The 269,463-nt window shown below is 45.8% G+C and overlaps 2 protein-coding genes across 4 annotated transcripts; one reads left to right on the top strand and one right to left on the bottom strand.

Annotated features, from left to right (window-relative positions):
* Nucleotides 1–90,688: 90,688 nt before the first annotated feature.
* Nucleotides 90,689–244,577, top strand: IL1RAP (interleukin 1 receptor accessory protein). 3 transcript variants are annotated; one of them, XM_030215847.1, is made up of 11 exons: nt 90,689–90,744; nt 166,205–166,269; nt 192,420–192,705; nt 193,469–193,658; nt 200,133–200,298; nt 207,300–207,371; nt 211,248–211,377; nt 212,839–212,987; nt 215,616–215,765; nt 219,609–219,752; nt 243,491–244,577. In XM_030215847.1, the coding sequence occupies exons 2-11, from the start codon at nt 166,206–166,208 to the stop codon at nt 244,216–244,218; spliced, it is 2,079 nt and encodes a 692-aa protein (XP_030071707.1). In that variant the 5' UTR covers nt 90,689–90,744; nt 166,205; the 3' UTR covers nt 244,219–244,577. The 3 variants fall into 3 exon arrangements, with proteins under 3 accessions (XP_030071707.1, XP_030071709.1, XP_030071708.1); XM_030215849.1 differs by lacking the exon at nt 243,491–244,577 and adding an exon at nt 225,188–226,535; XM_030215848.1 differs by lacking the exon at nt 90,689–90,744 and adding an exon at nt 148,425–148,453.
* On the bottom strand, nt 113,693–114,933 carry LOC115478482 (CD2 antigen cytoplasmic tail-binding protein 2-like). The gene is given in 2 exon segments (XM_030215850.1): nt 113,693–114,236; nt 114,309–114,933. Coding segments are annotated over 2 exon segments (1,008 nt in total). The 5' UTR covers nt 114,877–114,933; the 3' UTR covers nt 113,693–113,796.
* Nucleotides 244,578–269,463: the final 24,886 nt, after the last annotated feature.

The following is a 269,463-nucleotide window of genomic DNA, read 5'->3' as shown; positions in this document are numbered from 1 at the left end:
GAGTGAAGCATAATGTGTGACCCTCGACCAAAGTCTTGTCACTGCAGTGACTGGAATGGATAGAAAGAGAGAATAAAATGGGGGAGGGGGGAATCCTCTGAAACAGATGCATAGAAAGGCTAATGTTGGGGTTGGTTCCAGTTGATCTGGAACCCCCAAAGAAACAGAAGGAAAATTACAGTCTCTCCCCCCCCCCCCCAATAAAGTAATAATAATTAAATAACCCCTTTACCTTGCAGTATGAGTATCGGCAGTAATTGCTAAGGAAACAAAATAGTTAATGCAAAGGAAATTCATTCACAAGGAACATGCAGTGTTCTCCTTTTACCTGTAATGATTTTCATTTTATTTATGAACTGCTGTTTATTTATTTATTTATTACATTTGTATCCCGCGCTTTCCCACACTTGGCAGGCTCAATGCGGCTTACATAGTAACAATATAAAGAATTACAAAGTCGTAAGAAGAATAAACAGTTTGTAGCAAACGCAAAATTAATAGGGTTAACGGATAAGTAAGGTGAACATACCCTGTTTCCCCGGAAGTAAGACATCCCCCGAAAATAAGACCTAGTAGAGGTTTTCCTGAATTGGTAGATATAAGGCCTCCCCCGAAAGTAAGACCTAGCAAATTTTTGTTTGAAAGCAGGGCCGCCGAGAGCCGGACAAGGCCGCCCCTGGGCCGCCCCCCCCCACCCGAGGTCGCTGGGCCCCCCCTCCACCCATCCTCCATCGCTCCCGGTACTAACCTTAAACGCCTCCTTTCACCTTCGCAGCAAGCAGCAGCAGGGCAGACCTCTCCTTCCTTCCATGCCCCGCCCTCGCAGACGTTACGTCAGGCGAGGGCGGGACATGGAAGGAAGGAGTGGCCTGCCCTGCTGCTGCTTGCTGCGAAGGTGAAAGGAGGCGTTTAAGGTTAGTTCCGGGAGCGACGGAGGGCGGGCGAGCCAACCCCGATCCAACCCCGATGTTTCCCCGAAAAATAAGACAGCCCCTGAAAATAAGACCTAGTGCATTTTTGGGGGCAAAATTAATATAAGACAGTGTCTTATTTTCGGGGAAACACGGTAGGAGAGATTGGGTGCAGAAGGAAATGAGCGTTGGGAGGTGGGCGTAGAAAGATGAAAAGGAATGGCTATGGGATAGCAAAAAGGAAAATGGGAAACATGGTCAATTTATAACAATCGTCAATAAGAATCATGTGGCCAAGCTTTGGTTATAAGACTGCACTAGTGCCCCAAGTCAAAACCCACATGCAATATTTTTAAAGTATCATGATATGAAAGAAGGACAGAGAGAACATCAACCTTAGTTACCATCAATCATGTAGTTATACAGGCAGGGGCAGCCCAAGACAATCTGCTTCCTGAGGTGAGGAATGAGCTGCTGCCGCTTCCACCCCCCTCCGTAGTCTGCCATCTCCCCCTTCCTTCCCCAGCCCCCTTCCACCAATTCGACTTTTCTTTCTCATTTTTCCAAAGGTGGCAGCAGCGATTCCCAGGAGCTGCCCTGCCGCCGGTCCCGGTACCCTTCTTTCTACTGCGGCCCGCCTCTCTGATGTAACTTCCTGTTTCCTTGGAGGCAGGCCGCAGACAGAAGGGGATGGGCCTGGAGGCGGGGCAACCTCTGGGAATTGCTGCCACCGCCTTGGAAAAACGAGAAAAAGTAAATTGGTAGAAAGGGGTTGGGGAAGTAAGGGTGGGAGGTAGGGCCGCCCCCGAATACAGGTGTCTGAGACAGGCAAGGGATGACAAATACAATGTGGATGTAAAATATCTTATATCATAAAACGCACCTCCAACGTTCCAACGTTCTGAAGCTGACTGCGTGGACATAAGCCTTGAGGCATTCGTGCTTCTGTATCCAGCTCCTGAAATGATGACGTCTCCCACTTCCGGGTGCGTCAGCAGCGACAGTGCCCAATCAAAACACAGCAGCGTGAGCCAACTCCGTCACGTACCTGTACTGACGGGGGACCCCAACCTCCGGCAGCCGAAGTCCTCGGCTGCCGCGGCGTTGCTTACTGAATGATCTGATCAAGTTTCTGTGCGTGGTAATGACCAATGTGTGCCAAATGCCACTTGGCGTGCGTCCGATACAGGTGACAGAAAATAAATATTTTTTTTTGCCGCACATGAAATTACTGCAAGAGCCACGCAGTAGCCATGCATTAGCTCCATTTTGGCATGCAATGGACACGCGTAGGAAAAGGCCCATTAATGTGAGGTAAGCAGCTTAGGAAAAGGGCCCATTAATGTGAGGTAAGCACGCATTAGTGCATAATGCAGCTTAGTAATAAGAGCCCCTTGGGGTTGTTTTGTTTAATGTTACTTAAAATATTCCTCTGCTATTGCTGTTTGGGGGGAGGCAGGCTCATACTTTTTTTTCAGTTGTGGCTTGCCCCAAACAGGGCCGCTGACAGGGGGGGGGCAGGGGGGACAAAATTCCCCAGGCTAGGGCCTCCAAGGGGAGCCCGGCGCCGGGGTCAGGCCGCTGGCGCTGCAGTCCCCGGTCTCACCTGCCTGCCTCCATGGCTCAGGGCCCCCTGCATTCGAAGCGGCAGTCACAGATCGTCTCCCTTCGGGCCTTCCCTCCCTGTGTCCTGCCTTCGTGGAAACCGGAAGTTACACAAGAAGAGGGCGGGACACAGGGAGGGAAGGCCAGAAGAGAGGCGATCTGCGACTGCCGCTTTGAATGCAGGGGGCCCGGAGCCATGGAGGCAGGCAGGTGAGACCGGGGACTGCAGCAGCGGGGGTGCGACGGGGCGTGACAGCGCCAGGGGGAGCGATGGGGGCAGCAGCGGCGGGGAGGCGGAGATGGGGCGGCCTTGCCCCGGGCCGGGCCTAGTCTCTCGGCGGCCCTGGCCCCAAATCACAAGAGCACCAATATTTGGGGAGCTAAGATGAGCCAGACGGCACTACTGTTTTCCAAACAATTCCCACCCAAATGCAGGTGAACTCTGGAAAGTAAGCTCTATTAGTTTGAGATGAATTTCCTGGGGATGAAAACCTCTAGCTGTTCCTTATTTACATTCCCATCACAATGATAGCAGACTCAGGACCAGACCCCTGTCCTTCTCACGGGACCTGGGAGTCAGTATAAGAACTTATCTATCAGGGCATTTTTAGTTGTCTGTTGTGACAAAGCCTCTCTGATACAAAAGACAAATTATCCTTTCAAGTGTGTTACCCTTCCTTCTCAGTTTTCACATTGAAGGTATAACAAAGTAGAGTCCATCACATCTGAGTTCCATCACCAGAATCATCTATGTTCTCGCTGACAGCAAAGACCTAGTTGAGTTGATCCAGCATTTTGTTCTAATAGGGAACATTTCTGAATGAATTTAGCTGTAACAGGAGATTTATCTTGTGGTCAATGCTTCATCTGCAGAAGCAGAAACCTTACTTCTCATCACAAAAATGAATTCTTTTTACTTGATTGCCTAATCTACTCTGTCATCTTCGAACCTTAATGCAATATAACTCTGTATTTCTCATTCCGGAAATGGCGATCGCCATTATTTACGGAACAATGTAAGCCACATTGAGTGAAATGTGGGATACAAAAATCCAACAAATAAATAATTAATTAATAAATAAAAGAGAGGGTCTGTATCGCAGACTAAATTATACCCATTACAGGCTAAGGAGTCCTTGTACTAAACTGCGTTAAGCGCTAATGGATGCTTAATGCAGTAAAAATAGCTTAACCTGGATTGCACTAAAGCGTTTCACATTAATTTTGACTTGCGCATGCACTAACGGCTAGATTCTATATATGGCACCTTGATTTCTGTGCAAAAATCAAATCATATTTTATAAAGTAGGCTTTAATTTAGGCGTACATTACAGAGTATGCCAAGTGCTGCTCCACGTCGCTAAATTTAGTCATGGTGAATTACACCAACTGAAACCTGGTGTAAATTCCAACGCTGAAATTAGGTGCAAAGCAGGGGCTCTTTTACTAAGGAGCGTATGCGCCAATGCACATCCAATTGGCACTATGACCCGGCTACCATGTGCCCTGGGTGGTAATTCTATTTTTGGCGCGTGCCCAAAACACATGGTAGAAAATATTTTCTATTTTCTACTGCATGGTGCTTACTCGGCGGTTATTGGCAGTTTACGAGTGTTGAACGCTTACCGCCCGGTTAGCAAGTGAGACCTCAGCGCTCAGTGAATGAGTGTCAGTAAGGATACAGGCCAAAAATGGACGCATGCTGGTTTTAATTTTGCCGCACGTCCATTTTCCAGTACAAAAAAAATGCCCTTTTTTCAGGCGCGCTGAGGAAATGGACCGGTGTGCGTCCAAAATACGCGCCTACACCAGCGCAGGCCACTTTTAGGTACGTCTTAGTAAAAGGGCCCCATAGATTTTAGAAATGCCCACACCCCATCCATTCCACTCCCATAGCCCCGCCCACTTTTTAACTATGCGACTTAGTATTTGCTCGCACTACGTTTCAGAATATGCTTAGCAAGTAGTTAGAATTCTAATTAATCCCAATGAGTGCTGGTAATTGCTTGTTAACATCCAATTATCAGCACTGATTAGCTTGTTAACTAAGTTATGGACATTGTTATAGAATATGCTTCGATTTCCACGCAGAAATCGAGGCGCGATAAATAGAATCCCAGATAAACACTTGATAATTATTTTTTGATGGGGTGTGTCAGGGGCAGAGGGTGGGCATTCTTGTATTAACCAGTTACCACATCTACATTGCTACATGCTTAATACAGGAGCTCTTACCACCTTCTAAATAGATGGTAGGTGATCCTATGGTAATTTATTTATTTATTTATTTATTGCATTTGTAGCCCACATTTTCCCACCAATTTGCAGGCTCAATGTGGCTTACATTATGCCGTGATGGCGATCGCCATTTCCGGATAGAGAGTTACAAGTGGTATTGCATTAAGGCGCATAAATGGTAAAGTAGAATACAAAGTGGTATTGCGTTGAAGTTCCTGAATGATAGAGAGAGATATAGAATAAGTTAGATAATCAACTATAGAAAGGTAATTTCCGGCATGAGAAATAAAGTGGCAGTGCGTATTGCGTAGCTTTCAATAGTGGCAGCAAAGTTTATCGGTCTAGTGTAAAGAGTTTGGTTGTGTCTAGTTCATGTAAAGTCTAGTTGTCTAGACTTTAGGATGGATCATTTTGGTATGCCTTCTTGAACAGGTTGGTTTTCAGTAGTTTTCGGAAGATTGTTAGGTCGTGCATTGTTTTTATGGCCTTTGGTAGAGCGTTGTAGTAGTACAAAGACAGTGGGAGAACGACCAAGGATACCAAAGACAGGAAGATGTTCCTTAATAAAAGAGTTTATTTGGAGGATGAAGACTCGACATAACGTCGTGTTTCGGTCATTAGGCCTGCATCAGGAGTCTCTTGTGCAAAGTGTTGCTGGTCAATGTTGAAGATGGTCTTCAAAGTAGTACATCAATCTGCTGAGGAGGAAATGACACTAACTGGAAGGATTCTTGAGTGAGCACCTCATCAGCTTTTGCACTAATCCTCACATTTCCCACATGCCTCACACCGTATCCTAAAATTCTAAGAAGCCAGATTCTTCATGCAGTGCAGCAGAAAAGAAACAGGAAGAGATGGTTTTCTTTCTGACGTCGTGACAAGGAAGTAACGGTGGTGGTGGACAGTCCACGACATCAGAAAGATACGGTGTGAGGCATGTGGGAAATGTGAGGATTAGTGCAAATGCTGATGAGGTGCTCACTCAAGAATCCTTCCAGTTAGTGTCATTTCCTCCTCAGCAGATTGATGTACTACTTTGAAGACCGTCTTCAACATTGACCAGCAACACGTTGTGTCGAGCCTTCATCCTCCAAATAAACTCATTCTCCCACTGTCTTTGTACTGTTATATTTACCGTGGGGCATTTTGAGTTCTCCGCCTGCCAGCGGATTTCTTTTCTTTGGTAGAGCGTTCCATAGTTGCATACTTATGTAGGAGAAGCTGGATGCATATGTGGATTTATATTTAAGTCCTTTGCAGCTGGGGTAGTGGAGATTCAGGAATGTGCGTGCTGATCTTTTTGTGTTCTTAGTTGGTAGGTCTATGAGGTCTGACATATAGATCGGGGCTTCGCCGTGAGTGATTTTGTAGACCAGGGTGCAAAGTTTGAACGCAATTCGTTCTTTTAATGGGAGCCAGTGTAGTTTTTCTCTTAGGGGTTTGACGCATTTTTTAAAATGGTCATGCACTATGGTAACAGTAACGCATGGCCATTAAAGAAAGTAATAGAAAAAAGGATTTTTGCAGAGGGAAATACATGTTTCAGCCAATCAGCTATCTCAGACCCTCACTAGATGATTCAAGGCAAAATTACAGAGGTCAGTTTTCCAGTACAAGTGTTACTAGATCGTACCAGCTATCAGCTTATGTTAGAAATGCTCCATTAATCTGGGGCTTTGCAATTCAACACAAAAGGTGTTGCTCTGAATGAGTTTTAGCCTAATGTGAAGTTCACTGGTTGCATTAATAAGCTCGTGAATGGTAATCATTGACAAACAGGCAAATATTAAGATGTGCCTTTCTCTCATTTACTGGAAGCAAGGAAGATTCCGTTATTAAATGCATTTAAACCAATTTCTAAACTATTTTTTTTTAAAGTTGCAATGAGTTCCTCATTCTGCATGTATTTGTGTAGGAATGTGGAAACCCACATTTTAAACAAATGTTTCTTGTAATTGAATCAATGTAATCTCTGTTAAATGTAAGCCACATTGAATCGAAACTCGTTTTTGGATATTTGTGGGATACAAGTAAAAATGAATGAATGAATAAATAAATAAATAAATAAACATGCAATAGTGATTGAACCATTGAACTGAGTCAGAAGAAATCTGTGGACACAGGTTTAATTTCATTTTCTAGTGATAAGACGACTGTAGTGGAATGGAAAACGGTTGTTTTGTACTGATGTCAACTCCTGAAGTAGTTATCCTAAGAACTAATGCATTTTTCAGTGCGCCTGTAAACGAGGCCTTTTTAAAATTTTTTGCCAAAAATGGATGTGCGGCAAAATAAAAACGGCACACGTCCAGTTTGGGTCTGAGACCTTCCCGCCAGCCATTGATTTAGTGGTAAGGTCTCATTCGGTAAACCTTTAGTAATCATCTACGCATGTAGAATGATTATTACTGCCCAGTTTCCGCTGACTGCCAGAAAATAAAAGTTATTTTCAGGCACGCGTAGTGGAAACGTGTAAAAAATGTAACTCCGAAACGATGCGTGTTGGATGCACTTAGGCACCTACGCAGCTTAGTAAAAAGGCCTCAAAGTCTTACTGGGAGTTGATACCAAAGGCATGGGAGAAAAACTGTGTTTTAAGGAGAGTCTTGAATTTCTTAAGGAGGGATCTGAGCAAATGGTGGTGGTGGTGGTGGGGAGGGGGGGGGGAGATGATTCCGAAGTTTAGGGCCAAGACGAGAATGATGAGTGGAGTCCAATGTGCTAACTTAGGAGCAAGCAGAGTCAAGGGAACACAGTAACCTTGCAGCTGTGTAAGGAATGATCACAGAGGAGAGGAAAGAAGGAAACCAGTGGGATAAGCTGTGGAGTTTGGAGCAGAAATGTGGTGATGTGTTTGTACCATTGTAAATGACTTCAGAAACAGGAAGAACAACCCACTCTCTCTCACTACCACAGTCACAGACGCCTTACCCTTGTAACGCATTATCTACCAGCACTCACCATGCAGGGAGGGTGGGACAGTGGACCACATTGTTTCTCTGATCCCGTGACCTATAGAATCATCCTTAAATAGGATTTGTCTGAGCAGAGCATTTTGAAAAGCATCCACGATCTCTCTACTTCATTCCGATTCTACAGATGGAACCTTCCAATCTACATCCGGCGGATTGAAATCTCCCAGCAACAGCACCTCTCTCTTCTTTCTGAACTTTTGAATATCTGCGATCAGATCTTTATCTAGTTCCTCCAGTTGTGTCGGGGGGGGGGGGGGGGGGGTCTGTAGACAACACCTACGTGGACAGAGGTTCTATCATCTCTTTTTAAGGTGATCCATATCACTTCTTCCTTTCCACAGGTCCCTGTCATTTCAGTTGCTGCGATATCATTTCTCAAATACAGAGCTACTCCTCCACCTTTACAACCATCTCTATCCTTCCTAAATAGATTATAGCCTGGTATGTTTGCATTCCATTCATGGGAACCATTGAGCCACGTCTCCGTGATTGCAACAATGTCTAAGTCTGCCTCCAACATCAGGGCTTGAAGGTCATGAACTTTATTGCTTAGACTGCGAGCATTTGTGGTCATCGCTTTCCATCTACATTTCCTGGTATGTGTTTCAACATTTGTGATTTGGGGGTGTCTTTTCTCTTTGGGTACCTTCATATCTTTTTGTTCCAGCTTCATTGCTTTTTCTTCCGCCTCAGTTCTATTTTCAGGAACATCACAGTGCTGTAATGGAGCAAAACGAGACCAGAAGAACAAAAGACTAACCATACTTGGTCAGACCAATGGTCCGTCTAGTCCCAGTATCCTGCTTCCAACAGTGGTCAATCCAGGTCACAAGTACCTGGCAGAATCCCAAAGAATAGCAACATTCCGGAATCCCAAAGAGTAGCAAAATTCCAGAATCTTTCCAACACATAAATCTGCGCTTGGGTCCCCGGCACCAAAAAATATTTTTTATCGCCAGAGGCATGTTTGGGGGAGTAGCACAGCTATATTGCCGCATGCCAACTGACTAGCGCATGGTTAGCATGTGCGGCCTTTCTGCTTACTAAATAGGAGTCGGTAAGGGCTGATATGCTAATAATAATAATATGGAAATTAGTGCCTGGTCATCAAGGGGCTTTGATGTTAGCTTTAGAACTTAGTACAAGAACAGTGCTGGGCAGACTTCTATGGTCTGTGCCCTGAGAATGGCAAGGACAAATCAAACTCCGGTATAAAGTATCACATACCCTGTAAAATGAGTTTATCTTGTTGAGCAGACTGGATGGACCGTTCAGGTCTTTATCTGCCGTCATTTACTATGTTACTAAGTTACTCTTAGGGGTTCTACATGGAATGTTGCTACTAATTGGGATTCCGGAATCTTGTAACTCTTTAGGATTCCAGAATCTTCAGAACTTTTAGTACAGGAACAGTGCTGGGCAGACTTCTACGGTCTGTGCCCTGAGAATGGCAAGGACAAATCAAACTCGGGTATATAGTATCACATACCATGTAAAATGAGTTGGGCAGACTTGATGGAACGTTCATTTCTTTATCTGTCATCATTTACTATGTTACTCTTTGGGGTTCTACATGGAATGTTGCTACTAATTGGGATTCTGGAATCTTGTAACTCTTTAGGATTCCAGAATCTTCAGAACTTTCAGTACAAGAACAGTACTGGACAGACTTCTACGGTCTACGCTCTGATTGTGACTGAATAGATAGGGATGGGCTGGAGTGTAAATTTTAAGGAGCATTGACGTTAGCTCCAGAACTTAGTACAAGAACAGTGCTGGGCAGACTTCTACGGTCTGTGCCCTGAGAAAGACAAGGACACATCAAACTCGGGTATAAAGTATCACATACCATGTAAAATGAGTTTATCTTGTTGGGCAGACTGGATGGACCGTTCAGGTCTTTATCTGCCATCATTTACTATGTTACTAAGTTACTCTTAGGGGTTCTACATGGAATGTTGCTACTAATTGGGATTCCGGAATCTTGTAACTCTTTAGGATTCCAGAATCTTCAGAACTTTTAGTACAGGAACAGTGCTGGGCAGATTTCTATGGTCTGTGCCCTGAGAATGGCAAGGACAAATCAAACTCGGGTATACATATAAAGTATCACATACCATGTAAAATCAGTTTATCTTGTTGAGCAGACTGGATGGACCGTTCAGGTCTTTATCTGCCGTCATTTACTATGTTACTATGTTAGAGTCTTTATCTCTGTTATTTGTAAGCCCACTTTGGGTACCTTTTCGTTCTGTGGGTCACAAACAAACTGGCCTAAAAAAGTTCTGTGTTAAATCTGAGTTTAAAGTGTGGGAAACTCTCATATTTTCACGTGCTAAACCAGATTTCAGCGTGCTTTGGTAGAAGGACCCTCTACAATGCTGTGTGAATCCTGGATGGAATAATGAAAGTGAGTGTGAGAAAGAGAATGTACTGGAGGGGGGGTGTTGAGAGCAGAGAAAGGTAGCGAAAGATAACAGAGGTAAGAATGATAAATATGTTCAATATAATCTTAGCATATCTACATATCAAGGCAACAGATTCATCTTATAAATTGACTGGTGGCAGCACAGACATGGATTTGGAAAGATTAGTCATGGGTGTCAGGAACAGTTTGTTTGAGAGACCCGGCGGCTATAATTAAACATAGAACAACTTTCTTACTGATCATCCATCAGTCATGCCATTTCAGTTTTCAGCTATTTTTTTTTTTGCAAATCTCAGTCCTTTACGTCTGACGGGCACCGGTGGAAAACAGCATCCGGATCCACTCTGGTTAGGAATAATGGAACTTGTCGTTTGTACTCTTTTCACTGGCTTAGGCAGCCTCTTTGATTCATGAGAAAAGAAATGTGTTTTCTTTCAATTCCAATTTCTGATTTGATAAGAAAAGACATCAGGTCAAATGCACTTTTTAAAACCAGTGTTACGCAAACGCCATGAGGATCTTTGTTTCTCACTAAGGGGCCCCTTTTAATAAGCTGCGTCAGGCGCTAACCCGTTGCCCTAATGCAACAACAATGGGTAACAATGCGCGAAAGCGTTCTATATTAGTTTTGGCATGGGCAATGCACTAAGGGGTCCTTTTATGAATCTGCAGAAAAAGGGGGGGGCCTGTGCTGGCATTCGCGTGTGTTTTGGGTGCGCGGAGGCTAACAAGATAAAAAGAACTCATTGCAAAATATGTAACAAAATACATAAACCCATACATATCAGTAAGGAAAGAATAGTAAATATATAAAGAATTCAATAAGAAAGCATAACGGGGAGAATGGAAGGGGGAGATTAGGCGCCAGGATCAATTGACAGAAATTATTTTGAAAAGGAAAGATTTTAAAAACCAAATAATCATGTTGGGATCTTATAGTTTTCGGCAAGGAATTCCACCATTTAGTATGAAAAAGTAGCTGAATACATATTTTATTTATTTAGATTTTGCTCACACCTTTTTCAGTAGTAGCTCAAGGTGAGTTACATTCAGGTACTCTGGATATTTCTCTGTCCCAGGAGGGCTCACAACCTAAGTTTGTACCTGAGGCAATGGAGGGTTAAGTGACTTGCCCAAGATCACAAGGAGTGGCAGTGGGATTTGAACTGACCACCTCTGGATTGCAAGACTGGTGCTCTAACCACTAGGCTACTCCTCCACTAGCAACATTACGTCTAGAATCTCAAATAGTAGCAACAGAATCTCAGATAGTTCCAAGTAGAATCTTCAGTAGTAGCAACATTCCATATATTTATTTAGATTTTGCTCACACCTTTTTCAGTAGTAGCTTAAGGTGAGTTACATTCAGGTACACTGGATATTTCTCTGTCCCAGGAGGGCTCACAATCTAAGTTTGTAACTGAGGCAATGGAGGGTTAAGTGACTTGCCCAAGATCACGAGGAGCAGCAGTGGGATTTGAACTGGCCACCTCTGGATTGTAAGACCGGTGCTCTGACCACTAGGCCACTCCTACACTAGGAACATTCTATTTAGAATCTCAAATAGTACCAACATTCCATGTAGAATCTTCAATAGTAGCAACATTCCATATATTTGCTCATACCTTTTTCAGTAGTAGCTCAAGGTGAGTCACATTCAGGTACTCTGGATATTTCTCTGTCCCAGGAGGGCTCACAATCTAAGTTTGTACCTGAGGCAATGGAGGGTTAAGTGAGTTGCCCAAGATCACAAGGAGCAGCAGTGGGGTTTGAACCGGCCACCGGTGCTCTAACCACTAGACCACTCCTCCACTACTTTCTTACAGTAGGAAAACGAAGACGCAGATAGCCTCTTGTACCAAAGATCGACTTGCGAGAAGGCAAAGTAATACAGTCCGGGGCAATACCTTACAAAGTCTGAAATATGAGAGCGCAGAGTTTGAATACAATCCTGGCCCTAATGGGAAGCCCATGCAAATGTATCAGCAAAGGAGTAGCCCTCTCAAAGCATGGGACGTGCATGACAAGTCCAGCCACAGTATTTTGGGCAGTTTGCAGTTTCCTTAAGATACATTCTTTAAACCCTACATAGATAGAATTACAATAATAAAATTGGGTCAAAACGAGAGACTGGACAAGTAATCTGAAAATATCAATTGGAAAAAAGAGTCTAATGCGCTTCAGCTTCCAAAGAGGGGCATAATCGAACGTCGCCGGCGAAATAGGTCGCCGGCGATCTATTTTGGTGGTGGCGCAACAGCTGCCCGGATCCGTATTTTCGAAAAAGATGGCCGGCCATCTTTTTTTCCGATAATACGGTTTAGCCTGGCCAAAGGCCAGAATTTGCCGGGGTTGAGATGGCCGATTTTGTTTTTCAGCAATAATGGAAAAAAATGCCGGCGATCTCCAACCCAGCAAAATCCAAGGCAGTTGGTCGTGGGAGGAGCCAGCATTTGTAGTGCACTGGTCCCCCTCACATGCCAGGACACCAACCGGGCACCCTAGGGGGCACTTCTAAAAATTTTAAAAAATACAAAAAAAAACTCCCAGGTGCATAGCTCCCTTCCCTTGGGTGCTGAACCCCCCAAATCCCCCCCCCCAAACCCATTCCCCACAACTCTACTCTATTACCATAGCCCTTATGGGTGAAGGGGGGCACCTACATGTGGGTACAGTGGGTTTTGGGGGAGTTTGGAGGGCTCAACACTTAGCACCACAAGTGTAACAGGTAGGGGGGATGGGTCTGGGTCTGCCTGCCTGAAGTGCACTGCACCCATTAAAAACTGCTCCAGGGACTTGCATACTGCTGTCAGGGAGCTGGGTATGACATTTGAGGCTGGCATACAGGCTGGCAAAAAAGGTTTTTATTTTTATTTTTTTTTAGTGTGGGAGGGGGTTGGTGACCACTGGGGGACTATGGGGAGGTCATCCCCCATTCCCTCCGGTGATCATCTGGTCAGTTGGGGCACGTTTTTGAGGCTTGGTCATGAAAATAATGGAACCAAGTAAACCCAGCGAAATACTGAGGAGCGCCGATTTTTTTTGTTCCATTATCCGCGAAAGCCGGCCATCTGGTAGCCATGCCCATGCCCGCCCATGTCCCGCCTTTGCTAAGCTGCCGACACGCCCCCTTGAACTTTCGCCGGCAAGGCGACGGGAAAGCGGCGATGCTGTCAAAAACGCCGCTTTTGATTATACCGATTTCGCCGCTTTTGAGAGATCGCTGGCTATCTCCCGATTTATGTCGGGAAATGGCCGGTGATCACTTTCAAAAATAAGCCTGATAGTCATTTAAAAGATTTGGAATATGACCAGTTAGCTCCGAATAAGTGATTTAACTGGCCAGGAACTGTTTCTGGCCAAATTAAATCGCTTACATTTCTCTTTCTTTAAGTCCATCTGTCCCTCACTGTCAAGCTATTTTCCAAAGAAAAAAAAAGCGTTTATAGATGAACTTGAAATAGGTCACATTAAGTGATGCAGAATCAGCTAAATCACGCCTTATTGCAAATTACAAATTGGATGTTTGGAACTGAGTGCCAGGAGTCATAAAATGACAACTGCAAAGCTAATTTTTCATGTATTAAGGCTCTGGAGAAATTCAAAGAATCTTAGAATGATAAGGCTGAAAGTGACCTCAAGGTCATTTTGTGTTTCCCCAGCCTCCGGGCAAGATAGGCAGCTTCACACATGACCTAGTATACATTTGTCTAATTGACTCCTAAGAAGCTCCAGTAATGGAGATCTCATCACCTCCCTTGCTAATTTGTTCCAGCGTTTGACTCTCCTCAGAGACGGAAGACTCTTCCTAATGAGTGACCTCAAGGTCTCCAGCTGTAATTCAAGTCCGTTACTTAGCCCGGTGACGATAGAGAAGAGCAGCATGGAAGCTTCTGGTAGGAAGTCTCCTCTCCCGCACTCCCACAAATCCTAAAACCCCACCCACAGATAAAATGATTAGACCTTCATGTCCCCCGATACTGTTTTGTCCCCCTTTCAACTCGCCACTGTTATATTCCGCTGTTCTATTCCCGAATGATATCCCGAATTTACTCTGTCTTTTACAATTCTTCCTAATGTAACCTATAAGCGCACTGCAACCAACTGTAATCCCATATACTCCGCTGTTCCATCCCCAAATGATACCCTGTATTTACTTTGTTTTCGATAACTTTTCACAATGTAACTCAGAATTGTACTGCAACCAATTGCACTTCCATCATTCACAATGTATTGTAAGTCACACTGAGCCCGCAAATAGGTGGGAAAATGTGGGATACAAATGCAAATAAATAACAACAATGGACTGTAATGCTGGAAGAATTTCACCAATAACATCACAGCACTTCATGCACTGAAAGAAACTGCCTGATATAATGCAAAGGATTTATCCCCTTGTATGTGTATGGGACAGATGCTTGGTAAATTGAGCCCTATACCCCTAAAGGACTTCCCCAATTCTGTGCCCATAGTAAAATATCTTTCTTGCATAAGGTCCTAAGTATATTCTCCTTGCATGTAGGGTGAGAGAATCACATTACAGGGCTGGCCTCCCTTTTATCTCACCTGATAAATCCTTTCTCACCCCCACCCCAGGGCAGACCACAGTCAGGCAACTTGGCGTCTATAACTAAGTTAGAAACTGCGGTCTGCAGGAGTGACCTAGTGGTTAGGGTGGTGGACTTTGGTCCTGAGGAACTGAGTTTGATTCCCGGCACAGGCAGCTCCTTGTGACTCTGGGCAAGTCACTTAACCCTCCATTGCCTGCCGCATTGAGCCTGCCATGAGTAGGAAAGTGCGGGGTACAAATGTAACAAAAAAAAAAAAAAAAGTTAGAAACTGCACCATCCCATCAACCTGCACACTCCACCAAGACACATGACTCCCACTCACTCATCCACACTCATTCTTACACTCTTACTCCCCAACTTAAAACTAGTACATCCCATTCCCCACAACCACAACAATCTCTACATTCCTGCCCCCCCCCCCAATTGATTCCAGTTTCATTTTTCTCCCCCTAGAACAGATCTCAACAGCCTCTACCTGGCCTCTCCAACACCAGCATTCTGCCCTTCCCAACCTGACCCAACAATCTTCCCCCTTTCACTGCTCCCACCTCTTCTGGGACATGTGGCCCCATCCCGTCTCTGTTCTGTCTCTTTTTTTCCAGCTGTAGCATAGGGCATTTGCATCTTCTGGTCCAAGGAGCTGGCACTGGCTGTTTAACCGAGTGGGATCTGTTTCACCACTGGCCAGTGCTCTTCAGTGTCAGTACTAGAGCAAGTCCAAACCTTGAGGACTGACACAACTTGCAGGTTGATTTTGTGCATCATAGTTACATAGTTACATAGTAAATGACGGCAGAAAAAGACCTGCATGGTCCATCCAGTCTGCCCTACAAGATAAACTCATATGTGCTACTTTTTGTGTATACCTTACCTTGATTTGTACCTGTCCTTTTCAGGGCACAGACCGTATAAGTCTGCCCAGCACTATCCCCGCCTCCCAACCACCAGCCCGCCTCCCACCACCGGCTCTGGCACAGACCGACCGTATGTTTGCCCAGCATTATCCCCGCCTCCCAACCACCAGTCCCGCCTCCCACCACCGGCTCTGGCACAGACCGTATAAGTCTGCCCAGCACTATCCCCGCCTCCCAACCACCAGCCCCGCCTCCCACCACCGGCTCTGGCACAGACCGACCGTATGTTTGCCCAGCATTATCCCCGCCTCCCAACCACCAGTCCCGCCTCCCACCACCGGCTCTGGCACAGACCGTATAAGTCTGCCCAGCACTATCCCCGCCTCCCAACCACCAGCCCCGCCTCCCACCACCAGCCCCGGCACAGACTGTATAAGTCTGCCCAGCACTATCCCCGCCTCCCAACCACCAGCCCCGCCTCCCACCACCAGCCCCGGCACAGACCGTATAAGTCTGCCCAGCATTATCCCCACCTCCCAACCACCAGCCCCGCCTCCCACCACCAGCCCCGGCACAGACCGTATAAGTCTGCCCAGCATTATCCCCGCCTCCCAACCACCAGCCCCGCCTCTCGCCACCGGCTCTGCCACCCAATCTCGGCTAAGCTCCTTAGGATCCATTCCATCATGATGCTAGCACAGATAGTTCAGAGCACTGGAAGTAGTTGTAAACGTTTTAATCTCATGATAGTTTTGGATGACCTCGGTGTCATCTTCGACTCCTCCTTCTCTGCCCATATCCAGCAGACAGCCAAGACCTGTCGCTTCTTCCTCTATAACATTAGCAAAATTCGCCCCTTCCTCTCCGAGCACACCACCCGAACTCTCATCCACTCTCTCATTATCTCTCGCCTTGACTACTGCAACCTACTCCTCACCGGCCTCCCACTTAGCCATCTATCCCCCCTTCAGTCCGTTCAGAACTCGGCTGCACGTCTTATCTTCCGACTGAACCGATATATTCATATCACCCCTCTCCTCAAGTCACTTCACTGGCTTCCGATCAGGTACTGCATACAGTTCAGGCTTCTCCTACTCACCTACAAATGCACTCGATCTGCAGCCCCTCCTTACCTCTCTACCCTCCTCTCCCCTTACGTCCCTACCCGTAACCTCCGCTCTCAAGACAAATCCCTCCTTTCAGTACCCTTCTCCACCACCGCCAACTCTAGGCTTCGCCCTTTCTGCCTCGCCTCACCCCATGCTTGGAACAATCTTCCTGAGCCCATACGCCGGGCCCCCTCCCTACCCATCTTCAAATCATTGCTCAAAGCCCACCTCTTCAATGTCGCCTTCGGCACCTAATCACTACACCTCTTCTCAGGAAATCTAAACTACCCAAACTTGACATTTCATCCTTTAGATTGTAAGCTCTTCTGAGCAGGGACCGTCCTTATTTGTTAATTTGTACAGCGCTGCGTAACCCTAGTAGCGCTCTAGAAATGTTAAGTAGTAGTAGTAGTAGGAAAGGGGAAATGCCACATATTGAGAGGCAGTGGGTGCTCCTCATGGATTTCTGGTTCTGTTATGGTTAATGACCGCACACAGGGCTAATGGTGTAGGAGGGGCCATGGTACCTTTCGGTCAGTGACACCTGTAGCCTAGAACATATTGGCCACAGGATCATTATGCTTTAACTCTAAACACAATCTTCTCCAACCACTGCAGCATTTCATACTTGTATCTGCCTCTTCCTCTGCAGAGCTCTCTGTCTCTCAGCTTGGCTGATTCGCCTGGTCAAGAGTCTTGGCTTGTTTGTCCTACCACTTCATGACATTATGACTGACATTTTTCTGCCAGGTTTCTAAGAACCAATCAAGTTAACAAACTTCTGGGAAATCTTAAGGTCATACACTCATTATCCGGCACTGCCGGGTAATGAGTGTAAGGCTTCAAAGAACAGCAGACCCTTTGGAGAGGTCAAGAGTTCCAACAGCAATTAAGGATTTATTTCTACTTGTATTGCTTCCTCCTGTCTCTCGTTTGCCCCTCTTCTGCTGTTATCTAAGTGTGAAGTTTGCTGCTGGTTCTGTATTATAATAAGTCCCACTTTACCTTCACTCAAGTTTCCAAGTTTATTAAGGGCCTATACCCTGCCCATCTAGTAATACCTGAGCGACTTACGATTCAGAAAGGTAAGAGAGGACAGGAAGTACAATAACAACCAAATGTGATGAAAGAGGGTGGAAATACAATAATTATAGGAAAGCTAGGGGAGGGGAAAGCACAAAAGGGGGAGGAGGATTGCAATATCCAGGGTGCTACATCTCCCATTGAGCGCAGTAGGTAGAAGACTCTATCTATATGCATCTGCGAATAAGAAGGTTTTTAGGTCAGTCTTAAATTTGGATAGGGAAGGTGATAAACACAGGTGAGTCGGCAGCTTATTCCAGAGTTCAGGACCCCGAATCAAGAAAATGGGATGGCGGATTATGTCATATCTGATTTCATGGAAGGAGGGAACAACGTTGATTTTGCTTGGCAGATATGAGTGCTCATGAAGAGCAATAAGGGGGTAAGAAACCGAGATAGATAGGATGGATCACTAGAAGTATCAACTGTTTTCCCTAAGTAGCTTCTGAACAGATTGAAATGGGCTCCACTCTTCAGCTGCTTTGATTTCTTATAGTTCTCTCCAGCTGTCCTCAAGTGAACCCTATCAAGTCATTCTCCCCCTCCAGACACCCACCCACTTCACTAGCAGTTTTAAATGGCCTCCTAAGAAGTTTCAGTCTTTGTCACTTCACTTGATTTAAGTTGCCCAACCTCCATTTATCTACAATTTCTAAAGAGAAAGATACTGAGATGGGACCAACTTTTACCTTTCACTCCAATACTATGGGTTATAAAAGGAAGCAAGTTCTAAAAATAAAGAGGCGCCAAGTCAACTTGGCATGACCTAATGATGAAATCACCGCCATCTGTAACCCACCTGGTTTTATTTTTCCCAATCACAATGTAGCTGGTTTAACTCTAAGCCTATTGTTTTTTTTTTGTTTCTATCTCTTATGTCTTATCAGAGACTATTATGTGTGTCTGTAAAACGTTTGATACGTCTAGTAGCGCTATACAAATGATAATATCACTAATAATGGTTTTCATCTGAGTCTTACATTAATAAGCTGAGTTAGGATTAGGGGTTAGGTTTTGTAGGAATTAACATATTTTAGAACATTTTCATACAGGATTTTTGTTTGATTTTGTCATTTTTGCTATGTGTATATTTTATTGGTTTAGTATTTCATATGTTTATATTGTAAATGTATTTGTAGATTGTAATTATGTACTGAATTTTCAATTGCATTTTTAACGGCTTTAGGTTGTCATATCAACTAGAAAGGAGGTTCAGTTCCAAAGTTCAGTGGTTAAGTCAGGAATTCAGCTTTTCCAGAAGAGGTCAGCAGAGCTCTTTCTCTGATAGGTCTGTCTCTGCTTCTAGTATTACCCACTACAAAGAGACCATGGTCAATTGGGGGCCAGGGAGAAGGGAAGAAACGTTCTTGTCTTCCTTCCTAAGCTCTTCATCTCTCATTTATCAACTATCTTTTCCCATCTCTTTTAAAATTTCCATCCCCCTACCGTTCAGTCTCCTCAACCCCTTATTTCCTTAACTATCACACTTAATTCTTCCTTCCTGGGTCAGTAGCAGAAGGGAAACATGGGTTAAAAGGAAGACTACTACTACTACTATTTAACATTTCTAAAGCGCTACTAGGGTTACGCAGCGCTGTACAATTTAACATAGAAGGACAGTCCCTGCTCAAAGAGCTTACAATCTAAAAGAGAGTACTGCTTTTTAAGGATTTACCAAGGCTATCAGAGACTGAACCAGGCCCGGGGTGGGGCAGGGCTGCCAAGAGACTGAACTGGGCTGCCACTGCCGGTCCCCCTGGACCGCCGCTGCCACCCCCCTGGACCACAAATCTTGCCCCACCTGGACCGCCGCATAGCCAGACTATAAAAATTGGGGGGGGGGGGGGGGGGGCAGAGCCCAAAGTGTGTGTGTGTGGGGGGGGGGGGCACATTTCGCCGCAACTCTACATACCTTGGCTGGTGGGGTACCATTATTTTATTTTTAATTTTTGTTACATTTTTATCCCACATTTTCCCACGTAATTGTAGGCTCAATGTGGCTTACATAGTTCCGGAGAGGTTGTTACAGAATCCGGTGTGAACAAGTACAGAGTGAATAGTACGATTAAATAGGTCTGGTGTGGTTTGTCCCTTGCTGGTTGCAAGGGTGGGATCATGCAGCGAGGAATTGAATATTGTCCATTTTCTAGTTTATTTGTTGTGTTTCGTTGTTCAGTGTTGGGTCTATGGGGTATGCTTTTCTGAAAAGGTAAGTCTTTAGGTTTTTTTCGGACCTTAGGTAATCGTTTATGGTTTTCAGGTCTTTTAGTAGTGTTTTTCAGAGTTGTGTGCATATGTAAGAGAAACTGGACGCGTATGTTGATTTATACTTCAGTCCCTTGCATCTTGGGAAGTGAAGGTTTAGGTATGTTCTTGCTGATTCAATTGTGTTTCTAGGGCTTAGCCACCCTGCTTGCACTTTCCTGGGTCACTGTACACTTACATGCATAAATGCTAGTATTCTATACGTTTTGGAGGGGATTCTAAAAATGGTGCTCAAAAAATCAGTGCTAAGCAGTATTCTATAAAGAGAGCTTCAAGATGACCACTCTATAGAATAGCATTTCGAGCCCATATTTGCACCTAACGTTGAGTGCTTTTATTTATGCCAGCTGAAGCCCGGTGTAAATGCCAATGCTAAAGTCCAGGGTGAGCATGTTGGGAGGGTGGAGATGTTGAAAAAATATTACATTTTAAGGAGCAATTTTGGATCTTTACATATTAAACACAGTAGAACCGTATGGGCTAAATCGTGAAATTGAATGGCAAACACTCATATGAATGTTCTCTGTAATTAGATGGGTAACTCCTGATTGTCTCATTTATTCAATACTAGTCAGCTGTTTGATCCCGGAGCTGGAATTGGTGCTCTACGTCATAAGAGATTTGATTGGCTATAAAACCAAGTGAAACGTATTGGCGGCCATCTTAGATGGCGTCTGTCAGAAACACTTGTGGTGAGTAACGGTCAAGATCTGTACTGGGACATAGTAATACTAATATTTGTTAAGAATTATCATTTCTTTATAGGAGACTACCTTGAAACAGCGTTGAAACGCGAAACATGGATCTATGTCGGTGACATCTTGTCTCCAGTATTGAGAACTTAGTAAAAGCTAAGTATTACTTTGAAATCGCTATATGACCTTTAGAAAATTTAGGTTAATGTGGTGAAGCAGTGCATATTCTGAACTATCTGATTGTGAGCTCCCTTCAAATTGTAATGATATTTGGTGCTTACTGACTATCTGAATGCTCAAATCCTGGCATATTGACGCATAAATGGCGCTATTCTCTAAAACTGTGTGCAAATTTTTGGAATGCATCAGGCCTGCCCATGTCCCTCCCATGGCCACACCCCCTTTTTATTTGAGTGTTATGGATTTTAGACACTCAGGGTTATCGCGTAGTGTGCAAGCTGATGCATGCGCAAATCCAAAGTAGTGCCAATTAAGTGCAAATATTGATCATTAAGGCCCATGAATTCCTATCTTTTTTAGGCTATTCTTATGTTCGTATTGATAAAACTTTAAAAACAAATAAGAAGAAATATTTTTTTCACTCAACAAATAGTTAAGCTCGTTACCAGAGGATGAGGTTACAGTAGTTAGCATATCTGGGTTTTAAAAAAAGTTTGGACAAGTTCCTGGAGGAAAAGTCCATAATCTTGTATTGAGATAAACATGGGGAAAGTGACTGCTGTCCCTGGGATCAGTAGCATGGAATTGTTCTACTCTTTGGGGTTCCAGAACCTTGTTATGCTTTGGGATTCCGGAATTTTGCTACTCTTTGGGATTCCAGAATGTTGCTGTTCTTTGGGATTCTGCCAGGTACTTGTGACCTGGATTGACCACTGTTGGAAGCAGGATACTGGGACTAGATGGACCATCGGTCTGACCGAGTATGGTTAGTCTTATGTTCTTCTGGTCTCGTTAACTAATTTACCCCCCCCCCCCCCCCCATTTACTAAGTCGTGCTAGCGGCTGCCGTGCGCTAATGCCAACATAGCCCATTCACTTTGAATGGCCTGTGTTGACATTGCCATGCGGTTTATTAAACAAATTTTGGCATCGCAATTTTGGCACCATATATAGCATTTGGGGATTTATGCAGACAAGGAGCACATAAATGTGGGTGCCTGGGTTATAGAATTACCCTTCATGGGGGATGGTTAGAAAGCCGGTTACCATCTAAGCTACATTTAATCTTGAAATAGCTGAATTATGATCTTCTTTCACATAGGCAATGATCTGTCTAGTCTAAGGTAGCTGCTGTAGATGCTTAAATATCAATCATTGGGGAAAGTATTGATTACTGTCACCTTGGCTTGCCAGAGCAGCCACAGCCATCATTTGTGGTTGAGTCATAGAGAAAATATTTCATCATCCTATCAAACCCCCAAAATGTCATAAACCAGGCACCTGGGTCAGTGGCGTAGCTAGGGGGGTGCAAAGGCAGTGGCCACCCCCCAAAACGGCTTCCGACAGCACCGGTGCCTATTTTTTATGCAAACTGTCAAATTTTCAACCTAATGATGATCCCCTTGGCAAAACTTCTATCAAACCATAACCTCAACCCGTATATATACGCCGGTGATGTAACAATATACATCCCCTTCAAACAAGACATTAAAGAAATCTCCAATGAACTCAACCAAAGTCTACACATCATGAACTCCTGGGCAGATGCATTTCGATTGAAACTAAACGCAGAAAAAACTCAATGCCTGATACTCACCTCCCAGTACAACACGAATGAATTTACCGCTATAAACACACCAAAACTAAACCTTCCAATCTCAGAAACTCTAAAAATCCTTGGAGTCACTATTGACCGCCACTTAACACTTGAAACTCATGCAAACAACACAACCAAAAAGATGTTCTACTGCATGTGGAAACTGAAAAGAATAAGACCATTCTTCCCAAGATCCGTCTTCTGCAGCCTAGTGCAATCCCTCGTACTCAGCCATCTGGATTACTGCAACTCACTATACGCAGGTTGTAAAGAGCAAATACTGAGGAAACTTCAAACAGCCCAGAACACAGCAGCCAGACTCATCTTTGGGAAACCAAAATACGAAAGTGCGAAACCCCTAAGAGAGAAGTTACACTGGCTGCCACTTAAGGAACGCATCACTTTTAAAGTATGCACACTAGTCCACAAAATCATTCACGGTGAAGCCCCAGCCTACATGTCTGACCTAATAGACCTACCACCCAGAAACGCTAAAAGATCATCCCGAACTTTCCTCAACCTTCACTTCCCTAATTGCAAAGGCATAAAATACAAAACGCTGCACGCGTCAGCCTTTTCTTATATGAGCGCGCAATTCTGGAATGCGCTGCCACGCAACCTGAAAGCGATCTACGAACTAACCAACTTCCGCAAATCATTGAAAACTCATCTCTTTGATAAGATTTACTGCAAGGATGAAAACACATGAAGTCCACACCCACTGTTAGTAATGCAACAATACACTCCCTTCTGAATTTCCCATCCCCCGTAATTTCACCACATTTATACCTCTAATCACAGAAAAAGGTTATACCGAATGTTCTCCTACCATTGTTCAGCTGCCCTATCAGTTTCCCGTTATTTCTCTCCATTGTTCCATGGTTCTTCTCCTTTGTTCTATTCCCTTAACGATATTTTGACTTTGTTTTCGCTTAACTCCTCACAATGTAATCCGTAACCAAGTTGTAACAAACTGTATTTCCACCATTCACAATGTATTGTAAGCCACACTGAACCCACAAATAGGTGGAAAAATGTGGGATACAAATGCAATAAATAAATAAATTTAAAGCATGCGTCGGCGCAGTCTGAAGTCCACTTTCTGCTCCCCTGGCACCTTCAACCTGGCTACGCTTCTGACTTGAGTTGCAGCATTTATGCTATTACTGAGTTTTCTGAGTTGATGATATGCTACTATGAAGCTACTAAGTAGTACATTTAAAAAAAATCCAGAGAAAATATTTGTTTACTAACATGTAATTAGAATTTGTTGCTAGAGAATGTGGTAAAAGCAGTTAGCTTAGCGGGGTTTAAAAAAGATTAGATAATTTCCTAAAAGAAAAGCCCTTAAGCCACTATTAAGATGGATTTGGGGAAAATCCACTGCTTATTTCTAGGACAAGCAGCATAAAATTTGTTTTACAGTTCTGAGATCTTGACAGGTACTTGTGACCTAGACTGATCACGGCTGGAAACAGGATACTGGGCTTGATGGACCTTTGGTCTGTCCCAGTATGACATCACTTATGTTCTTATATTCTATGTAAGGGTGAATTATTGAGTTTATTGGGTTTAAAACTTTAAATCATACGGGTCAAAAGCCTCATAATCAACCTGTAAAACTGAATTGTGTAGAGTCAGGTTTTTATTGCTTTTCTCTTTCAAAAGATTCATAAAATTTATCTTTTTCAGCCAATCAGTGTCAAAACTCGACAGATACGACAATCTTTTTCTGTCTAACGAGCTGCTTTAGAGCTCAGGAATTGCAATGGACTAATATGATTGATTTATTACCTTTGCCTTACTAAAAGGATAAAACAAACAAGAAAGAAATTAAGCCTGGCTTCTCCCATATATTATCCACTTCACGGATCTTCTAGCTTGGCTACAAAAAGCAGTCTAGGTATCTTTAAAAAAGTGACAGCATTTCACTTCCCACAAAGCTTCCATTAAAGTATATTTCTGGATTGTATGTAATTATTATGGGGTTAATCATCATTGTAAACCTAGTCTATCAGCTGCAAAAATGAAAGCAAGCTTTTAGACATCCCAGGGCAACCTTCGAAAGCTAATCAAGAAATGTATTAAGTTATGTCCAATAAAAAAGGTATCATCTTATTTTCTTTTCCATGTTTTATTTTGTTTGATTTCTATTGATAACCTTTAAGAGTGGACTAACACGGCTACCACACCTCTCTATTTAACATGTAGAACCCCAAAGAGTAGCAACATTCCATGTAGAATCCCAAAGAGTAGCAAGATTCCATGTAGAACCCCAAAGAGTAGCAACATTCCAAGTAGAATCTCAAAGACTAGCAAGATTCCATGTAGAAGAAGGGCAACCTTCGAAAGCTAATCAAGAAATGTATTAAGTTATGTCCAATAAAAAAGGTATCATCTTATTTTCTTTTCCATGTTTTATTTTGTTTGCTTTCTATTGATAACCTTTAAGAGTGGACTACCACACCTCTCTACTTAAGACATCCCAACAAAAACTGAGCAAGTCTTAAATTTGCGTAGCTCAGCTGTAGGCCACATATAGGACCTTGTTTACTAACCCACGCTGTAGGCACGCAAACATTTTAGCGAGCGCTAATGATAGAGACACCCATTATATTTGTATGGGTGTCTCTAGCGTTGGTGCATGCTAATTTTTATCGCACGCTAAAAAGTTTGCGTGCTTACAGCGTGGATTAGTAAACAGGACCCATTGTTTGGTTCATCCAAGAGACACAACCCAGTTTTAGTCAAGGGCTGACTGAAGTAGGGTTGGTTTAGTTTCAGCTTGGACTGGCTGCTTGGCACAAAGGTTTCCCCCTTTATCACATCCAAGCATGGGCTGAAGATGCAATTCTGTTTTCCAGACTTTCCCGCCAACTATGGTCAGTGCTTCCGTTACGCAAACTAAGTGGTTATCTAGAGCACCAAGATTCTGGGGCAGCAAAAGGCAGGGAGTAAGTCGTTTCAATCTCCTCCCTCCTAGAGGCCCTACCCCAGCATTTACTCCCATGATCGGCCCCCATAGCTGTCAAGAAGGACATTTAATAGTGCTGTTTCTTCTACTGCACGGGATAAATCTCACAGTATGGGCTGCGAGATCCCAAAATCTCATGGATTATACTGCAAGACTGGCCTCGCATGGCATACAAAGCTGACATGCTATTAAACATCTTTCCTCCTGCTGGCAGGGGGAAGTAACCTCAGAGGGAACCAGGCTGAGATAGAAGGTTGCAAGAAGGGCTAAGCCAGGGGGCACAGTGGTGTGTGTATGTGTCGGGGGGGGGGGGGGTGAATGTGTAAAATTAAAAGGGGGGCAGACTCAAGAAAAATGTCAGGAAGTATTTTTTCATGGACAGAGTGGTGGATGCTTGGAATGCTCTCCCACGGGAGGTGGTGGAGATGAAAACGGTAACGGAATTCAAACATGCGTGGGATAAACATAAAGGAATCCTGCTCAGAAGGAAGGGATCCCCAGAAGCTTAGCCGAGATTGGGAGGCAGAGCCGGTGGTGGGAGGCGGGGCTGGTGGTTGGGAAGCAGGGCTAGTGCTGGGCAGACTTATACGGTTTGTGCCCTGAAAATGGCAGATACAAATCAAGGTAAGGTATACACTAAAAGTAGCACATGTGAAATGATCTTGTTGGGCAGACTGGATGGACCGTGCAGGTCTTTTTCTGCCGTCATCTACTATGTTACTATGTTAAAGAACCAAAAAACCTTCCATAGGTCTAGCCCTTTTCAGAACCAGACCGCCACAAGCTGTGACCCCCCACCTTCCACTGCAGCTCCCGCCTGCCTGCCTGCCCTCTTACCTTTCTGTTCTTGTCTCCAAGGGGCAAGCTGCTTCCTGCGCGCCTGCTCCTACGGTCTGTCCTCTCCTGCTCCTCCTGTCCGTGCCGGGAGTCAGGAACCGGATGATTGCATTAATGCCATATCACGCTAATGCAATCATCTGAGTCCTGGGTGGCACGCAGGAGCAGGGGTGAGGACAGACCCGGAAGCAGGCAGCAAGAAGAAACTTGCTGGCGCCGGGCCTGGGAGAATTTTGCCCCTCCCTTTCTACTACTACTACTACTATTTAGCATTTCTATAGCGCTACAAGGCGTACGCAGCGCTGCACAAACATAGAAGAAAGACAGTCCCTGCTCAAAGAGCTATGTAATAAAAGTGAGCCAAGTATAGGACAATCAAGCCATTGTGACATCACTGATGAGATTGGTGGCCTGAGGCATTATGACATCACAATATCACCTCTGATTACTACTACTACTACTATTTAGCATTTCTATAGCGCTACAAGGCGTATGCAGCGCTGCACAAACATAGAAGAAAGACAGTCCCTGCTCAAAGAGCTTACAATCTAATAGACAAAAAATAAATAAAGTAAGCAAATCAAATCAATTAATGAGAACAGGAAGGAAGAGAGGAGGGTAGGTGGAGGCGAGTGGTTACAAGTGGTTACGAGTGGTTTCGGCGGCCCTGCCTTTATACCATCCGAATCTGGGGTGTCAAATGTCTCAACCCTTCCAAAACACTATCTTCCCATCACGACGAATCCACCTCTCACTATCATTTGTTTTTAATGGGCTCCCCTTAAAAGTTGAGTCAATTTCTTTTGTAAAATACATTGTCAGTAACTGACAACTCGGTTTGCTCAGTGTCTGAATACTGGTGTCGGATACGTACATTAGTTTCCACACCACAAAAACTGTTATCTAGCTGGGTCATTAACTGCAGGATTCTAATTCGTAAAGCCATCTTTCTCTGCTTAATTATCCATAATCCTTGCATCTTTTTTGCAGCTCCTTTGGACACCTACTGAACTGATTTTCCGCCATCGCTGCTCCAATCTTCAAACTTCCTTTTTTCATCTTTCTTGTTTTGTTCTCGATACTTAAGTGAGGGACACATGCCCCTTTTCTCCTATTCTTGAACTTTTTAACAGGACAGTCTCTGCCACAGTACTGTGAAATGTTCTATTCAAATTGCCTAATTATTCATCGACTGTGGTTAGTATCCCTGAGACGAATGCTCTCTCAATTTCCTCTTAAAACCCCTCAACACTAATCCTGTCCCTATAAAACATCTTCTCTATTTATTAATTGCCCTTCTTGTCTTTTTATTTGCTTAACTTCATACAAAATGGTCTGACCAGGCTGAATGTAAAAGACCTTTCTGGCTACACACTGGTCTTTGGTTATCGCTGCTATTTGGGTGATGTCTTAACCTCTGAAATCTTGAAGTCCTCTGTTCCATTCCAATTAATGACTCTGTGAAGTGGCCCTTGTCATAAAAATATTGAACAGTGAACAATAAAAACAGATGGAACAAAACAGCACATAATAACTGGTAACTTAATATGGATCCATTATAAAACTATCTAAACATTTGTTCACTACCTGAATAGTGCCTGGAGAGTACAGGAAATATAGTTGCTCACAAGTTAATCAATTATAACTGTTCACAGGGCCTCAGCAAAGAGATCTTTCTCTCTTTTCTCCCTGCCTAAGACTGGAGGTTAAAAAAAAAACCCCAGTACATCCTAGATTAATTGAGTTCCCGGGCCAATCAGAGCCCAGAACAACAAGTTTTAAAAGTGGCTGGCCATATCACTGCAGGTTACCTCTTATCTGTATTAACTAAAGAGGGAACGGTCATTTCTCTGTAACAACTTTAAATATAAACCAGGGGCATATCTGTGGTTCGGCGGTAGGGGGGGGCAGAGCCAGAGTGGGGGGGGCACATTATAGCCCCCCCCCCCGCCATTGCCACCCCCCACCATTGCCACCCCCCACCATTGCCACCCCTCCTGCCGCCATCACCAACACCCCCCTACCGCCGCCAACACCTACCTTTGCTGGTGGGGGACCCCAACCCCCGCCAGCCGAGGTCCGCTTCCTCTAAAAATATTCCTTGAGCTGAGGTCTTTTAAGTTGTTTGTGCTGCAACGTCAGACAGACTCCGAAACTGGATTCCACAGAGTTAGAACAGCAGCACGGAGGAGTGGGAGCGAGGACGAACAACTTAAAAGACCTCAGCTCAAGGAATATTTTTAGAGGAAGCGGACCTCGGCTGGCGGGGGTTGGAAGGTAATGCAGGCCATGATAGGGAGCTAATGCGGTTTTAGTCGAAGAGGTGTTGCACTGTCATATTTTGTTTTACACAGTAAGTGTTCACTTCCACATACATGGCAGTACCACGCCTAACAGTTTTTTCTATAATTAGGTGCTAAAATTGCTGGGATGTTCCCAGGGGAAAGGCATGGCTGTGTCATAGGCAGCAAAAAAACAGAACAGGAAGTTCCTCTACGGTAATCCAAAGGCAACGGAAGAAAAGCAGAGGATGACCCATGACTCACAGGCTGGGAGTCGCAGAAAACATTTTATTGTAGCCCCAATAAATAAAAACCCGACACGGGTCCCTGTTTCGGCAGACAGACTTCCTGCTTCAGGGGTCACGTACAAACACTCTATATGGTTGAGAAGGTTGATGCAACAGAACAATATATCTGAGGGTTAGAAGAAAAGCTACGGTCCAAAAACCAGGGACGTAGCCAGACCTCATGGTGGGAGGGGGCCAAAGCCCGAGGTTGGGGGCACATTTTGAGTGCTGCCCCGCCCCACTACCACCATGCCTCATCTCCTCGCCCCCACTTCACCCTGTCCCCCCACCGCCTCGCCTTCCCTCCTCCCCCCCGCCTCGCCTTCTCACCGCTTCCCCGGGCCCTCACAAACAAATACCAGGACCCCTGCCAGCCGAAGGCTTCTTCAGCGCTGGTCTCCAGTGCAGCCACGTTCGCAACCTGCCCCCTGCTATTCTTTCTTCTTGCTCCTCCTGTGCATGCTGACGCTAAGCATCATATATATCCAGCTGCAAACTATGTTTTGGCATAGTTTGCAGCTGGATATATTGCAAGGATGTGTGCCATTCTCTTCTTTTTGAGTCTGCATCCTTCGAACAGAAAGGCTACAACCCCAAAATAATCTGCCTCCTCCCTCAAACCACCCAGGGAAAATCTGCTACAGTACAAAGAAAAAAAAGCCACAGACAGAATCTCCCTTATAGTGACATACAACCCAGAGCTGGAAAAATTAAGAAAAATCATAAAAGATCTACAGCCTCTACTCTAGGAGGATGAATTGCTGAAAGAGATATTCCCATCCCCACCAGTGCTGGCCTTCCGACAGCCACCCAACTTAAAACACAAGCTAATTAGAAGTAAGCGCCCAACACAGACTCAAAAAGAAAAGAATGGCACACATCCTTGCAATATATCCAGCTGCAAACTATGCCAAAACAATTTCACAGGACCCCCATGGTCATTCACAAAGGAAAAATATTCAACATTAAGGAATCTTTCACTTGCTCATCTTCCAATGTGATATATATCATTCAGTGTAAAAAATGCAACAAAGGCTGCTACATTGGAGAAACAAGTCAGATGCTAAAGAAGAGATTTAATTTACATAGACACCATATGAAAAATGCCAGTACCAATAAAGATGTCACGTCTGTGGGGCAGCACTTTACAAAACCAGAACACTGTACCAGTGACTTCATGGTAAGAATCTTAAAAGGGAACTTTAAAACAATACAGGAACGTAAGACCTTTGAAGTCAGAATGATTAACTATTTTGATAATCACCAGACAGGACTTAACAAAGATCTGGGTTTGTACTGCTTTGTCACCCTCCTATCTCCATGCATTTATCCCTGTCCCTCATCCACCAACTCTTCCTGTCTCTCACCTATCCACCCTCATCCTGTTAGACTGTCGCTGAAATGCTTTGATGTTTCACTTATATATACTGTCATCTACCAACATTTGCTTATTTCCGATCTGATGAAGAAGGGCGACCTTCAAAAGCTAATCAAGAAATGTCTTATGTTCAATAAAAAAGGTATCATCTTCCCCAATGTGTCTATAAAACATGAACCTTATCCGACCACATTAACTCCTTGTATCTGTTTCTATGCCGGAGATGGCGAATGCCTGTACGGTACAATGTAAGCAACACTGAACCTGCAAAAAGGTGGGAAAATGTGGGATACAAATGTATCAAATAAATAAATAAATCTTATTTTCTTTTCCATGTTTTATTTTGTTCTATTTCTATTGATTACCTTTAAAAGTGGACTAACACGGCTACCACACCTCTCTAACAAGGCAGAATCTGTCTGCCCTCTGCATTTGAAATCTTGCAGTCCTAAATGGCTCTGCAGCTGACATAAGATTAAGCACCTCCTTTGGTTCCCAGTGCAAAACCAGGTGTGACTACCTTCTGTTCAGGGAAAGAATGACTTTTCAGTAATTAAGATTCCCCTCTTTCTTCCTGAGAAGAGTCCTCAGATGTCACAGGACGCCGCACGCACAGATTATTAACACATCTGAGCAGCTGCCTTCTTTGCCAGAACATTCCATTGAAGAAACAACAGCTGGCTTTAATCTCCTCACAAGAACTGTTTTGGGCTGTTTCAGACTTTCCTCCATTTCTGGAATATGAAATCCAGTAACCCAGAGAAGAAGAAACCTGTAAGGCCACAAGACTGTTGGGATTCTGAGTCTGGAAAAATCATGGTATTTCCCAGGGCCTTTATTTGTGTAATAGTAGCTGGTTCCTTGTACACGTTTAATACGAGAAATATTACATGGTCGCCACACATAGTAGATTCTGAAAGTGATCAACATTCGGCCTCCTCTGGGGGTGGAAAGCCTGGCTTTTAATGAAATATAAAACTTAAAGCAGAATACGATGCGATTTGGATGAAAGGCGCCATACGAATAAAATTAATTCTTCTCATCATTGTTAATACAATACAGAGTCCAAATAACATCTACTCAAGGGACCTGTGCGGTCTCAGTAGCTCATGTGCATCGACATATTGAAGCCCAAGGCAGAAATTTAGGAGGAAGTTCCCAAACCTACCACCAGGCTGTGTCTTCTTCAACTTTGAGCAGATCTGGGCTCCCCTTGTGGCAGGGAGGCCCAGTGCAGTTACCCTGGTTTCACCTCCTAATGCCAGACCTGGCGACATAAAAATGTATATGTTTCTGACGTGGTATTAATTATTGCCTGTCTCCAAGTTTACCTCATTGGTTTAACTGTTTTATGGTTATGCTGTTAATACAATGTAAATTGTTGATATCAAGCTATACCTATTGTATAATGCCCTGGGTGAATCTTGTCATAAAGGTAGTTAATAAATACAAATAAATAAATATATGTTACATTCAGAGCTGGAAAACTCCTGGGTACTGGGTCCCTTAGGCACCTCAAAATTGGCACTTGGCCCACTAGGCTGGAGGAAAGCCTGCATCTGTCCCTCCCCGGGGCCAGATTCATCTCCTGCTACTGTAATTTCAAGTCCATTTTTAGACCCTGAAGCAGAACTTTAGGCCAGGGGCAGCATATGGATGCCGGGAGCTCAGCCAACTTCGGAGAAGTTAAATGCATTGTTAATTTCAAGATGAAGCACCAAAGTCCATCTGTGCCAGAATGCATTTCATATAAAAAAAAAACTGAGGGCTAGGCAGAAGTACAATGGAGAGGCAGTAAAATCCAGTGGGGAAGTGATGTGGAATTCAGAGCCCCGTCGCTCTCGTCGGTACTGATTATGCATACTCATTAGTAACCTTATGTTTGTCATAACAAACCGATTAATTAAACATGTCAGATCGTCTCTGCCTCCGCTATAAAGAAGCTGACACAAGGTGGCACGGATTTCTAAGGTGAACTGGGTGCTTTTGGAATATATTATTTGCACGGTAAGCCACAGAGGCACTCAAATCTAATTACACAGCAAAATCACAGAGGATGTGCATTAAAAGTAAAGGGGGGGATGGTGAAAGATACGTGCCATGCTGTGTTCTCTGCGCACGTGCTGTGTTTTACTCTGCCGTGCTGGTGTATTCGCTCTTCGTGTAATTGGCATCAATGAGCATTGTTTACGTATATCTAGCGCCATAGCCACGCCGGGTAGCGACCTGTTTTTTAAACGTTGTGGCCTGCATTTTAAAAAACTGAGCTGAATATTGAGTGGTTTGGATTTATCTGCAACGTTGGAGAGAACACCAGGGCAACTCGCTCGTTTTGTTTGTCCTGGAGCAGGACTTACATATGTTTCAGGTCAAAAAAATCTGGGTTTGGACAGATTTAGATGAAAGAAGACGGAAAGAAAATGTTGTTTCTTGCAGTGCATCAGACCTGTATTTTTGAGGTTTCTTTATTCCTACAGTATCCCTGTAAAGATATGAAACACAATTCTATAAGGGGTCCTTTTACTAAGGTGCGCTGAAAAATGGCCTGCGGTAGTGTAACCATGTGTTTTCGACGCGCGCAGATCCATTTTTCAGTGCACCTGTAAAAATGCCTTTTTTTTAAATTTTGACCGAAAATGGACGTGCGGCAAAATGAAAATTGACGCGCGTCCATTTTGGGTCTGAGACCTTACCGCCACCCATTGACTTGGCAGTAATGGTCTACGCTTGTCAAATGCCTTTTGCCGCGTGTAGTGGACGCGCATCAAAAATGAAATTACTGCCCGAGCCACGCAGTAGCTGAGCAAGTAACTCAGAACTGGCGTGCATTGGGCACGTGTAGGCGCTTGTGTGGCTCAGTTAAGGACCCCTAAGCTAGTACCTACAATTAGGAGCAAATAATGGAGCCCTTTTACAAAGCATCAGAAAGCCCAATGTGGGTTTACTGCATGCTAACTCGGAACTACCGCTAGCCCAACGCAGGTTTACCACATGCTAACTCAGAACTACTGCTAGCCCAATGCAGGTTTAACGCACACTAACTCAGAACTACCGCTAGCCCAATGCAGGTTTACCATACGCTAACTCGGAACTACCGCTGGCCTAACGCGGGTTTACCACATGCTAACTCGGAACTACTGCTAGCCCAACGCAGGTTTACCGCATGCTAACTCGGAACTACTACTACTACTTAACATTTCTAGAGCGCTACTAGGGTTACGCAGCGCTGTACAAATTAACAAAGAAGGACGGTCCCTGCTCAAAGGAGCTTACAATCTAAAGGACGAAATGTCAAGTTGGGGCAGTCTAGATTTCCTGAGTAGAGGTGTAGTGGTTAGGTGCCAAAGGTGACATTGAACTACCGCTGGCCTAACGCGGGTTTACCACATGCTAACTCGGAACTACCGCTAGCCCAACGCAGCTTTATCGCATGCTAATTCGGAACTACCGCTGGCCTAACGTGGGCTTACCGCTGTTATCAACGCTGATTAGCTTGTTAAGCCTATTAAGTTAAGTGCGCTGTTATAGAATATGCCTGGATTTTGGTGCAGATCTCTAGGTGTGCTATATAGAATCTGGGGATAAATGTGTTCCCTTGTAGTACCTAAAACAAATTGCTAATTTAGAGAAATGCGGGATTGTTAAAATATTGCAATGCTAATTATGGGGCCCATTTACTAAAGCATGAGTGCCAAGTACCCGTGGGTATAAAATAGAACACGAAGCATTTAGCACGCTCTAGTCTGCATTAAACTTTAGATAAAGAGTCTCTAGGTTTACTTTTTCCTGGATCAGCTTTGATTTTTCTTCATGCTACAATGATCATTGGTTCTAGTTCTGTACAGAGGCAGTAGTGAAGGGTAAAATCCAAGTCATCAAGGGCAGTAGATGGGTCAGGTTTTACTCCCAGCTCATTTTGGACTATATAAAAATGCTAACTGGCATACAGTTGTGAGAATTATTATTATTATCAGCATTTGTATAGCGCTACCAGATGCACGCAGCGCTGAACAACTGACACAGAGAGACAGTGCCTGCTCAATAGAGCTTACAATCTAAAAATACAGACAGACAAGACAATTAAGGGCGAGGAAAGTACTGGGTGAGAAGGAACAAGGATAGGGGAATTGAGTAGTGGTTAGGAGCCAAAACATTCCATCTAGAATCTCCAATAGCAGCAACATTCCATGTAGAATCTCAATAGTAGCAACATTCCATCTAGAATCTCCAATAGCAGCAACATTCCATGTAGAATCTCCAATAGTAGCAACATTCCATGTAGAATCTCAATAGTAGCAACATTCCATCTAGAATCTCCAATAGTAGCAACATTCCATGTAGAATCTTCAATAGTAGCAACATTCCATGTAGAAGCCTGTCCTTGTGCGTCCGCGCAGGCTTCTGTTTCTGTGAGTCTGACGTCCTGCACATACGTGCAGGACGTCAGACTCACAGAAACAGAAGCCTGTGCGGCCGCGTTGCTCATCTGCAAGGGCAGGCTTCTACATGGAACGTTATTATTATTAAAATTTGTATAGCGCTACCAGACTCACGCAGCGCTGAACACCTGACACAGAGAGATAGTGCCTGCTCAATAGAGCTTACAATCTAAAAATACAGACAGACAAGACAATTAAGGGCGAGGAAAGTACTGGGTGAGAAGGAACAAGGATAGGGGAATTGAGTAGTGGTTAGGAGCCAAAACATTCCATCTAGAATCTCCAATAGTAGCAACATTCCATGTAGAAGCCTGTCCTTGTGCGTCCGCGCAGGCTTCTGTTTCTGTGAGTCTGACGTCCTGCACAAACGTGCAGGACGTCAGACTCACAGAAACAGAAGCCTGCGCGGCCGCGTTGCTCATCTGCAAGGCAGGCTTCTACATGGAACGTTATTATTATTAACATTTGTATAGCGCTACCAGACACACGCAGCGCTGAACACCTGACACAGAGAGACAGTCCCTGCTCGATAGAGCTTACAATCTAAAATAATACAGACAGACAAGACAATTAAGGGTGAGGGAAGTATTGGGTGAGAAGGAACAAGGGGAGAGCAATTGAGTAGTGGATAGGAGCCAAAAGCAGTGGTGAAAAGGTGGGTTTTCAGCATAGATTTGAAAACAGGTAGAGATGGAGCTAGACGTACAGGCTCAGGAAGTCTATTCCAGGCATAAGGTGCCGCGGGGGAAAAGGAACGAAGTCTGGAGTAAGCAGTGGAGGAGAAGGAGGACGACAAGAGGGATTTGTCCAGTGAGCGGAGTTCACGGGGAGGAATGTAGGGAGAGATGAGAGTGGAGAGGTAATGGGGGGGGGGGGGGGGCTGCAGAATGGATGCATTTAAAGGTCAGTAAGAGAAGTTTGAATTGTATGCGGAAGCGGACAGGGAGCCAGTGAAGTGACTTGAGGAGTGGGCTAGTGTGGGTAAAATGATTTTGGTGGAAAATAAGTCATGCTGCAGAATTTTGGACAGACTGGAGAGGAGAGAGATGGCTGAGTGGAAGACCAGTGAGAAGCAAATTGTTTCGACTCCAGTAAAATTGAAGTGGATTTCTATGACTGTGTGACCTTCAATCCTCCCTGGGAAGGGGGACCAGCATATACAGTAGTTTCAAGGAGATCCATGACTAAAGGCGTACGGACGCCCAAGAGGTTTGAGAATGATCATGGTGATTTTGGAATTTTATGAATATTAATATGATTATGATGATGATACAAAATTCTGTAGACTTTTGTAGACTGTTTGCTACACACTGTAAAGGAACTCAGCTGTGATTCTACTTAGGTTTTTATTTTTATTTGCATATTTAAAAATTTGTTTTCAGAAGTATATCAGTAAATGAAGTAGAATTAATACTATAATTGTACAATGATAGTTATTAGTATGAATGCATATTCATTAGAGATAGCCTGAAAACCTGACCCAGTTGTTTATACTTCCTGTTAGGAGATCTGCCCCACCCTGCTCAACATCTGTGCATACTTTTGAGACTATCCAGATAATTAAAATGATGTGCAGGTACCTTATCCTTTGATAATTCATGACCTAAACCTGAGTAAACACAACGGTTTCTGAAATCTCTGCATAATCTCGTAACTTTAACACATTTCATGAACTAGATTTAAAGTGCCTCCTGAATCTGTGGGCTTCGTTATAAAATCTCCGATGATGTATGGGGTTATAAATCAGAGTCTGTAGCTCTTTGCTTGAAAGGCAATTCTGTAGCGTAGGTTGGTCCTCCATCTCACGCAAGGATTCCTATTCCAATACTCTCTACAGAATAACTAATTCTTCCTTTCTGGAAGCGAGGCTATTTTTTTTTTAGACCAAAACTTGTGACCTTTTCCTGCCACGTCCCTTCAGAAACCTCCCTGATTCCAGCATCTTCAGTGAAAATTTTTGAAAAGCTCAGCTGACCCTGGGACACAGACCTGTTGCACAGCAGGCTCACATTCACGTTTACTAACTGGCGGTGCCTGCGAGGAGAGAGCCATGGAAATGAGGTTCGCAAGTCAGGGCAGGAAAGGAGGGAGGGAAACTAGAGCCACGGTGGTGCCCCCTGTTGGTATTTAAGACACTCCCTCATATCGGCGATAATGAGCACAAACAGAATTACTGGGACATGGCACCTTCTCTTAAGTCTCTTTCCAGGGTTGCCTGTCCACTTGTCACTTTTTTTCTCTCCTCTTGCCTTCTCCACCTCCTCTCCTACATCCATCTCTGACACTGATCTTTTCCTTTCAGTTTTCTCCCAATTCTGTCTCTAGCCACTCAGATTTCATTCCTTCTTACAATGAGGTCCTCAGGCTCTCTTTTTACTATGTCTGCCTTCAGCTTTCCATCTCTTTCCCTCAACCTAGCCCTAGACTTTAAGTAATGCCACACTGGGAAAAGACCAAGGGTCCATCGAGCCCAGCATCCTGTCCACGACAGCGGCCAATCCAGGCCAAGGGCACCTGGCAAGCTTCCCAAACGTACAAACATTCTATACAATCAAGCCATTGTGACATCACTAATGAGGTTGGCTCTTATTGGTGGAATGAGCCACTATGACATCACAATAGGTTAAATCACTGCTCTATGTAATAAAAGTGAGCCAAGTAGAGGACATAAGTACATAAGTAATGCCACACTGGGAAAAGACCAAGGGTCCATCGAGCCCAGCATCCTGTCCACGACAGCGGCCAATCCAGGCCAAGGGCACCTTTCTTTCCCCACTCCAGATCCAGCATTAACCCTCTCCTTTGTCCACCCTGCCACTACCATATCCCCTTTCTTTCCCCTCTGCCTGATGCAGAATCTCTTTTCTTTCTTTCTGCCATTAGAATCCAACATCTTCCTTCCTGCTGTTATCCCACTCATTTCTTGGGGCCTGCGATGGCAAAAAAATAAAAATAAAATAATAATAATAATAATCTAGCATAAATGTGTGAGGCTATTCTTTAGTCTGCACTGCTGATGGCTCTCCTGTTCTTGCCCCTCAGAAACATGAAGTCCACGTCAGAGGGGACGGGACTCGTAGAGGGGGTTACAGATTCCAGGAAGCTGAAGGGATAGCAGTATGGCGGAGGAGGGAAGGAAGATGCTGGACCGAGAGAGGAGACGCCAGGCACTTATTTGCCCCAACTCTAAGTGTGCAAGGCAGGGTAAATGGCAGCGCTGCCTGTCGGTAGACTCAGAGTCAAGAGGGAATGTGACAGCTTGGCTTCCCCAATGGTGGGACTGTGTTTGAGTCAACCTGTGTTTAGCTTACACTGCTGCTGCCTGTTCTGTAGTGTGTGTGTGTGTGGTGGGGAGGTTGCAGGGGAGTAGGGTAGCATTTGCCCTACAGCTGCCTGTGCTGTACTCATTACATGGAAAAATAAAGAACTTCAGAATCAGCGTTTTCAGATGTGTTTTGTTCATTAAGGTCAGAATATAAATACAGGATGACATAAGAAGACCATTGAGTCCCCAACAGGAAAAAAATGTTTTCTGCCGCTCAAACCGCTTTTAGCACAGACCTGAGGGTTATTTATAATAAAATGAAAAATCTTAAAGCTCGATGTATATTCATGTGAGCATGGACAGGTGTTTTAGGAAAATCAGCATCTGAAATGGAAATATTATGTTATAATGAAGTTTCGGAAATGCCAACCACTTTATAAATTACAGCTCTCATCAATTCTGCGATTACACTATGAAGAAATGAGTCTATGATTTATTCCTTATTCTGTATTTGAAATGAAGGCAGGCGCTTCTTTGCTGGTTACCCTTTTCGCTGCTCCTGTGTTATTCTTTTTTTACACTATAGTTGCATTTCAAATTTAGTTTCATTCCGTCGCTATTATCTCTTGCCGATGTAAGTCTTCCATGCAATCCATATAGCTGTGATACACCTGATGGTGATGTCCAGCTGGGACTGCTGGCATGGTTTATTTTTATTTTGGTTACATTTGTACCCTGCGCTTTCCCACTCATGGCAGGCTCAATGCGGCTTACATGGGGCAATGGAGGGTTAAGTGACTTGCCCAGAGTCACAAGGAGCTGCCTGTGCCGGGAATCGAACTCAGTTCCTCAGGACCAAAGTTCACCACCCTAACCACTAGGCCACTCCTCCACTGTTGCTACTATTTGAGATTCTACAAGGAATGTTGCTATTCCACTAGCAACATTCCATGTAGAAGTCGGCCCTTGCAGATCACCAATGTGGCCGCGCAGGCTTCTGCTTCTGTGAGTCTGACGTCCTGCACGTACGTGCAGGACGTCAGACTCACAGAAGCCTACTACTACTACTATTTAGCATTTCTATAGCGCTACAAGGCGTACGCAGCGCTGCACAAACATAGAAGAAAGACAGTCCCTGCTCAAAGAGCTTACAATCTAATAGAAGCCTGCGCAGCCTTCCTCATGGAATGTTGCTAGTGGAATAGCAACATTCCATGTAGAATCTCAAATAGTAGCAACAGTGGAAGAGTGGCCTAGTGGTTAGGGTGGTGGACGTTGGTCCTGAGGAACTGAGTTCAATTCCCGGCACAGGCAGCTCCTTGTGACTCTGGGCAAGTCACTTAACCCTCCATTGCCCCATGTAAGCCACATTGAGCCTGCCATGAGTGGGAAAGTGCGGGGTACAAATTTAACAAAAATAAAATAGATACTATTGGAGATTCTACTTGGAATGTTGCTACTATTGGAGATTCTACATGGAATGTTGCTACTATTGGAGATTCTACATGGAATGTTGCTATTCCACTAGCAACATTCCATGTAGAAGGCTGCGCAGGCTTCTGTTTCTGTGAGTCTGACATCCTGCACGTACGTGCAGGACGTCAGACTCACAGAAGCAGAAGCCTGCGCGGCCACATTGGTGATCTGCAAGGGCCGACTTCGACATGGAATGTTGCTAGTGGAATAGCAACATTCCATGTAGAATCTCAAATAGTCGCAACAGTGGAAGAGTGGCCTAGTGGTTAGGGTGGTGGACTTTGGTCCTGGGGAACTGAGTTCAATTCCCACTTCAGGCACAGGCAGCTCCTTGTGACTCTGGGCAAGTCACTTAACCCTCCATTGCCCCATGTAAGCCGCATTGAGCCTGCCATGAGTGGGAAAGCGCAGGGTACAAATGTAACAAAACAAAAAAAAAAATTGCTGAACAAATGAGCCTTTGCCAAATGAGAAGCTCTAGAACTAGAGGACGTGAAATGAAGCTAAAGAGGTTGAATCAAAAGCAACACCGGGAAATGTTTCTTTGCAGAAAGACTAGCTGATGTCTGGAACGCCTCTTGATAAAGGTGATGGTGAAAGCAAAAACGGTGCAGAGTTCAAAAAGGAGTGGATAAACACAGTTAATCCCTAAAGGGCAAGGCGATGGAAACCAAGAATGGAGCACCTCAGCTCAAAACAGCTGGGAAATGAATGTTGCACTTCTCCTAAGAGACCTTGGGCAACGCATGGCGGGTACTGCCCTAGCAGCCTTACTGTGCAGATTGATTCCTCAGGTGCGCACCAGTTCTAAATCAGCTGCTCGGCATAGGCCGAGGCGGGATGGACCATATTATCTACTATGTTGCTATCAGCGGCATAATCGAAAGAGAAGGACGCCCATCTTCTGACACAAATCAGGAGATGGGCGTTCTTCTCTCAGGGTCGCCCAAATCGGCATAATCGAAAGCCTATTTTGGGCATCCTCAACTGCTTTCCGTTGCGGGGATGACCAAAGTGATCAATCTGCCCCCCTCTCCCTGCCTACCCACCCCCCTACCACCTACCTTGTAGGTTGAAGGAGGAGAAACTCCCTTACATGGTGTGTAGCCCCGCCTAGCGCATCCCAGGATACACTGGGCAGGTCTGGGAGCCGCCATTTTACAGTGTCGAAGGAGAGGGAGGCAGGCTACCTCCCTCCTCCAACCCACAAGGTAGGGGGGTAGGGAGAGGGGGGGATTGATCACTGGACCACCAGGGACCGTTTGCTGGGGGGTTGGAGATCCGGTGGGTCTCCAGCCCTCCCTGAACCTAGGGGGGGATCAGCGGGGGGGGGGGGGGGGACCGCCCCCCCTGTGACTGGGGGGGGGGGGGGTTGGTCACCCACTGGGCCACCAGGAACTGGTTGCACATGTTGAGGGGAGTTGGGGGGGGATGGAGACCCGTCGGATCTCCAGCCCTCCCTGAACCTGGGTGGGGAAATCGTCGGACCTTCAGCCCCTTGTCGCTGGCAGGTTTGCATTGTTGGGGGGATTGGGGGCCTGCTTGCATGCAAATGCATGCTGAACAGGGCTCATCATTCCTCCCCAATGATCTGCAAACCCTAACGCCAGCTCGGAGCTGGCGTAGGATTTGCCGCAGCCAGCAACCCAATCTTTGGTGCGCTGGTCGCTGATCATTGGGGGTGAATATGTTTAGCCCTGTTTAGCATGCATTTGCATGCTAGTTGCGTTCAGAGCCCTCGTGCGCGTTGTTTCACGCGCTCGAGGGCTCTGATCATGGTGCGGTAGCAAACGCCGGCGCTAGTACGGCGCTAACAGCCTCTAGCGCCAGCATTTGCTTCTGATCATCCCAAGGTCAGTATCCATTTCAAAGTGCAATGGGGTAAAGGAGGACGGACTTAGACCGTCTCTGATGAGATGGAGCTGACGAAAGGGTGTCTTGGAATTTGAGTCCATTCATCCATCACTACATAAGTACATAAGTACATAAGTAGTGCCATACTGGGAAAGACCAAAGGTCCATCTAGCCCAGCATCCTGTCACCGACAGTGGCCAATCCAGGTCAAGGGCACCTGGCACGCTCCCCAAACGTAAAAACATTCCAGACAAGTTATACCTAAAAATGCGGAATTTTTCCAAGTCCATTTAATAGCGGTCTATGGACTTGTCCTTTAGGAATCTATCTAACCCCTTTTTAAACTCCGTCAAGCTAACCGCCCGTACCACGTTCTCCGGCAACGAATTCCAGAGTCTAATTACACGTTGGGTGAAGAAAAATTTTCTCCGATTCGTTTTAAATTTACCACACTGTAGCTTCAACTCATGCCCTCTAGTCCTAGTATTTTTGGATAGCGTGAACAGTCGCTTCACATCCACCCGATCCATTCCACTCATTATTTTATACACTTCTATCATATCTCCCCTCAGCCGTCTCTTCTCCAAGCTGAAAAGCCCTAGCCTTCTCAGCCTCTCTTCATAGGAAAGTCGTCCCATCCCCACTATCATTTTCGTCGCCCTTCGCTGTACCTTTTCCAATTCTACTATATCTTTTTTGAGATACGGAGACCAGTACTGAACACAATACTCCAGGTGCGGTCGCACCATGGAGCGATACAATGGCATTATAACATCCGCACACCTGGACTCCATACCCTTCCTAATAACACCCAACATTCTATTCGCTTTCCTAGCCACAGCAGCACACTGAGCAGAAGGTTCATTCAGCACTGAGCATTGCCATGTCTCAGATTAACACTATATTATACATATTTTTTGTTTCCTCAATGCATGAGCATGTAGAAACACAGAAAAAATAGAAAATGACAGCCTAGCCAGTCTGTCCATCCATACCATCTACTATCCCTTCCTCTCTCAGAGATCCTACCTATTGGCCCATAGAAACAGAAAGCGAAGGCACGACACACATATACTTCAAACAATGTCCTCAAGAAAACACACAGGATAATACAGTATGCAACACGATGTTTTGTTTGTTTTATAACAGCAGAAAAATAGTCCTTTTCCCCAGTATAATTTCTCAGACTGCAGGGTCGCAAGTGTATAATTTATGAAATGATGTGACTGTGTTCCACACAAAATAGCTTTAATCAGTTTGCAGAAAGGCCTTCATGTTTTTTAATATCGGTTGATCACTGAGCCCTGATGTTAAAAAACGAGATGGCTAGGAAAGAGCAGATAATTACGGACCCCTTGTCTCCCAATTAATTATCTCTTTCCATTGTGCACTTAGGTTTTTAGTGCCACCACAAAGCGCCGTTAATCACCTGAGGAACTAGGACTTTAGAAAGTGCCTCGCAGAGAAATGTTAAAGTCAGGTGGTTTTGTTTACCAAATGTGAGAAATATTCCAGAAATGCTATTAGCAATGACATGCAAGTGGAAATGACAGTAAATTATGAACTCCATAATTTAACATAATAAAGAGCTTGCAGAAAAATGCAATCATATTTGCTCAGTGAATAACGAGCAGCGTGTGCTCAGCTCATACCCATGCAGGTGTTCCCCTCCTCCTCCCCCCCTCCCCAAATGTTCACATCTAATTGTTGCAGGGGTGCTCTGGAGATTTGGAACAGTTGTAGTAGCGGAAGATGTGACTTCTCTTGAAGACAGTCTTTTACCATCCTGGCTAAATCAGGAAGGATTGCTTTGTATGCTTCCCAACCGGGCTGGATTTCATAAAAACCATGGCACAGAGATTATTATTTTTTCTTTTTTAGGGGATAAGGACAGGGAGAGAAGATGACAATGGTGCACTCCCGATTAACCTTGAGCTAGTCTGCTGCTGTTGATATTCCTAAAGTAAGATTGACTGGAAGAACAGTTTTAAAGGGGGGTCGTTGCTTCTTCCTCTTCAACATCAGCAAAATTCGCCCTTTCCTCTCTGAGCACACCACACGAACTCTCATCCACGCTCTCATTACCTCTCGCCTCGACTACTGCAACTTACTCCTCACCGGCCTCCCACTTAGCCATCTATCCCCCCTTCAATCTGTTCAGAACTCTGCTGCACGTCTCATATTCCGCCAGAACCGATATACTCATATCACCCCTCTCCTCAAGTCACTTCACTGGCTTCCGATCAGATACCGCATACAATTCAAGCTTCTACTCCTTACCTACAAATGCACCCGGTCTGCGGCTCCTCACTACCTCTCTACCCTCATCTCCCCCTATGTCCCCGCCCGTAACCTCCGCTCACAGGACAAATCCCTCCTTTCAGTTCCCTTCTCCACCACTGCCAACTCCAGGCTCCACTCATAATGCCTTGCCTCACCCTATGCTTGGAACAATCTTCCTCAACCCCTACGCCAAGCCCCCTCCCTACCCATCTTCAAAGCTCTACTTAAAACTCACCTCTTCAATGCTGCCTTCGGCACCTAACCTCTCGAGAAATATAGTATGCCCTATCAGACGGACTCTACACTTGTCTTGTAGATTGTAAGCTCCTTGAGCAGGGACTGTCCTTCCATGTTAAATTGTACAGCTCTGCGTAACCCTAGTAGCGCTTTAGAAGTGTTAAGTAGTAGTAGTAGTATTTGTAGTCCATGATTCTATCCATTGAAATAAGTGCTGCAGGTCCCATAATGCCCCATGATGAGGTTGACAGAAATCTAGGACTGGCCAATAATTTCCCTTTTGGAATGGATAACTTGGCAGCTCTGGCTGAGCTATTTCAGTAGTGTTTACTGAGTTTTAAATTTTGGTTCCTTTTATGTGTATAAGGAAATGGGACTTGATATACCGCCTTTCTGAGGTTTTTGCAACTACATTCAAAGCGGTTTACATATATACAGGTACTTATTTTGTACCAGGGGCAATGGAGGGTTAAGTGACTTTCCCAGAGTCACAAGGAGCTGCAGTGGGAATCAAACCCAGTTCCCCAGGATCAAAGTCCACTGCACTAACCACTAGGCTACTCCTCCACTAGCAACATTCCATGTAGAAGCCTGCCCTTGCAGATCAGCGACGCAGCCGCGCAGGCTTCTGATTCTGTGAGTCTGATGTCCTGCACGTTGCTGATCTGCAAGGGCAGGCTTCTACATGGAATGTTGCTAGTGGAATAGCAACATTCCATCTAGAATCTCCAATAGTAGCAACATTCCATGTAGAATCTCAAATAGGGAAAGGGAAATCGGACTTGATATACCGCCTTTTTGAGGTTTTTGCAACTACATTCAAAGCGGTTTACATATATTCAGGTACTTATTTTGTACCAGGGGCAATGGAGGGTTAAGTGACTTGCTCAGAGTCACAAGGAGCTGCAGTGGGAATTGAACTCAGTTCTCCAGGATCAAAGTCCACTGCACTAACCACTAGGCTACTCCTCCACTCATTCCACCAATAAGAGCCAACCTCATCAGTGATGTCACAATGGCTTGATTGCCCGATACTTGGCTCACTTCTGATATTGTGATGTCATAAGGGAAAGGGGGAAAGGGAAATGGGACTTGATATACCGCCTTTCTGAGGTTTTTGCAACTACATTCAAAGCGGTTTACATATATTCAGGTACTTATTTTGTACCAGGGGCAATGGAGGGTTAAGTGACTTGCCCAGAGTCACAAGGAGCTGCAGTGGGAATTGAACCCAGTTCCCCAGGATCAAAGTCCACTGCACTAACCACTAGGCTACTCCTCCACTAGCAACATTCCATGTAGAAGCCTGCCCTTGCAGATCAGCGACGCAGCCGCGCAGGCTTCTGTTTCTGTGAGTCTGACATCCTGCACATTGCTGATCTGCAAGGGCAGGCTTCTACATGGAATGTTGCTAGTGGAATAGCAACGTTCCATCTAGAATCTCCAATAGTAGCAACATTCCATGTAGAATCTCAAATAGGGAAAGGGAAATGGGACTTGATATACCGCCTTTCTGAGGTTTTTGCAACTACATTCAAAGCGGTTTACATATATTCAGGTTCTTATTTTGTACCAGGGGCAATGGAGGGTTAAATGACTTGCCCAGAGTCACAAGGAGCTGCAGTGGGAATCGAGCCCAGTTCCCTAGGATCAAGGTCCATTGCACTAGCCACTAGGCTACTCCTCCACTCCTATATTTTGGGTCTGATATTCAGCTGGCGGCATTTACTGCTGATGAAATTATTTCTAAATATTCAAAGCTGGGCCCTGTCCAGGCTTTGGCTTTGTAAATCCAGTTATTTTTGTGCTGGCTAACACATAGCCACTTAAGTCGACATTAAGCGCTAGTGCCTAAAAAATAGGACAGACTTTTATGAGGTCCCATTTATGCACAGTGGGGCCCTTTAACAGGGGTGTGGTTATGGGCTGGGATTTGTGCCACATTTTCATTGATGTAAATGGATGCGTGTAGGTTTAGGTGCTGAGATAACAACTAAGCGTATTCTATAGGGTGTTATAATGCCGTTGTATCGCTCCATGGTGCGACCGCACCTTGAGTATTGTGTTCAATTCTGGTCACCGCATCTCAAGAAAGATATAGTAGAATTGGAAAAGGTGCAGAGAAGGGCGACTAAAATGATAGCGGGGATGGGACGACTTCCCTATGAAGAAAGATTAAGGAGGCTAGGGCTATTCAGCTTAGAGAAGAGACGGCTGAGGGGAGACATGATAGAGGTATATAAAATAATGAGTGGAGTGGAACAGGTGGATGTGAAGCGTCTGTTCACGCTTTCCAAAAATACTAGGACTAGGGGGCATGCTATGAAACTACAGTGTAGTAAATTTAAAACAAATAGGAGAACATTTTTCTTCACCCAACGTTTAATTAAACTCTGGAATTCGTTGCCAGAGAAAGTGGTGAAGGCGGTTAGCTTAGCAGAGTTTAAAAAGGGGTTAGACGTTTTCCTAAAGAACAAGCCTATAAACCACTACTAAATGGACTTGGGAAAAATCCACAAATCCTGGAATAACATGTATAGAATGTTTGTACGTTTGGGAAGCTCGCCAGGTGCCCTTGGCCTGGATTGGCCGCTGTCGTGGACAGGATGCTGGGCTCGATGGACCCTTGGTCTTTTCCCAGTATGGCATTACTTATGTACTTATATACTGCACCTAAATCTTGGCGCTGCTTAAAGAATATGCTTAGTTGGCACTGATTTCTGCGACAATGTTTTAGGCACCATATATAGAATCTCCCCCTTCATGAAAAGCTTCATTGGCTCCCTATTAGAGAATGAATAAACTTCAAGGTCCACACACTGATTCATAAGATCATCCATGGAGAATCTCCGAACTACATGACTGACTTTATCGATCTACCCACCAGAAACACGTCGGAATCCTCTCGAAATTACCTCAACCTGCACTACCCTAACTGCAAAGGACTCAAGTATAAATCCTCGTATGATTCCAACTTCAAAGGCAGTCAACTCTGGAACGCCCTACCCAGATCCATTCGCTCTATTAAAGACTACCTACCCTTCAGAAAATCGCTGAAAACCCATCTATTCAAGGACGCTTATCCAAACGCCATGATCTAACCCTACAAACCCACCTATTTATCACCTGTTCCTGTGACAACGGCAATGACTCAATTTTCCCTATGCTTATCCAGACCCTATCCCTGATTATCTCAATCTAGCCTAATACTAACACCTCCTCCTACGTCCTCTAACCCCTCTCCCTTATAATATTACCTATCCACACATCCTCATTACTCTGCTAAGCTTAGCCTGTTTTTCTCTGCATTATACTTTGTAATTCTACTACTATGTAAGCCGCATTGAACCTGCTATGAGTGGGAAAGTGCGGGGTACAAATGTAACAAATAAATAAATAAAGGCCTTATTCTAGAAAGGTTATGTTACTAAATTTACGCTCCTAAAATTCATGCTCTTAAATTACGAGCATGCAATATGCTCCAAAATAGATTATGCTGATAATTTAGGAGTATAAATTTAGGAGCATAAGCTTTGTAGAATAAGGCCCTAACTGGGAATTAGCGGCTAGCCCTGACCAAACGATTTAACCAGTCAGCGGCCAGACAAATTGCTTTGAATATCGGCCCCTTTATTTATATGGATGACATTCTGATTCTGGGATTTCTGGGGCCATCTAAGCAAGAAGATAAGATTAGGAAGTTTGAATGATTATCTACAGAAAGAGCTTAGTTGGTTGCTCCAAGACAAATTAAAACTTAATCCCAGTCTATCTGAAATGTTATGAGACTGAAGATGGGATTTTCTGTTGAAAAGCATTCCCAAAGCATTCATTCTCTTCTCGTTTAGATCTGCATTTTCAATGACTTTTTTTATTTTTTACAAAGGTCATTCTAAACTAGTCAGGGTTTGTCGGGGACTACAGCAAAATGATGTGCATCGTTTACGAAGATGGAACATCCAGAAGATCAAGATGGGTCACCTGACCTTACAGGGAGTCACTAAACATTGTTTTCCTATGACTAGCCCTAGTTCCTACTCTGCAGTTTTTGGCAATGAATATCCATTTTTATTTTAACCATGGTGACCAGTGTTTTGTTTCAGTGCTGACTGCCACAGCTCAAAATTGGCTGGAGAGAAAGTTAAGGAACCAAAACGTATGCTTTAGAAGAAAGAAGGGGAAAGAGAGATATAATGGAAATGTTCAGAAATTCAGCAGGTTCCAACAAAGTACCAGAAAGGAGCATGTGCTATACCAGGGGTGGACAACCTGTACTATCTCTAACAGGCTGCACTCAGAAAATTAACAAATGCACCATATAATTCACTGCCAACAAAACTCAACGTGATGACTGAGTGAACATAAATTATTACTGGTCTGTTACCCTATGCTTCTGTCTTTCGAAACAGTTACACTGTCAAGCAAATCCTGTCCTGTTGTTGTTAGGTTTCCAAAGCAGGAACTAGGTTTGTGAGCCCTTGGGCCACTGCCGAAGAGCAGCAGTGGCAGGCAAAACCACCCCACACCAGGAACCAGAGAGAACTCAGATAGGAACAGCAAGGCTTCACCTGCACTAGCCGCCCTTCCCCAGGAGTTGAGCCCCTGGCTGCAGGTGGCCGACAGAACTTACAGGACAGGGTAGGAACTGGAAGCCGCAAGCAGCCACTAAAACAGGGAACAAACACTGACAAACACGAGACAGAACTGAAAGCTGCCAGGCAGCTACTGAACAAGAAACACAGACAGAAACTAAACACAAAAAGACAAACAAGGAACAAGTCTAGGAAACAAACAATAACCCTAAGCTAAACTACACACAGACTAACTAGCATCAGACAAGGAACTAGAATAAAAACCAAGCTAGGCAGAAGTGCAACAAGCACCAACAAACCAGGGCCTTAGGCGATGCAAAGGCAAAGCAGAGAGTTTCCAAATGGCTAATAAGCCCAGCAGCAGCTGAGATTCAGCTGCAGCAATCACCAGGCAGCTATGGGTGCTGCGCAGGCTCAAACAAGACAAGCAAGTCTGGCAGGCCGGAAGATCCGGACTGGACTGTGCTGAAGTCTGGAGCGGGAAACAGCACACAGACAATCCAATGCAGCCACCAGGCCTGGCCACCAGGGGGGGGCGAGATGACTGAGAACCTGAAACCAGGGCACGACCGTGACAGTTGTATCCTTCAATGGTTTCACTCACAACAAAACTCTGGTTAATTATGTTTACGGGGGCTATTTTCTGTGTATACTTCCCATGGTTTCGTGGGCAGCATAAAATTCAATAGTGGGCCAGATGTGGGTCGCAGGTTGCCCACCCCTATTCTATACAGTCAAAAGTTTCAGAAGAAGACATCACCACATGAAGTCCAAGGGAGGGAGACTCAAAAGAATGTGTGAAAACTTTCAGCAAGAGTGGTGGGCATCTGGAGCAAACTTTCAATGAGGATTGTAGGAAGAATTCCAGCCCCTCATTTACTTTGTGGCTTGTCGTGCCGTGATGACTTTCTTTCATCATTTATGCTGAGAGCTATACTTTTGATAGGTTAACAAGCGGCAGAGTCTCCCAAGGTGGACCATTCTCAGCTGAGGGGCCAGACTAAGACAAATTAGCCATCTGGACAACAGCAATATCAGACAGTGTTGGTGGTGGCGGATCACATTTCGGTGACAACGGCAACAACATTGGCATTATCTGCATGGAAGAAAGGACTGAAAATCTATCTCCGTATCTTTCCATGACAACTCAATTGATAAATCAGCACGAACATACCTAAATCTCCACTACCCAAGCTGCAAAGGACTCAAATACAAATCAACTTATGCATCCAGCTTTTCCTACATAAGCACACAACTGTGGAACGCACTACCAAAAGCCGTGAAAACAACTTGTGACCACCTAAACTTCCGGAAATCACTAAAAACTAACCTGTTCAAAAAGGCATACTCCACCGACCCAACTTAAAAGCCTGACTCCCTGCAACACAACAAAACCAAAGTTCGTAAAAGACATAAAATAACTCTTCCTCTCTAAGATCCCCTAATGTGTCTGTCACACATGAACCTTATTCTACCATAATATCACTTTGTATTTGTTCATACCGTAGTCGGCGAACGCCTTTACGGTACTATGTAAGCCACATTGAGCCTGCAAATAGGTGGGAAAATGTGGTTTACAAATGTAATAAATAAATAAACCCATCACAAATTACCCCTCCTTGGACAAAATGAAGGCATTTGCTCACTATTGGGGCTGACACCTATGTTAGCTGATTTATTTATTAACATTTGTTGAACAGACCTTTTAAACAAATCTACACAGGCTGGTGCACTAGACACATCCTAGGCCTCAACCCATTCATCTATGCAGACGATGTCACAATATACATTACTTACAAACATGATCTGACAGAAATCACCAATGAAATCAAGCTCAGCTTGAACACCATGGACTCATGGGCAAATGAATTCCAACTAAAACTCAATACAGAAAAAACACACTGTCTCATCCTATCATCCCAACACAATACTAACAAACCCACAAATATAAACACCCCAGACTAAACCCTTCCTATCTCAGACAGCCTGAAAATCCTCGGCATTACAATCGACCGTAACCTCACACTTGAGAGCCAAGTGAACTCTACAACCAAGAAAATGCTCCACTCAATGTGGAAACTCAAAAGCGTGAGACCATTCTTCCCAAGGGAAACCTTTCGCAACCTGATACAATCAATGGTACTAAGCCATGCAAACTACTGCAGTGAAATCTATGCGGGATGCAAAGAACAACTCATAAAGAAACTCCAGACCGCTCAAAACACAGTAGCCAGGCTCATATTTGGAAAAACGAGATTCAAAAGCGCCAAACCCCTCAGTGAAAAACTGCACTGGCTCCCAATCGAAGAACGTATTGCTTTCAAAATCTGCACCCTGGTCCATAAAATTATCTACGGCGAAGCCCCGGGATACACGACAGACCTCATAGACCTACCAACCAGAAACATAATCGAATCAACATGAACATACTTAAATCTCCACTACCCAAGCTGCAAAGGACTCAAATACAAATCAACTTATGCATCCAACTTCTCCTACATAAGCACACAACTGTGGAATGCACTACCAAAAGCCGTGAAAACAACTTTCAACCACCTAAACTTCTGGAAATCACTAAAGACCAACCTGTTCAAAAAGGCATACCCCACTGACTCAACTTAAGTGCCTGAACCCTGCAACACAACGAAACCAAAGCTCGTAATGAACATTAGAAAACTCTTCCTCTCTACCATTCCCCAATGTGTCTGTAACACATTGAACATTATTCAACCACAACATCACTCTGTATCCGTTTCTCTACCGGAGTTGGTGAACGCCTTCACGGTACTATGTAAGCCACATTGAGCCTGCAAATAGGTGGGAAAATGTGGGATACAAATGTAACAAAAATTAAAAAAATAATAATTACAATGAAACAAATTGCAATATAGCACTGGAAGACGTGCCCCTCAGGTTGGAAGGCACTCAGAGGACCTTTTACAAAGGAGCATAAGGGCCTACATGTGTGCAACGCATGTCAAATCGGGATTACCATCCAGCTAGCAAGTGCACCTGGTGCTAATTCTAAGTTTTGTGCATGCCAAAAACACACGGTAGAAAATAATTTTCTCTTTTCTACCATGGGGGCGTTCCCAGCAGTAATCATCAGCTGGGGTACACTGGATGGGTACCGTGTGAATAATGCATGAGCCCTTACCACTAAGTCAATGGGTGGCGTTAAGGGCTCAGTCCATACATAGACACGTGCTGGTCTTCATTTTGCCGCACGTCAATTTCATGGCCTAACCCCTCCTTTTTTGCAGAAGTGCTGGAGAAACGACCCAGCGCTTGTCAAATATACACGCCCACACTACCACAGTCCACATTTTGTTGCGCCTTTGTAAAAGGGCCCCTCAGTGGGCTACCAGGGAAGAGATTGGCATTTATGAAGCAATTGGAAAGAAGTCCTCGGGGCATCTGATTGCTGATGTAGCTGCACATGAGATAAGAGTCAGAAGCTACAAATACATCTACCCCGGGATTCTATATATTGTGCCTTCAATTTCTGTACAGAACTCGAAGCATATTCCATAGCAACACTGCTAATTGGATGTTAACAAGCAATTATCAGCACTACTTGGCATTATTTAGAATTTATATGCACTACTTGCTAAGCATATTCTATAACACGGTGGGATAAATTCTAAGTCACGTGGAGGGGCATAATCGAACGGGGCTGGCCATCTATATGGGCGGCCATCTTCAAGGCCAGCCCCGGAAAGTGGTGTCCCGATCGTATTATCGAAACAAGATGGCCGTCCATCTTTCGTTTCGATAATACGGTCGGAGCCGGCCAAATCTGAACATTTGGGCCGGCTTTAGAGATGGCATTGGTTTTCATCGATAATGGAAACCAATGGTGACGACCTCAAACCCAGCCAAATCCAAGGCATTTGGTCGTGGGAGGAGCCAGCATTTGTAGTGCACTGATGCCCCTGACATGCCAGGACACCAACCGGGCACCCTAGGGGGCACTGCAGTGGACTTCAAAAATAGCTCCCAGGTGCATACCTCCCTTATCTTGTGTGCTGAGCCCCCCAAATCCCCCCAAAACAAACTCCCCACAACTGTACACCACTACCATAGCCCTTATGGGTGAAGGGGGGCACCTACATGTGGGTACAGTAGGTTTTGGGGGGGGGTTGGAGGGCTTACATTCACCACCACAAGTGTAAGAGGTAGGGGGGGATGGGCCTGGGTCCGCCTGCCTGAAGTCCACTGCAGTACCCACTAAAATCTGCTCCAAGGACCTGTATACTGCTGTGATGGAGCTGGGTATGACATTTGAGCCTGGCATAGAGGCTGGCAAAAAAAAATAATTTTAATTTTTTGGGGGGTGGGAGGGGTTGGTGACCACTGGGGAGTAAGGGGAGATGATCCCCGATTCCCTCCGGTGGTCATCTGGTCATTTGGGGAACTTTTTGGAGGCTTGGTCCTAAAAATAAATGGACCAAGTGAAGCTGGCCAAGTGCTTGTCAGAGCCGGCCTTCTTTTTTCCATTCGGCCGAAGCCATCCATCTCGTAACCACGCCCCGTCCCACCTTCCGTACCCTGCCGAAACGCCCCCTTGAAGTTTGGCTGGCCCTGCGACAGAAAGCAGTTGAAGCTGGCCAAAATCAGCTTTTGATTATACCGATTTGGCCGGCTTCAGGAGATGGCCGGCCATCTCCCGATTTGTGTCAGAAGATGGCCCGCCTTCTCCTTCGAAAATAAGCAGGATAGTTGAAAAGTAGGTGTGATCATGGGTGTGGAATGGGCAGGTCATAGGCGTTTCTAAAATCTATGCATGTTGTTATAGAATACACCTGCACTACGCGTAATTTCGGTGTCGGGATTTACACCAAGATTTATTTGGCATAATTGACCACAACTAAATCTCTGTATGAGCTTTTAGTAAGAAATCCATGGAACCAGTTATAGGCCTGATCCTGGTATCACTTCATCCTTGATAGTGCGTAATAAAATGTCATAATCTACAAGATCAAATTGAAGGATAATAACTGTTTTAACTTCACTAAGAACTCGACTTGCCTTGTCTAAAAAGGAACCTATGACTACTACTACTTAACATTTCTAGAGCGCTACTAGGGTTACGCAGCGCTGTACAGTTTAACAGAGAAGGACAGTCCCTGCTCAAAGAGCTTACAATCTAATAGATAAGAGTGAGATAAATATAGGACAATCAAGCCATTGTGACATCACTGATGAGGTTGGCTCTTAGGCATTGGTGGAATGAGGCATTATGACATCACAATCTCAGCTCTGGTTACCAGAGACTGAAACTCTTCACACTAAGGGGGGAAGTGGGCCAAGTATAGGACAGTCGAGCCATTGTGACATCACTGATGAGGTTGGCTCTTAGGCATTGGTGGAATGAGGCATTATGACATCACAATCTCAGCTCTGGTTAAATCACTGCTATATGTAATACTACTACTACTACTTAACATTTCTAAAGCGCTACTAGGGTTACGCAGCGCTGTACAATTTAACATAAAAGGACAGGCCCTGCTCAAAGAGCTTACAATCTAAAGGACAAGTGAGTAGACCATTTCAGTACTATAAGGAGATCTAAAACCTGATTGAGGTGTGTGTATTAAATTAAATTAAATTAAATTAAAAGGCAACATTGCAGAGCAGAAAGAATTTGGAGGAAGACAAGATCATTGGTAAATCTCCAAGTTTGTAAGCAATTGCACAAAGAATATAAAATTGTCAGTTGAAAAAAGCCAAACAGACCTATGTTCTTAAAAAAACTTTAAAAAAATCTACTAACCATAGTGAAGATCTTTATTCTGTATTTCGTAATTTTACTATTTCTCCGACTATCTCCCCTGGTCGTATGCCTTAGGCCAAGTGTCTCTCGGATTTCTTTTCAAGTAAAATTCTGGACCGTTAGAAAATAATTTGTTATTGACTCCTGTAAGTACGCTTGTTAATCGAGATCATATCCCATGTTCTAACCCTGTTGGTACATCTGTTTGGTCCAATTTTCAGCTGCAAACCTCAGAGCCGCTGACTGAAATCGTGTAATATAAAATTTTCTTTTAGCCGATGTGGTCCTCTACCATCTTCCTGGTTTAAGTTACCCCACCTAAATCATCTTCCCACATTTCTAAACATCATTAATCATAGCTTGGAAAGTGGGACTTTCCCAGATTCCTGGAAACACGCATTAGTTTGCCCAGTTTTGAAAAAAAACAAAACAATTTGGATCCTTTGATACCAGGACATTACCGTCCTATATCTAATATCTGTTTTATGTCAAAAGTCCTTGAAAAAATTGTTTTCTCTTAAGTTACTCAGTTTTCAGAAAGCCTTATATCCCTGACAACCAGGTTTCTGGTCTCATTTTAGTTCTGAGACTGTAATGACAGCTCTCTTGAGTGAACTACACACTCATTTGGATTCTCATAAAATAGTTCATTAGTATCTCTCAGCAGCATTTGATCTTGTGGATCGTTCACTGCTCCTCTCACATCTTGCAGATCTTGGGATCACTGGTACTGTTCGTTCATGGTTACTTCATTTCTCTTGCCTCGTTCATTTCAAGTTATAACTCAAGATACTGTATCTAAACGGCATTAACTTTCATGCGGTGTCTCTCAAGGCTCAGTTCTTTCCCCTATTCTCTTAAACGTATTTCTTAGCCCCCTGGCATCTTTGATTCAATCTCTTGGGATATCTTCTTATTTCTGTACTGATGACATAATTCTAATGTACTCGACAAATCCATTTTCTCCTGACCTAACTTTGCTACAGACATGCCTTCGTAAAGTAGAAATCTGGCTAAAAGACCATTGACTAGAAAAAACTGTTGTGTGTTGATCTACTGGTACTATGTCACAACCTATTATTTCAGCAAAGCGTCTGGATTCTGTATTAAACCCAGTTTCCACATTTTGTTACCTGGAAATAAACTGGGATTCTACATATCTTTTTTGTCACAAATCTCTAGTCTGACAAAATCATGTTTCCTTGCTTTTCGTCAACTGTGTAGTATATGACATCTGTTTAGCCTTGAAGACTTCCATGCCTTCATTCATTTATCCTTTCTAGACTTGATTACTAGAATATTTTATAAGCTGGTCTTTCTTGATTTTCCTTAAAAAAGCTTCAGACAATTCAGAATAATGCCATTAAACTCCTTTGTTGGGTTTGAGGTTCTGATCACATAACTCAACTGTTTAAAAGTCACAATTGGTTACCATGGCCACCGAGAGACTAAGCCAGGCCCGGGGCAAGGCCGCCCCACTGCCGCCGCCGTCACTGCCCCCCCCCCCCTGCCGCTGCTGCAGTCTCCGGTCTCACTTGCCTGCCCTCCGCTCCATCCGCCGCCGGGCCCCCTGCATTAAAATCGGCAGCGCCTCAGCTGAGCTCCATTTGGAAAGGCAGATCGCCTCCCTTCGGGCTTTCCCTCACTGTGTCCCGCCCTCGTCTGATGTAACCCAGTTTCCACGAGGGCAGGACACAGGGCGGACCCGAAGGGAAGGGAGGCGATCTGCCTTTCCAAACGGAGCTTAGCTGAGGCCTTCTCGGCGGCCCTGTTGGATACCCGTTGAACAAAGAATTGTATACAAAACTGCTTTACTTATTTTTTAAAGCTTTTCGGACTGGTCTTCCTGATTATCTGTCCAGGCTTATGATACTCTATTGTGCTGCTAGAATAATGACCATTATGGAATGCCCTCACGCGGGAGGTGGTGGAGATGAAAATGGTAATGGAATTCAAACATACGTGGGATAAACACAAAGGAATCCTGTTTAGAAGGAATAGATCCATGGAATCTTAGCAGAGATTGGGTTGCAACACCGGTAATTGGGAACAGGGGCGTATCTGCGTGGGGTCTCAGGGGCCTGGGCCCCCGCAGATTTTGCCCTGGACCCCCCTACCGCCATCAACCCTCCCCCGCTGCCGTTCTTACTTTTGCTGGCGGGGGACCCCAACCCCCGCCAGCCGAGGTCTGCTTCCACCTGCCGCTGCCGTAAAAACTTCTTCTTCAGCCGGCGGGGGACCCCAAACCCCCGCCAGCCGCCCCGCGGTGTTTAAAATTCATCTTCGGCCTCCGTGGCCGTGCTGCTGTGATAGGCGCTGTTGAAATCCACTTCGGAGTCTGACGTCGCAGCACGTACAACGTACAACGACGTCAGACTCCGAAGTGGATTTCAACAGCGCCTATCACAGCAGCACGGCCACGGAGGCCGAAGATGAATTTTAAACACCGCGGGGCGGCTGGCAGGGGTTTGGGGTCCCCCGCCGGCTGAAGAAGAAGTTTTTACGGCAGCGGCAGGTGGAAGCAGACCTCGGCTGGCGGGGGTTGGGGTCCCCCGCCAGCAAAAGTAAGAACGGCAGCGGGGGAGGGTTGGCGGCGGGAGGGGGGGTGGAGAGAGTCATTGGTGGCGGTGGGGGCTCGGCGGTGGGGGCTCGGCGGCGGCGGGGGGGGGCTAAAATGTGCCCCCTCCCTCTGGCTCTGGCCCCCCCTACCGCCGGAGTCCAGATACGCCCCTGATTGGGAAGCAAAACCAGTGCTGAGCAGACTTCTATGGTCTATGCCCTGATTGTAACTGAGTAGATATGGACGGCCTGGAGTGTAAATTTTAGGGGCTTTGATGTTAGCTTTGGAACTTTTGGTACAGGAACGGTGCTGGGCAGACTTCTACAGTCAGTGACCTGAGAATGGCAAGCACAAATCAAACTCGAGTATACATATAAAGTATCACATACCATGTAAAATGAAGCTGATTTCATAAGGACAGAGAGACAACTGGCTAGTTGGCAGTAGGATTTGACATATTTAGGGGCCCTTTTACTAAGCTGTGTGTTCAATGTGTGCCAAAATGGAGTTACTGCTTGGCTACCATGTGGTTCTTGCGGTAATTTCATTTTTGGCACACGTCTGATACATGCGTCCGAAAAACAAGTGGCATTTGGCGTGCGTAGGTCATTGCTGCCCGGTTACTGCGTGAGACTTTACCACTAGGTCAATGGCTGGTGGTAAGCCTAGTGGTCAGTACAGTGGACTGTAGAGAAGGGAACCCAGGCCCATATCCGACTCTAACTAGTTCGCTTGTGGTGTAAAGTGTGAGTGCCTCAAAAACCACAAAATACCTACGGAACCTACATATAGGTGACAACTGAAGGCATAAGAGCTATTGTTCTGGTGTACTGTTGGGTACAGTACATTTTTTTGCTATCCTGGAGGGTTCACCATACAACATAAGGGGGTTATGATGTGATGTGTACCTGGAACCTTGTGCGTGAAGTTCACTGCAGTGCCCCCAAGGCTGCCCCACTGCTCTGCTGGGACGTTTGTGTGGTCAGTCTAGTAAGACTGCTGGCTCCCAGACATCATAATGACTTGGTTTTGTGTGTTTTTTTCCATTGAACCTTTTTTGTTTGAAAATGGCCCTCAAAGAAAGATGCACTGAGCACAAAAACATGTAAAATAGGGCTATTTTGAACCAAAATGATAGATGTTTTTCTGGTTCAAAAATGACAATGTTCGGCACTGGAATTTTGGATGTTTTTTTTTTAAATAAAACATCCAAAATCAGATTTGGATGTCAAATTTATTTATTTATTACATTTGTACCCCACATTATCCCACCTATTTGCAGCAGGGGCGTATCTGCGTGGGGCCACAGGGGCCTGGGCCCCCGCAGATTTCACCCTGGACCCCCCTACCGCCGTTAACTCTCCCCCGCCTACCGCCAACCCTTTCCCCGCCTACCGCCATCACCTACCCTGAGGTCCGCTCCTGCCGGCTTTTTAAACTATTACTTCAGCTGGCAGGGGACCCCAACCCCCGCCAGCCCAGCCGAGGTCTTCTTTAACTTCTTCATCCTCGTGCTGTTAAAGCTGCATGATGCATCCTTCCAGTTGGATGGAGTTTGACGTCGCAGCACGTTGTACGGACGTCAACGTGCTGCGACGTCAAACTCCGTCCAACTGGAAGGATGCATCATGCAGCTTTAACAGCACGAGGATGAAGAAGTTAAAGAAGACCTCGGCTGGGCAACCCCCGCCAGCTGAAGTAATAGTTTAAAAAACCGGCAGGAGCGGACCTCGGGAGTAGGTGACGGCGGTAGGCAAGGAAAAGGTTGGCGGTAGGCGGGGGAGGGTTAATGGCGGTGGGGGGGAGGGTTGACAACGACGACGGCGGGGGGGCAGCGGTAGGGGGGGTTATAATGTGCCCCCTCACTCTAGCCCCTGCCCCCCCTACCGCCGAACCTCAGATACGCCCCTGATTTGCAGGCTCAATGTGGCTTACAGAGTGTTATTATGACATATTCATGAGGGAATATGTGGATGTGGAGGGGCATAATTGAACGAAAACGTCTATCTCCATGGGCGTTTATCTCCAAGAACGGGTCCGTGAAGGGGCGGACCGAACCGTATTTTGGGAAAAAATAGACGTCCATATTTTATTCGACAAGTTGTGAGCTGGGCGTTTTTGTTTTTCAGTGATAATGGAAAATGAAAGCGCCCAGCTCAAAAACGAATAAATCCAAGGCATTTGTTCGTGGGAGGGGCCAGGAGTCGTAGTGCACTGGTCCCCCTCACATGCCAGGACACCAACCGGGCACCCTAGGGGGCACTGTTACAAAAACAAAAAAAAGGTCAAAGAGCTCCCAGGTGCATAGCACCCTTCCCTTGTGTGTTGAGCCCCCCAAATTCCCCTCAAAACCCACCACCCACAAGTCTACACCATTACTATAGCCCTAAGGGGTGAAGGGGGGCACCTACATGTGGGTACAGTGGGTTTGGGGGGGGCGGTGTGGAGGGCTCCCATTTACCAGCACAAGTGTAACAGGTGGGGGGGATGGGCCTGGGTCTACCTGCCTGACGTCCCAGTGACCTGCATACTGCTGCCAGGGAGGTGGGTATGACATTTGAGGGTGAACATAAAAAGTTGTGAAACGGCATATTTTTGTGGTGGGAGGGGGTTTGTGACCACTGGGGGAGTCAGGGGAGGTCATCCCCGACTCCCTCCAGTGGTCATCTGGTCGTTTAGGGCACTTTTTGGGGCCCTATTCGTGGAAAAACAGGGTCCAGGAAAAGTGCCCTAAATTCTCGCTAAAAACACATATTTTTTTCCATTATCGGCGAAAGGCGCCTATCTCTGATCAGCCGATAACCACGCCCCAGTTCCGCCTTCACCACACCTTCGACACGCCCCCATCAAATTTGTCCGCATCCACGGCGGAGTGCAGTTGAAAACGTCCAAATTCGGCTTTCGATTATACCGCTTTATTCGTTTTTGTGAGATAAACGTCTATCTCCCGATTTGGGTCGCAATATAGGCGTTTTTCTTTTTCAATTATAAGCTGGATATTCAGTGGTAGGACAAAGATATTTCGAGAAAGAGAAGAGGGTGTTAAGTAGGGTGATGTAGGAGGTTATCTTTTTGTAGGCTCTATTGAAGAGATGTGTCTTCAAGGATTTGCGAAAGTTAGTTAGATTGTCCATGGTTTTTAAGGTTGGGGGTAGCGCATTCCATAGCTGTGTGCTTCTATACGAGAAGGTGGTGGCGTATGCTTGCTTGTATTTAAGCCCTTTACAGCTTTAAATCAAAAATGCCCCTCACTGCTTCCAGAAAGAGTCTTCTGATTTCATGAAGGGGTCGCTTCAGGCCTAGCTCTTTTGCTGACAGGCTATTTCACGAATATCACCTCATAACTGCATGAGGAGCTGACCTGTCAGTGCAATGGCGGTGAGCACTATGGGCAAGGAGAGGCCATGTCAGGAAAATTAATGGTTCTCACATAGTCTGTCTGCCATTTACAGCAAAAAAAAAAAAAAAAAAAAAAAAAGAAAATTAACATGGTCAAGTAATTTAACTTTACATAAAGATTTTCTCGTATGCTGCTGAGCTGATAAACGTTGGGCTTGTGAAGAATGAAGGTCACCTCCAGTTCCAGAAGCTGAACGGCAAATAATCGTTTAAGTACAGCTTCCATCACAGTGATGGAGTCATCATTCACAGCGTTCCATCAGTTCTCCTCCCCGGAAATGAGAGAAAAGACAACAAGTCTCTCAGCGTTAACTGTGTTTATATGTTTGTGTGTATAGTTTCATATTTCTCTTTTTATTTTTATTTCTTTTTACCTCTAATTGAGGGGGCCCTTTCAGGAAGCTGCTCAAGCACGTACATAGTAACATAGTAGATGACGGCAGAAAAAGACCTGCATGGTCCATCCAGCCTGCCCAAGACAAACTCATATGTGTATACCTTACCTTGAATTTGTACCTGTCCTTTTCAGGGCACAGACCATATAAGTCTGCCCAGCAGTATTTCCCGCCTCCCAACCACCAGTCCCGCCTCCCGTCATCGGCTCTGGTACAGACCGTATAAGTCTGCCCTCCCCTATCCTAGCCTCCCAACCACCAACCCCTCTTCCCCCCACCTGCTCCGCCACCCAATTTCAGCTAAGCTTCTGAGGATCCATTCCTTCTGCACAGGATTCCTTTATGCATATCCCACGCATGTTTGAATTCCGTTACCGTTTTCATTTCCATCACCTCCCACGGGAGGGCATTCCAAGCATCCACTACTCTCTCCGTGAAAAAATACTTCCTGACATTTTTCTTGAGTCTGCCCCCCTTCAATCTCATTTCATGTCCTCTCGTTCTACCGCCTTCCCATCTCCGGAAAAGATTCGTTTGCGGATTAATACCTTTCAAATATTTGAACGTCCTACGCGTGTCAATTTTGAACCATCGCCCGGCTACCGTGTGGCCCGGGCAGTAATTTCATTTTTGACGTGCGTCCGCTATGTGCACCAGAAAATCTTTTTTATTTTCCGACGCCTGGCGCTAACCAAGCGGTAATTGGCATTGTATGCACGCTGACGATTACTGCTCGGTTAACACGTGAGACCTTACCGCTAAGTCAATGGGGGACGGTAAGGTCTTGGGCTCAAATTGGACCTGTGCCAATTTTCATTTTGTGCATGTCCATTTTTGGCAAAAAAAAAGGCCTTTTGCAGGTGCGCTGAAATATGTACATAAGTATATAAATATTGCCATACTGGGAAAGACCAAAGGTCCATCGAGCCCAGCATCCTGTTTCCAACAGTGGCCAATCCAGGTCACAAATACCCGGCAAGATCCCAAAAATGTACAAAACATTGTATACTGCTTATCCCAGAAATAGTGGATTTTCCCCAAGTCCATTTAATAATGGTCTATGGACTTTTCCTTTAGGAAGCCGTCCAAACCTTTTTTAAACTCCGCTAAGCTAACCGCCTTTACAGCATTCTCTGGCAACGAATTCCAGAGTTTAATTACACATTGAGTGAAGAAAACTTTTTTCCGATTCGTTTTAAATTTACTACATTGTAGATTCATCGCATGCCCCCTAGTCCTAGTATTTTTGGAAAGCGTAAACAGACGCTTCACATCTACTCGTTCAACTCCACTCATTATTTTATAGACCTCTATCATATCTCCCCTCGGCCGCCTTTTCTCCAAGCTGAAGAGCCCTAGCCGCTTTAGCCGCTTTAGCCTTTCCTCATAGGGAAGTCGTCCCATCCCCTTTATCATTTTCGTCGCCCTTCTCTGCACCTTTTCTAATTCCACTATATCTTTTTTGAGATGCGGCGACCAGAATTGAATACAATATTCGAGGTGCGGTCGCACCATGGAGCGATACAAAGGCATTATAACATCCAATACACGCATCTACACCAGTGCAGGCCATTTTTCAGTGCACCTTAGTAAAAGGACCCCCCCCCCCCACCGAGACTGTATTTATTGAGAACGGCATACAATGCTGCTTTTCTGATATAGTTCTCCGTTGCTTTCCCCTGGAAGAAAATACTTACGAAAAGTCCATTGTTTGTTGACAAATATGTTTGCGATGCAGTGACGATCCTAGGTCTGCTGCCACCCAGGGCGGATCACCGATGAAAACCCTCCTCCCCCCCCCCCCCCCCCCCCGGTGCAGTACGACACCCTCCCCCCTGGCGCAATGACACCCCCAGGAAGTAACCTGTTCCGGAATAGAGGGAGCAGGGAAACAGCGGAGCCGACAGGCGTGCGGCTGCTCTCTGCACCCCTCCAGCGGCGTTCATCCGGGGCGGACCGCTCCCACCGCCCTGCGCTTGCTACACCGCTGTTGTGATGTCACAGGAAACTTTTCAGAATGCAGCAGCTGAAGTAGCTACTGAAAAGTACAACACAACAAACGTACTGGGCAGATCAGTATTTGTTTCTCTATTGCTAATCTCCACTTTCTAAAACATAGTAGATGATGGCAGAAAAAGACCTGCACGGTCCATCCAGTCTGCCCAAGAAGATAAATTCATATGTGCTACTTTTTTATTTGTACTGTCCTCTTCAGGGCACAGACCGTATAAGTCTGGCCAGCCCTATCCCCGCCTCCCAACCACCAACCCCGCCTCCCAACCACCAGCTCTGGCACAGACCCTATAAGTCTGCCCAGCACTATCCCCGCCTCCCAACTACCAGCCCCGGCACAGACTGCATAAGTCTGCCCAGCACTAGCCCCGCCTCCCAACCACCAGCTCTGCCACCCATTCTAGGCTAAGCTCCTGAGGATCCCTTCCTTCTGCACAGGATTCCTTTATGTTTATCCCACGCATGTTTGAATTCCGTTACCGTTTTGATCTCCACCACCTCCCGCGGGAGGGCATTCCAAGCATCCACCACCCTCTCCGTGAAAAAAATACTTCCTGACATTCTTCTTGAGTCTGCCTCCCTTCAGTCTCATTTCATGCCCTCTCGTTCTACCGCCTTCCCATCTCCGGAAAAAAAAAAAACAGCGGTTGGTTTTCAGAAGGCCTCTACTTGTCTATTAATTATTTATTAGCTTTGCTTAAACTAAAGCTTGTTATTTGGCAAACAAAGACAAAGTCACACAGCGGGGCAGAACATATACAAAATAAACAGAAATAGATAAGAGAGTAAAGATTATTAAAAATTCAAGTCCCACAGAATAAAACAGATAAACCAGGCCTTTAGCTAAAGATGTAAAACTTTGAATTTTAGGTGTACACCTAGGAGTACAGACTTCAGTATGCACTGTTAAGCTGCGGTAGACTCTCCGCGCATGCAGCTTGCGCCAAAATAAGACTACCGCCAGGCCAGCACGCCCTCCTGGTGGTAATTTCACATTTGGTGCACACCCATAACGCCTCGATGAAGTATTTATTTATTTACTCCTACACTCACCAGTTCCAGCGGTAATCAGTACTCGGTGTATGCCGACCGGTCACCTCGCATGTAGCGCGTGAGCCTTTACCGCTAGATCAATGGGTGGTGTTAAGGGCCCAGGCCAGTTTTGGGCGCGCGCTGGTTTCGTTTTTCCCACAGGCCCTTTTCCTATCCCATTAAAAAAAAAAGAAAATTTTGTAGATGCGTTAAAAACTGGTCCGGTACAAGCGCCTACACTACCGCAGGCCACGTTTTACTGCAGCTTAGTAAAAGGACCCCTTACAGTAAATCAAAGAGCACTATAGCTCCCAGCTTCAAAACATGTTCTGACCCCCTAAGAGATCAGATTTCCACATCAGTCACACGAGAGAACAGTGGGTGCTTCTAAACCTAGACCTCACGTACAGTATGGAAGAAAACAGTACTCTGACAAGGAGTACTTGGCCTTCTGAATGGCCATTAATGATTCTTCATTGACTCCAAGGGAGTAGCATCACTGAATATTGCATGAAACGCTCTAGTTATAAATTGCTCTCACCGTGTATGTTGAATACCCAATTCATTTACTCTCAATGTGTACGTCGAATACCCAATTCATTTCTAACTCAAATTGTAGTAAAAATATGATGGCCTACAAGCCGTGTAGATATGCCAATAAGTCAGAGCTCTCAGCCCTTACTCCCACCCAATATTGTTATACTATTTCTCAATGTAATAGAATTTTTCATTTTCTTTTTTTTTTTTCTCTGCAGGCTTATAAGGGTTTCATCAGTCACTCTACTATAAATGTCACTCCCTTGTCAGCTGTCAAATTCTCCTGTTTCTTTTTCTCGCTGTTCATTGCTCCGTAATAAAGAGAAAATGCTCAGATTTCCACTGTCTTATGCCACCCACTGTAGTCAATCACTCTTCCCAGGTTTATATACCATCCAGGCGATATTCAGTCCACGAAAGTCAACAGTTTTAAAGCTGCCGATAGTTTTACAGAGTGAATTTAGCCTGGGCACTGATTCAATACTGGGCCATGTCCAAGCACCTGCATTGAGTATTTGGGTCATTGGAGCTCCTGGAAGTTCTGCTGTTGCCAGAGGGTATTCAGCGACAGCACCCGCATACCTAACCGAGCAAAGATAATGACTTTTTTGTACATTCCCTAGCTACCCAGTTAAGTAACCAGGCGCTGACTCAGAACATCGCTGCAATATGCGTATCTTCCAGGTCCACTGTGTCACGTTTACAAAGCAGGAACTAGGTTTGTGAGCCCTTGGGCCACTGCCGAGGAGCGGCAGCGGCAGGCAAATCACCCAAGAAGAAAGCAGTGCTGAACACAACAGGCAGGAACCATAGAATATAACTAGAAGAGGCTTTAATAGTAGACAGTAAACATTATCCAGTAGCACAGCAAGGTCAAAAGGGCAGGCAGCAAACACGGGTAATCCATAAACTAACCAGAGTCTTATAGGCAGGCGGAAAGCAGAGTCAAAGTCCAGGTCCAGGCAAAGGGTCAAAGGCAGGCAGCAAGCAAAGTCCAGGTCCAGGAACAGGCAGGGTCAAACATGGAAGACAGCAGAAAACAGTCCATAGCAGCCACCAGTTCTGGCCACCAGCGGGCGAGGAGAGCACCCACATGGAAAGCAGGACTCCTCCCATGTATCCTCCCGGCATTAACCAGGCAGTGCTTCAGTGAGCAGAGGGAGTGTTCAGTGATACTGCCTGGTTAAGTGGTTGTCCCTCATGACCCTCGGATCAGGGTCTCTCCTGTCCACTTAAACCCATTAGAATACCAGCTTATTCGGAAAGGCCTATCCCAAGGATTCAACATACGTCCCTACATCCTGCAACACGGCAAATTAATGGACCATTTTGGACGCTCTTAACCTTTCCTCCTTTTTCCCTGTATACCCTGTTCTTTTGATGTTCCATGATCACTACACTATATTGTATTTGTATATTTACAGGATTGGCGATTGCCTCTACGGTTTGACATAAGCCACATTGAGCCTGCAAATAGGGGGAAAATGTGGGGTGCAAATGTGATAAATAAATAAATAACTGTCACATGCAGCCTGAATTACGGGTGCTTAAATATCGCTATAGTTCCAAATGATTGTATTGAGCCATCGGGAAAGCTCAAAAGCTTCTGAAGGACCATCTGGAGGTGTCTTTGGAATAGAGAACCTCCTGAATTAACTGATTATAGAAGTCATTGTACAAGCAACTCGCATATGTAGATTGCGCACACAATGGAACTGGTGACGTCAGAAGACCTACCATGTATACATGTAGATATTAGAGATTTCAATCATGGCTTATTATTGCTTGTTAAGAGCTGTTATCAATGCTGATTGACTTGTTACGTCAATTAAGTTATGTGCGTTGTTATAGAATATGCTTGGATTTCATCGCGGATCTCTAGGGGCGCTATATAGAATCTGAGGGAAAGCGCCAACTCTTGTGCCTAACTTTGGCCTCCAGATTTACACCTGCTGAAACCTGGTGTAAATGCTGGCAACCAAGTTAGGCACACTTATCCAGTGGATTCTATAACTATGTGTGTAACTTTCTGGAATGCCCCTAACACGCCCATGCCCCTCCCATGGCCTCGCCCCCTTTTCAGATACACACTATGAGAGTTAGGCGCCCTACCTTACAGAGTAGAATGCAGACAGATGTGCTTTGCAAATTATTGTGGATGCCACCCAATTATTGATGGTTACGAACTTGGTAACCAATTAATTTGCACGCACATCTAAGCAACACACCGAAATTTAGGCACCATTTATAGAATCTGGGGGGTAAGCCTAAAGCTGGAATTACAAGGATAATGCCTAATCTCTGCAACACGACCAAACTAAAGCATGTAATGGACATAACACAACTCTTCCGTTCTCCGATTCCCTAATGTGGCTGTGCCACGTGAACTTGATCTTACCACAACATCACACTGTATTTGTTCACACCGGAGCCTACAAAGGCCTCTCCGGTACTATGTAAGCCACATTGAGCCTACAAATAGGTGGGAAAATGTGGGATACAAATGTAACAAATAAATTAAATAAATAAATAAATAATTCTTTGGCCTGCCTAAAGTATGCTAAGATCTTACTACTAAGTCAATGGGTGACGGTAAGGTCACAGGCTGAAAATGGAAGCACACTGGCTTTAATTTTGCCACACATCCATTTTTTACTACAAAAAGGTCTTTTTCCAGGCACGCTGAAAAATAGTCCTTTACGCATCCAGAACACGCACCTACACCACGCAGGCCATCTTTCAGCATGCCTTAGTAAAAGGGCCCCACAGATTGTGAGTCCTCTAGGGACAGAGAAAGTACCTGCATATATGTGAACAGTACTACTACTACTTAACATTTCTAGAGCGCTACTAGGGTTACGCAGCGCTGTACAATTTAACAAAGAGAGACAGTCCCTGCTCAAAGAGCTTACAATCTAATAGACAAGTGAACGGTCGGTCCGATAGGGGCAGTCAAATTGGGGCAGTCTGGATTCACTGAACGGTAAGGGTTAGGTGCCGAACGCAGCATTGAAGAGGTGAGCTTTAAGCAAAGACTTGAAGACGGGCAGGGAGGGGGCTTGGTGTAAGGGCTCAGGAAGGTTGTTCCAAACATAGGGTGTCGTAACACTAATGCTATCTTTACATGCCTGTTTATTTATTTAACAAATTTCTATACCACCTAAAAACTAAGGGGTCCTTTTACAAAGGTGCCCCAAAAAGTGGTGTGCAGTAGTGTGGACGAGTGTATTGGACACGCGCTGGGCCATTTCTCTACCGCGTCTAGAAAAAAGGGTTTTTTTGGGGGGGAGTGTGGGAAATGGAGGTGCGTCAAAATTAAAACCAGCACATGTCTATTTATGGCCTGAGCCCTTATCACCACCCATTGACTTGGCAGTAAGGGCTCATGTGTTACCCGTGCGGTAACCGTCCAGCGCACGCCAATTGCCGATTACTGCCGGGAACGCTCCTGCGGTAGAAAATAGAAAATTATTTCCTAGCGCAGGTTTTTGGCATGTGCCAAACTCAGAATTCCCGCCAGACGCATGCACTAGCCAGGTGGTAATGCCAATGTGACGCATACTGCGCGCACACAGGCCCTTACACGCCTTTATCAAAGGGCCACTAATGGTTTACAAAAAGAACCCAAACATAATCATGTCCTACATACATAAAACACAGTTTCTACTATAATCATAAGTCTACAATTTGGCTCCAGCACTTTGACCAACCTTTGAGCTGGTGTACGTTCTGGTAACTTGTGTTAGTCATAAAGACGGGGACTTATAGAATTCATGCTCAGCATTCACCATCCTTTACCCCTATATGTCCAGTTCCCATTGCACCATGGAATACACAGATATGTTTTTTTTTATTATCATTTACATAATTGATCTTGAAAGCTATATTTTTGAGTTACAAGTAATTCAGGACGCAAACTAAACCTCAGGGAAATAAGATAATACATCTGAACCCAGAGCATTAGACCCAACACCATGAGAAACTGGACAAAACAAAGGAAAAATGAAAAGGATGCATTATACCTGCCCAAATATAAGCTAACTGCTTGTAAATAAATGCTTTAACTGCTAAACATCCCTGGTATCAAAGAAAAAAAATCCATAAAATGAAAGGACATTCATATAAGTAATGATGCATTTATATATGAATATAACTGGTGCATGCATGTAAAAAATGTTAACACACGTGTAAGCATACACTTACCTGCAAAAGTGCCAACAGGGTGTTTAAGCACCATGGCATCACAGTGGCATAACTTGCCGATGGAAGTGGGCGTATACAAAGCTTCCACTTATGTTCTTAACATATAGAACGGCACCATGACAAAATAGCCCCAACAAAACAGCCTTGCAACAAATGGCCCTTGACAAATCAGCCCCTCCCACAAAATAACCCTTGACAAAATAGCCCCCTAGAAAAAATAACGCATCACAAAAAAGGATGATAAACTACAAGTGAAATGGAGGAGTGGCCTAGTGGTTAGGGTGGTGGACTTTGGTCCTGAGGAACTGAGTTCGATTCCCACTTCAGGCACAGACAGCTCCTTGTGACTCTGGGCAAGTCACTTAACCCTCCATTGCCCCATGTAAGCCGCATTGAGCCTGCCATGAGTGGGAAAGCGCAGGGTACAAATGTAACAAAAATAAAATAGATACTATTGGAGATTCTACATGGAATGTTGCTAGTCCACTAGCAACATTCCAAGTACAAGGCTGCGCAGGCTTCTGTTTCTGTGAGTCTGACGTCCTGCACCCCCCCCCCCCCGTTTTTTTTTTTAGTTTTTGTACAGGTGGTGCATTCCCCCCTCCTCCCCTCTTGTCCCGTCCTACAAGTTCCAGACCCCCCTCCCCCCAAGTTCCAGACCCCCTCCCTCCCCCCCCAGTTCCAGACTCCCATCCCCCCCAGTTCCAGACCCCCCCTCCCTCCCTCCCTCCGAATTTCAGACCCCCTCCCCCCTTCGAATTCCAGACCCCCCTCCGAGTTCCAGACCCCTCCCACTCTCTGAGTTCCAGACCCCACCTCCCTGCCTCCCTCCTTCCGATTTACAGACCCCTCTCCCTCCCTTTGAGTTCCAGACCCCACCTCCCTCCCTCCCTCTCTCCCTCCAATTTGCAGACCCCCCTTCCTCCGATTCCCCCCCCCCTCAGAGTTCCTGACCCCTGGACCCCCCTGCCGTGACCTTCTTGAGCCCCCCTTCCTGCTGCCAACACTCGGGGCTTTGGAGCCCATCTGTGAAGAAAGTTACGGACACAGGCAGGCAGACGCATAGAATGTTGGAGGTGAGAATTATTATATAGGATGATACTGATACCAGGTTGTATTAGTGTTCTATAATGGAATCTGGACATCCAGATGTCAGTATAGAGTAGGTCTCTCCCTGCACAGCATCAGGGGACCAAAATAGAGTCACCCACCTACAGAATTGCCCCCTTGGTGTCCTGCTACGCTTACGTAGATGTTGGCAGAAAAGAACCATTTGGTCCTCTGAAACTTCCCATTTCTGCCCACAAACCTTATCCTTCACATGCTCAGACAGACTCTCACTTTCATTTTCTTAGCGCAATTATGGTTCATGACCTTTGGTCAGTGTACTTTAGTATAAATTTATAATAAAGTCACTCAGTGAACTCAGTGTTACTTTTAGACGTGAGTCATGCTACTTCAGATTGTCATTAGATGCAAAGGAAGGTGACGGATGGGGAGAGGGTTGAAAGCTACAGGACCTTTTCTTTTGAGGTCTCTCAAATTTAATTATTTCATTAGCCCATAATTGGTGAAAGTGCCCTGGTCTTGGGTGCCACACATCCGTCAGAAAGTACAAGACTGCAGCAAATAAAGCTGGTTTTTTTTTTTTTAGTTTATGTATTTTTATTTTCTTTGTAAAGCAAAGAGGGGCTTGGGGTGTATTTCCTTCATTAAGTTTTATTTATTTTAATTTTTGTTACATTTGTACCCTGCACTTTCCCACTATGGCAGGCTCAATGTGGCTTACATGGAGCAATGGAGGGTTAAGTGACTTGCCCAGAGTCACAAGGAGCTGCCTGTGCTTGAAGTGGGAATCGAACTCAGTTCCTTAGTTCCCCAGGACCAAATTCCACCACCCTAACCATTAGGCCACTCCTCAACTGTTGCTACTATTTGAGATTCTACATGGAATGTTGCTATTCCACTAGCAACATTCCGTGTAGAAGTCGGCCCTTGCAGATCACCAATGTGGCCGCGCAGGCTTCTGCTTCTGTGAGTCTGCGTCAGACTCACAGAAACAGAAGCCTGCGCAGCCTTCTACATGGAATGTTGCTAGTGGAATAGCAACATTCCATGTAGAATCTCCAATAGTAGCAACAATCCATGTAGAATCTCCAATAGTATCTATTTTATTTTTGTTACATTTGTACCCCGTGCTTTCCCACTCATGACAGGCTCAATGCGGCTTACATGGGGCAATGGAGGGTTAAGTGACTTGCCCAGAGTCACAAGGAGCTGCCTGTGCCTGAAGTGGGAATCGAACTCAGTTCCTCAGTTCCCCAGGACCAAATTCCACCACCCTAACCATTAGGCCACTCCTCAACTGTTGCTACTATTTGAGATTCTACATGGAATGTTGCTATTCCACTAGCAACATTCCATGTAGAAGTCGGCCCTTGCAGATCACCAATGTGGCCGCGCAGGCTTCTGCTTCTGTGAGTCTGACGTCCTGCACGTATGTGCAGGACGTCAGACTCACAGAAACAGAAGCCTGCGCAGCCTTGTACATGGAATGTTGCTATTCCACTAGCAACATTCCATGTAGAATCTCCAATAGTATCTATTATATTTTTGTTACATTTGTACCTGCGCTTCCCACTCATGGCAGGTCTCAATGCGCTTACATGGGGCAATGGAGGGTTAAGTGAGGGTTAAGTTTGTGTTGTCTGGTCTCCTGCATACTTTTTGCTGACCGTAATGGTGATGTTCTCATTGCAAGAATGCAGTGTACTACTAACCAGCAAGTTAAACAATTTCACCATCCACATTGTTACTCCCAAATAAGAAAGATTGGGAGTATCAACAGGATATTAATAAGTTACAGCCATGGATGGATTTAAGGAAAACACAAGTAGCGACTGAGCTTTTTGAAAAACCTGGGATGGCAAAGCTAAGTTCACGGATTAGAACTGTTCAACCTGGCTGACATTTTTGTATTGTAGTGATTGATGTAGAAATCCATTTTGTCTTGTTTTTTAAGACCTATTGTAGAGTTTCATAGGTCGGATGAGGATTTGATCAGTATTTGAACTGTGAACTTATAAAATTGTTCTTTTTCATGAGCCTGGACACTGCAGACTTTTATCTCATGATATATGTAGATAGGAGAGTTTTTCTCTGCGGTGTTGGGTAGGTGGGGTAGCGATGATGAAAGTCAGTCAGTGGTGTCCTAATACGAAAAAAGGTACCCTGGGTCTTATGAGGCTACATGTAAGTAAAAGATATTTTATTGGTTCAAAACTCATTAAAACCTTTGTGATTTGGAGGCAATTAGACAGTATTTCAGTTTCTGATTTCATATTGCTCTATGCGAGTTTTGAAGATGGTATACTACTTGCACTGTCAACACAATACGTAATAGAACATATAATTGACAGTGAAGGGTAAAGCAAAGATGCACATATAGATAGGTAAGAAAGTAGGAAGAGTTAGAAAGTAAGGTGATTGATTTAAAGAAAGTTGCACATGAGGTCTGAGAGATGGTTAAATATTATCTCAGCTAGGGTAGGAGTGGGTAAAACATGTCCTGCTGCAGTATATGGAGCCCGAGTCACTCCTGTGTGTGTGTAAGACTAACGAGTTAGTTACTTCTTCCATTTTCTGTGGATACTACAGTTGAACAATTACTGAATGGAGAGATGGATAATTGAATAATTGTGACTGGAAAACTATTTGGTTAAATGACTGGTAGAAAGACGTGATTTCCAGGAGAGGAAAGGGAAGGAACGAAAAGGAGAGTCTTGCTTTCTGAAGACAGAAAGGTGCTTTTAACCTCAGAAAGAGGGTGTGAAACAGAGCATTCATTTGAACTAGGGTCTCTAGGGTCTGGTCGGTTCCAATGGGAAAAGCTACAGGGGAGTCTTATGGACAGCTATTGGGGGTTTTTGGCGTTAACACCATTCAAGGCCCAGCTTATATCAACACAAGCTCACACGGAAGGTGAAGGGGCACACCCTGCCCCTTTGGAGCACTGAGGAGAAGGGAGCAAGGGATTTTGCCAGTTTCTCCAGATGGTCAAGGGGGAAAGTGGTTTGCCACAGCCCTGTGAAATCCTATGAATCAAACAGGATTGATTGTATTGTCGAATTCTACTGATGCTATAGCAACTGTGAGTACATCTTCCCCAGCTGAATGTTTGCTCAGTTCCAAGAGGTAGAATCTCATCCCCTCACCTCTAGTTACAGGACTAACTCCCCCTGGGATTCCCAGGGTAGAGGGGGCCCTTTCAGCGGTATCAGACTCTTTTTTTTGTATTAGAAGCAAAATCTCAACTGGACAGTGTTCCCTTATCTAATGTATGGTGCTACTTACTTTCTTTGATAAAACTGCTTTTAGTACTTCTTTGGTTTAAAAGTATGAGTATCAAAAATGTGTGGGCAGGCAGTAACAAGAACAGAGACAAAAATTCAGGGAACTGTGACTCAACTGTGCAAATTCACTTGCTGATCTTCATAAGAAATTGATAGCATTGATAAACGTCTTCTTAAAGTAGAATCTCTTCAAGCTGTTGCCACTTTTAATGAGAGTTTGCAGATATATAATGAGTTAGAATTATCAGAGAATTTGATGAGATTTAAGAATTTGGGGGGTCCTTTTACTAAGGTGCACTGAAAAATGAGCTGCGCTCGTGTAGGCGTGCGTTTTGGGCGCACGCAGATCCATTTTTTCAGCAGGCCTGTAAAAAAGGCCTTTTTACAATTATTTGCCAAAAATGGACGTGCGGCAAAATTGACTTAGCCGGTAAGGTCTCACGCGGGGGAACCATGTGGTAATCGTCTGTGCGTGTACAATGACAATTACCGCCTGGTTTCCGCCGCATGCAGGAAAATAAAGTTATTTTCTATACGTGCGGCAGACGTGCGTAAAAACGCAAGTAGCTGGGCGGTAACTCCAAACTGACGCAGCTTAGTAAAAGGGCCCCCTGAGTATCTTGAATTTTCTGATTTTGCACTATCTGTCACTCCGTGATCACCTTAAGAAATATTTGAGAGATGTCTTGTCCTGTTCTCAGGCAGACTTCATAGCTGTTTTTAACATATATGTAATGGAAGTGAATTTTAAAGATTGTTTTTCAACTCTGACTTTGACCGAAAGTAACTTCACTTGTAAATACAAAAACAAGTTGGAATGCAGAAGATAAGACACAGCTCTAACTAATTTGGTATGCAAACATAGTAACATAGTAGATGACGGCACCTATATGGTCCATCCAGTCTGCCCAACAAGATAACTCATATTTGCTGCTTTTTGTGTATACCCTACTTTGATTTGTACCTGTGCTCTTCAGGGCACAGACCGTATAAGTCTGCCCAGCACTATCCTCACCTCCCAACCATCAGCCCTGCCTCCCAACCACCGGCTCTGGCACAGGACGTAAACTCTGTCCAGCCACTATCCCCGCCTCCCAACCACCAGTCCTCTGCCCACCAACGGCTCTGGCACAGACCGTACAAGTCTGTCCAGCACTATCCTTGCCTCCCCAACACCAGCCCCCGCCTCCCGATCTTGACTAAGCTCCTGAGGATCCATTCCTTTGGCACAGGATTCCTTTATGCTTATCCCAGCGTGTTTGAATTCCGTTACCGTTTTCATTTTCCACCACCTCCCACGGAGGGCATTCCAAGCATCCACTACTCTCTCCGTGAAAAAATACTTCCTGACATTTTTCTTGAGTCTGCCCCCCTTCAATCTCATTTCATGTCCTCTCGTTCTACCACCTTCCCATCTCCGGAAAAGGTTCGTTTGCAGATTAATACCTTTCAAATATTTGAACGTCTGCATCATACACCCTTTTCTCCTTTCCTCCAGAGTATACATGTTTAGTTCAGCAAGTCTCTCCTCATACGTCTTGTAACGCAAATCCCATACCATTCTCGTAGCTTTTCTTTGCACCGCTTCAATTCTTTTTACATCCTTAACAAGATACAGCCTCCAAAACTGAACACAATACTCCAGGTGGGGCCTGGTTCTTGTTTCCAGGTCCAGCCTGGCCACCTGGAGTTGGAAATCATGTGACCATGTTCCCACAGTATGGCTTGTTTACCTAAACAGAGAAGCATTCTGTAATTTTCCTTAGCTCTGAACATGAGCTCAGAGCCTAATAAAAAGGGAGGGCTTGTCACAGCAGAGTGGGAGCTCATCTGTGAGCAGACGTACTGCGCAAAGGATCTGTTCCTGGTCCAAGAAGCTCCTGGCTCTCGCTGTGAACCGGGCCCCCCCCCCCCCCCAGCTGATGTTATGAGCCTGGATGATGTAAGGACCAGTGATGTTGTTTATTAATAAGTGTAAGATCGTTTGCTTCCTTTCTTGGTCTAAGAACTCTTAGCATTGCTTAAATGTAGAGACCAGTGACGTAATGATTGTTTAGCTAATCATTGTGTGTATTGTATATGTGCTAACCATTGTATATATATCTTAATCATTGTAGAATTTAGCTCCTCTATTAAAGGTCTTATTTACTTGATACGAATCCAAAAGAATCCACAGTAATTATTGGGAAGTCTGCGTCAGTGAGGCAGGCTGTAAATCCATAGCAGTTCAATATACTGTTTATCAAAAGGGGTCCAATTAGATGTGCCAGAATGAAATATTGCTCAAGTTGTTATTGAGAATACCTTAAATCTATCTGAGTTTTTGGACTCTTCCATTGATCAGATAGATAAATAAGCTACTTTCATAGCTTTTTTACAATCTAAAATAGATAAGAATATTTTAAAGCTTTATATTCCCAATTAAAATGTTTGTTTTGTGGTCAGAAACAAGGTCCTGTTTACTAAGCCACGTTAGAGGCACATTAGCGTTTTTAGCACACGCTAAGCATTAGTGTGCTCTAACCATAGAGATGCCAATAATATTCCTATGCCTCACACATATATGCCCAACTTTTTTAAATACAGTTTTACAGGTTTATTCATTAACCATCAGTAAGATCATCGTTTATTATTTACTATACCTTTACTTATTGCACTTTTTCAAAGCAGAACGGTTTACATTGTAAAATACAATTAAAAACACAAATATACAAACAAAGAAATCCATTTGTCAATAGAAAAGCACAGCAAACAATCATCCATTCTAAGAATTAAATAACATTCATACAACCAAGCATATAATTCTGCATATTAAAAACAGGACGTCAGAAACAGAAGGAAGACTTTTACGAGAAGAAGAGGACCTCGGCTGGCAGGGGTTGGGGTTCCCCGCCAGCAAAGGCAGGCGACAGCGGGTTGGCGGCGGGAGGGGGGGTCGAGAGGGTTGTCGGCAGGGGGGACCAGGGCCAAATCTACAGGGGCCCAGGCCCCCCTGGCACCAAGTAGCCACGCCACTGGTTGCGACGGAGAAGATCCTCAAGTACCAAGAAATGAAATCAGAGATCCAGAAAATGTGGAAGATGCAGAAATATTCCCCATCGTATTGGGTGTTACAGGCTTGATTAAAAGGAATTTCCAAGCACGACTAGATTCCCTAGATAGGTTGCTTATGCATATTGCATCATGCCAGAGATAGCTTCCTTCTGGAGTTGATAAGATGTAAGTACTATGGCGAGCATTAGCAATATATTTGAGAGACTGAGATCATACTCCACATACCTTGGCTTAGGGGCCATGCTATGTGCAAACTAAACCATTTGGAGACTTTCTCCCATCAAAAGGCGTCGCAAAGAAGCTACCGCAAGTGAAGGAACAGGAGCAGGGACCAACAGTGGGGACCCCAATGCCCACAACCATCGACAAGTTAAAAATGGAATGGAAAGAAGCTACTACTGTGCAGGCCACAAGTTTTGGCTGTAACGTTTATCTCCTACGAAATTAGCCCAGTGTCCAGGAAGCAAATGAAGAATTGCATAATTATAAGTTGAAAACACTAAATAAAGGTAGACTGCCTCTGTAAGTTGTGAAGTCATGTGTACAAACAGGTTATGCCAGGTAAGTGACATTCCGTTTCCACCATCTACCTTAGGCAATACTGGAGAACACCAAGCTCTTTCCATGATGCTTCAGAGCCTTTCAACATCTGCAGGAGATGGGAATAATATATGCAAATTGAGCAGGTAGATCTCCAGGTTGTTCTTTAGTCATGGTAGACAATGACAATCGTTTATTTATTTATTTAGATTTTGCTCACACCTTTTTCAGTAGTAGCTCTAGGTGAGTTACGTTCAGGTACTCTGGATATTCTCATGGCTTTTGTAGCATACCATTAGTCAAAGCTGGGCTTGCAGTGCCTTGGGTGCACAACTCAAAGTAGACTTTTGTGAGATTGTCTTCTCGGCAATTGACCTGGTGCACCAAAGAGTATGACAAGTAAGGGGGACTGTGATGAATGTGTTTACATGCCAAGCGAATTTTCCAAACGAAATAGTTTTGCTTCTGTGCATGAAATTTGTAAGCAGTAAAACATCACCAATGATTGAAGCTCTCTTACCAGACCTCCTCAGTTCCCATGATTGTGGGCCAAAGGTCAGCAGCATGGTGTGAAGCCTTCATGATGGTGTTACTGTTTATGAGTCTCCAACTTGTTGTAGCATAGTCATCCTTCTGTGCACTGCAGCGCGTCAGGTGATGGGGTTTGTGCCTGCACAGATGCGGAAAGCACAGATGACCTATTAGTCTGGTCTTTTCTTATTCAGGTTCTAAACTTTAAACAGCAGGACACAATGGCATGAGGCTTCCAAGAAGATAAGAATAAGTACATAAGTACATAAGTAGTGCCATACTGGGAAAGACCAAAGGTCCATCTAGCCCAGCATCCTGTCACCGACAGTGGCCAATCCAGGTCAAGGGCACCTGGCACGCTCCCCAAACGTAAAAACATTCCAGACAAGTTATACCTAAAAATGCGGAATTTTTCCAAGTCCATTTAATAGCGGTCTATGGACTTGTCCTTTAGGAATCTATCTAACCCCTTTTTAAACTCCGTCAAGCTAACCGCCCGTACCACGTTCTCCGGCAACGAATTCCAGAGTCTAATTACACGTTGGGTGAAGAAAAATTTTCTCCGATTCGTTTTAAATTTACCACACTGTAGCTTCAACTCATGCCCTCTAGTCCTAGTATTTTTGGATAGCGTGAACAGTCGCTTCACATCCACCCGATCCATTCCACTCATTATTTTATACACTTCTATCATCCCTCAGCCGTCTCTTCTCCAAGCTGAAAAGCCCTAGCCTTCTCAGCCTCTCTTCATAGGAAAGTCGTCCCATCCCCACTATCATTTTCGTCGCCCTTCGCTGTACCTTTTCCAATTCTACTATATCTTTTTTGAGATACGGAGACCAGTACTGAACACAATACTCCAGGTGCGGTCGCACCATGGAGCGATACAACGGCATTATAACATCCGCACACCTGGACTCCATACCCTTCCTAATAACACCCAATAATAACCATACTGGATCAGACCAACAGTCCATCTAGACCAGTATCCTGTTTCCAACAGTGGCCAATCCAGGTCACAAGTACCTGGCAGAAACCCAAATAGTAGCAACATTCCATGCTACCAATTCCAGGGCAAGCAGTAGCTTCCCCATGTCTGTCTCAATAGCAGACTACGGCCTTTTCCGCCAGGAAATTGATCGAACCTTTTTTTTAAACCCAGGTACACTAACCGCCATTGCTGCATCCTCCGGCAAAGAATTCCAGAGCTTAATTATTCGTTGAGTGAAACAAATATTTCCTCCTATTTGTTTTAAAAGTATTTCCATGTAACTTCCTTGAGTATCCCCTATTCTTTGTACTTTGGAACGAGTAAAAAAATCGATTTACTTCTACTCGTTCTACACCACTCAGGATTTCGTAGATCTCAATCATATCCCACCTCAGCCGTCTCTTTTCCAAACTGAAGAGCCCTAACCTCTTTAGCCTTTCCTCATATGAGAGGAGTTCCATCTCCTTTATTATTTTGTTCGCTCTTCTTTGAACCTTTTCTAATTCTTCTGTATTTTGTTTGAGATATGGTGACCAGAACTGAACGCAATTCTCAAGGTGAGGTTGCACCATGGAGCGATACAGTTATTTTGGTCTTATTTACCATCCCTTTCCTAATAATTCCTATCATCTTGTTTGCTGTTTTGGCTGCCGCTGCACCCTGGGCAGAAGATTTCAGCTGGGGCGACCTGTATGAAGGAACCATGCTAAAAACCAATCCTCAAAGAGCATGGAAATGCCAGATTACCCTTCTTATTTTAGCCACTCTGAGATCTTTTACAAAATTTAAGAACATAGAAAGGAGAATCAATAAGGTTAAGACGGCTAGGACTCTTTAGCCTGGAGAAAAGGCGGCTGAGGGGTGATATGATTGAGGTCTACAAAATAATGAGTGGGGTAGAGCGGACAGATGTGAAGCGTTTGTTTACGCTTTCAAACAATAATAGAACCAGGGGACACAAGATGAAATTAGAATGTGGTAGGTTTAAAACAAATTGGAGAAAGTTTTTCTTTACTCAGCGCGTAGTTAGACTCTGGAACTCATTGCCGGAGAAGGTTGTGACGGCAGCTGGCCTTGCTGAGTTTAAAGGGGGTCTGGACAGATTCCTGAAGGAAAAGTCCATTGATCGTATTAAATTCTGGGTTTTTGCCAGGTTCTTGGGGCCTGGATTGGCCGCTGTCGGAGACAGAGTGCTGGGCTTGATGGACCTTTGGTCTTTTCCCAGCGTGGCAGTGCTTATGTACTTATGCTTATGTAATATTCTTACTTCTGGAATTGTCCATTGCTTTGTTTGATTTATTCTTACTGTACACCGCCTTAAGTGAATTCCTTAAAAAAGGTGGTAAGTACGTTAAATAAGGTAAGTAAGTAAAGTAAGTAATGAATTAATGAAGAAAGTTAATGAAGAAATATATTAAATCTAACCACATTGAACCAAAACTCATTTTTGGATAATTGTGGGATGCAAGCATGAATAAATAAATAAATAATACATAAAATAAATATAGGTCCACTGGTGTTGCAGAGAACGCGGATGAAGTTGCAACCAAGGCGTTCAAAATGGCGTTTATACCAAACAATACAGAGAGTTGTAAAAAAGACTTAAAACCCATAGGGCCAGAGTTGCTCAGTTCACATTTACCAAATAAAAGAAAAGGTTGCAGAGAAACTGTACAGGACCACCACCCAGTCAGAGTCTGGAGCAGAGAGTGCCAAAACAACCGAGGGCAATGTCAAAACAGATGACTTAGAGGTGCTCCCAGACCAGGGCATTTTGTCTGGCAAAAAAAGGTGCTGGTACTCAAATGCCAGGCCACCCCTTCAGGGGGGGGTGATCACTGACGGACCCACCCCATAACAGCCAGGCCCCCTGAAACCAGTCACAGAATCTATGACAAGGCAGAATTTGTGCGTAGAGCTCACTGAGCTCTTTCATTAAAACTTGGGTTCCATGGGTCGATTTTAGCAGACAATGGAAAAGGTGCCGGTACTCAAATGCCAGGCCACCCTTCAGGGGTGGGGTGATCAGTGAGGGACCCCACCCCACAATAGCCAGGCCCCCTGCAACCAGTCACAGAATCTATGACAAGGCAGAATTTGTGCGTAGAGCTCACTGAGCTCTTTCATTAAAACTTGGGTTCCATGGGTCGATTTTAGCAGACAATGGAAAAGGTGCCGGTACTCAAATGCCAGGCCACCCTTCAGGGGTGGGGTGATCAGTGAGGGATCCACCCCACAATAGCCAGGCCCCCTGCAACCAGTCACAGAATCTATGACAAGGCAGAATTGATGTGTAGAGCCTGAGCTCTTTCATTAAAGAGCCTGCAAAGAGGTGGGATAATGTGGGATACAAATGCAACAAATAAATAAATAAAACTTGGGGACCATGGGTCAATTTTAGCAGACAATGGAAACGGTGCCGGTACTCAGTACCCCCAAGTACCCCCTCAAAAAAAGCCCTGTCCCAGACCCACACTTAGGACAGCTTCCCTCCTCCACTAGGCCAACTCGACGAACTCGATGCGGAGAAACATACAGTTGTAATACGAACTTTGAGAGTGTCTCTTTGTGCTGTTCATTAATCACATGTTTATGTAGATAGAGGAGGTCATCTTGAAGCAGATGAGATGGTGTCGAACAGGTTAGTTCACAAGTTAAGCTAGTATTTTCTAAAATTACATAGGCACCGTCCCACCCTGTTATAAAATCGCCTTCGGTGTGTGTACATATTGTGTATGTTATACATGTGTGGTGTGTGTGTAGGTTCCATTTAACTCTGTTCAATTTATAAATGCCCCTCCAGGTAGCACAAAGCAGTGTATTACAAAATCACCAAAATAATAATAAAAACAATGCAATAAAAATTTAAATTCATACATGTCAATGTAACTAAGCATCCATCATTTTGACCCTCCATTTTGACCCTTTTACTAAGCCACGTAAGCTTCTGCGCATGCCGACTACCGCGTGGCTTTTACGGTAATTTCATTTTCGGTGCTCGTCCGATACGCACGTCTGAAAATTTTTTTTTATTTTTGGACGTGCGCAGGTCATTACCGCTTGGATTCTTTACCACTAGGTCATCAGCCCCAAAATGGACGAGTCCATTTTCGGCAAAAAAAGAGGCCTTTTTCACAGGCGTGCTGAAAAATGGATTGGCACGTGCCCAAAACCTGTGTCTACACTACCGCAAGCCATTTTTCAGCGCACCTTAGTAAAAGGACCCCTTAATGTAATTATTGATTTATTCAATTCAGTATTCCACTTAAACACCAAGAACAATACTTAACCAATAAAACAATCAATAGATATCAATCTGCAATGATAAAGGCCTGCTTAATGAGCCAAGTCATTAAATCTTGATGAAATTCCACTCCATTGTGCCCTGCCCTCATACCCTTTGGGATACTGTTCCACAAAGGGGGAATAAGAACTGAAAATGCCCGATCCTCAGCTCTGGCCGGGTACTATGAAAACTTTTATAGTGATGACCTAAGAGAATGAAAAGGGACATATGGAGGCATATTTTCAAAGCACTTTGGGAGGCTAAGTTCCACATGTTTCTATGGAACTTTGGGAGACTAAGTGCTTTGAAAATAAGCCTCATGGTATTAACTTAGCTTAAAGAAATTTCAGGCCCAACCCTTGTCTAATTTTAAATACTAACTATAGTAATTTAATTAGGCAATGATAATTAACTGGGAGGCAATGCAAAGTGCACAGAATTGGAGTAATATCCTTCTTGAGCAAGCACTGGCCACAGGCCTAGCTGCAGCAAGGACTCTTTCAAGTCTTTTCAAACTTTTCTCTGGGAGATCTAGAGACAATATTACAGTACTGTACATAGGAGACTACCAAGGCATGTGCTGAAGTTGGTAGGAGTGTAATGAGCTCTAATCTCCATGGTAACAAAATGGCCATTGGGCAACTGCAGCTAATTAAGCAAGTATAGACCTACGAGGAGAGACTTGATGTATATCCTGGAGGTAAGGAGAAACAGGGGTGGTATGATACAGGCGTTCAAATATTTGAAAGCTATTAATCCGCAAACGAACCTTTTCCAGAGACGGGAAGGTGGTAGAACTAGAAGACATGAATTGAGACTGAGGGGGGGGGGGGGGGGGGGCACTCAGGAATATTGTCAGGGAGTATTTTTTTCACTGAGAGGGTGGTAGATACCTGGAATGCCCTCCCGCAGGAGATGGTGGAGATGAAAACTGTGATAGAATTCAAAACTACGTGGGATAAGTATGAAGGAATGGATCCAAATAAGCTTAGCAGAGTAATTGGGAAGCAAAGCCCATGCTGGCTGACGCTTGATCTATGCTAGCAAAAGGCCACCAAGCATTGATTATGTAGTTTGATTTGTCATCAGCTTTTGACGTTCTTGATCAAGAAATTTTGTTAATTCTATTAGGGCTGTAGGGAAAGTGAGACACTGGTCTGAAGGTTTTTTTGGGACTTACTTAGGTCATATAGAGTAAGGATAGGAACTGAAACCTTGAAGTCTTGGTGGGCTGGTTGAGGTGTGCCCCAGAGATCCCCACTCTCCCCAATTTTTTAAAATGTTTTGACGTCTACTGTAAATGGCTTGTTTGAATGTACTAGAATTTATCTGTACACATATGCTAATAACATAATGCTACTTGTTCCCTTTTTCTTCTTTACTGCCTTCTGTCTTACCAACAATTCACTCCTATTTTTTGAAAATAGAGTGCTGGGCTGAGTGATATCATGATACTGAATGCAGAAAAGACTTGATCACTGATAAAACAACATTTTTTTTGTAAGTCACCCTCGATGGAGAAGCCATATTAATTACTTTTCCATCGATGGTATCACTTACCATTTAGAATCCCAATTGAAAATTCTTGGTATGACCCTTCGAATCTCATGTTCAAATATTGTCAGCAAAGGTTTTTGGCCTACTATGGAAATTAAGATGAATAAGTTCTTGTTTTGATTCCATGGCATCTTGGTTGATCTTCCAGACTTTGCTGGCTGGTGGATGATCTAGATTGTTGCAATGTCGTTCATTTTGGTTGCAGCGTAGCTATTCATTGCAAACTGCAGACACTGCAAAATACAGAACATCTAGGTTTAAGAGGGCTACTCCATTATTGAATTCTCTCCATTGGCTACCAACGAAGGCCCACTCCGTTTTTAAACTATGCTGTTTGGCATATCTAGGGGGTCTTTTACTAAGGCGTGCTTGCGTTTTTAGCACATGCTAAACATTAGAGACACCCATAGGAATACATTGGCGTCTCTAACGTTTAACGCGTGTCTATTTTTAGCGCGCATTAAAAACATAAGCGCTCCCTAGTAAAAGATCCCCCCTAGTTTTTCACGGAATGGGTTCGATTCCCACTGCGGCTCCTTGTGACTCTGGGCAAGTCACTTAGGTGTCCTTTTACTAAGGTGCGCCGAAAAATGGGCTGCACTAGCGTAGGTGCGTGTTTTGGGCACGTGCAGATCCATTTTTCAGCGTGCCTGTAAAAAGGTCTTTTAAACATTTCAGCCGAAAATGGACGTGCGGAAAAAAACATTGGCGCGCGTCCATTTTGGGTCTGAGACCTTACCGCCAGCCGTTGACTTAGCGGTAAGGTCTCACGTGGCAACCTTGCGGTATAGTACGTGCGTGGAATGATGATTACCACCCGGTTTCTGCCGCGCGCAGGAAAATAAAAATTATTTTCCGGTGCATGTAGCAGATGCACGTAAAAAACAAAATTACCGGCCCGGCCTCACGGTAGCCGGGCAGTAACTCCAAACTGACGCACGTTGGGCACGCATAGGTGCCCATGTGGCTTAGTAAAAGGGCCCCTTTACCCTCCCATGCCCCAAGTACAAAAAGGTATCTGTATATATAATGTAACTCACTTTGAATGTTGTTGCAAAACCCACAGAAAGGCGGTATATCAAGTCCCATTCCCTTTCCCAAATAGTACACGCTCTCGCTAATTGTTTTTTATGCAAACAATTATGTGGCAGACTCTCAGCATTATCCAGTGCTTCAGTTCCCTTCCCCTTATAAAGTGATTTATAAATCTGAATTGAAATTCACCTTCTGTTATCAAAAACTAGATGGTGAAATGTGCTGTTCCTCTTTCCCTATTACGCCTCTAATTACCGTATTTTGTAATATTGTTATTTAATAGACTATTGTACACCACATTGAGCCTGCCCGTGGGTGGGAATAATGTGGGATACAAATGCCATAATAAAATAATAATAATAATTAATCTAGCTACTTGCTACTTAGAACAGTGGTTCCCAAACCTGGTCCTGAAACAAGGATTGGTTGGCAGTTTTTTTGTTCTCTCTGTGGATTAACTTGTTTTATAACCACGTGTATACATAAAGGATTTGTTCAAGCCAATCAGCTTCTTCTCAGAGAAAGTTGTTTGTGACCCCTGAGGCAGGGGCGTAGCCAGACAACAGATTTTGCGTGGGCCTAGGCAAGAATTGGGTGGGCACCAAGTGTTCTCCCCCCCCCCCCAAGAAAAAAATTATCTCAGCTGGTGGGAAACAAGGTTGCCAATTGGGCGGTTTTACGCAACCCGCTGCGGGAAACTTTTGCCCGCTGCGGGTCGCGGTTTTTGGGCTGGTTTTGTTTTTTTTCGGTGGTTTTTGTGCGGTTTTTCGGGCCGCTGGGGGTGGGGCTAGTGACGTTTTGGGCGGGGCCGATGATGGAGGAGGTGGGGCCAATGACGGAAGAGGCCGATGACGGCGGAGGCGGAGTCGATGGTGGCGGGGCGGGGTTGATGACGGCGGGGGCGGGGTGTGAACTTTTTGGGCGGGTTTCGGGGCCGAGTACCTGGCAACACTGGTGGGAAAATGTTTCTTTCCACCTTGGCAGCAGGCATGCACTGAAAGCATGCGTAGGTGCCGGTGTCATGGACAGTAGCGTTTTCGTTACCATCAGGGGAAAATCTTCAGCTGGCGGAGCTTGGGATTCCCACCAGTTACCACTGAACATGTGCTACTGTTGGGTGGGCCTGAGCCATAAATGGGTGGGCCAGGCCCACCTTTGGCTACGCCACTGCCCTGAGGCAGGTGCTTTGGCGCCGAAACACGGACCGTGTCGGGTCCTTGATATGAATATTCTGAATAAACTGTTTCTTGATGTTATCTCCCTATTGTTTTGCACATTTGTCAGCCTTTTGCTGTTTTGCTTTGATTCTCCCTGGAGGCTCCTCCTGTTCTCTTGGATTTGCTTAAAATGTTCACCATTAATCTAGTTACTTGCTACTTACAACAGTGGTTCCCAAACCTGATCCTGGAGGCACCCCAGCAAGCCAGGTGTTCAGGATATCCACAATGCATATTCATGAGAGAGATTTGCATGCAGCTCATGAATATTTATTGTGGATATCCTGAAAACCTGACTGGCTGGGGTGCCTCCAGGACCAGGTGTGGGAACCACTGCTTTAGAACATATCTCAAAAGGCTTTTTAGTAAATATTTAAATAGCAGTGAGTGGTGTTAGTTCTAACTTTGTAATTCACAGGTTATTGTCCCCGTTCTCTTTGTATGACTGTGCGCTGCATCGATCCATTTATTGGTTTATGCGGCATATAAGCATTGATTGTATTTTGTAAAAGGCGAAAGATTTATTCGGTCTGAAGAGAAACCAGAGATTATGATTGTATTTTGTAATGTTCTACTCTGCGATAAGCCCTTGATTCAAGATAAAGAATTCACTCTGGAATCCACCTTGAGGCTTCTGGGAATTGTATTAGGTCCTCACCTCACAGTGTCATCACAGATTAAAAAGTGTTTTCAGAAATGTTGTCTGCTAAATTGTGCCAGCTCCGATGCATTAAAAGATGTCTTTCTCAAGAACATTTTGTCTGGTTATCCAGGCGGTTGTATTATTGCAGCTCAGTTACTGCAGTTTACGCTATTTAGGCTGTACAGGTACCTCAATGAAACAATTATAATTGGTCCAGAATATGGCAGCAAAATGATCTTTGGCGCTCGTAAATTTGATAATGTTTCCCCTTTGCTGCCAGGATTGCACTGGCCTCTGGGGAAGCACATTGCTGTTTGAAAATGTGTACGTTTGTATTTAGGATTCTACAGGGACAAGCACCAAGGGGTCCTTTTACTAAGGTACATTAAAAAAATGGCCTGCGCTGGTGTAGATGCGTGTATTGGATGCGTGCAGGTCCTTTTTTTGGCGCACCTGCAAAAAGGCCTTTTTGGGGGGCCAAAAATGGATTGTGGCAATATAAAAACTGGTGTGCATCCGTTTTGGGCCTGAGACCTTACCGCTATCCATTGACCTAGCGGTAAGGTCTCATGCGTTAACGGGCGGTAATGGTCTACGGGCGTACAATGCCAATTACCGCCCAGTTACCGCTGCGCGCCGGATAATTTCTGGCGCACTTAGTGGATGCATGTAAAAAATGAAATTCAAAATTGACACACGTAGGAAAGCATAGGCGCCTACGCGGCTTAGTGAAAGGGCCCCAAGGTATCCGATAAGGCAAATTGAGATCCCTCAAGTAATATATCCTTGTGTTCTAAGGAGTCTTTAACTGTTCTATATCCTTTGGTGAGATCTTTAAAATATTAAAAAATATCATAATGCTACATTCGCTTTTCAAGCAGCGAAGTGTTGGAATGCCCTTCCTTCCTTCCTTCCTTTTTTTTTTTTATTAGATCACAGACTTGCTATTTAAAGATTAGAAAATTCCTGCAAACTTTTTTTATTTGGTAGATTTTTAAACGAAATGTTAATGGGAACCTTTTCATTGTAAGTCGGTGGAACTGGCTAGCGTTTAATCTTCCTGTTGTTATCTTCGCAGAGCCTTACGCTTTGCACTGGAATTACAAATATTGCATTGTGTTGTAAATCCAGGAATGGCCTAAAATCTTTCTCCTACATAATTTGGCAGTTCTCCAGCTCTAACCATTAAGTCTCTCCATTCAAAGCTTGTGCTTGTCTAGAACTGGTGCTTATTCAAAAAATAATGCAGCTGCCATGGCCGGCTAAGCTGTGCAATTTTCCCTGCTAACTCTGGAGAAGTGTAATGCGGGGCAAAGACCATGAATGGAATTCTGGAGGGAGGAAAAAGGCAGGGAAAGTGAATATTATTCTGGGGGGGGGGGGGGGGGGATGAGACAAAACAGGTGGTGTACAGTAAGAATAAATCAAACATAAGCAATAGTCAATTATATCAGTAAAAATATTCAAATAAAGTATAGCATAGTATACTACTTACAATGTCAATACAATACGTAATAGAACATTTTAATAGACAGCGTAGGGTATAAGCAAAGATGGAACATATGGATAGGTAAGAGGAGTTAGAAAAAGGTGACTAATTTAAAGAAAGTTGCACATGAGGTCAGAGAGATGGTTAAATATTATGTCAGCTAGGGAAGGAGTGGATAAACATGTCCTGCTGCAGTATGTGCAGCCCGAGTCAATCCTTGTGTGTGTGAGTGAGACTAACAAGTTAGTTACTTCTTCCATTACAGGTCTTAAATTTGTACTGCCATAAGCATTCTGCGTGTTTCCTTGTTCATAAATTGTGGGTATTCAGCTAGGCTGAATCGCTTTTAGTATTAGATTGTTCTATGGGCAGTATATCAGAGGAAGCTGTGGCAGCATTCAAATCTCTGAGGACCGAACGGTGAAACGGGTCCCCCGTTGGGATTACTCGGGACCATCCGACTGCCTCAGAGAGCCCTAAAGCTAAGTTCAGCTTCAGCTATACAATTATGCTCTATATGGGAGTAGAAAATTGAACACCTCACAATATTATTTGATGATAAGAATTATTTTTCACAAAAAGAATTTTTTTTCTATAAAACTGATTAACAGTTTTTGGTTGGGGGTTTTTCCCACCATTGGTAGAAGCTGTGAACTGTAGTTTGATTGTTATGACATTTTGCTATAGAGACATTCTATTGAAACCACAGTCAACCGAGGTCTTTTCCCCCACCATTCCATTGTGATGTTAAATTGTGTATAAGTACTACTACTGCTACTTAACATTTCTAGAGCGCTACTAGGGTTACGCAGCGCTGTACAAATTAACAAAGAAGGACGGTCCCTGCTCAAAGGAGCTTACAATCTAAAGAACGAAATGTCAAGTTGGGGCAGTCTAGTAGAAAAGTATTGCCATACTGGGAAAGACCAAAGGTTCATCGAGCCCAGCATCCTGTTTCCAACAGTGGCCAATCCAGGTCACAAGTAAGATCCCAAAAAAGTACAAAACATTTTTACTGCTTATCCCATACGGGAGTAACTGCCAATTGCAGGCACCTCTGACACATGTAGGCAGTGGTGTGCTGGAGCCGGCTCGCACCGGCTCGCAAGAGCCGGTTGTTAAATTTCTTCCGGCTTGCGAGCCGGTTGTTGAAAATAGCGAGCCGCTCTGGCTCTCCTCCCTCCATCCTCCCTCCCTCCGGATCCGCTCACCGCCTGCTTGTTTCGTGAATTCTTCGGGCAGGCACTCTTGCCTGCCCGCTTCCAGCGCTGACTGTCCCTCCCCTTGCCGATTCGCCCTTTAAAAATGGCCGCCGAGACTTCCAGAGGCGGCCTCGCGAGACTTCGGCTGAAGTCTCGGCGGCCATTTGAGCGCGAGTCGGCAAGGGAGGACAGTCGGCGCTGGAAGCGGGCAGGCAAGACTGCCTGCCCCGAAGAATTCAATAAATAGCGGGCGGTGAGGGACCGGATCGGGAGGGAGGCTGGGAGGAGGAGATAATTCACGAAACAACATAGGGAGGGGGTGGCAGGGGGGGAAAAGGGAGTCGCTGCTGGCATGGGTGGATGGAGGGGGTCGCTGGGTATGGGTGCATGCAGGGCAGGGGAGAGGAGGGTACCTGCGGACATGGGTGCATGCAGGGGAGAGAAGGGTCACTGCTAGACATCTGGGTGCATGCAGGGCAGGGGAAAGGAGGGTCACTGCTGGACATGGGTGCATGCAGGGGAGAGGAGGGTCACTGCTGGACATGGGTGCATGCAGGGGAGAAGAAGGTCACTGCTGGACATCTGGGTGCATGCAGGGCAGGGGAAAGGAGGGTCACTGCTGGACATGGGTGCATGCAGGGGAGAGGAGGGTCACGCTGGACATCTGGGTGCATGCAGGGCAGAGGAGGTCGCTGGGTATGGGTGCATGCAGGGCAGGGGAGTGGAGGGTCACTGCTGGACATGGGTGAAATGCAGGGGAGAGAAGGGTCACTGCTGGACATCTGGTGCATGCAGGGCAGGGAAAGGAGGGTCACTGCTGGGGGTCATGCAGGGGAGAGGAGGGTCACTGCTGGACATGGGTGCATGCAGGGGAGAGAAGGGTCATTGCTGGACATCTGGGTGCATGCAGGGCAGAGGAGGTTGCTGGGTATGGGTGCATGCAGGTCAGGGGGAGAGGAGGGGAGAGAGAAGGAAATTCTGGACATGGATGGAGGGGAGAGAAGAGTGAGGAAGGAGATGAGATGTAGGGAAAGGAAGAGAGGAGAAAACTGCACATGGATGAAGAAATAGGCAGAAGCTGAGGACCAGAAATGAAGAAAGAGGAAAGAAATAAATGGAAGAAGGAAGCCCTGGAAATGGAGTTAAGAGGACATATAGCAGCAGGATCGGATACTGGGCCAGCATGATCAGAAAACAGTCACCAGACAACAAAGGTAGAAAAAAATCATTTATTTTTCATTATAGTGTTTGGAATATGTTCACTTTGAGAATCAGGTGCTCAACATTAAAGTTTATATTTATTTACTTATTTATGGCATTTTATCCCACATTAAATGTGAATTAGATTGGAACCTGGGATCATTTAAATTTTTTTCCTGGAGAGAGTAATGCATTGTCACCCCCCCCCCCCCCCCCCCGCTATAGCCAGCTCTGCAATTTGGGGGGGCGCCGAGGTGGGCGGGGGGGGGGGGGGGGCGCCGAGGTGGACTGGGGAGAGAGCCTGTTGTTAAAAGTTTACCAGCACACCACTGCATGTAGGGGCTTTTATTCTGTTTCACACATGTGCACTTGGTGCCTAACATTAGGTTCCCAGTTATAGAATTGCCTTGAGGGCATTACAGGTAGCAGCAGGATTGAATAGTGTGAGTGCTGGATATTGTTTTACAGGGACTGGCCTTGTCCTGCAGGGAGGGAAAGCAGAGAAACAGCTCATCCTCCTTGCTTCCTGCCTTGCCGACTGCTGCTACTCTCTTGTGCAAACATTCCTGGCAGGTGTCAAGTGGGACACAAAACTAGCTGGAAGAAACCATCCCAATTTCACAGGAAAAACAGAAATAACATATTTAACATAGAAGGGCAGTCCCTGCTCAAAGAGCTTACAATCTAAAGGACAAATGTACAGTCAGTCAAGTAGGGGCAGTCAAAGTCTAGACGTTACTAAGATCTATAGCTCGCCTGGAACAACTTGCAGTGAAGTACTGACACAGGCTGCCTTTGTCCTTTGCCTAGAGTGGTGGCCTTCTGGCTCCTGATTTATGCGCATCATCCCGCCCGGGAACAGGCGTTCCATTTGGGCCTCTGTTTTGCCTCTCGTCCCGCTAACAGACACAACAACAAAGTCTAATACCTAAGAATAGCCACAGGCTGATAGCCCGAGGTTTCTCCTTCCTCCTCCTCTCCCCCTCCCTCTCCCTCTCCCAGAAGTTCCTCCAGCAGTCCAGGAAGCCCCGCCCACTCGCACTCCCCGCCTCTCTCCAGCCCGTGGAGCTGCAGTGACGTCAGCCGGAGTGAGCCAATCGGGCGGGGCTGGGAGAAGGGTGGGGCGGAGGCGGGAGTAAGGGGAGACTTGGGCTAAGGAGCCGGAGTGAGCCAATCGGGTTGGCGCGGTGGGCGTGGCGGAGAGGAGGTGGGTGGGAGTAGCGGAGGGGGGCGGGGTTAGTAGTGTGCTGAGGCTGAGGAAGTCGTCGGACGGAGCTGGACCGTCTCAGGGAGCGATCGGCTGCTGTCTGCGACCAGGTGAGTGTCCGGCTCTGTTGGGGAGAGGACGGGACTTGTGGTTTTAATCTTGGTAAGAAAGAGATCGGGCACTGGATGTGGCTGAGGGTGGGGGAACCAGACCTGGGCTGCCACTGGCAGAAAGTTCTTTTTTTTTCCTTTGCTTTTGCTTCTGGTTATTACCCGGGTTCGCTGATTAGAAGAAAGAGGCGCTTAGCGAGACCCTGCCCCCGAGAGCTTATGTTGCATGTGAAGCCCGTGACAGGGCGGAGGACTGAGCGGATGGGGATGACAGTCCCTTCAGTCAGACTTTCCTGTGATCCCCCCCCTCCCACCCTATGAAATGTTGGCAGTCTGCATTTCAGACAAGCAGGCAGCATCACAGGCTGTGCAGGGTTAACTGTGCCGGATACTCTCTCTTGCATGGAAGGAAGCCAAGTGTCAGCTCTGCTGGGTCTTGTTTTCTTTTGTGCATCCTCCTCCTACTCCTCCCAGGGAATGAACGAGCCAGTCAGACTGTGACAGAGTGAAGGGCCACTCTGCCTTCCCAGAACTAATGGCAACTAGATCGGTTAACTTTATTTCCAGGACACTTTTAACATACGTTGCCCAAACTAATAAATTTACTGGTATATAAAAGGGGGGGGGGGGGGGGGGGGGAAAGATAGTGAAAGATAATTGAAAAAGTAATAGTTACAGCAGTAAAGTTGTGTTTGTTATAAACCTCTCCGTACAAAATTCCCAGGCTCTGGTCTGCATCGTCCCTGTTCAGATCAGACTTTTGGTGCCTTGTGGCAGGATCCAGATTGATATGGCAGTGACTTGCCCAGAGCCAGAAGGGATTTGAACCTGGCCTGCTGTAACCATTAGGCTATTCCTCTGCTCCTGGTGGAAGGACTGAGCATATTTTGCTGTTATAACTGCTGTTTCTTCTCTTTCTCCCATGATTATACAGTTTTCCTCCCCCTGCTTATTCTTTTGTGGAAGTCTAATTTTTTTTCTCTGCTAATTTTGTGAAACATGTATCTCTATTTCTGTATTTTGCACAGTGTGCAGTAGGAAATGCATTTCTGATCTATTTCTCTAGCATTGCATTGCAAAGTCTGCTTTGGTGGGTTTTCAGTTCGGATTTTGTCTGTCTCTTTCTGGTCTGTGGTCATTCTGTATTTGGCGAGGCTTTGCCTGTGCAACTGAGGGTCAGGTATGCTGTTAACGTGTAGTTTCTGTGTGGGAAGCCCACCTGTCCTGGTTTTGGATCTGTGCCTTGCAGTAGGAGGTATATCGGTATTCTAGGGCATGTTGCAGTGATTGCCTGTTTTTCACAGGCAGGGGTTGTTACTGTTTGGATTCTGTACGTTTGTTATGTATGTGCTGAGTGCATTTGGTGTTATTTTACAGAGTGCCTGATAGTGATGGGGCCTTCTGTAAAATTCACATATTCGCTTTATTATTGTGAGTAATAAAGGGACTCATCCTAATTCTGCTCTGAATCCATTATTTGGGAGTGTTTCTGGGCACACAGAGTATCTGCAGAATTGGAGGTGTGGGTTTCTGTTCCATTCGGTGTACTTTTGGAGTAGTGTCAGACCCCCCCCCCCCCCCAGACCTCGCTCCAATATAGGTTGCAGGTTGCTATCAATTGTAATTTCAGCCTGACTGGGAGGGGGATTTGGGTTCTATTTCTCCTGTTGCATGTAGGGCTTTTGAATCTCTTTCTTGTAGCCAGTTTAAAACTCTCAGATGTGCTTAAATGTAAGGATGAGATATGTATATTCGAAAGCAGGGTTCTTGACCGTCTCCTGGAGGCAAACCTAGCCAGTCTTCAGGATTACCACAGTGAACATACATGAGAGAGATTTCAATACAGTAGGTCTCCGATATATGCTGATCTCTTTCATGCATATTCATTGCAGTAATCCTGAACAGCCCACTGAGGCTAGATGCAGATTCCCTTGTAGACCACCTGATGGTAACCAGATCATCTGCATAACAAATGTTTGATTCCAGTCATTTTATTTCTACTACTACTACTATTTAACATTTCTAGAGCGCTACAAGGGTACGCAGCGCTGTACAAACACAGAAGAAAGACAGTCCCTGCTCAAAGAGCTTACAATCTAATAGACAAAAAGTAAAGCATTTAAATTTAAAATATTTAAGCAGTCAAGCACAAGAGAACAGTCACTGAAGTCCTTATCTGTCCAGTACTTTGGGAAGATTGTTGATGTACATATCGAAAAGGGTGTGGCTGGCTCAGGCTATGTTGTAATAGCCAGAAGCCCCCAACAGTCTCCCCTCCCAACTGTGCCATGACACCTCCCAGCAGTTCCAGGCCTTGGTGAGGAGAGGGGGCGGGAAGCTTCGCCCACCCTCATTCCCATGCCTCTTTGTTATCAGAGGAGCTGGGCCAAGTGGGAGGTGAAATGGGCGGAGCAGGAGGAAGGGGCGGGGTATAAGGAGGGACTTGTACTGGAGAGGGACTTGGCGCTGAAGGGTTGTGCCCTGCCAGGGGGCCAGGTGGTTGTTGGACTCTAAGCCTAGTGGTGGTGGTATTGGAGAGAGGATGGGGGTCAGCTGCCACTGGGGAGTAGAAAGGAACAGTGACTTGCCATCTTATGTTTGTAAGAAGTGATCTGGGCACTAGATGCTGCTGAGGGAGGAAACCAAATATCGGCTGGCACTGGAAAAACATAATGTTGGCTCATTCTTTTTTTATTTTTGGCTTCTTGTTTGTATCTAGTACCTGTAAATTTGCTTTGCTGTATGGAAGGCAGGCATAAGAGCTTAGAATGAGCTTGCTCTGGAGAGCTTATAATGCAATTGAAGATTACAATAAGGAGATGAACGGAGAGGATGAAGGAGGGTAAAAGTCCCTTCAACTCCCTCCCTCCATCCATCCACCTTGCAAGCTTTTTTTTTTTTCTCATTGGTCTTTTTCATGCAGTGCCTGCATCCTTTTATATTTTCTTCCCCCCCCCCCCCCCCAGCCTTTTGGTTCAGATCGCCTTCCTTCCATGCATCCTTGGTATGTTTTCAGTTTGGGCTCTGATCTGTGTGCATGCCGGAAGTGAGAGGCAAAGCAGAGATGTAACTTTCACGGAAAGGAAAAATAAATAAATATCTAATTTTTTAGTCTGACGTATTAGGACCAATATCACAGTTTAGCATAAAGGCTGCAAGAAAGAATAAAATGCTCCCACACTCCACATTTTCCCTTCCTAGTTTCTAGTTCAGAATTCTATTGTTAAGTCTGTTAAGCAGAAATAGAAGAGATATTATCGAAGGAAGAACATTAAAGCCACTTACCGTCTTCCACCCCATCTGCCTTTTGATAAGGCTTCTTCCCATTCCATGTCATTGGCATATCCATAAAATCATTGGGACAACCTACAGGGAGCAGCAGTTACAACCCTAATTTCCAGGGCTGCATCAGCATTGGGCTCCCAGAAAGTTACTGGTGATCCACATGGGGAGACTACAAATAAAACCCAGACTTCATTAAGCACAGGAAAACTGGATGTTAATTCAACACTCAGGCCCCCTTCTGTGTCTTATTCCCAAGTTATGTAACAAAGCACACAGCCATCGAGGTTAATGAAGACGTAAAAAAAGGTATTTCGCTGGAAAGTGTCACAGCTGAAGATTAAGGTCCTTAAGGGGGTCATTCTCTACAGGTGGCCAAAGCTTAGACACTGGGATGTTGTGAGCTAAGTACGAATTCTGTATTGGCAATTGTGCGTGTCATTGCATTAGAGAATACTAGTGTAAGTTGGCATTTATACGCCAGCATTCAGGCGCAGTGGCTGGCGGAAATGTCCATGACTAAATGGCCCAGTTGCATGTGTATCTGATGTTTTATAACCTTAACTAGCCGTTAAGCCCGTAAAAACGGGCGAGACTTCCAGCTACCCTGCTCGCTGCCGGTCCCCCTGCACTGCCCTGACAGCGCCTCTCTCCTCCGTGTGAAAGCGTTGGACCAAAGATGAATACTATGAAAAGTAATGTGGAAACATATTATCCTAGTAAAAAAGGCCCGTTTCTGAGAGGAATAAAACGGGCGCTAGCAAGGTTTTCATGGAAGTGTGTATGTTTGACAGTGAGTGTGTGAGAGACAGAGTGAATTTGCGACTGTGTGTGTGTGTGAGAGAGTGAGACTGTCTAGAAGCCTGCGCGGCCACATTGGTGATCTGCAAGGGCCGACTTCTACATGGAATGGAATAGCAACATTCCATGTAGAATCTCAAATAGTAGCAACAGTGGAGGAGTGGCCTAGTGGTTAGGGTGGTGGACTCTGGTCCTGAGGACCTGAGTTTGATTCCCACTTCAGGCACAGGCAGCTCCTTGTGACTCTGGGCAAGTTACTTAACCCTCCATTGCCCCATGTAAGCCGCATTGAGCCTGCCATGAGTGGGAAAGCGCAGGGTACAAATGTAACAAAAATAAAATAGATACTATTGGAGATTCTACATGGAATGTTGCTACTATTGGAGATTCCACATGGAATGTTGCTATTCCACTAGCAACATTCCATGTAGAAGGCTGCGCAGGCTTCTGTTTCTGTGAGTCTGACTCACAGAAGCAGAAGCCTGCGCGGCCACATTGGTGATCTGCAAGGGCCGACTTCTACATGGAATGTTGCTACTATTGGAGATTCTACATGGAATGTTGCTATTCCACTAGCAACATTCCATCTAGAAGGCTGCGCAGGCTTCTGTTTCTGTGAGTCTGACGTCCTGCACGTACAGAAGCAGAAGCCTGCGCGGCCACACTGGTGATCTGCAAGGGCTGACTTCTACATGGAATGTAGAATCTCAAATAGTAGCAACAGTGGAGGAGTGGCCTAGTGGTTAGGGTGGTGGGCTTTGGTCCTGGGGAACTGAGGAACTGAGTTTGATTCCCACTTCAGGCACAGGCAGCTCCTTGTGACTCTGGGCAAGTCACTTAACCCTCCATTGCCCCATGTAAGCCGCATTGAGCCTGCCATGAGTGGGAAAGCATGGAGTACAAATGTAACAACAAAAAAAATGTGACAAAAGGCAGTATATTACAAACAATACAGTGATACATAGCATGGAAGAACATTCCAATAACAAAGATATGATGCTAATGCTGTTCTTACAAGAGCAGTCGAGACACACAGAGGGGACAAGATGAGTAGTACAGAGTCAATTGGGATAAATAGATGGGTGGCATAACTGCAGACTTCAATTTATCACCAGTAATTGGTTGTTTATGACAATTGGTCGATTAAGTGACGCGCATTACTGTAGGTATTCTGTAACCTGTGTCTGCCAGAGTCAGTAAATGGTGCTCGAAAATCAGTGCTCAATGCCATTCTTTGATTCTGTTCAATACAATTTGATATACTGTGTATTTGAAAGTGCACCAGTGGTGACCCTACCATTAGGCCACCTGAGGCGGGGCTCTCAGGCGGCAGTGTTCTGAGGTGGCATCTTAACCCCCTCCCTCGAACGTGCCTTTTCTTGTTTTCTAAAAGGTGGTGGTGACAGCGGCAACAGCGATTCCCATAGGCTGCCCTGCTGCCAGTCCCAGCACCTTCTCTCTACTGCCGCCCACCTCTCTGATGTAACTTCCTGTTTCTTCAGAGGCGGGCTGCAGTAGAGAGAAGGGGGCCGGGACTGGCGGCAGGACAGCCCGTGGGAATCGCTGCCTCCGCCTTTTGAAAAACCAAGAAAAGAAAAGGTAAAATCAGGGAAGGAGGTTGGGGAAGGAAGGGGGGAGATGTCAGAAAGTGGTGGGTCGGTGCACAATATAACTCACCTATAATAAACGGAAAAGGAAGGCCGTTAAACATAGGACAGGGTAAAAACATTCCTCCAAGAGACAAAAAAATTATCAAGATGAGTATTGAATGCCAGTGTGGGCACCAGAACGCCCACCTGCTGAAACTACTACTACTACTTAACATTTCTAGAGCGCTACTAGGGTTACGCAGCGCTGTACAGTTTAACAAAGAGAGACAGTCCCTGCTCAAAGAGCTTACAATCTAATAGATAAGAGTGAGACAAATATAGGACAATCAAGCCATTGTGACATCACTGATCAGGCTGGCTCTTAGGCATTGGTGGAATGAGGCATTATGACATCACAATCTCAGCTCTGGTTACCAGAGACTGAAACTCTTCACACTAAGGGGGGAAGTGGGCCAAGTATAGGACAGTCGAGCCATTGTGACATCACTGATGAGGTTGGCTCTTAGGCATTGGTGGAATGAGGCATTATGACATCACAATCTCAGCTCTGGTTAAATCACTGCTATATGTAAAACTACTACTACTACTTAACATTTCTAGAGCGCTACTAGGGTTACGCAGCGCTGTACAGTTTAACAAAGAAGGACAATCCCTGCTCAAAGGAGCTTACAATCTAAAGGACGGAATGTCAAGTTGGGGTAGTCCTGAATAGAGGTATGGTGATTAGGTGCTGAAGGCGACATTGAAGAGGTGGGCTTTGAGCAAGGATTTGAAGATGGGCAGGGAGGGGGCTTGGCAGGTTTGATTCCCGGCGCCCAGTTTGGGTACAAATCTCTTGTATTCTGTAGCACTACATGTAAATTTTAGGACTGCCCCTGACCCACCTATGCCTTTCCCATGGCCACACCCCTTTTGGGTTGCACACTATGGGATTTGGGAGCACATTGTTATAGAGTAGGATTTATTTACCGCCTTTTTGAAGGAATTCACTCAAGGCGGTGTACAGATCAAACATGAGCAATAGGCAATTACAGCAGTAAAAATATTCAAGTAACAATACAAAGTATGGCATGGTATACTACTTGCAATGACAACAAAATATGTACTAGAACATTATAATTGGTAGTGAAGGGTAAGGCAAAGTTGTAACATATAGACGAGTAAGAAAGTAGGAAGAATTAGAAAGTAAGGTGACTGATTTGAAGAAAGTTGCACGTGAGGTGAGAGAGATGGTTAAATATTATCTTGCTAGGGTAGGAGTGGATAAACATGTCCCGCTGCAGTATGTGCAGCCCGAGTCAATCCTTGCGTTTGTGTGTGAGACTAACAAGTTAGTTACTTCTTCCATTAAAGACTTGGCTGAAGAACCAAGCTTTCACCTGTTTCCTGAAGTAGAGGTAGTCTTGTGTTAAGCGGAGCTTTTCAGGCAATGCATTCCAGAGTTTGGGGGCTACTCCGGAGAAGGCTCGCTTGCGGGTATCACATCTGTCTTTTGGAGAGGGTGCAGTTAGTGAAAGTCCTTGGGAGGACCTTAGTGTCCTTGGCGGTGTGTGGAGGATCATCCTATTTTTCAGGTACTCAGGGCCATTTCCTTTCAGGGCCTTGAAGATCAGACATAGAGTTTTAAATTTAGCCCTGTATTGTACTGGTAGCCAATGGAGTTTTTGCAAAAATGGTGTGATGCGGTCACCTCGCTTGCAACCTTCTATGAGTCTTGCTGCTGCATTCTGAATCAACTGGAGCTGGTGCAGGCCCTTTGAAGTCAGACCATGTAGCAAATTCACATCGGTGCCAATTAGTACCCAATTATTGACACACATTGGCTCATTAACCCGTTTAGTTGGGCCACATCTTGGATTTTGGGCCTCATGTCTAGAATCTGGGGTGAGCATGTGGTTGTGGGTGCAAGACCATAGAACAAGGGGGTAACTGGGGTGCCAGCAGAAATGGTGGCAACCTTTGATCTAACATATCTGCTTGTAGCAGAGGTAGGTAAAGTGTAACAGGTCAGGTGAAAGATTGGGTGAAGGGGGAGTGCATGTTGGGGTGTCTAGAAATCCTCACATGCTCCCCATCTTCTCAAAGTGGACAGATGAGGCAGCGTGGCCTTCGTCTGCTCTCACTGGGATTTTCAGATGGCACTCATTTCCGGAACTAGCGGTGAAATATAGCTGGGTTTAGAAAAGGTTTGGACAGATTCCTGTAGGAAAAGTCACTAAACTGTTATTAAGTTAGACCTTGGGAAAGCCACTGCTTGTCCCTGGCATTGGTAGCATGGAATTTTGCTGCTTGTTTGAGGAGACTCTTCCAGGTACTTGTGACCTGGACTGGCCACTGTTGGAAACAAGATACTGGGCTAGATGGAGCCTTGATCTGACACAGTAGGGCAACGCTTACATCCTTATGTACACAAGTTATTTCACTGCCCAAGTGAGCTTGCAATCCACTCGGGCAGTGGAGGGTGCAGAGACTTGGAAAGTCAGATGACGCGTTGGCAGGCAAAGGTCACTCCTGCACTATATTATGGGAAAAGGCCTAGCAGATCAGTCCTTAGTGAAGTAGCCTGCTGCCGTTTCTTCTTATATAGATCCTGCACAGGACTTTGGATACGATATGCAGGGCCTTGAATCCTTCTGGTGGTCACACGTGTTGGTGATGTTTGCCAGATCAGCTGACTTAGCCAGTGCTATTGGTCAGGTCCAGCAAACCTGGTTAAGAGGTGCAGATGCAGAATTTCTGGTCCTTCATACGGTTGACTGAGGAAAGATTTTCTTTCTCTGTTTAGAAATGTTGCTGCTTTTCCTTTATAGCCCCTACAGTTGCCTGTACTGTGCATTGAGGCATGCCACAGAAAAAGAGGAGGGGGGGGGGGGGCTGGGGAAATTTGAAAGGCAGAGTGGTCCTGGAGATTGATGCAGATCCTTGTTATGCTGTGAAAAATCAGAGGTGGGAGCCAGATGTGGGCTTGAAAAGGAGCTCGTCCAGACAGCTTCAGATGTGCCCATTGATTGAAAAAGCAATTAAGAAAGAAATCTGAAAAAGATGTGGAGCAGCCAAGATGCATCAGACCTGCATCTGGTACCTCCATGGGATGAATGTTGAGGACCACCTGTTTGGACTGCTAGCTGGACCTGCATTGTGGAATTCATTACCCTCAGCCCATACCGAATGACTGACGTTCAGAAAGCAGTTCAGGGCAAAGCATTGACGGAGCAGGCCTGGATGAATCGTTGATAAGAGCCTGCTACTTAAGGCAGGGCAAACTCGTGTATTGTGGGCACATGATAACGTCTGTGGGTGAAAAAAAAGGACAGAATTTGATCTTTGATAGTTATGACAGTCAGTATCTCTATTTATTTTTATTTTGTCTAAGATGTTTTATTTTAATGTCTTATTTTTTTCGATTATTATGTATGTTTGATTGTAACCTGCCTAAATCATTGAGTAGAGCAAGATATATATTTTATCAAATAAATCAAACACAGAAAGCTAGAGAAAATAACACTTTCCTCCCCTGTGCTTCAAGGGCTTTTGCAGCTCTTGAATTCTTCTTTGCTAACCTGGCAGTTTTCTCCTAGTGCTTTGCACTTTCACACCCGGAACCACGACTGGGATTTTGCACCATGAGTCTTCATTCTCAGCTTTCTGGGGATTTGTTTTCTATTTTATTTAAAACCATTTCTTAACTACCTTTTTGATCGCCAAAAGGAACACACGAGGCAGTGTGCAATAAAAATGTTCTCCTCCCCCTAACACACCTAAGGCCCTGTTTACCAGGGCGTGTTAGCGTTTTGAGTGCACCTGCACTTAACATGTGCACTAACCGTGTAGGTGCCTATAGGGATATTGTAGGCGTGTACACGGTTAAGGCACATACATGGTTTAACGCGTCTATAACATGGCTTAGTAAACAGGGCCCCTAGTTTGGCTTCTTCTGAAACCCTGAAGTCTTTACGGAAGAAGATGCAAGAAATCTACTTAAACCAAAGATGGTTTTCAAGGGTGAGATGCAGGGGAACTGAAAGAAATCTCAGTGAACCTGGAAGATGTACTGATCCAAATCGACAGATTAAAGCGTAGTATGTCACCTGGGCCTCTTCTGTATACATAATGGTTGGGAACATAACTTTCTTAGTGACTAATAGTGCAGGGGCCTGGTCCGACTTCGTACTGACTTCAAAATTGTAGATTTGTTTTTCTGCACAGTTAGGCGGTGAGGTAGGTCTTCGGAGATGCTCACTCTCTCACTGGCTTGTTTTCTTCTTCTGGAGAAAGTGGTTCCCATAAATTAAACATTCACTGACTCTTTTCTTCTCCTTGGCTTGCTATCTCCCTTTCAGTTCAGGAAACAACCTTAGTTTCAGTTTGTCCAGATATTACAGAACGGAGTTGATGTTTAAAGTGATTTAACCGTCCAGGAGTGGGTATTGGCCGGTTAAATCACTGGTATTCAGTGTCACATGGAGGGGCATTTTCAAAAGGGACGTCCATGTTTTCATGAGGATTGTCTAGTAGAACGTCCCCATCCAGGGGAGGGGAAACCCGTATTATCGAAACAAGATAGACGTCCATCTTTTGTTTCGATAATTCGGTCAGGGACGTCCAACTCATGAAATTTGGTCATCTCTAGACTTGTTCTTTTCTGATTTTCGGCGATAATGGAAACCAAGGACGTCCATCTCAGAAACGACCAAATCCAAGCCATTTGGTCGTGGGAGGAGCCAGCATTCGTAGTGCACTGGTCCCCCTGACATGCCAGGACACCAACCGGGCACCCTAGGGGGCACTGCAGTGGACTTCAGAAATTGCTCCCAGGAACATAGCTCTCTTACCTTGTGTGCTGAGCCCCCCCAAACCCCACTCCCCCAACTTTACACCACTACCATAGCCCTTATGGGTGAAGGGAGGCGCCTAGATGTGGGTACAGTGGGTTTGTGGTGGGTTTTGGATGACTCGCTGTTTCCTCCACAAACGTAACAGGTGGGCCTGGGTCTGCCTGTGTGAAGTGCACTGCACCCACTAAAACTGCTCCAGGGACCTGCATACTGCTGTGATGGACCTGAGTGTGACATCTGAGGCTGGCAATCAGTATTTTGAAAGATATTTTTTGAGGGTGGTAGGGGGTTAGTGACCACTGGGGGAGTAAGGGGAGGTCATACCCGATTCCCTCCGGTGGTCATCTGGTTATTTCAGGCACCATTTTGTGGCTTGGTCGTAAGAAAAAAATGACCAGGTAAAGTCATTCAAGTGTTAGTCAGGGTCATCCTTTTTTTTTTCATTATGGGTCGAGGATGGCCAAGCGTTAGGCACGCCCAAGTCCCGCCTTCGCTATGCCTCTGACACGCCCCCGTGAACTTTGGCCGTCCCTGCGACGGAAAGCAGTTGGGGACGTCCAAAATTGGCTTTCGATTATACCGATTTGGATGACCCTGTGAGAAGGATGTCCATCTTCCGATTTATGTCGAAAGACGGGCGTCCTTCTCTATTGAAAATGAGCCCACTAATGGGTTAGTGCCGGAGACTATCAGAACTACTACTACTACTATTTAGCATTTCTATAGCGCTACAAGGCATACGCAGCGCTGCACAAACATAGAAGAAAGACGGTCCCTGCTCAAAGAGCTTACAATCTAATAGACAAAAAATAAATAAAGTAAGCAAATCAAATCAATTAATGTGAACGGGAAGGAAGAGAGGAGGGTAGGTGGAGGCGGTTACGAGTCAAAAGCAATGTTAAAGAGGTGGGCTTTCAGTCTAGATTTAAAGGTGGCCAAGGATGGGGCAAGACGTAGGGGCTCAGGAAGTTTATTCCAGGCGTAGGGTGCAGCGAGACAGAAGGCGCTGTAGTTGGCTGTAGTTGGCTAATTTTTGGGCAGTCCAGGAGCCAAGTTGGAACTGATGCAGTTAAGTGCTGCACCCCTGGTGTTTTACTGTCTAGTTTAGTATTGTAGGTTGCATTTTAGAGCTTGGCATAGCATCAGTTTAGAGCACAGATAATCAGTTCATGCAAATGAATTCCCCCCTCCCCCCCAAGACTGATCTTTGGTTTATAGTCTGTCCAGTCCATTAGGAAGAATTGTAGATTGAAGTAGTGCATGATTTTTTTTTTTTAATGTTAGGAAAGGGTTTACTTTCTAATTTTATATTGCTGGAAAAACTTGCTTTATTTTTTTTTCTTATCTTAGTAGATAATTTTCTCTTTTAGGAGTTAGGGATTTCTTTTTAACCTCCATTTCAAAAGGAGAGGTGACCTAGATAATCTCTTTTGAAGTCCCTGCACTTCTGAGGGTTAGACCTTACACAAAGGAAGCCAGTTGCTGCTTTTAGCCTATAGGGGCATCTGAGGAAAGTTGGGGACTTTGATAGGGCCTTTTCTGGTTTCTTTCTATAGGTGCAAATACTTCTGCAACTGCAGTATGGCTGGGGAACATCACTATCTCTGTGCAGACAGAAAATGTGATCCCAGGAGAGGGGCTGCTTCTATTTGAAAGATGTCTTCAGCTTGAAACCCTCATGAAAGAAGTGAAAGAACAGAGAGACAAGGTGGTAAGGTTGAGAAGAGTCCTTGAAAACAGTGGCCTGGGCCCACCCACTTAGGATTCAGGCCCACCCAACAGTAGCACAGGTTTAGTGGTAGCTGGTGGGGATCCCAAGCTCTGCCAGCTGAAGACTTCTGCCTAATGGTAACAAAAACGCTACTCTCCACGATACCGGCATCTGCACATGCTCAGTTTTCAGCGCATTCTTGCTGCAGACTGGCAAGGTGGAAAGAAGCATTTTCCCGCCAGCTGAGATATTTTTTTAGTGGTGGTGATGGTTGGGGGGGGGGTCTGGAGAACACTTGGTGCCCACCCACTTCTTGCCTAGGCCCACGCAAAATCTGTTGTCTGGCTATGCCCCTGCTTGAAAATGAGAAATACATCAATGAAATGAATTGAAAGATTTCCAGCAGTGGGGAAGAAGCTCTGCTGAAAGAGGACAACTGGACTCAGATCATGAGACCCTGCAGGATCGATACCGTGACTCCACCTGCCCTCAAACTAAAAAAAAAAAAAACAATATACAGCCCTGAAAGCAGAGGAGGTGAGGCCATTCCAGAGAGAGAAGCATGCTCAGTTTCACTTTAAGGAACCTGCAGGACGTCAGGACTCAAGAAGACAGCAGAAGGTTCAGCACAGATCAGCGAACGCGCCGGAGACCGACGCTGAAGAAGGCTTCGGCTGGCAGGGGGTTGGGGACCCCTGCCAGCAAAACCAGGGGCCAGGTCTAACTCTGTGGGGGCCAATGCCCCAGTGGCCCCACCTAGCTACGCCCCTGCCCTGATGGTGTGGGTAACACGAGGAAGGACTTAGCGAAGTTAAGAGGAATGGTCTGGAATTTGGCAGTTAAGATTAATGCTAGAAAATGCAGGGCCATGCATTTGGGCTGCAAAAATCCAAGGGAACAGTACAGTTAAGGGGGTGAGGAACTTTTGTGCATGAAAGAGGAGTGGGTCTTGGGTGTGATACTATCCTGCTTATAATCGAAATAGAAAAACGCCTATATTGTGACCCAAATCGGGAGATAGACGTTTATCTCACAAAAACGAATAAAGCGGTATAATCGAAAGCCAAATTTGGACGTTTTCAACTGCACTCTATCGTAGATGCGGACAAAGTTGATGGGGGCGTGTCGAAGGCGTGGTGAAGCCGGAACTGGGGCGTGGTTATCGGCCGATCAGAGATGGGCGCCTTTCGCCGATAATGGAAAAAAAATATGTGTTTGTAGCGAGAATTTAGGGCACTTTTCCTGGACCCTGTTTTTCCACGAATAAGGCCCCAATAAGTGCCCTAAATGACCAAATGACTACTGGAGGGAATTGGGGATGACCTCCCCTGACTCCCCCAGTGGTCACAAACCCCCTCCCACCACAAAATATGCCGTTTCACAACTTTTTATTTTCACCCTCAAATGTCATACCCACCTCCCTGGCAGCAGTTTGCAGGTCACTGGAGCAGTTATTAGGGGGTGCAGTGGACTTCAGGCAGGTGGACCCAGGCCCATCCCCCCCCCCACCTGTTACACTTGTGCTGGTAAATGGGAGCCCTCCAAACCGCCCCCCCAAACCCACTGTACCCACATGTAGGTGCCCCCCTTCACCGCTTAGGGCTATAGTAATGGTGTAGACTTGTGGGCAGTGGGTTTTGAGGGGGATTTGGGGGGCTCAACACACAAGGGAAGGGTGCTATGCACCTGGGAGCAATGTTACCTTTTTTTTTGTTTTTGTAGAAGTGCCCCCTAGGGTGCCCGGTTGGTGTCCTGGCATGTGAGGGGGACCAGTGCACTACGAATCCTGGCCCCTCCCATGAATAAATGTCTTGGAGTTATTCGTTTTTGAGCTGGGCGCTTTCATTTTCCGTTATCGCTGAAAAACAAAAACGTCCACCTCACAAATTGTCAAATAAAACATGGACGTCTATTTTTTGCGAAAATACAGTTCGGTCCGCCCCTTCACGGACCCGTTCTCGGAGATAAACGCCCATGGAGATAGACGTTTCCGTTCGATTATGCCCCTTCACGTGATTATTTTAAGATGGCCAAACAGGTAAAATAAAAAGGTGACTGTGAAAGCTGGAAGGATGCTAGGGAGCATATGGAGAGGAATGGCCAGTAGGAAATAGGAGGTGATGATGCCCCTGTATAAGACGCTGGTGAGACCTCATTTAGAATACTGTGTACAATTTTTGAGACTGCACCTTCAAAAAGATGGAGTTGGTCCAGTCTCACCGGTTTTGTACTTCTCATATGTTGCCCAGACTTCCAAAGGAAGCTTCAACGTAACCAATCAGTACGAGCCCAACAGGGAATCCTTGTTTCGCATTAGCTGCTTCAGGGGAAACAAAATCCTGTTTGCCCTCAGTTCATTCTCAAAATGGCGAAGTCTGGTGACATATGAGTAGATAAGTACAAAACTGGCGATGTTTGAATAGCTTTACTTGTTTATTTTTTTCATGTTTGTCAGTACTGCGGCTTTCACTCTGATAAAAGTATTTTAGTGGAGTTTGTTTTTTTCTTGAGCTCTATACAGTTGAGAGGAGCCAAGGTTTGAGCGCTGAGGTCTCAAGTGTTGCTACAAGGTATGTGTAAAGAAACTTGATAAAGAAAAGGATCTTCATTGGTGAAAGTTTCTGGCTTCTGATTTTTTTTTTTTGTCTTGAGAACATATCTGTAGTTTATAAAATTGCCCTATATCAGTGGCGTACCAAGGGGGGGGGGGGTCCTCCCCGGGTGCACGCCGCTGGGAGGGGGGGTGCCACAGCGCGCGCCTGTCTGCTCCCAGTTCGCTACGCTCGCTAAATTCTCTCGTTCACTGCAGCGAACAAGAGAATTTAGCGAGCGTAGCGAACTGGGAGCAGACAGGCGTGCGCTCCGGCCCCCCCCCCCCCCAGCGGCGTGCACCGGGGGGGGGGGTGTCATTTCGCGGGGGGGGGGGGGGGGGCACATCGGCGATCCGCCCCGGGTGCCGTCGAGGCTAGGAACGCTACTGCCTTATATATAGTTCTTTTTAAGAATTGACATTCCTGAGTTCTGGTTCTGGTCCGTAGTATCACTGCTTAGACTGGGTTCCTGGCCTGGCCAGGAAACGTGCCATATTTTGCAGCTGACGCTGCTGTTTTTCATGTTTGTCCTGAGAATTATACTATGTTTCCTGCCAATTTTTTCTTTGATTTTTTTATGTCTCATCTTTGGGAAATGGGCACTGCTCGTCTTTCAGGATTTCGCTTCTTCATTTCTGCCTGCTGTTTCTCCAGTGCCACGCTGCTTGCAGAGTCTGACTTCTTGGGGGGGGGGGGGTTCCGATTTCATTTTCTGTTCGCCTCTCTTCTCTTGCTCTTCTCCCTCGCATGCTGTCTCTTTCCTGTGGTGGCTTTTTTTTTTTTATCTTTCTCTCACACTAAGTTCCTGCCACTCTGCCTCTCTCCCCCCTCTGATGTTGCATTGGTGTTTTTTTTTGTATCTGCCCTGCGATTCCTGCCAACCTCTGTGTTTTTTTAGATTATTTTAATAGTAGGGGATGGGTGGAATAAGTAAGACAGTCTTTCCATGAAGGATAAGGAAGATCTGTTTGTTTCTTTACTTCTTTGTGATAAGTGACGAAAGGTCCCTAGAGTTTGGAGTTGCTTTTTGTTACATCGTGAGAGAGGAATGTTGGCTACATGTCCAGTGATTTGGGTGACAGCTAACATGATGGATTGGTTATTTTCTTTTGGTCGACTTAACTAACCGTGGACTTTTGCTTCTCCTTTTAACCTTAGCCATGAGGCCTACGCTGGTATGCAAAGGCACACGGACGAACCTGGGAGAACGTGTGCGTTTTGTCATGGAGGGAGGGGCATCAGTTGTGTAAACTCGCATGAAACTCGCTTTTCCCCTCGGTGTAGGACGCTCCACTGCTGCCTTAAAATGAAGCAGCTCTGGAAATCCAACTTAACCCCTCTCTGTGCTCAGTGAGGGCCCCTTTTACAAAGTGGCGGTAAGCCTAATGCAGGCTTACCGTTCGCTAAAATGGAAGTACTGTCGGGCTACCGCAGCAGCCTGGCGGTAGTTCCCACCCCCAGCGTGCGTCATATCCGGCGCTACAAAAGTATTTTTATTTTTGTAGCACCGGTGTGTACCTGGCAGTAATCGGGCAGTGCTCGGTTACTGCCGGGTTAGCACAGGAGCTCATAAGTGCTCCCCCCCCCCCCCCCCAAATGGCTGCGTGGCAAGTGCTTCACTTGCCATGCGGCCATTTCCTGAAAAAGAGGAAGACCTGCCTTTTATCTGCTACGGTAACAGGGAGCCTCGGCGTGCGTCAAAAACACACGCCTTTTGCTGTACACTGCCTGCCGTGTGCTAGTCGGACGGGGGGGGGGGGGTGTTTATGGAGGACTGTGAATGTGTTCAGCTGACAGGACTCATGGATTCCTAATGATGTGCCGCTGCTCGGTGGGCCTGAGCCAAAAGTGGTTAGGCCCCGGCCCACCTGTGGCTACGCTCCTGCGATTATTTGAAACAAAAACTAATTAATTCAGGGTGAGCCAAGTTGCTGCTGCCAGCCCGGGTTAGTGGAGGAGGAGGAGGATCATGGGATATTGTGTTCTCTTTGGCATGACTAAGTGCAGGAAGGTTCTCACTTGGGTTATTTCCTTGATTCTTGTCCCAGTTTCTCTCCTTGACCTTTTATAGGATTAGATAGTTGATGAGGTGGAGAGCTGACTTCCATTGTGTAGAACTCTTTCTAATTGCTTAGGCCTAATTTCCATCCATGAAGCTGCCACCGCACCCTCATTCTGTCATTTGGATTTACAGTGGTGGAAATAAGTATTTGATCCCTTGCTGATTTTGTAAGTTTGCCCACTGACAAAGACATGAGCAGCCCATAATTGAAGGGTAGGTTATTGGTAACAGTGAGAGATAGCACATCACAAATTAAATCCGGAAAATCACATTGTGGAAAGTATATGAATTTATTTGCATTCTGCAGAGGGAAATAAGTATTTAATCCCTCTGGCAAACAAGACCTAATACTTGGTGGCAAAACCCTTGTTGGCAAGCACAGCGGTCAGACGTCTTCTGTAGTTGATGATGAGGTTTGCACACATGTCAGGAGGAATTTTGGTCCACTCCTCTTTGCAGATCATCTCTAAATCATTAAGAGTTCTGGGCTGTCGCTTGGCAACTCGCAGCTTCAGCTCCCTCCATAAGTTTTCAATGGGATTAAGGTCTGGTGACTGGCTAGGCCACTCCATGACCCTAATGTGCTTCTTCCTGAGCCACTCCTTTGTTGCCTTGGCTGTATGTTTTGGGTCATTGTCGTGCTGGAAGACCCAGCCACGACCCATTTTTAAGGCCCTGGCGGAGGGAAGGAGGTTGTCACTCAGAATTGTACGGTACATGGCCCCATCCATTCTCCCATTGATGCGGTGAAGTAGTCCTGTGCCCTTAGCAGAGAAACACCCCCAAAACATAACATTTCCACCTCCATGCTTGACAGTGGGGACGGTGTTCTTTGGGTCATAGGCAGCATTTCTCTTCCTCCAAACACGGCGAGTTGAGTTCATGCCAAAGAGCTCAATTTTTGTCTCATCTGACCACAGCACCTTCTCCCAATCACTCTCGGCATCATCCAGGTGTTCACTGGCAAACTTCAGACGGGCCGTCACATGTGCCTTCCGGAGCAGGGGGACCTTGCGGGCACTGCAGGATTGCAATCCGTTATGTCGTAATGTGTTACCAATGGTTTTCGTGGTGACAGTGGTCCCAGCTGCCTTGAGATCATTGACAAGTTCCCCCCTTGTAGTTGTAGGCTGATTTCTAACCTTCCTCATGATCAAGGATACCCCACGAGGTGAGATTTTGCGTGGAGCCCCAGATCTTTGTCGATTGACAGTCATTTTGTACTTCTTCCATTTTCTTACTATGGCACCAACAGTTGTCTCCTTCTCGCCCAGCGTCTTACTGATGGTTTTGTAGCCCATTCCAGCCTTGTGCAGGTGTATGATCTTGTCCCTGACATCCTTAGACAGCTCCTTGCTCTTGGCCATTTTGTAGAGGTTAGAGTCTGACTGATTCACTGAGTCTGTGGACAGGTGTCTTTCATACAGGTGACCATTGCCGACAGCTGTCTGTCATGCAGGTAACGAGTTGATTTGGAGCATCTACCTGGTCTGTAGGGGCCAGATCTCTTACTGGTTGGTGGGGGATCAAATACTTATTTCCCTCTGCAGAATGCAAATAAATTCATATACTTTCCACAATGTGATTTTCCGGATTTAATTTGTGATGTGCTATCTCTCACTGTTACCAATAACCTACCCTTCAATTATGGGCTGCTCATGTCTTTGTCAGTGGGCAAACTTACAAAATCAGCAAGGGATCAAATACTTATTTCCACCACTGTATATACAAACTTCCCTATACTTATCCAGTGTCCTTCTCTCTCCCACCTCCACTACCCCTCCCCGTGCTCACCTACCCCTTGCTCATCCCCCCTCCTGCCTCCACTACCCCTCCTTCCGTGCTCACCTACCCTTTACTTATATCTCTTGTACTCCCTCCAGCCTTACCCATCTCTACCTACCGATTCCTTTATTATTCAGCTATACTTAGACTATATTTTCTTCTTTATCAATGCTCTGTATCCCCTGTTACTGTGTAAGCTGCATTGAACCTGCTTTGAGTGGGAAAGCGCGGGATACAAATGTAATAATAATAATATAGCCAACAAACTATAGACTGACAATAGATTAGCAGACTAATAATAGGTGTGCTCAGTGTAAATTTTAAGGGGCTTCAACGTTAGCTTCAGAACTTTTAGTACAAGAACAGTGCTGGGCAGACGTCTACGGTCTGTGCCCTGAGAAAGGCAAGGACAAATCAAACTCGGGTATAAAGTATCACATACCATGTAAATGAGTTTATCTTGTTGGGCAGACTGGATGGACTGTACAGGTCTTTATCTGCCGTCATTTACTATGCTACTATGTTACGAGGGCTGTAAGGCCAGTTTAGCCTGGCCGGTTTCATTCCTCGTTCAGTGCCAAAGAGTTATCCCTGGGGGTGGGGTTCCTGGAGCTTGAGATGTATCTTCCAGGGTGGCCCTCCCTGAAATTGTAGAATGCGAGAGGTTGTCCTCCCTTGAGACTGAGTTATGATCTCATTTCAGAAGAAGGCATGTCTGCTAGGTCCTGTACCATTGTAATAAGTACACCCCCAGTGATTCATCCCCTCCCTGCTTCCCCGGGTATTACCCTGATTATAGATCTCTGGCGTTCTTTCACATCTTCACTTCTTGGGAGCCTGCATTAAAGAATAAATCAGCAATGCTCCCTGGAAGTGAAGATGTGAAACAGACTTCTATTTCAATCCTGCTTACGTAAAGTGCTGAAATATTTAATGCACGGATTTGTTTTCCAGGAAGGCCTCAGCCTGATTAGGAATCCTTGTGGTGAATTTTGCATGCTTCAGTAATGCAGTGAAATGCTTTTCATCACACACATGCACACATCTGCTTTTTTCACTACTAGTGACTAGGCTACATCTCGGACTTTGATGCGAGTTATAGAGTATGTCAAAAAATAGTCAATCCTTAAATGTAACAAAGATATATGGATGTTGGGAATGGACAGCAAAATAGCAACAAAGTTGGAAAGTCGTCCCATCCCCTTTATCATTTTCGTCGCCCTTCTCTGCACCTTTTCTAATTCCACTATATCTTTTTTGAGATGCGGCGACCATAATTGAACACAATATTTGAGGTGCGGTCGCACTACAGAGCGCTACAAAGGCATTATAACATCTTCATTTTTGATTTCCATTCCTTTCCTAATAATACCTAACATTCTATTTGCTTTCTTAGCCGCAGCAGCACACTGAGCAACGACGACACCTAGATCCCTTGGTCCGTGACTCCTAACCTGGAATCTTGCATGATATAGCTATAATTCGGGTTCCTCTTTCCCACATACATCACTTTACACTTGCTCACATTAAACGTCATCTGCCATTTAGATGCCCAGTCTCGTAAGGTCCTCTTGTAATTTTTCACAATCCTCCTGCGATTTAACGACTTTGAATAAATTTGTGTCATCAGCAAATTTAATTACCTCACTAGTTACTCCCATCTCTAGGTCACTTATAAATATGTTAAAAAGCAGCGGTCCCAGCATAGACCCCTGGGGAACCCCACTAACTACCCTTCTCCATTGAGAATACTGACCATTTAACCCTACTCTCTGTTTTCTATTTTTTAACCAGTTTTTAATCCACAATAGAACACTATCTCCTATCCCATGACTCTCCAATTTCCTCTGGAGTCTTTCATGAGGTACTTTGTCAAACGCCTTCTGAAAATCCAGATACACAATATCAACCGGCTCCCCTTTATCCACATGTTTGTTCACCCCTTCAATGTAGAAGATTGGTGAGGCAAGTTTTCCCTTCACTAAATCCATGTTGACTTTGTCTCATTAATCCATGCTTTTGAATATGCTCTGTAATTTTGTTCTTAATATAATAGTCTCTACCATTTTGCTCGGCACCGACATCAGACTCACCGGTCTATAATTTCCCAGATCTCCTCTGGAACCTTTTTTAAAAATCGGCGTTACATTGGCCACCCTCCAATCTTCTGGTACCATGCTCGATTTTAAGGATAAATTACATATTGCTAACAATAGCTCCACAAGCTCCTTTTCCAGTTCTAGCAGTACTCTGGGATGAATACCATCCGGCCCAGGAGATTTGCTACTCTTCAGTTTGTAGAACTGCCCCATTACATCCTCCAGGTTTACAGAGAATTCATTAAGTTTATCCGACTCGTCAGCTTTGAATACTACTACTACTACTACTACTATTTAGCATTTCTATAGCGCTACAAGGCATACGCAGCGCTGTACAAACATAGAAGAAAGACAGTCCCTGCTCAAAGAGCTTACAATCTAATAGACAAAAAATAAATAAAGTAAGCAAATCAAATCAATTAATGTGAACGGGAAGGAAGAGAGGAGGGTAGGTGGAGGCGAGTGGTTACAAGTGGTTACGAGTCAAAAGCAATGTTAAAGAGGTGGGTTTTCAGTCTAGATTTAAAGGTGGCCAAGGATGGGGCAAGACGTAGGGGCTCAGGAAGTTTATTCCAGGCGTAGGGTGCAGCGAGATAGAAGGCGCGAAGTCTGGAGTTGGCAGTAGTGGAGAAGGGAACAGATAAGAAGGATTTATCCATGGAGCGGAGTGCACGGGAAGGGGTGTAGGGAAGGACGAGTGTGGAGAGATACTGGGGAGCAGCAGAGTGAATACATTTATAGGTTAGTAGAAGAAGTTTGAACAGGATGCGAAAACGGATAGGGAGCCAGTGAAGGGTCTTGAGGAGAGGGGTAGTATGAGTAAAGCGACCCTGGCGGAAGATGAGACGGGCAGCAGAGTTTTGAACCGACTGGAGAGGGGAGAGGTGACTAAGTGGGAGGCCAACAAGAAGCAGATTGCAGTAGTCTAAACGAGAGGTGACAAGGGTGTGGATGAGGGTTTTGGTAGAGTGCTCGGAAAGAAAGGGGCGGATTTTACGGATGTTGTAAAGAAAGAAACGACAGGTCTTGGCGGTCTGCTGGATATGAGCAGAGAAGGAGAGAGAAGAGTCAAAGATGACCCCAAGGTTTCGAGCTGAGGAGACAGGGAGAATGAGAGAGCCATCAACAGAAATAGAAAACGGGGGGAGCGGGGAGGTGGGTTTGGGGGGGAAAATGAGAAGCTCGGTTTTGGTCATATTTAATTTCAGGTGGCGTTGAGACATCCAGGCAGCAATGTCAGACAAGCACGCTGAAACTTTGGTTTGGATGCAAGGTGAGATATCAGGGGTAGAAAGGTAGATTTGGGAGTCATCAGCATAGAGGTGGTAGGAAAAGCCATGGGATGAGATTAATGAACCAAGGGAAGAAGTGTAGATAGAAAAGAGGAGGGGACCAAGAACAGAACCCTGAGGTACACCGACAGGCAGAGGGATAGAAGTAGAAGAGGATCCACCAGAGTGAACACTAAAGGTGCGGAGGGAGAGGTAGGAAGAGAACCAGGAAAGGACAGAGCCCTGGAATCCAAGTGAGGACAGGATATCGAGAAGTATGCTGTGATCGACAGTGTCAAAAGCAGCGGAAAGATCAAGAAGAATGAGGATGGAATATTGACCTCTGGATTTAGCCAGTAATAGGTCATTGGAGACTTTAGTAAGCGCATTTCTGGCACCGGTATCCCACCCAAATCTTCCTCTGTGAAAACTGAAGCAAAGAATTTATTTAATCTCTCTGCTACGGCTTTGTCTTCCCTGATTGCCCATTTTACTCTTTGGTCATCTAGCGGTCCAGCCGATTCTTTTGCCAGCTTCCTGCTTTTAATATACCTAAAAATAATTTTGCTATGTGTTTTTGCCTCCAACGCAATCTTTTTTTCGAAGTCCCTCTTAGCCAGCTGCTCCTTGCTACAGCTATATTTAAAAATAACACGGAAAACTAGTGCATAGGTTTTAGATTCCTGTTGTTTTTAAAATACTGGTCCTCAAAATGTTATGGATGAAGACTGAAATGGAGAGCGATGACAGAATGTGTGTGTAAGAAAGATTGTAGCATGTGCACCCTTCATTAATCAGAAGAAAGTTAAACTCTGGGGACTTGTAGGTTTCTTCCAACCTGTCTTCAGATAAAATCATAAACATTGCAGAAAAATTAAAACCATTCTAAATCTGGTGCAACAGGTGCAGAACACCCAAGACAATGTGAAAATGTCTTCATTCAGAAGGAAAAAGAGGGGGAAGTAGATCAGCCTCTCCACACCAAGGTTTCTCCCAGAAAATTGGTCACGTATACAAGTCAAAATCTATCCTCCTGGAGTTGTAAAACTGGCCTTCTGAGTTCTCCACTTTTCGGCAGTACACTCCACCTGGGAAGTAACCGTGATCAACCCAGTCCTGCATCTGCGTGCTGGAGAAGGGGCCATAAAGATCTGCCCCTTCTGTGTTCTCCCACTTATACTCCCACATAGCCTCAGGGGGCTCACCCCCTACACTGCTACCTGTCTGCACCTTGCTCAGCTTCTCTTCCTCAATATCATCAGCAAACATGTCCAGCGGTTCTCTGGAATCTCCCTTGGCATCAGGAGGCAGCGCGGTAGGGGTCATCACCTTCAAACGGTATGCCACTTTCTCGTAAGTATCTTGATAAATCTCATAGACGCCTTGTGCCACCATCTGGTGTGCCAGACCCATCAGTCTCTCTAGTTGCTCCTTCCATTGGCTCTCTGCCTCCTTTTGCTCCACTTCTTTCGATCTGTCATGTTCTGCCTGCTTCTTCCGGGACCCATGGACCCAACCCGCTCCTGGACTTTTGGTTCTCTTCCCTCCCAGTCACTGGATGGCTCGAGCAACTGTCTCCACTGGCCTCAGCATCTCCAAAAGTCCCTCAAGCACAGCTTTCCTCTCCAAGGCTTCCTGCTCTTCCCTCTCACTGTCTTCATCTTCTTCCTCCCTTTGTGGTTTCTGTTTTCCTGGCACCCGCTCTTTGATCTTCACCCAATCTATGTTATCCAGCCAGTTGTCTCTGATCTCAGCCTCCTTTTTCAGAAAGTAGTTTCCTTCAGAATCAAAGTGCCCCTCTTCCATCTCCTCTTGCAGGTTGAAGGGTGTGATCTTCACACCCCCTTCGAAGTCGATTGTGGCAGATTCCTGTCCCTCTACATCCTCTGATGACAAGATGTCATATTTTGGGGAATCCCCTGCTTCCTCTTCATCGCTATCGAGGGAGTGTTTGCCCTTGAAGCGACTCCCAGGCCTTCCAGCCCTTGTGGGACCTTCTTGTAGCCATTTCTTTGGCAGGAACAATTGCTCTTCCTCTGTACCGGTGTCCTCAACCTCTTCAAAAGCCACTTTACGTTTGGACATGATCTCAGATGACAGAGAAGTGCGTTTGCTCCCAAAACAGCCCAAAATGTACTTTCCCGACTGGACTTTGGTGCCTGAAACAAATAAATGTCGGCCCCGCCCCCGAAAATACGATCATTTCCAGCACCAAGAAATGACGTCTCACGTACGCAACAAAGTCGCCCCGCCCCGATCGCAGTGCGTGTCAAGCCTCTCTTTGCTTCGAGGTTCGAGAGTGACGCCACGAGTGTGTGGGATCATGTGAAACGTTGAGACTCAATGCTAGGAGCAGTGGCTACCAATTGGTCAAGTTTTTAGAAGAAACCAGTCTGTAGGAACCAGTTGTCAACGGGTTCCAAGGAGGTTTTACTCACTGGGAGAAGCGTTAGGGGCTTGAGTTTTTTGAGAGCATTACTCGATCTATAGAGCTTTAAAGTGAGCTGCGCTTTGTGGTTTGACTCGCAAAGTTATTCTCAACTGGAGGCACAGCCTAAACTGAACTCTCTTGCCCTTAAAAATACAACCATATAATTAAAAATAAAAGCAAAAGTAATACAAAAGTGATCCTGTCCTTAGGCATCCGATATATATGTTTTTGTTACATTTAAGGATTGACTATTTTTTTGATATATTTTAGCTAAATTGTCTCTCCTTTGGGATTTATTCAAGTTAATAGAGCATGGCCAACACCGGTAGGGTTATGCCCAGTGGTAGAGTCTTGCTTGTGTTAGGTACATGCGGTAGCCTGCTTGGAGTAGTTTGTCCCAGTACCTGAAGGCTTTCAACGTTTTGAGGCTCCGTTTTCCTAATATTCCAAAGCTAGAAATCCTGCAGTATAATCCCGTGCTGCAGTTGAAACGCTGTGCAACTAGTTCCAATAATTACCTGAGACCCCGAAGAAGCAGCGAAACGCTGGCCAACGTCGGCTCAGGGTAACCAAACAGGGAACAGCGCAGCGTGAAGCAGCAGTAATATTGAATGCCAAGCAATAAAGCTAAGTGTATTGCATTATATATTAAGTATGTTCTAGAAATCAACATGCTTTTTTCATAAAAATTCTTAATTTCAAAAAAATAGAAAATTTATTAGATAACTGCGGTCCATAAAAAATGTTGGGGCTGCTCACAAGGGGTTTTTGCCTATGATGAAGAGAAGACTAGTTGGTCTGTTCTAGCTCCGACAGATTGATATTTGATCTGGGAGCTCTTTGAGGCTTTTCCCCCATTACTATTGTAGTTTTGTATTGAGTGGAAGCTTTCGTATTTAGAATTTGTTTTTATCTGCACACCACCAAACATACTCGTTTAGTTGTTTGTATAATCCCTATATTCAGTGGGGATGTGTCCAGCTGCCTTTGAGGTTTCGACAAAATAATTTTATGCTTGGATCATTGGATTTTGGGTCACATGCTTCTTGTTGAGTAGGCTGGGGGCTAGAGGTATTTTGGCTTACAGAAATGTTCTTCAAACTTCTCTCCCTGTGTCCTATATGAGTTGAGCACTTCCTGCAGTTGAGAGAGGTGGAGGCATCTTCTTACTTAGCTACTGTCTGACTCCTCCCCCCCCCCCTCCCACCAACCAGCCATGAAAACGTTAAAGGCTTTTTATACACCAGAAACTGTTTTTGTGAGTAATATGAGAGAGATTTCTTATTGCTTAAGCATTACTTCATGTCAACGTGGGTGTGGGAGGAAATAAGGTACTTATCTCTCATACCAGTTCAGGCTGAAAGAAAAAAAGAATCCCTTGAGTACAACACAGATTACAGCATATGCCTCTCAACTAGTCAGAGGAAGGGATGAAAGGGCTCTAATGCTTCCGAAACAATGATTAAGAAAAAACAAAAAAGACATTGTTCAGTATCAAATAACCTGCTTCCTGCAAGAATTAGTCCTGATACCTAAAGGAATTTACCTGTTTATATTATACGGGGAATAAGAACACATCTGGGCTCAGTGGCAGAAGTTCAAATTAAGGGTCTCCCAAGCAAAAATATCTGGAAAGTCCCTTAGAGCAGCTCAGAAGATTCAGGAACAGCTGTAACTGGGTCCTCGCTATCTGTGCCATCCCCCTCTTCCGCAGGGACTTCTACTACTACTACTGTTTATCAAGGCATGCGCAGCGCTGTACACCATACACAAAAGAGACAGTCCCTGCTGGGTGGAATTTACATATTGCTTGGTCCTTACCAGCTTACTATACAAGCACTTGCTCTATAGCCAGAGATTTGGGGGCATAAAAGTATGCCCCCCTTCTGCCTGTAGAGGAACTGTATCAGGAAGTAATATATGCAAAAAAGAGGGAGGGACCTGGCATCCTGTTCATGGGTTATTTATTTATTTACTGCATTTGTATCCCACATTTTTCCCACCTATTTGCAGGCTCAATGTGGCTTACATTGTTCCGTCATGGCGATCGCCATTCCGGAGTGAGAAATACAAGAGGTATTACATAAAGATCACGAATGACAAAGTAGATTAAGCAGTCAGGTATATAGAGTTCATGTTCGGAATAAGAGGTAGAGCGACCAATAAAAGTTCATAGGATGGATGGTTGGAGCATGCCTTCATGAGGACACAGTAGATTCAAATTCGGAATGGGAAATTACTGAACTCCAAGACTCCAATAGCTGCATGAGATTGTAGTGTCTACGGTCCTGTCTCTTTCATAGGGCTATTTTATACCCATATGAATTTGCTTATATACAAAAAAAAATCATTTTTTAAATTTGTATCAAAACAATTCATTTTGCTGAATATTGCAATCTGAATAAACGACAGTAAAAACTTCAAAACAACACTTAGCTTTCACTGAAGTAGCGCAATAACCCCTCTGATTGAATAAACAACGGGGCCCATATCGTTTCGCCTTCTTACAGGCTTCTTCGGGGACCGATTCTCGGGCCTGTTAAGAATCGGTCCCTACATTTGCGTCTCTGCATGGTCAAGTGATACCCCGGTTTAATATTTGTATTGGGCAAAACCTGAAGAAGCCTGTAAGAAGGCGAAACGATATGGGCCCCGTTGTTTATTCAATCAGAGGGGTTATTGCGCTACTTCAGTGAAAGCTAAGTGTTGTTTTGAAGTTTTTACTGTCATTTATTCAGATTGCAATATTCAGCAAAATTAATTGTTTTGATACAAATTTAAAAAATGATTTTTTGTATATAAGCAAATTAATATGGGTATAAAATAGCTCTATGAAAGAGATAGGACACTACAATCTCATGCAGCTATTGGAGTCTTGCAGGTCAGACCTTGGTTAATCCTCGGTCTCTGAGGGCTATACCCATAGATTAAGAATTTTAAACTATTTTACCCTTTGGGTTTATTTTTTGCTGTTCACCAGTATTGTGGTATTAGATTACGGAAGTAAGGCGAACAGCTCATACTGTTTTCTTGCATTTATTACTTTAAATTACTGAACTCCCCCTTATGAGGGTAACTTTGAACAGTCTCTGTCATTTCCAATGTGTAAAGGTGCTCTGAGCCCACTTACATCGCCACCAGTTTGTAAAGGAAAAAAACCAGATCTGTTTTCCCATTGAAGTTTGGCAGCCACAAAGCGAGCCACTAAAAGCATCCGCATGATTTGCTTCACCTTCTGTTTGTGAGGCTGGGAGAGTGTGGGTGTAACCCAAATCTCACCTGGGTTGACTCCGGACCCATAGCACAGAGGAACACTCTCATGCACACCCAACCTTCTCTCTCTCTCTCTCAGATGAACAGGATTGGGCGCTGGTCTGGATAGTAGCTGGGGTCTGCTTACAGTCTGATTCCCTGAAGCTCCTCATGCACAGCACTCTGGGAGGTTTATGGATAACTGGAACTTTATTTGAAACTGTATCAAATGGCAACTCTTTTTACTGACTGTGCTAAAGAAAGATCATTGCTATAGAGTTGCCATTTGATACAGTTTCAAATAAAGTTCCAGATTGGGTTTGTGCCAGGTACTTGTGACCTGGCTTGGGCCACAGTCTGGAAATCAGAATACTGGGCTAGATGGACCGACCATTGGTCTGACCCAATATGGCTACCCTTATGTTCACTCTTTACAAAGACTCCTGCTGGGTGCGGAGAAGAAGGGTCCACGGATGATTGAGGTCGATTTGGAGTTACATGAGCTCTCTCTTTTTACTGACTGTGCTAAAGAAAGATCATTGCTATAGAGAGAGCTCATGTAACTCCAAATCGACCTCAATCATCCGTGGACCCTTCTTCTCCGCACCCAGCAGGAGTCTTTGTAAAGAGTGAACATAAGGGTAGCCATATTGGGTCAGACCAATGGTCGGTCCATCTAGCCCAGTATCCTGATTTCCAGACTGTGGCCCAAGCCAGGTCACAAGTACCTGGCACAAACCCAATCTTTGTAACATTCCATATAGAATTTCAAATAGCAACATTCCATGTAGAACCCCACAGAATTGTAAGATTCTGGAATCCTAAAGAGTGCCAAGATTCCATGCAGTATCTCAAATAGTAGCAACATTCCATTCAGAATCTCAAAGAGTAACAATATTCCGTACAGAATCCAAAGAGTAGCAACATTCCATGCTACCAATCCCAGAGCAAGCAGTGGCTTCCCCACATCTGTCTCAATAGCAGACTATGGACTTTTCCTCCAGGAATTTGGCCAAATCTTTTCTAAAGCCTGCTATGCTAACCGCTGTTACTGCATTCTCCAACAAATAGTTCCATAGCTTAACTATTCGTTCAGAGAAAAAAAAAATATTTCCTCCTATTTGTTTTAAAAGTACCACGTAACTTCCTCGAGTGTCCCCTAGTCTTTGTACTTTTGGAACGAGTGGTTTCTTTTACAAGGCCATACATTCGGGCACAACCTTTTGATGCCCATCTGAAGCCAGATGGAACACTAGGGCTAATTCCTTCTCCCAGCAGACTCCTTACACATGCCGGGTTGGGACCTCTTATGTATTACTACTACTACTACTATTTAACATTTCTAAAGCGCTACTAGGGTTACGCAGCGCTGTACAATTTAACATAGAAGGACAGTCCCTGCTCAAAGAGCTTACAATCTAATGGACAAATGTACAGTCAGTCAAGTAGGGGCAGTCAAATTGGGGCAGTCTAGATTTCCTGAAAGGTATAAAGGTTATGTGGCTCGATTCTATATATGGTGCCTAAAATTAGCGCGTGTTAGGCAACTATGCCTAAGTGTAAATCTACATGTGGTATTTAGAATATGCTTAGGCATAGTTCATGCGACTAAATCTATGCATGTCCATTTACGCCAATGAAAAGCTGGTGTAAATCCCTGGCGTGTAAATTTACACGCACTAGCACATATTTTATAACACCCACGAAATGCCCATTCCCACGTTCCTTTTTGCTTGAGCGTGTTAGAATTTAGTCGCAGTACATTACAGAATGCGCTTAGTAATGTATGTGCGTAAATTCTAATTTTTGCCAATTAGTGCTTGTTATTGTTAAGAGCTGTTAACACAATTAATCTACGTGCATAGTTACAGAATATGCCTAGATCCACACGTAACTTCCTGTGGGCCCCTGGTTTTGCTGGTGGGGGTACAAACCCCGCCAGCTGAAGCGTTGTGCAGCACTGGTCTTCGGCATGCTCAATTTCACTAAAAGCATGTAGGATGTGAGGGGAAGACAGAGCAGGGCAGGCAATGTGGTGGCGCCGCAGACCGGCGCTGGACAACGCTTTAGCTGGTGAGGGATGGAGACCTTCGGCAGCCAAGGTATTTGCTGCAGCAGTGGGTAGAGAGTGGCAGGACGGTGGGGGGGGGGCAGACCAAAATATGCCCCCCCACCTCGGGCTCTGGCCCCCTCCCACCGCGAGGTCTGGCTACGCCCCTGATGTGGACTGAACTGTCAGAAGTGGTATGTGGTACCTAGAGATGCCTGAACTTTACAAGGAAAAGTTAGCTACCTGATGTGGCAAATCCTGTAAGAACTTTCCCAGGTTTAAACTTTCTTTTGTGTTGTAAGAACTCCATGGATTTGCAGGAGTTGCCAAATTCACATTGGATTTTGAGGGAGTCTGCCAGTTTGTGGCGGAGCTTCTGTGCATTTCAGTGAGGCATGGAACACCCCATGGATCCCCCCCCCCCCCCCCTTTCCTGCAAGATTCATCAGGAAAACGTCTGATACTGGGAAACCCAATCTGAGTTTAAGTTGAAGCTGAGATCAGGCTGAATGTTATTCTGTTGGAATTCAGTCTTCTCCGGTGGCTGTAGAATTAGTGGTAACTGGTGGGGGTGGAAAGTGATTTCTGCTATTTCGATACTGGGCTCTGAATTCCCTGTTTTAACTGCACCAGTAGGAGGAGGAGCCTTTGCGATTCAAGGGAGACTTCTAAATCTTTATTTCTAAAACTCCTCGTAGATATTAATTTGTCCACTGCATAAAGACAGTTGGAAAATAAAAGTAAATTGAGGTCATTTTGCAGAAGGACGCTGTCTAGACCACCAGCAGGCTTTTATTTTATTTGTGAAAAAGCATTTATTAAATTAAGAATGACATGTTTTTCCTTTGCTGTTGAGAGTATAATTAAGGCCGAACTGGGTTTTCATTACTGACTTAGTGACTGTGGGCTGCATCTGGTCTGGTATCATGAAATATATTATTCATGTTTTGCCATTTGCCAACTGCCTGTCACATGTGTGGTGTCAGGAGGCAAAAGGAAAAAAAAAAGTGAACAAATCAGTGTGAATGAACGAGAATCCTCCAGGGACTTATAAACCTGCATGGTGGAGGAAAAAGATATTAGCAGTTCTAAGGGTAATAATTGAATTGAAAGGGCCTGAGTGGTAAAGGATGTCAGAGCTGAGCTTGTCACAAAGGACAAGGAAAGAGGTGCTTTAGGAACGGATGGGCGGGCCATGCCACCCACCAAAGAATAAACTGGAAACCTTGGAAATGTTCCAGCTGGATTCCCATGGAGTGTCTCCTTCTAAGCCCTTAGATTGACTTCTTGAATTTTTCTGTATCTTGTTCTTAGAAATGACCTGGTTTGGATGGGGGTGGATTTATTTTATTTATTTTTGTTACATTTGTACCCCGCGCTTTCCCACTCATGGCAGGCTCAATGCGGCTTACATGGGGCAATGGAGGGTTAAGTGACTTGCCCAGAGTCACAAGGAGCTGCCTGTGCCTGAAGTGGGAATCCAACTCAGTTCCTCAGTTCCCCAGGACCAAAGTCCACCACCCTAACCACTAGGCCACTCCTCCACTGTTGTGACTATTTGAGATTCTACATGGAATGTTGCTATTCCACTAGCAACATTCCATGTAGAAGTCGGCCCTTGCAGATCACCAATGTGGCCGCGCAGGCTTCTGCTTCTGTGAGTCTGACGTCCTGCACACTCACAGAAACAGAAGCCTGCGCAGCCTTCTACATGGAATGTTGCTAGTGGAATAGTAACATTCCATGTAGAATCTCCAATAGTAGCAACATTCCATGTAGAATCTCCAATAGTATCTATTTTATTTTTGTTACATTTGTACCCCGCGCTTTCCCACTCATGGCAGGCTCAATGCGGCTTACATGAGGCAATGGAGGGTTAAGTGACTTGGCCAGAGTCACAAGGAGCTGCCTGTGCCTGAAGTGGGAATCAAACTCAGTTCCCCAGGACCAAAGTCCCCCACCCTAACCACTAGGCCACTCCTCCACTGTTGCTACTATTTGAGATTCTACATGGAATGTTGCTATTCCACTAGCGAAGTCAGCCCTTGTAGATCACCCATGTGGCCGCGCAGGCTTCTGCTTCTGTGAGTCTGACGTCCTGCACACTCACAGAAACAGAAGCCTGCGCAGCCTTCTACATGGAATGTTGCTAGTGGAATAGTAACATTCCATGTAGAATCTCCAATAGTATCTATTTTATTTTTGTTTCATTTGTACCCTGCGCTTTCCCACTCATGGCAGGCTCGATGTGGCTTACATGGGGCAATGGAGGGGTTGTGACTTGCCCAGAGTCACAAGGAGCTACCTGTGCCTGAAGTGGGAATCAAACTCAGTTCCCCAGGACCAAAGTCCACCACCCTAACCACTAGGCCACTCCTCCACTGTTGCTACTATTTGAGATTCTACATGGAATGTTGCTATTCCACTAGCAACATTCCATGTAGAAGTCGGCCCTTGCAGATCACCAATGTGGCCGCGCAGGCTTCTGCTTCTGTGAGTCTGACGTCCTGCACACTCACAGAAACAGAAGCCTGCGCAGCCTTCTACATGGAATGTTGCTAGTGGAATAGTAACATTCCATGTAGAATCTCCAATAGTAGCAACATTCCATGTAGAATCTCCAGTAGTATCTATTTTATTTTTGTTACATTTGTACCCCGCACTTTCCCACTCATGGCAGGCTCAATGCGGCTTACATGAGGCAATGGAGGGTTAAGTGACTTGGCCAGAGTCACAAGGAGCTGCCTGTGCCTGAAGTGGGAATCAAACTCAGTTCCCCAGGACCAAAGTCCCCCACCCTAACCACTAGGCCACTCCTCCACTGTTGCTACTATTTGAGATTCTACATGGAATGTTGCTATTCCACTAGCAACATTCCATGTAGAAGTCGGCCCTTGCAGATCACCAATGTGGCCGCGCAGGCTTCTGCTTCTGTGAGTCTGACGTCCTGCACACTCACAGAAACAGAAGCCTGCGCAGCCTTCTACATGGAATGTTGCTAGTGGAATAGTAACATTCCATGTAGAATCTCCAATAGTAGCAACATTCCATGTAGAATCTCCAGTAGTATCTATTTTATTTTTGTTACATTTGTACCCCGCACTTTCCCACTCATGGCAGGCTCAATGCGGCTTACATGAGGCAATGGAGGGTTAAGTGACTTGCCCAGAGTCACAAGGAGCTGCCTGTGCCTGAAGTGGGAATTGAACTCAGTTCCTCAGGACCAAAGTCCACCACCCTAACCACTAGGCCACTCCTCCACTGTTGCTACTATTTGAGATTCTACATGGAATGTTGCTATTCCACTAGCAACATTCCATGTAGAAGTCGGCCCTTGCAGATCACCAATGTGGCCGCGCAGGCTTCTGCTTCTGTGAGTCTGACATCCTGCACACTCACAGAAACAGAAGCCTGCGCAGCCTTCTACATGGAATGTTGCTAGTGGAATAGTAACATTCCATGTAGAATCTCCAATAGTAGCAACATTCCATGTAGAATCTCCAATAGTATCTATTTTATTTTTGTTACGTTTGTACCCTGCGCTTTCCCACTCATGGCAGGCTCAATGCGGCTTACATGGGGCAATGGAGGGTTAAGTGACTGGCCCAGAGTCACAAGGAGCTGCCTGTGCCTGCAGTGGATATCGAACTCAGTTCCTCAGGACCAAAGTCCACCACCCTAACCACTAGGCCACTCCTCCACTATAACCACTGCTTCCCCTTCCTTTTCTACCAGCAGGTGCTGCAATAAGTGTTGTAAACAGCTTAAGTTACCCTTCAGAGACTGCAATGCTCCCTCAACGGAGAATCAAGCTCAGGGATGTGATATGGCAGCTGAACCCCTTGGGTTATAGCTTTTTTTTCTTCTGGTATAAAAACGGTAGAAACAGAGAACAGGATGACCTAGGTCTCTCTGGAGGGCCCCACTGTCCTTTTCTTATGGAGTAATAATCTGCTTTGTCTTCTTATTTTTTTTTAATGGAAGGTAATATACTCACAGACATGCTATTTCATTTATCCATTTGCATATTTTTAACAGATGCTGAGCAGGGAGAATTTGGTTTCTACCCACAGACACTCATGCAGCATGATAAAAGGGTGATGGATGGATGGATGGATGGACGCTGCATGAGTGTCTGCTTTGTTCCTGTTTCCGCAGTGATTGTCGGCATGGCCTAGTGGTTAATGCATCGGGCTTTGATCCTGGCAACCTGGGTTCAATTCCCACTGCAGCTCCTTGTGACTCTGGGCAAGTCACTTAACCCTCCATTGCCCCAGGTACGAATACTTTTCTGTATATAATGTGTAAACCACTTTGAATGTAGTTGGAAAAACCACAGAAAGGCCACAGATCAGGTACTGTTAACAAGATTCCAGGCAGAATCTCAAAGAGTAGCAACTTTCCATGTAGAACCCCAAAGAATAGCAAGATTCCGGAATCCCAAAGAGTAAGGAGTGGAGGAGTAGCCTAGTGGTTAGAGCAATGGACCTTGATCCTAGGGAACTGGGTTCAGTTCCCACTGCAGCTCCTTGTGACTCTGGGTAAGTCAACTAAGCCTCAATTGACCCAGGTACAAATAAGTACCTGTATATACAATGTAGACCGCTTTGAATGTAGTTGCAAAAACCACAGAAAGGCAGCATATCAAGTCCCAATCTCCCAATCTCAAAGAGTAGTAACATTCCATGTAGAACCCCAAAGAACAGCAACATTCTGGAATCCCAAAGAGTAAGGAGTGGAGGAGAAGCCTAGTGGTTAGAGCAATGGACCTTGATCCTAGGGAACTGGGTTCAGTTCCCACTGCAGCTCCTTGTGACTCTGGGTAAGTCAACTAAGCCTCAATTGACCCAGGTACAAATAAGTACCTATATATACAATGTAGACCGCTTTGAATGTAGTTGCAAAAACCACAGAAAAGCAGCATATCAAGTCCCAATCTCCCAATCTCAAAGAGTAGTAACATTCCATGTAGAACCCCAAAGAATAGCAAGATTCCGGAATCCCAAAGAGTAAGGAGTGGAGGAGTAGCCTAGTGGTTAGAGCAATGGACCTTGATCCTAGGGAACTGGGTTCAGTTCCCACTGCAGCTCCTTGTGACTCTGGGTAAGTCAACTAAGCCTCAATTGACCCAGGTACAAATAAGTACCTGTATATACAATGTAGACCGCTTTGAATGTAGTTGCAAAAACCACAGAAAGGCAGTATATCAAGTCCCAATTTCAAAGAGTAGTAACATTCCATGTAGAACCTCAAAGAATAGCAAGATTCTGGAATCCCAAAGAGTAAGGAGTGGAGGAGTAGCCTAGGGGTTAGTGCAGCAGACATTGATTCTGGGGAACTGGGTTTGATTCCTATTGCAGGGTTCTGTGGTTCCCATTCCCCTTTCCCTATTTGAGATTTTGTTGCTACTATTTGAGATTCTACATGGAATATTGCTAGTGGAGGAGTAGCCTAGTGGTTAGTGCAGAGGACTCTGATTCTGGGGAACTGAGTTCAATTCCCACTGCAGCTCGTTGTGACTCTGGGCAAGTCACTTAACCCTCCATTGCCCCAGGTACAATAACTTTGATTGTGAGCCTTCTAGGCACAGAGAAAGTACCTACATATAATGTGTGCAGTGCTGCATAAGTCTAGTAGCACTATAGAAATGATTAATAGTAATAGTGTGCTGCAGCCCACCAGTGGCAGCTATGGAGGTGAAAAAAGAGCCTTAGTTGAGAGGAAAATCAAAGTATAGAAAACTGGAAGCCATTTTCTAGTTGAGGATCAGCCCCTTTTACCAAACTGTGGCAAGGTGTGTCTCTTTGCAGATGATACTAAACTCTGCAACAGGGTGGACACCCTGGAGGGTGTGAATGACATGAGGAAGGACCTAGCGAAGCTAGAGGAATGGACCGATATTTGGCAACTAAGGTTTAATCCCAAAAAATGCAGGATCATGCACTTGGGTCACAAAACTCCAAGGGAACGGTATAGTATAGGGGGTGTAGTGCTTCAGAATGCGAAGGAAGAGTGGGACTTGGGGGTGATTGTGTCAGACGACCTTAAAGCTTTCAAACAGGTTGAAAAAGCAACGGCCAAAGCCAGAAGGATGCTTGGGTGCATAAAGAGAGGCATGACCAGCAGGAGAAAGGAAGTGATAGTGCTGTTGTATAAGTCTCTGGTGAGGCCTCATTTGGAGTACGGCGTGCAGTTCTGGAGACCGCACCTACGGGAAGATATAAACAGGATGGAGTCGATCCAGAGGGCGGCTACGAAATTAGTAAGCGGTCTTGAATGCAAAAATTATAGGGACAGGCTTATGAACCTCAACATGTATACGCTGGAAGAGAGGAGGGCGAAAGGAGACATGATAGAAACGTTTAAATATCTCAAGGGCATTTATGTACAGGAAGAGAGCCTTTTTCAAATGAAGGAGAGCTCTGGAATGAGGGGGCATATGACAAAGTTAAGAGGGAATATAGGCTTAGGAGTAACCTAAGAAGTACTATTTCACAGAAAGGGTGGTGGAGGCGTGAAATGGCCTCCCGGTGGAGGTGGTGGAGTCGAGGACTGTGTCATGGGATAAGCATGTGGGATCGCTTAGGAACAGGAAGAATTAGGGGTTACAGAGGATGGGCAGACTGGATGGGTCATATGGCCTTTATCTGCCGTCATGTTTCTATATTTCTAAAAGGGGGCCTGCGCTGCCATCGGTACATGTTTTTCACACGCCAAGGCCCCCTTTTACCGCAGCTGGTAAAAAGGGAAGTCTTGCTTTCCTACAAGAAATGGCCGTGTGGCAAGTAAAGCACTTACCACGCAGCCATTTGGGGGAGGGGCCCTTACCACCACCTCAATGATTGGCGGTAAGGGCTACTACTATTACTACTACTATTTAGCATTTCTATAGCGCTACAAGGCGTACGCAGCGCTGCACAAACATAGAAGAAAGACAGTCCCTGCTCAAAGAGCTTACAATCTAATAGACAAAAAATAAAGTAAGCAAATCAAATCAATTAATGTGTACAGGAAGGAGGAGAGGAGGGTAGGTGGAGGCGAGTGATTACAAGTGGTTACGAGTCAAAAGCAATGTTAAAGAGGTGAGCTTTTAGTCTAGATTTAAAGGTGGCCAAGGATGGGGTAAGACGTAGGGGCTCAGGAAGTTTATTCCAGGCGTAGGGTGCAGCAAGACAGAAGGCGCAAAGTCTGGAGTTGGCAGTAGTGGAGAAGGGAACAGATAAGAAGGATTTATCCATGGAGCGGAGTGCACGGGAAGGGGTGTAGGGAAGGACGAGTGTGGAGAGATACTGGGGAGCAGCAGAGTGAGTACATTTATAGGTTAGTAGAAGAAGTTTGAACAGGATGCGAAAATGGATAGGGAGCCAGTGAAGGGTCTTGAGGAGAGGGGTAGTATGAGTAAAGCGACCCTGGCGGAAGACGAGACGGGCTCCAGACGGGCTCCAGCACTAACCCGGCGGTAACCCGAATTACCACTAGGTACACTCCAGCACTACAAAAATAAATACATTTTTAGGGGTGGTAAGTACCGCTGGGCTGCTGCGGTAGCCCGGTGATACTTCCTGTATAGCAAACGGTAAACCCACATTGGGCTTACCATGGCTTAGTAAAAGGAGCCCTTAGTGATCATTCTAGTGGCTGGAGCTGCAAGTTAGTGTACAGCCGGGAGCTGTGTCTTCAGCACTTCTTTTCCAGCTCTCAAATGCCCCTCGTTATAAAGCTTGAAACCACCATTTCTTTGAACTACATCTTTATCACAACTGTGCCTTTAAGTAATAGAGATACCATACAGTGCTCTAGTAACGTATTAGTCATGGGGGGGGGGGGGGGGGGGGGGGGGGGGGACTGGACTGTGTTTTAAAAAAATTTTTCTTGGACAGGGAAGAAAATCTGTTGTAGTGTGGACGATATCCAGACTGTGTAGGTCTCAGCTGGGCCAGCTGATTCAATGAAAGGTATCGGAATCTACTGAGTGTTGAGCATCAGAGGTTCTGATTGATGAAACTGATAAAACAAAACACTTGTTTGCATCTTGGGTCGTGGATTTGATATACGGCCTTTCTGTGGTACAGCCAAAGCTGTTTTACAGGTATTTTCTCTGTTGCAGTGGGCTCACAATCTAAGTTCTGTTTAAAGTGGAGTCCATGGTCCCCTCTGATAACTACCTAGGAAGGGAAGGGCTATAATATATGGGAATTCCTTCTCTGATATATTTCTACTTACCATAGGAAATATACCATCTGGACCTATGGGGCAAATATGGTTTCTGCCTCCTTACACCCACCCCAGGATACAGTGGACAGAGAAGACAGAGACTATCTTCTTTCGAAGGGGAAAGTCTTTATTACTTACCAAATTAGGTAACAACAAAACAATCAGTCAGTAACAAATAATAATAATTTGTTATGAGAGGGAGAGAGACCACTGTGGTAAAGAGTCACTCAGTTAATCATCTCACCCCTCTGACTAGATACAACACAACAGTGCCTTATATACAGTGGATTGGGCATCAATTCCCTCCCAACTTGCAATTTCAGCTGATTTCTGTGTTACTCAGCTAATTTCTGTCTTACTTTATTGTTTACATAAAATGGAAAAAAAAACACTATCTGAATGTTTATGGAACACAGCATTTCCAAGGTTTCTTTTACTGAAAATTATAGTTGCCATTTCGTTACAGGAATTTCCCTAGCACCCATGTTTATCACAGTGTTATCTAGATCCTCAACACTTCTTCGCCTTCAAACCTTGTGAAGTAGTCTCAGTGGCACCGACTCTGTCAGGGACAGTGTTGCCAGGTGGGCGGTTTTACCGCCCAATTGGGCGGTTTTCCGCGACCCGCCGCGGGAAATTTTTGCCCGCGGCGGGTTGCGGTTTTTTGGGCTGTTTTTTGGGCTTCAGGGCGGTTTTTTGTGCGGCTTTTTCGGCCGCGGGGGGCGGGGTTAGTGACTTTTTGGGCGGGGTTAGTGACGTGGGAGGTGGGGCCGATGACGTGGGAGGCGGGGCCGGTGACGGGGAGGCGGGGCCGGTGACGGCGGGGGCGGGGCCGGTGACGGGGAGGCGGGGGCGGGGGCGGGGGTGATGACGCGGGGGTGGGGGTGTCAGGGGCGGGGTTTGAGTTTGGGCGGGTTTTGGGCGGTTTTTGTGCTGGATTGGGTGGGAAAAAAATTTTCCACCTGGCAACACTGGTCAGGGAGGGTGGAATAGAGCTCTTAAGAGTCAGCCTGACCTAGAATTCACAGTTTCAGCAGAGAGAGTATAGAAATTGCTGCTTTAAGAGCTCTCGCTACACAGAATGCTGATACAGAGCTTTACGATGCAGCTGTCAGGCTTCTTAAGTTTGAGCCTTTAGACGTGCAGTTCATGGGTCATAATCTGACTTGTCAGTGTTCAGAAAAGAGCAAATCAATTCAGTTTGTGTTACCTGGAAGAATGGAGGGTTAAGTGGCTTGCCCAGGGTCACAAGGAGCCACGGTAGGAATTGAACCAGTTCGCTGCACAAACCATTAGGCTACTTGCTTCCCCTTCTGTTTCTCCTGTTTGAGGTAGAAGCTTTAACTTCTGCCATCCCTTTGGAAGCATTTCCATCTGTTGCAAAGAGTTATTCTCTTGAAACAAAATGGCTTCCTAGAAGAAGGCAAGGCACAGGAACGGAACCTGAGCTCAGCCTGTTCTAGTTTTCAGTTTCTATTTTGAAATGACTTAAAGCAGTTTTCTGTGTCTGTTCAGTAGGTCCCCAGTTGGGAGCCATGTTAGAGTGGCAAATCTGACTGATCCAGAGAAAACTCTGTGCAGCATACGTGGCCAGTGTGGGCTAGTTAGATTCAGTGCATGACTTTGGAGGTAACGGGCAATGTTCTTGCCATCAAAGCCCCCCCCCCCCCTCCCAGAAGGGCTTCTTATCGGACTTCAGAAATAATATCCAAAAAGTCAACTACTCTCTATGCGCTTTTCAATTTAGAGCAAAGCTTCTCAAGACTGTGGGGTCGGGACCCCAAATGGGGTCAGAATATCCGCTTTTGGGATCACAACCTGGGTGGGCTTTCCATTGTTGTATCGTTATTCTGCACCTCCAGGGAGGGGGAGGGGGGATTGCATAATTTTATTTGGCTGTTATCTTCTAGTCATTGCCAGAAAAAGATCGATAAGCTCTTATTTAAAGTAACATTTGCCCTTTTGCATGCCATGGAGTGATTTGGTTAAAAGGTCGAGCCACTTGTAACAGTTTGTCTCGTCCTTTGGGATGGATACACTTCAGTGCCTGCAATTTTATTCTGGTCTACGACAGATGCATTTAGTTGTTGTTTTTCTTCTCCCAGTTAGCCTGAGGTTTAATAGTCAGTCTGGCATGGTGCTGAAAAGCATTTTGCTTTATAGATCCTAATTCTGAATGCAGCTCTAGCAGCAGTGTCGAAGGTGATGGGGAGATTGAGATCCTGCATTTCATTTATTAAACAAACATGACGGTTGAATGCTGTCCCGTTCTTTGAGGGCTCTTCTTGGGCAGATGGGATACGGTAATGAATGTTTGTTATTTTATTTAAACAGTTTTAGCCCACACTGTCTGCCAGTTTTCTAGGTGGGTTGCCATAAACATACAAAACAAGGAAATCAAAGACGTGAAATAACAAAACATTGGCCCCAAATTCTGTAAAGGGCAATGAAAATGGGGCCCCCGGTTGGGCACGCCGGAGTCATGCAGGCACATAGGGCTAGTTTATTGTGCCTGAAAAATCCACGCAGAAAAAAAATACATCTAGGCATATTCTATAAAACTTCCATGTGGTCTAGAGAGTTATGCCGAACGCCTCTCCACATGACCTAATTTAGTCACGGCCATTTACGCCATGTTTTACTCGGCGTAAAACCCGACGCCTAAATTAAGCGCAGAGCAGGTGCATTTTATAACAACATGCATAGATGGTAGAAATCCCCAGGCCTCACCCATGGCCATGCCCCCTTTTCAACTGTGTGACTTAGATTTACGCGCACAACTCGCTAAGCATATTCTATAAATGCCAATTAGTGTTGACAGTTGCTTGTTAACATCCAATTAACAGTGCTGATTAGTTAGTTAAGGAATTAAGTTACACACGTTGTTATAGCATACGCTTCGATTTCCATGTGGAATTTAAGGTGCGATATATAGAATCTCAGGGATAACTGATTAGCTACTTGGCACTAAATTGGCATTAAAATCCAATAATTGGCATCACCATAAAATAGACACATTACTTAGAATATAGTCACAGCAATATAATATCTCCTCCAAAACTAGTACAGACTTCACGTACAATGCCATCATCAACTCATCTACAAAGTCTTCAAACAACCAAAGGCTTGATTTTGTTCAGAGCTACTTATTGGGGTAAATAGTGCTGACTGGGGGCATCCATAAATTTTCAGTACTGTCGTCTGGATGATGCAATGAAAATCATTATAGATCATCCTGGTGGCATCTGGATAGTACCAACAATTCCAGGGGTAGAGCCATGGTGGAGCCAGGATTATCTAAAGACTGGCAACATTCAGTAAACATTTGTATAATGGCACTGAATGTTGCCATTAGCTGGATATTGGCGGCGACCAACGCTGATATCCATGTATCAGCTGGCACTGAATATCCGGGTATAATTTTAAACATCACAGCTGGCAATTAAATGAAGAAACACCAACTACAGAGTTTTAATATTGACCTGCAAGTTTTTTAAGAGACCGTGAAATGGAATATTCCATATGTTTTCAATTCCACGTGTCTGAAACCGTTCTCGAAAATATTTTGGTCTGTTGTAATTTTTCTTTCAAATACAGTAGCCTTATGTCACGAAACTTTCAAAATGCTAAACAGATTAGCGTAGAGTTTACATATAACTCAGTCGGTAAACAACACATTTTTGTGATCTACTGTGTCAAAGGTGGACAACCGATCCCAGTTGACTCCTGTTCTGGTCACCCGTTAGTAAGGGTCTTCTGCTGGAGAAGCCACAGCTCTTTGTGTTCTTTGTCTTTTGTCCTTTCTTCCCAGCAAATCAATGAGGCTCTTTACTGATCGATCGTTGTTTGGTATAGTCCATACTGTGGTTGAACTACCAGAGGACAGCTACCAAGAGTCATCTCATCTATTTATATATACTGTAACTATAAGATATAGTTTGTATAATGTAGTTTTCAATTTTAAAATGTGCACAGTTTTATAACAACACTAGTAAAACATGCCCGTTTGTGGCGCAAATGAAACGGGCGCTAGCACGGTTTTCCTCCCGAACCCCCCTCCCCCTCCCTACTCACCCCTTCGGCGTTGTGAAGGCACTGACCATCATTGTTGCGGACCTCGTCAACGCACGCCACCTTCAATCTGCTGAGTCGTTGGTTGTGAAGCCACTGACGCCATTGCTCCGCCCTCGACGTCATCACATTTGACGCGAGGGCGGGGCCCCAACACAGTGATTTTGGTGGCTTCACCACCACGAACCCTTCGAACCGGAAGGAAGTGCCCGGAGGACCTGACAGCGACGTCATGTGTCCTCAGAACGTTGAGGGTGAGTTTTATTATATAGGATGACAAACGCCTAAAGGCCTCCTTATGGTGAGGAACAGAAAAATAAGATCCAGCCATCCCTTTGGTCAACCCCTTACACTCCAGGCAAAGTCCTTCGGTCTCTACATGATCATCGGCCGTTACTCGCTGGTCTAAGACTTGCTAAGTTGGAGTTGACTAGACAATGTTCTCCTTTTTGTTCTATAGAAAAGGTGCTATAAAAAATCTTTGTAGTGATTTCAAGAGGGTTATTTCAAAGTTTTGAAATGCAGTCGTAGCTTGTTCTGTGGATGCGTTTTGATCTTTTCTACATTTTATTTGAGTTCTTTTCTTTGTTCGCACACCGCCTTGGTCTGTATTTTCAGTAAAGGTGGTATAACAAATTAAGCTGTTGAGGGACTTTCACCATCTTGTTTTCAGGATGGATGATTTATCACTTTTTTCTGTTTACACAAGGAAAAAATGGCGAACAAATCACAAAGAAAACTCATAAGCAGCCATAAAAGAAATGATATGACCTTCTAACTTGGCAGTCACTAGTAATGCTTGCACTGAAGGAACCATTCTGAAATATATAATCTTTGGTTTGTGGTTGATCAAACAGAATGGTCAAGCCAAGATTGAAATAACACTGTGAAGAAAGGACTGACAAAAAATGTCACCAGTACTCAGGAAGTTTTGTTAACCATACTTTTAGGAGGCTTCTAGGTAACATGGAGCTTCATCCAAGCACCAAACCCGAAAGGAGTAGTTAAAAATGGCCACGGTCTTGAGAGAGGTTGATTGTGCTTCTTAATGGTTTTTTTGTGATCATCAAATACAAACTGAACCTGTCTTGCAGTAGAAGTTTCAAGAAAGCCACAAACCTGAATGAAGGTTTCAGAATTTGTCAGGACAGAAACGGTATAAAAGGTTTCGCAAACAAATTCTGTGTCACGCTGTCTTCCAGGAATACATTAACTTTTGCTTTTCATGTGGTCTGAATAGTCAGTGAACCTTGAAGTCGATATCATCGGTTAGGAATGATGAACGTTGAGTGAGGCCACAACAAAACACACACTGCCTGATATTTAACCACAGTATTCAGAAGTTAGGCAAAAATCAGGCTGGTGTGGTTAAATGAAAACCCAGATGTTCAATGCTAATATCTGGTTTCAGCGCTGAGTCAGAAGTGCTGTCCAGTTAGCAGTGATATTCAGACTAGAAAATGTCATGGGGACAGGGAACCGCAGTAACTGCGGGGATGAGGACGGGGACAGAGCTCGCGGGGATGGGGCGGGGACAGATCCCAAGGGGACGGGGACAAATCCCACGGGGGTGGAGCGGGGATGGGGACAGAGCCCACAGGGATGGGGACGGGGACAGAGCTCGCGGGGATGGGGCGGGGACAGATACCACGGGGGTGGGGCGGGGATGGGGACGGGGACAGAGCTCACGGGGATGGGGCGGGGACAGATCCCAAGGGGACGGGGTAGGGACGGGGACAAATCCCACGGGGGTGGGGCGGGGATGGTGACAGAGCCCACAGGGATGGGGACGGGGACAGAGCTCGCGGGGTTGGGGCGGGGACAGATCCCAAGGGGACGGGGTAGGGACGGGGACAAATCCCACGGGGGTGGGGTGGGGATGGGGACAGAGCCCACAGGGATGGGGATGGGGCCAGAGCCCGCGGGGATGGGGCGGGGACAGATCCCACGGGGACGGGGACAGATCCCACGGGGGTGGGGCGGGTATGGGGACAGAGCCCACAGGGATGGGGACGGGGACAGAGCTCGCGGGGATGGGGCGGGGACAGATCCCACGGGGACGGGGACAGATCCCACGGGGGTGGGGCGGGGATGGGGACAGAGCCCACAGGGATGGGGACAGGGACAGAGCTCGCGGGGATGGGGCGGGGACAGATCCCAAGGGGACGGGGTGGGGACGGGGACAGATCCCACGGGGGTGGGGCAGGGATGGGGACAGAGCCCACAGGGACGGGGACAGCGGACAAACTTTGTCATTTTCTACTTTGAAGCCTGTTAATGAACTGGACTGTTATTTATGTTTAAGTGATGCCTACAAAGATATTTTGATTTTTTGGAAAAACAAGTAAACATACTGGCCACAAGTAGCAAAATCTGCATGGGAGATCCTGTACATCCTGCTACCAGCACATCTTCTAAGAAGACAACTTCTATTCCAGGAAGGACTGTGGAAGACAGGAGAGCTAGACTGAAGCCTGAAATTGTTGATGATTTCTTATTTATCCACAGATTAAAAAACCATAACAGTGCTTCATAGGGCATATTTCTCCCTCACCAGGGCATACAGAACGGGTTGTATTTTGTACCCTTGGACATTTTAACAGTGTGGATTAGGATTCCTTCACCTATTGTTAGGGTGGAAGGGTAGAGGGTGGTGGTGAGGAGGGTTATTATAGCTGTTCATTGTTATTATTGTTCTCTATTTGTAATTTATACACAACAGTTGCACAGCATATTGTTCCTTTTTATATTTTATATTCAGAAAAACCTACTCCAAGGACTCAACATATGTCTCCACTGCCTGATACACTTCAATCTGCTGACAACTTTGTACATACCATCCCTCCCCCCTTCCCCCCTGGTTCCCCTGTTCTTTTCATTCCTTTCCCTTCCTCCCTATTATTTCAATTGTAGATTTATTATTGTATTAGATTAATTTACTGCATTGGCGTTCGCCTCTGCGGTGCGATGTAAGCCACATTGAGCCTGATACAGTAACATAGTAGATGACGGCAGAAAAAGACCTGCACGGTCCATCTAGTCTGCCCACGATAAACTCATATGTGTATACCTTACCTTGATTTGTACCTGTCTTTTTCAGGGCACAGACCGTATAAGTCTGTCCAGCAGTATTTCCCGCCTCCCAACCACCAGTCCCGCCTCCCATCACCGACTCTGGCACAGACCCCGTAAAAGTCTGCCCTCCCCTATCCTAGCCTCTCAACCACCAACCCCTCTCCCCCCCGCCACCCAATTTCAGCTAAGCTTCTGTGGATCCATTCCTTCTGCACAGGATTCCTTTATGCCTGTCCCACGCATGTTTGAATTCCATTACCGTTTTCATCTCCACCACCTCCCGCGGGAGGGCATTCCAAGCGTTCACCACCCTCTCTGTGAAGAAATACTTCCTGACATCTTTTTTGAGTCTGCCCCCCTTCAATCTCATTTCATGTCCTCTCGTTCTACCGCCTTCTCATCTCCGGAAAAGATTTTTTTGCGGATTAATACCTTTCAAGTATTTGAACGTCTGTATCATATCACCCCTGTTCCTCCTTTCCTCCAGGGTATACATGTTCAGGTCAGCAAGTCTCTCTTCATACGTCTTGGAAATGTGGGGTATAAATGAGATAATAAATAAACGTGCCCAGCGCTTTGTTTTAACTGGTCCAAAACTTGCACACTACGAAACCACGAGACATTCGGCCTTCTGTTATGTGACCCCAAGATTACGGAACAGAACCTGCAGAGCCAGTGATGGGAATTTGGGATATTTTGAACTCCTGATTTGTTCCAGTCACTTCCCTAGGATCAGAAAGAAATCTATACTGAGAGTGTATAATTGAAGTTCAACAGGGATTGGTCTTGTAATCATGACGTGCATCTATCGGCTTGAATGTAGTTAGTTTGAAAGGGTTTGCACTCAGAGGGCCTATATACCATTTTTCTTCCGAGCCACCTGCAGTCATACCCTGTTCTGAATGGCATCAGTGGAGCTGTAATGCAGTCACATGCTGTTACTAATAAAATGAATTTCTAACTGAAGCTGATTTCCTCCGTTAAATGTGGATCACCACCTGCTCCAAGATACAGCGGTGGGGAATTACTAATTCTCAGGACATAATAGTGTGATAAGAGTGCCAATTTATTTGCTCTTATAATAATAATAAGCACAAAAGAATACGATATATATATATTTTACAGCACTATCTGTTACATAGAAATACTCACATGCCTTTCCTCTCTGTCTGTGTGTCTTAGAAAAAGCCAACTGCAAGCTGCATGCATTAGATTCTTTCCTAAACGCTACTGACTTTTCCCCGCTCATAGCCCCCCCCCCATCTTTGTGTATGTGTCTCTCTCTCTGTCAGATAAGACACATACAAGGTAACCGCTCTAGGTTGCCTTTCAAGCTGCTTCCTAATTTCTCAACCACACCCAGGGCTTTTTTTTGAGGGGGTACTTGGGGGTACTGAGTACCGGCACCTTTTCCATTGTCTGCTAAAATTGACCCAAGGACCCCAAGTATTAATGAAAGAGCTCAGGCTCTACACACCAATTCTGCCTTTTCATAGATTCTATGACTGGTTGCAGGGGGCCTGGACGTTGTGGGGTGGGTTCCTCAGTGATCACCCCACCCCTGAAGGGTGGCCTCGCATTTGAGTACCGGCACCTTTTCCATTGCTAAAATCGACCCGTGGACCCCAAGTTTTAATGAAAGAGCTCAGGCTCTACACACCAATTCTGCCTTGTCATAGATTCTGTGACTGGTTGCAGGGGGCCTGGCTATTGTGGGGTGGGTCCCTCAGTGATCACCCCACCCCTGAAGGGTGACCTGGCATTTGAGTACCGGCACCTTTTTTGCTAGAAAAAAAAGCACTGACCACACCTCACTGGTTATGGAGTGGGATTTGAAGTAGCCAAGGTTTTACTAGTGAAAGGGTTCTGCCAGCTTACTGACTTGTACTTCTACAGGCCCAAAAAAGTAGGTTCTGCCCAACCTTTATGCAATCTGGTCCCTACTGCTAGGAATCGGATATTGGGAACTGCCCGGCCTTCCCAGTTAATCTTACAGGGAGACCTGTCAAATCTGTTCCCTACTCCTAAGAATCGGATATCAGGACATCCCCTGGTTTAGCTTACTGCTTCACAAGCTGGTTCTTCAGCCTGGCTACCCTTCCCCATTCACTCCACCAGCTGTCCTCTGTTCTCTTATATACTGTGCCTGTTTTTATGTTAGAACATGCAAATCACCCTGACCGGTGCAACTTTGCTGTTGTCTTCCACTCTTAAGGAAGAACACAGATGGTTCTTCTTGGGGTAGCCTGCCTGTGACCCTCAACATAAAGTGTTGACTTCTATACCAGAGCCTTATTGGGGGTCAGCCTGACACGTTCTCTGCAAATTCTTAGATGAGCTTTTCTGTGCCAGATCTACTGACAATCAAGTATAGCTGGTTATTTCCGTCAGACAGAGACTTGAAAAAATAAATCCTAGCACCTTTCTACCTATATAATTGAATATATCAATTTAAATATACCTATATGCCAATTAAAAATGCCTAACATTGCTAACTTACTGCAAAAGTTTTCTAATTGCATTTTGGGCTTCCTGCTCTATCATTTGCTGCCATGGGCCTTCATTTGCAGTTCCCTGGGGTGTTCTGCCCATTTGTATAACCTTTCCTAACCCAGCTATTGACGTGACAGTCTTTGCCAGACGCCATAGACCATGACTGCCTCCAGAACCCAGTATATTATACCCATTAATCTCCGGTCCTCCGAAAAGTGATGACATCAGAGTCTGGAGGTAGGACAATCAGTGCAGATGTATTTTATGTGGAGGAGTAGCCTAGGGGTTAGTTCAGCGGACTTTGATCCTGGGGAACTGGGTTCAATTCGCACTGCAGCTCCTTGTGACTGTGGGCAAGTCACTTAACCCTCCATTGCCCCAGGTACAAAATAAGTACCTGAATATATGTAAACCACTTTGAATGTAGTTGCAAAATACCACAGAAAGGCGGTATATCAAGTCCCATTTCCCTTCCCTAATTCTAGCTGGGAGGTTTCCTTAACGAGCAGTAGCTGGGACTCTCTTCTCTCCATTTTCTCCCCCTTCATGTAGGGTGCGAACACTATTTCTGAGAACGGAGAGCAGGATGTGACTATTAATTTCAGCAAAATGGAGCACAGCTCTTGCCAATGAACCGTTGTCTTGGTCCAAGAGCAAACATTTTAACATCCTAATGGACTCTAATCAATGACAAAATAACACTTTAGAAGCAGACTTGCAGACAGCCCTGGCTCACCTTAAATCTTGCAGTGGCTGAAGGGATAACATATATTTGCACTGATTGTCCTACCTCCAGACTCTGATGTCATCACTTTTCGGAGGACTGGGGATTAATGGTTTTGTTCTGTTCTTGCAGTGTGTGATTCTCATTCAGCTTCCTCTGGAACGAGCTTCAAAAGCACTCCACTCACCTTCTAGAGCTCCTCTGTACACAAGCTTGAAACTGTAAAGTTTTGCAGCATCTATAATGGAAGAGAATGAAGATCGGTAGATGCAGAGATGGCCAATGGGCAAAGGATGTCACAGGAGCCAATACTTTTCCTCTTGGTCATCTCCGCTTTTCGCGTTCTTTGTTTTCTTTAGAACACTTTTGTTCTTCTCCTGTTTGTCTTCTGATTGATGCATACGTAAGAACATAAAGAGTTGCCGTACTGGGTCAGTCCAAAGTTCTAGCCTCGTGTTCTGCTTCTAACAATAGCCAATCCAAATCACAAGTACCTGGTAGCATCCCAAAAAGTAGCAAGATTACATGCTACTTACCTCCGGGGATAAGCAGTGTTTTTTTCCCAGTTCTTCCGTAATTGTTCATGGACTTTACTTCCAGGAGTTTTTCCCAAAGAAAGAGCTACATTTACTTCTTGTACGGTACTTCATGGCATGTCGTCCCCCCCCCCCCCCCCCCGACTTGTACTTTCTGAAAGGCGGTAGAACGAGAGGACATGAAATGAGATTGAAGGGGGCAGACTCAAGAAAAATGTCAGGAAGTATTTTTTCACGGAGAGAGTAGTGGATGCTTGGAATGCCCTCCCGCGGGAGGTGGTGGAAATGAAAACGGTAACAGAATTCAAACACACGTGGGATAAACATAAAGGAATCCTATTCAGAAGGAATGGATCCTAAGGAGCTTAGCTGAGATTGGGTGGCAGAGCCAGCCGGTGGTGGGAGGCGAGGATAGTGCTGGGCAGACTTATACGGTCTGTGCCAGAGCCAGTGGTGGGAGGCGGGGCTGGTGGTTGGGAGGCGGGGATAGTGCTGGGCAGACTTATAGGGTCTGTGCCAGAGCCGGTGGTGGGAGGTGGGGCTGGTGGTTGGGAGGCAGGGATAGTGATGGGCAGACTTATACGGTCTGTGCCAGAGCCAGTGGTGGGAGGCGGGGATAATGCTGGACAGACTTATATGGTCTGTGCCCTGAAGAGCATAGGTACAAATTAAAGTAGGGTATACACAAAAAGTAGCACATATGAGTTTGTCTTGTTGGGCAGACTGGATGGACCATGCAGGTCTTTTTCTGCCGTCATTTACTATGTTACTATATAAACAGTTGATTTGATAAATCCCTCAACTGTCTTCGCCAAGCTAAAGAGAAGTCTATCATTTTGGTTACCCTTCTCTGTACTTTTTCTAATTCTTCTACATCTGTTTTTAAATGCAGCAGCTGGAATTGCACCCAATACTCAGAAGTCCAGTCTCACCATGGAGTGATAGAGACATTATGATATTCGTTGTATTACTCTGTTCCCTTACTGATAATTCCTAACAGTCTGTTTCCTATTTTGACCACACGCTGAGCAGAAGATTTCAACATTGCAACGACACCTAGATTCTCTTCCTGGGTAGCGACTCCTAATGTGGAACCTAGCATCGTGTAGCTATAATTTGGGGCTATTCTTCCGAATGTGGATCACTTCGCACTTATCCGTATTAAAATTTCATCTGCCGTTCGGATGCCCAGTCTCCCAAGGTCCTCCTACACAGCTTTTCACAGTCTGCAGGTACTTTGTATGTCTAATTGCTTTGAAAATCACTTAGGGTCCCTTTTACGAAGGCACGCTAGTGTTTTTTTTAGCTCGTGCTAAAAATAAGCATGCGCTAAACGCTTACTCCTATGGGTGTCGCTAGCGTTTAGCGCGTGCTAAAAACTCTAGTGCGCCTTTTTGTAAAAGACCCCCTTAGTATCTTTGAATAATTTTGTCATATGCAGGTTCATCACTCATTGTTCCCATTTCCGGATCATCATTTCTAAACATGTTAAATACCACCGATCCCAGCACAGATCCCTGCGGTACTCCACTATTCGCCTTCCTCCATTGAGAGAATCGGCCATTTAATCCTACTGTTTTCCTTCTCTTAACCAGTTCCCAGTCCTCCAGGACATTACATCCTAAACCATAGCTTTTTAATTTTGCTTTCAGGTAGTGCATGTGGAGAGAAAAGCTGTGTTTCCTACCCCCTCTTAATGAGAGATTTCAAGCAGATCAATTTGATGTCCAGAAGACAGGGCCGGTCCAAGGCAAGATGGCGGCTGAGGCGGAGCTAACATGCCACCACCCCCCTCCCGGCCGAGACGCCGCCCTCCCTTCCCTTTGTGGCACTTTACCTCAGGGTGATGTTCCAAACCTGACAGCAGCTGCCGATTCCCAAAAGCAGCTCTTCCGCCACCGGCACCCGCCTCTTCCCTTTACCGCAGCTGCCCGAGCCTCTGACGAAACAGGAAGTTACATCAGAGAGGCGGCCACAGTAAAGAGAAGAGACGGGTGGTGGCGGCGGCATGGCAGCATATGGGATTCTGCCGGGTTTGGAACATCTCCACGAAGGGGGAGATGACGCCCCTCTGAGAGAGGTTTACACTTCTGGGTGATGTTTGTGCAGCGCTGCGTACGCCTTGTAGCGCTATAGAAATGCTAAATAGTAGTAGTAATGTTCTGCCGTAGAAGAGCTGGTTCAAGAACTGATGGATTGCCTGGAGAGAGTGAGGTGAGGCAGAGTCCATTTTAAGATGCCCAACGCACACGTTCATTCGTACATGCTCGCAGTGTTATATATACTAAGAGCCAGTGCATTTTTTCTAGCAAAAAAGGTGCCGGTACTCAAATGCTAAGCCACCCTTCAGGGGTGGGGTGATCACTGAGGGAGCCACCCCATAATAGCCAGACCCCCTGTAACCAGTCACAGAATCTACGACAAGGCAGAATTGGTGTGTAGAGCCTGAACTCGTTCATTTAAACTTGGGGACCACGGGTCAATTTTAGCAGACAATGGAAAAGGTGCCGGTACTCAGTACCCCCAAGTACCCCTTCAAAAAAAGCCCCGCTAAGAGCACATGCAGGCTCGTTTGAGTTTTGGCATGTTTTGTGAGCTGCATGGCGTACTGTTGCCAGGACATACCGGACTTCTGACAAATTTGGAATGAATTATTGAAACGTTAACGTTTTTTTACGATAGTGATCTACTAATCCTTTGCTTTGAGCTGTGTATGCATTAGTGTCTCAATAATTGTATTGTGCTTTTATTATGACACAACAAGAGATTATAAGAGCTTTATTTTTCTTTTTTGCAGTTTTCTCATTCGATTGATTTTTTTTGGCTGTTGTTATTTTGTGTTTTTAGAGTATTTGAATGATCATTATTATTCCTTGGATGGCTTTTGTTTCTTTTCTGAAGAGCTGCCATATCAGTTTAGTCTGCCTTTTTTTTTTTTATCAGATCCATTCTGAATTTACTTCTAGTTCACTTTGACACTGCTGGTCACCAAGGAAACACGTTCTGCAAACTTTGCATTATATCACAGATGCAGAGATATTAAAATGGCTTCTATCACTTACTTTCGTTCACATCAGGCTGGTTCTATTTGATTTGCCATATAAATTTATGTTCTTTCACCTATTTGCATTGTATTTATAGACACTGTATATGGAATCTGCCCCACCTGCTCTCTCTGTGGCACAACTGATCCACATTTATGTATGTCATGGGATAGGAGGTGGTGTTATAAGGATGAGGATGTTATAATGTCTTTGTATCGCTCCATGTGCGACCGCACCTCGAATATTGTGTTCAATTCTGGTCGCCGTATCTCAAAAAAGATATAGTGGAATTAGAAAAGGTGCAGAGAAGGGCGATGAAAATGATAAAGGGGATGGGACGACTTCCCTATGAGGATAGGCTAAAGTGGCTAAGGCTCTTCAGCTTGGAGAAAAGGCGGCTGAGGGGAGATATGATAAGAGGTCTATAAAATAATGAGTGGAGTTGAAAGGGTAGATGTGAAGCGTCTGTTCACGGTTTCCAAAAATACTAGGACTAGGGGGCATGCGATGAAGCTACAATGTAGTAAATTTAAAACGAATCGGAGAAACGTTTTCTTCACTCAACGTGTAATTAAAACTCTGGAATTCGTTGCCAGAGAATGTGGTAAAGGCGGTTAGCTTAGCGGAGTTTAAAAAAGGTTTGGACGGCTTCCTAAAGGAAAAGTCCATTATTAAATGGACTTGGGGAAAATCCACTATTTCTGGGATAAGCAGTATAAAATGTTTTGTACTTTTTGGGGATCTTGCCAGGTATTTGTGACCTGGATTGGCCACTGTTGGAAACAGGATGCTGGACTCAATTGACCTTTGGTCTTTCCCAGTATGGCAATACTTTTGTACTTATGTACTTATGTATGTATATAGGCCCAAATTCTATAAATGGCGCATTAAAAATCGGCGCTGAAAAACCATACGGTTAGCGTGATTCTAAAGTTAGGCGTAGTGTATAGAATATGCTCACATGCTGTTCATGTGACTAAAATTTCATCGCACCCATTTAGGCCACCTAAAACCAGGCCTAAATACCTGCGCCTACGTTAGGCATATATTGGGTGTTTTCCCTAATAGTGTGCCCACAACCCACTCATGACCACGCCTCCTTTTCAACTGTTCACATTAGAATTTGTGCTCACCGTGTTGTAGAATACGCCTACGAAGTTGTGCCTGTAAATTCTAATTGGTTGTTCCAATTTCCGGCACAGACTGGCTTGTTAACTAAGTCGCGAAGGCAGTTTGACCATGCGGCCAAATTAATGTGCACAACTTAAGGCGCTATATATAGAATTCAGGGTATATTGCTTCCATTTGTCTGTATTTGTCCTGTTCGTGAGTCCTTGTGCCCAGGCGGAGCACGAGGAGATGAACCTGTGGTCTGTTGGGCAGCCAAGCAACCCCGAGGCTTCACCTGTGATGACCGTTGTTCACCGAGGGTTGAGCCCCCAGTTGCTGGCAGCCGACAGGACTTCTGGATGCAGGCAGGGGTCAGACGGCCGCAGGTAGCAGGCAGAGAGAAAGCTGGATTCAGGCAGCGGTCAGGATCTCTCCTTCCGATCTCTCCTTCCACCCTGTGGGCAGCATCTTCTCTCTAGCGACAGACTCCTGCGGCAGGAAACAGGAAGTTTCATCAGAGAAGGTGGGATGCTAGAGAGGGAGGGCTCCAGTTACAGAGAGGAGCAGCGTGTGCTTAATGCTGTTGTGCGTAACAGGCAAGTTCGGAGGATGGCAGGTGGGCAGGATGAGATGCCAGAGACTGGGGTGGCAGGAGAAAAGAAGGCTACCAGTATACGGTGGCGGGTAGGGGAGAACAAGCTGCAGACGCACCGGGGAGGGAGGGGTCAGCGATAGGAGAGAGCAGCATAATGCAATTAATCGAGTTAAAATTTTTAGTTCGAGTTAAATTCCTTGATGCGATTAATCGCGTTAGGAGGATAGCCCTAATTAAAACGCTTTCATTTCTATTAGTACAGAAATAATACATTATTCAAAACTTAGACTTAACTAGTCTCCACATATTGATCTAATTAATGCCAGATTTTGAACACAGTAGAAGGTCGCTGTTGGGTTTCCACACTCGTGCTTCCTGTATAAACATGAATATCCCACCATACACGCATCTCAACCTGGTCCAAAGTTTGCCATTATTTTAAACATTTACGCCAGTTACTGTGCGTGAATGTTAGCGCCTGCTGTGGGGTTGCCCTTCAGTGACCCCCAAGGTCACGCACATTGCACATGACTGTACATTTTCAATTACATTTATTGAAGAAGCAGGAGGCTCTGTCTTACATCAGAGAGATTCGCCTTGTGTTCTTAATACCCCTGCAGCTCAGTGTGCATTGGACCAAGTAGAATCTCAGCCGAGAAACCGATCATTTGAAAAGAGAGAGATCTTTATACAAACACAGCCATCGCGTTTATTGTGACCTTTAACTGCTGTACAATGTGAAAACAGAAATTGTATGGGAGATAGTCCACTGCAATGATCTGGGTAGTGCTGTATTATAGCTCGTGAATAAAAGGATGGGGAAGGGGGGAAACATTTTTCTTAATAGGAGGGTAAAGGCTGCCTGGCCTTGCCCACCAGCAGAGAAAGCAGTGAGAGAACTGCAGATGAACCTGGGATAGTTAGAGAGACTAAGCCCATGGGGGAGTGATTAAAAATTCAGTGGGGGTCTGCAGCACATGGTATGAGAGGGGGAAGGGATGATTCGGTGGCCAAGGAGGCCCTGATTTTATTAATGATGGCTGCATTAGTGTGTCTGGGGGCCACTCTTGTGTGTGGAACGTGGAGTGTGCAGTTATCATGTGGAGCAAGTGATAAGAGGGTCCCGTTTTAAAAATCAGGCTTCCTTATGTATGCACAAAAGTCAAACCTAGATCGCGTTTGAGCTGTGCTTTTTTCTCCAATTCTTTTTTCTTTTTCCAATTAGTTCTAGGTGACACATTAGTAAGCTGAAAGCATTCGCTGTCTGATGGGAGCAGTGAAGCGAGTCTCCCAGGAAAATCCTGATTTCCAACTGCAATTATAAGTTCCCGAATCCAACCTTTTTATTGATTTAAAAAAAAAAAAAAGAATCAGTTTAATTTTTCTCTTTTCAGAGAGGGCACATGATATTTTTGTAACTGGTTTTCTTTTAAGCTTGTTTTAGAGACTGAAAAAAAAAATCCATGAACTCATTTTACTACGGCTCTGGGATCGGGAACCCAGATCATGGCCAGTGGGAGCGTTTTGATGGTAGGTGCGGTAGGGATATCGGATTATTCCATGTCCTCGGCACTGGCTCAGCATTTAGTTTCCAGGGCCGTGGATTTTATCACCAAACCTTCAACTCTGACTCCTACTATGTAGAGTAAATCTAAGGGAAATTTGATTAATTACAGAAACAGAGAATATTTCTTTATGTACAAAATTAGGACTAATAGACCACAAAATATATTTATTTGAAGTTTGAATAAAGAAACTGGACAGAAAAAAACCATTTACCATATATTATAATGTTGTAAGGGTTTTTGCTTTTGAAGCTGGAGTAGGAGTCAGTACATTTTAACCAACTCCGACTCTGACTCCACCCAAAATTACTTTTGACTGTTCAACTCCAACTCGGAGCCCTGGTTGCTTCTGTGGCTATAATAAGACTTTCAGGCTCCCTAATGAAAAGGGAATCTGAAATCCAGAGATGCAGCAGGACAAAATCAACTACGTGAAATAGTATCAAAAATATACACGTTTAACAGCACTAGAATTCAAATACCAGAGATATAATACAGTGTTAGGATAATACTAATGATATACCTAATAAGCATGCATTATAGTAACATAGTAAATGACGGCAAATAAAGACCTGTACGGTCCATCCAGCCTTCCCAACAAGATAAACTCATTAGAGCATCCATGTCCAGGAAGTGCAGCGGAATACCATATGCCCTGTGTGAATATGGTAAATTTCAGATATATAAGGTTGAAGCTTGTGCTTGTACCCAGCAGAGGTATAGACTGAACCTGAGAGACAAATGTCTAGGTCCTTATTTTGGAGTAGCTTTCTAGAAGCGTGTGAACGATTCCTGCAGAGCAATGAGGCTGTCCGTTTACGTAATGGACACATCATCTGGTTTTTGACATGCTGTGTGCGCCTATCTCTCCACCTGTCTCCCTCGATGAGATGGATTTAGAGATCTTGAATTGGGAGGGAAAAGCCATAGACTCCCTGTGTTTAAATATGAAATCAGTTTAATTTATGTCAGAATGGAAGTTGTGTCTACAATCTGTCTCGGTTTATGGGACTCGTCTGTTGTGCTGTCTGCATGTGTGAGCCTTCAGGCCCTGGGAGGTGGAACATCTCAATTCCTTAAATATCTGTCTAGTCTGAGATACAATGAATTAAACCTTCGTTAACTAATGCTGTGTTCAAGCTACCTAGATGGTGCCACTCACGGACACTATATCAATTAACTTGAAAATGGTGCCAGTTCTGTTAATTGCTGCCCGTTTGCCCAGCTGTTCCATAGGGCTTGTCAGGATTGCAGGCTGAGTGAACTGAGAGGTGAAAAAAATGGGTTTGTGGAAAGGGCGTCTGGCTGGAATGGTTTGACTTGGAGGTGAGAGAGATTGTGGAACACAGTTTAACCATTGCATCTGTTGTACTGGTGGGAAGGAGGCTGAAGGACCTCTTTCAATAAAAGAGACATTCTGTAACCATAGCATTGCCTGACGCTGAAGCCTGTTCAGCTGGGTTTTAGCTTTAATAGCTAATTAGAAGGCTAAGAGCTTTGGTTTCCATCCTTTTGCCTTTATGGGAACCTGTGTTTATTCAAAATGCCTTTAAACCTCTGTGTTTATCCCACATCTTTTTGCATTCCATCACCATTTTTGTCTCCACCACCTCCGGCAGAGCATTCCAGACATGCACCTCCCTTTCCATGAAGACATTTATTTACTTAGATTTTGCTCACACCTTTTTTCAGTAGCAGCTCAAGGTGAGTTACATTCAGGTACTCTGGATATTTCTCTGTCCCAGGAGGGCTCACAATCTAAGTTTGTACCTGAGGCAATGGAGGTTAAGTGACTTAGCCAAGATCACAAGGAGCAGCAGTGGGATTTGAACTGGCCACCTCTGGATTGCAAGACCGGTGCTCTAAACACTAGGCCACTCCTCCACTTGTTATTTTTTAGGGTTCTACATGGAATGTTGCTACTGTTTGAGATTCTGCATGGAATCTTGTCACTCTTTAGGATTCCAGAATCTTGATATTCTTTGGGGTTCTACATGGAATGTTGCTATTCTTTGAGATTCTGAATGGAATCTTTATTTATTTAGATTTTGCTCACACCTTTCAGTAGTAGCTCAAGGTGAGTTACGTTCAGGTACTCTGGATATTTCTCTGTCCCAGGAGGGCTCACAATCTAAATTTGTACCTGAGGCAATGGAGGGTTAAGTGACTTGCTCAAGATCACAAGGAGCAGCAGTGGGGTTTTTGAACTGACCACCTCTGGATTGCAAGACCGGTGCTTTAACTACTAGGCCACTCCTCCACAGAAATGTTTCCCAGGTCTGCCTTTCTGCAGCTTCGTATCATGTTGCCTATTCCTACAGCTTTCCTTCCTTTGGAAAGGGTTTGTTTCGTGTGTCTCAATACCTTCCAGGAGGTATTGAGGAGTGGCCTAGTGGTTAGGATGATGGACTTTGGTCCTGAGGAACTGAGTTCAATTCCCACCTCAGACACAGGCAGCTCCTTGTGACTCTGGGCAAGTCACTTAACCCTCCATTGCCCCATGTAAGCCACATTGAGCCTGCCGTGAGTGGGAAAGCGCGGGGTACAAATGTAATAAAACAAAAAATTCAACATTATAGAGGTGCCTAATTTTATAGATCAGGTACACGTACACGCATGAACAATGTCACAAATTGGCATTTACACGCATATGTGCTAGGTGCTATTCCATAAAATTGGCGTGCTAGCCACATGCCCCCCGCATTCTGTATATGGCACGCAACTTAATTGATTGAGCCAATTGCTGCCAATAATTGGCTGCTAACAACCAATTACTCTATCTCATTATACTCGACTTCACATGAGATACATCCTTATTCAAACACAAAGGTCTAATTAATCAAAGGCGCTTTAATAGGACCATCAGATCAGCGTGACTGCCTCTATAGTGGCTAATTATGAGCCAAGCATGTTTAGGAGGCAGTACCGCAATCCTCATCGACCACAATTTTTGTTTTCTTTTACTTAGTTTTTCATTATAATATTCACTTGTATCATTTATCTTAATTTTTCCACACTTATTGTCATCTTTAGATTCCAAATTAATACTTAGCTTTTCAGCTTCAGTAAATAGTACATAGTGGAGACCCGATGTCACCGACATAGATCCATGTTTCGCTGTACGCTGTTTCGAGGTAGTCTCCTGTAGAGCAAATCATAAGGATAAACTCAACTCTCAATATTATTCAAACTCAAAGGTATAAGATCAAATTAATACTGACCAGACCTGTTTTCTCAAAGCGGTTTTCTAAGATGGCCGCTAAACTCTTTAAAGGAAGATTTTATAGCTACATCATCCGCCGCGTCAGTCAAACTTCTGGGCTGAACAGCTGATGAGGGGCGCACACAGAATATAGATCATTAAAGAGATAATAGAAAAGGACTCACACATACTTATCTATATAAATAATTCTCACCTGCAACATTCTGAAGCTCACTCTGTGGGAGGGAAACATTGAAGCCCTGCAGTGTTGGTAGGCTAGGCTGTCAGCAACACTCACTCACTCATGCACCACTCACTGTCACTCATAGACCCGCCCTCAGCCACGCCCCATCCGCACATAATTCACAACCCCAACGTTCTAAATGAAGCCATCGCCGGAAGTTCAGGCGTCGAGATATCCGCTTTCCCCATGAGTGTGTGCCCCGCCCTCGCGTCACTATGTGATGACGACGAGGGCGGAGCACTGACGAAACGCCATCTCCCCCTGCCCCTCGGTGGCCATTTTTCCGACGGAACCCGCATCATGGAGCGCCAGCAGCGGACAGGTGCCTGGAAGTGTGGCTGAGGGACAGCTAAGTCGGTGGCCATGGGTGGCTGCAGGGGGGCCCGGGGAACAGGAGGCTCGCAGGACAACAAAGCCTTGCTAGGGCCCGTTTCATCTCTCACTGAAACGGGCCTTTTTTTGCTAGTATCAAATAAGTGTCATCCAGTCGATTTCACGATTAAGGCCATAAGGCTCTACAGTGTTTAAAGTAAAGATCCAGACTTGTTCCCTATAGTTCAGCAGTTTTTCCATTAATTGGGAGTTACGTGCACATCGTATTCTATAATACTGTGTGTGGAACTCCTAAAGTGCGCAATTTCAAGGGTGTGTGGACAGGGGCGTTACCAGAAGTTATGTACATCTGTTACAGAATAGACTCGATTGGCGCCTAACGTAGGTTCAAAGCAGTTCAACAAAAGAAAACGTTATAACTAGAAACGAATTATGACGTAGGCTGTTTAAACAAGTAAGTCAGTAACTGCTTCCTAAAGGAGAAATAACTGGAAGACCCACGCAAATCCAGGGGGAGGGAGAGCGAAAAATACGGTGCCTGAAAACAAGAAAGACAACTCCAAAATCTGTTTGCGTCTAACGCCAATGCAAGAAGGCAAGGAAAGGGTGGAACTTTCAACATTCCACGAACAAAAGGAAAAGAAATCCAGTTAAAAAAAATTCTCTGGGACAGAGCCATCAAAGCAGGGGCGTAGCTACTATGGGGCCACGGGGACCTGGGCCCCCGTAGATTTGGCCCTGGACCCCCCTGCAGATGACCCTCTCAACCCCCCCTCCCGCCGTCAACCCGCCGTCGCCTACCTTTGTCGGCGGGGGACCCCAACCCCCGCCAGCCGAAGTCTTCTTCCTTCGTTTTGTTTCTGAGTCTGACGTCCTGCACGTACAACTTGCAGGACGTCAGACTCACAGAAACAGAACGAAGCCTTGCACCGGAAGAAGAGGGCCTCGCTGGCTAATCTTCAAGGCTTCGTTCTGTTTCTGTGAGTCTGACGTCCTGCACGTGGTGCGTGCAGGACGTCAGACTCACAGAAACAGAACGAAGCCTTGCACCGGAAGAAGAGGGCCTCGCTGGCTGATCTGCAAGGCTTCGTTCTGTTTCTGTGAGTCTGACGTCCTGCACGCACCACGTGCAGGATGTCAGACTCACAGAAACAGAACGAAGCCTTGCACCGGAAGAAGAGGGCCTCGCTGGCTGATCTGCAAGGCTTCGTTCTGTTTTTGTGAGTCTGATGTCGAGAGGTGTCAGAGGAGACGGCGGAGTTAACGCTTTGGGCAGAACTTCATCTTCAGAGTCTCGAAGCGAACCCCCAGATATTCCAAGGACTGAGTCGACGGGGGGGGGGGGGGGGGGGTCAAAGTTGTTGGTGGTGGTGTCGGCAATGGCGGGGGGGGGGGGGTGTCGGCAATGGCGGCGGGCGGGGGCTAAAATGTGCCCGCTCACCTCGGGCTCTGGACCCCCCTCCCGCCAAAGTCTGGCTACGCCCCTGCATCAAAGATTTTTTAAAATTAGACAGGCATCTTGAACAAAACTCTAGAATGAAGCCAATGGAAAGCAACAAGAGCGGCCTTTGAGCTGTCAGATCTTTTGAGGCCCAACGTAAGTGTCCCAGGGACCAGTTCTTCTTAACCATTTTTCAATCCCCCTCTCGATGGTAGGGTTACACATGCTGCATTTTGCCACTGTAGCTGCTGCTTTTTTTTCTATCCACCCATATTATACAGATTTTTGTTTTCCTGCTCATTTTTTGTGGCAGTATTTTGACATTTTCCATTAGTTTTGGTGAATGTGGATTTCTGATAACCTTTATTTTGAAAGTATAGGAAGAAATGCATTTCTCTTTCTGTTTGGTGCTGCACTGGGTGCAGAGTCTTGGCTTCTTGGGTTTTCCAGTTCCATCTTCCGGCCACATATTTCTAATTTCAGGTCTCTCAGGGGCCCTTTTACTCAGCTGCACCAAGAAATGGGCTTAGTGCGGCCTAACACGGGACTTTACTGTATGCTAAGCCCATCAAACAGGACATTTTCGATTTGTTTTACTTGCGGAGTAGGAGCGATGTTGATGTGGGCTGCTGCCGCTGGGTGGGCCTGAGACAAGAATGGGTGGGCCTGTGCCCACCCAGGCCCACCCGTATCTACATCACTGTTTCCAACCCTTTAAGGAGATCCGGCCCCTTATTCATTTCGGTCGCCCTTCTTTGAACCTTTTCTAATTCCGCTATATTATTTTTGAGATACGACGATCAGAATTGCACACAATACTCAAGGGGAGGTCGCACCATGGAGTGATACAGAGCAGGGGCGGACTGGCCATTCGGGCAACTGGGCAGTGCCCAGGGGGCCCAGACACTGTGCCCCATTGCCCTTGCCCGTCGCTGCCACTGCCTCCACACACCCTCATTGCCTGTTTCCTGTGCCGGCTCTGCGGTTTAAAATGGTGGTCGCAAACTCTCACGAGACTACCGTGAGAAGTCGCAGACGCCATTTTAAACTGTGGAGCTGCCGTGGGCAGCAGCAAGAGAAATGGAAGAAGGTGGGAAAGGTGAGATCAGAGGACATCCGTTTTCGCATCCTGTTCAAACTTCTTCTACTAACCTATAAATGTACTCACTCTGCTGCTCCCCAGTATCTCTCCACACTCGTCCTTCCCTACACCCCTTCCCGTGCACTCCGCTCCATGGATAAATCCTTCTTATCTGTTCCCTTCTCCACTACTGCCAACTCCAGACTTCGCGCCTTCTGTCTCGCTACACCCTACGCCTGGAATAAACTTCCTGAGCCCCTACGTCTCGCCCCATCCTTGGCCACCTTTAAATCTAGACTGAAAGCCCACCTCTTTAACATTGCTTTTGACTCGTAACCACTTGTAACCACTCGCCTCCACCTACCCTCCTCTCTTCCTTCCCGTTCACATTAATTGATTTGATTTGCTTACTTTATTTATTTTTTGTCTATTAGATTGTAAGCTCTTTGAGCAGGGACTGTCTTTCTTCTATGTTTGTGCAGCGTTGCGTACACCTTGTAGCGCTATAGAAATGCTAAATAGTAGTAGTAGTAGTCTCTTGTAACCAGAGCTAATATTGTGATGTCATAATGCCTCAGGCCACCAATAAGAGCCAACCTCATCAGTGATGTCACAATGGCTTGATTGTCCTATACTTGGCTCACTTTTATTACATAGCTCTTTGAGCAGGGACTGTCTTTCTTCTATGTTTGTGCAGCGCTGTGTACGCCTTGTAGCGCTATAGAAATGCTAAATAGTAGTAGTACATGCTGCTGCATATGGAGGAAGGTAAGGGCTGCGGGGACTGTGGTAGCATATTGGGGGGGGGGGTTGGCGGTAGCATGTGGGGGGCAACATGGGCAGCGGCAGTAGGGGGGCCCATGGTACTCTGTCCACCCCTAATACAGAGGTATTATAATATTCTTAGTCTTATGTTCTGTCCCTTTCGTAATAATTCCTAGCATTTTGCTTGCTCTTTTTAGTCTATGAGGGGCAACAAAATTTAGGTGCTAAGTTATTTATTTATTTATTTATTGCATTTGTATCCCACATTTTCCCACCTATTTGCAGGCTCTGTGGCTTACATTGTTCCGTCACGGCGATCGCCATTTTCAGAGTGAGAGATACAAGTGGTATTGCATTAAAGATCACGATTGCGATAGTAGATTAAGCAGTCAAGTATAAAGTGTCCATATTCGAAATTGGAGATAGAGTGGTATTGCGTTAGAGTTCATTCATGGTAGGATAGACCTTGGTAGTCAAGTATGGAGAGTTAGGTTTTATCTAGTACAGGCTTGAGTTTAATTGTCTGGTAGTTAGGATGTTTCGTTGTGGTATGCCTTTTTGAACAGGCTGGTCTTCAGTGATCTCCGAAAGTTAGTTAAATCACGGGTTTTTCTCACGGCGAGTGGTAATGCATTCCATAGCTGCGTGCTTATGTAGGAGAAGCTGGATGCGTATGTTGATTTATATTTTAGACCTTTGCAGCTGGGGTAATGGAGGTTCAGGAATGTGCGTGCTGATCTTTTAGTGTTCCTAGGTGGTAAGTCTATGAGGTATTCCAATAAATGCATTTGATTCCACTGCTTTGTTGTTTTTTATCTAGTCTATGAGGTCTGACATGTAGACCGGGACTTTACTCTTTGCTAAGCCCATAAAACAGGACATTTTCAATTTGTTTCGGGGCCTTTAACGCTGGGCACTAACGGCATCAGGGCATCCAGAATACACGCACATGCTATGTCAGTAGCAGGTGTAAACGTGTGACCTAAATGCGTGTTCAGCCCTCTCACTGGCTGTGATTGGCTGCAGCTTAAACCACAGTATACGACATCACTGTGGCGAGAAGACTCGGAACTGGTGAACCAAAATCTTCTTATATGTAATAATCAAACAAGGAAAAAATAATTTACAGTTCAGATGTGCTGGAAACTGGGAGTCTGTTCTCTACCAGCTCTCTCTTTCCGTGCAAGATAAGCTGGGAGTAATTCAACAACGTACTGAGTAGAAATGCTATTTATACTTTTCCACTGGTGAAATCTTGATAGCGTCACAGTAGCATCAAGGGGGGGGGAGGTCACACCCCAAAACACAGCATAGGCAGTTTCAGTTCACAGAGGAGACCTGCTGCAGACTAACTCTTACGGACCTGATGGAGAGAGAAAGGTGGGGGGGGGGGGGGGGGCACTAGCCCGGCATGCACAGAAGAACAAGGCAAGCCAATAGAAAGAGACCCAGAAGACACCTAGGGATCTGGGACATACGCTCAGGAACAGCCTATTACAGAAGATACATCCCATAACCAGCTAAGCAGCACTCAGGAACAACAAAGCAGCACCTCTCAAATAGGAGGTGTAAACGCTCCCGTCTGCATTAATTATTTGCAGTTGCCACACATTAATGACGTTAGCCATTGGCCATTTTTGGAAGCAGGATACCGGGCTAGATGGACAGTTTGACCCAGTATGGCTATTCTTATGTGAATTGCCCCCCACCCCCCCCAGTGTGCAGGCTGGTGGTACCCAGAAGCAGACAAATATAGGCTTTATCTTTCCTGAGCTGCCGGCGCAGTGTATGTCTTTGTGAAGGGGGATGGGTACGTTTAATCTCAGCGTCAATCAATCACCTATGCCTTTGGGAGGTTTTTCTGGTTTTTATTACGCATCTAGTGCAGGTTGAATAAGTAGAGCACATTAATAAGCGAGCACGTTGCTTCCAGTTTGCCTGGCTTCCCTTTGCCATGTCATTGCTTTTAAGAAGAATCTTCTAGGGACCCACAGCCAGTGTGTGTCTTAATTAAAGTCGCACCGTTTTCTGTGCCTCCGGAGCCTGACGTGAGGATTTACTTGAAAGTGAATTTCAAGCAGCGCATTGTATTTCTAGATTGTGGATGTGACTGCACATTACAGATAAGTGTTCTCTCTGCCAGTGACACTAGACCGTAGCTTCCCAATTCCACCCCACTTAGACTGAGCTGTAGGAAGGGATGCTGGGAGCCGCCTCAGATCTTCACTTAAACAATTTCTTTCTTTTTAAGAAAATTTGACAGGCACTGTGCAGGAGGCAGAAGAACGCTCTCGGTGCACTCAGCATGCTAACTGTTCCTTGGCAAGAGCAACATAATTATCTTCTAGGTTACTGCTCTTCCTGTTTCAGTTTCGCATAGGGGAAGACCAAAACAGAGGCTTGGAACAAGCATCTGTTGACAGCTGGAATAAAGCCCTAACTATCTAAGGTTATACTTTTTTTCCTGCCTCTCCTCATGCTCCTTTCCTCCTTTCTCATTTCTTCCCTACCCCTCTGTGTCTCATCACATCAGGCACTACTTGTTTCCCTGTCTACTCATCAGTCCTCTGGGAAGTTTGGGTGGCTGCAGAAAGAGTGTGATTTTCAGTGAAACATTTTGGTTGAAAGTGTTCCATCCGGTCCAGGTGATTTTCCGTGAAAACTGAGAGAATGAGCACTATACAGTAGGGGATTAAACCAGAGGCACCAGGATACAGTTGGCATGTGTTTGTATGGCGAGTCTCTTATATCCATGCTGTGATATTGTCATGTTTGTGGCGTTTAATGGTACACGGTGAGTGTGTTTGGTCCTCACACATTGATTTATGCTTATTCCAGTGTTAATCTGTAAATGATCATGGTAGATGTATTCAAGCAGTGGGTATATTCCTAGTACCTGGGATATAAAATGGCATTTCCTGATAGATGTCTTTGTATGTTTTGTGATTGCTGGAAATGCGGTGTGTTTTTTTCCCAGCAGACCTGTATGTGTTGGGGTATTTTTTTTGAACATTTGTGGAGTTTATTACTGTTTGACAGATGTTTGGATGTGAGATTTATATTTTGTTTTTGTTTTTTTGTATGGCTTGCAGAAATACATTTTCTTGTTGCCTTGCTTTTTTTTTTTTCCTTAGGTTATGTTTTGTCTATTATGATGTCGCTCTTCAAAGGGATTGAACTGAGTAACTGTCGATATTCTGCTCCTATTCCATGTGTAGCTGTGGCGTTACGCAAATAACATAGTAACATAGTAGATGACGGCAGAAAAAGACCTGCACGGTCCATCTCGTCTGCCCACGATAACTCATATGTGTATACCTTACCTTGATTTGTACCTGTCTTTTTCAGGGCACAGACCGTATAAGTCTGTCCAGCAGTATTTCCCGCCTCCCAACCACCAGTCCCGCCTCCCATCACTGGCTCCGGCACAGACCCCGTATAAGTCTGCCCTCCCCCATCCTAGCCTCTCAACCACCAACCCCTCTTCCCCCCGCCACCCAATTTCAGCTAAGCTTCTGTGGATCCATTCCTTCTGCACAGGATTCCTTTATGCCTGTCCCACGCATGTTTGAATTCCGTTACCGTTTTCATCTCCACCATCTCCCGCGGGAGGGCATTCCAAGCGTTCACCACCCTCTCCGTGAAGAAATACTTCCTGACATCTTTCCTGAGTCTGCCCCCCTTCAATCTCATTTCATGTCCTCTCGTTCTACCGCCTTCCCATCTCCGGAAAAGATTCGTTTGCGGATTAATACCTTTCAAATATTTGAACGTCTGTATCATATCACCCCTGTTCCTCCTTTCCTCCAGGGTATACATGTTCAGGTCAGCAAGTCTCTCTTCATACGTCTTGGAACGCATCTCCCATACCATCCTCGTAGCTTTTCTTTGCACCGCTTCCATTTTTTTAACATCCTTCGCAAGGTACGGCCTCCAAAACTGAACACAATACTCCAATAGCTAAACACAAACTTCAATTCCATTTCAAATAAACCCAGACCAGCTTCTTACCTTACAGTTGTTCGGTAAATAAAACCTTACCTTGTTCAGTTATCTGGTAAATAAAATCACTGGAAGTCAAGCTGGGATTAAGGGTAGCCCTACAGACTTTCTTTAGAATTGTGATTGATTGAAATTCAGTGTGGAAAGGAGATGAACTCCAGGAGTCCCAGTGAGATGCTTCAGTGGCAGCTCAGTTCCTGGTCTGCAGTGGACTTTGAAGCTGGAAGCAAACAACTTCCTTAGGGTGCCCTGCTTCCAGGATGAACAGTTGGGAAAGAGATTACACCCTGAGTTAAGTAGAGAGGTGTGGTAGCCGTGTTAGCCCACTCTTAAAGGTTATCAATAGAAATCAAACAAAATAAAACATGGAATAAAACAGTCTGTCAGACTGTCAAAGTAATGCTTTGATGTTTCTCTTATATATACTATCTGCTAACACATTTGCTTATTTCCGATCTGACGAAGAAGGGCAACCTTCGAAAGCTAATCAAGAAATGTATTAAGTTATGTCCAATAAAAAAGGTGGTATCTTATTTTCTTTTCCATGTTTTATTTTGTTTGATTTCTATTGATAACCCTGAGTTAAGAAACGGATGCTAGTTCATCGTAAGCATATCCCTGATGTATTGAGTCAAAGGTTGTAGACCATGAGCTACCTGGGACAACCAGGGTCTTCAACGCTGTAGCATTTTGAGTTGTACAGCTGGCTAGATCCTCCGGGGTAAAAGCTGCATTCCTCAGTGCATACTTAGTGATACACATGCTTTTTGAGTTCAGTTCTTTTTTTTGTTGTTAATTAAATTTATAATGAAATTAGCACAACCAGTAACAATAAGCTTGTTTAACAGATTAGTGACAGGTTATCAGCTTCCAGCAAATTCATCTAGTTTAATTCAACCTTTACTCGATTCCAGAGTGATGTTTGCTTTCACTGCAGCTTCACACTCGCATTTTCTGTATAACAATGTAAACTCCACCATACTTTAAATTCTGACATTAAAGGATTCTAATTATTAACGAACACTTTCAGTTCAATTAGCAATCAGAAAATCTAACAGGTACGTATCCTCATTAGATATGGGCACCCCGTTATAATAGACCGTACCAAAAAAAACCCCGACAAAACAGACTACAAACAAAACAGACCATGACAAAAAAAAAAACATCCCCAAAAAAACCCCACAATAAAAGGAACCCAAGACAAAATAGAGTCTTAATCAAGCTGGATTATGTTTTCAAGCAGATTTATGATTCTCACTAGATACCAAGTGTGGATAGTGAAGTCAAGCCGTAGGCAGGTGCCAGGACTTTCAAGTGACAAGCCGTGGACTTTCACAGTAATTTACCCTTGAAATTCATACCATTGAAAAATAAATCTATTTCAACAAGCCCTTTTGTCAGGAGTCTATTTTGTCTGGGACTTTTATGTCGGGAACTTTTTTGTCTGGTTTCTTTTGACCAGTTCCTTTTGACCGGGTACCAGATTTTTAGTATAAAAATGTTGCACAAATCCCGCTCCCATATTTTTTGTCATCGAAAGTCGACCTCCTGTTTCACATCTTTTGATAATAGGACACACGCTGTTTAGCTGCATTAGAAGTGTTCCCCTGGCCGTGGTTATGTTAGAATTAACTATGCATGTAAAATTTGTTTTTCAAATGTATGCACATATATAGGGCCCTTTAGCTCCGCCCACATAATCAGTTTCCAGGAAGTGCCAGCTCATGAGTTCTGAACATGCTTGTAGTGCCTGGCAGAGACCGAGGGGTAGATGCACTAAAACCCATCTCTAAAGCCCTTCCCTTACCGATTCCTTAGCGAATCGGTAAGCAACGGGAATGCATCAAGGAAATCGCATGCAAATGAGCTGGTCGCTGCTAGCTCATTTGCATGGGATTTCCTTCCAAGCCAGTCGGCCATCTGAGCATGCGCAGAGCAGCCAAGCATTATGCTGGCTGCTCTGCGCATGCCAAGGATGTCCTTTATGGACGTCCTTCACCGAAAGAAAAAAAAAAGTCGTCCCCATAATTGGGAGGGAGATGAAAGGGCTACGAGGAGGCTCCCAATGCTGCTGGCAGCTATCGGCGACTTCTGCTCCGGCCGTCTTGCTCCTTTCTGTCTGTCTGTCCGGGGTGTTAGCAGCACGTCCGATGCCCCTCCTCCAGGTCTCTCTCAGCCAATCACAGTGTGTTTAGCTGTCACTGGTGTCAGCTAAATGTGCTGTGATTGGCTGAGAGAGACCTGGAGGAGGGGCGTAATTGAAAGAGACGTCCAAATAGTTTTTTGATTTGCATGTCCTCGGCACTAGAAGGACACCCATCACAAAAAAATCTGGGGGGAAAACGTCCAAGTGCTCATCAGGGCCGTCCTTTTTTTTTTTTTTTTTTTTTTTGCTTTTGTGAAGGACGTCCATGTTAGGCACTTTAGAAGGACGGCCCTGACGAGCACTTGGACGTTTTTTTTTCCCGATTTTTTTTTTTGTTTTGTTAAATTTATAGAAGGTTTTAGAGGTGAATAAATCCCGCGCAGCCCCAACAAGAGGTACAGACCTCCCGTTAGATTTTCCATGGTTAGGCAATCGGAAAATGGTAGTGCATCTCATTACAATACGATTTATACATATTATAATACTAATTTGCTCATCTGCCTTCCGTTTTCATTAGCTGCTACCGTGATAGGAAAATGCCCTTTTGTGCATGTCCTGGTTTACTACTGGCTAGAACCAGTTTAAAACCCAAGTTAATGGCTCGTTAAGTTTAGTGCATCTGGCCCTGAATAAGAACTGGCTAAGTCACCATTTACTCCTGCCAGCCTACCAGTGGCCGGCAAAAAGGGAGGGGGCACACATTTTTTGAGGGGAGATCATGGCATTTGCCATCCTTTTTACCCCTACACTTTTGTGACTGTGTGCTAAGAGAATTTTCAAAAGGAAAATTTCTCTTTGAAAATTCAGTGCAAATTAAGTGGGTACAAGTATCCGCCTGCCTTGCACTTAGCTTCCTTACCAAAAATTGCCCCGTGTGTGTATGTGTGTTTAGTGTGCAATTCTTTCAGATTCACCTTGCCTTCTTGTTTTATTTTTCTCTTGTTTTTAAGATCCAACAGTCTTTGTGAATACAAATTAAACTTATCAGTCACACTAATTAGAATTACAGTAATAAAATGTTTGCCTTGTGTTCATAGGAGACAATTTTTCAAAACTATTTGGGGTGCTAATCCCAATGGAAATAGCTCCTCCCTGGACACATGCAAGGAATTTTCTCAGTATTGGGGGTGCTCAAGCATCCACAGCACCCACAGAGCCGGCTCCTATGTGTTACTAGTCTGGCAGCAGGAACTGTGAAAGAGCAATACAGGAAGCTGACTGGGGCTTGCAGAGACACGTCTGTGCTAGAGAATGACACGGGGACAGGAAACCGCAGTAACTGCTGGGATGGGGACGGGAACAGAGCCCACAAGGACACGGACAAACTTTGTCCTTTTGTCATTTTCAACTTTGAAGCCTGTTAATGAACTGGACTGCTATTTATGTTTGAGTGATGCAGACAATGATATTTTGATTTTTTTTGGAAAAACAAGCAAACAGGCTGGCCACAACTAGCAAAATTTGCATGTCCTGTACTTCCTGCTACCAGCACATCTTCTGAGAAGACATCTTCTGTTGAAGGAAGGGTTGTGGAAGACAGGAGAGCTAGACAGTGCTTCGTAGGGCATATTAAAATGAATCGAAGAAAAAGTTTCTTCACTGAATGTTATCAATAGAAATCAAACAAAATAAAACATGGAAAAGAAAATAAGATGATACCTTTTTTATTGGACATAACTTAATACATTTCTTGATTAGCTTTCGAAGGTTGCCCTTCTTCCTCAGATCGGAAATAAGCAAATGTGCTAGCTGACTGTGTATATAAGTGAAAACATTCAAGCATTACTATGACAGTCTGACAGGGTGGGAGGAGGGGGGTGGGTAGGAAGTATGCATGGGGACATCAAAGCATATCATTGATATTCTAACAGGGTGGGTGTGGATAGGTGAGTGTTATCTATTGATAACCTTAAGAGTGGACTAACATGGCTACCACACTCCTTCACTGAATGTGTAATTAAACTCTGGAATTTGTTGCCGGAGAATGTGGTAAAGGCGGTTAGCTTAGCGGAGTTTAAAAAAGGTTTGGACGGCTTCCTAAAGTAAAAGTCCATAGACTGTTATTAAATGGACTTGGGGAAAATCCAGTATTTCTGGGATATGCAGTATAAAATTTTTGTACTTTTTGGGATCTTGCCAGGTATTTATGACCTGGATTGGCCACTGTTGGAGACAGGATGCTGGGCTTGATGGACCTTTGGTCTTTCCCAGTATGGCAATACTTATGTACCATGTGGCCTATCCAGTCTGCCCATTCAACCATCTATTATCCCTTCCTCTCTCTTGGAGAGCCTATGTATTTATTCCAAGCTTAATTTTTTTTATTCAGATATAGTCTTCATCTCCTCCACCTCCACCAGGAGGCCATTTCACAAATTCACTACCCTTTCCATGAAAAAGTATTTCCTCAGGTTACTCCCGAGTCTGTCCCTTTTCACTTTCATCCTAAGCCCCTTCATTCCAGAGCTTCATTTCAAGTGAAAGAGATTCGTCTCCTGTGCATTTATGTTGGAGGTGTTTAAGCGTCTCTATCGGCCGTAGCTAGAAGGTTGTTAGGCTGTATAGAGAGAGGTGTGACCAGCAGAAGAAAGGGGGTGTTGATGCCCCTGTATAAGTCGTTGGTGAGGCCCCACCTGGAGTATTGTGTTCAGTTTTGGAGGCCGTATCTTGTTAAGGATGTAAAAAGAATTGAAGCGGTGCAAAGAAAAGCTACGAGAATGGTATGGGATTTGCGTTACAAGACGTATGAGGAGAGACTTGCTGAACTAAACATGTATACTCTGGAGGAAAGGAGAAACAGGGGTGATATGATACAGACATTCAAATATTTGAAAGGTATTAATCCGCAAACGAACCTTTTCCGGAGATGGGAAGGTGGTAGAACGAGAGGACATGAAATGAGATTGAAGGGGGGCAGACTCAAGAAAAATGTCAGGAAGTATTTTTTCACGGAGAGAGTAGTGGATGTTTGGAATGACCTCCCGCGGGAGGTGGTGGAAATGAAAACGGTAACAGAATTCAAACATGCGTGGGATAAGCATAAAGGAATCCTGTGCCGAAGGAATGGATCCTCAGGAGCTTAGTCAGGATCGGGAGGCGGGGCTGGTGGTTGGGAGGCAGGGATAGTGCTGGACAGACTTGTATGGTCTGTGCCAGGGCCGGTGGTGGGCAGCGGGACTGGTGGTTGGGAGGCGGGGATAGTGCTGGACAGACTTGTACGGTCTGTGCCGGAGCCGGGGTTGGGAGGCGGGGCTGGTGGTTGGGAGGTGGGGATGGTGCTGGGCAGACTTGTGCGGTCTGTGCCGGAGCCGGTGGTTGGGAGGAGGGGCGGGTGGTTGGGAGGCGGGGATAGTGCTGGGCAGACTTATACGGTCTGTGCCCTGAAGAGGACAGGTACAAATCAAAGTAGGGTATACACAAAAAGCAGCAAATACGAGTTATCTTGTTGGGCAGACTGGATGGACCGTGCAGGTCTTTTTCTGCCGTCATCTACTATGTTACTATGTATTTCCTCTTTACCGCCTTTTCTTCCAAAGTATATGTAACCCTGGTTTACCCCTCAGTCGAGGCCGCCGGCTAAGCTCCTCGGGCATTTACCTGGGACTAGAATCCATAAAACAGATAGATAGTACTTCAATTGAGCTGGGCACAGGATGGGGCCGGGCTAAATCCCAGTAGGACAAAGGGTTCTTCCCCCTTGGAATACTCAAAAGTTATCTGTCTGAAAAGACGACCAGCAGTCTCTGTAATCAACTTCAACTTTTCCTTTACTGAACAGCCAACTCAGATTAAGTTCATTAAAAAACAGTCTATGATATATATAGTCCAGGTGCATATAGTCAAAATCAAATATTGTCCCATTCATCTGTAGCCCATCCCAGTTCATGGTTATCTCTGACCCCTGCAGTATCCCGCCAGGAATGAGGCTGCTCCGCTCTCATTCCTTCCTGCTAGGGGTTTCTTCTCCCACTAGGAACTCCTTTCCTTAAGGCCCCCTTCACTGGAGGAACCAGCTACAGGCACCTTTTACCCTTGGGCAGGGATCTCATCCACCAGACACTACAGATTTTCACCCACTTCATTCCAGGACTTCCCTCTCAGTGCTCAGGGTCTCAGCGGAGGTGGGCAACCAAAGACCTCATTTCCACACACAAAACTCCTTTTATTACACCCTTGCCCCTTCATTAAGTATCTGACAGATCTGAGATATTGCCCCTCTTGGTACTGTGGGGCCTAGTAATCCCTCCCCCTCCCCCTGATATACATACATATGTCTTTTAAGGCTCATCTCATAGGTCTTGATGTAGAGCCTGCACCATTTTGCTTCCCTGGACTTCTGCTACAGACTCTGTATCTGTGGAAATATGGCCGCCCTACTGGACAGGTGAGGTGTTGCCAACTGCTTCTATAGAGACATTGTCACCTGTTATTACAACTGGTTAGACTTTCCCATTGATCCTGGCATCCCATTGGCTCTGAGCACTGAACCAATGCACTAATTTGTAACCATGAGGTCATCAGATACGGCCATCTTGAGATCTCTCCCTATTTGGATCATAACCGCATCTCACTCCCTCAACATCCTTTTTGCTTTTCTGACTCCAGCAGTGCTACTGTAAACATAACTAGAGGAAAAAAAATGGGTTGCAGTGTTTGGATCACAAAATATAACAGCAGGTGACCGTTCCAGCCATGCTTTGGTGGTATCTTTTGCTTGCTTGTTTGTGCTGTGCTCCGGTTTAAAAAAAAAGCGGGTGTGTAGTGCGGTGCGCCACCTGTTTTCCCGCGCAGCGGCAGTCTCTGGCCATGGCAACCCCTGCTTAGTGTGCGACCTGCTGCCCGTCTTGCAGTGAGCGGTGTTCCTCCTTGGGCCGCTGCACGGTGTGCAGTCCGGTTCCCAAGTGGAGGAGCTGATTCGGGGCTCGCACATACAGGGCGCGCTCAATCACAGCGGCGTGTTTCTTTCAGCTCTGGTCCCCGGTGCAGGGCCTTAGCGCTTCGCCTCAGAAGTAGGCGGGAATGGCGGCCATTTTGGGTTTTTTTTTTCCAGCAGAAGCGAAGCCCCTGCGCAGGCATCTGTGTGTGTGTGTTGGGGGGGGGGGGGGGGGGCCCTGGGTCAGGGTCAGCCCTTCGTCTCTTCTCCAGCAGGCCTGGCAGCTCTGGGGAGAGAGAGGAGATGGGGATCTCCCTGTCTGTTCCCAGGGGATCATGACTGCTGCCCCGTGGCGACTTAGTCTCAGATTGGGCGTTCTTTTGACTCGTAACCACTTGTATCCACTCGCCTCCTCCTACCCTCTTCTCCTCTTTCCTCTACACATTAATTGATTTGTTTGCTTTATTTTTTGTCTACTAGATTGTAAGCTCTTTGAGCAGGGACTGTCTTTCTTCTATGTTTGTGCAGCGCTGCGACGCTTTGTAGCGCTATAGAAATGCTAAATAATAATAGTAGTAGTAGATGGGAGGCATTTCAACATTAGGATACAACTTCCAGTAGTTTTGCTAACCCATAGCTATCCTTCATTATTTTTGGCTTGCAGTGTTTTTCTTTTTCTCTCCCTGCTTGGCAATCTGAGTGAAACAAATTTGGTTAAAAATAATACATCCAGAAATCCTGCTTTTTAAAATAAAAAAATAAAAAAAAGAGCTTGCTGAATCTTCTAACTTGTAAAGAGTCATGGATTTGATGAACTGCCCTTCTGTGGGTACCACCAAAGTGGTTTACATATATTATATACAGGTACTTTTTCTGTCCCTAGTGGGCTTACAATCTTAAGTTTTGTACCTGGGGCATTGGAGGGTCAAGTGAGTTGCCCAGGGTCACGAGGAGCTGCAGTGGGAATCGAACCCAGTTCCCCAGGATTGCAGCCACAGCACTAACCATTAGGCTACTCCTGCAGATTGCCAAGACCTGTCGTTTCTTTCTTTACAACATCCGTAAAATCCGCCCCTTTCTTTCCGAGCACTCTACCAAAACCCTCATCCACACCCTTGTCACCTCTCGTTTAGACTACTGCAATCTGCTTCTTGCTGGCCTCCCACTTAGTCACCTCTCCCCTCTCCAATCGGTTCAAAACTCTGCTGCCTGTCTCGTCTTCCGCCAGGGTCGCTTTACACATACTACCCCTCTCCTCAAGTCGCTTCACTGGCTCCCTATCCGTTTTCGCATCCTGTTCAAACTTCTTCTACTAACCTATAAATGTACTCACTCTGCTGCTCCCCAGTATCTCTCCACACTCGTCCTTCCCTACACCCCTTCCCGTGCACTCCGCTCCATGGATAAATCCTTCTTATCTGTTCCCTTCTCCACTACTGCCAACTCCAGACTTCGCGCCTTCTGTCTCACTGCACCCTACGCCTGGAATAAACTTCCTGAGCCCCTACGTCTTGCCCCATCCTTGGCCACCTTTAAATCTAGACTGAAAGCCCACCTCTTTAACATTGCTTTTTACTCGTAACCACTTGTAACCACTCACCTCCACCTACCCTCCTCTCCTCCTTCCTGTACACAATTGATTTGATTTGCTTACTTTATTTTTTGTCTGTTAGATTGTAAGCTCTTTGAGCAGGGACTGTCTTTCTTCTATGTTTGTGCAGCGCTGCGTATGCCTTGTAGCACTATAGAAATGCTAAGTAGTAGTAGTAGGCTACTCCTGCGGGTATCAGTGTGTGTGAGATGGGAAGGTTAAGGGAAAGGGGGGGCTATATAGTGGAAAACCCAGAGACCAGTGGATGTTGACGTCGGAGCAGAAAACTTTGGCATAAAGAGAGAGGAGAAATGTTCCTTCACAGAAGTGCTCAAGAAGTTAGAGAGGATTTGGGGAAGGCGGGATATGAGGGCCCCCTGGAGGGCTGCATAAAATAACCAGTTGTCCTTTGCCTTGTATACAGACTGTTAGAAATCTGTGTGAGACCAAAGCCCGGGCTGTAATGCCCAGAGGGACTGTCACTGGATTGTTTGATTACCTGCTACATTTTACTGCCTAGTACTAAACCTTGTGCTATCAGAAACCTAATATTAATTTTCTGTGTCTTGTGATAGAATGAAGTTGTGCTTCCTGCTGGTTTCTCTCTGGGCTTGCAACGTGATAGAGGTCACTCTCTCAGGTAAGATGTAGGTCACTGTCTAGTTTAAAGTATGTTTTGGGATTGTCCGGGTCTGCAGGCTGATGGACTGTTTTAATGATCATGTTGCCCTGGGTCCCATCCCATAAAACCTCAGATGCTTAATAGAGTTGAAGATTTTCATGTAATGTGGAGGGCTGATGGTGGTCATGGGTCAGTGGGGGATGCTTTTCCTTATCAGGGCCTCAGGCTGAGGTGAGGTTAAACTGAGGTGTTTTGGTGGGCTTCAGAAATCCCTGGATAGTGTTTTTAAGATAGGGGTGCAAATCCTGGTGTCAGGGCTGCTTTGTCTTGCAATCTGGCAGCTGCTGAAATTCCCCCAAGGAGAGATCCTAACCAGACACAGTACCCCTCCCCCCCCCCCCAAAAAAAAACAAGTTAATGTACTTGAATCAACACATTCTGAATACAACATTTTGACCAAAATATAAGACAAATATGAGACTGACGCCTGAAGTTGTGGCAGCCATGTTGACAACAAAGCCGGCTGGGGTGGGGGTGGTTCCCTGCCTCCCCCCCACTACACCACTACACCACCAATGCTTTTAAGGTAAGCCTGGGGGTGGGGAGCCCAGGGGGGCCTTTGACCTCCAGAAGGGAGCTGCTGCAGTGGAGGGAGGGAGGGAGGGAGGGAGGGAGGGAGGAAGCAGAGGCTGTCCCAGACTTATGGTTTCAGTCGAAAGTACACTTGTATTTTTGGCTGAAACCAAAAAAAGGACCAAATTAGGATTTCAGGTCAGTTTCGGCACTGAAACCAACATTTGGTCAGTCTGTATGTAAAATACTGACCGTAAATGTACGTGCTATAACACGATGGGCTTGGAAATTTGGCTGCCCATCGCAGATGGGCATGGAAATTAATCAGCTGCTAATAATAATTGGTGTGAATTGGCACTGGTTTGAAGTTAGGCGCATATCTGCCCTACACCCTATTCCATAAAACGTGCACCTACATTTCATAGCAACCAACTCCAAAGGGGGGGTGTGGCCACGGGAGCAGTATGGACGGGTTAGGTGTGATGTTATAGAATACGGTTATTTGGGTGCCAGCCTTTACATCAGCCATTAGCAGGTGAAAATGCTCATGCCCAAAGTTAGGCGCTGAAAAGCTCGGTAAAGCTAGTGTCCTGTAAAGACTGCACATCCTTTGTAGAATACCAGTTGGGTGTCTAACTTTAGGTGCTATTTACTGAATTCCCCCTCTAGGCATGTATAGGTGAGGAATTTGGGCAGAGTGCGGGTGGCAATGTAGATTATAGAATATGGTAATTCTACGTGTATGAATGAATAAGTACTACTACTAATAATAATTTCTATAGTGCGACTAGACATACACAGCTCTATTCACTGGACATGAAGAGACAGTCCCTGCTCGACAGAGCTTACACTCTAATTAGAACAAACAGGACAAATAAGAGATACTAAGGTGGGAATGATAAATCATGGGTATCATAGTAACATAGTAGATGATGGCAGAAAAAGACCTGCACGGTCCATCCAGTCTGCCCAACAAGACAACTCATGTGTGCTACTTTTTGTGTCTACCCTACTTTGATTTGTACCGTCCTCTTCAGGGCACAGACCGTATAAGTCTGCCCAGCACTATCCCCGCCTCCCAACCACCAGCCCTGCCTCCCAACCACCGGCTCTGTGAGTAAGGGTTAGGAGTTAAAAGAGCATCAAAAAGGTGGGCTTTTAGCCTAGATTTGAAGACGGCCAGAGATGGAGCTTGATGTACCGGCTCAGGAAGTCTATTCCAGGCATATGGTGCAGCAAGATAAAAGGAACGGAGTCTGAAGTTAGCGGTGGAGGAGAAGGGTGCAGATAAGAGAGATTTACCCAGTGAACGGAGTTCCCGTGGAGGAATGTAGGGAGAGATGAGAGTGGAGAGGTACTGAGGAGCTGCAGAGTGAATGCACTTGTAAGTCAATAAGAGGAGTTTGAACTGTATGCGGAAACGGATATGGAGCCAATGAAGTGACTTGAGGAAAGTGGAGGAGTAGCCTAGTGGTTAGTGCAGTGGACTTTGATCCTGGGGAACTGAGTTCGATTCCCACTGCAGCTCCTTGTGACTCTGGGCAAGTCACTTAACCCTCCATTGCCCCTGGTACAAAATAGGTACCTGAATATATGTAAACCGCCTTGAATGTAGTTGCAAAAATCTCAGAGAGGCTGTATATCAAGTCCCATTTCCCTTTCCCTAATGTGAGCATAGCGACACTGGCGGAATATAAGTGGTGCAGCAGAATTTTGAACAGATTGAAGGGGAGAGAGATGGCTTAGTGGGAGACCTGTAAGGACATAGCAGCTACTAATCTCCATGCCTGCAAGGGAGGCGTGATTTCTACTGCTTCCACCAGTATTCTGTGACGAGGCCGATATGCTCTCTTTTATAAGGACAAACTTACCCTCTTAAGCCAGGAGCCCCTTGTACGTGAAAGAGAGTCAACTCCAAAACTGGACTGAACAAGGCATCCTTTTATCAGAGAAGGATCGTGCTCATGGCTCAGTAACCTACAGTAAGATGTGCACTGTTCTGTCTTCAGTTTTTATAGCATTGCAGAAGTAGGAGATTCATGATAACACCGCAGCATATTGAGATTCATTCCTCGTCCCCTATACTGACACAATTTTTATAGTTGTCTAAATAAGGATCTTGGTGCAAACTATCCCAGGAGAGGTGAAGTGGAGACAGTATACCCTGAATTTGATTGATAGTGTTTATTGGTAATATCATTCTTACATATGATATGTTGAAATCAGATACTAGGATTTGCCTGGTTTATTCATGCAACCATCATTTAGTCATTGCTTAGTTCTGCATCCTTCCGATATAAAATTGCATGTTTTTTTTTTTTACCATGCTGATGTTTTTTTGGACACTACAGTAGAATGTTAATGGAGAATCTCCATTTCTTACTGATGCCTGTGAAGTTAGGCGGCATCGTTTTGATCGTGAGGGTGGACTATATATAATTTTACTTTAAAATGGTGATGTGTGTGGACAAGTCAAACACAGCGAGGGTGACAAATGATTGAACAGCAGTTGATGTCCAAAATATTGTAGCTTTATTACAACCCTTGAATCTCGGATGTTGTAATCAGCTACAATATTTTAGACATTGTCTGCTGTTCAGTCATTTGTCACCCTCAATGTGTTTGGCTTGTTTGTGTGACTGCAAGGGGGTTGCTGTTCTTCTGTTCTTTGATGTGTGTGGGCATCCATTTCTGCTTTCCTGCCCTTTCTTCGTGTTGACGTAGCTATCTAGGCATGCTCAGTGTAGTTCCTTTGTACCTGTTCCAGACGTGCATGATGCCATTGGTGGACAAGGACGGAAACCTGAAATGGGACGACAGTGGGCAGAGGGGTTACAAGGAAGGTGATAACGTGTTCAGCTTTCTAGGGGCCTTTTTACTAATGGACGTTAGGCTCTTAACTCACTGTTCGCGCACTGTACTGCTATGGATTTACAGCCTGCTTCACTGACACAGACTACTCCATAATTACCGTGGATTCTTTTGGATTCGTATTAGATAAATGAAACCTTTATTAGAGGTGCTAAATTCTACAATGATTAAGGTATATACAATGATTAGCTATATAAACACAATGATTGTTTATATATAGCTAATCATTACATCACTGGTCTCTACATCTAAGCAATGCTAAGTGTTGTTAGACCAGGAAAAGAAGCAATAATACACTATACACTCATATGTTCAAAATATGCTCCCTAGTTCACAAAATCATTCACGGAGATGCACCAGCCTACATGTCAGACCTGATCAACTTACCATCCAGGAATGCCAAAGGATCATCCTGCTCATTCCTTAATTTACATTTCCCTAACTGCAAAGGTCTGAAATACAAACTAACGCATGCATCAAACTTTACCTACCTGAGCACACAGTACTGGAATGCACTACTTAAGGATGATTCACGAATTAACCAACTTCCGCAAACTACTGAAGACTCATCTCTTTGTTAAGGAGTACCACAAAGATCAACAAATGTGAACGACACCTGCTTGCCATATTACTATCAGGTTTTTTTCTTCTTCTTTTCATTGTCATGTTACCCAAGATTCTTCTGTAACACTAAATACCTATTTTACAATGTATTTCCACTATTCATGATGTATTGTAAGCCACATTGAGCCTACAAAGAGGTGGGAAAATGTGGGATACAAATGCAATAAATAAATACATACATACAACCATCACTGGTCCTTACATCATCCAGGCTCTTAACATCAGCTGGGGGGGGCCTGTTACAGTGAAAGCCAGGAGCTTTTTAGACCAGGAACAGATCCTCTGCACAGTACGTACATTACTCACAGATGAGCTCCCGATTTCAGTGAAAGAAATTCCCCTTTTTATTAGGCTCAGAACTCATGTTCAGAGCTGAGGAAAATTACAGAATGCTTCTCTGTCTAGGTAAACAAGCCATACTGTGGGAACATGGTCACATGCTCTCCAACTCCAGGTGGCCAGGCTAGAGCCTTGAAGCAAGCGACATACTCCTCTTCACATACCAAATTAATTAGAGCTGTGTCTTATCTTCTACATTCCAACTTCTTTTCACATAATCAAAGTTAAACAATCATTTTTATACAGAATTACTTCTAATCAACAATACAGACCCCGAGTGCACTGGTCGGTCAAGACAGAGCTGAAAAACAATCTTTAAAATTCACTTCCATTACACACACACTAACAGGCTACCACAGAATGCGTTAAAACATTTAGCAGTATTTTGCCGGTTATGTGTACAGTAACTTGCGAGTTACCTGCTTTTTCAAAATAATTTGGGAGGGGCATGTCATGGCCAAAGTGTGCTTATGTGGTGTAACCATTTCTTTTTTGCTTGAAGACCTCAGTCAAATAGAGTTGTGGAGCTTTGTAGATTCTTAGCTATCCCTCTCCTATCGTCAAAGGTCTAAGATTTTTAAATTTTTGATTTTTTGGAATTACTCAAATTATCTTACATGATTCACACTAATAACTTTAGTATAAATTTCGACGTTTTAGAAAAGTAGTATTGATCAACTATACCTGTCTGGGGATGATTCTTGATACAGCCGCAGGGCGAAACATGACGCCATGTTGAATATAAAAATCCCCTTGGAAAATTAAGTTCAACAAGGTAAGTGAAATAGTTGATCAATAACTACTCAAATTATCTTAAATTTGAGTAATTCCCCCCAAAAAAAGAATAAAAGAAAAAGCTCAACAAAGTTTTATGTTAAATCTGGGCTTTGAATGTTGAGAAAGTCCCGTGTTAAGAACGCGCTAAGCCCGGATTTTTCCACACTTTTGCAAACAAATCCGTTAGTTTTGTGGGTGTTCGTGGCCAAAATAGTATCCCCAAAGCATATTTAAAAAATTGGAAATAACAAAAAAGCAAAACACTGAACCGGCCACTTTAAAGAAACAATCATTAAATTAAAAGGGCTCCAAACACGCCACGGCTAGAACAATTTTAGGAGGTATTGAGGACAAACTTTTCTTGCGTCAGTTTCCCTGCAGTGGCTACCAATTTCTGTACGTATTCAATTTTAAAATCTCATTTACTTCCTGGCACAGAACGCAAATGGATGCCTTCTTCCTGAAATAGTCTTTCTAATAACACCTGCCACGTTTGCAGCAGGCAGCATGTGGGAATCGCTGCTGGGGACCCGTTGAAGCCAGAACGAAAAGGGAAGGAAGGGAGATGCAGGACCATGTGATTCCAACCTGCCCCCCCCCCCCCAATACCAGCGCTCTCAAGAATGCAGCGCTGCTGGGTGGGCCTGAGCCCAAACTGAGGGGGGCCCACCCGTAGCTACGCCCCTGTAATCAGTGCAGAAGTTAACTCACATGTGGATCTACGGAATCTTAGCGGAGATTGGGTGGCGATTCCAGTATTTGGAGAGTAAAACTGGTGCTGGGCGGACTTCTACGGTCTGTGCCCTGAGAAATGTAAATAACATGGCGCCGTGCACCGACGGGCATGCGCGCCGAGGCCAGCGGGGCGAGGGAAGGGGCAGGACCCCGTCGCCAAAGGCTCCCCGCTGGCAAGCAGGAGGAGCTACAGGGGGGGTTAAAAGCCCACGAGGAGGGCCGGGGCGACCTCTTCCTATGGCCAGGGCAAGCGAACTGCACCCAGCCTCCCCCTCCCCAGTATAAACATGATGTACGCACGGATAAATTGTCGCAGCTTTGGCGGGGTACCCAAGCCGGATGGTATTAGCTAGGCAGCTGCGATTACGATACGGCCCCCTTGCTGTGCGGAGGGGGGCTCTGTTCAAGATTAGCCAGTCTTGCTAGGGCGGCGGACTTGGCTTGGGGGTTATTGAGCCAGAGGCTGTAGCGGCTTGGGTATGCCCAGGGTTAAGATATGTTTTTGTATTTAAAATAAAGCTGCGGCCAAGTTGTGCCAAGTCAACAAATACTACGTGTGAAGTCTTTATTGAGTTACGGTGGTTAATGCAGTTAATGGGGGGCCCGAGGGGTCTCAGCTGCCTATGTTAAGGCAGGGACAAATCAAACTCGGGTATACATTTAAAGTAGCACATACCATGGAAAATGAGTTTATCTTGTTGGGCAGACTGGATGGACTGTTCAGGTCTTTCTCTGCCGTCATTTACTATATATACTACTGTATGATACACATAGGCACGTAGTATATTAAATGAATTGTAATGTTATGAGCCCATTAGATATTCTGCTGCAATACACAGAAGTAAACAGGGAATTTTAAAGTGCAAACAGAAGAAATTGACTGCCAGGTCTGAGGCACCACAGAAGGGTTAGTCAAGAGAGTTTACTGTTCTTGTTAGTTTGCAGGTGAAAATGTTACAAAATGCCAGGGAAGGAGCAGAAGGGAAGGGGGGATTTTTATCTTTTTTCTTAAGAGCCTGTCTGCTGTCCCAAGCCTGGCCACTAGAATAATTTGAGAGGGAGGTGGGGAGGGGGTAGGAAATAAAGGCAATTAGAGGGGATAAGAAGAGAGAATAAAAGGTTGAATAATGGACATTGGCCTTTTGCTGTCACCTCTGTGATCAGGGCTCAGCTCCTGAAGAGCCTCTGTCTCTTATTCTCTCTGCTCCATAAATCAGCTCTGGCGCCTCCACAACCTGCTGCACAATGAGCCACAGTAAAAGATTATTTACTGCTTGCTGACACCCTTGGTGAATAACAGCAGAGCCAGGACATTGGATAGGAGACTAGCAACAGTAGAAGCAGCCATGTGAACTTTGCCGGGTACCCATGAAACACAATTACTAGAGAAAGGGAGGGAAAGGGAAATGGGACTTGATATACCGCCTTTCTGAGGTTTTTGCAACTACATTCAAAGCGGTTTACATATATTCAGGTACTTATTTTGTACCAGGGGCAATGGAGGGTTAAGTGACTTGCCCAGAGTCACAAGGAGCTGCAGTGGGAATTGAACTCAGTTCCCCAGGATCAAAATCCACTGCACTAACCACTAGGCTACTCCTCCACTCATTCCACCAATAAGAGCCAACCTCATCAGTGATGTCACAATGGCTTGATTGCCCAATACAGTTCCCCAGGATCAAAGTCCACTGCACTAACCACTAGGCTACTCCTCCACTCATTCCACCAATAAGAGCCAACCTCATCAGTGATGTCACAATGGCTTGATTGCCTGATACCTGGCTCACTTCTGATATTGTGATGTCATAAGGGAAAGGGAAATGGGACTTGACATACTGCCTTTCTGAGGTTTTTGCAACTACATTCAAAGCGGTTTACATATATTCAGGTACTTATTTTGTACCAGGGGCAATGGAGGGTTAAGTGACTTGCCCAGAGTCACAAGGAGCTGCAGTGGGAATCAAACTCAGTTCCCCAGGATCAGAGTCCACTGCACTAACCACTGGGCTACTCCTCCACTCGTTCCACCAATAAGAGCCAACCTCATCAGTGATGTCACAATGGCTTGATTGCCCAATACAGTTCTCCAGGATCAAAGTCCACTGCACTAACCACTAGGCTACTCCTCCACTCATTCCACCAATAAGAGCCAACCTCATCAGTGATGTCACAATGGCTTGATTGCCCGATACCTGGCTCACTTCTGATATTGTGATGTCATAAGGGAAAGGGAACTGGGACTTGACATACTGCCTTTCTGAGGTTTTTGCAACTACATTCAAAGCGGTTTACATATATTCAGGTACTTATTTTGTACCAGGGGCAATGGAGCACTCTACCAAAACCCTCATCCACACCCTTGTCACCTCTCGTTTAGACTACTGCACTCTGCTTCTTGCTGGCCTCCCACTTAGTCACCTCTCCCCTCTCCAGTCGGTTCAAAACTCTGCTGCCCGTCTCGTCTTCCGCCAGGGTCGCTTTACCCATACTACCCCTCTCCTCAAGACCCTTCACTGGCTCCCTATCCGTTTTCGCATCCTGTTCAAACTTCTTCTACTAACCTATAAATGTACTCACTCTGCTGCTCCCCAGTATCTCTCCACACTCGTCCTTCCCTACACCCCTTCCCGTGCACTCCGCTCCATGGATAAATCCTTCTTATCTGTTCCCTTCTCTACTACTGCCAAGTCCAGACTTCGCTCCTTCTGTCTTGCTGCACCCTACGCCTGGAATAGACTTCCTGAGCCCCTACATCTTGCCCCATCCTTGCCCATCTTTAAATCTAGATTGAAAGCCCACCTCTTTAACATTGCTTTTGACTCGTAACCACTTGTAACCACTCGCCTCCACCTACCCTCCTCTCTTCCTTCCCGTTCACATTAATTGATTTGATTTGCTTACTTTATTTATTTTTTGTCTATTAGATTGTAAGCTCTTTGAGCAGGGACTGTCTTTCTTCTATGTTTGTGCAGCGCTGCGTATGCCTTGTAGCGCTATAGAAATGCTAAATAGTAGTAGTAGTAGGTTAAGTGACTTGCCCACAGTCAGAAGGAGCTGCAGTGGGAATCGAACTCAGCTCCCCAGGATCAAAGTCCACTGCACTAAGAAGACAGGCTAGGTGGTGGCATGCAAAAGCTAGAGAAAGACCTTTAGCACTGAGAAACCCTTCACTGGAATGACTTAATCTGCTGGTAGCAGCCTGTCTATCCAGGAGTTTCGGTGAGATGCTGGAAATCTGTTATGTCAAACGGAACTCAAGTTCTCAGATGGCAAGCCATTACCACATATGGGTGACATCATCCGACGGAGCTCAGAACGGCCGCTATCCAGCGTTTATTTTCCCAGAAGCTTTTGATGGGCACAGCTGTGCGTGCGTGAGCACCTTCCTGCCAGCCAGCCTCGTTTGCGCAGGACCATCAGTCCTGCACAATTTGCATAGTGTGTAGATGCAAGGGGCTGTTCTTGTGGGTGGGGCATGAATGTCTCCCACAGTTGTGCGCTTGTTATAACATAATCCATCTTATTTTCGAAGGAGATCGCCGGCCATCTTCCGACACAAATCGGGAGATGGCCGGCAATCTCCTGAAACCAGCCAAATCGGTATAATTGAAAGCCAATTTTGGCCAGCGCCAACTGCTTTCCGTCGCGGAGCCAGCCAAACTTCAAGGGGGCGTGTCGGTAGGGTAGCGGGGGCGTGTTTTGAGATGGCTGGCTTCGCCTGATAATGGAAAAAAGAAAGCCAGCCTTGACGAGCATTTCGCCGGCTTACTTGGTCCCTTTTTTTTCATGACCAAGCTTCAAAAAGGTGCCCCAACTGACCAAATGACCACCGGAGGGAATCGAGGATGACCTCCCCTTACTCACCCAGTGGTCACCAACCCCCTCCCATCCAAAAAAAAACCCTTTTTTGCCAGCCTCAATGCCAGCCTGAAATGTCATACCCAGCTCCCTGACAGCAGTATGCAGGTCCCTGGAGCAGTGCACTTTAGGCAGGTGGACCCAGGCCCATCCCCCCCCCACCACTTGTGGTGGTAAATGGGAGCCCTCCAACCCCCCCCCAATAAAACCCACTATACCCACATGTAGGTGCACCCCTTCACCCATAAGGGCTATGGTAATGGTGTAGCGTTGTGGGGAGTGGGTTTGGGGGGGCTCAGCACCCAAGGTAAGGGAGCTATGCACCTGGGAGCTATTTTAATGTTTTTTTATTTTTAGAAGTGCCCCCTAGGGTGCCCGGTTGGTGTCCTGGCATGTCAGGGGGGCCACTGCACTACAAATGCTGGCTCCTCCCACGACCAAATGCCTTGCATTTGGCCGGGTTTGAGATCGCCGGCTTCGGTTTCCATTATCGGCGAAAACCGATGCCGGCCATCTCAAACCCGGCCATCTCTGACATTTGGCCGGCCCCAACCGTATTATCGAAACGAAAGATGGCCGGCCACCTTTCTCAATAATACGGTTCGGGACTGCTCTTTGCCTTCTATTTGGCTGGCGCCGTTCGATTATGCCCCTCAATGTCATTATAATGGCAAGTTCCGGCATCTAGTTGAGCCCATTTACACCTGTCAGACATGGCATGAGTGGGCAGACCTAAATGTTGGTGCGCAAAGGCCAAATTACACTAGGGTTCTATAATGGAATCTGAGCTTAGCGCCCGGCATTCTGGCTCCGAACATATGACGCGCTTTATAGAATTGACCCCTGTATGTCCTTCCGTGCATTGGGGATAGAACCAGGACTGGCTGGCTCTGTCCTAAATAAGTCGCACAATTTCTAATGCATATTCATTAGGTTTCTCTTATCTGTCCATTTGTCTTAATATTGTAACAGTCCTTTTCGTCAGTCATAAATAGATTGCAATCTCTGTTAAGCAGAGACGGTCTCTTATGTATTAACTAGTAAAAAAGACCCGTTTCTGGCTGAAATGAAACGGGCGCTAGCAAGGTTTTGCGCGGAGTGTGTATGTTTGAGTGAGTGTGTGAGAGTGAGAATGTGCAAGTGTGTGTGTGTGACAGAGAGTGGGTGTGAGTGTGTCTGTGAGAGAGCGTGTGTGTATGTGAGAATGAGTGTGTGCGAGTGCGTATGTGAGACAGTGAGTGTCCTTCCCTGTCCCCCCTGTCAGGTGTCAGGACTGGGGGGACTGTGGACAGTCATGAAGGCAGCCCCTACTAAAATAATGAAAGCAAGACCATTTGTATAATAATCACTGCATTCCAGAGAACAAAATGGAGCAAGTTCCCACATGCTATGTTTTGCTTTCTGTATTCAGTAGCTGACAGGCTTGCTAGACTTACCTAAGTGGCTGCAGCTGCAATACACTGAAAAGAAAGCAAGGAAACCTATGAGACGTGGATACGGCCGTCCCCTTGGCCTCTGACGCTCCTCCCTTCTTCTATTTGACTTCCCTCTGATAGGTCCGTCATTCGGTGTGGCGCTCCTCCCTTTTCCTGTTTCAGTTCCCTTTGATAGGTCAGAGCGGTGCAGCTGTGACACTCCTCCCTTCTCTGATAGGTCAGGGCAGAGATGTAGTGTGCTTAAAAATGGTTACAGAGCTTCGAACATACGAACTGTTGAAGCCTCAGAGTGTGCTTTAGAACGTTGAGGGTGCTTTTTATGTGCAGATGGGGTGTGGTCTACGGCCCAGATGGGCGTGGCTGAGACTGAGGGTGAGTAGTCCGAATAGCCCAGCCTACCAGGAGGACAGGAGTTCAGGACAGATGGAGTGAGCTTCAGAACGTCTGAGGGGGGATTTTATTTATATAGATGTACAGCTCTGTGCACGTCTTGTAGCACAAGAGAAAAGGTTGGCAGTAGTAAAATCTGATCCGTCGATAGCTCTTGAAAACTGAATGTCCATCCCTGTTCCAACCCATACTTTGAAAATGCATGCCTTGTACACCTTCAGATGGAGAAGCTAACATTTCAGTAACCAGCTTGGGGACAAGAACACGGGATCTCCGAGAGTGATAAGGAGAGTCGATAGCATGGGTGGGCAGACTGAATAGGTCGTATGGCCTTTTATCGTTCTTCATTTTTCTATGTTTAAGCTGTTTTCTTAGTAGTTTTGGGCCTTTAAGCTAAATGTCGTGCACTTGGCTGCCATGTAACACTGCCTCACCAGGACCAGTGGTAGAGATGCAGAAGTTAGAGAGGAGGTGCAAAGCCCGTTGTCAGGCCATGTCTTCTTCAGTTGTTGATAGGGATGGAGTTCTCTGTGGCATGGAGACCGAAGGCAGTTGTCCTTGTTACACCTCTCTAGTGCAGGTCCTGGCTTCAGATTATAAGCAATGAAGCTAACTTCTCATGTAAAATGACTTCTTCCTTTTGAAGGAGTAGAGTTCAGTGTTTAAACTTTCAGGTTTTGCTGTGCTAGGCAAGGTGATGGTCACAAAGCTTGAACAGCCAGCATAAACCATTCCCAAGTAAAAACTTCACCAGTAGACTCTAAATTCTTAATTCAACTCTTCTTTAATGTAGCAATCATAACAAACAAAGAAAATCAACTTACAGTTCAGTTGCTTGGAAAGAATTGTTGCCTTCTGCAAGTAGTCTGTATCTAGCTACAGTGGTGGAAATAAGTATTTGATCCCTTGCTGATTTTGTAAGTTTGCCCACTGACAAAGACATGAGCAGCCCATAATTGAAGGGTAGGTTATTGGTAACAGTGAGAGATAGCACATCACAAATTAAATCCGGAAAATCACATTGTGGAAAGTATATGAATTTATTTGCATTCTGCAGAGGGAAATAAGTATTTGATCCCCCACCAACCAGTAAGAGATCTGGCCCCTACAGACCAGGTAGATGCTCCAAATCAACTCGTTACCTGCATGACAGACAGCTGTCGGCAATGGTCACCTGTATGAAAGACACCTGTCCACAGACTCAGTGAATCAGTCAGACTCTAACCTCTACAAAATGGCCAAGAGCAAGGAGCTGTCTAAGGATGTCAGGGACAAGATCATACACCTGCACAAGGCTGGAATGGGCTACAAAACCATCAGTAAGACGCTGGGCGAGAAGGAGACAACTGTTGGTGCCATAGTAAGAAAATGGAAGAAGTACAAAATGACTGTCAATCGACAAAGATCTGGGGCTGCACGCAAAATCTCACCTCGTGGGGTATCCTTGATCATGAGGAAGGTTAGAAATCAGCCTACAACTACAAGGGGGGAACTTGTCAATGATCTCAAGGCAGCTGGGACCACTGTCACCACGAAAACCATTGGTAACACATTACGACATAACGGATTGCAATCCTGCACTGCCCGCAAGGTCCCCCTGCTCCGGAAGGCACATGTGACGGCCCGTCTGAAGTCTGCCAGTGAACACCTGGATGATGCCGAGAGTGATTGGGAGAAGGTGCTGTGGTCAGATGAGACAAAAATTGAGCTCTTTGGCATGAACTCAACTCGCCGTGTTTGGAGGAAGAGAAATGCTGCCTATGACCCAAAGAACACCGTCCCCACTGTCAAGCATGGAGGTGGAAATGTTATGTTTTGGGGGTGTTTCTCTGCTAAGGGCACAGGACTACTTCACCGCATCAATGGGAGAATGGATGGGGCCATGTACCGTACAATTCTGAGTGACAACCTCCTTCCCTCCGCCAGGGCCTTAAAAATGGGTCGTGGCTGGGTCTTCCAGCACGACAATGACCCAAAACATACAGCCAAGGCAACAAAGGAGTGGCTCAGGAAGAAGCACATTAGGGTCATGGAGTGGCCTAGCCAGTCACCAGACCTTAATCCCATTGAAAACTTATGGAGGGAGCTGAAGCTGCGAGTTGCCAAGCGACAGCCCAGAACTCTTAATGATTTAGAGATGATCTGCAAAGAGGAGTGGACCAAAATTCCTCCTGACATGTGTGCAAACCTCATCATCAACTACAGAAGACGTCTGACCGCTGTGCTTGCCAACAAGGGTTTTGCCACCAAGTATTAGGTCTTGTTTGCCAGAGGGATTAAATACTTATTTCCCTCTGCAGAATGCAAATAAATTCATATACTTTCCACAATGTGATTTTCCGGATTTAATTTGTGATGTGCTATCTCTCACTGTTACCAATAACCTACCCTTCAATTATGGGCTGCTCATGTCTTTGTCAGTGGGCAAACTTACAAAATCAGCAAGGGATCAAATACTTATTTCCACCACTGTATCTCAGCCCAGCTGAGAGGAAAGGTTTTAATACTCAAAGGGAAAGTGTGGATAAACTTGGGAAAATGACAAAGAATTTTGACGGAATCACAGTAGATTAAGAAGGGATCAGCCCCTAGAACAGCTGCTGATCATAACCCCCAGGGGAAGAAAGGGAGGGCTAGCCCTGGCCCATAGCTAAGTGCCAATAGGGAAAACTCACAAGGAGTCAATCACAGGAAACTGCTAACTATTGGGAAGACAGCTCTAGTACACAGTGATATCTATACACAGACAGTGAAATGGAGTACTCATATACTAAATATACATAACGCACCCTGCTACTGTGAATATGGGGGCAAAACACAGGTATCAAGTTGGTTTAGCAGAGAGCTTCTCAGCTCAGTCCCCAGTAAGTATGGAACGGCATTTCTCCGCAGTGCTGAAGGCTGGTTATTGCATTTCTGAAAACAGTATCCATATCTCAATAAATTAGCTGTAGCAATTTTGTTACAAGGCATCTGTAATTAATTTGATTACTATAATTTAATTTGCTGTTACATTTTTCTCATTATTCTGTAGTAAATTTTTTACTTGTGCATCTTTTGGGTAACTGCTGCTTGAGAGGGGATTTAGAGATCCCTGCTCTCCCATCCTCCACAAAAGAAATCTAAAAAAGAAAAGATGACAATTAATTCAAAAGTCAGCAGCTAGGCTGATAGCAGAACTGGGACCTTGGGAAGAGAGTGTCATTAGTTCTTCAGGAACCGCCAGGGCTATCCATTGAATTCAGATTGAAATTCATTTTCATTCTTCTGCTTTTGAGGCCTTAAGAGATGCAGTTCTGTGCTATATCAGATCCACACATTGTATATCGCAGAATAAAATGTCAGAGCGACTGTGGGAGTCTATTAACTTTTTCCTCTCGTTCCCATCAGTGCAGCATATGACTATGAAACAGTAGGATCTAAGTGTAGTTCCCATTTTATGGAAATCTTTGTCATGGAAACCATGTTTTATGACTGATAACATTTTTTGATCTAAAAATGTGGCTATTTTGAGCAACTCGAATGTCCTTTCTGTTATTGTTAAATACATTTTGCCGGTGTTAAACACAGAAATTCAGTGCGAGCCACGTTGAGTTCTGACATTGAATTTCCGGGTATAGGGAATCAGCTAAAACATAGCCGGTTAAGTGTAATGTTCGGCACTTATCCGGCTATGAAGAACCACATATAGTAACATAGTAGATGACGGCAGAAAAAGACCTGCACGGTCCATCCAGTCTGCCCAACAAGATAAACTCATATGTGCTGCTTTTTGTGTATACCTGACCTTGATTTGTATCTAAGATAAAACAAACATTCAATTTCCTCACTTTTTTCTCCACATCTTGATTTGTATCTGCCATTTTCAGGGCACAGACTGTAGAAGTCTGCCCAGCACTTGCCCCGCCTCCCATCTCCCAACCACCAGCCCCGCCTCCCACCACCGGCTATGCCACCCGATCTCGACTAAGCTCCTGAGGATCCCTTCCTTCTGAACAGGATTCCTTTATGTTTATCCCACGCCTGTTTGAATTCCGTTACCGTTTTCATCTCCACCACCTCCCGCGGGAGGGCATTCCACGTATCCACCACTCTCTCCGTGAAAAAAATACTTCCTGACATTTTTCTTGAGTCTGAACCCCCCTTCAATCTCATTTCATGTCCTCTAGTTCTACCGCCTTCCCATCTCCGGAAAAGGTTCGTATGCGGATTAATACCTTTCAAATATTTGAACGTCTGTATCATATCGCCCCTGTTTCTCCTTTCCTCCAGGGTATATAGATAGGGCTGCATTTTATTTATTCCTGATCTTGTGCTGACTCCACTCTGGCGGTGCGTTCCATAGTTGTGTGCTTATATAGGAGAAGCTGGATGCATAGGTTGCTTTTGTATTTGAGTCCTTTGCAGTTTGGGTAGTGGAGGTTTAGGTATGTTCGAGATGATCCGGTTCTATTTCTGTCTCTTAGATCTATGTACTTATAAAACTGAACGTTTACTGTCTTCTAGTGACTTTTAGAACACTTCTGCAGTTCGTCAGAAAAATGCATACGCTCATACTGGTCAAAAGCAAGATCTGTGCACACCAAATGAATGAGTGATGTTAGGTTTCCTGACAGAGTTATGTTTCCTTTGAAAATCTGGCAGTCTTTGCACAGTGAAAACTGCACGTGCACTTTTCACTAATGCAGGAAGTTGTAAAATGACTCCCTTCGCTTCAGGCAGCCACTCTTTTCTTATACTATTGATGGTTAAAAATCATATTATTTTAACAAACAATCAATTGACCTGCTACGATGTAAAAGTCACAAGGCATCCACAGACTGACAAGCCTCATTTCCCCCAAAGTGACTCTTGTCACCGGAAGAGCACTTGATGATAATGTCAGGTTTGGTTGATGTCTTCATTTGAGGTGACCTCTGATTGCATTAAAACTTCAAGCAGTGCCCTTCACGCCCATCAGTTGCCAGCCTATCAATCTCTGGGAAGTACAGTTTCTCAATGTAATGGCTTTGAGACTTGTCCAACTCATAAAAAGGAGATCCAGGGCTTTTGACACAGTGCAGCCTGAGTGTATGGACAGGGCTTCCCTGGCTCTCAGCCCATTGCTTCCCCTCGTGACCTTGGGAAAGTCACTTAACCCTTCGCTGCTTCAGGTTCAAACTTAGGGGCCCTTTTACAAAGGTGCATTAGGCGTTGTGCGTATGCAGCGCGCTAAAACGAGATCACTGCCCCCTGGTGGTAATTTCAGATTTGGCGTGCGCCCATAATGCCTGGATGATTTATTTATTTATTTCCTCCCGCGTGCGTCGTTTCTGGCGGTAATCGGCAGTTGGCGTGCGCCGACCGGTCACTGCTCATGTAGTGTTTGAGCCCTTACCACTAGATCAATGGGTGGCGTTAAGGACTCAGGCTGGTTTTGGGCACTTGCTGGTTTCAGTTTGACCACATGCCGTTTTCCTGTTCTATTAAAATAAAGCTTATTCTGTTAAAAACTGGCCCGGTGCAAGCCCAATACACACGCCTAAACTACCGCAGCCCACTTTTTACCGCGGCTTAATGAAAGGACCCCGTTGATTGTGAGCCCTGTGGGGATAGGGAAATACATTCAGGTAGGGTAGGTAACTTGAGCTACAATTGAAAAAGGTGCGTGTTAAATCCAAATAAATTATTTTATTTATTTAGAAGATTGCTCACACCTTTTTCAGTAGTAGGTCAAGGTGAGTTACATTCAGGTACACTGGATATTTCTCTGTCCCAGGAGGGCTCACAATCTAAGTTTGTACCTGAGGCAATGGAGGGTTAAGTGACTTACCTAAGATCACAAGGAGAAGCAGTGGGATTTGAACCGGCCATCTCTGGATTGCAAGACTAGTGCTCTAACCACTAGGCCACTCCTCCACTTAATAACCTTAACTGGCTGAGCTGGTCTGGTATTGCCTCTGCTGTAGTTCTGTCTACCTTTCATTTCCTGTTGGGCTGAGTCTGCAGCCCAGCAGCACACCTGAGCCTGGGCCTGTAGAGGAAGGCCAAAGGCTGTACAGCTTTGGGAACAGGTATCACTGAAAGTCCCAGTATGCAGAATAGAGGAGGGGGCGTTACATGGAAATAACTTTTGAAACAAATAGGAGGAAATATTTTTTTCACTGATCGAATAGTTAAGCTTTGGAACTCTTTGCCGTAGGATGTGGTAACAGCAGTTAGCGTATCTGAGTTTTAAAAAAGGTTGTGGTAACGGCAAATTCCTGGAGGAAAAGTGCTATTGAGGCAGACATGGGAGGAAACTGCTTGCCCTGGGATTTGTAGTATGGAGTCTTGCCACGATTTGGGTTTCTGCCAGGTACTTGTGACCTGGCTTGGTCACTGTTTGGAAAACAGGATACTGGACTAGACGGACCATTGGTCTGACCCAGTTCGGCTACTACACAAATTTCTGAACTGAGGCCTTAAAATTTGTGTGTTGGTGTACGCCAGCGCAGCTTAGTAGGAACATTGTGCTTAAGCCCTGCGGAAACAGATTTCTAAAATCCCATTAAACAGAAGATGTTCGCCAGATATTTGACCTAAGAAACAAACAACATCTCTAGATTGCTGATTAATCAGTTTGGACAGCTTTATTCGAGTGTGAATTTACATTCCAGCTTTTGGGGGGTGTTTTTTTGTGCTGTGCAATGTTAGATAATCTACAGAATAAATCCTGGTCACAGGCCAGCTCATGAGAGACTTCTCGCACACCTACTGAATAAGACTTGACAGGGAATGTGTCTGTTTATGTATTAAAGTTGGCTTCAGGGGAGCCCTTATGACACGTTAACCGGTATACGGTGTCATGTCCTATTGATCAAAATCTTGATTTATTTTAATCATAATATAGAGAAATTCTGAGAGTGTGGTGTTTGTGATCTGTGCGTTGTGCAGAAGCAGGGCCCAAGCTCAGGCAGGGGGAGGGTGCAGTATACCAGGCATCAGATGTCCAGAGAAGTGTGGCCCTTTTATTATAAGGAAAAAAAATATTTGAAGATAAAATTCAGGCCATACTTGGAAAATATTTCTGGAAAGGCCCCTTACGTAGGACTGTGTGTGTTCTTAAGCGCTTTATTCCAGCTTGGGAGGCCGTGATTTACGGAGCCTCGTGTGATGTTTCTCCTAAGACACTCAGGGGCCCTTTTATTAAGCCGCGTAAGCGTCTACGCACGCCCAACACGTGCCAAAATGGAGTTACCGCCCGGCTACCGCATGGCTCTTGCGTTAATTTCATTTTTTGCGCACGTCCGAAAAATAATTTTTCTTTTCGGATGCACGTATCTGACGCACACAGGCCATTACCGCCCAACACGTGCCAAAATGGAGTTGCCGCCCGGCTACCGCGTGACTCTTGTGGTAATTTTATTTTTGGCACATGTCTGATACGCGCGTACGAAAAATAATTGTTATTTTCGGATGCGCGTATCGGACGCGCGCAGGTCACTACTGCCCGTTTACCACGTAAGACTTTACCGCTAGGTCAACGGCTGGCGGTAAGGTCTCAGACCCAAAATGGATGCGTGACTATTTTCATTTTGCCGCATGTCCATTTCGGCAAAAATGTTTAAAAAAGGCATTTTTTGCAGGTGCACTGAAAAATGATTCTGCGCGCACCCAAAACACGCACCTGTACTACTGCAGGCCATTTTTCAGCGCACCTTAGTAAAAGGACCCCTGAAGTCTTCTAGTGTCCCTCTTGGATAGAGAAAGAGAGGAGAGGAACACTGATACTGGAAGCCATTTGTGTTGCTCAGGGTGAATGAGTTAGGCTTGTGTATATTTTCATGCAGTGTGTGTAGACCCACAACGCTACAGGTTAAGAACAGTTAAGCCATCTCGCTAGCTTCCGCACCGAGTGTAACATTGGAAGAAAAATTAGCTCTAGGGAGGTAATTTGATTTTTCAGTCGAAAAAGCTTTAACATTAGCTGTTTCTTTTACAAAATGTTTACAGGCATATCGGACCATGAGGGGGGGGGGGGGGGGGGGGGGGGGGGGGGGGGGACTCATCAGAATGTCAACTGGTTAATACAGTTACTAAGGTCAACAACAACAAAAAATTGCTAGAAAGGTAACCAGGAAGTTCATTTTAGAATTATAATATGAACAAAAAAGGTAGGTTTAACAGGTTAGAAATTTGTGAGCAGGTAGTAAGCTCTTTGGGGTAGGGGGATGCCTGCTGTACATGATTGGAACTCATCTTCAGTTATTTTGGAAAAAATCTAACCCTGCTGTTTGAAGGCTTTAATCCTGGCAACTATCCAGTCATGTTATCTTTCATAAATTCTTATCAGTCAGTTTAAAGAAATGCTCTTCTCCGAATTCTTGAGATGTTTGATATGAGGAATTGAGCGGTTGGGGCAGGAGAGCTGTCCTTTACAAGTTTGTACTAGGCCAAGAAATTATTCACGTGTCCTGTGTATAGGCTCAAAGCAGACTTTTTGTTATGGAATGGGATGCTGATGCACGCCACCACCTTCTCGTACGTGAGCACGCAGATATGGAATGCATTACCCACAGATCTGCAAACAGTTGACGAAACAACTACCTTTCGCAAATCTCTGAAGACATATTTCTTCGATAAGGCCTACAATGAGAACCTACAGCCCCACTAATCCACTCCACCAACCCATTCAGTTATGAAAGCCCACCTTCTATAAATACCCTAATAAATTCCTTCCTTCTTCTTTCTTTTCTTAATTAATCTATACACAATACTAACCATACTTGATATAATGGAATAACTATGTTAACAATACTATGTAAGCCACTTTGAGCCTGCAAATAGGTGGGATAAGGTGGGATACAAATGGAATAAATAAAAAAAATGCTGTTGAAGTTGGGCAAAAATGAAATGTGACAATTGTCCTCTATGGCAGTGGTTCGCAAACCTGGTCCTGGAGGCACCCCAGCCAATCAGGTTCCAGGATATCCAGGAGACAGATTTGCATGCAGTAGAGGCAGTGCATTCAAATCTCTCTCATGAATATTGATTGCGGGTATCTTGAAAACCTGAGTGGCTGGGGTGCCTCCAGGACCAGGTTTGGGAACCACTGCTCTATGGGGTTAATCTGATAAAAACATTTTCTGTTTTACATGGAGGAAAATGCTTACAGAATGTACATGATGTAACCAGGTCACCCTTCCAGGTGGGAGCAGGGTCCACCCTGCTTGGCTTCCATCCCCGCTCTCTCTCTCCCCCCCCCTCCCCCCACCTCTCTCCTCCTCCCCTCTCACCCCCCCTCTCTCCCGCCCCCTCTCTCTCTCCCCCCAACTCTCTCTCTCCCCCCAACTCTCTCTCTCTCTCGCGCCAGCTGCTGAGAAACTCAGTCCCACTCAGACAGTAAGAGCAATCCAAGTTCTTTATTGTTACAGATGTCAGCCTTATTTAAACACCTCCAACCATCAGCAAACTTCAATTCATTTCCAATTACAGGCTTTTGTTTTAAATCCTCCCCAAACCTCCAGCCGCACTATCTTCACAGCAGATAGTTTTGGAGATTTAGCTGGAAACCACCTCCTCTCTCACCTCCTACAGTTTGAGTTCCAAAATGCACACGCCTTTCTGTCTTAAATCCCTTCCCACCTTCCACAGCACTACCTCTTGGGAACAGACAATATGGTAGCAAGTTGGGCTTTCCAGTTGCTCCCCCACTGCTTTGCTCCCAGCTTCCCCCAGCTCCACAACCGGGGCAATGCTGAGACCACAAAAGCTCTCACCCTGTCTGCACGGGTTAGAGCCAAACCACCCACCTCCATACATTCCCCCTTACCTTCTCCTTCTACCTCTCCTTTATTCCACTCCATCTCCTCCTCCTCCCCAAGCTCCACCAGCTGTTCCCCATCTCCAGGATCAGACCTCATCTCCCAATCAGTCATTCCACCCTCCCCCTCCTGAGAGTTCAGCTGACCCTGCACTGGCTTCTGGGGAGTGTAGTTTTTCTCCTGCATTACAGCTTTCCCTGGCAGTTTGATCCCTAGAGGGCGCCCTGCTCTCCTAGCTGGGCTGAATGACCGGGGATGATGCCGGCTGAAAGAACCACTATCCCCTTTCCCTCGCACCAGCACTCCGGAGTTCTCACAATGTGTAAAAAAGTAGGTGCACAGAATTAGAGGTTAATATTTTTGGAGGGGCATTTTCGATATGACATCTAAGCAGTGGCGTACCAAGGGGGGGGAGGTGGGGCGGTCCGCCCCGGGTGCACGCCGCTGGGGGGTGCCGCGGCGCGCGCCTGCTCTGAGATCGCTGATTTCGCACGTTCGCTGCAGCTCCCTCTGCTCTGTCCTGGAACAGGTTACTTCCTGTTCCGGGTAGAGGGAGCTGCAGCGAACGCGCAAAGTCAGGGAACTCTGAGCAGGCGCGTGCTGCGGCACCCCCCCCCCCAGCGGCATGCACCCGGGGGGGGGTCCGCGCTACATTGTGGGGGGGTGCTGCACCCAGGGGGCGGGGCGCTGCCCCGGGTGTCTGCCCTCCTAGGAACGCCACTGCATCTAAGTCCAACTTTGAATGTTTCGCCAGTAGGAAAACAGAGTTGGTAATGTCCCCTGTATTAGACTCTGCTGAGACCTTATGTAGAATATTGTGAATGCTTAATTGAACAAGAGTAAGGTGAGAACAAAAGAGAAATATAAGAACTTAAGCTGTATAAATCAAAAACGCTGTTCTCCCAAGAGAGATAAAGGTGGCACAAAGCCACTATGGCTGAAAAATCCAGAGATTACAAATAGATTCTTTTAAGCCAGGAAAAAAAAAAAAAAAAAAAAACTAGTATCCCAAATGGTCATTACGTTCATATTTGTCGCAGCGTTCTGTACTCAGTGCAGCTTGGACTTCAACATTAAGAGGTGAGAGTCTCAGTTGAAAGGAAGCTCTGGAATGAGGGGGTACCAGACATCACCGCGGAGACCCATGCCAAGGTATCGGCCTGCTTATCCGACATTGCTGCATGGATGTCCAACCGCCACCTGAAACTGAACATGTCCAAGACCGAGCTTATTGTCTTTCCACCAAAACCCACTTCTCCTCTTCCTCCACTCTCTATCTCAATTGATGGCACCCTCATCCTCCCCGTTTCATCTGCCCGCAACCTCGGAGTCATCTTCGACTCCTCCCTCTCCTTCTCTGCGCATATCCAGCAGATAGCCAAGTCCTGTCGCTTCTTTCTCTTTAACATCAGCAAAATTCGCCCTTTCCTCTCTGAGCACACCACCGATACTCTCGTCCACGCTCTCATTACCTCTCGCCTTGACTACTGCAACCTACTCCTTACTGGCCTCCCACTTAGCCATCTATCCCGCCCTTCAATCTGTTCAGAACTCTGCTGCACGTCTTATATTCCGCCTGAACCGATATACTCATATCACCCCTCTCCTGAGGTCACTTCACTGGCTTCCAATCAGATACCGCATACAGTTCAAGCTTCTCCTTCTTACCTACAAATGCACTCAGTCTGCAGCCCCTCATTACCTCTCTACCCTCATTTTCCCTTACGTTTCCACCCCTAACCTCCGCTCACAGGACAAATCCCTCCTCTCAGTACCCTTCTCAACCACTGCCAACTCCAGGCTCCGCTCATTCTGTCTCGCCTCACCCTATTTTTGGAATCAACTTCCTGAGCCCTTACGCCAAGCCCCCTCCCTACCCAACTTCAAATCCTTGCTCAAAGCCCACCTCTTCAATGTTGCTTTCGGCACCTAACCTTTATACCTTTCAGGAAATCTAGACTGCCCCTATTTGACTGACTGTACATTTGTCCTTTAGATTGTAAGCTCCTTTGAGCAGGGACTGTCCTTCTATGTTAAATTGTACAGTGCTGCGTAACCCTAGTAGCGCTTTAGAAATGTCAAGTAGTAGTAGTAGTAGTATGGGATGAAGGTGAAAGGGGACAAACTCAGAAGTAACCGAAAGGATGGTGAATTCATGGAATGGCCTCCTGGTGGAGCTGGTGGAGACGAAATCAGTATCTGAATTCAAGAGAGCTTGGGAGAAGTACATAGGGTCTCTAAGGGAGTGAACGGGAGAGTAGATGGCATGCAGATTAGTGGAAGAGTAGCCTAGTGGTTAGTGCAGAGAACTTTGATCCTGGGGAACTGGATTCAATTCCCACTGCAGCTCCTTGTGACTCTGGGCAAGTCACTTAACCCTCCATTGCCCCAAGTACAAATAAGTACCTGAATATACTATGTAAATCGCTTTGAATACAGTTGCAAAAACCACAGAAAGGCAGTATATCAAGTCCCTTTTCCCATTTGAGATTCTGCATGGAATGTTCCTATTATTTGAGATTCTACATGGAATGTTGCTGATATTTGAGATTCTATTGCTACTATTTGAGATTCTACATGGAATGTTAATGTTGCTATTCCATTAGCAACATTCCATGTAGAAGCCTGCCCTTGCAGATCAGCAACGCGGCCGCGCAGGCTTCTGTTTCTGTGAGTCTGACGTCCTGCAGACGTCAGACTCACAGAAACAGAAGCCTGCGCGGCCGCGTTGCTAATCTGCACGGGCAGGCTTCTACATGGAATGTTGCTAGTGGAGGAGTAGCCTAGTGGTTAGTGCAGTGGAATTTGATCCTGGGGAACTGGCTTCGATTCCCACTGCAGCTCCTTGTGACTCTGGGCAAGTCACTTAACTCTCCATTGCCCAGCTACAAATAAGTACCTGTATATACTATGTAAACCGCTTTGAATATAGTTGCAAAAACCACAGAAAGGCAGTATATCAAGTCCCATTTCCCTTTTCCTTGGATAGGCAGATTGGGTAGGTCTTATGGCCTCTTCCTACCTTCATTTTTCTCTGTTTCTTTTGTAAGTAGTTCCCTTATTTGTCCTGTTTGTTTGTTGATTACATTGTAAGCTCTGTTGAGCAGGGACTGTCTCGTACATGTTTAGCGTACAGCACAGTGAACGTCTAGTAGTACTATAGAAATGATAAGTAGTAGTACTAAGCTAATAAGTAGCTAATTTTAAAATGAATCAGAGAGAGAGAGAGAGAGAGAGAGAGAGAGATCTTTTTCACTCGGTGCAGAATGAACCTGTGAAATGTGTTGCCAGAGGAGATTTTGCAAGCAGTTAGATTAGCTTTAGAGGATTTAATCAAGTTTATAGAGGATAAGTCTATAAACCATTATTAACCATAAAATCTGGGAGAGTCATCGCTGCTTCTCCCTGGTATGAGCAAGAAGTACTGGATCCATTCTTTGCGATCCTTATGACCTTGGGGTCCTTATGACCTGCCTGAGTGGTGGGCTTGATGGACCTTTTGGTTTGGCGCAGTATCGTACTTCTTACGTTCTTCAGACGCCTACTTTTGCCTTTATGAAATAGGCATAAAAGAGCGATTTTGTTGAAATATTTTGAGGTGGCCTGTTCTAAAATTTGGATTTTAGATGCCTTACTTGTCTCTTCCCAAGACCTAATCTCAAAAATTGCCGTGAGCATCCTGAAACACAGGATACAAAGCCGTTGCATAAAGTACTGGTTCTCAGCCAGTGTGTCGTGACACACCGAGGCGTCGCCAAGAATTTGACAAGACAGCACAAGACCCTTGTGCTTGTAACGTGTGTGGCAGGTTGGGGAGAGTTGAGAACCAGAAAGTTAAATGCCGTGGGGCAGATATTCACACCTCGGGAGTTTGACTGGCTAACTTCTGCGGTTGGTGCTGAGCTCGGATATTCAATGCCGGGCTGTTTCTGGTGACCAGCATTGAATATCTGGGGGGGGGGGGGAGGTTTGACCAGTTTAAAGATAACCGCCTAAGTCGATATTCAGGCTTAGCCAGTTATCTTTAAACCGGCCAGATATCCCACCTTTTCACGTGACCAAATATGGTCACTAAACCAGCTTTAAAAATAGGCGGGTAGCCAGTTATATCGGGCTAACTGCTAGCCGCTAAGCAGGGATATTCAGTGGGGGGATAGCCAGTTATCTCCTGCTGAATATTGGCAGATAGCCAGTTAAGCGCTATTTAACTGGTCAGCAGCTGTTCTGGCTGGTTAAATAGCTCTGAATATTGAGGGGTTAATCTCTGTAACGATTTCCTACTGCTGTCATCTGCCCCAGCTGGAAATGTTGCAGGCCTATAGCTCAACCCTCTCCTCCACCCCAGCAGTCACCACCATTAAACCTGTATTTGTCTTGCAGCGGTGAGATGTTTTATAGGGTTTTTTTCTTCGTTGAGCTGCGAATTGAAGTGTTCGGTGTATCATGCGTGTGAACATTATCTGTTAGGTGTGTCAGAACACAAGAAACGTTGAGAACCACTGGCAGAGCGTAATGGGAGGGGAGGGGCCACTGATGTACCAGTAGCGGACTGTTTCCTCTGTTATGTTCTCACCATTTTCCCATAACAGCATATAACTCTAACAGCACATGTAGTTCCAGCTGTATTTGATTTGCATATGTGGAAATACTATTGTGCAGTGCGGGAGTCTTAACAAAGAACTTGAGTTGACAATGAGTTAACTCAGTAGGGTATACTTTGTTGAACTATGGCCAAGAAGCCTCGTCCTAGACTGATCACCATGTTCTATCTACGTTCCAGAGCGCTGTGACGACTGGGGAGAAGACCTAACCAAGAAAGTCCAAGTGTACAATGGGGAGCCAGGTAGGATCAAGTGCCCCCTTTTCCAGGACTTTGAGAGGTACAGCTACAGCACAGCCCATTCAGCGGGGCTGACCCTCATGTGGTATTGGATCGGCCAAGGAAAGGACCTTGAGGAGCCCATCAACATACGGCTTCCTGAAGGTAGAATCAGTAAGAGGAATGACACGCTCTGGTTCCGTCCAGCGGTTTTAAATGACACGGGGAACTACACCTGCATGCTGAGGTACGGCACTGAAAGGCACAAGCATGATAGGAATGTGTGTTACACCTCTTTACTTTACTTGATTTCTTGTTAATCACAACGGGCCTCTCTTACAAAGCCGCACTGCTGATTCTCGGTGCGGCAAACGAGAGGAAGCCCATTCAGTTCTTACGGGCTTCCTCTCATTTGCCACGCGGGAATCGCTAGATCGGCTTTGTAAAAAAACGCCCAACATACCCCCTTTGGAGTTCAGTGCGAAATACATATCTGCATTTTGTGATAGTAACATAGTAGATTACGGCAGAAAAAGACCTGCACGGTCTATCCAGTCTGCCCAACAAGATAACTCATATTTGCTGCTTTTTGTGTATACCCTACTTTGATTTGTACCTATGCTCTTCAGGGCACAGACCGTATAAGTCTGCCCTGCACTATCCCCGCCTCCCAACCACCAGCCCCACCTCCCAACCACCGGCTCTGGCACAGGCACAGACCGTATAAGTCTGCCCAGCACTATCCCCGCCTCCCAACCACCAGCCCCGCCTCCTGATCTTGACTAAGCCTCCCCCCTCCCCGCCTCCCGATCTTGTCATGATACCAGAATCGGCTGTGATGATCAAGTTGATCCAGAGATGCCACCTAGACAGCACAAAGTTTCCCAGCCCAGTCCTGATGATTTAGGCGGGAGACAGATTTGCATAAAGCCGGGCCTGTAAGACTAGTTCGGGAAACGCTGATGTGAAATGCACCAAATTCTGCCTGACGTGACCCTTTCTTCTTTTAGAAACACCACGTACTGCAAAAAGGTGGCTGTGCCCCTAGAGGTCATCGAGAAAGACCCGAATTCTTGCAAAAGCCAGCAAGCAAAAGTGGAAAGGGTTGAGCTCCCTTCGGACAATCTAGGGATTCTGAATTGTTTGGATATAGAGGGCTTTTATCCCTCGACGGTAACCCCCGATGTCGCCTGGTACATGGTAAGGGGAGAGTGATATCATGCTGTCCCATTTAATTTGTCTTTATCTGGGTGACTACCACTGTGGTTTGTAGCTGTGTATGTGGGCGTGGGCTCAGGGTTGTCTAGTTTTAAAGAAATTAACGTTTTCTGTTACAGTACCCTAGCTAAGAAAACTTGAATCATTACTAATCTGTCCCAGGAGAGAAATTCATCCAGCTCCCTGCTTTACAGGGAGACTATGGGGGTGGGGGGGAGAGTAACATGGTAGGTACAACAACCACAAGAAAGTTGAGGAACCCCAATCCCTACGATGTAGCAGAACAAACAAAGTAGTAGGGTTGGAAAAAATGGCACATCCAAAAACCACAAGTGACACGTGTCAATCCAATTCAAAGACTCAACACAGCAACTGTGTTTCATACATAGTAACATAGTAGATGACGGCAGAAAAAGACCTGCACGGTCCATCCAGTCTGCCCAACAAGATAAACTCATATGTGCTACTTTTTGTGTATACCTTACCTTGATTTGTATCTGTCATTTTCAGGGCACAGACCGTATAAGTCTGCCCAGTACTATCCCCACCTCCCAACCACCAACCCCGCCTCCCACCACCGGCTCTGGCACAGACCGTATAAGTCTGCCCAGCACTATCCCCGCCTCCCAACCACCAACCCCGCCTCCCACCACCGGCTCTGGCACAGACCGTATAAATCTGCCCAGCACTATCCCCGCCTCCCAACCACCAACCCCGCCTCCCACCACTGGCTCTGGCACAGACAGTATAAGTCTGCCCAGCACTATCCCCGCCTCCCAACCACCAACCCCGCCTCCCACCACCGGCTCTGGCACAGACCGTATAAGTCTGCCCAGCACTATCCCCGCCTCCCAACCACCAGCCCTGCCTCCCACCACCGGTTCTGGCACAGACCGTATAAGTCTGCCCAGCACTATCCCCGCCTCCCAACCACCAGCCCTGCCTCCCACCACCGGTTCTGGCACAGACCGTATAAGTCTGCCCAGCACTATCCCTGCCTTCCAACCACCAGTCCCGCCTCCCACCACCGGCTCTGGCACAGACCGTATAAGTCTGCCCAGCACTATTCCCGCCTCCCAACCACCAGCCCCGCCTCCCACCACCGGCTCTGGCACACACCGTATAAGTCTGCCCAGCACTATCCCTGTCTCCCACCACCGGCTCTGGCACAGACCATATAAGTCTGCCCAGCACTATCCTCGCCTCCCAACCAGCAGCCCCGCCTCCCTCCACCGGCTCTGCGACAGACCGTATAAGTGTGCACAGCACTATCCCCGCCTCCCAACCACCAGCCCCGCCTCTCACCACCGGCTCTGCCACTCAATCTCGGCTAAGCTCCTGAGGATCCATTCCTTCTGAACAGGATTCCTTTATGTTTATCCCACGCATGTTTGAATTCCGTTACCGTTTTCCTCTCCACCACCTCCCGTGGGAGAGCATTCCAAGCATCCACCACTCGCTCCGTGGAAAAAATACTTCCTGACATTTTTCTTGAGTCTGCCCCCCTTCAATCTCATATCATGCCCTCTAGTTCTACCGCCTTCCCATCTCCGGAAAAGGTTGGAAATTGTGGGATATAAGTGCTGTAAATAAATAAATTAATTAATTAATACCTTTCACAAGGAGCCTGCTTCAGGAGTCTGAAAGTGGATGTGTTGAAATATAGTTCTAAAACCAAAAAAAACCCAACTGTGAATCTCAAATAGGCAACACTGCTGGCAAAATCGGTCTCCAATCAGTGAGATCCCGACGGACCCATTCCGCTAAGGCTTCTTCTAGAGACCCTCATTGTGTTTTAATCTGATAATTGTGATTTCCCCATGAGACAGCCTTCAAGCTTGGAGACTGATTTTGGTAGCACGAAGAACGGATTCTGAGCACGATTTAAGAAAAGTGCTTTTTCACTAATTCACTTAGGGGAAGATGCACTAAAAAATCGTTAAAGCCCTTCCCTGACCGATTCCCTTAGCGAATCGGTAAGGAACGGGCGTGCATCAAGGAAAAGGAATGCAAATGAGCTACTACTGAAAAAGGTGTGAGCAACATCTAAATAAATAAATAGGTAAGAGGGGTTAGAAAGTAAGGTGACTAATTTAAAGAAAGGTCTGAGAGATGGTAAAATATTATCTCAGCTAGGGGAGGGGTGGATAAACATGTCCCGCTGCAGTGTGTGCAGCCCGAGTCAATCCTTGTGTGTGTGTGTGAGTGAGACTAACAAGTTAGTTACTTCTTCCATTAAAGGCCTGGTTGACGTGCCAAGCTTCCACCTGCTTCCTGAAGCAGAGAAGGGCAAAATTGCACCAGCAGGACCCGGCTGTACCAAGTATTCATGTTACTTTTGTGATATGACAGGCACGGCTTCTTCCCTCTGTTTTCTGAAAGGGTGTTTTTAATGCTTCTATTATTATTATTTAATTTGAATAATTTTAAATTGCATTATAAGTAGAGGAGTGTGGTAGCCGTGTTAGTCCACTCTTAAGGTTATCAATAGAAATCAAACAAAATAAAACATGGAAACGAAAATAAGATGATACCTTTTTTATTGGTAGGTAGAGGTGGGTTTTTTTAAGAGATCTTTACAGATAATCTGTACTTAAGTAAAGTAAAGTAGCAGGTCTAGATCGAAAAGTTATAACTCACAGAACAGTCCTTTTGTTACAGAGCATGCTGTGGTCCAGCTGATTGATGAGCACATACATAGTAATATAGTAACATAGTAGATGATGGCAGAAAAAGACCTGCACGGTCCATCTAGTCTGCCCAACAAGATAAACTCATATGTGCTACTTCTTGTGTATACCTTACCTTGATTTGTATCTGCCATTTTCTGGACACAGACCCTAGAAGCAGTGTTGCCAGGTGGAAAATTTTTTTCCCACCCAATCCAGCACAAAACCTGCCCAAACTCAAACCCCGCCCCTGACACCCCCACCCCCGCGTCATCACCCCCGCCCCCGCCGTCATCAACCCCGCCCCCGCCGTAACCGGCCCCGCCTCCCACGTCATCGGCCCCTGCCTCCTACGTCACTAACCCCGCCCAAAACGTCACTAACCCCGCCCAAAAACGTCACTAACCCCGCCCCCCGCGGCCGAAAAAGCCGCCCAAAAAACCGCCCTGAAGCCCAAAAAGCAGCCCAAAAAACCGCAACCCGCCGCGGGCAAAATTTCCCGCGGCGGGTCGCGGAAAACCTCCCAATTGGGCGGTAAAACCGCCCACCTGTCAACACTGCCTAGAAGTCTTGCCCAGAACTAGCCCCACCTCCCAATCTCAGCTAAGCTTCTGGGAGGCACCTGACACCTACTCAGAGCTGGTGTTATTTTTTTTTTTTTTTCAGTAGTTAGGTGGCTTTGTTTTGTGTGCATTTGGAGGGAATAGGAAATGACCTCACTAACATCCATGGTCAGGAGCAAGGCATCAGCAGACCCCAAAGAGAGCAGCAGGTCCCAAGGGGAGGCAGGTTCCAAGCGAGCATTATACAAAGAAATTATAAAAGAAAAGACATAGCACTTAAGCTTAATGGGGGTGGGGGGAAACTAAACATAGTAACATAGTAGATGACAGCAGAAAAAGACCTGCACAGTCCATCCAGTCTGCCCAACGAAAAACCTATAAGTGTATACCTTACCTTGAATTTGTACCTGTCCTTTTCAGGGCACAGACCGTATAAGTCTGCCCAGCAGTATTTCCCGCCTCCCAACCACCAGTCCCGCCTCCCATCACCGGCTCTGGTACAGACCGTATAAGTCTGCCCTCCCCTATCCTCGCCTCCCAACCACCACCCCCTCTTCCCCCCAACTGCTCCGCCACCCAATTTCAGCTAAGCTTCTGAGGATCCATTCCTTCTGCACAGGATTCCTCTATGCATATCCCACGCATGTTTGAACTCCGTTACCGTTTTTTTTGAGGGGGTACTTGGGAGTAACATAGTAACATAGTAGATGACAGCAGAAAAAGACCTGCATGGTCCATCCAGTCTGCCCAAGACAAACTCATATGTGTATACCTTACCTTGAATTTGTACCTGTCCTTTTCAGGGCACAGACCGTATAAGTCTGCCCAGCAGTATTTCCCGCCTCCCAACCACCAGTCCCGCCTCCCATCACCGGCTCTGGTACAGACCGTATAAGTCTGCCCTCCCCTATCCTCGCCTCCCAACCACCACCCCCTCTTCCCCCCACCTGCTCCGCCACCCAATTTCAGCTAAGCTTCTGTGGATCCATTCCTTCTGCACAGGATTCCTCTATGCATATCCCAAGCATGTTTGAACTCCGTTACCGTTTTCATCTCCACCACCTCCCGCGGGAGGGCATTCCAAGCGTCCACCACCCTCTCCGTGAAGAAATACTTCCTCAGGAAAGATGTCAGGAAGTATTTCATGTTTAAAGACCTCATCAAGAGGAGAGAGCATGAATTGTATCACTTCACATCACTTCAATAAAATAAAATTAAAATAAAAAAGAGGTATATGAAAGTAACCTCGCAAAGCAGCCTGTTCCAATATTTAACCCCCAAACTAGATCTTAGCCCTGGTTTAACAAAACTCTTTCCAGATGGTTAGGTTCTAAAAATACATGTTCTTTACCCTGATGGTGAATAACACAACAACAGGGAAAAGAAAGAAAAACTGTAGCCCCCCCCCCCCCCCCCCACACACACACACATGACAAAACTTTTGATTTCAAGGAAAGAAGAATTTTCCTCTGCTTCTGGGTAGCAAACGCATGTTTTTAATGCTTTTTAACTAAAGCTTATCATTTAGGCTTGGAAAATAGACCAGTTCTTAGGCTTAGTAATCATGGAATCAATTGAAATTCAGATCTAAACGATCAATTAGCCAAATGAAGCAAACACTCTCTATGGAAGCCCTAAAGCTTAGAGCGAGCCATCTGCTTGTCTAATAACCAATAAAAATAGTATATTGATTAATCTGATTAGGAATAAGAGCTGGGCCATTCCAGCACTCATCAGCCATTATAAATCAGCCCTCATAATCTGATCATTTAATTTTTGGATTCAGTGTCAGAAGTGTCACCGAGCGGAAATATGTTTCTATATTAGATCCTCCAGCTGGCTTCATTTACCACAAACTCAAATAAGCTGCCAGGAGAAAATGTCGCCGGATAAAGTCTTTGGTGGCCGCTTTGATCAGTCCAGTTTCTAGCTTTTGGTCTGGAAGTTCTTTGATGCACTTGCAGCTTTGTGAAAGGTAGGGCTCGGACGGTCAGAGGTCACCAAGCGCAGACTGAGCTAACCCTGTTTTTCTGCCGTTCCCAAAGGGATTTGCGGTTCTGTTTCTCCCAAATCCGGGACCTCCTTACACTGCCACCGGGCTGGTTGGGCGGCTGAGTTGACGAGGGATGTGCCTTGCAATGCAGCAGGTCACTGGTTTGATCCCTGAATTAAGCTGGCTGGGGCTAGGGATGTTGCAGAGACTGGGGTAGGTGGGGGAAGGAGTGACTCATTTCTCTGCCCTTCACGTGTTACTCTTATGCAAGTTCTATAAGGTACTCTACTTATGGGTGTGAATGTGTAGAATAATGATTTGTTCACATATGCTCAAAAGTGCCAGTATTCTGTCTAAGCGCTATTCTGTAAAATGCCCACTTAACTTGCATAGTGTGTATTTGAAAAGGGGAGTATGTATGAGCCAGGGACGTAACCAGACCTTGCGGTGGGAGGGGGCCATAGCCCAAGGTGGGGGGGGGGGGCACACTTTAGTCTGCCATCCCGCCGCCTCGCTCCCCCCACCGCCTCACCGCTTCCCCTCACCGCCTCGTCACTCCCCCCAGTAGCAAATACCTTTGCTGGCGGGGACCCCAACCCCCGCCAGCCGAAGCCTTCTTCAGCGCCAGTCTCCAGCGCAGCCACGTTCTCTGCCCTGCTCTTTCTTCTTTCTGACGTCCTGTGCATGCTCCATTACATGAAACTGAGCATGAGACCGGCACTGAAGAAAGCTTCAGCTGGCGGGGTTGAGGACCGCCCCCCCCCCCCCCCCCCCAGCAAAGGTATTTGTTTTTGCGGGGGCTGCAATGAGGCGGTGAGGGGAAATGGCCGGGAGGTGAGGGGAAACGGCAAGGAGGCGAAGTGGTGGGGGGAGGGTGAGGAGGCAGTGGGGGGGGGATGCGGTCGGGCTCTGGCCCCCTCCCACCGTGAGGTCTGACTACGCCCCTGCATTGAACTCAAACTTGTTTGAGATAATGTGGAATATAAATGTCACCTACATGTCGAGTGCACTGGTATTCTGTAACCGAACGTAGCCACCTTGGTTTCAGTATACTGTAGGGCTCCTACTGCACGTCCTCGGGGAGCCTAAATGGAGGTGCCCGATTACAGAATTAACCCCTTCAGGATTCAGGAAACAGAGGATCAGTAGCAATCTGCTGGCTCAGTGTTCATCCTTCCCCTGAGAAGTTCTGTGGGATTCACTTGCTCTGTGTATTTCTGTCTTGTTGCAGAACTGCAGCTTGGTGGATAACTTTGCTGAGCGATTTGTTCAGGGCACTACACTTACCTTCTCTATGACCCGCCTCCGATACGAAGGGAACTACACTTGCATTGTGACCTACGAGGACAATGGGAAGAGGTACAATCTCACCAGAACAGCCGCTGTGAAGGTGGTAGGTGAGGAGAAGGAAACTCTGATGAATGTCACCTTGATAAGCCTAAGAATCTTGCACAGGCTACACCGCCTTGCAACACAACATGACGTGTCAAGGGCCACCCTTGGGGAAAATTGTGTTACTCTCTCTGCCTTGCTTTCATGCAATTCAGGTTTCCAATGTTTGTGGGTGGGTCGCCCACCTCTGAGGAGGCTCCATGTATTTGCTACTTAATGCTCTGATTATAATGTGGGTTGAAGATGTTTTGGCAAGAAGAGAGCGATTTAAATGCATGCTATCTTTGCGTTTCATTAATAATAATTTACTTAGATTTATATTATAGCTCAGATCCAGGGTGACACTTTCACATCATGGACAATTACACTATTAATTTTTATAACCCAATTATAGCTGAACAAACAATGGCGCCTAGAGATAGTGATTTGCCCAAGGACAGATGGTTCAGTAGTGAGACTTGCAGAAACACATGAGTTAATCCAGTGGCAGCCAATGTCCTCACCTGAATGCCGGAAATGCAAAAACTAGTTCTCGGTGTGGACCATTGCAGAATCCAGCAACGGAAAGAAATGAAAAACCTGAGCATTTTTAATTCCTTGATACCTAATGAAATGTGGTACCCCTTCATCCTCTTTGAATCTCTTGCAAGGTGGATGACATTGAAAATGTGAAGTTCCAGTGAGGTTAATAGATTTGCATATTATTGTATATGGGAAGTATCTTCCCCGGGGCGGCAACTCCCTACTCTTTGGGGAGCGGCCACCCCATTCGTGGCATTTACCTGTTTTGCCACGTTCCAAACCCGGCAGCGATTCCCTGGACTTGGTCGTTTCTGATTTTCGGCGATAATAGAAACCAAGGACGCCCATCTCAGAAACGACCAAATGCAAGCCCTTTGGTCATGGGAGGAGCCAGCATTCCTAGTGCACTGGTCCCCCTGACATGCCACGACACCAACCGGGCACCCTAGGGGGCACTGCAGTAGACTTCATAGATTGCTCCCAGGTACACAGCTCCCTTACCTTGTGTGCTGAGCCCCCCCCCCCAAAACCCACTACCCACAACTGTTCACAACTACCATAGCCCTTACGGGTGAAGGGGAGCACCTAGATGTGGGTACAGTGGGTTTCTGGTGGGTTTAGGAGGGCTCACATTTACCACCACAAGTGTAACAGATAGGGGGAGGGATGGGCCTGGGTCCGCCTGCCTGAAGTGCACTGCACCCACTAAAACTGCTCCAGGGACCTGCATACTGCTGTGATGGACCTGAGTATGACATTTGAGGCTGGCACAAAATATTTTTAAAGATGTTTTTTGAGGGTGGGAGGGGGTTGGTGACCACTGGGGGAGTAAGGGGAGGTCATCCTCGATTCCCTCCGGTGGTCATCTGGTCATTTCGGGCACCTTTTTGTGGCTTGGTCGTAAGAAAAACAGGACCAGGTAAAGTCGTCCAATTGCTCGTCAGGGACGCCCTTTTTTTTTCCATTATGGGTCGAGGACGTCCAAGTGTTAGGCACGCCCAAGTCCCGCCTTCGCCACTCCTCTGACACGCCCCGGGAACTTTGGACGTCCCTGCGACGAAAAGCAGTTGGGGACGTTCAAAATCGGCTTTCGGTTATACCGATTTGGACGACCCTGTGAGAAGGATGCCCATCTTCCAATTTGTGTCGAAAGATGGGTGTCCTTCTCCTTCGCAAATGAGACTGTTTATAGCCATAATGGATAACAAAACAAAAACGTTTAGGACTAAAACTTCCAATGTTTTGGTCTAGACCTGTTTTTAGAATGAATAAATGGCCAGTTGACCACTGGAGGGAATCAGGGATGACCTCCCCCCCCCCACACTTTACTCCCCCAGTGGTCACTGACCTCCTTCCACCCCCCAAAAAAAACGTGAATAAAAATAGTGTTCACCAGTCTCTATGGTGGGTTCGGTCCACTGTAGACAGCTGGTCCCAGGCCCTTCCGTCCCCCTACCTGTTACACTTGTGGTGGAAACTGTGAGTCCACCAAAACTCACCAGAAACCTACTTTACCCACATCTAGGTGCTCCCCTTCACCCGTAAGGGCTATGGTAGTTGTGTACAGTTGTGGGTAGTGGGTTTTAGGTGGGTTTGGAGGACTTAGTAGACAAGATAGCAATGGTGAGACGTGTACGTGGGAGCATTTATATGAAGTCCCCAGCGGTGCCCCCTAGGGGTGCCCCCTTGCTCTCCCGCGATATCTGGGGGACCATTCTGCTAAAAATGCTGGCCTCTCCTACATCTCAATAGCTTACTTTTCTACATTTTTCACTTGTACGGCCTGAAAAGATAAACACACAGAGCACGAAATCTTGTTACAAGCAGTATTAAAAAAAAAAAAAGATACGACGTTTTGCAGTTTTGAAAATGGTCACGTTTTCTATTCAAGATTTGGGACGTTTAGCGCAAAACGTCCGAAGTCTGACTTGGACGACATATCGAAAACGCCCCTCCGTGTAAACTGCTACTGAGGAAGCCTTTACAAAGTCCTGCTAATCTAGGGGTGGACCTTGTGGCACAACAGAGTAGCCAGTGGGTAAAAAAAATAAGACGTCATAAGTCCTTGGAAGATAAAAGGAGTGGCCAGTTAAATGGCGGACTTGCAGTGCAACGCTGGATACAGCCTGGAAATAGGGAAGCAGGTGGTAAAAACACTTCCAGATTGAGCAGCGACTAGTTCATTGTGTGGAAGGGCAACTGTTTTTAGTCGAAGGCTTGCGGTCATTCTGTGATGGAGACGGAGAGCAGTGCAGGGGACACGTGAAAGGCAATTTTATAAAAGGGGTTGCCTAGTTAAAGGGCCATTGAAAATGCCTACGCAGTAAAGATGAGTAGAGCGTCCCCCCGGCCCTAGGGACAAAGCTTTCCCCCTCTGCTCCGGGAAGCATCCCACACCTTTTAGGACGGCCGACGATGTGACAGACTACAAGTCAGTAAGATGCAGATTCTTTTAATAAGTCTAAATTAAACAGTATACAGCAAACTTCTGCATAAAGGTACGTGTCATATATTCCCGAGAGTTTCCTGCAGTCCCTTACTTAAGGCCTCCACCTGGAAAATATAGTCCAGGCCAGATTTTCCTAGTGTTCCCATACAGCATAAATTCTAAGCACACCTTGCTCACAAATAAGCAAAGGAAACCTTTTCTTCATATTATCCATAACAATTTGACTTGTGGTCTCTTGTTTAACACCTTCTACAGTTTTAAAGAGTTGCTCCATTTTACTTAGTAAAGAAGTCATCTCTTCTGTAGGTTTGGAGACAGTCACGCCCAACTTTCGAAGAGCTTTCCATACAGCAGGGCTCTGTCTGAATTCCCACCCACTGTGAGCTCTTTTCTTTGACAGCATCTCAGTCCAGGGGGCCACCCTCGGAGGGACAAACCTTTGCAACAACCTCAAAAGTTAGGCCTCCTTTACCAGCAGCCACTAACGTAGCCAGACAAGGTGGGGCGTATCAGGCCCCATAGCAGTGGGTGTTCCCTCACCCATCAAAAAGGCAGGGCTACACTCTCTGGACCCAGATGGAAAAGGTTTGGTGGGATACTACTCAATCTTTTGCTGAGCTTGGGAAGAATCTGGTTTTTTTTTTTAGCATATCTGGGTTTTGAAAAGGTTTGGACAAATTCCTAGAGGACGGGTCCATAGTCTGCTATTGAGACGGGCATGGGAAGCAACTACTTGTCCTGGGATTTGTAGTATAGAATGTTGCTACTCCTTGAGATTCTGCATGGAATTGTGTCACTCTTTAGGATTCCAGAATCTTGCTATTCTTTGGGGTTCTATATGGAATGTTGCTACTCTTTGAGATTCTGCATGCAATCTTGTCACTCTTTAGGATTCCAGAATCTTGCTATTCTTTGGGGTTCTATATGGAAAGTTGCTACTCTTTGAGATTCTGCATGGAATCTTGTCACTCTTTAGGATTCCAGAATCTTGCTTTTCTATATGGAATGTTGCTACTCTTTTTGAGATTCCCGAATCTTTGTCACTCTTTAGGATTCCAGAATCTTGCTATTCTTTGGGGTTCTATATGGAATGTTGCTACTCTTTGAGATTCTGCATGCAATCTTGTCACTCTTTAGGATTCCAGAATCTTGCTATTCTTTGGGGTTCTACATGAAATGTTGCTACACTTTGAGATTCTGCATGGAATCTTGTCACTCTTTAGGATTCCAGAATCTTGCTATTCTTTGGGGTTCTATATGGAATGTTGCTACTCTTTTGAGATTCTGGAATCTTGTCACTCTTTAGGATTCCAGAATCTTGCTATTCATTGGGGTTCTACATAGAGTGTTGCCACGATTTGGGTTTCTGCCAGTTACTTGTGACCTGGCTTGGCCACTGTTTGGAAAACAGGATACTGGTCTAGATGGACCATTGGTCTGACCCAGTATGGCTACTCTTATGTTCTTATAATTAAATCCCATTCCTTTTCACCAATCCAATTATCTATGGGGTATTTCTTGTTACCTGACTCTCCCCACTGTGCTACCTTACAAACCAGGATTTAAGCGCCATTTCTTTTCACTCTTTAAATTAGCTACAGGTTTTGCTTCTCCACATGCTCTCTCCCCCCCCCCCCCCCCCCCCACACTGTGCTACCATATAACCAGGACAAACATCACTTTCAGCTAGTGACGGGTTCTGCTTTTGCACGTTCTCTCCCCCTCTGTGCTCGAGGAACTGAATATGTGTACTCTAGAGGGATGAGATGTTTAAATATTTGAAATGTATTAATATGCAAACAAATCTTCTCCAGAGAAGGGGAAGCGGTAGAACTAGAGGACATTATTTGAGGTTGCAGGGGGGTGGGGGTCAACTTAGGAGTAATCTCAGGAAGTGTCTTTAGCACAGAAAGGGTGGTGGATGTCTAGAATGCCCTCCCGTGGGAGGTGGTGGAGATGAAAACAGTAATAGGATTCAGAAGACACTCTGGGAGGCGGGGGGGGGGTGGAGGCACGAGGAGGAGTATGGGCAGTGGCGTTCCTGGGGGGGGGGTGGGAGCGGTCCGCCCCGGGTGCACGCTGCCAGGGGGTGACGCGCGCGCCTGCCCTCCGTTGTTCCATGCTTCTTCTCTGCCCTGGAACAGGTTACTTCCTGTTCCGGGGCAGAGAAGAAGCATGGAACAACGGAGGACAGGCGCGCGCGGCACCCCCCCCCCCCCCCCCCCCCCCCCCCGGCGGCGTACACCCGGCGGGGGAGCGGGGTGTTCTTTCACGGAGGTGTCCTTTCGCTGGGGGGGGGGGGGGGGCGCTGCACCCGGGGGGCGGGGCGAATCGGCGATTTGCCCCGGGTGCCAGCCCCCCTAGGAACGCCACTGGGTATGGGTGCTCATTTTAGTAGAGGTGGTACAGTCATGCCAACCACCATGGGGTGATTATAGATCCTGGGTAGCTGGCATCGTGTTAGCGGCATTAATAATCTTAATCCCCAATAAAATGTTCATGTTAATCACAGTTAACTATTTTTTTCTTTTCAAACTTTTTATTTTTATTTTTGTGGACTATTAGGGTACTGTTCAAACTTCATTGTTTCAAGTCCACACGTGCTTTTTACCTGTGAGATTTGCACCAGTTTCAAAAGCAAAATTCCACATGCCTTTCTTTTGCAATGTGCGGTGGGTGCAAAGTCTATTCGGTCGCTTGCACCTGCCTTTCCCATGGGCAGAATTTAGCTGGAAAAGTGTGTGGGTGAAGTAGGCAGGTACTGCCCCCTCCTGACCGACATATGCCACATCGCTCCTCTCAGTTCAACTGGCATTTATGTTTAAACATTTTATTAAACCAATAGCCAGCAAACCAAAATGAAACAGCATGCACAAAATGTAATATTAGAACATGTAGACATATAATCACAAGAAGGGTGGGCTCTTTTCAGAGAGCCGATTTAATACAGATAAAGTACTTTTTAACCTGCTTAAAATCACTTTCAGAATTCGTTTTGTTTGTTTATTCATTTGTAACATGGTATTTGCAGGTGGCTCTGATGAAGATCTGATTTTATGTTGTCCATGCTGTGTTCAGGATTTACATGTTTTAGTAACGTGCCGACGTGGGACTCTGATGAAGACCTGTTCTTCAGCTGTCTGTGCTGTGGTCAATAGATCTGTTCTTCAGCTTTCTGTGCTGTGGTCATGTTTGGGGGAGTGAAGTCATTTTCAAAGATTGTTTACCTACATAAAGCCTATTGAAAATTGCTTTTGCCCCCAGCAAGGGCAGTTTCCCTGCGTCCAAAGAAGGGTAGAGTAGGGACGGAGTGGGTTAGGAGAAGCAAAGTACATCCAGGGCTTTCATGCATGTTCTTTTGGTTGGTGCATAATTTTAAAACAGGTGCAAACACACTCAGATACACTCAACCCACCTATCTGCAGCCAGCTGGATTTTCAAGTGGAAACCCGGCACTGGATTTGCGTGTGGAAATCTGCTTACAGTTCCTCCTGTGGGGCAGTGAGCTCCATTTTCTACTTAAAAATTGCTTCACACTGTGTAGCGCATTCTTGTTTTAAATACAGTAGTTTTCTGTTTGTATGGGGGTGAAAAATCTGCTCCGCACCTGTCTGTGCTGTATTTACACTTTTTGTGGTGCATAGAGTTCTGTTGAGGAGCAGGATAGTGGTGTCCCATTTGGTTAATAATTATACTGTGGGAGAATTTTTTTTTTTTTTTTTGCAAAATCGTTGCGGACGTTTGTTTCTCTAAACTGTGTTTCCTTGGGCTTCAGTCAGATCCGTGCCTGGAATTGGGCCAGGATGGCATTTATCTGTCCTCTGAATATTCCCACAGCACAGCAATTTAATGGCCAAAAAAGGATTTTCTATTCTGGTGAGCGACTGATTCCATATGGCTGAGGCATTTGAATTAATGAGCAAGCTTTTATGACTTACTTTGTCGAGCAAATGAAAAAAGAAAAAGGAACATTGATTAGTGATATAATTAATAAGAGCAAAAGGTCCCTGAGGATTTTGATACTTTCTTTTGCAGGGTCTCCTTATAATGCAAAACCCCCAGTGATTCTGCTGCCTAACAATATGACGACCTACGAGTTCGAAGCAGGTAACGCAGAAGAGTAATGCAATTTTTTTTTTTTTTTACTAATGCAGAAACCCTTTAGCCAGTAACGCTGAAGCCCCTGTTGGGGTTGTGCTCAATGCTAATAATTTTACAATGCACAGTAATGCTAGAGCTTGTCAACTGCTGGCGGGTGCCAGCTGCAGTGTGATGGTCGATAGCGGGCCACAGCTGCTCTTGGAAAAAGGTCCAGGTGTCCAGACTGGCAGAAATTCATTTAATCCATTTCTAGCCCATCAGTCAGATGCTGTTATAAATAGAAATGATTTTTCTTTCAGTCCGTTGTCTAATGTCGGACGGCTGCCTTCCCGCCATGCAACTGATTAGCAAGAATGCAGTGGTCGGGTGATCGATGGTGCCCTACAACATGAATAAAATAATCCTAGCTACGAACATATGCCCCCCCCCCCCCCCGATATTCAGCGCTTTTTAACTGGCCAGGAACGGCTCCTGCCCGGCTAAATAGCCTTAAGCCGCTAGTATCCAATTAATACCGTTTAGAAATGCCCTTGTTTCACTCCTGCATAGTCTGCTGTGCCTGGATTTGGCTCTAAGTCGGCGTCAGGTGGTCAATATTCAAAGCGAATTTAACAGGGCAGGGGAGGCTCTTCTGCAGTTAAACAGCCCAAATAGCGCCGCTGAATATCAGAACTAACTGGTCAGAGTGAAACCGGCTATTTTGTGGGTGGTCCGGGGTGGAGTCGGCATTTAAAAGGTTAAGTTTAACTGGCCAAAGGGGGGACCCATAAAAAGTAGTCCTAGCTTTGTCTGGTTTAACTTGACCAGTTAAGCGTTTGGTTGTCTGCACGTACCTGAATAGTCGATACTGGTGCTCGGACAAGATCTGGTATTGAATATTCCAAAAAAACAACAAGGCAAGCAATCTGCAAGATCCAACGTGGAGAATAAACGAGCAGATCAAAGTGACATCCAAAGGATTTTATTAGAGATATCGTGCATAAGAAAGTTGCCCGACACAGGCCGTGTTTCGCCCACAGAGGGCTGCGTCAGGGGCTAAAATGTTTCCTCCCGAAAAGAACAACTAAAATGTATCCTCCCAAAAGGAACAATTGCAATACTCATATAAGGACAAGAAAGAGTAAATGAAGAAAAACCAGTACAGCTTCAGTGACGGAGTACTGCTTTGTGATTTGAGCAGGGGCGTATCTGCGTGGGGCCACAGGGGCCTGGGCCCCCGCAGATTTCGCCCTGGACCCCCCTACCGCCGTCAACCCTCCCCCGCTGCCGTTGCTTACTTTTGCTGGCGGGGGACCCCAACCCCCGCCAGCCGAGGTCCGCTTCCACCTGCCGCTGCCTTTTAAAATATTTCGAGCGCACGAAAAAAGAAGTTCAAATCTCCCGTGAAAACAGAACAAAACACAAAAAAGGCGGAAGATAAACCAAAACAGACCAAAAACAAGGGAGTAAGAGCGCCAGAAAAGTTTAATAGGACCCTACACGGTCCGTGTTTCGGCCAACAGGCCTTCCTCAGGGGTCCTGAATCTGACGTTTACAGGTACACCTCCAAGATATTCGTGAAACAAAAAACCAAAATACTTGCTGTCTCACAGCAGTAACTGCACTGATCTGAAGCACATTCAAGATGAACAATGCAGCACAGTGTCTCACACCTCAGGACAGTGTGTAGGAAGATCAGTGCAGTTACTGCTGTGAGACAGCAAGTATTTTGGTTTTTTGTTTCACGAATATCTTGGAGGTGTACCTGTAAACGTCAGATTCAGGACCCCTGAGGAAGGCCTGTTGGCCGAAACACGGACCGTGTAGGGTCCTATTAAACTTTTCTGGCGCTCTTACTCCCTTGTTTTTGGTCTGTTTTGGTTTATCTTCCGCCTTTTTTGTGTTTTGTTTTTTAAAAATATTTCTTCAGCTGGCGGGGGACCGCAACCCCCGCCAGCCGACCCGAGGTCTTTAAAGTTCTTCTTCGTCCTCCGTGGCCGTGCTGCTGTTGAATCCAGTTCGGAGTCTGTCTGACGTCGCAGCACATTGTACGTGCAGGACGTGCTGCGACGTCAGACTCCGAACTGGATTCAACAGCTTTCAACAGCAGCACGGCCACGGAGGACGAAGAAATATTTTTAAAGGCAGCGGCAGGTGGAAGCGAACCTCGACTGGCGGGGGTTGGGGTCCCCCGCCAGCAAAGGTAAGCAATGGCAGCGTGGGAGGGTTGGCGGCGGGAGGGGGGTGGAGAGAGTCGTTGGTGGCGGGGGGGGGGGTCTGGCAATGGCGGGGAGGGGGGCTAAAATGTGCCCTCTAGCTGTGGCCCCCCCTACTGCCGGAGTCCAGATACGCCCCTGGATTTGAGCACATAATAGGACTTTCCGTCTGTACTGGTTTTTCTTCATTTACTCTTTCTTGTCCTTATATGAGTATTGCAATTGTTCCTTTTGGGAGGATACATTTTAGTTGTTCTTTTCGGGAGGATACATTTTAGCCCCTGACGCAGCCCTCTGTGGGCGAAACACGGCCTGTGTCGGGCAACTTTCTTATCTACGTTATCTCTAATAAAATCCTTTGGATGTCACTTTGATCCAAACTGGTATTGAATATTGCCATGCGGCATATGTAGGGTGCGAAGAAAACACAGTAATATCGCTGCAGACCGTTCAAAGCACAGCAGCAAGACCGATATTCAAAAAGTCGAAATGCGAAAGAGTAACCCCACTACTTGTGATGCTACCCTGGCCTCCCAATCAAGGCCGGGTTGTTTTTTCAAAACTAGCGTTATAATTTTCTAAATACTGTTCGGCATGTCTCCTGATTACATGCTAGACCTGATTGAACTATCACCAAAAAGTGCAAATCCTGGAACCAGAGGCTCCTTATCACTTCACCTACCCAACTGCAAAAACATAATTTACAAATCCATCTATACGGTGGGGTTTAGTTAATCTGGGTTCTAAATGGTGGAATTCAATTCCCAAGGTCACGAGAGGCATTGCAACCTATCTCCAGTTCAGAAAAGAACTAAAAACCGACCTATTCAAGACATGTTGTGATTAATTATGCGTGTTACTGATGTTCCATAACTACTCTGTAATAATAACAATACTCCACAATCCTTTTATAAGCGTAATGCAGCTCTGTAATTTCTCTAACTGCTAAACTGTAAGCCACATTGAACCGAAACTCGCTTTTGGATAATTATGGGATACAAGAATGTATAAAATAAAATAAATAAATAACAAACTGAATATTTAGCCCTAGGAGTCTGTGAAACACGCCAGACTGCTCTCTTACGGAAAACCAATGCTGTATCTGCAGTCCTTGTAGGGTTTGGCGAGGAATGTCCCTCTCATGTGGTGGGAATAAAGACCAGGGTTGCCCCACTCTGAAGTGAGCTGGATGAGAAACTGGACCCATGCTTTATGGTCCCTTCAAACTATGGGCCCCTTTCACTAAGCCGCGTACGCGTCTACGCGCGCCAAAATGGAGTTCCTTCCCGACTACTGCGTGGCTCTTGCGGTAATTTCATTTTTGGCGCACGTCCGACACGCACGTCTGAAAAATATATATTTTTTAAATTTTCGGACGCGTGCAGGTCATTAGCGCCCGGATTCTTTACCGCTAGCTAGGTCAGTGGTTGGCGGTAAGGTCTCAGACCCAAAATGGACGCGCAGCAATTTTGATTTTGCCGCACATCCGTTTTCGGCAAAAAAAACCCCCGCCTTTTTTTAGAGGCGCGGTGAAAAATGGATTGGCGCGCACCCCAAACCCGCGCCTACACTACCGCGAGACATTTTTCAGCACGCCTTTGCTGGGTAATCCGTCCTGTGTTCTTGGTAGAGACAGGTAGAAGGCTCGAGGTAATGTTTTTTTTTTTTTCTCCGCTCTCCTTCCTAGGACAGCAGGCTCAACTCCAGTGCGAGGTCAGCTTCTCTTTTGTGAAAAACTCCCGGACAGATGTTTGGTGGACCATCGATGGAAAAAATGTAGATGATATCGCAGATCCAAAGATAAATGTCACAGAAAGGTAACATTGCTCCTCTTTCGGTAACTATAGCCCTTTTCAAACTGGGAGGGGGGGGTCCTTTTACTAAGCCATGTAAGTGCCTACGTATGTCCAGCACAGGTCAATTCTGAGTTATCGCACGGCTACCACGTGGCCCGGACGGTAATTTCAGTTTTTACGTGCGTCCACTACACACGCGCTGAACACCTGACACAGAGAGACAGTCCCTGCTCAATAGAGCTTACAATCTAAAATAATACAGACAAACAACACAAGGGCGAGGGAAGTACTGGGTGAGAAGGAACAAGGATAGGGGAATTGAGTAGTGGTTAGGAGCCAAAACATTCCATCTAGAATCTCCAATAGTAGCAACATTCCATGTAGAATCTCAATAGTAGCAACATTCCATCTAGAATCTCCAATAGTAGCAACATTCCATGTAGAATCTCAATAGTAGCAACATTCCATCTAGAATCTCCAATAGTAGCAACATTCCATCTAGAATCTCCAATAGTAGCAACATTCCATATAGAATCTCAATAGTAGCAACATTCCATCTAGAATCTCCAATAGTAGCAACATTCCATGTAGAAGCCTGTCCTTGTGCGTCCACGCAGGCTTCTGTTTCTGTGAGTCTGACGTCCTGCACATACGTGCAGGACGTCAGACTCACAGAAACAGAAGCCTGCGCGGCCGCGTTGCTCATCTGCAAGGCAGGCTTCTACATGGAACGTTATTATTATTAACATTTGTATAGCGCTACCAGACACACGCAGCGCTGAACATCTGACACAGAGAGACAGTCCCTGCTCAATAGAGCTTACAATCTAAAATAATACAGACAAACAAGACAAGGGCGAGGGAAGTACTGGGTGAGAAGGCACCAAGGGGAGGGCAATTGAGTAGTGGCTAGGAGCCAAAAGCAGTGGCGAAAAGGTGGGTTTTCAGCATAGATTTGAAAACAGGTAGAGATGGAGCTAGACGTACAGGCTCAGGAAGTCTATTCCAGGCATAAGGTGCCGCGAGGAACGAAGTCTGGAGTTAGCAGTGGAGGAGAAGGGGGACGACAAGAGAGATTTGTCCAGTGAGCGGAGTTCACGGGGAGGAATGTAGGGAGAGATGAGAGTGGAGAGGTAATGGGGGGGGGGGGGGGGGGGCTGCAAAGTAAAAGGACCCCTAAGTTTGATGTTTTGTGTCCTGAAACTCTGCCCTCTTTTTCTCTGGATATGGGATAACAGTGCATTTCTCCTGTAAAACAAGCAGGAACTTTGCTGTTAGCTCAGGGTTTTATGTTGTAGTAATATTGTTGTTATGCATTTTCGTTGTACGTATGGGTTTTTATTATTGATTTGTATGTTATGATATTTTTGGGAGATAATGTACACTGCATTGAGTTTTCCTATTGGTGTCCACTCCAGTATCTGTTATTAGATTAGATAAACTTTCCAAGGGATTTATGCTGGGTTGTCATGTCTTTCCTAGTGTGCAGGAGGACGCCTATGGTAATAAGGTCATCAGGGAGGTGCTGATCATCAAAGACGTCACCGCTGAGGTCCTGAAACGGAGCTACACCTGTTATGCGAAGAACACTTTAGGAGAGACCTCCCAACAGGCCTTGGTGAAGCTCAAAGGTGATAAGAAAATGGCTGAATTGGGCACATGATTCGGTCGGAACATGGCTTCCAGTTAGGGACAATGGAACATCTTTCTGGCGGGAGTCCTTCCCCAAGCTCTCCAACTGCTGATGCTGTTTTGGGCAAAATATTGGGGGAGGGGGATGGCCATGGCCCCTGTGGCTTACCCCATTCCGTTGCCTGCTTCCCACACAAGTTCATGTTCCTTAGTAACGCTCATGACGTTGAGCCCTTACGCCAAGCCCCCTCCCTACCCATCTTCAAATCCTTGGTCAAAGCCCACCTCTTCAATGTTGCTTTTGGCACCTAACCTTTATACTTTTCAGGAAATCTAGACTGCCCCAATTTGACTGACTGTACATTTGTCCTTTAGATTGTAGGCTCTTTGAGCAGGGACTGTCCTTCTATGTTAAATTGTACAGCGCTGCGTAACCCTAGTAGCGCTTTAGAAATGTTAAATAGTAGTAATAGTAGTAGTAGTAGTAGACATGCATCAGATTTGGTTGAATAACCGAATATAAGACATAGTACATAGAATTTATTTTTATATTCCCGAAAATGTATTTTTCTTCAATTTGATGTTTGTCATGTAAGCCGCATTGAACCTGAGCTTATCTCGGGATAAAAATGTCAAAAACAAAATACAATTTTATTCTCAATTTATAACACGGTGCTTCCTCCCTTTTTTTTATTTCTTAAAGAGGCAATTCGTGACTGAAGGTTGCCACTTTTGTGTGTTCCGGAGGCTCAGTGGCAGTAATGCCCAGTGTTGCCATATAAAAAAAAAAATTCCCACCCAAAACAGCCCAAAACCCGCCCAAAAACCGCACACACCCCACCCCCGACGTCATCAGCCCTGCCCCTTCCGTCATCACCCCCACCCCCGCCGTCATCAACCCCGCCATCATCACCCCCACCCCCGACGTCATCACCCCCGCCCCTTCCGTCATCACCCCCACCCCCGCCGTCATCAACCCTGCCCCTTCCGTCATCACCCCCACCCCCGCCGTCATCACCCCCACCCCCGACGTCATCACCCCCGCCCTTCCATCATCACCCCGACCCCCGCCGTCATCAACCCCGCCCCCGCCGTCATCAGCCCCACCCCTTCCGTCATCACCCCCATCCCCGACGTCATCACCCCCACCCCTTCCGTCATCACCTCCACCCCCGCCGTCATAAACCCCGCCCCCGCCGTCATCAGCCCCGCCCCCGCCATCACCCCCGCCCCTTCCGTCATCACCCCCACCCCCGCCGTCATTAACCCCACCCCCGCCGTCATCAACCCCGCCCCCGCCGTCATCAGCCCCACCCCTTCCGTCATCACCCTGCCGTCATCAGCCCCGCCATCATCGCCCCGCCCAATAAGTCACCTCGCCCCGCCCAATACGTCACCAAACCCCGCCTCAGTCGCCGTTAGCCCCACCCCCCGCCGGCCGAAAAACCGCCCAAAACCCACACGAAAAAAAAAACCAAGCCCAAAAAACCGTAACCCGCCGCGGGCAAAAGTTTCCCGCGGCGGGTTGCGGAAAACCGCCCAATTGGGCGGGAAAACCGCCCATCTGGCAACCCTGGTAATGCCCTCTTCCGTTCCAACAGACTGATTTCATTTGTGAGCTGAAACTGGGTGGATAGAGGGGATAGAGAAGGGAATGCCGGCCATTGTACAACAGCGCCACCCAAAGGCCGGACTCAAATTTCACTTGTACCAGGTTCAGAGGCAGGCGCTGTCTGTTGCCCTGGTAGAAGACAACTTGCTGTCATAGCTGGCATAGATGGAGGAGTTTTAAAATGCTCAGGTTACATTTATTTTTTATTTTTATTCTTGAAATTATTTATGACTAGTAAAAGAGGGCCGTTTCAGAGCAAATGAAACGGGCGCTAGCAAGGTTTTCGTCGCCACCCCCCTCCCTCTCTGGCCAACCCCTTCGTTGTTCTGCCATTGCTCCGCCCCCAACATCATGACGTTTGACGCGAGGGCGGGGCCTAGAGCGATTTCCACCCCGCCTCCCTGCCTCCCTCCCTGCCAACCCCTTTCGTTGTTCTGCCATTGCTCCGCCCTCGAGGGCGGGGCCCGGAGCGATTTTGGTGGCTTCACCACCACGAACCTTCGAACCTTTTTGAAGGAAGTCAGGGCTTGGCTTCACTGACGTCAGTGTCCTCAGAACGTTGAGGGTGAGTTTTATTATAGTAGATTATTATTAATTCAAGGTTCTGTCTCCAGAGCCCCAGCCTGCAGTGTTGAGTGAATTTCTTCCCAGTCCTTTGCATGTTTAAAGCATCAGTTCTGATTGATTCTGGCCAAACCGTGTGGCAAGACCAGGTGGTTGCCTAGGGCAGCAAGCAGAACCTACTGTAACCTGCATATTTATAGGATTGTTGTATGGTGATCATGATTGATGAATTTAATTATCAAAATCTTGGTGCGAGGATGGGGGGGGGGGCTTGGGGCTGCATGCTGGAGTTAATTTTGGGGGGGGGGGGGAGAGTATAAAACTGAAGGTTCACCTAGGTCGCTGGACTACTTGATAATATAGTTTTCATTTGCATGGCACACCTGGAAAACAAAATGCCCGTTTCCCAAAGGAACTGGAATTAAACTAGACATCTGTCTTTTGTGTGCAGCTGTCACTCCGAGATATATTACAGAGCTGGCATGTGGCCTGGGAGCGACTCTCGTCCTTGTGCTGGTCTTGATCACAGTATATCACGTTTATTGGCTGGAAATTGTACTTTTCTACCGGGCCCACTTTGGAACGGATGAAACTATTGGAGGTAAGGGGTACTTTCGGTACAGCTGTCTTCTAGAAAGGTTTCACTAACGAGCACATTGAATACCAGTGAGAGGTCCACCTGTTTCACCCCATTAGTTAGGCCCGTGGGTTTATTTACTTGGATTTTGCTCACATCTTTTCAGTAGTAGCTCAAGGTGAGTTACATTCAGGCACACTGGGTATTACCCTGTCCCTGGAGGTCTCACAATCTAATTTTGTACCTGAGGCAACGGTGTGGGGGGGGGGGGGGGGGGTTAAGTGAGTTGCCCAAAATCACAAGGAGCAGCAGCGGGATTTAAACTGGCCACTCCTCCACTAGGTTGGCTACAAAAAAGTCCTCAGACCAGGCCTGACTCAATACATCCAGACATCTAGTACCATTAGAGCAGTGACCTTCACTAGTTTCTCAAGCAGGGGCCGCTTTGATATTAAGATTTTAATGTTGAAGCCAGGACCATCACTGGCAACCCAGCACCATGAGCAGGTTATAATCAATTAAATAGGTAACTAGCCGTTAAGCCCGTAAGAACGGGCTAGTTTTTTGTTTTCCTACCCCCCCCCCCCCCCCCCCCCCGTTCCACCAACCCTGCTCTCTCCCCTGCCCTCCCCCCACGGTCTGTTTCCATCAGTTCCGCCCCCTCCTTCCCTCCCTGCTCCCTCCTCCTCCGATTTCCACGCCCATGTCCAAGCCCTCCTCCCTATTGGGTGGGCTGTACTGCTGGTGGAGGTGGGGCTTGGACTTCTACACTCTCAGCATTCCGACTCTACTGCGCATTTGCAGGTGAGACGGTCACTTGCCGTTTATATGTTTGATGGCTGCTTATTTGCTCTCGGAGCAATATGTGTAGCTCAAATGAGTTTTGATTGTCAAGATTCACTCCCCCCCCCCCCCCCCCACTTCTTCCCAGCCCCCCACCCCACCACATCTTGCTCCTAACCTCCCTCTCTCCCCCAGCACTCTGTCTGCAATACACACTCTCCCTCAACCTCATCCCAGCCTCCTCCCCAAAATGGTCGCCCTCATCCCGTCCCCGGCACCTCCAAGCTGGAACTCCCTCCATTTTTGTTAAACACGGTGGCCAGTGCTGCTTTTGGAACAGTTCTGGTTTCTTCCAGTGTTTTGTGACTGTCGCTTGAGTTTCAGCTCACAGTCTTGTGAGAGTTTGGGCGCCAGTTGGCTCAGACTCGCTCAGAACTGTACAGTGCTGAAGGAAGACAGAACAGCAGGTCTCTGAGAAAGGTTGGAAGAGAGACTGTATACAAGGGGGGGGCAGAGTCACACTTAGGGGCTGACTGCAACCTCCCTCCTCTTCCCACCTGAATAACCATTACCTCCTGCACCTCCTCTTTGGTATCGCTTCTGGGTCCTTGACCAAGAGGCAGATGCAGCAACCAAATGTAAAAAAATCTAAATCGTTAAAGTCCCTAACGATTTTAAAATAACGAAAAATGCACCAAAAAAAAAAGTCACACATGCTGAGATCGGTATTGAAACGTACAATGTATCAAAGAATCACAATACACATCGTTAATCGGCCCCCAAATCATGCGCAGAGCAGCCAAGCGTTATGTTAGCTGCTCTGCGCATGCCACAAACAGTCAAAACACAAGCACATGGCTCCCAAATCAAAACAAAAATAAAAAAAAGGGTCGGGAGGGGGCAAAGGCGCTGATCAGGAGCGTCCTGTATGGCCGTCCTTGCCATTCCCCCCGCCCCACTTCCCCCTGCATTCTAAATTAAAAAGCAAGAAGAAAAGCAAACGTACCTTTAGCAGCCCCGGCCCCCCTCCCTTCCTCACTACTCTGTCTCCCCTCAGCTCCGCCTCCCGACATCCTCCGCCCTGTGCCCCGCCCCCTCTTGGGGTCGTCACCGCCATTCCCCTCCTCCATCGGGCCCCCCTCCCTCTTACCGGGCCCGTGCAGCGCCTCTCTCTTCTGTCTGAAGGCGCTGCACGGGCAAGAAGAAAGCTGATGCCTGCCTTCGCCCAGCTTCTGTCGCGCGTCTCTCTCCTCCTGGGCCCGCCCCTGTCTGACGTCGGTAACCTACGTAGACCTCTCGTTAGATTTCCTGCCTTTTTCCTGCGTAAAGGCAATCAGAAAAGGTTAGTGCATGTCGTTTCAATGGGGTTTTCACACTAATTGCTCATCTCCATTCCGTTTTCGTTAGCTGCTGGCTTCCTCGGTAAAAGCCCTTTGATGCATGCAGCGGATCAAATTTTCCTCGTTGGAGGGTCATTAAAGGCTCATTTAGCTTTAGTGCATCTGCCTCCAAGTTCTGTGTGCACAGAGGGGGGGGGGGGGGATTCCGTGCAAACCTTGCATTTCCCCAGGAGCAGAAAAGACTGAGATGATGAGAGAGAGAGAGAGAGCTAACTCTTCATGGCATCTTCTGCTATCTGCTTTCACTTGACCTGGGCAGCTCAGTATAATTGTCTTCTACTGTCCGTTCGGGATAAACCTGCTATTTAAGAAATTTAGCGTTACAGTTTGAAGAGGAGCTGAGTTCGGGTAGATGCACTAAGCTGCCAGTTCTCCCTAGTGAAGGAGTAGCTTAAATTTAAGCAGGGCTTTTTTTTGAGCGGGTACTTGGGCGTACTGAGTACTGGCACCTTTTCCATTGTCTGCTAAAATCAACCCAAGGTCCCCAAGATTTAATGAAAAAAGCTCAGGCTCTACACACCAATTCGGCCTTGTCATAGATTCTGTGACTGGTTGCAGGGGGCCTGGCTATTTTGGGGTGGGGTCCCTCAGTGATCACCCCACCCCTGAAGGGAGGCCTCGCAGTTGAGTACCAGCACCTTTTCCATTGTCTGCTAAAATTGACCCATGGTCCCCAAGTTTTAATGAAAGAGCTCAGGCTCTACACACCAATTCTGCCTTGTCATAGATTCTGTGACTGGTTGCAGGGGGCCTGGCTATTGTGGGGTGGGTCCCTCAGTGATCACCCAACCCCTGAAGGGTGGCCTGGCATTTGAGTACCGGCACCTTTTCCATTGTCTGCTAAAATCGACCCATGGTCCCCAAGTTTTAATGAAAGAGCTCAGGCTCTACACACCAATTCTGCCTTGTCATAGATTCTGTGACTGGTTGCAGGGGGCCTAGCTATTCTGGGGTGGGTCCCTCAGTGATCACCCCACCCCTGAAGGGTGGCCTCGCATTTGAGTACCGGCACCTTTTCCATCGTCTGCTAAAATCGACCCATGGTCCCCAAGTTTTAATGAAAGAGCTCAGGCTCTACACACCAATTCTGCCTTGTCATAGATTCTGTGACTGGTTGCAGGGGGCCTGGCTATTGTGGGGTGGGTCCTTCAGTGATCACCCCACCCCTGAAGGGAGGCCTCGCAGTTGAGTACCAGCACCTTTTCCATCGTCTGCTAAAATCGACCCATGGTCCCCAAGTTTTAATGAAAGAGCTCAGGCTCTACACACCAATTGTGCCTTGTCATAGATTCTGTGACTGGTTGCAGGGGGCCTGGCTATTGTGGGGTGGGTCCCTCAGTGATCACCCCACCCCTGAAGGGTGGCCTCACATTTCAGTACTGGCACCATTTTCGCTAGAAAAAAATGCACTGAATTTATGAGATCATGTGCTGTGTTCCCACTAGCTTTCCTTGGAAAAGTCAGCGCATCTCCCTGTGCCCTGCAATAATTGGAGATGGGGTGTATTAATAATGTTTCCCTTTAGAAGCTGTTATACAGAAAAAACATTTCACCCCAGAGATGGCCGTCAATTCCTGTGATCTTGATTGAGTGAAAGGAAGCACACCGATTGTAGTAATGAAGAGATTTCATTAATATCCATCAGGGCTGACCTAACGCTGTCTACTTCTAATTTTCCTTGCAGATGGGAAGGAATACGATGTGTACGTGTCCTACGCGAGGAATGCGGAGGAAGAGGAATTCGTACTGCTGACGCTCCGAGGAGTCCTGGAAAATGAGTTTGGATATAAACTATGCATCTTTGACAGAGACAGCCTCCCTGGGGGAAGTAAGTATACCCAGCGTGCCGCAGATTACTGGGTGGTCAGAATCAAAGCACGCATTGGGTCTTTATTTCTGAGACGTAGCTTGAAAGGTAGCGGCGTTATCGCCGCGTCGTCACCGAGATGAATTTGTGCCTTGCAAGAGCTGCTGTTACTGCGGCTCAGCGTTAATTGATTTTCTCAGTAGTTATCCGATGAAACAAACGTATTATTATTAACATTTGTATAGCGCTACCAGACGCACGCAGCGCTGAACACCTGACACAGAGAGACAGTCCCTGCTCGATAGCGCTTACAATCTAAAACTACAGACAGACAAGACAATTAAGGGCGAGGAAAGTACTGGGTGAGAAGGAACAAGGATAGGGGAATTGAGTAGTGGTTAGGAGCCAAAACATTCCATGTAGAATCTCCAATAGTAGCAACATTCCATGTAGAATCTCAATAGTAGCAACATTCCATCTAGAATCTCCAATAGTAGCAACATTCCATCTAGAATCTCAATAGTAGCAACATTCCATCTAGAATCTCAATAGTAGCAACATTCCATGTCGAATCTCCAATAGTAGCAACATTCCATCTAGAATCTCCAATAGTAGCAACATTCCATGTAGAAGCCTGTCCTTGTGCATCCGCGTAGGCTTCTGTTTCTGTGAGTCTGACGTCCTGCACATACATGCAGGACGTCAGACTCACAGAAACAGAAGCCTGCGCGGCCGCGTTGCTCATCTGCAAGGGCAGGCTTCTACATGGAACGTTATTATTATTAACATTTGTATAGCGCTACCAGACACACGCAGCGCTGAACACCTGACACAGAGAGACAGTCCCTGCTCGATAGAGCTTACAGTCTAAAATAATACAGACAGACAAGACAATTAAGGGCGAGGGAAGTACTGGGTGAGAAGGAACAAGGGGAGAGCAATTGAGTAGTGGTTAGGAGCCAAAAGCAGTGGTGAAAAGGTGGGTTTTCAGCATAGATTTGAAAACAGGCAGAGATGGAGCTAGGCTGGTGAGTTCCTGCTGCTCAAACATAAAAATTTACTACTAGACGTACGCAACTCTGTACATAAACACGTAAGAGACGGACCCTGCTCGACAGAACTTTACAATCTATTCAAGACAGACAAAGAGGACAAATAAGGCATTATGGAGTGATTTATTCTGGGAATGATTAAAACAAATATAGGTACTAAAATGGTGACTAAGGGGTTAAGAGTTAAAAGCAGCCTCAAAAAGGTGGGTTTTTAGACTGCGTTTTAAAGCACACGCGTGTTTTGTAAATATATGCGCACATCACAACTCAGCCCAAAGCCCTCTGCAGATACACCTGCTCCAGTCGCATGCAATATGCATGTAATTGGACTGTGTTTACTTTACATGTGAGAATTTCGTGAGGCCTTTTACACATGTAGACTGAGATGTACATGCCAACAACCCTTTATGAAATGACCGCCATATTGTCCCTTTGAAAACCAGTGTAACATATCAAGGCGGCTGAAAGGACTGTGGCGCCCTGAACAAACTTCTGCATTGGTATCCCCCACCCACCCCCATCCCGCAATCTGATGGCTGTCTCGCCACTCCCGTCCCCACCTGTGATCAGGGCTGCCGAGAGACTGGGCCGGGCCCGGGGCAAGGCCGCCCCCGCCGTTCCCCCCAAAGGTCACCGCCGTCACTTCCCCCCTCCACCCCCACCCCCAAGGTTGCCGCCGCCGCTCACAGCACCTCTCACCTCCGTTTGAAATCGCTGCAGGTAGCAGCTGATCGCCTCCCTTTGGACCTCCTTCCCTCCCTGTGTCCCTCTCTCGCAGAAGTTATGTCAGATGAGGGCAGGACACAGGGAGGGAAGGAGACCCGAAGGGAGGCGATCTGCTGCTGCCTGCAACGCTTTCACACGGAGGTGAGAGGCGCTGTGATTTCAATGCAGGGGGCCCGGCCCAGTGGCAGACGGTCAACGACAGAGGGCGGGTGGGACTGCGGCACCGGGCCCCCCTTGGATGCCCGGGGAATTTTGTCCCCCTTGTCGGCGGCCCTGCCTATGATCTAGTATCTCCCACCAGTGGTGTAGCTACAGGTGGGCCTAGATGGACACAGGCCCACCCATTCTTCGCTCATGCCCACCCAGCAGCAGTGTCTCATGCCTCTCTGTCCCTCCCCTCTGCCAAAGGCTTGGTACCTACCCCTCCCCAGTTTACCTCAGAAGTGCCCCCGGTGGCTGCAGTAACTCATTTTCACTGTCTGTGCCGGCCCCACAGGCCTCCCTCCGCCACATCCCGCCAATGAGGAAACAGGAAGTGAAGTCAGCAAGGACGTCCTGAGCCAGTGTCTCACCTGATCCATAGGTTGAGCTGGCTCTGTAATGTATGTGCATATTGGTTGGGTGACCCGTTATAATGGCGAGAAGTTGATTAGGATGGAGGAATAGTTTTTGTGGGATGGGGATGAGGGAGGCATGGTTTTCTATTATTTTGAGATAGTGAATTTTTTTGCACAGACAGGAAGGGAGTATAATTTTTCAACTATGTGATATGGTCGGTCTTTGTTTTTTTTCTAATGAGAGTAGGGGATGGATTAAGTCTGGGTTAGAGACGATTGTATTTGTGAGATTTATTGAAATGCTTTTTATAATGTAAACCTATCTGAGTCCCCATTTGTGAAGTAGCAAAATCAATACTAGGTGGCTTCATGTCCGTCTTTGCCACCCTTTGTGCTTGTCTGAGGTTGAGGCAGCCTAGTTCTCTAGTTAACTGCGAAACAGATCCGTTGGAATCCGTTTCAGAATTTAACGTGCTGCGTGCCTCAGCTCAGAGAGTGTGTTGATCTTTCAGCAGATCTCTTCTGATATCGTTATGTGTCACTGGTTAAGTGAGAACAAAAACCAGCTATTTTGTATGCTGCTAGCGGTCCGTTCTTGCGTTCCATTCATTCTGCTTTGCCTTCCGCCCCAGACTTGTGTAGAATTAAGTGCTATGTTGAATTTCCAGAGCTCTGTAAAATGATTAATGCGTGTTCTTTTATTACAAATTGAATTTAGGTTTGATTGAAATGCTGCCAGCAACCACTGAGTCGCTAATGGCTGCGTTTACGTTCTTAAGCTGCTAATCCATATCATTCAGATCAATTTGGGTTCTTCTGCGGGCAGCCGACTCTTGGAGTTCAGCGTTCTGTAACTAAACTGTAGGATGTATGTCTCTCTCTCTCTCTCTCTCTCTCTCTGTCTCTGAATCCCGTGCATATAATCTAACAAGAACTCCGTGGTAGCTCTTCTTTCCCACAGGATTGAAGCCTGGGACCCCCTCCCCCTCTGCAAAGAAGTCTGCTGCATCATTAATATGTATTAACTATCTTTATTCTTGACGTGTGAAGGACTGAGTCTGTTGAGACGGCTCAGTTGCTCTCTTGACGTGTGAAGTAGGGTGATAGTTCTGTTGGTCCACTTAAAGATAATAAATAGAAATAAAACAAAAGAAAGGAAAATAAGGTGATATGTTGTTTTTATTGGACTATCTTAATACGTTTTTTGACAGGTTTTGTATCTTATTTGTGCAAGTTTCCTATCGAATTATAAAGCCTAAAATGATACTGCTTTGTCACCTTCCGATTACACATCCCCCTCTCTCGGTTTTCACTCCACCCCCCCTCCCCCCCATTCCTCTAGACTGTCCTCGGAATGCTTTTCATGTCTCACTTATATAAATTTTGATATTGTGATCTTTGGCTCATATCTGACCTGAAGAAGGTTCTGTCTTTTAAAGTTTTTTCAAAAAATTGTATCAAATTAGTCCAATGAAAAACGTAGCACTTTATTTTCCTTTCTTTTATTTTGTTTTATTGTCTTGATCTGTGTCACTGTTCAATGAAGCCCTCCAAAGTACGATACACAGTTCAATCCAATCCAAATTCCAACACCTGTGTGTTAATAACTTCTCTCCCTCCACCCCCCAGGACACTCAGCCTCCGTGGCTCCATGATCCATTCCAAATCCCAACACATCTGTGTAGTGATAACTCTCCCCCACCACAGGACACTCTGGCCTCCAGTCTCCAATCCGAACCTCAGCACCTGTGAGACAATACACCCCTCACCTCCAGAGGACACTTAGCCTCCATGGTCCAGACAATAGCTTCTCTCTCTCCCCCCCCCCCCCACCAGAACACTCCAGCCTCCAGTGTCCAATCCAATTTCCAACACATGTGAGAGATTACTCCCCCACCCCCAACAGGACACTTGGCCTTCATGGTCCAGTTGCAGTCATCTGTGAGACTATACTTCTACTACTACTACTACTACTTAACATTTCTAGAGCGCTACTAGGGTTACGCAGCGCTGTACAAATTAACAACTAAGGACGGTCCCTGCTCAGAAGAGCTTACAATCTAAAGGACGAAATGTCAAGTTGGGGTAGTCTAGATTTCCTGAGTAGAGGTGTTGTGATTAGGTGCCGAAAGCGACATTGAAGAGGTGGGCTTTGAGCAATGATTTGAAGATGGGTAGGGAGGGGGGCCTGGCGTATGGGCTCAGGGAGTTTGTTCCAAGCATGAGGTGAGGCGAGGCAGAAGGGGCGGAGCCTAGAGTTGGCGGTGGTGGAGAAGGGTACTGAAAGGAGGGATTTGTCTTGAGAGCGGAGGTTACGGGTAGGGACGTAAGGGGAGATGAGGGTAGAGAGGTAAGGAGGGGCTTCTACCCTCTCTTCCGCCTTCTTCCCCCGCCATGAGCATTCAGCCGCCAACTGGTCTTTATTGAGAACACACAGCAGAGGAGATCTTGGGATCTGGACTTATCTACAAGAGAAGAATCTCCAAGTTGGGGCGTTCACATTTTGTAGTGGATTCCACATCAGCCTGTTGTAAAATATGTTTAAGGAAATGGTCGCAGGAAATATACGTGCATTTGGGAGCATGAGGAAAGAGCTTTAAGGGGGTAAGCTGATGACTTTTTAGCTAAAGGCAAGGCCGCCGAGAGGGGGCGGGGGAGCAAGGGTACAGTGGAAATAGCTAGTTTACAAAAATTACACTCTCTTTTTTAAAATGTGTTTTTAACTCGGGGTTCCTTACATGTATGTAAGTGCTGGCATTTACATCTGTAAGGAGCAGATTTTACAAACATTCATGTCCAAACTCGCCCCCTTCAAGTCTGTGTATGCCATTATACCCATGTAACGAGTGTGTGTTTATGTGAAAATCAGCTTTTTACATGTGTAAATGTCTCCTAACCCTTGTATGTGCAGCTGTATCTGAGATAAGACTGTCATCAGCCAGTATTATGATTCTTAGATTAAGAATAGCAACACAAATATTTTTCCTCAGAATAATGTAGATGAGAGTGAAAGGGAAACCACAAATTCTTCTCGCTGAGTGGAGCAAGTCCTTTCTGAAGAACTTTTCCTGGTTCTGTCACTCTGGTTGGACACTAACATTGTGGTGTTTTCTCTTCCCAGTTATCACAGACGAGACTCTCACCTTCGTTAAGAAAAGCCGTCGTCTGCTTGTTGTCTTGAGCCCCAACTATGTTCTCCAGGGCACCCAAGCCCTCCTGGAGCTGAAAGCTGGCCTGGAAAACATGGCCTCCAAGGGTAGCATCAAGGTCATTTTAGTTCAGTATCGACCCATTAAAAACAGCCGAAAGGTGAAAGAGCTGAAGCGAGCACAGGCAGTGCTGACCATCATTAAGTGGAAAGGGGAGAAGTCGAAATACCCGGGGGGAAGGTTCTGGAAGCAGCTGCATGTGGTACTGCCAGTGAAGAAACCAAGCAAAAGTTCTACCAAGAAAATTGGAGCCCCTGAGGGAAAGTTGTGTCCGTGAGATGGATCTCTGTAGGAGTGGGAAATGTGAGGAAAGAGAACGGGAGAGTTTTCCCTTATTTCTCTTTTTAGGGCATTGCTTATAGACATGTGTCTTGGGAAAAGAGGTCTGAATGAGGCTCCGGTCTGCAGTTGTCCCAGCTTGAGGCCTAATCCCTTCAGATCTCAGCAACTAAGCTGGCCGTTGCTGGTTGGATGTCCCCCAAGGGACACTGTGAGCTGGCACTGAATCCATTTCACTGGTAAAAGGCCGCATGTGCTGAGGAGGAGTTACAGTGAGGTACACGTTGGAGCTTTTGAGAAACTTTTGGTAGGACAGTTCTGATATCTTTTCCTAAGTTCTAATGCAGTTTACTTCAGTTAATCAAATTTTCCATTTAGACCCAGAATACTGTTTAATGTATCCATGAAACTACCACTAGGGGTCAGCAGTTGCCATTTTGAACCCGCAGTGAGGCTGGGCAGGAGCAGCAGAGGAATGCTCTCGCCCAGGCCAACAAGAGCACCATGGACAATCAGGGGGGAGGGTTGAGTAGATGGGTCTTCATTTTGGCTTTTTCCTTCCCCATTAGTTAATATAATATAATACATCATTACGATTCAACTTCTGGTTTTATTTTTGAGAACTATTTTTTTCCTAGCGTGTCTGTTGGTTCTGCTAAATGTTCTCACCTCATTATGAGAGACGCACGTATTTTAAAGCCCCGACAGATGTAGGGCCTGATATTCCAAACAATTTAAACGGCCAAGGGAAACTCTTGGCCGTTTAAATCAGCTGTCCAGGGTTAACCGGGCATTTTCAGCAGAAAGTTAAGCACATAAGCCAAAACAGTCTATTTCGGGGGTGTTCCGGGATGGAGTCGGCTCTTAGCCAGTTAAATGCCAAAGTTCAGCACTTTGGGTCCCGTTTACTAAAGGTGCGCTGGAAAATGGCCTGTGCTAGTGTGGACGCATGTATTGGACGCGCACAGGTCCATTTTTCAGCGCACCTGCAAAAAAGGCCTTTTTTTTTTGCCAAAAATGGATGTGAGGCAAAATTAAAATCAGCGCATGTCCATTTTGGGCCCGAGACCTTTCCGCCACCCATTGACTTAGCGGTAAGGTCTCACGCATTAACCAGAGGATAATCGTCAGCACGCATACACTGTCGATTACCGTCCAGTTAACGCCACACGGTAGAAAATAGAAATTATTTTCCGCCGTGCGTAGAAATTAGAATTACCGCCCGGGGTACGCGGTAGCCGGGCGGGAGTTCTAATTTGACAGGCGTTGTACACACATAGGCACCTACGCATCTTAGTAAAACCTATCTTTCTGTGGTTCTCCATAGCCGGTTGAGTGCCGAATAACGCACTCAGCTGGCTCTGAATACCTGGAAATTCAATGCCAGAGTCCGGGTATAGCCTGGCATTGAATTTCCTGGTATAATGTCAGCAGCTATCAACATGTTGAGCACTGCCATGTGAATATCGGGTCCATAATGTTAAGAAGCACTTCACAGTAAATGATGTATATATGTGTAAGTACCTTACGTAAGCACATAAGAGTAGCCATACTGGGTCAGACCAGTGGTCCATCTAGCCCAGTATCCTGTTTCCTACAGTGGGCAACCCAGGTCACAAGTACCTGGCAGAAACCCAAACCCTTGAGGGGGAAAGGATTCCATTCCAAAAGCTGTTCAGCCATTCCTGCCAACGAACTCCCAGTTTGAAGGGTCGGAGGTCCGCTGGCTGTCGGCACTGTGGTACTTTTCCCAGCATACTTCACTATTTCTGTATTTTAAAGTAAGACTGAGTATTGAAGCAGATTTTAGGGGGGCTGGGAAGTTGTGGCTGAGAACTCTGCTTTTACTTATGTTAACAAACCTGCGGTGCCTTACGTAGCAAGAAATGTTATATTCCTATTTGAAAAGCCTCTCCCGTGATAGACAAAGCAGAAAGCATTTAAAATGCAGAGGTTCTGTTTTCTCTATCTTTTTTTTTGCACAGTAAAATGCTCTTAAGATTGATGTATCGATAGAATGATTTGAGATATATCTATTTGTGACCTGCTCAGCGAAAAGGTACCAAAGGGGGGCGTAACAAATAACAGAAATAAAGGCGATAAAAGTTTGGAGGGACCACTTTCATTTTTTGAAAGTTTTGTGTACTGTAGGGTCAGTAGAATCGGACTATGCGATATTTTTCACAGCTTTGGTGTTTTTCATGTTCTACAGCCTAAAAACTGCAAGGTTGCTATTTTTCAAAAAAAAAAAAAAACACCTTTTTAAAACTGATAAACATTTCTCATTTTTTAAAGACGTAATTAATCCTTACCCGAGGCTGAAATTTTGCAGAATTATGCAGTTGGTGTCCCTGTATCTTGTGGTATAAATAAGTCACATACCCCACTTTTGTTACCTTTTTGCTCAGCGGGTCACTTTTTTTTGTAGTGGGGGACGAGAGGTCATGTATTCACTGCACTTGCCGCACCAGGATATGCTGCCTGTGATGGGATTCTCTTAAAACCCTGGTGCCAAACTGCAGAAGACGAAAGGGACAACACAAAATACAAAAGGACAGTGGGGGAGAGGATATGTTACAGGACTCAAGCCCATGGTTTCTGCCTTGAGAAGCCTACATGGTGTTATTTGCTCGTTCCCAGGCTAGAATATACTTTTTTATATATCATCATTTAATGCCCCTTTTACAAAACTGTGGTAAACAGCGGCCTGCGGTACCATAGGCGCATGGATTTGCCATGCGCCGAGGCCCCCTTTTACTGCAGTGGGTAAAAGGTTGTTTTTGCCCCCCCCCCCAAAAAAAAAAAGAAAGAAATGGCCCTGCGCTAATCACAGGGATTGCCATGTGGTCATCTCTGGGGGGAGCCCTTACTGCCACATATTTAGGTGACGGTAAGGGCTCCTACACTAACCCGGCAGTGACTGGGCAGTGCGCGGCGCTGCCTGATTACCACCGGGTAAGCCCCAGTGCAGCAAAATAAAAAAGATTTTGTCGTTCAGGGGCGTAGCTACAGGGGGGCCACGGGGGCCTGGGCCCCTGAAAATTTCGTCCGGGCCCCTGGTTTGGCTGGCAGGGGTCCCCAACCCACGCCAGCTGAAGCCTTCTTCAGTGCGGTCTCCGGCGCAGCCGTGTTCGCTGCCTGCCCCCTGCTCAGTGTCAGCGTGCACAAGAGGAGCAAGAGGAAAGAAGAGCAGGGGGCAGGCAGCGAATGCGGCTGCGCCAGAGACCGTGCTGAAGAAGGCTTCGGCTGGTGGGGGTTGGGGACCCCCGCCAGCAAAGGTGTTTGTTTGTGAGGGGGCAAGGTGAGGCGAGGGGACGGGGGCGGCACTCAAAATGTGCCCCCAATCTCGGCCCTGGTCCTAATGATTAGCGCAGCGGGTTGTAGACCTGGGGAACTGGGCTCGATACCTGCTGCTGCCCGATGGTCAGCAGTGGGTTGAGATCCCGGGGAGCCAGGTTCAATTCCCTCTGCAACTCCCTGTGACCCTGGGCAAGTCACGTAGCCCTCCGTTGCCCCAGGTACAATAGGGACAGTGCAAAAGTACCTATAATAGAAACTGTAAAACCTAATAGTTGCCTTGGGGATCACTCGCTGAAGATAAATAGATAAATAGATGTGAGGATAGAAAATTATTTTTCCTTGAGGCTAGTAAGTGGGCAGACTTGTTCTTGAAAAGGTTTTGTTTTTAACTGTTTGCTGGCTCAGATGTAGCTTCCCACCAACTCTTTCATTGGGTTGAGATTACGGGAAGGGTAATTCTGTGACTGCACATGCGTGATTGCGCACAACATGCACGAGTACGTGCCAAGATAATTGGCACGTATTCATGTGTATTCAGTAAAGTAGCACATAAGTGCATAACCGCACAGGGGCTTGCATGTGGGAGGAGCATGGGCGGGACGCGGGCGTGGCTCCCATTTACAAGCGTAACCTGGAACACCCAGTTACACCTGTCATTGACTTGGGCGTTAAGTGAGCGCATCTAATTCTGTGTACACAAATTCTGTAACGGCACAGCTGCCATTCTAGAACTGGTGCTCAGCGAGTGCCATCGGGATGCCAAACACGTGGTGTGCCCGGTTATATAATCACCCTCTTCTACTGTAAGAATTTACAAGTGGACAGGGGCTGTGGATGCCAGGGTCAGTCAGCAGAGGAAAGGGCTGGGCTGGCTGGAGTGTGGGAAGGTGCTTTTGAATTTTAAGTCATTCTGGTTTTATTAAAAGAAACAGACAAAGTACACACTGTGTGTGCTGGAGTGTAAAACAGACATTGAATGAAATAGATAATTAGCATAAAGCCTTTAGTAACCTTGAATTGTCTCTTTCATTGTTCAGTATTCTACAGTTGTTACATTGAAACGTCCTTTGTACTGTGGGAATGATGTTATATTTTTTTTACTAAACATGCATTGCTCTCTTTCTCTCTGGGACTAGAGTTGTACAAATGCTTGTTTTTTATGCACTATCAGCATAGGACTGTCTCGCTTGTTATCTAGGGTATGTCTAGAGCGCTCTCACTGCAGCTCCTTGTGACTCTGGGCAAGTCACTTAACCCTCCACTGCCCCAGGTACAAATTAAGTACCTGTATATAATAAGTGAACTGCTTTGACTGTAATGGTATATCAAGTCCCATCCCCTTTCCTTACGTAACCCATTGAAGTGAGCCCAGATGCTCTTTTTAATCAATCCCATAGTACCTAGGATAGTTTGATCCTGAGGTTTTGTTTTCCCATTCTTCTTATGCCAGTGAAACCAATTTTGCAGCAGGGGGCAGGGAAGTCACAGGTGCACCTTTTGGCTTCACCATTTCAAACGTAGTTGCTCAGATCACTTCCTGAGGTTACAGTGGAATCCTCCACCGGGTTCGTTCACCACCCCAGAAGAAGCGTAGGCCGAGAGATGAATGAAAATTGTACAGAAGTGGGATTTAATACATTTTTAATTTGCTCCAGTTCACTAGCAGGGGCATTTTCGAAAGAGAAGGGCGCCCATCTTTCGACACAAATTGAGAGATGGGCGTCCTTCTCTCAGGGTCGCCCAAATCGGCATAATCGAAAGCTGATTTTGGGCGTCCTCAACTGCTTTCCATCGCGGAGACTACCAACTTTCCCGGGGGCTTGTTGGCAATGTACCGAAGGCGGGACAGGGGCGTACTTAACAGATGGGTGTCTTCGGCCGATAATGGAAAAAAGAAGGGCGTCCCTGATGAGCAATTTGGTCGACTTTACTTGGTCCGGTTTTTTTCACGACCAAGCCTCGAAATGTGCTTGAACTCACCAGATGACCACCAGAGGGAATCGGGGATCACTTCCCCTTACTCCCCCAGTGGTCACTAACCCCCTCCCACCCTCAAAAATCATATTTAAAAATATTTTGTGCCAGCCTCAAATGTCATACTCAGGTCCATCACAGCAGTATGCAAGTCCCTGGATCAGTTTTAGTGGGTGCAGTGCACCTCAGGCAGGCGGACCCAGGCCCATCCCCCCCTACCTGTTACACTTGTGGTGATAAATGTGAGCCCTCCAAAACCCACCAGAAACCCACTGTACCCACATCTAGGTGCTCCCCTTCACCCGTAAGGGCTATGATAGTGGTGTACAGTTGTGGGTAGTGGGTTTTGGGGGGTCAACACAAGGTAAGGGAGCTATGTCCCTGGGAGCAATTTCTGAAGTCCACTGCAGTGCCCCCTAGGGTGCCCGGTTGCTGTCCTGGCATGTCAGGGGGACCAGTGCACTAGGAATGCTGGCTTCTCCCACAACCAAAGGGCTTGCATTTGGTCGTTTCTGAGATGGGCATCCTTGGTTTCCATTATTGCCGAAAATCAGAAACGACCATCTCTAAGGACGACCAAAATTTCAAGATTTGGGCGTCCCCGACCGTATTATCGAAACGAAAGATGGACGCCCATCTTGTTTCGATAATACAGGTTTCCCCGCCCCTCCACCGGGATGTTTTGCAAGGACGTCCTCAGCAAAACTTGGGCGTCCCTTTCGATTATGCCCCTCTATGTGTTAGCTGGCTCCGGAAACCTGGAAATTCAATGGTGGTACCCAGACGTGGCTCAGCATTAAATTTCCAGGTTTAACGCCGGAGGCAGCAAAATGCTGATCACTGTCAGCTGAATATCAGGCCCGAAGGGTCTTGTATTTAAAAAAAAAAAAGAAAGCAGGGTAATGTATAAGTCTGTCAGACCAGGATGGGGAAAGAGCATCTGATTTAGAATTCCATGGCTGCGGTGCAGCAAAACCCAGGACCGGGTCAGCCTTTTTGAGTTTAACCGGGGTGAGGCGGCAGCTCTATGAATCTGCCACTCTGAGGTGCTGCTAAGCGCACTTAGTAACAGAATTCAGAGTATTCAGGGGTAATTCTCTAAGGGCCCTTTTGCAAATCAGCGATAAGCCCACCGCAGACCTACCATGCAGCAATATGGAAGTACTTCCACCCCCAGTGCGTGATATTTCCAACGCTAGCGGAAACATTTGAAAAATATTTCCACATGGGGTTACCCGGGGGCAATTGGGCAGCGCTGTGCGCTAGCTGGTTACCAGCGGGTTAGTGTGTGAACCCTTACCAGCACCTCAGTGGGTGGCGGTAACTGCTCCCCCCTGCATGGCTGCACAGTAAGTGCAATCTTACCGCGTGGCCATTTCTGTTTTTCGGCCTCGGCGTGCTGCAGAAACTACCTCCTCCGCTAGCGCAGGGCACCTTTTACCGCAGCTTAGTGAAGGGGCCCCTAAAACAGTTGCAAAGGGCATATTTGCATGTATAATCCCAGTATGCAGAATTGAGGTTCTACATTCATTACTGTGTAGTATGTTAAAGTCATAAAAATAAAGTTGAAAAAGGAGAGAATAGTAGAATTCTGTAAATGCGCAGGTGTGTGTGTGGGCCTCTGCATGCCGGATATGCACCTGTTCTCTCACTGTTCGCGTATCTTACATCGTGAATAGTTTGCAATGTGGCGTACATATCCGCACAGTGCAAAATTAAATGCGTAACTTATAGATGTTATAGCGTCATTACGTTGCATACAAGCACATTTTCCTGTCGCTAAGGTTAATGTGATGGTTTTTTCCTAACAGTAATGTGGTATTTGTGTCCTTTAGTAAAATAGCACCATCAGAACTGGATTCTCAGTACTAGTAAATACATGTTGAATCTTCTTTTCGGAAAGCCTGCCCTAGTGAAGCTATAAGAGACATTCTACCATCTGATGTTTGTATGCTAAAGTATTATTTCCAAGAAGAAGTAATTTTGTTATTGGGGATGGATGGTTTTATGTTTTTTTTTTGTTTTGTTTTGTTTGTATGATTTTTACATATTAAGACAATTTGGTTCTGTTTTGCATTAAAGTATTTTTCTTTCTGAATTATTTTCTGATTGTGTTTGTCATTTTATTCACCTTTCTAAATGCAATTTCCTGTACTTGTTGAATAAAATATTATTTTCATCCATTTTTAGTTTTGCATTCTTTTAATGAGTTTTGTTTTCCCTTTTTTTTTTTTTTTTTTTCTAAAATGTGTGTATAAATGGAGAATCTGAACTATCGGAAAACAGCAGCATGTGGTCGATAAGATCAGAGAAATGTTGACCTTGGCTTAGTGTGTGGCAACAGTCTTTAAAAACCCCCAGAATGTAAGACATTATTTGCAAAAAAAATGGAGAACTGAACTGAGAGTCTACTAAGGCCTCTATCGCTTCTGATGCGACTGTACCGCAAGTTCTGTGCGGATCTGGTTGTCCTGTCTCATAAAAGGATATAGCAGAACTAGGAAAGATTTGCAGAAGGGCAGTTAAAAGGGAGGGAACAGCTCCCCCTAGAAGGAAAGGCTAAATGGTGTGGGCTCCTCGGCTAGGAGAAGAGACAACTGAGAAAGGATGTGATAGAGATGGATAAGCTATGAGTAGTCATAGTACTGGGACTAGGGAGTACTCCGTGAAACTAGCAGGTTGCCAATTTAAGATTCTTTTTTCAGCCAGAGCACAATTACTTATCATCTTTAAAGTGCTACAAGGACACATAAGAGTCTCCTGCTCCATTGAGCTTATAACATAGTAGATGATGGCATTGAAAGACCTGTACTGTCCATCCAGTCTGCCCAACAAGATTAACTCATATGTGCTACTTTATGTGTATACCTGACCTTGATTGGTATCTGTCATTTTCAGGGCACAGACCGGAGAAGTCTGCCCAGAACTAGCCCCGCCTCCCACCACCAGTGCTGTCTCCCATCTCCGCTTCTGAGGATCCATTCCTTCTGAACAGAATTCCTTTATGTTTATCCCACACATTTTTGAATTCCGTTACCATTTTCATCTCCACCACCTCCCACAGGAGAGCTTATGATCTAGTCAGGACAAACTGACAAGAGGCTATGGGAATTGTCAACCACCTCCCTATGATAAATACATCTAAAAGCAACTGGGTTTATTGCTAGACTAGGCGGCTAACTGGCAGGGGCAGACTGAGAGGTCTGGACCCCCTAACCACTGCCCAACACCCCCTCCTACCACCATGCTGCTGCCCCCCACCACCACCGCAGCCAACGCCCCTGCTGCCTCGGTCCTACCTGAAGGGCCCTTGTGGTCTAATGGTCTCTGTGAGGGGGGGGGGGAGGAAGCATGTTCTTTCCCGCCCGCAGTGCTGCCCCTGTTCCCCACCTGCTGGCACCGCTGTGTTTTCAAAATGGTGGCTGAGACATCCCACGGTAGTCTCGTGGGTCTCAGTCTTGCAAGACTTCCATAGGGAGTCTCTGAAACCATTTTTAAAATACAGCAGTGCCATGCAGGAGTAATAGCAGCAGCACAACAGGCAAGAAACATGCCCCCCCCCCCCCCAGAAGCCACTAGATCACCAGCGGTGCCTTTAAAGATAGTAACATAGTAGATGACAGCAGAAAAAGACCTGCACGGTCCATCCAGTCTGCCCAACAAGATAACTCATATGTGCTACTTTTTGTGTATACCCTACTTTGATTTGTACCTGTGCTCTTCAGGGCACAGACTGTATAAGTCTGCCCAGCACTATCCCCGCCTCCGACCACCGGCTCTGGCACAGACCGTATAAGTCTGCCGAGCACTATCCCTGCCTCCCACCACCGGCTCTGGCACAGACCGTATAAGTCTGCCCAGCAGTATCCTCTCCTCCCAACCACCAGTCCCGCTTCCCACCACCGGCTCTGGCACAGACCGTATAAGTCTGCCCAGCAGTATCCCCGCCTCCCAACCACCAGTCCCGCCTCCCGATCTTGGCTAAGCTCCTGAGGATCCATTCCTTCGGCACAGGATTCCTTTATGCTTATCCCACGCATGTTTGAATTCCGTTACCGTTTTCATTTCCACCACCTCCCGCGGGAGGGCTGTTGTGTGCAGTGGGCATCTGGGCTGACCCTCTGGGCCCCCTAGAGCCACTGGACCCTCGGGCACTGCCTGGTTGCCTGAACAATCAGTCAGTCCACCCCTGCTAACTAGAGGGGGAGGGGATGATGTCCTTCCAGTAATCCTCTGTCAGCGTTATTATTTGCTTTGATGTCACCTGTGCTTATGGGTTTGGATCCCACAGCCTTATGGAGGTGAGACTGTGATCAGGTTGTTGATTGACATCTGACTTAATGAAAGAGGATATAGTCTGGGGAGCCCTCAGTGTTTTTAATTGATAGATGGATCTATATGAAAATGTTTTTTTAAAATAAATATCTGTTCTTACAGGCTATTAAAATGCTGTAGTTGCAGGTGAAGTTTACGAAGCATAAGATAATGCGAATCCCACTTGGGTCACTGGTGGTTCATTGTACACATAGCCCTCTGGCCATAAAGCCACTGGGACAGGTGATGATACACGAGAGTACAGTGCGTATGAGGTGCAGAAGATGGTTAATTTAATTAGCAAAGATTTACATTGGGAAGGTTGACGTTCAGGCAGTTGTTACTGTCCCCAGGCCGTTAAACTTGGGGATCTTTATAGGATAAAACAACTTGTACTGACCCAGCATACAGAATTATCCAAAGATGGTATTTCAGATTTCTTCTAAATCTGTCAGCTGCCCACGTCAATTGACTGAGATAAGGGAAATAATTGTCTGGAGAACGTGAACATCATCCAAAACAGGAATGGGCCTGACTTCAGAAACCTCAGTCGTTACAATGGGTGGACTAGAATTACTCCACAGAAAACACTGCTAGGGAAGGGATTTGGCCTTAGCGCATGGTATTTTCAGTTGTAGCTCATGTTGAGTTACTGTCAGGTACAGGAAGTAACTGCATGGGAACCGTGCTGGGACAGCCCTAACAGCCTTGCATTTACCACACATGGCACAGCCACCCAATGGAGGAGTAGCTAAGTGGTTAGAACAGTGGAACATGGAACGTTGCTACTATTGGAGATTCTACACGGAATGTTGCTATAGTGGAGAAGTGGCCTAGTGGTTAGAGCACCAGTCTTGCAATCCAGAAGTGGCAGGTTCAGATCCCACTGCTGCTCCTTGTGATCTTGGGCAAGTCACTTAACCCTCCATTGCTTCAGGTACAAGCTTAGATTGTGAACCCTCCTGGGACCCTCCAGTGTACCTGAATGTAACTCTCCTTGAGCTACTACTGAAAAAGGTGTGAGCAAAATCTAAATAAATAAATGGAGGTGGAAGAGACGGGGACCTGTATCTAAAGTCAAGAAATCATGGGACAAGTGCAGAGGGATCCATAAGGGATAGGACACTGTAGGGATGGGTAGACTGAACAGGCACCCCAGCCAATCAGGGTTTCAGGATATCCACAATGAATATTTATGAGAGAGATTTATTAGATTGTAAGCTCTTTGAGCAGGGACTGTCTTTCTTCTATGTTTGTACAGTGCTGCGTATGCCTTGTAGCGCTATAGAAATGCTAAATAGTAGTAGTAGTAGTCTCTTGTAACCAGAGCTAATATTGTGATGTCATAATGCCTCAGGCCACCAATAAGAGCCAACCTCATCAGTGATGTCACAATGGCTTGATTGTCCTATACTTGGCTCACTTTTATTACATAGCTCTTTGAGCAGGGACTGTCTTTCTTCTATGTTTGTGCAGCGCTGTGTACGCCTTGTAGCGCTATAGAAATGCTAAATAGTAGTAGTAGTAGTAGTCTCTTGTAATCAGAGGTGATAGTGATGTCATAATTCCTCAGGCCACCAATAAGAGCCAACCTCATCAGTGATGTCACAATGGCTTGATTGTCCTATACTTGGCTCACTTTTATTACATAGCTCTTTGAGCAGGGACTGTCTTTCTTCTATGTTTGTGCAGCGCTGCGTACGCCTTGTAGCGCTATAGAAATGCTAAATAGTAGTAGTAGTAGTCTCTTGTAACCAGAGCTAATATTGTGATGTCATAATGCCTCAGGCCACCAATAAGAGCCAACCTCATCAGTGATGTCACAATGGCTTGATTGTCCTATACTTGGCTCACTTTTATTACATAGCTCTTTGAGCAGGGACTGTCTTTCTTCTATGTTTGTGCAGCGCTGCGTACGCCTTGTAGCGCTATAGAAATGCTAAATAGTAGTAGTAGTAGTCTCTTGTAATCAGAGGTGATATTGTGATGTCATAATGCCTCAGGCCACCAATAAGAGCCAACCTCATCAGTGATGTCACAATGGCTTGATTGTCCTATACTTGGCTCACTTTTATTACATAGCTCTTTGAGCAGGGACTGTCTTTCTTCTATGTTTGTGCAGCGCTGCGTACGCCTTGTAGCACTATAGAAATGCTAAATAGTAGTAGTAGTAGATCTGCATGCACTGCCTCCACTATGTGCAAATCTTTTTCATGAATATTCATTGTGGATATCCTGAAAAACCTGATTGGCTGGGGTGCCTCCAGGACCAGGTTTGGGGATTGTTCTGCCCTCTCACTGAGGTTATTGGCCTGCAGCTTAAACCAGAGTATGGAATATCTCTATGAGAAGATTCAGAACTCTTGAACTAAAATCTTCGTTAATGCAGTAATGTGCTGGACATGAGCTTTTGCCTTGCAAACTGGGAATCTGTTCTGCACCAGCTCTCTCTCCACACGAGAGAGAAGCTGAGAGTAAGTCAGAGTGCCGCGAATGATGCTTTAATACTTTTACACTGGCGAAATCATGATACCGCTTGAAGGAGGTCATACAACATAGGCAGTTTCAGCTGACGGAGGAGATACGCTGCAGACTAATTCTTACAGATCCATTGGAGAGAGAAAGGGAGGGTAACTAGCCCAGCATGAACAGAGAACAGGGCAAGCCAATAGAAAGAGTCCCATAAGACACAGGGGGCTGGACATGTGCGCTGAAAGAGCCTATCACAGGGAACTGCCGTATTTTTCGGACTATAAGACGCACTTTTTTCCCCAAAAATTTGGGAGGAAAATGGGGGGGGGGGTGCGTCTTATAGTCCGAAGGTAGACTTCTTCCTACTCACGCGATCTTCCCTGGTGGTCTAGTGACGTCGGGGCAGGAAAGACCCTCCTCTTTCCTACCCAGCGCACTGCTCTCCATACTCCTGTATGCAGCCTGACGGTCTCGGCGAGATTCAAAATGGCCACCGAGACTTCAATTCTCGGCGGCCATTTTAAATCTCGCCGAGACCGTCAGGCAGCAATGCATACAGGAGGATGGAGAGCAGCGCGCTGGGCAGGAAAGAGGGGGCTCTTTCCTGCCCAGACATCACTAGACCACCAGGGAAGATCGCGTGAGTAGGAAGAAGTGGTGACAGGGCCGGGGGGAGGGCGGCATTCGGACAAGACGCACCGGAGCACCTAGGTTTTAGAGTTGGGAAAAAGGAAAAAAAAAATGTTTCCTGTTTCCCTCCTCTAAAACCTAGGTGCATCTTATGGTCCGGTGCGTCTTATAGTCCGAAAAATACGGTACATGATTACAGGGTAGTTCAAGGGCCTGGCCCAATTCCCCGCATTCAGATGGGAGACAGAATAAGAACCAGTGCCATAAGGCCTTTATCTGCCATCATTGTCTATGTTTCTGTATTAACTTTTGCATTTTACTTGAAAGAAGTGTAGAATTTTATTGTACTTAAAAGAAAAAACCTATGGGTCCACTGTACTAAATTCTCTAGTCTGGCAAGTCAATATTGAGCCCATGGTGGTGAATGTTTTTTTGTTTTTTAATACTGGCTGCAGTGGGCTTTCCTATAGCTGAGTTATCTGGATACTGGGTGGTACCTCAATAGCTTCCTGGTTAAACTGGGGCAGCCTTTTTCTATCCTAAGCTAACGTGGTAGCTATCCAGCCATCACTACTGAATATTGGCAGATAACTCTGTTATGCCCAAATTTCACCTTCGCTCTGACCGGATTTTCAGCGGCACTTTTCATACAAGTGCCGCTAACAATCTGGGTTGGACCTGGTCAGCATGATTTCACTTCCCGCCTTCCCAGTTAAATCGCACTGAACATTGACCAGTAGGTTTTGGAGAGGAGGGAGCAGGACACAAAGCAGAATTAAAACGTAGCACTGAATGCCAAGAGTTTGCTGGAGCCCTTGTGCTGCTCTTTCAGTTTTGGTCATGATGATGTCATCAAAATGCGCATCGGAAGGGCGGTTCTATAAATTGGTGCCTAACAAGAGGTGCAAATTGTGCGCTTAAGTTACCGCATCTGGTTGGCAGCACTAATTGGCAAATACATGCATAAGTGCTATTTTATATCGTACACACCAAAATTGCTTAGAGATCCTTTTACAAAGCAGTGGTAAGCTGGAACTACAGCCAGCCCAATGTGGGCACTGGCGGTAGTTCTACCCCCCCCCCCCCCCCCCCAGCACATGCATTTCCAGTGCTAGCAGAAATATTTGACAAATATTTATGCAGGGGGTTATCCGGTGGTAATCATGCAGCACCGTGTGCTGGCAGGTTACTACTGGGTTAGCATGGGAGCCCTTACTGTCACTTCAGTGGGTGGCAGTAAGTGGCTCCCCTTGCATGGCCACGCGGTAAATGCAATCTTACCACATGGCCGTTTCTTTTTTCGGCTTTTATTGTTCACTGTGGTAAAAAGGGCCTCACTGCCATTTGCACAGGGCCCCTTATCAGGCTCATTTTCGAAAGAGATGGACATCCAAAAAGTGACATAAATCGGCATTTGGACGTCCATCTCACAGAAATGTCCAAATCGGTATAATCGAAACCTGATTTTGGACGTCTTTCTCTGAAGTCCGTCAGAAGGACGTCCGAATCTCAAGGGGGCGTATCAGGGGCATGTTCGAGGCGGGACTTGGGCGTTCCTAAGACTTGGACGTCTTTGAGCCATAATGGAACAAAGCAAGGACGTCCAGCTAGACCTGTTTTTATTATGAATAAGGAACAAAAAGGTACACGAAATGACCAGATGGCCACTGGAGGGAATCAGGGATGACCTCCCCTTACCCCCCTAGTGGTCATTAACCCCCTCCCAACCCCAAAAATTGTGATGAAAGACATTACTTGCCAGCCTCTATGCCAGCCTCAGATATCATACTCGGGTCCATTACAGCAGCATGCAGGTCCCTGGAGTAGTTTAGTGCACTTCAGACAGGTGGACCCAGGTCCATCCCCCCACTACCTGTTACACTTGTCGAGGAAACTGTGAGCCCTCCAAAACCCACCAGAAACCAACTGTACCCACATATATGTGCCCCCTTTACCCATAAGGGCTATGATAGTGGTGTACAGTTGGGGTAGTGGGTTTTGAAGGGTGGTTGGGGGGGCTCAGCACACAAGGTAAGGGATCAATGGTCAGATGTGCACCTGGGAGCTTTTTATGAAGTCCACTGCAATGCCCCCTAGGGTGCCCGGTTGGTGTCCTGGTATGTCAGGGGAACCAGTGCACTAGAAATGCTGGCTCCTCCCACATCCCAATGGCTTGACTTTGGACGTTTTAGACTTGGATATTTTTGTTTTTGAAAATGGCCAAAAAACAAAGACGTCCAAATCGCAGGGCGACCATGGTATTTTCGAACACAAAAGATGGACGTCCATCTTTTTCGAAAATGACCTTCTTCCCGCTTTGGAATTCGGATGTCTTTGTAAAACGTCCAAATTCACACTTAGACGTTTCTTTTGAAAATGCCCCTCTATGTACTTTCTAACTCCTCTTACTCTCTTACCTATCTATATATTTCATCTTTGCTTATACCCTGCACTGTCAATTAAAATGTTCTATTACGTAGTGTACTATGCCATACTTTGTATTGTTATTTGAATATTTTTACTACTATAATTGTCTATTGTTCATATTTGATTTATTCTTACTGCGCATTACCTTGAGTGAATTCCTTCAAAAAGACGGTAAATAAATCCTAATAAATAAATAAAATAAGTGTGAGGGATATACACAAGGACAGAGTATGGGTGGGTCGTGGCCGTTTCTCTAGAACCTGTGCCTAATTCATAGAGTACTGCAAGTTGTGTGCACTTCAGGGCAGAATGAAGAATCAATATACAACTGCCATTGACTTGGTGTAACTGTTGGCGTCAAACTTTAGGTGCACCAAGGAATCCGTAATGATCTGTAATGGGATCTTGGTACCAAGATACCATTATAGAATTGGTGCTAATCTCATGGCATTGGGGCATCTAAATCTTGGTGTCTGTGTATAGAATAGGCCACCCTATTGTTTATGGATGGGGTAAGAAGGAGAGGCTGCGGAAAGTACTGTAATTAAAGAACTCTTGAGGATGTGAGCATCTTCCATATAGGAGGAGATTCTATATATGGCACCTAAAAAAATCAGTGCTGACTAAGCGTATTCTATAAATGGTGCACCTAGGTTTTGGCGCGATATGTAGAATGCGTTTGATATTTCAGCGCCTAAATGTAAGTTTACCTATTTACACCAACTCAAACGGCATAAATCCCGGCACATAGATTTACACGCACTGTGCCATATTCTATAACTACATGTATAAATCCCACAAAATGCCCCTTTTTACCTGCACGTGTTAGAAATGAGGCACACTGCGTTACAGAATACACTTAGTGAGTTGTGCACGTAAATTCTAATTAGTGCCAATTAGTACTCGTTGTTTAAGTGCTATCAGTGCTGATTAGCATGTTAAGCCAATTAAGTTATGCGCAGCATTATAGAATCCGCTTGTATTTCGGCACATATCTCTAGGCCTGTTATATAGAATCCGGGGGACAGTGGCAAACGAGAGGAGTTAAAAGACCCTGCGGCAAAGCCAATCGATGCTCCCACTCACACACACACACACGCCTACGCTCATGGTCATGGGGATAGCTGTGTTCTTGAAGTGTCGGCGCTGGCCAATATGTGGCTTTGTGTACCTGGAAGTCAGTTTTTAAATTAAGTCAATCTAGCGGCTGTAGTGTGTTCAACCACAGGTCTATTCTTTGAAGTGGCTTTTACAACCAGGTGCATCGTGCTGAAATTAGCTAAGCCGGTTCAGCCTTTGGCTATTCAATAGAATCATATTCGGAAAGATTTGCTAACTTAAGTAGTATATCATTACAGATTCCCCTGGAATGTAATATTAAGTACGATTCACATGGCATATTTATAACCTTCAAACGCTTAAATCACACAGCTCTGTCTGATCTCAGTCCTGCAAATTTCCTGAGCCAAGTATTTATTTATTTATTTATTAGGATTTATTTACCGCCTTTTTTGAAGGAATTCACTCAAGGCAGTGTACAGTAAGAATAAATCAAATATGAGCAATAGACAATTATAGCAGTAAAAATATTCAAGGAACAATATTATTATTATTATTATTATTATTTACTGCATTTGTATCCCACATTATCCCACCTTTTTGCAGGCTCAATGTGGCTTACAGAGTGTTGTTATGATGCAGTCATTACATGATCTTAAATACATAAGCTGAAAGTAAATGAATTAGATGCAAAGTGCTAGAAAGGTGTTGTGAGAGGCGTTTTTGATGCACCTGAGTGATTTGAGGAATGATTTATTAAGGATGTCTTTCGTAGGCTTTGTTGAAGAGATGTGTCTTCAAAGATTTGCGAAAGCTGGTTAGATTGTCCATATTTTTCAAGGCCGCGGGTAATGCGTTCCAGATCTGTGTGCTTTTATACGCAAAAGTAGTAGCGTATGACTGTTTGTATTTAATTCCTTTGCAGCTGGGGAAGTTCAGATTGAGGAATTTGCGATTCAAAGTATGGCATAGTATACTACTTACAATGTCAATACAATACGTAATTGAACATTTTAATTGACAGTGCAGAGCTAAATACACTAGCCTGGCCTGAGAAGAACAGACCTGGCGACAAACTCCGGCCATCTTAATTTTCACATTTTTGAGGTTTTGCAGATTTGAGGACCATGTGGCTGAACAACTCCTCTTACCTCTCTGTGTAGCAACCTTCTCTTTTTCACGTCATCCTTCTTTCCTTTGTTCTTTATCTTTGTAGTACAATGTTCCTCGCTAGGCGAAAGTGATTTTCTCTAGATCGTCATAGAATGTGCTCTTGGTGGTACCGAGTTGTCTGACTGTGAAACTGGCAGAAACCCGATGTTGTGCTTTGCACGGTTTTGCACCCATGCTGTGGAATGTGCTCCCTGTTGAAATATGTTCTGAAAGCATGTTATTTGGGATTCCACATGTTGATTAAGGCATGGTCTCTGCTTAAGCTGTATTATTCCATTATGATCTTTTACGGGGATATTGAATCTGTGATCTACTTTCACAGCTCTTTAGCCAAAAGCAGAATCTTAACTTCACTAAGTAAATAGAATGTGAACAAATGTTTGATTTGAGCTACTAACTTGGTGAATGTCTTCCATTTTTACATGACTAGGCCATGTGCTTTGTGGTAGTCAGTTAAGAGTGGAATACAGTTTCTTATGCTCCTTCACACCCCTACTAAAACTGTTGATCTTTTGAGTGGGACATGTACAGGCTACTTAACTTGCTTTTTTCCCCCCTTCTTTCCTCCTGCCCTTCTTCTCCTCTAGATACAATTGAAGCTGTCTTTGAATTCATTCAGAGAAGTCGTAGAATGATTGTCGTCCTGAGTCCTGATTACTTGACTGAGAAAAGCATCAGCATGTTGGAATATAAATTGGGTATCGTATGCCAAAATGCCATCTGCACCAAGCTGGTCATTGTGGAGTACAAACCAGTCCAGTGTACCCATGCTGGCATCACCCAGCTGAGAGACTCTGTCTCCTTCGTGAGGTGGGACGGAGACCGATCCAGAAACTCCAGCTCTAAATTTTGGAAAGCCTTACGTTTGGCACTTCCCTTGAGGAGCCTGACCGCTGGGTCGAGCTGGAATGAGAGCTACTCCTCTCAGTCGGATATCAGCCTAGATCGCATCCATAAGAGGAAAAAACAATTGAAAAGGGCGCCGAATCCATGTCCGGCCAAAGCCAACGCTGCAGCTAAAAGTGGCCAAGCTCTGGCCCCTGTATCAAAATTGAAAAATGGTCCTAAGGGCCCCAGAGCTTGTCAGTGCTGTGTGACGTACTGTGATGAGGGAAACAAACGCAGGAGTAAAACTCAAACATTGACAAGGACCAAATGGGAGACTCATCTATGCAGGCCAGTCACCTATGGCAAGAAAAAGCAATGGATTCCCAACGGTAACAGCCAAGAGCCCCCGGCTTCCCAGATCTCAGCCCTCACCCTTCGACAGTACTCTGACTTGTCAAACAATAATAATGACCTCTACGTACTTTAGTCAATCCTGAGAACATGTGTGGAACACAGTGATGTGTGCTTGTGTTTAGCTACAGGCCGTAGTGGGAATGGTTGATGAGCCAATAATCTAATGATTTACATAATATCACATCTCAATGGTTCTTCTATCAGGCGAAGAGTATTTGACGCTATGGCTGAATTAGTGTTTTACGAACGGCAAGAGATTCGTAGAAGCTGAAGACTCAAATTAGAGACAGGTCGCTTACGCACTCATCACTGTGACAAACACTTAAATGCTGGTGACTTGGGGGACGTTCTACCATTTTCAATTTTAGAAAAATGAATTTGGCGTCCATTTTGGTTTGGTTGTAGCAACCTTTGCAACAATTCTGACTAGCAAACCACTGTATGGCTTATGTGGATTAAATATATTGTTTACTATTTATTTTTTTATAAATGCAGTTATTTCTTCTTTGTGCTCAAATGTTCTCATATTTTTTAAAGATTAAAATTAAGGATCAACTCTGGTCAGTAGGTTGGATCCCGCCAATCAGGTCAATTCTGTGTACACCAAAAAATGAAGCAACAGTCTCTCCCTTCTCCGGTTTGGCCAGCATGGGGGAACAGTATTACTAATTAAGATAGAAGGTCATAAACTTGCTCTAACACACCAGACAAAACACTGAAATGTGTGATGCTCATAGACTATAATCCTATATAATAATTCCCACCCCCAACATTCTATGCGTCTGCCAGCCTGTGTCCATAACTTTCTTCACAGATGGGCTCCGAAGCCCTAGCTGATGTCACTAGATCCATTATGACGCGTCCTATATAATTCCCACCCCCAACGTTCTATGCGTCTGCCTGCCTGTGTCCGTAACTTTCTTCACAGATGGGCTCCAAAGCCCCGAGGGTTGGTGGCGGGAAGGGAGGCTCGAGAGGGTCATGGCAGGGGGGTCCAGGGGTCAGGAACTCCGAGGGGGGGTCAGGAACTCCGAGGGGGGGGTCGGGAAATCGGAGGAAGGGGGGTCTGCAAATCAGAGGGAGGCAGGTGGGGTCTGGAACTCGGAGAGAGGGAGGTGGGGTCTGCAAATCGGAGGGAGGGTGGCAGGGAGGTGGGGTCTGGAACTCGGAGAGCGGGAGGGGTCTGGAACTCGGAGGGGGGGTCTGGAATTCGGAGGGGGAGGGAGGGGGGTCTGGAATTCAGAGGGAGGCAGGGGGGTCTGGAACTGGGGGGGAGGGGGGGTCTGGAACTTGGAGGAGGGGATGAGAGGGGAGGAAGGGGGAATGCACCACCTGTACAAAAACTAAAAAAAAACAAAAAAACGGGGTGACGATCCTGGAACTCGGAGGGAAGGAGGGGGAACGATGACCCTGGAACATGGAGGAAGGGGGGACACTGGAACTGCGTGGGAGGGAGGGGCCCCAGGCACACACACTCTCTCTCTCTCTCATAGACATACTCGCACCCAGTCTCACTCTCTCTGTCACACACACACACTCGCAGATTCACTCTCTCTCTCTCACACACAGTCACTCTCACACACACTCTCTCTCTCTCACAGACACACTCGCACCCAGACTCACTCTCTTTCTCTCTCACACACACACACACACTCGCACATTCACTCTCTCTCTCACACACAGTCACTCTCACACACACTCTCTCAAACATACACACTCCGAGGAAAACCTTGCTAGCGCCCGTTTCATTTGTGTCAGAAATGGGCCTTTTTTACTAGTATGCAATAATATGCTTGCAATCAGTGGCATAGCCAAGGGTGGGCTGGGGTGGGCCCAGGCCCACCCACTTTAAGTTCAGGCCCACCAAGTAGCAGCACACCTATAATGTGGCTGGCAGGGATCCCAAGCCCCACCAGCCAAAAACTCCCAACAACTGTTTGCTGCCGGTGAAAATCTGCTATTTAAAAGGTATACAGGGGAGAGGGGATGTTTCAAAGACCATATGGCATGCAGGCGAGTGTGGGAGAAACCAAATCACTTGTAGGACAAGGCAGAGTTCTACCCACCCACCTTGGGTCCAGGCCCACCCAAACTTGGGTGTCTGGCTACGCCCCTGCTTGCAATGTTACTAAATTGTTTAAGAAAGCACAAAATCTGAGGCCAGTGTCCACTTAATACTCTTTGCAACTGGCCTTTACTAATCCCGCTAGCAGAATACTGTGAAAATCATTCAGCGGGGCAGTGGCTCCCAAACCTGGTCCTGGAGGCACCCCAGCCAGTCAGGTTTTCAGGATATCCACGCTGAATATTCATGAGTGAGATTTGCATCTAGTGGAGGCAGTGCATGCAAATCTCTCTCATGAATATTCATTGCGGATATCCTGAAAACCTGACTGGCTGGGGTGCCTCCAGGACCAGGGTTTGCGAACCACTGCAGTAGAGAATTAGTTCAGAAATTGCACCTTTTCATCAATTTACCAATAAGAGTCATAAATTCATAGCAATCTGGCCAATATCTGTTTTTTTATTTAGAATCTGAACCTTACAGAAGCATTAAACACAGTACTTGTAACGATAATCCTCACCTCTTGAGTCTCACTTCAGTGCAACTTCATGAACATTGTTTGTTTATTTATTTATTTATGGCATTTGTATCCCACATTCCCACCTCTTTGCAGGATCAATGTGGTTTACAATTCGTCATGGATACTGGAAGTAGAAGAGAATATACATTTGGTTTACAGAGGGTTTTGTGTTACATGGTGGTGAAATACACGAAGGCGTTAAAGCAGAAAGACATTATAAGACATTAGTAGACAGTCTGGAAGTTTTAAGATTATACAGTTACACATGTTGATCTTTGTGATATATCTTGTCCAAGAGATAGGTTTTCAGTAGTTTGTGGAAACTGGTCAATTCATAGACCGTTTTCAGGTTACGTGGCAGCGAGTTCCAGAGTTGCGTGCTCATATAGGAAAAGGTAGATGCATGCATCGATTTGTATTTCAGACCCTTGCACTTGGGAGGATGAAGATTAAGGAATGTGCGAGAGGATCTTTTTGCGTTCCTGGGTGGTAGATCTATCAGGTCTGACATGTAGGCTGGGGCGTTACCATGGATGATTCTATGGACTAGGGGTTATACTGTTAAAGCCAGTTAGAAACCAGTCGAGGGTTTCAGGCTGTGGAGAATGACACTTTGGACTCTTCTGCAACATGGCATATGGTTGGCCACCTGAAGCCAGACTTTTGTAATTCTGTTTCCCTGCAAAGTCTCAGTAGAATAACATTTAATTACTGTGATAAGACAGAGAACCGTTGCCTTCTCTACCAAGCCGATAATGCAATATCACTGCTATCTTTATTTATACATTGATAAGGGCTCCATTCATTGAGAGAAAAGTACACATGCTTTAAAGAGATAATGTAAAGTGTTTTTCGAGTGGATGTGGCATTGCATAAAATACCGACTGGCATACATGTGCCTGGCTTGCCAAGAAGGCATGTGTTTTGATGGTAGGCTTAGCCTTGATGGAGCATGGGCAGAATTTGCAAGTATTGTATGCACATTGGGGTAGATTTCTAGCAGGCAATGGAGAGTATTAGTTTTTTTTCAGTCACTGCTGGTTGTATAACCAGAATATTCAATGCCGGGCCATGTTGCCTAAGCAACACCGCATAAAGACAGGACTGTGTTTTATGTGGTCCAATATGGCCGCTCAGGTGGTTAAGTGCTGAATACTGGCACTTAACCACATAAGTGCTGGCTGGGCCCTGGTCCGTCCACAAAATAGTTGGATTTCAGTTTCGTGGTCTGTGGTGAAGTTCGAGTGCCACTGACTATTGGTGGATAGCCGTGGACAAGCGATGTAAGTGGCCAGGAGCCATTTCTGGACAGTTAAATTGCTTTGATTATCAATCCCATTGATTACAAAACACCTTTAATCAATGCACATACTTGAGAACTTTATGTGTGAACATTTACACCTGTTTTTGAGCAGATATAAGTATTTGTGCCTTCTGTCAAGGTGTATTTTCTGTCACTTCTACTCTAGACACAGCCATTTTGAAGACACTGAATTTGACCCAGATATTTAGTCCTAGGCCTAATCCAGACACCTTCACTGCATAGCTAGGTCTTGTCTGACCCATGGAAGTTTCCAAGTACCAAATGATATTTAGGCAACAGTACCTGGGTAACTATGGGCAAGTTAGGAGAGCTGGTTTTGCCATCCTCAGCACTGACTCTTGGCAATGCCAAGATAATTTCTGGGTCCACCCTAAAATTAGTACTAACTAGCTAGTGGGGCAGTGGTCTTCCCAGATTTTCAGTGGCACTGTCTGATTATATGTTGATAAAAAGTTGGGGATCACCGGTCAGTGGGAGATAACCAGGTAGCAAAGATTCCTACCCGGTTTTCTCCCACTGAATATCGGCCTCGCAGGAGTTATTTTATACAGCTGCATAGGCCAGTGGTTCTCAAACCTGGTCCTGGAGGCACCCCAGCCAGTCAGGTTCTCAGGATACCCACAATGAATATTCATGACAGAGATTTGCATGCACTGCCTGTACTGTATGCAAATGTATCTCATGAATATTCATTGTGGGTATCCTGAAAACCCAACTGGCTGGGGTGCCTCCAGGACTAGGTTTGGGAACCGCTGGCATGGTGGTGTTCCTAGGTTGGTAGCCAGGTAGGGTGGATCACTGCTGCGCATCCCCCAGTGCATCACCTCCAGGTGGCGCCACACCCCAGCATGTCACCTCCGTAAAGCTGTCGGCTCCGCCCGTTCCCTGCCCTGGAACAGGAAGTAACAGCAGAAGAAGCAGGGAAAGGGTGGGGCCGACAACCGTGCAGCTGCTCCCTGCACCCCCTTGCAGCATGCACCCAAGGTGGACTGCCCTACCGCCCCACCCATGGAATGCCACTGCACTGGCATAGGCTTTGATAAGCAGGTGCCTACTTTGCCTCTTAACCTAGGTACCTTGTTTTTTATTTTTATTTATTTGTTACATTTGTATCCCACATTTTCCCACCTATTTGCAGGCTCAATGTGGCTTACATAATACCGTAAAGGCGATTGCCAATGCCGGTATGAACAAACACAGAGTGATGTTGTGGTAAAGTGAAGTTCCTGTGTAACAGACACATTGGGGAATCGTAAGGAGGAAGAGTTATGTCCAGTATGAGCTTTGGTTTGGTTGTGTTGCAGGGTTAAGGCATTTAAGTTGGGTCGGTCGGGTATGCCTTTTTGAACAGGTTAGTTTTTAGTAATTTCCAGAAGTTTAGGTGGTCATATGTTGTTTTCACGGCGCTTGGTAATGCGTTCCATAGCTGTGTGCTTATATGGGAGAAGTTGGACGCATAGGTTGGTTTTGTATTTGAGTCCTTTGCAGCTTGGGTGGTGGAGATTCAGGTATGTTCGTGTTGATCTTGATGTATTTCTGGTTGGTAGGTCTATGAGGTCTGTCATGTATCCTGGGGCTTCGCCGTAGATGATTTTATGAACCAGGGTGCAGATTTTGAACGCAATACGTTCTTTGATTGGGAGCCAGTGCAGTTTTTCCCGTAGGGGTTTGGCACTTTCGAATCTCGTTGTTCTAAATGCACATTCTTATTTATGCAGAAGGTTTGAATGGCCATAATTTTGAAACTTGAGAACGCAAATGCCAGTTATCAAGACCTCAACCTTGTGTACAACTAGTAGGGATGGCTTGTCATTTGGGACAGCATAGGAAATGTTAGCAACATATCCTTTGTCATTGCATATGGTTACCAAATGAAAATGAGCGGATGCCATTTTGTGTTTTGTTGTTCGCCAATAGTTCGCACTATTATTTCAAAGAGCGTGTACCGGTTCCTGAGAGTGGAACTACCATGCCTGTGAAAACCACAGTAGATGCGCAAACTTGGGAAAAGAATGCAGCCTCGTTCCGCTATTTCTGGAAATGAACAAAACGACAAAGTGGCCAGAAAAACCCGAGTAAAACAAAAATGCCTGGAAATGACAGGAAATGAAAATGTTTTGGCTGCCCATCCCTAAGATCTGGTATGAGCAGCAGCAGTACCGCTTAGCAACTTTACTTGCTGTCAATTTCTGCCTCTTCCATAAGGGTTTAGGATCTTTACCCCCCACCCTGGTTTCCCCCTCCCAGATAATCACTTTCCCTGCCTACCTCCTCTTGTTGATATTTAACTTTCCTAACACTCAATTCAGAGGAGCCTTCCTGACCTTTTTTTGAAATCAATCCAAGCATGAAGCAACTGGCTGAAAGGTTTACTTTGGTTTGAGTATTTTTATTTGTATTTTTGGAAGGTAATTGGATTTTGAATGACTATGAAAGATTGATGAAGAGTTGATAACTAGGGATATGAAGTCTTGGAGAATGGCATTCGTGCTCGTAAGTTTTAGACCTGTGCTAAATTCCACCTCCTTGTGTATCACTAACAGCCAGTGTTACAGATAAGAAAAGTCTGGTCCACTGAGTCATGAATAGTTCATGTTTTAGGTCAGGAATCTCTAATAGTCCAACAAATCCGGTCATACTTTTGAGGCATAGTTTGATTCAAACATGTGAAAATGTTCTCTTTGCTCAATTCAGTTGAGGGAGGGGAAGCAAGTGTTATGTCAAATTCCCCAATTTACGGGAAGGCTTAGGAATATTTGCATTGCACACACGGGCGAATTCTATATATAATGCTGAAAAAAACGCGCGTAGCGCTATTCTTTAATCCTTGCCTAAAGTCAGGCGTAGTTTATAGAATGCGTGTAGTGCCTGTCCCCACACCTAAATTCAGGCATGGCCATTTACACCAACTAAAACCCCAAACCTAACTTTGGCGCAGATCAGCCGCATTCTATAATAGCACGTGTAATTTTTAGCAATGCCCCCTTTTTGAGATCCGTGTGGTAAAATGTACGCACAACACTTTATAGAATATGCTTAGAAAGTTGTGTGCGTAAATTCTAATTAGCGCCAATCAGTGCTGATAATTGCTTGTTAATAGCCAATTATCAGTGCTGATTGAGTTGTTAAACAAGTTGCATGCACAGTTTGGACATGCAACCCCCCGCACTGTACGAGAACTCTTTAATATTATTTCATCTTCCTACGCAGCGCAGGAAGCATAATGGAACCCTGAGATTTGTGAAATTCCATGGCATGGACATCCCCACATGCACATAACTTCCCTTTTCCAAAGACCAGCTCAGTGCTGTCTTCCACAACGTATTTTTCTTATCAACGTCACCTGAAAAGCTGAGGCTTCAAAATCATTTGAAGTTGCTTAATTGAAAATCAAACATTAAATTAAAACTAACCATTTCTTAATGGTATTTATTAACAACTTCTGTGGGGAATAAGCAGTTCGTCACAGGCAAAAAATTAAAGCAAACTAGACCTTCTCTGACAAGATCAAGTTTTGTGAAAAGTGTGGCCCTGGATGCACCTATCAACTTGAGGGATTGGTCATGGTATTGAGTAATTTTCTCTGATGGGAATAGCTTGATTTGATTACAATGTTGCTGTTTGTCGAAGTTAAATAAGTCCATTTGGAAATAGTTTCATCTAAGTTATGCTTTGTAAATCCCTCCCTATCTATTCTGAATTTGAACATGTGACCTCGCAGGAAGAGGCTGGGTAACTCCGTAGCCACTTCTGTTGAGTTACCTGATCCATCATCTGAAAGTTAGCTAACGTCTGTTGATTTTAGATGTGGTTCACGTTAGGCTATACTGTTTATTATCTGTCCACCTGTATGAAACGTTTTGTTTGTGCATGTGCAAAAGAAGGCTATGGGGCTCATTTTCAAAGCACTGACTTATAAAGTTCCATAGGTTACAATTATGTAACTTTGAATGTCTAAGGCAGTGGCATAGCTATGTGGGGCCACGGAGGCCTGGGCCCCCGTAGATTTGGCCCTGGACCCCCCTGCCGACGACCCTCTCAACCCCCCCCCCACCACCAACCCTCCCTCGCCGTCGCCTACCTTTGATGGCGGGGGACCCCAACCCTCGCCAGCCGAGGTCCTCTTCTTCCAGCACAAAGCTTCGTTCTGTTTCTGTGAGTCTGAATCACAGAAACAAAACAAAGCTTTGCGCCAGAAGAAGAGGACCTCGGCTGGCGGGGGTTGGGGTCCCCCACCAGCAAAGGTAGCCGACGGTGATAGCGGCGGCGGGGGAGTGTTGGCAGCGGGAGGGGGTCGAGAGGGTCGTCAGCAGGAGGGGGTCATAGTTGTTGTTGGTGGTGGTGGTGGTGGCGGTGGAGGGGGTCAAAAATGGTGGGTGGGGGGGTCGGCAGCGCTGGGGGGATGGTAAAATGTGCCCCTCACCTCGGGCTCTGGACCCTCCTCCTGCCAAAGTCTGGCTATGCCCCTGGTCTAAGGGGACTTTTTACAAAAGCATTATAGGGTTACTGTGTGCCAAATTGGTCTTACCACTGGGGTAGTGCAGGATCCAGGCTGTACTTTCAAAGTCGGCATGCACAGGGGGATGTTCCCATTGGTAATTCGGCATGCACAGGGGGGTGTTCCCATTGGTAATTGGCAGTGCAGCCACATTGCTGCATGCTTCCTGATTTCCACAGGGTTAGCGTGTGAGCCCTTACGGCCAAGTAAATAGGAGGCAGTAACTTAGAACTTAGCGCCTGGCCATTATTGCTGTAAATAGAATTTCATAGATCTGGGCAATATTACTTAAAGCAGTGCGGGAATTAACATATATCAATACCTTCAAACCCGTCCCAAGCACAAATCAATTTTTTTGATATAATTTAACATGCTGTGAAGGATCTTCAGAATTCATGCATCCAGACCGCTAAACTCACAGTTTTCTGGCGGTCAAGTGGCAGCCATTTTGTTTAACAAGAAAACCGAAGCAGGAGAGTAAGAAAGAACCTCTGCCCTGACGAAGTTGGGAAACCTGGCCAAGACGGTTGAGGTTCCTGAGGTCTTACACTTTGCGGCCAGGTAAGTGAATGAACATGCCTAAGCAGTGTTAGAATTAAGAAATGAGTTGTGAAATGAAACATGAGATTTTTGAATAACGGAACACTAAAATGTGTTGTTTTTTTTTAAACAACACAAAAAAATATACACCAAAGGATCAATGACCATTTGCACCTGACCGCCAGAAAACTGTGAGTTTAGCGGACTGGATGCATGAATTCTGAAGATCCTTCACAGCATGTTAAATTATATAAAAAAAATTAATCTGTGCTTGGGACAGGTTTGAAGGTATTGTTATGTGTAAATAGAATTTCAGCACTTATGCGGATGTGCTAATAGGTGGCCTGAGCACATGGGAAAATCACGCGGTAAGAGTAGTGCAGGGCCACTTTGTCACAAGTTTTTGTTAAATGACCCCTAAGTGCTTTGAAAATATGGCCTCTACGCCTACCTCGAGAGAATGCAGCCTGCTGGTTGAAGAGATGGCAAAACACAGGTAGGACCTTTTGGTCACATTCTTTGAAGAGCCGGTGGAGGTTTTCCTATCCCTGTCTGAAGAGAGGAGCAGGACCCCTGTCTGGGGTCACAGAAGAGCCACGCCCTGCGGAGGGTTTGTACCCCTGCTGGAAGACTGGAGCAGGAGCAGCAGCAATGATTGAAGAGTTCGGCAGGAAATCAGAAGTAAGACCTGCAGCCAGTGTGATTAAAGAGTCAGCAGAGGTGAATGGCGACCTGCATCAGGAAGGTAAAAGGGGAAGGTGTGTGTGTGTGTGTGTGGGGGGGGGGGGGGGGTAAGAGGATAGGGGAAGGGAAGAAGAGAAGGGGAGGGGGAGGGCTGATTGAAAACATGCTGCTAGTAGTATGAAATGGCCCCACCCCCGGCCTGCATGTATTCATACATTCCTGCAGTGGTCTTTGATACCCCCCCCCCCCCCCCCATGCACTCATCAGCTTCTCTCACATCACCTGTTGTGTATTTATTTGTAATAATTTGCCTTTGGTCATTAGAACCATCAAGGCAGTTTACAGCCCTAAGAATAGTAATCTACTATAATAAAACGCAGCCTCAGCGTTCTGAGGACACTGACGTCACTGAAGTCACTCACACACCGGTTCGTGGTTTCATGGTGGTGAAGCCACACAACATCTTCATGCCCCGCCCTCGCATCACACGTGATGACGTCGAGGGCGCAACACGAAAACAAGGCTAATTAACTCACGGGGAGCAGTAGGGAAACACGCGGAGCATGTTTCCCTACTCCTCCCCTTCAAAAAAATCCCAGCCACCCAGGACGTCCACATCAACCCGGCCCCTTTCCCCACATAGCCCCGCCCCTTAGAAGTTACCGCCCCGCCCACGGTACCACACTCACCCTCAGCAACGTCCCTCCCCCCCTGTCACCTCCCCTCCCCTTCCCTTCCGCCTGTCTCCCTGGTGGTCTAGAGGTACCTGTTCGGTGGGGGCAGGAAAGAAAGAGCCCCCTCTTTCCTGCCCTTAGCGGTGGTGGTAGCATCCTTGCTACATCGTGTGGGAGTCCGGCTCTCGGTGTTTCAAAATGGCCGCCGAGAGTTCAAGCTGCATCGCGAGACTTCAACTCTCGGCAGCCATTTTGAAACGCCGAGAGCCGGACTCCCATACGATGTAGCAAGGATGCTACCACCACCGCTACGGGCAGGAAAGAGGGGGCTCTTTCTTTCCTGCCCCCACCGAACAGGTACCTCTAGACCACCAGGGAGACACGCGTAAGGGGAGGGGAAGGGAGTCCCCTGCCCGCTAGCGCCCGTTTCATCGCCGCCAGAAATGGGCCATTTTTACTAGTTATGATAATAACCATAGTAAATCCTCTTCTTTTCTCTCTCTTTGTACCTATGTAACTCATACATTTCCTCAGTCATTTAACTCTGAAAGGCAAATGCATGAAAGAAACGTAGAAGAACTGAAAACGTAAAGGTCCAGGTTACAAGATACCAATTATGAAAAAAACAACAGATGCTCAAAAAAATTCGCATGCAAATAATCCACGCGGAAATACAAAGGTCGATGCATGAAAGCCTCGCTAACCTGTTCAAATCCATGGTAGCGGAGTACCAAACACATGCGCACAACAGTCATTCGCTAGGAACACGGCAAGTGCTGTAGCTGTTGTCCGCATGTCTAAAAAGATCATATTATAGACGTGTGTCCTGGGTAGGGTTACCATATTTTGTCCCCCAAAAAGGAAGACAGATGCCCCGCCCCACCACACGCCCCGCTCCGCCCCCTTTCACACCCACCCTGCCCCTTTCACGCCCTTGCTCCGCCCCCTGTCACATTTTCCCCTCCCCCCTGTCACGCACCCCATCACCCACCCTCCCTGTCACCCCCCTCCCCTTATCTTACTACTGCCCTGGTGGTCTAGTGACCTTCCGCCTTCGGGGCAGGAAAGAGCCCCCTCTTTCCTGCCCGGAGCGCTGCCCTGCATGCATCGTTCCTGTTGCTGATCTCGGCGCTGATTCAAAATGGCCGCTGAGAGTTGAAGTCTCGCGAGGTCACTTCAATTCTCGGCGGCCATTTTGAATCGGCGCCGAGATTAGCAACAGGAACGATGCATGCAGGGCAGCGCTCCGGGCAGGAAAGAGGGGGCTCTTTCCTGCCCCGAAGGCGGAAGAGGTCACTAGACCACCAGGGCAGTAGTAAGTAAGGGGAGGGGAGGCTAGCAATCTGCCCATTTGTCTACTCACCAACCTGCCCGTTGTCCAGAAATCCGGACAAACAGGCAGATTGGCAAAACCCGCCCGGTTGCCCAGATATGTCCTCAAAAAGAGGACATGCCTGGGTAAATCCGGACATATGGTAACCCTAGTCCTGGGCATGTATGCAGAGCCTTATAGGCCCTGATCTGCAAACAATTTTTTAATCGCTCTGCAGACGGTTACCGTGTGCTGTGCCACGCTGCTTGCATCCCATTTTTGTTGGTTAGTGTGAGACGTTTCTCATTTCTCCTATTTTGTTCATTTTTTACATTGGTAGAGAGGCAGGAAGGAGAGAGGTGACTGTTGTCTTTTCTGTGGGCAGCACAAATTTTTTCAAGGGGGGGGGGGTTCCTAACTTTGGATATGAAGGCTGGATATGCAGGGAGATGCAGAGAAATGAGGCCATGGGCGGGTGGTAAGTGTGGTTGTTCTTGCATTTTCCCTCATGTTAACATTTCTTTTTTTCAGGAAGCCATGGAGGATCTTGGTATGCCCCGATTGGAGGAGGAAACAGTGGCCCATAGTGGGGACCCTTGTGCCAATGGGAAGTGGAAAGCACACGTGCACACACACACATAAATAACACGTCGATGACAGCGCTTATGCATGCAATTTATGTACGTGCTTATGTTGATGGCAGATGACAGCTCTCTGGAGTTACCGGCAGCCCCTGAGCTCCCGTTAAATATATCACATTAAAGGTGTGCGGACCTTTCTCTGCATTGCCCGTAAATGGTTGCACATCGTGTGTTGCCTTCATTTAAATGAGAACCACATAATTGCAATACATTTGCATAGCATTTTCGCTGCGCGTTTGCAAGTGCGGTAAACAAGTTGCTGTAGGCTTTTGCGCATTCGTCGCTAGATACTGTGATCGCTAAGCGGGTTCAAACTGGCTCAAAATGATCGCTCCCGGCATGGTAAGTTTGATGCATCTGGCCCTCAGTCCCATCTATTACTCTTACCCCCCTCTATTTTGATTCAACCTCCTACCCCTGCTCATCATCCCCATGCAGTCATTCTGCCACCTGCTAACCCCCCACCTACACACTGATTCTCCTGAGACGGATCAACTCACTCAGGTCTGCGACCCACTCACAACTTCCCCAGCCACTCCCAAACTCATTCAGCCCACTGAAAAACTTAAGCCCTCCCCTTCCCCATCCAGTCACATTACTACACAACAGAACAGGGCCGCCGAGATGGGGGGACAGGGGGGACAAAATTCCCCGGGCCTCCAAGGGGGGCCCGGCGCCGCTGCTGCAGTCCAGCCTGCCCACCCTCCGTTGCTCCCTGGCATTGAATTTAAGCGCCTCATCTTCGAAGACGCAGCAAGCAGCGGCAGACCACTCCTTCCTTCCATGTCCCACCCTCGCCTGACGTAACTTCCCCGAGGGCGGGACACAGAAGGAAGGAGTGGTCTGCTGCTGCTTGCTGCGCCTTCGAAGGCGAGGCGTTTAAGGTCAGTGCAGAGGGCCCGGGGGTGGAGAGAGGGCCCGGTGGCGGGTGGAGGGGGGCCCGGTGACCTCGGGTTGGGGAGGGCCCCGGGGGCGCCTTGTCCCGGGCCTGGCCCAGTCTCTCAGCAGCCCTGCAACAGAACAACTGATTCCATCAGCCAAACTTGCTTTTGCACACTGCATGCACTTTCTACATTCCATTTTTTTTCCACCCTGGTTTTGAAATCAATTTTACATAATGAAACCAGCCTGTACAGACAAAATCAAGACCTATTAGTCTTCCCTTGCAAATACTGTAAGGGGTTTTTGTCCACTCCCATGATAATCAGGATGAGAGGCAATTAAGTCTAATAGAGATTGATGACCAAGCTTACCAAAGTCTGAGCTCTGCAGAGGCAAAGAACTGCAGAATAATTTGGAAGGATGAAATGTTGTACTCTAGTTATGGTTATGTTATATCATATATATCAACTCCCAGTGCTTCTAACTCGGGACCGGGGGGGGGTCTCAACCTAGTCCTCGGGACATACCTAGCCAGTCGTGTTTTCAGGATAACCACAATGAATATGCATGGAATACATTTGCCTACAATGGAGGTAGTGCATGCAAATTTATCTCATTCATATTCGTTGTGGGTATCCTGAAAACCTGCCTGTCTGGGGTGCCTCCAGGACCAGGTTTGGGAACCGCTGAAGTACACTAATGTTTGCATGTACTCGTGTTCTCCATGCATGGGTATTTACACCAGCTCTCAAGCTGGTACAATATCCACATCTCAAACGTGATTTGTGTTGGAACGCACATGGGAGCAACTATTCATGAATAAATTGTCTCACTAGGAAGCTTTGAGGTCCTTTATTTAGGTACTAGTAAAAAAGGCCCGTTTCTGAAACCAATGAAACGGGCGCTAGCATGTGGCTTTTTTTTTGTGTGTGTGTGTGTATGTGTCACAGAGTTATTTTGTGTGTGTGTGTGTGAGTGTGTGAGGGTGCGGTGTGTGTGCAGGTTGTTGATGTGTGTCTTTTTTTGTTTTGTTTTGTTTTTTTGCTTGGGGGTTGGGGGATGTGCTGTGCTGTCCTTGGTCACTGTTTGCTGCTGGCTGGGTCGCGGGTAATCCTTCCAGCTGGGCCGCAGCTTGTCCTGTTCGCCCACGTCCCAGATGGTGACGGGCATGTTGTTTTCCGGCTCCTCTGACTCCATGTCAAGCGATCCCAAACATAGTCTGTGCTATAGGCCCTCTGGCACTCTTCAGTACTGGCATTAGGCATGTAAAAATTTCTCCCCCCCCCCCCCCCGGTCTATTTTGCACATACCCACAGCAGGAATATTCTTCTCTCGTTCCAGCGGTGGTTCTGTGCTCTCCGTGCTGCACAGATAATGAGCCATTCTGCTGGGGAATGCTCCTCCCTTATTGTCACGTAGTTTCCTCTGATTGGTCCGTCTTACGTTGCCTAGTGTTGCCTGGGAACGGTGTTGTGATGATCCTTTGTGTTTCAGAATGTTGAGGGTGTTTTTTCTGATTGGTCCGTCATGCGAGGGCGGGGCAGAGAGACATGATCAGTGTTCTGGCTTCACCACCATGAATCCATGAACTCTTCAGGGAGTGACTGAGTGACTTCAGAACGTTGTCTTCAGAACGTTGAGGGTGAGTTTTATTATAGTAGATAATAATTCCAGTGTGTTTTTTTTCTAGCAAAAAAGGTGTCGGTACTGAAATGCTAGGCCACTCTTCAGGGGTGGGGTGATCACTGAGGCCCCCAGCAACCAGTCACAGAATGTATGACAAGGCATAATTGGTGTGTAGAGCCTGAGTTCTTTCATTATAACATGGGGACCATGGGTCGATTTTAGCACACAATGGAAAAGGTGCCGGTACTCAAATGCGAGGCCACCCTTTAGAGGTGGGGTGATCACTGAGGGACCCACCCCAAAATAGCCAGGCCCCCCGCAACCAGTCACAGAATCTATGACAAAGCAGAATTGGTGTGTAGAGCCTGAGCTCTTTCATTAAAACTTGGGGACCATGGGTCGATTTTAACAGACAATGGAAAAGGTGCCGGTACTCAGTACCCCCAAGTACCCCCTCAAAAAAAAGCCCTAAATAATTCTATCGTACAGTGTGAGAGAAACGGCCCAATACACAAACTGGTTTTTGAATTTTGTGTTTTGATATTGTTACCAGTTTGTTCCCTTATTGAACAATATTATTCTATGTGTCATTATCAAACAGTGCCAAAAGAGGCCACTTCCTGCTCCACTTCCTGGGCACCAAAATTATTCACCCACTTCCTGTTTTAAAAATCTCTTTCCTGGAGCTGCTCTTCACTCTATCCTGTTCCTGTGCAGCGTCTGCCTAAAGGGCCTTGTGAGGGGTCAACAAGGCAGATTGCTCACATCTTTATCCAAAATGGTCAGGGCCAAGCTCTTTCCAGACAACGGAAGTTCTGGGCAACACTAGTTTCTGATATATTATGCTGTTATATATTATGCTCCCAGTGGCTTTCACTTCTTCAGCTGGTCTCCTGTCTCTTGGCTGCCCTCTTCTGGAGAAGTCTCCTTCAGGGTCACTTCTCTGCTACATGTACAGCCCTTTGCAGATTAAGGTCTCTTGTGAATCTAAGGTCTTTACAATTCCAGTTTAGAGACTGGCCTGCAGTTCAGTAGGCCTAATTGGGGGAGAGGGGGGGGGGGGAGATACTCCCCTTTTAGCCAAAAAATCAATACACAGACCCCGCTTGATATTCAAAACTAACCAGCCAGGAACGGCTACTGGCTGGTTAAATAGGGTTTAAGTGCCACCAGTTATCTCCCACTGAATATCTCCGCTAACCAACTATATTGCATGACATAGCTGGTTAGGTGTGGATATTCAGTGCCTAACCAGTTATGCTGATTCAGTGGCTTAGCCACAGGTGGGCCAGGGCCCAGCCACTTAGGGTTCAGGCCCACCGACCAGTAGCACATGTTTAGCGGTAGCTGGTGGGGATCCCAAGCTACTCCAGCTGAAGACTTCCCCCTGATGGTAATGAAAATGCTACTCTCCATGATACTGGCATCTGCACATGCTCAGTTTTCAGCGCATGCCTGCTTCAGACTGCCAAGGAGGAAAGAAGCGTTTTCCCGCCAGTTGAGATATTTTTTTTGTGGTGGTGGGGGAGGGGGAGAACACTTGGTGCCCACCCACTTCTCGCCTAGGCCCACCCAAAATCTGTTGTCTGGCTACGCTCCTGTGCTGAGTGGTCAAAATAGGTCACTTAAATAGGAGGCCTATCTTTAACCGCTAAAAGGTTACATAGTAACATAACATAGTAACATAGTAGATGACTGTAGAAAAAGACACGCACGGTCCATCCAGTCTGCCCAACAAGATAAACTCATGTGTATATGTTACCTTGATTTGTACCTGTCTTTTTCAGGGCACAGACCGTATAAGTCTGGCCACCGCTATCTTCGCCTCCCCAATGGTTATCGCTGAATATCGGCATATTCGGTTAAATTTTTGCTGCCTAAAAGAAAAATGGATATCCAAAGCTGGGGTCGGTGCTGATTGTGACACTTATGCAGGCTGCTTCCCGTGGGATGATAATCAGGCCCAGAGATCCTCAATAGAATCTCCACCTAGCATTTCTTTTCTATAAATTTCTGAAATTTTAACATACGATCAAAGTCAAAAACGACATATAACTTGAATACACATTAGAATGACAACTGAAAAGATCTGGAAAAGCTTTTCCATTACAAGGAAAATAGAAATCCCTTATTGAGCCCACAATATAAAGAGGGGGGGGGAGTCAAAAAGTCAGAAAAAAATACTAGGAAAAACATTTTTTTGTACAAGAGTAGCAGCACAAACAGAAATGCCGACAGCTGGTACCTGCCAACCTGTGGAAGATTCTTGAGGATTAACAATCACTCTAACATAGACATTCAATGAGTTGTTTAGGCTCAAAAACAATAAAATTCATGAAAAGAAATACATTTGGCAGGAAACTTCAAAGTAAAGGTAGACGAGCCAAGGAGTCCCTCCTACGTCTTTGGGACAAGAGATATATCAGAAAAAAATATGTATTGTAGAACCTAAGAACTGTTCGTTTAAATGGCTAAAGAAAGAATGAAATAACTTTTATATCATATTCCAGTGTGAAGGCTATAAGGAGAGTCGTTCTTTTTGTAATAATCTCCAGGGAGTTTTCCTAAAAAGCTGACAGATTCCTCATGTGCAACTTTCTTTAAATTAGTCACCTTACTTTCTAACTAGGAGTAGCCTAGTGGTTAATGCAGTGGACTTTGATCCTGGGGAAATGGGTTCAATTCCCACTGCAGCTCCTTATGACTCTGGGCAAGTCACTTAACCCTCCATTGCCCCTGGCACAAAATAAGTACCTGAATATACTATGTAAACCGCTTTGAATGTAGTTGCAAAAACCTCAGAAAGGCGGTATATCAAGTCCCACTTCCCTTTCCCTCTTTCCCTTATGACATCACAATATCAGAAGTGAGCCAAGCCATTGTGACATCACTGATGAGGTTGGCCCTTATTGGTGGAATGAGTAGCCTAGTGGTTAGTGCAGTGGACTTTGATCCTGGGGAACTGAGTTCAATTCCCACTACAGCTCCTTGTGCCTCCGGGCGAGTCACTTAACCCTCCATTGCCCCAGGTACAAAATAAGTACCTGAACATATGTAAACCGCTTTGAATGTAGTTGCAAAAACCTCAGAAAGGTGGTATATCAAGTCCCAGTTCCCTTTCCCCCTTTCCCTTATGACATCACAATATCAGAAGTGAGACAAGTATCGGGCAATCAAGCCATTGTGACATCACTGATGAGGTTGGCTCTTATTGGTGGAATGAGTGGAGGAGTAGCCTAGTGGTTAGTGTAATGGACTTTGATCCTGGGGAACCGAGTTCAATTCCCACTGCAGCTCCTTGTGACTCTGGGCAAGTCACTTAACCCTCCATTGCCCCTGGTACAAAATAAGTACCTGAATATATGTAAAACGCTTTGAATGTAGTTGCAAAAACCTCAGAAAGGCGGTATATCAAGTCCCATTTCCCTTTCCCCCTTTCCCTTATGACATCACAATATCAGAAGTGAGCCAAGTATTGTGCAATCAAGCCATTGTGACATCACTGATGAGGTTGGCTCTTATTGGTGGAATGAGTGGAGGAGTAGCCTAGTGGTTAGTGCAGTGGACTTTGATCCTGGGGAACTGTATTGGGCAATCAAGCCATTGTGACATCACTGATGAGGTTGGCTCTTATTGGTGGAATGAGTGGAGGAGTAGCCTAGTGGTTAGTGTAATGGACTTTGATCCTGGGGAACCGAGTTCAATTCCCACTGCAGCTCCTTGTGACTCTGGGCAAGTCACTTAACCCTTCATTGCCCCTGGTACAAAATAAGTACCTGAATATATGTAAACCGCTTTGAATGCAAAAACCTCAGAAAGGCAGTATATCAAGTCCCATTTCCCTTCCCCTTCCCTCTTACCTCTCTATATGTTCCATCTTTACTTATACCCTACGCTGTCAATTAAAATGTTCTGTTAAGTATTGTGTTGGCATTGTAAGTAGTGGACTATGCCATACTTTGTATTGCTATTTGAATATTTTTGCTGCTGTAATTGCCTATTTGCTCATGTTTGATTCTCACTGTACACCGCTTTGAGCGAATTCCTTCAAAAAGGCAGTAAATAAATCCTAATAAATAAATAAATTCATCTCACCTGAAGTATTAACCTCTCTAGCCATCAGAGCTGAACTTTCTTGGCTCTTTCCCACGTTGAGATATTGAACCTCCGCTACTGGGGACATATTTTCTGATCTAACCAACAAAACTTCATGGAAATATTCCCATGCTGTAACTAGCATTTAATTGGGGTGGGAGGAGGGGGGAATCCCCTTCCGGGTTAATTATGATGAGGAGTTTTCACAGAACTGCTAACGTGTTCCTGTCACCTCTGTTTGAAACCTTATGCACCCAAACCCCTCATCTTAAGGAGGCTTCGCTCATTTTTGTTTTGGGTAATTGGATCCTTGGATAAAAGGTACTCTGCTGTTCTAAATTAGAGATAAGAATAATTATGGAAAATGAATGCAGATAAAGACAGTCTTCCCAAGCTCTACTATCCCTTTCTCTCCCTTAGAGATCTTCTGTTCTTGTCTCATTTAGCCCCCTCCCCCATGAAAAGAGGGGGGACCTGGCTATTCAGTTCAGCCTTCAATTAAATTTGTGTTTAATTCACCAGTTCTGCTAGAAGTGCTATTTAAAGAGGTGACACAAATGCTTCATTATTGCTTCATCAGAAAGTCCCGTATAAAGCCTGAGATTCCTAAGTCTGGAAATTTCTGCATGTGCACCAATGGCAGCAGAGGGCACGCAAGTCGCATGTCTGTCAACTGACTCCCATCCCGCCACCCCGCTTCCAGGTCACTTCTCTAATTCTGAACCACTTGTGGTTAATTAGCTCCTGCCTCAGCGTTCCAGACCTCCCAGCTGAAAAGCAGGATTGCAGCCCAGTTCTCAGCGTTCAGCTGGGAGTCAAAACAGCAAAACTGGAGTAAAGCCATTCAGGTGACCTGAGGTCACTTGGCAGATTTGCTCTGGAGGCTGCTTTCTGCTCCTTAGCAGCCAGCTGGGCACATTTGTCTGAAATGCTGCTGCCCAGATGAGGTCAACTAATCACTAGTGCACCATTGGCTCTTCCCTAGTATTCACTGTCACTAGACAAGGTAAAAAGATTTATCTGGGTTAATGGTGTCTCCGCCTGTAATGCTGCGATCACTTCTGTCTCTCAAGGGGGGAAAAAATCTGTCATTAGCAAAACTTAAACCACCCTCCATTAATGGCTGATTTCCAAGTTTTAAATTCTCCCTTATACTTCTGGGAGTGGCTACTTAAGAGTCATGTGATCTCCGAAGACCTGGCTTCTGCTCACTAACAATAATTTTTGAGAAAATAACCTGTCTTTCCAAAGGACACTCGGGCACTCTTTTTCAAAAGAGAAAAATGTAGCACAACTAGACATATGTAGTGAGGTACAAACTCAAACGATTAAAGTCTTTCTTCCCAAGAGAAATTTTTCGAAACCTAATACAATCAATGGTCTTAAGCCATGCAGATTACTGCAGCGGAATCTACGCGGGACGCAAAGAACAACTCACAAAAAAAACTCCAGACCGCCCAAAACACAGCAGCCAGGCTAATATTTGGTAAAACACGATTCGAAAGTGCCAAACCCCTCCGAGAAAAGCTGCACTGGCTCCCAATCAAAGAATGGATCATCTTCAAAATCTGCACCCTGACTCACAAAATTATCTACGGCATAGTCCCAGCATACATGGCAGACCTCATAGATCTACCAACCAGAAACAGAATTGGATTATCACAATCATATCTAGACCTACATTACCCAAATTGCAAAGGACTTAAATACAAAACAACTTAGGCATCCTGCTTCTCCTACATAAGCGCACAACTATGGAATGGACTCCCAAAAGCTGTGAAAACAATCCATGAACATCTAAGCTTCAGGAAATCACTAAAAACCAACAAAAAAGGCTTACCCCACCAATCCAACGTAAATCACCATACCCAGCAACACTGCATAACTAATGATCGTACGAGACAATAAACAATTTACATTCCCTTCGACCCTCATGGTGTCTGACACACACCTACCTCATCAGACCACAATATAACCTTGTATCTGTTATCAACCGACTTGGCAAATGCCATTACGGTACTATGTAAGCCACATTGAGCCTGCAAATAGGTGGGAAAATGCTACAAATGCAACAAATAAATAAATACATTATATGCAGGTACTTTCTCTGTCCCTAGAGGGCTCACAATCTAAGTTTTTGTACCTGGGGCAATGGAGGTTTAAGTGGCTTGCCCAAGGACTCAAGGGTCTGCACTGGGAATTGAACCCAGGTTGCAGGGATCTGTTATGATCGTGGTCAGGACCCCTCTCAAACTTACCTTTTTCCTGGTGGTCAGCTTCTTAGCATGGGGTTAATTGTTTCTCTATACTGCAGCTGTGGGTGTGGAGTGAGTTAGCTCTACCTCTCTCTGGGTGTACTGGCTTCAAGTGCTTCACGGTGCTGCATTGGTGTGGGTTGGGCCTCTCTGGGTTTCAGTGTGCTGTTGCCTGGGGCTAGGGAGTGTGATATCATCTGGAAGGGGCCGGGCCTTGATAAGGAAGTGGTGTTCTTTCCTTCAGGGCCTTTGCAACGTTTGCTTGAGGTAGGGTGGTGCAGTGTGCACTTCTGACTTTGTGTCTAGTTTCCCTGCATGCTTTTGCTAAGGTCAGTGTTAGTGCAGTGTGCACTTGTGACTTGTATGTGTTTAGCTCCCCCGCTTTTTCCCTTTGGCTCCCCTGCTTTCCCTGTTGTTACGGTGGGAAGCACTTCTGTTAGTGTAGTGCTGGAGTTTGGTGCTTGGAGCACCCTTGTTAGTTTAGTGCTTAGGAAGTACCTTTGTTGTTTGTGTATTTGGCTTTCCTGCTTGTTCCCTTGTGGCTTCCCTGCACTCCTGTTAGTGTAGGCCGTAGGGGCACCCCTGTTAGTTTCTGTTAGAAGCACTTCTGTGGGTTTAGTGCTTGGTTAGTTTAATGCTGTGGGGCACAGCTGTAGCTTGGTGCTTGGTGCTTAGGAATCGCTCCCTTACATGGTCTGTAGCCCCGCCCAGTGCGTCCCAGGATGCAAGGGGCAGGGCTGGGCGCTGCCATTTTGCAGCGGCATTGACTGGAAGAGGAGGGAGGCAGGCTGCTTCCCTCCTTCAATGAAAGGTAGGGGAGCCTGGAGGGGGATTGTCACCACGGACCACCAGCCCCCACCCCCCTGTCGCTGGGTGGGAGAGCGTTTGGCCGGAGGCGGCCACTTCACATTTTCTGGGGGTTTGGGGGGGGGGGCTGGAGACCCACCGGATCTCCAGACCTCTCTGAACATGGGGGGGGGGGGGGGGACCGGAGGTCCACCGGACCTCCAGCCCCCTGTTCGCGTTTGCTTTGGGGGGGAACGGGGGCCTGCCAGCATGCAACTGCATTTTGGACAGGGCTCACCATTCCTCCCCAATGATCCGCAAAGTCTAACACCAGCTCGGAGCTGGCATTGATTTTGTCGCGACCAGCAACCCAATCTTTGGCGCGCTGGACGCTGATCATTGGGGATGAATGCGTTAAGCACTGATTAGCATGCATTTGCAAGCTAATTGCGCTAAGAGCCCTGTTTAGTATGCATTTGCATGCTACTTGCGCTAAGAGCCCTCGAGTGCGTTGTTTCAGGCGCTCGAGGGCTCTGATCATGGGTCGGCAGCAAACTTCGGCGCTAGTATGGCGTTAGCCTGTAGCGCCGGAGTTTGCTTTTGATCATGAGGGCCTAAGTGTATTTTGTAACGCATTGCGCATAAATTTTAATGCGCGCAGGCAAAAAGGGACATGGTTATGGGTGGGCAAATGGGCATTTTGTGGGCGTTTCAAAATTTACATGCGTTGTTATGGAATATGGCCCTCACAACTATGGAATTCTCTGCCAAAAACTATTAAAACCATCCACAACCATCTCAATTTCAGGAAATCACTTAAGACCATGTTATTTGGAAAAGCTTATCCAAAGGACTCAGCAAGTGTCTCCTCTACTTGATACACATCAATCTATCAACAATTTTGGACACATCCACCCTTCCCTCCTCTCTCCCGGTTTCCCTGCTCCTTCCGTCCCTTCCCCATCTTCCCCATTATTTCTTATGTAGGTTTTCTGTTGTATTAGCTTGATTTTACTGCACTCGCGTCTGCCTCTGCGTTGCGCTGAAGGCCACATTGAGCCTAACGCTGTTGGGAAAATGTGGGGTATAAATGAGATAATAAATAAATAAATCTATGCCACATTTTTGTTGGTGAAAATGGATGCACATAGTTTTAGGCACTGTGATATCAACTAAGCGTAGTCTATATACCGCGCCTAAATCTAGGTGCCGCTTATAGAATACACTTAGGCAGAAACGTTTTCCACGTGGATTTTGTAGGCGCCATGCACATAATTAGTGGTGTCAATCGCATGCATGTACTACTAGTCTGTTAACTAGGGGGCAGTATTGTTGCCTAAATTTAGATGCCAGCTTTTAGAACTGCCTTTAAAGTGATTTGCCCAACGCCACAAGGGGTGCTATTGCTTCGGTGTGATTTGAACCCAGGTGCAACAGTTCTTAACCCACTGCTCTAAGCCTTTTGCAAGTTACGGTATTACGAGTGGCTCCACAGCTGCTGCCCGTCCTTTGAGAGAGTGGTCACAGAAGATATCGTGTCTAATCAAAGGTTCAGGGAAGCAGCTTTCCGTTCACGGCTTTTTTTTTTTTTCAGCTTCTTCCTTTCTCTCGTGGAGCTAATTTTCTCATCTAAGCTCCTTTTCCCTCCTTTTTTGAAAAGAACACGATTTATATTCCAGAAGCGCTGAAATACAGCCTTCAGAACACATTAGATTTTAACCTGCGCCTGACCTGCCGCCTTCGATTCCTTTAGTGAAGGAGAGGAGATGGCCCATAAATCGAAGCCGGGTGTCTGCCTCGCTCGCCGTTCAATGAGATCGGTAAACTGGGTAATTGTTTTGCTGGGATATTGGGAGCGGTGACAGTATGCTTCTGAATTATGGCCGTGAGAGGGCTGCATCTGTCAAGCTTTGCTGGCCAGAGCTAGGACTGCAGGATTGCATTGCATGGGCTGCTACAGTGCATTAACTTCAGAGATGGGGATCCCTCCTTCCCTCTTAGCCCCATCCCCCTCGAATCCTTTTTCAACCCCACCTAGCCCTGACCTTTCCATAATGATGAGGCTGTACACCTGTCTGGGGTAACAAAGGCCACAGGCTCTTTATTGGCAGTAATCCAAATGGCAACAAATTAACCCCGAGCTACGTTAACAATGTCCAAAGAATCCATATTTGTCTCCCTCACCATTTGACCTCTCAGCAAAGTGGCATGAAATTATCATAACCAAGCAAGGGCTCATAAATACCACCATGGACCTCTGTGCCAGATTTAAACCAGGTCACCTGACACCTGACCCTATGATCCTGAGACCCTGAAGCTCGGGTTACCGCCACAGGGGCCAGCTGGCTCCCGAACCACCAGAAGCTACGGCCCACACCCACCAAACAAAGTACCATGTCCCCCATGGACAGCAGCCTCACACGGATAGAGGAAGCTCATCCCAGCTATACAGGTCGGCACAACATCCTTCCTGGATGAGTAGCCTAGTGGTTAGTGCAGTGGACTTTGATCCTGGGGAACTGAGCTCGATTCCCACTGCAGCTCCTTGTGACTCTGGGCAAGTCACTTAACCCTCCATTGCCCCTGGTACAAAATAAGTACCTGAATATATGTAAACTGCTTTGAATGTAGTTGCAAAAACCTCAGAAAGGCAATATATCAAGTCCCATTTCCCTTTCCTCCAACCGTGCAAGACGAACAGCCTGACCTGGCTGTAAGCCAATCACCAATCGGCCGGGCCAACCTTCACCAGTGCACAATCCCACAGCCAGAGCTCTCCACGGCATGTCCAGCACTAAAATTCACTGCCATGCGGAGGTCTGGTTGAACCAGCCACTGACCCTCGCTGGACCTCCAGACTCTGTCAATCTTGCTCTGCCCCAGCCCAACTACCACAACTCCAGCAAGGCACCAAAGACAGACACCCAGATGGCATGTCGCAGATCCCACAGCAGTGGAGAATGGCAGCCACCTGCCCCAGCATAGCCCTTGGTGACCCCAGCCAGAAAATCTGCATACCACTACGAGCCAGGCCAGTGAAAATGTCCCAGGCATACATATCATCTGACCACTGGCCCTGAGCACCATGGAGCACCCCATCGCCCAACCTGATGGAATGCAAATTGTATCCAGAAAAGGGGAATGAACAGCACCAGCAAAACAACAGTCTGAACAAGGTCCCCTCCTAAAGGAACCAACCCCCCCCCCCCCAAAAAAAAAGGACCACCCCCCAAGGCACTCTAACCTTCCATACCCACGCCAGTCCTATCTAAGTCAGAGGTAACCCCAAGACAGAAGGAAAGAGCTCCAAATCATCACGCCCCCCTCCCCCAAAACAAGCGTAAAAAAAACCCTGTACCCACACTGCCACCAACAGCTAGGACTAGCCAGACTCATCGCAAGCACCCCCACAATAA

This window comes from Microcaecilia unicolor, chromosome 10 (genome assembly GCF_901765095.1).
Source record: "Microcaecilia unicolor chromosome 10, aMicUni1.1, whole genome shotgun sequence".
NCBI classification, from domain to species: domain Eukaryota; kingdom Metazoa; phylum Chordata; class Amphibia; order Gymnophiona; family Siphonopidae; genus Microcaecilia; species Microcaecilia unicolor.
Note: the sequence above shows the minus strand (reverse complement) of the source record. Positions and strands in the feature narration are given on the sequence as shown.

Coding starts and splice junctions, on each gene's coding strand:
- IL1RAP (XM_030215847.1), top strand. CDS start 166,206: ATGAAGTTGTGCTTCCTGCTGGTTTCTCTCTGGGCTTGCAACGTGATA. Junction 211,378..212,838: donor AAGATAAATGTCACAGAAAG/GTAACATTGCTC, acceptor TGTCTTTCCTAG/TGTGCAGGAGGACGCCTATG. Junction 215,766..219,608: donor AACGGATGAAACTATTGGAG/GTAAGGGGTACT, acceptor TTTTCCTTGCAG/ATGGGAAGGAATACGATGTG.